The sequence below is a fragment of the Capricornis sumatraensis genome, chromosome 3, assembly GCF_032405125.1.
Source record: "Capricornis sumatraensis isolate serow.1 chromosome 3, serow.2, whole genome shotgun sequence".
In the NCBI taxonomy this organism is placed as follows: Eukaryota; Metazoa; Chordata; class Mammalia; order Artiodactyla; family Bovidae; genus Capricornis; species Capricornis sumatraensis.
The window spans coordinates 51,501,059-51,789,416 of NC_091071.1; the positions used below are offsets into that span (position 1 = coordinate 51,501,059).

General features: G+C 36.6%; 2 protein-coding genes and 1 pseudogene across 2 annotated transcripts; 1 reads left to right on the top strand and 2 right to left on the bottom strand.

Moving 5' to 3' along the window:
* The first annotated feature begins 24,739 nt into the window (after window positions 1–24,739).
* Window positions 24,740–173,540, top strand: COL5A2 (collagen type V alpha 2 chain). Its single transcript, XM_068968767.1, has 54 exons — window positions 24,740–24,969; window positions 98,228–98,452; window positions 101,042–101,055; window positions 106,018–106,050; window positions 107,048–107,080; window positions 108,533–108,586; window positions 113,223–113,333; window positions 114,633–114,710; window positions 116,524–116,568; window positions 117,717–117,770; window positions 118,187–118,240; window positions 119,317–119,370; window positions 122,261–122,314; window positions 123,269–123,322; window positions 124,234–124,278; window positions 124,681–124,734; window positions 128,478–128,522; window positions 129,671–129,724; window positions 132,072–132,170; window positions 132,499–132,543; window positions 132,658–132,756; window positions 134,170–134,223; window positions 134,441–134,548; window positions 136,239–136,292; window positions 136,850–136,948; window positions 138,169–138,222; window positions 139,048–139,146; window positions 139,253–139,306; window positions 139,400–139,453; window positions 140,473–140,526; window positions 141,331–141,384; window positions 146,582–146,626; window positions 146,960–147,058; window positions 148,114–148,221; window positions 148,491–148,544; window positions 150,726–150,779; window positions 151,929–151,982; window positions 152,399–152,452; window positions 152,867–152,974; window positions 153,089–153,142; window positions 153,678–153,731; window positions 154,573–154,734; window positions 155,447–155,554; window positions 156,662–156,769; window positions 158,188–158,241; window positions 160,116–160,223; window positions 160,720–160,773; window positions 161,507–161,614; window positions 161,996–162,049; window positions 163,506–163,613; window positions 165,502–165,793; window positions 168,673–168,860; window positions 170,869–171,108; window positions 171,799–173,540. Exons 1-54 carry the CDS (start codon window positions 24,873–24,875, stop codon window positions 171,943–171,945), a joined length of 4,500 nt encoding a protein of 1,499 aa, XP_068824868.1. The 5' UTR covers window positions 24,740–24,872; the 3' UTR covers window positions 171,946–173,540.
* Window positions 173,541–190,208: 16,668 nt separating this feature from the next.
* On the bottom strand, window positions 190,209–230,339 carry COL3A1 (collagen type III alpha 1 chain). Its single transcript, XM_068968192.1, has 51 exons — window positions 230,167–230,339; window positions 219,516–219,718; window positions 219,224–219,274; window positions 218,688–218,801; window positions 217,305–217,388; window positions 215,506–215,559; window positions 214,856–214,909; window positions 214,036–214,089; window positions 213,362–213,415; window positions 213,149–213,202; window positions 212,432–212,485; window positions 211,960–212,004; window positions 211,767–211,820; window positions 211,331–211,375; window positions 210,700–210,753; window positions 210,060–210,158; window positions 209,323–209,367; window positions 209,077–209,175; window positions 208,830–208,883; window positions 208,603–208,710; window positions 208,360–208,413; window positions 207,670–207,768; window positions 207,292–207,345; window positions 207,037–207,135; window positions 206,648–206,701; window positions 206,287–206,340; window positions 205,903–205,956; window positions 205,384–205,437; window positions 204,997–205,041; window positions 204,357–204,455; window positions 204,159–204,266; window positions 203,927–203,980; window positions 202,019–202,072; window positions 201,880–201,933; window positions 201,151–201,204; window positions 200,070–200,177; window positions 199,579–199,632; window positions 199,246–199,299; window positions 198,886–199,047; window positions 198,663–198,770; window positions 197,596–197,703; window positions 196,412–196,465; window positions 196,186–196,293; window positions 195,645–195,698; window positions 195,168–195,275; window positions 194,820–194,873; window positions 194,616–194,723; window positions 193,428–193,725; window positions 192,623–192,810; window positions 192,014–192,256; window positions 190,209–191,278 (listed from the first exon to the last, which is right to left on the bottom strand). The coding sequence occupies exons 1-51, from the start codon at window positions 230,243–230,245 to the stop codon at window positions 191,132–191,134; spliced, it is 4,404 nt and encodes a 1,467-aa protein (XP_068824293.1). The 5' UTR covers window positions 230,246–230,339; the 3' UTR covers window positions 190,209–191,131.
* Window positions 230,340–244,695: 14,356 nt separating this feature from the next.
* LOC138076255 (ribonuclease P protein subunit p38-like) lies at window positions 244,696–248,301 on the bottom strand (annotated as a pseudogene).
* Between the last annotated feature and the right edge of the window lie 40,057 nt (window positions 248,302–288,358).

Below are 288,358 nucleotides of genomic sequence, written 5' to 3' on the forward strand. Positions count from 1 at the left end.
GACCAGTGCATTGTCTTGACAAAACTCTATTAGCCCTTGCCTTGCTTAATTCTGTACTCCAAGGCTAAATTTGCCTGTTACTCCAGGTGTTTCTTGACTTCTTACTTCTTCATTTCAGTTCCCTATAATGAAAAGGACATCTTTTGGGGTGTTAGTTCTAGAAGGTCTTGTAGGTCTTCATAGACCATTCAACTTCAGCTTATTCAGCATTACTGGTCAGGGCATAGACTTTGATTTCCATGATATTGAATGGTTTGCTGTGTAAATGAACAGAGATCATTGTGTCGTTTTGAGATTACATCCAAGTACTCATTTCAGACTCTTGTTGACTATGATGGCTGCTCCATTTCTTCTAAGGGATTCTTGCCCACAGTAGTAGATATAATGGTCATCTGAGTTAAATTCACCCATTCCAGTCCATTTTAGTTCGGTGTTACCTAAAATGTCATTTGCTCTTGCTATCTCCTGTTTGACCACTTCCAATTTACCTTTATTCATGGACCTAACATTCCAGGTTCTTATGCAATATTGCTCTTTACAGCATCGGATCTTGATTCCATCACTAGTCACATCCACAACTAGGTGTTGTTTTTGCTTTGGCTCAGTCTCTTCCTTCTTTCTGGGATTATTTCCCCACTGATCTCCAGTAGAGTGCTGGGCATCTACCGACCTGGAGAGTTCATCTTTCAGTGTCCTATCTTCTTGCATTTTCATACTGTTCAAAGGATTCTCAAGGCAAGAATACTGAAGTGGTTTGTCATTCCCTTCTCCAGTGGACCACATTTTGTCAAAACTCTCCAACATGACCCATCCATGTTGGGTGGCCCTACATAGCATGGCTTATAGGTTCATTGAGTTAGACAAGGCTGTGGTCCATGTGATTAGATTGGTTAGTTTTCTGTGACTGTGGTTTTCAGTCTGTCTGCCTGCCCTCTGATCGAGAAGGATGATAAACTTATGGAAGCCTTCTGATGGGAGAGACTGACTGAGGAGGAAACTGGGTCTTGTTCTGATGGGCAGGGCCATGCTCAGTAAATGTTTAATATTCTGTTGATGGGTGGAGTTGCTCTCCTTGCCTGCTATTTGCCTGGGGCCAAACTATGGTGGAGGTAATGAAGATAATGGAGACCTCCTTCAAAAGATCCCATGCCTGTACTGCTAGACTCAGTGCCCACAACGCTGCAGCAGGCCTTCACCGACCCACGCCTCCACTGAAGACTCCTGGACACTCACTGGCAAGTCTGGGTCAGTCTCTTGTGGGGTCAATGCTCCTTTCTCCTGGGTCCTGGTGCACACAAGGTTCTGTTTGTGCCCTCCAAGGGTCTATTTCCCAGTCCTGTGTAAGTTCTGGCAGCTCTATGGCAGGGTTAATGGTGACCTCCTCCAAGAGGGCTTGTGCCATACCCAAGTCTGCTGCGCCAGAGCCCCTCTTCCTGCGGCAGTCCACTGCCGACCCTTTCCTCCACAGGAGACGCCCAGGCACAGCCCCGCTCAGTCTCTGTGGGGTCCCTGGGTCCTGGTGCACACAAGGTTGGTTTGAGCCCTCTGAGCATCTCTGGTGGGAATGGGGTTTGATTCTAAACGTGAATTTGCCCCTCCTGCCATCTTGCTGGGGCTTCTCCTTTACCCTTAGGTGTGAGGTATCTCTTCATAGCTATTCCAGTGCTTATCATTTTACTGGGATTTCTCTGACCTTGGATGTGGGGTATCTCCTCACGGCTGCTTGCTTCATGCAAAGATGGGCACCATAAAGGACAGAAATGGTGTGGACCTAACAGAAGCAGAAGATATTAAGAAGAGGTGGCAAGAATACACAGAACTATACAAAAAGATCTTCATGACACAGATAACCAAGATGGTGTGATCACTCACCTAGAGCCAGACAGCCTAGAAAGTGAAGTCAAGTGGGCCTTAAACTTAGGAAGCATCACTATGAACAAACCTAGTGAAGGCGACGTAATTCCAGTTGAGCTATTTCAAATCCTAAAAGAAGGCACTGTGAAAGTACTGCACTCAATATGCCAGCAAATTTAGTAATCTCAGCAGTGGCCACAGGACTGAAAAAGGTCAGTTTTCATTCCAATTCCAAAGAAAGGCAATGCCAAAGAATGTTCAAACTACTGCACAATTGTACTCATCTCACACACTAGCAAAGTAATGCTCAAAATCCTCCAAGCCAGCCTTCAACAGTGAGTGAACTGTGAACTTCCAGATGTTCAAGCTGATTTTAGAAAAGGCAGAGGAACCAGAGATCAAATTGCCAACATCCGCTGGATCATAGAAAAAGGAAGAGAGTTCCAGAAAAATATCTACTTCTGCTTTATTGACTATGCCAAAGCCTTTGACTGTGTGGATCACCATAAACTACGGAAAATTCAGAAAGAGATGGGAATACCAGACCACCCGACTTGCCTCTTGAGAAATCTGTATGTAGGTCAGGAAGCAACAGTTAGGACTGGACATGGAACAACAGCCTGGTTCCAAATAGGAAAAGGAGTATGTCAAGGCTGTATATTGTCACCCTGCTTATTTAACTTATATGCAGAGTACATCATGAGAAACACTGGGCTAGATGAAGCACAAGCTGGAATCAAGATTGCTGGGAGAAATATCAATAACCTCAGATATACAGATCACACCATCCTTATGGTAGAAAGCAAAGAAGAACTAAGAGCCTCTTGATGAAAGTGAAAGAGGAGAGAGAAAAATTTGGCTTAACACTCAACATTCAGAAAAGTAAAATCATGGCATCTGGTCCCATCACTTCATGGCAAATAGATGGGGAAATAATGGAAACAGTGTCAGACTTTATTTTGGGGGGCTCCAAAACCACTGCAGATAGTGACTGCAGCCATGAAATTCAAATACGCTTGCTCCTTGGAAGGAAAGTTATGACCAACCTAGACAGCATATTAAAAAGCAGAGATATTACTTTGCCAGCAAAGGTCTATCTAGTCAAAGCTATGGTTTTTCCTGTGGTCATGTATGGATGTGAGAGTTGAACTGTAAAGAAAACTGAGTGTGGATGCTTTTGAACTGTGGTATTGGAGAAGACCCTTGAGACTCCCTTGGACTGCAAGGAGATCCAATCAGTCCATCCTAAAAGAAATCAGTGTTGAATATTTATTGGAAGGACTGATGCTGATGCTGAAGCTCCAATACTTTGGCTACCTGATGCGAAGAAATGACTCTTTGGAAAAGACCCTGATGCTGGGAAAGATTGAAGGCAGGAGAAGGGGAAGACAGAAGATGAGATGGTTGGATGGCATCACTGACTTAATGGACATGAGTTTGAGCAAGCTCTGGGAATTTGTGATGGAGAGGGAAGCTTGGCATTCTGCAGTCCACGGGGTCACAAAGAGTCAGACACGACTGAGTGACTGAACTGAACTGAACTGACTGAAGGTGCTTCTTTTTCAGTCTGGTTTTTGAAAATGTTAAAGTGAGCTTGATTTCTCCACAAGAATAGTATAATTTACTAAGTTGGAGAATTAAAGTGTGGTATGTGAAAATGCCTCAGTTTTTAGACAGGGATAGTCCTGGGTCAAGTTTTCCAATATTATTCTCAATAATTTTCCAGTATTGCTTTCCAGAATATCAGTGTAAGATATTTCAGTTTTATTGAAATTTTCATACATATGTTTTATATGTTCAGGTAAAATTCTCTCAGGCTAACGGGTCACTAGTTCCTCTGGAGTTTGCAGGTGTTACACCGTAGAAAAATAGTAAAAGACCTAAAGTGAAACAAGGACTGTAGTCATGTAAGTAAGATGTGACCCTGGGTCTTGAAGGTTGAAGTACTATATTACAACTGACATGGTGACAAAAATGCTTATTACAGGTTACTTGTTATATAAAAATTTAAAAGTTACTTAGAATGGCACTCTGTTCTCTAAACTTGCTGATACACCGCAACTTTGGATATTGTTTTATACCTGATTCAGCAGTTTTAGAAATGCTAAAATGCTCAGCATACAGCTGTGTTCCTATTTGCACAGACTTCACATCTGCCAAAGCAAATACTGGTCTGCTCCCTGTAATTCTACCATGCCACGAGAGTTTCTCCTGTATTTATGGGATGGGTGTGTTGATTGTAAGTTAGAGCTCTGGTGTTTGGCTCTTGACTACATTGTACTTAAGTTCATTCTAAGTTTTTTTGGTTGGAACTTGAAAGCAATGCCACTTTTAGATTTGGGAGGGTGCAAAGAAATAAGGCAGGACTATTATATTATGGTCATGCTATATCTTCATTATATGTCTTTGACTTGTACATATGTTTGAAGAACTCATACAGTCTCTTGTTTCCAAAATATGCCTTTAAAGACTCCATTTCAGATTTATGATCTGTACCAGTGGGAAGTTATTAAACTTGAATTTTATTCTTACCATTTCTATGCTATTAGAGGAAAAATTATTTAGCAGAGAAGAGGCTTGGAATCTATCAGTAATAATATTGTTCTAGTAATTGAGCTGTTAGGCAAAACTCTTTTGTAGAAAAAACAATTTCATTTAAATATTGGTAAGTTTAAATGTACATAAGTAATAAAATATGAATGATTGAAATTGATCTTAAGAAAAGATTAATGAGCTTTATGTCTCTGATTCAGGTTTCCTTTCCCCTCATCCAAATTTCTACTATCTGGCTGCATTTCCCACCAAAGGCAATAATTTTAATGATAACTCAAATTCATCATGGCCACCTTGAATATATCAGAAATTTACCTTACATGCTTATTTATGTACTACTCTCATTTTTGATCTTTTGCTCAGGAGCTTTCACTTTTCTATCACATTGATTTTAAATCTGTAGAAATTGATTTCTGAGCCTCTGAATATGAAACCTCTGCCTTCTTGGCCTGTTCACCTACTGCAACTTGAATAAATAGAAGTTATTCCATCCTCTACTCTTTCCCTGCACTTATTCTCCTCATCTCTTTCTTCTATTCATTCCAAATCCAACTTTTCTTCAAGATCCTCTCTGACAATCTATGGCTTTAAACTGTATAATTCAATTGATTTACATTTATTATGTCTTAATTTTTAACATTGCCTTTCATTCTTTTGCTTTACCTTGTTTTTCTGTTTTAGTTTCTTTTTTTCAGAGAGAAGATAAGTGGATTTTGTGTTTGTGTACACTCTATTCCCCTTCACCCAACTAGGTTGTATTTTATGCATTTAATTTTCATTTTTAAAATTATTTTTTACTTTTTTTACACATATATTAAGATGAACAGTCTGAAGAGATTAATATGTTTAATCTCTTACCAATTATAACAGCAGCTTAAAACATTTGACTCCCAAAGACCTATGTGTATGAGTGTACATTGTTGTTTAGTCGCTAAGTCATGCCTAACTTTTTTGTGACCCCATGGACTGTAGCCCGCCAAGCTCCTCTGTCCATGGGATTTCCTAGGAAAGAATACTTGAGTTGGTTGCCATTTCCTTCTCCAGGGGATCTTGCCAACTCAGGGATCAAACCCATGTCTCATGCATTGGACTATATATACATATATATATGGACTATATATACATAGATACATTTATGATGCTTATATTTTTTATATAATACATAAAATACAACATATATAATGTACACATATAATGTTATCTATTATGTAGAATATTTATATGTATTATCTGTATTGTATAATACATAGAATATGTGTGTTTATCATATACTATGTAATACATTGCATACAATATAACATATATAAAATAATTAATATGAAATGATAATATATACAATTTTAGTTATTTATTAATCCTTTGGAATTTTTAGAAATTGGCTTATATGGTCAATCATTATTTAGGTTTACACATATGGATAACATTTTTCTTTGCTTGGGTCTCAAATGTTTTTCTCAGATAATGTTTGTTTTCTTCTTATAGTGTATCTCTATCACACAGGTTTCTGCCTTCTATTTTTGCTGTTGAGAAATTAGCTGTTGCTTGCTTGTTGTTTCCTTCACGATAATTCATCTTTCTCTTTCTCTTGCTGCTCTTACAATATTATGTCTTTGGTATGCTGCAGTTTCAATACAATGCACATATTTGTGAGTTTCTTTTTATTTATCCTATTTAGGTATTTAAAATTTTTATCTTTGAGGATTAGAGTAATTCTGAAAAAATTATTAGCCATTATCATTTTGAATATTGCTTCTTTTCCATTCTCTTGACTTTCTCCTTCTGGGATTTTAATTAGATGTATATTAGCACTTCTAATCTTAAATTATATATTTCTTAATGTCCCTTTTATATTTTTATTTTATTTTTTATATTGCATTCTAGATATTTTCTTATATTCTGTCTTCTAATTTATTACTTTTCTCTTTATCTGTGTCTAATAGCTTGGCTTTTGGATTAACTGGGCATTTTGTATGATTTCATTTTACCTCCATTATGAAATTTTTATGAATATATGATTTCAATATACTGTTAGTGATTGCTCCAAGGACTGATGCGGAAGATGAAACTCCAATCCTTTGGCCAACTGATGCGAAGAACTGACTCATTGGAAAAGACCCTGATGCTGGGAAAGATTGAAGGCAGGAGGAGAAGGGGACAACAGAGGATGAGATGGTTGGATGGCATCACCTACTCAATGGACATGAGTTTGAGTAAACTCCAGGAGTAGGTGATGGAGAGGGAAGCCTGGCATGCTGTAGTCCATGGGGTGGCAAAGAGTTGGGTACAACTGAGTGACTGAACTGAATTGAACTGAATGAACTTTTTCTTTCTACCTCAATATTCGGATCTTTTTTTAATATCTTGGAAACTCAATAAGTCCACTAAGATATAACCTTGTGTTGATTGTTCAGTTACAACTTTTGTTATGATATATATATTCTTGTTCAAGATATGTATATATATGATATATATATTGTATGTTCAGGATGTTCTCTTTATTAAAAATGCTTTTCCTCTCATATGTTTGTATACATTTTCTGTTTCTTTTTTAAAATCAGAAGCATCAGTTACATGTATATTGAATCTCTGATTTCCTTAGTTTTACAATACCTATCATTGTCTTTATGTGCTTTAGTAACTGTATTATCTTCAGTTATTTTTGTGTTAGTGTGTTTAACCTGTTCACTATCTTTTCTGTTTTCAGTAATATATATTCCATTGCTTTCGCTTTCACTATGGCTTTTGTTTTTATTTATCTTCCATTCCCTTTTTGAGCACTTATACACTCAGTTTTCATCTTCTATAGACATGTAACATTTGAACTCATAATTTATTAGTAGTATAATTTGTTAATAGAAATATCTTGCACTAATTTTACTGAGAGTCTGAAGAATTCTTTATTTGAACTATGGCTTTTTTTTTTTCACATGCCTTCCTATTCTTCCTCTTCTACCTTTTGCCTCTTCCCTTTTCTCTTTTTATTTTTCCTTTTCTCTTTTTAGTTTTCATGGTGGCACTAACAGGGGTAGGAATTTGCTGAAAGATAAAGTGGAGAAAGAAAAGTAGTGACAAAGAAACAAGCTGGAAGAGCCTGCGACTTTTTTTTGGATTTCTTTTCTTGAGCACTCCTTCAAGGTACATCCTTACTCAGTTTTCAGCATCCATGAAATTGGTATGACTGACAGTGATGTTTACAGTGAGGGTCTCCTTCCTGTTCACCCATCGTTTCCCCACAGACTTTCTGAGCTTTGATCTGGTAAATGTTATAGATCATTTGATTAAGTGCTATGCTATCACCTTGTGTAAATGTTATATATAAATACAATAATTGAAAAAGGTAGAAATTCTGTGGCTACATAATTATCTTGTATTGATATTGTCTTGTAGCTGAGGGAATAGGCTCTTGTCTTGCAGCTGAAGGTACTAGACTTTGAAACTCAGTTCTAACCACTGTCTTTGGCTGATTATAACTTAACCATTCTAGTATTTGGTTTTCTTAACTTTGAATCTACTTCATACATGATGTTTGTATTAAATGATATTAATTCCCAAACAGTACTGAGTAGAATGCTTGGCACAAAGTATTCAATAAATTTTTTATTATTATTACAGTTAGTAATTTGTATTTATTATATCCTTTTGCTTTCAACTACTCATTTTGTCTCACTTATAAATCTGTGAAATCCTTACCTACAAGTTGCTAAAGTCAAAACTTCCCTTGATCTCATCTGGATCACTTTTTCTTAGTCTTTTTTCTTTTTCTTACCAGTAGTCTGCTGTCTCTAACACTTGGAAGAATTCTATTTTTGATAGATTGTGTATACCAGGATCCTGGCAAGAAACAGATGAGATCCTCTGGGACGCAATAGAGGATGATGAATGAAAAATTTACAACATGTGAGAAGGAAAGTATGTTCAACAACAAATAGTAAAGCACCCAAGACTTGTGTTTATCATCCTTGGGCCTGGATAAATAAAAGAGGAGAACAGTTTTTGGAACCTGAGGAGATGTTGCTTTAGGAAAAAGCTACCCCGCAGGAATGTAGCCATTCTCTAACCACAGCCTGGCAGGCGGGGGCCAGGAGAATAAATACTCTGACCTCATTCCCTTCCTGCTTTCCAATCCCCTACTGTGCTTCCCAATGCCCAGACCATAACAGGCCAAGCCAGAGAATGAGGCTGTTGATGGAAGTGTAAATGTCAGCCTCTTGGGACAAACAGATGTATATAGAGAGATGAAGAATGAATCTCATGGGGCAAAAGGAGAAAACCAAGTACATCTGTTGCTATCTTTGGGAATTTATTGTATCAGAATAAATATTCTAACTGTAGAAAAGTCTATAGAACTATATCTGTACGTAGTTTAGACTTTAAATTGAATAGTCTTTTCACCTGACTTTCTAGAGTTCTGGGTAAAATTTTTAAATTAGCCACTCTACAGCTTTGTGTTTTGAAATAAAAGCAAACAAACATAACATTGCGGATTGTTCTATATTTCAAAGAGAAGAGAAAAAAACTTGACTAAATGCTGCCTTAATAAATATTATGTATAGACGGTTATGGCATTATCTCATGTTTCATCTCCCTTGCTAACAGGTAGCAGCTAGTTTCACATTTAAGTTTTTAATGACCACCAATATGTGAATTATAAAAATTTTTACTACATAAGAGTAGAATTAACAAAATATTCATTTTACTTTATCATCATGGGCCTGCTCAACAATTTGTATTTATAAGAACCCAACTCAAAAATGTTACAAAAAGAACTGGTCTTAATTCTGTTGAGTCATAGTTTATTGAAAAGATAGAACATCAGGTAAAAACATAGTTTTAGAAAAGGAAGAATATTAATGCAGCTGAATGAGAGGATACATCAATGAAGAAGTTGATGAATAAATTAGAATTTAGAATAGAATTGCTCTGAAAATAAAAATCAATAACTCTCTCTTGCTTTCCAACTTGGAATCTAAAAAAATGACTATTGCTGAAACAAAAAATTAGTTTATATCTCAAGTTGATAGATTGGTGGCTTAACGCTGACTATCATTTCTTCTGCTTATTTATTAATATCACTTTTGTCTATCCCTCAAGAGGATGACTTATATATGTTCTACAACAGTAGGTAAAGGGTTGATTTTCAGACCTTTAATTTGTTTTCCATCTACTATTATAGAAGCAACTTCTGGATGATTAATTAACTTTTTAGACACATCATTAATAGAAGTATCTGATCATTGGCTCTAGTCAGCATGTGTTTCCCACTTGTTAACAAACCAACAAATAAAACTTCATACCTCCATCCATTTTTCTAGCAAATATTCTACCTACCCTATCCTTTCTCCCTAGATTTTTCCAAAAACATGATACCTTCCACTATGTTTCCCTTTTGCTATCCACATTTCATCCACTTAAAGATGAGCTTCATACTGTTTCATTTTCATAAGATCTTTTGCTCATAATCAAATAATCACAGAGTGGTGGCAAAAGAAGGGCTTCACACATGGCACTAGTGATAAAGAACCCACCTGCCAATACAGGAAACATAAGAGACATGGGTTCGATTCCTGGATCAGGAAGATCCCCTGGAGAAGGGCATGGCAACCCACTCCAGTAGTTTTGCTTGGAAAATTCCATGGATAAAGGAGCCTGGCAGGCTACAGTCCACGGGGTTGCAAAGAGTCAGACACGACTGAAAAGACTTAGCACACACCATGCATTGGGGTAAAATATCTCACGTTACTCCAACAGCACTGCCAAAGATGAGTAATTACCAGACTAGATTCTGTGCTTGTAAGTGTATTCCTTATCTTCATGTCTATATATGTTTATCTTTATTGTATAAAGATAATATTTATATATTCAATTCCATGTGGAAAATTGATGTTAAAGAATAATATACACTTCTTCCAGGTAGGAGTGATATACCCCTAGATCTAAATATGTATTTTATTATAGGTTAAATTTGCAGAATGAAAAATAACAAGGGCTTATAAGAAACTTCTGCTACATAAAAGAACAGTAATAGGAAGCCTCTGGCCATACTGGTTTTCTCTGTTTCTTAACTATTTCAAGCAGTTCCTATCTTAATGCATTTGTATGAGTTTTCGCTGGAGTTTTCCACCTTTGAAAATTTTCATGGCTAGCTACTTTTTGTCATTTGGCTCTCAGTTTAAACATCGCTAGTAAACTAAATAAACCTAAATAAACATTCTTTTTAAACCAATTCAACAGCTTTAACATATCTTTTCTTAACCACAATAAAGCATATACTTGTTTCCAGTGGCTTTATCTATCACACAGAAACAGAGAATTTTTCCAGGAACTCTTTCCACCTTGCTTTATTTATAATATCTAAGTTGGGGAACAGCTTAATATCTGACAACAGGGGAATGACTAAACAAATAATAGATTAGATGTATGATAGAATATTACATAGTCACTAAAAGGGCTGTTCATAGACGCTAGGAAACTAGAAGTACATCAAGAGATTGCACGTAACATGCATTTTCAAATGAAAAAAATTGAAACAAATAGTGTGTTAAAAATTGTTATGTCAGGGTTTATTAAATGAAATCATTTTCTTTGTACTTTCTATATTTTCCATTTTCTAGGGATGGGAAGTGTGTGCTATGTTTACTCTTGTAAACATGAAAATTACATACTATCTTAAAAATGTAGAAAAGAATTGGACATGCCTGTATCATGGTGTAGAGCAGTGTTTCCTGAACTTTTAGTTTGGTTTCAGGAGCCTTTTTCACTTGTAGAATTATCAAGGACTCCAAATAACATTTAATAGTTTATACTTATTGATATTTACAATTTTAGAAGTTAAATCTCAGAAATTTTTAAAAAGTTATTAATTCATTGAAAACAATATACCTATTTTATGTTAACATCAAAGATGTGTTATTATAAAACAACCATATTTAACAAAACGAGAACTTAATTAGGTGAGTGGCATTATTTAAAATTTTTGCAAATCTCATAAATGTCTGGCTTAATAGAATACAGCAGATTCTCATATTTGTATCTGATTTCTGTCTGTTGCCATGTTTTGTTATGGTTAAAGTATATTGAAAAACATGGACTCATACAGATATGTGACTGGAAAAAGGAAAGCTTCACAGACTTACTCTTACACTCTTACACCCCAACTCCCTAAACGTAGAAAGTCCTGGGAGCACCCGAGTATGTAGACCTTCCTCTGAGGTACAGGAAGAATTGGAAGTCAGATCTGGGTTTGAGTCCTAAATAAGTGATTTATTTATTAGTTGTGTAATTCTGACATTTCATTTAATGCCACTGAACTAAATGTTATCTGTGAAATGAGATTTGTATTCCAAAGTCATTGTTGTGAAATTCCCTTGCATTTTCAAAACAAAGACTTGAGATACAACATATGTCATTTCCCTATTTTCTGTTTAATCAGATAGTAGTAGTAGTTATGTTTGCAGCTTTCATAGTCGTAAGTGGCAAAGGAATAAAATTTTAATTCTGCGCATTACTTCTATGCAAAAGGAAAAATCTTTTCTGTTTTTTCAGAAGGCTGTTGGACTGTCCCCCTCATTACTCTGTCCCCTCCTTTCTCTCCAAACTCTTGCTCTCCTCTTAGCTCATTCTATGAGATCAGTACTCAGTTGGAAGTTCCTTTTGAGTTTAGGCAGTCTAAAGGGAACCCTGCCAAACCAAGGAACATCGCATTGTTCACTTGTCTTGTCCTTTTACCCATTGAAAATATGCATTTAATGGCTAAAAAATAGCTTTAGGATTCACTGTCTGTTCCTAAGTAAAGAAAGGGATAGGATTTTTCTTAAATGGTCTGTTTATATTTAATCATTCTTTAAGTGTATTAATAATGAGAATGATAGCTTATATTTTATTAATTTTTAGAATTTTTAATGCTCATTCATGAATAGCCTCTGTGACAATACTTGGCAATATGAAGGGACTTCTCATACTTCATTTTGTAAATAAGAAACTGGACTCTGATTAATGTAGAGGGAGTCCTTCTCAGGTCAAGAGGTTGATCAGAGATTGTCCCAGGACCAGGCTTATGTTTCTCAAGGCCCAGTACTGCTTCTGCTAATAGTCTGTGTATCAACTCTTTGAGAGATATCACACTTCAAGTTCTTAATGACACAAGATGAATTTTTGCAGTTTTCTTTTTTTTTGTAATCTAGAATTACTTTGATTGTACTAGCTATTCATTCCCTCTCTTCCAGATTTGGAATTTGAAACTGTATTTATCTTTCCAAATATTTTAAAGGGATAGTAACACTCACAGACAGATAAGATAGGGATCTTCAGATGTGTATTTTCTACTTCTCCTTGGTATGTTGACTGAAGCTGCTGAAAAATCACTTCGGAGTGAGCTTAGATGAGATGAGGTTGCTATGTGAAAAACAGTTCAAGTTTATGTATGGTTACTGATTCATGCACATTTTTTCTTGAACTATGTCTTCTTTTGGAAGCTAAGATATGGGTGTGGTTCTACACGAAACAAAACCATGCAAAGTATTAGAAATGTTTTTTATTTTTGCTACAAGACTAAAGATGTAGGGATATTATCAATGTCTTTCTGTGCTTCTTGAAAGACAGAGTACTGCAGAATCCAGCACAGTCGTTTATTAGTTTAGTGAAATCATTTTAAAAATCATTGTACCCTGAAATATAATAATTCCCATAGATATTATCTTGAAATAGTAAATAGACTTTAAAAAAATAAAGGTATTTTTAAGGTTGGGATTTATTGCAGTTGGCTTTTAAATATTTTTTGACTCATATTCCTATTTCTTTTACTGTAAATACCTTATACTTTTAAAATATCAAGTTTTCAGAGAAGGAGAAATATTGTATGGCATCTCTTATATATGGAATCTAAAGAGTAATGATACAAATGGACTTATTTACAAAACAGAAACAGACTCATAGTCTTAGACAATGAACACAAATGCCAAGGGTAGGACGGGTGGAAGAGATAGTTTGGGAGTTTGCAATCTACATGTTCACACTGCTATATTTAAAATGGATAATCATCAAGGATTTACTGTATAGCAGAGGGACTTACTGGTCCTGCTGAATGTTATGTGACAGCCTGGATTGGGCATGTAGTTTGGGGGAGAATGGATACATGTATATGTATGGCTAAGTCCGTTTGCTGTCCACCTGAAACTATCACAGTATTGTTAATCAGCTATACATCAATATAAAATAAAAGGTTTAAAAAATAAAATATTCAGTCAGTTCAGTTCAGTCACTCAGTCGTGTCCGACTCTTTGCGACCCCATGAATCGCAGCACGCCAGGCCTCCCTGTCCATCACCAACTCCCGGAGTTCACTCAGACTCACGTCCATCGAGTCAGTGATGCCATCCAGCCATCTCATCCTCTGTCGTCCCCTTCTCCTCCTGCCCCAATCCCTCCCAGCATCAGAGTCTTTTCCAATGAGTCAACTCTTCACATGAGGTGGCCAAAATATTGGAGTTTCAGCTTTAGCAGCATTCCTTCCAAAGAAATCCCAGGGTTGATCTCCTTCAAAATGGACTGTTTGGATCTCCTTGCAATCCAAGGGACTCTCAAGAGTCTTCTCCAACACCACAGTTCAAAAGCATCAATTCTTCGGTGCTCAGCCTTCTTCACAGTCCAACTCTCACATCCATGACCCTTGGAAAAACCATAGCCTTGACTAGACGGACCTTAGTCGGCAAAGTAATGTCTCTGCTTTTGAATATACTATCTAGGTTGCTCATAACTCTTTTTCCAAGGAGTAAGGGTCTTTTAATTTCATGGCTGAGTTTTACTAATAAGATTTTAAGTATAAGTTAATGTGTTTTTCTTTAATACTTCATACTTTTAAAAGTACTGAGTTTTTATTCCCTGTTTTGTAGTGTTAAGTGGCTTCTGATTTAAATCTGTTAGGTTACTATCAAATTCTCTAAGTCACTTGAGTGTTCTCTGTGTCTTCCCTAACCTCCCTTCAGTCAGTCTTTGTTGAAGCATTATTCATTCTTTTCTGCTCTGCATAAATTCCATCACATCCATGGGCTCTTTCCCAGATTCCTTGCGATTCTGTCCTGCCCTCCTCTGTTCTTCCATTGCTCTGTGCACTTTTACAATACAAAACTCATGCCAATATCATGTGGGTTATATCAATAGATACCAGGGCTTATGTCTATTACCACCAAACCAGGTAAGCTCATGGAGGACCAAGAGTAGGTGCTATATATATTTGCATCCTCGAAGTAATTTCCTGACAAATGTACCTTATATTGAATTGCATATATCTTCTGAAGCCAGAACCTCCTCTTTCCTAAGTAGATTGGACACGTTAGGATGGGCAAGGCATACTGCTCATGCTTCAGAAGTACAGTGACTTATTAACACCCCCTGTTACTGTTGATTTCCATGTCAGAGATAACTGAAGTAATTTTTAGAGTTTTTAACAGATTCATAAAAATTGAGCAGAATCCAGAATAAATTTAGTCAAGTAAGTGCATTGTGGCTTTTGGAGACAACTGATGGGCCTTAGAGATTCACTACAAGATGTGAATTAATAAATGATTGTTTCTTACAAATAAATGTGTATAAAGTTAATGCTAACTAGTTTTACAGGAAGGGAAATGGCCAAATGTTCTAAGTGTCCCTTGATTGTTTTAGCTATATATTTATGGAGAAGGGATTTCTAATGTCCCAGGAACAATTTTCTGGATTCCTCTCATTCCAAAATAATGGAAGTGGAGATGATACTGAAAGAGAAGACAAGGCACATTTGTAAAATTTCACTCATTCAATAGTATCTTATGATTGCATTTACTCCAGAGAAAACAAAAGTAAGTCTTTGTAAAACAGAAAATGAGATCCATGTGTTCCTTCTAATCTCATGAGACGATATCACTCACATACTTAAAAAATTAAAGTTAAATGTTATTCAACTGGTGAGTGAAACCTATGTTAGTATTTTCTATATATTAGGAATAATGACCCATTTTTTGGCAGTAAGTGATCACGGGAGGCTATGATTTTCTTATCCTTGGGTGTTCAGGACTCAAATTTATGTGGCTAAAATAACTCAAGAACATATTAAAAGTCAAGCTTGTAAATTGTTCCCTTGCCAACTCTTTGTATATGTGTGTAGATATCTACATATTTTAATTGAATAGTAATTAAGGCAATATGTGATAAATGTATAGAATGCTCCTGATTTCTAAGGCATATTGTCAGTGAGCCAGTGGGTCTTTGTGGTATTTTGAAGACTGAGAAACTTGGATACAGAGTGACTAATTTTAATAATTAATTAAGACTTTAATACTGTGGTCAGAGCCTATCTTAATTTATACTTGTAAATTCATTCCAAAGTGAACTCATTAATTACGTGGAGATATTCAAACAAAAATTATAATCTAAATGTGTCATATGTTTTTAATCAATATATTTCAGCTTTTTCATGATTATTAAAGTACTTGCATATGACAAATAGTTATGATAGTAGAGACTGTGAGCAGAAGTTTGGCCATTTCCCATTTGATATATGCACATTGGAAAGAGGGAGTTAGGGATGAATTTTTATTGCTCATAGACTGTCTAAAAAAGTGCTTTAAAAATTGGCATCAAATACTTCTGACATATTGACAACTGATGTAATTTTTGGTGTAGTTATTTTTCATATTCAAATTCTGGACACAAATGTAAAACATCAAGCAAAATTATAGCATAAATCACACTTGAAACAGCAGGCTATATAAAATGCTATACTTTCTCAAGCAGCCGATTTTACAAAAATTTCTTTTATGACCTTTCAAAGCAGAGAATTCCATAGCTCTGTAAAACAAAAATGAAGTTATAAAAGTGTCTGAAGGGTAGTTTGCCCCAAGCAAGGAAAATGTAGAAAATTAACAAAATACTGATGCAGGTATGAAGTATGATAAAATGTATCACTTTGATTTCTTTGCCTTCTGCTGCCCTCTCCATACCAAGGACCAATTTTCCAGACTTCTGATCTCCATATAATTGTCAGCTGAGCAGTATAATAACTCAAAAGTCTTACGGGCTGAAAGAGTCCTTATTTTGTTGAGAAACAACTTGGGACTCTCAGGCCTTTAATTTTTTCAAAACAGTATACGGAGCATGCAAGCTCATTTGGTATAAGTGGCCTTTGGTGTCACTGAGTTTCTGGACAATTTCCCCTTTGTAGCTTATATGTACTCCTGCCATCTAACAAGCTTCCCTTAGGGGAGCTCTGACTCATGGACTCTCATTTTAGCTACAGAGAATTGTCTATTCCAATTCAAACCATCATCCACATTTTAGGATTTATTAGGCTTAATAAATAATGGATTAATGGTTAAGAAGGAGGGTCAAATTTTAAAAATGTGAACATAGTTCTTTAAAAATTAGGAATGAACTACTGATACATGCAGCAACATGAATGAATCAGGACCAGATACAAAAGTATGCTTATGTCTGATTCCACTTACATGATGTTCTGGAAAAGCAAAGCTATGAGAATGGAAGTCAGATCAGTGGTGCCAGGAGTAGGGTTGGGAGGAGAAGGTTGAATTCACAAGTGGAGGCACTTTTGGGGATGAAAAACATGTCCTCTAGGTGGTGATGGTAGTTATACAACTGTATACCTTTGTCATACTTAAAGATTTGTACCTCTAAAATGGTAAATTTTACTGTCTAAAATATATCTTAATAAACGGTTACCTTTTTTTTAAAATGGTGAGAACAATTAAGACCTACTCTTTTGCCCAGCTTGCAGAATTTTTTGATGCTATCTTCCTACTTAGTAAAATGAAATTATATTATAGTTCAGTTATCATGAAGTACAGGGCCTAGACCGCTAGGATTTAGAAACCATTTTATAACTATTGTTTGCATTGTCTAAAAAGTCACTTAATCTCACTGAATCCCAGTGTAAAATGGGAATGATTATCTTGCTCATATTATTTCACTGGGTTATTGTTAGTCTCAAAGCACATGTACTCAAAGAGTATGTAAGCAGTTAGGTCTATATGAGCTAACATTATTTGTTAGATCATTTTATGGTTTTCATTTACAGGACTCTCCATAACTTCTAAATGTGACCATTGATTCTCTTAAGAGATAAGAAAATATTTTAAAATTTAAAATTGCAAACTTCTTAAAATATTACTTATTCTAAAATATAAAGATCCAGATTAAAATGAAAGTTCATATTTTAAGAAGTTAAAAAGAAAATATTCCTTATTATGCCTACCTGTAAAAAATTACATTTTTAATACAAATGTTCAGATAGAGCTAACCTTTATTTAAAAGTTTGAATATAGATAGCATTTATAATTAAATTAATTGATTCATATATTTGTTTACTTGAAAAGCTGTTATGTTAAAGACATTTTGAAAGATTCTCTAAGTGTTGTCATTTGCTTTAAAAAAATCAGTGATGGAGCTTAAGCTAAATAAATAATTATCATATAATTTCTTTGCACCACATCTCCTTAAGATAAAAGGCTGTGAAATGAGAGTTCCAACCAGGACCTAGCCTTTTCTTGCCTAGTAAGTCATTTCTTGACTAGTTTAGTATGACTTGACTCAAGTTATTTAGCTTCTCTGAGCCTCAATATCCTTCCTTCATTTGTAAAACAGAGAAAATAATAGGACTAATTCCACAGTATTGATATGATGATTAAGTTGATGAGTCCATACAAAGTACTTACATAGTACTTGACCCATAACAAATACTTAACATGGGCTTCCCGGTGGCTCAAACAGTAAAGAATCTGAGGTAGGAGACACAGGTTTGATCCCTGGGTCAGGAAAATCCCCTGGAGAAAGAAATGGCAACCCACCCCGGTATTCTTGTTTGGGAAATCCCACGGACAGAGGAGCCTGGTGGGCTACAGCCCGTAGGGTTGCAAAAGACTCGGACACAACTTAGAGACGAAACAACAGTAAATATAAATAATCAGACAATGGCCATAATCTTAAGGAGCTTTCAGTCTGACAGGGAAGTCAGACTTGTAAATATTGTGTGAGGTTAGGGAGGGCCCTGGACTTCCCTGGTGGCTCAGATAGTAAAGGATCTGCCTGCAATGAGGGAGGCCTGGGTTCAGTCCCTGGGTTGGGAAGATCCATTGGTGGAGAGCATGGCAGCCTACTCCAGTGTTCTTGCCTGGAGCATCCCCATGGACAGAGGAGCCTGGCGGGCAGCCCATAGCGTTGCAAGCAGGCAGACATGGCTGGGCGACTAAGCACAGCACAGCACAGGAAGGAACATGCAGAACACGCTGGTCACCTTATGAAGGAAAAGGCTGATTTGTCGGGGGACCAACACTTGAGCTTTGCTGGCTCTATTATCCACTTAGTTGGCAGAAGTTTCCTCTTCAAATTCATACTTTAACTTCTCATAACTCATTAGGGATTTTATTTCCAAAATATATTCTGAATTTTTCTGCTTCTATTTCCATCATTTCTCATTTGGACTAAAAGTGCTTCCTAATCTGTGTCCCCACTTCCATTCTTGCTTTGCTATAATACAGTTCTCACAAGCCATTCAGATTTTTTAAAAAAATCAGTAAATTAGAGAACATCATTCCTTTGTTTAAAACCCGTCATTGGATTCTCATTGCATATAGAAAAAAATCTAAATTCTTACACATGACCTACGTTACAGTAGGTACACACAGTAGGTACTTTACAGTAAGGTACATAGACCTTATCTCCAACCTTACATCATATCAGGCTAGTCATAATAGTTTTATTTTATTCTTTCACACTCAAAGCTTATTCCTATCTTTGGAAAGAGGAATTATAGCCTCCCAAAGATGTCCATGTCCTGGTGTCTAGAACCTGTGAATATGTTACTTTACATGTCAAAAATGATTTTGTGATATATGATTAAGGATATTGAGAAGGGGAAATTGTTCTGGATTGTTCAGGTAGAACCAACGCAGTCATACGTATTATTACAAGCAGAGAACCTTTCCTGGCAATGCTCAGGGAAAGAGGCGTAACCCCAAAAGTAGCTTCAGAGAGACTCTGCATTGCTGGCTTGAAGATAAGAGGCCGTGAGAACGCAGGAGATCTCTGGAAGCTTGGAAAGGTAGAGAGATGGGTTCATCCTTAAATCCTCTGAAAAGGCACATAGTCTTGTTGATACCTTGATTTTCACTTAATGAGACCTAGGCTTCTGACCTATAGAAAAATAAGATGATACATTTGTGTTCTTTTAAGCCACTAGGTTTGTGCTAATTTTTATGGCAGCCATAGAAAATTAACATCATTCCAGTCCACTCCCACTTGCTGTTCCCTCTGCTTGGAATGCCATTTTCCTTAGTTCTCCAGGGATAGATCCTTTTCCAATTTTAGGTCTCAGATTCATTGTTACCTCCTAAAGGGGTTTACTCTTATGGCCTTATCTGTAGCATCCTTTCCACTCCTGACTCCTGAGCAGCTCTAAACAACTCACTGTTTACTTCCTTCATGGCGTATCGCTGTCCGGAATCACCTTGCTTGCTCACTTATTTTTTGCTGTTTTAAGCTTTGTAGCATCAGAGACCCTGTCTGTGTTGTTCATAGCTCTACTGCAGATCTTGTTTGTGTTGTTCACACTGTATCCTTTGGCAAATAATATACAATCAACAAATAGTTGTTGAATGAGAAAATAAATTAAACCTGGGAGGTGGTTATTTCAGGCAAAAGTCAGAGCCTGAGTAAATTTGGAGGTGTGAAACTGCCTATGTTCCTGGGAAAATCTATGTTTCCAATGGCTGAAGCCAAAAGAGGAAAGCGGAGGAAAATGGAGACCAAGAGCTAGGCATTTTTCTCCTCTTTTATTATTATTTTAAATATCATGTTGCTACTTCATGTAATTATTTAGGAATTAACAAGTATAAAACAGAGACTCATAGAGAATGAACTAGTGTTTACCTGTGGGGAGAGGGAGGGAGGGGCTACACAGGAGTAGGGAATTAAGAGATACAAACTATGTATAAAATAAGCTGCAAGGATATATTGTACAGCACGGGGAATATAGCCAATATTTTACAATAAGTTTAAATGGAGTATAATGTATAAAAATATTGAATTCCTCTGTTGTACACCTGAAACTAATATAATATTGTCAATAAACTCCATTAAAAAAAATTCAAACGCATAACAAAGCTAACAAGACTCAGTGAACAATTGTGTGTGGGCTGAGTGGAGAAAGAAGAGTGTCCTCTGTGTCTCATCTTGGGACGAGGATAATTGTGGTAGTGTTAACTGGTATTAAGAACAATGGGAAATCATGGTTTGTCTCATTCTGGACTCTGAACTATATGGACTTGTCCAGAAGGAGATGTTCAGTGCAAGTACTTGGGGTCTGAAACTTGACTGGAAGTTATTAGAATGTAAATAGACACAAAGTCAAGGGATCTAATAATTCACAGATAAAGACAATGGGCAAGGAGAGAAAAATGCTGATAATACAGCACTAGGAAGCACAGTAACTTTTTGAGAGGGATTGGCAGAGGAAATTGGACCCCAAAAGCAGAGGATTAGAAATAGTATCTGGGGTCAGGAAGCCATGGGGAGGAAAAGTTTCAGAAAGAAGGAGGGAGTAGTCTGAATATCAGACATTACATGAGGAAAGAGGAAAAACCTTTGGATTGATCAACAAAGGAGTGAAAAGTGAAGGTGAAGTCACTCAGTCGTGCCTGACTCTTTGCGATCCCATGGACAGTAGCCTGCACCAAGCTCCTCCGTCCATAGAATTTTCGAGGCAAGAGTACTGGAGTGGGTTGCCATTTCCTTCTCCAGGGAATCTTCCAAACCCAGGGATCAAACCCAGGTCTCCCGCATTGTAGACAGATGCTTTACCGTCTGAGCCACCAGGGAAGTCCAACAAAGGGGTACAGGTGTCTTTTGCAGAGCTGGTAATGATATCCTGACGCACAGGTGAAGTATAACCGGGAGACAACCAAGAGGGAAAAAAAAAAGATGGTAGAAGATGTGGAGTTAAAGGAAACTTTTGGTTTTTTGTTTCTCTTTTGAAGAAATTGAGGAAGACACATAGTAATGTCTTGAAGGACATGTAAAGAGAAGGGATAAAGAGAGCAGAGGGAGGGATTAAGCCTTAAGGTGCTGAGACATCTGAGCTTGGAAGTGTTGGTGGCAAGCAGACCAAGTCGCAGGGCTTTCCTGGTAGCTCAGCTGGTAAAGGATCCGCTTGCAATACAGGAGACCCCAGTTTGATTCCTGGGTTGGGAAGATCCCCTGGAGAAAGGATAGGCTACCCACTCCAATATTCTTGGGCTTCCCTGGTAGCTTAGATGGTAAAGAATCTGCCTGCAATGCGGGAGATCTGGGTTTGACCCCTGGCTTGGGAAGATCTCCTGGAGGAGGGCACGGAAACCCAAGTCAGTATTCTTGCCTGGAGAATCCCTATGGACAGAGGAACTTGGTGGGCTACAGTCCATGGGGTCGTGAAGAGTTGGACATAACTGAGCAACTAAGCACAGCACAGCACAGATCAGGCGGCTCAGTGATAAAGAACATGCCCGCCAGGCAGGTGACGTGGATCTGATCCCTGAGCCAGGACGATCCCCTGGTGAAGGGAATGGCAACCCACTGGAGTATTCTTGCCTTGGAAATCCCATGGATAGAGGAGTCTTGCAGGCTATAGTCCGTGGGGTTACAAAAGAGTTGGACTTGGACTTAGTGACTAAATAGGAGCAGCGGATCTAAAATCTAGGAAGTGGTGAGAACACTTGTTTTTAGAGTAATAGAATCCTGAATCTACCACTTATTAGCTTAGCAAACTTGAAAATTCTTTGAAGCATAATCCCCTCATATATGACTTGAGAAAAATAATAAATACCTTTCAGTGTTCCTGTGAAAAATTGGACTAGTAAAAATTTACCCACTTGGCACATATTATTATAATATGCACAATTCACTGGAATTGTGACAGATATCTGAGCTCTGCACTCAAGCACTGAGGCCTAGAATCAGTTCTTTGGGGACCAAGAAATGGTCAAGTCTTCCTGAACTGAGCCACATCTATTAAACAGACACACCTGGTCAACACCTGTATATGTTTCACTTTTTTCCAAATTTTAATGTAGACCCTAAAGCCAACCATGGAAGAAAAGCCCAGGTCACAAACGTACAAAGATAAGAGAGAGTGCTAATTTATCTTAGTTCTCCTGAAAATATTTGTTTGGTCCCTATCATTTGGTATGATGGGAAGAGGAGACTGAAGCTGGAGGAAACCAGGAGAGGTTGCTTTGGACTTTTAATCACTTTTATAAAAACTGTGCTTACATTTAAATGGAAAATAGCTGTATTGTTATGCTGATGATATGTTTTACTAACAGATACTGAGATGCAAGCACTGAGTGTTCATGGACACTGATTCTGCTACGAGTCCTGTTACCATCTCTGTGCCCTCAGCACCTAAAATACTTCATGAGAATTGCAGCTTCTCCATAAATGTCCTTAGTCTCTGTGGCTCAGTAAAGATTCCACACAAGATGCTTGAAAATCGGGCCAACCCTTTGGTATTGTGGTATTGGTGTCTCAAGATGGTTTCAAAGTAGAATAGGAGCAGGAAGCACGTGGAGTAGTTAATTTTTTTTTTTTCTCTGCATTTTCCACTTATTCTTTTTGAATATTTGGCAAAGTGTTTTTCAAGTTCTGGCCTCTCTCAGATATTCTAGTTAGAATTAGCAGAAGGGTGACTTTTTGATCCTTACTCAATACATTCATTTAAGTGGAAGCAGGGCCCTGTGTTAAATGTGGTGGTGCCAGAAGCAATTGAAATGGGACAGGTCGAAGTGAAAAGTTAGACTGTGGGGTATAGCTGCATTCCATATATTCTTCCACAATACTTCTCCAGAGATTATAGCTCCAAAGGGAAAATGCGAAGTTTCTTGGATTTCTTCTACAAAAAAAAAGTAAGGATAACGCATTAATTGCCTAATCTTACTCTATAATCTCTCCTTTCTCTGTATTTCTGCTGGGTCTAATGTATATGCTCTGACTTATGCTTCTTGCTTTACGTAAATCTTTTCTTTTTTTTTAGTGTCTACATGTGTTCCTTGGAGACAATGGGCATGTCTTTCACTTATTTTGTGTCATCCTCTCCTCCCAATGCTTAGCACAATGCAGGGTTCCTGGTCATTGCTGAGTAATTTTAAACCACTGACTCACCTGTGCTGTGTAGCACAGCCATTCTCATTCTTCGTGGACTCGAGATAGCAAATCTACTAGATTATGTGGAACTCTCTGAGGTCATTAAGATCTTGGCAAGCATGAGTGTGGCACAAAAACTCCTGAACAGTGCTCTTGAATGACATGTACAACTGGAACTACCAAATTCCCCGCAAAGCTAGTTTAGGGGTAATCACACCACTGTAACTACTTTTAGGTAGTTCTTTGCAGCTTGAAACTTAGTTAATAATGTGTTACTCATTTTAATGTCACTAAACTCTGTCTTCTGATCAGAGCCAAGCTCTGTTCTCAAATAAGAAAATTGGAGTGCACAGAGATAAAGGGCTTAGTGTTTACAAAACGGGTGAGTGGCAGAGCTGATGTCTGAAGCAAGGCTTTCTGCATCCAAATACAGTGTCCTTCCCATCCCTCTACCCTGACAAAGTGGACTGCTTTTCTGCATAATAAAACTCTCTGGGACAAGAAGGAGATGCAGATGTGTTTCTCTAAATAAGAAAGACGGAGAGATAAGGAGATGATCTTAGTCCCAAGTATGATGTAATTGTCTAAAATAATTTCTTCACCTGGACATTTAACGGTCCTGTTCCAGAATCTGGGAAAAGAAACAGAATGTAGCAAGGGGACAAGAATAAGTCCTTCTTAGTAAAAAAAAAAGAAAGGGTTAAAAATTGACCCTTTGAAAGTTTAACGTGGACAGTTTAAGGCTTAATTATCTAGATACCAAAAACTAGGCTGAAAGGCTGTCTTTCCTTCTTGATGTCTTTTCAGCTTATAGGGAAAAAGTGAAGGGGTGTGTGTCTGGGGGAAGGGTTAGGGAGGGAAGAAAAAGACTCTTTCCTTCTAACAGTCTTTCTTTAAAAAAAAAGAAAAGAAAAAGAAAGAGAAACAAACGTTTGCTTCTGCGATTTAGCCACATTTATGTTTAAAACATAAATGAAATAGGGACAGTTCAAGGCACAGGGGCTTGTGTTCTGATTTGGTTGTTTACCATCAATCAGACCGTTGCTTGGCAGACACTGGATGGTTATGAGCCTGAACAAGCTGAAAAGGGGCAGGAAAAGAAGTGGAGGCAGCATTCTTCCTATTTAAAGCTGCATCGCTTGAAAAAAGTTTTCGCAGACTGTGCTGGAGCTGGTGCTGAAAAAGGGGGTTTGCAGAGGCTGCCCTGGGGCTGGTGCTGAAAGAAGAGCCCGCAGCTGACTTCATGGTGCTACAATAACCTTAGAATATACTTTTAACTCCCAGGAGGACCCACATGTCTAATATTTAGACATGATGGCAAACTGGGTGGAAGCAAGACCTCTGCTCATTCTTACTGTTTTATTAGGGCAATTCGTCTCAATAAAAGCCCAGGAAGAAGACGAGGATGGTAAGTTTGCCGTTTGCTTTCCTTCTGGTGTTTATTGCACAGTTTGGGAAATGGGTGGAATATTAAGCCTCAGGAAGAGCACCAAGAGGAGGTTCTGGTTTAAAGTTGAGAAGAGGGCTGACAGATTTGCACCTGGGAAACGGCTCGGAAGACAATCGGGGACATTTGTAAACCCGGAGCCTCTACCTCTGCCGTTCGAAGAGTACACTACTGAATTCTTTTGGGGAAAGCCTAGGATAAGTCCTTTTGCCTGAATGTGGAGAGTGGGAAGTTTGAAAGAAAAGGAGAGTGCTTGAAACGGAGGGCTAGAGACACTCTTAGAGGAGGTCTGTTCTGTGGGCTAGAGTTCTTAGAGCAAGGAAAAGTCTCGGCAGAAGCAGAGTAGGGTGGAGCCTTTTTTGTACTGAACTTCAGCTGCTTCATAAAATTCTTTGTTTAGAAAAACCTCTATAGCCAGTCACAACTGATTTTTCTTTGTCTTTGGCTCCTTATTCTTTTCTCTTTATAGATTTTTGCATCTCTCCTAGTTTCATTTGTGATCTTACAATCACTTTTGCTTTCTGTGAGACAAGTCTTTCTTTCTCCATGGCAGAGGCTGATAGAAGCCAGATTTCTTATTTTCCCACCCTACTGACTTGACCATCAGGATAGTGGTGGTTCCCTGTTGGAGGCGGAAGGCAGGAAATCGGAATGTCTTATATAATTTATTTATCACAGAGTATTTGCATGGGCATTATTCATGAGACACAAGTTTCCTTTCTTCTCTTTTTTAAAAATGTAAGACAAATCTTGCCTGGTTACCAATTTTTTTCCTATGAAATTTGCATATGTTAGGGTTGCTTTCTATGGTATGGTTAAGCAAAAATGTGTGGCTGCTAGCAAATATAAGAAAATATTTAAATTGGTTTCACATTATTAAATCCTTACCCTCCAGGCCTGAAGTTTCAAATACAGACATGTACTCTTTCATAATAGGCTTTAAAGATTTTCATAACAATTTAACATCAAACTCAAGCTTTTAAAATTTAGCACACTTATTAAACTTTTCTGTTACTGTCCTTCACATATATTTTATGGCTATATACACACATAAATATATATATTTAAAACCTGTTTCTGTGTATTTTTGCTCTATAAATGTTCATAAAATTAATCTAGAAACCTCGAGGTCTAAAAAACATTTAGAATGAAAATAAGAATCTGGGATGAATACCCAAGAATCTGTCCAGAGTCCCATAGAGGGGGCACTTTCTGAAATCTTGAAACTTTTATGTTACTTTTTGTATTTTAAAAAGTGAGACAATTCATAGAAGATTAAACCTCTTGAGTTTCCTTGTAATGTTGTAAAAAGCATGTCTAGTTTGGAAGGGCTGGGGAGATAATAGAATAAGAAGTAGAAGTCAGGAAAGGGGAGGGAAAAATGCACAAAATTAGATATATCTGAATATAAAAGAAGTCGACTCCCCTCCCCCACCAGAAAAACCAACAACTTTCATTCAAAATTTTACACAACTTTCCTTGTTACTATATTTTAAGATAAATAATTTCATTTATAAGGTATGAAAATAATTGAACATGTGAATAAATGAATGTTTCCTAACGTATATGGAGTAGGCCAAATGTTAAAAGACTTTCTCAAATAGCTGTAATTACATTGTAGGTGTTTCTGAAAAATGAGCAGAGTTCAATTTACCTTAATACTAATTTATATAAATGTTAGAAATGTGATGCTTGGTGCAAAAAAGCCTTCTCTCCCCCATATATCCAAATAGCATAGAACATGGAATTCCAAACATTTTACAGAAAAAAGGTAAATTGCTTGCATACATATTGTAAAAGAATAAATTGCTCATTATGTTACTCAAGCTAAGAGAATATGTGTAATAAAAATTCAAGAGCAAAAGTAAATAGTTAAGGTCTTAATTAAAAGTGATATAAAAAAGAATTCCATAATCCAGGATATTCAGAACTACATAACTTGAACTTACCATGCATATTGTAGTTTAAGTTATATTGTGTGAATACTTGGCAATACTTTATTTTTCCTGTTCAGGCTTGTCACAAACTTAAATAGAAGAATCAGAATTTTGAAACTCCATGTGATTTTAAGTTTGGAGAAGAGTAAGGTAAATGTTTTAAATTAAAGAAGTTTCTAAGGCACAAATGCAAAACAATATGTTTTTCAAATTTTAGCTCTAAGTCATATAATGTGGTGCTGACTTTGTGTACAAATATGTCCTCTTTGAAATGTAGAGACTTATTATCATATGTAGGTACATACTTATAAGCTTTTTTTTCTTTTCAGGACTTCAAAGTATATTTTTCTTCTGTTTGACTGATTATTTTTACTGGAAATTTAAAATTTATATTTTACATAAATTACATATATAATGTCTTATAGAAATACTTACGAATGATGAGATAAAAGAAAACAAATAAAGCTTTAGGCCTGTTAGGCCAAAATTGTTACTACTTCTCACTAAATTTTAAGAACTGAGTTGATTTTTTAAATTCATAAAAGTGAGAAAGTTTGAGAGTTGGACTAAGTGTAGTTGGGGCTATTAAGTAAAATTAAGTAAACAAATGAGTTAAGATAACAAAAATCAGCTTTTCATGAGTTTGTGTGTGTGTGGAAGTGTGTTGGTTTGGGGGGAGCTGCTTGAAGAGATTTTCCCATTTGTTTTTTGTAGGAGAAAATACTAGTGCATTTATACTAATTTTTATATTCCTGAATAAAGGTCTAATACCTAGGTCTAATACCTAATAAAGGTCTAATATCTAATACTTAAATACATCCTTGTTATTAGAAGTGGACATACTTCATCTTGGAAAACAATCTTTGGTATGAATCGCTGATTTCAACAACAGAGAAGCAGTGGAGAGAAGGAAAGCTACAGAAGCATGCTGTTTTATTTCCAGACTATCAATGTCAGTGCTTCTCAGAGGTCATGAAGGTGACATCAGCAAGTGAAGCAAGAGAGTGTATATCAACAGGTGATGGTAGGGCTGTGGAGAACTGAAGATGCATTCCCACTTGAAGCCATTCATATCTAATGTTTTCAGAAAGTATTACCGAAGCCAAATACAGTATATTTTGAATGTCAAGTGTGGCTCATGGACCATAAATTTGCAACCGTCTTATTTGTAACCCTATACTAGTATCATGGACCCAAGCTGACTTCTGATTACTAAGAGATGAGGAGCTCACAGAGGATGAGATGTTTGGATGGCATCACTGGCTTGATGGACATGAGTTTGAGCAAGCTCTGGGAGTTGGTGATGGACAGGGAAACCTGGAGTGCTGCAGTCCATGGGGTCACAAAGAATCGGACACCACTGAGAGACTGAACTGAATTGAGGGGCTCACAGTTCTTTCTATAGTGTGTGTGCTTAGTCGCTCGGTCGCGTCCAACTCTTTGCGACTCCATGGACTGTAGCCTGCCAGGCTCCTCTGTCCATGGGGATTCTCTAGGCAAGAATACTGGAGTGAGTTGTCATACCTTCCTCAAGGGGATCTTCCCAACCCAAGGATCTAACTCAAGCCTCCTGCATTGAAGGCCGATTCTTTACCGTCTGAGCCAACAGGGAAGCCCTTTCTATAGCATGGCCTCCTGCATTTTTATTATATTATGTCTGGCATTTATCTCATCATTCAAATACAAATAATAAGAAACAATGCTTAATACTCAGCAGTACTTGGATGGGATCATTTTAAAGGCAGTAGAGAATGCAAATATTTAGTTTAAGATACTTGTGCACTCATAAATTGCAAAAACTTTTTACTGTTGAAATGGATACTTTGGATCACACTCATGTAGGATATGCACACTTTCCTTTTACAGTGAATGTTTTAAGCCAGGGCCACCTGCGTATAGGAGAGTGTAGTAGTTTAAACAACAAAAAAGTGTTTTTTTTTCTTATTTTATAAGTTTCTAGTTTAGTAGGGAAAGGTTGGTTTACCAACTCTACAGAATCATCAGGGATTCAGATTTTTCTAGCTCTCTTATATTCTTAGGGTACAGTTCTTGATGTTCTAAATTCCTAGACAGCTACTGGAATCCCAGCCATTATATTTACTTTCCCGGCTTCTAGATAGAGAATAGGGGATAAAGGCTGTGACTCTTTTTTAATGGAGATTATTAAGTCATCATATCATTTCTACTTACTTGTAAGTCATGTGGTCACACAAAGCTACAAGGGCTACTGGGAAATGTAGTCTTAGCTGGGTAGCACTGACAATGTACTCTGTTGAATAGAGTTATGGAGGATATAAAAGAGAGAATAGCTATTAGGAGGCAACTGTAATCCTGGCCACAGTGGGCATAATTGTCAACCACTTTCAGTGGAATAGATCTGGTTTCAATGGACAGAATATAGTTGAGTAACCAGACTTACCCTGGTTATTGTTCATTCCTAGGTAGAATACAAAGCCAAGAACACCGGATGGCACTTAAACATTATGTTTTTATTCTTTACAATTCTTTCCTTCATCTCTTCAAATAAACTTTACTTTTATAAAAATTAGAATGAGGCTTTATTTTGGAGAGTATCTCTCTATATATGTGATTGGTAGATTGATAGGTACAGTCAATTTTTTATATTGACAAATGCAGGGTAGAATTTGATCATGACTCTTCAGGTTAGTTGGTAAGCAATCCACACAGATCAGTGCTGAGCTTATTGCATGAAAAAATCACCTGAAGAGCTTGTTGCCAGTACAGATTCTAGGCTCCTCTTGTTCCCCAATGTCCTGATTTGGTGGTTGTGGATGGGATTTGGGAAGCTTTCTAGGTGATGGATTCATATTGATGAACCACTGTGTTAAGTCTCTGCCTAGACTCTTGATCTTGGTGTGGCATCAGCTGGCTTCCTCTTCTAAGGTTACACACTGTGACTTTGCTAATAACTTACTATTCTAGTCATTCCTTTCACTTATAAACCTGCTTATTGAAAATTTATAGATAAGACATTGTGAATTCACAATCATTTCTGGAAAAAATAATCAAGACCCAAATCCTCCTTATGGCAAGTTAGATGAATCATTCTACTATACAAAGGCCACACTATTAAAATGTATTTCCAGGTGACTATATAGTCTTTTTTTTTCTTTCTTTTACTTCCTGCTCTTTACACTTTTATCATATCCCTGAAGGCCAAAGACTCATCACATTGATCATTCTAAAAGTGCGCATAATGCCATATGTTAAGTAAAAACATCAAAAGGAAGTTTTGTTTTGAGAGGAGGAGACTTAGAGATTTAAGTTATGTTAGTCTATTTTGTTTTCTTTTTTTAATCAAACAGTTTGTTCCTACTTGAAGGAGAATTCATGTATCATTTCTTAGTCTTACATGGCAATTTAAAAAATATTTAAAATTGGATCAGTCACTTTTTGACTGATGTTTTGTGTTCTGAGATTACAACATTGAAAAGTTTAGATTTATATATGAGAGACATAGTAATAGTAGGAAAAAAGACTAAAGTTATTAATTATTAATTGACCTACTATGTACATTTTGGCAAGTTGAACAAGTGTATATAAGACAGTGGAATTGCTAGGAATATATTGACAATTCAGTTTTCCTCTAAATTTCTTTTCCTGTAAATTTCATGTGGCTTTTTCTAACTTTTATTTACTGCTGAAGTGCTATTACACACACAGAATATCTATTCTTGGCATTTGTGTGAGAAGTAATCTATACAGTGGAAAATTTTTCTTTGAAGTTGTGACTGCATTGGTGGCTTTAGTGTTTTTACTTTGTTTTATGGGTATGTTTAAAACTAAACTCTTCAACAGAAATCACGATGGTTCCATCTTATACTGAGTATTTTTCCTAAGGAACAGTGTATCAGGGACATTACGACAGCACAAGAATTCCCTTACCCACTTGTTGTCTTCTACAGAGAAGTAACATTAACACTGTTAAAAAGTTAGCATCAATAAATTAATGAATGTTGTCTCTATAGCTTTCTGGTATAATCTTCAAACTCAAAAATGTCTGTGTGCTTTAAAAAGTTTTTTTTTTTTTTTTTTAATGTACATCTGGGAAGGAGGAAAGACAATCTCACAGTTGGTTTTCTTTCCTTTTTCTTTCTGGGTGTCTATTCAATCAGAATTATAAGTTCAGTTTAAAGATGACACTGTTGCTTGCAACCTAAGCATCACAGCCCTGTTGTAGTCTACATACTTTAGTAAGTAAAGTAAGCCACAGTCTTGCCATCACTGGAAGGACACCTGGATTCTGATCCATCCCTGCTATTTAGTTCGGCAACCTTTAGACTCCTTCTTTTTTTTTGAGGGCAGGAGGAGAAGAGAGCGACAGAGAATTAGGTGGTTTGATGACATCACTGAATCAATGGACATGAGTTTGAGCAAACTCCAGGGAAACCTGCCATGCTGCAGTCCATGGGGGTCACAGAGTCAGACACGACTTAGTGAGCGAACAACAACAAACCTTACCAAACCTGTGGGTCCTCATCTGAATTTGAAGAAATTAAACACACCCCTGTCAATCTGATGGAACTCTTAAGAGGGTCATTTGGGAAATTTACCTGAAGGCAATTTTAGAGCACTTACATGAAACTCACAAAATGATATTTTGGTCTGATCTCAGTCATCACAGCTATAAATCTTGGTGGCATAAATTCTACTTTTACCAAATCTTTGAATTCGTTTTGGAGAAACTTCCGGATTTGTCCTCCTTCTGTATTTTGTTTGTTCTCTACCTCCTGGGGCAAGTTGCTCCGTTAATCATGCTCTCTTTTCCATAACTTCAACAGCTTCCTTCCTATGAACTCTTTCCCCTTAGCCTGTAAACAAGCTCAGCTCTTTCCCAGGGCCTGCGTCCGGCTTTCACCCTTTCTTTATTCTTAGCCTAGCTGCTTTAAAGGAGCAGAACAGTTTTCTGTCTGACTCCGTGCCCTCGCTCATCCCATGCACCCACACTTTTGCTCCCTCTGTTCCTCTTAAGCTTGTCCAGTAATGTGTGACATTCCAGTGGACTCCTTTCACCTACCGTTAACGACCCCAGCTTTCTTGAAAGGCTGTGCTCTGAAGGTTCTCGCTTTACCTTCCTGACTTTTCCTTCTCAGTTTCATGGGCTCCTTCTCTCTCTCTTTTTTTTTTATCCCTTAGCACTTTGTTTTCTCATCGAATTTAGTCCACTGGTTCCATCTATTCTCTTCCTAGATTATCTAGGAATCTTACTCCCAGGGTTTTGTTTAACAACTAATTGCTGATCATTTTCAAATCTCTCTCTTCAACCCTGACCTTCCATATGAACATATTCCTTCGGAATCCCCAATTTCCCACTGGCTTGTCCATAACCACTTCAAGTTCCGTGTACCCAAAACTCAACATGTTATCTTTCCTTCCAGACAGGATCATCTTTCTCATGTATTCTTTATGTCAGTTAATGGCAACATCATCCTATTCGGTTATTCAAGCAAAATTCTGATCAGTTACTAAATTCTACCATTGCACCTGCTAAATATTTCTCAAATATACCTCCTCTCCATCTCTACTACAAATACCCCAGTTTAAGCTCTCATGGATTACTGCTTTTTACTGCAATCGCATGTAAGTTTGTCTCTTTGCCTCCCATGTGGCTACTTCCCATCTGTACCTATTGGGACCACCTCTGTTGCTATTGTGTTATAAAACTGAACTGTGATCACTTCATTACTTTCCTTAAAACCTTCCATTGACTCCCATAACTTGAGGAAGCTCCTAAGCAAAGCATACAAGACCTTTCATGATCTGTCTCATTTCTAGAATTTTAGTCCAGTGGCTATCATTCTTTGCCTCAAAATAAGGAATTGCCTGTAGTTCTCACCTCCCATGACATGCATGCACACACACTTTTCCTTAGTTTACTTACCAGGTTCCACTGCATGTCATAAAATTATTTTATGTATTAGGTATATGATTGCTATTCCTTGCACATAGGCCCAAGTGAATATTATTGTTTTTTAATCTAAAAAAAACTCTCCCACTATTTATTCATTCGAATATGAGTGAACCAATTCCAGATTTAGATTTTTCAAGTTATATTTGCATAGTCTTGAGTAATTTTCTTAAGAGCTCTATGTTTTAGTTTTCTCATATATAAAATTAGAATAGTAATATTCACCTTAAATAATTATTTTGAAGACTATCATGTATTAAACCACCTACATAGTAGTATGGTTCCTGACATAGAGCTCATCAAATGATTATTGATACTATTATCCAGCATAATTATCCAGTTGATATTATTATTCAACTATTTAATAATATAACAATAATGATAAACGCTTATTGGGTAATTATCAACCAAAATGTTAGATGTTACGGAAAAAATAAAGAAACAACTTTTCTCTCAAAGAGATTAAAATTATTGTAAAACTTAAAATGCAAATTGTATCTACCACAGTCACTTAGGCAATGAATCAGTATTTTTATCTAATATCTAAATAGGCTATATTTTAAGCTTACTTATACATTTTGCCCTTCAAATAGAAGAGCTTTACTGTAGTGTCTTCTTGTGTAGGTTTACTATGGGAAAAAAAAGAAACGAAAACCTCTTTCCATTAAATACTTTCTAGAGGCCATGTGATTTGAAGCATTACTCCTGCTCTCCTGTTTCACACCCCACACACACTTCATTCTCTGCAACTGTCTCCAAGATGTGCGCAAGCCAAGCACGATCCGTTCCATGCTGCAATGCTGCCGCGTGTCTGTCTACCAGCTCTGTCTGTTTCAGAGTTTATTTTCTGAAAATACGATAGTCATAAAAGTCTGTATTAAAAACTGGAAGCTTATTTTCCACCCTGCATTGCTCTGGATTGCATCTGGAAGGAGAGGAATTGCTTCACTGCACGGGGATTTACAAGGCAGCTCCCTGGACTATTTGGATACAGTAGTGGGAGTGACCATCTTTTACCAGATTTTGTAGCAAGTCTCCTCATTTCCCAAAGGCTGCTGGGTTCTTCACTCCCTTCACTCCCGGGAGACTTTTGTGAAATTGACTCCGGAAAGCAGACACTGATGTAAAATGTAGGCACATTCTTCATGCTCACACTTTCCTTATTTTGCTGCAATTTTTTTTCTTCTCAGTTTTTTAAACTTGAACAAAATGATGGGTTTCACTTGCAAGAAGGTATGCGCATGGAATTTCACCAGATAATTAGTAGCTATTAATTACTTTAATTAATTTTTTTTAATTTTTATTCAATAGAGCTGTTCTGTCGCCATCAGCTTTAGAGTTTTTCATTATGGAATTTAAAAATGTGGATACTTCCCATAGCAAATACAACTTATTTATAGACATTTAATATTTTCATTAAAAAGTTTAACTGATTAAATAGCAGTTATATAGTTATTATTTGTTCTTGATGTAGAAGCACCTATCAGATTCATTTATGCTAGTTTGAAATTATTTTTAAATTTTTTCTTTCTCATTGTTTCCAGAGCTTTCTATTGAAGAAATGATTAAGTTACAATTTAATTCGGAATATTATGCTTCTCATTTAGTGCTCAACTTTTATCTAGAGTTTCTGATAGGATGGACTGGTGGGTGAACAGTGAGGTTAACTGGTTACCATGGGAAGATGAACTGCAAAGAAAAAGTTTCTAGTTTTCTGGTCTTTGGTTACAAACACAAACCCTCTGAAGTTTTATAAAGAAAGCTTATACTTTCTTTTGAAAGGCAGAAGGGCACTGGCCATTCTAAGGCAAATGAGTGATTCTGATATAGGAATCTTCTTTTACATGAGTTTGAGCCGAAACAAAGAAAAAAACACTTGGAGTCAATGAAGGAGGAACAATTGAACATTCCATTGACAGCTTGTGTTAAAGCTTTCAGGTGCTACATGTATTATGTCTTTCTGAGTATTCACAAAAAAATGACTTCTTTTTTCATCCCTTCCCCGTTTCCTTCTAAATCTTGGTCTCTACATGTTAGATAAGGCATGTGTTTGTTTGTGTTTTTATTTTCTTCCTCAGGCACAATAAAACTGAACTGAATTTTACAGAGAAACAACTAATAAGTTCCTGAACCAATGGCAGTCTCATCAGCCTGGGAAGATTTCAGGATATTTGTAGTCTATTTCATTAAAAAAAAAAAAAAAAAGAGAGTGGGATAATTCCTTTATGAATCAAGATTAAAACAATGAGTTCTAAAGAAATTAATCAGTGGATGCATTCAAAGTTCCGTTGGCAGTGTTTGTGTTTGGGTATGTGGAGGATGATGAAATAAAATAAATTAAGTGTTTTATGATACTTAGTATTTTCATGATATTTTGGTACATTCATGATATAAATATTTCATAAAACTGTTAAAGCTATACTCACTTGATCTACCTTGTACCCCCTCCACATCTATTCTGTGGATGCAATGTTGCTAAAATCCTAGGAGGACAAGCAGTTCCAGTTTTAAGAAAACAGTTTTGAAGTAGATGACTTTTAATTTTTTTTTTAAGGGAAATATGCTTTAAACTTTCAGTTTGAAGGAAAGGCATTCAGAAATCTACCTGAGAATCAGGGTCTCACACTGGAGGTTTATTTGGATGTCTCCTTCTCAAATATGGGCTTCCCAGGTGGTGGGAAAGAACTCTCCTGCTAATGCAGGAGACTTAAGAGATATGGATTTGATCTCCAGATGGGGAAGATCCCCTGGGTTGGGAAGATCTCCAAGAGAAGGGCATGGCAACCCACTCCAGTATGCTTGCCTGGAAAATCCCATGGACAGAGGAGACTGATGGGCTACAGTCCACGAGGTCGCAAAGAGTCATACGCAACTGAGCAACTGAGCATTCACTCAATCTGAGTGTATTATTATACGGTAATTTGCCTTTTATGATTTCCCCCAATAATCTCTGGCCATCAAAATCAGCTGACATCATGGCTCTGGGTGAAAGTCCCAGTACTAGGTGGACTCTATGGCTCACACCACAGGCAGATGAAACACAGCTGTCATGGACATTATGTGTTTGTCCGTGGATGGTTCCACAGTCACGACATTAGAATCACTTCAAATCCATTCTAAGAGAAACTGAAAGTTGATGTCATATAATCAAAATGGAAAATTTGTCTGCAAGAGTCCCACTATTTCTGAAGAGGATATTTGAGTTTCTTCAGAATAGAACTGTATGATTGTGCATCATATAGAAGGTATAAGGACATGGGAAGATGAGTTTTCTGTGGTACCCAAGGATACCAATTAACAGTTGGCACAGATAGCCTCATTGAAGGCTATCATGTCTTGTGGGATTTATTTGGAAAATTTCAAAGAGGCTGGGAAAATTTGTGATATCTCTGAATATTTTTTTCTTAGATTTCTCTAATTTTTTTAACCCTATATGCCTAAGACACGTTCATTTTGGAAAGAACACATAAACACAACCACAGTCTTGTATATCTATTATTTTGAGCTAACAACATAGATACTTATAACTAGGCCAAATAGGCCATAGAAATAGTAGGAAGAGGGTAGTGTCTCACAGTTAGATTTTTTTTAATTCTGGGAAATTTCTTCAACTCTCAATTACTACCATTTTTTCTACACTTAGGACCTTTAACAGTGAACAGTTTCTACATTTAGAACTTCTCTTTTTCCGTTTAGTTTCAAAAAGCAATTAACAGAGCCTGGGTCTTTGGAGTCTCACATTTGAATCCTGTGTTTTTGCAACCTTGTGACCTTGAGCAAGGTACGGATCTTTGAGAATGAGTATTTTCATCTGCATATTGAAAAATTGAATTGCAATTTATAGGCACTAAGAAAAGTGGATATTATTCTTTTAGGATGAATCCTCGGATTGGGCCATTAGAGTTTTCCCCATAACTGAAATAATTTTTATCAGACCATTCCCAGTTACTAAAATGGTAAGAGAAAAGATGGAGGAGCAGAATTCCTGGAGCAGAACAGGGCCAGAGAGTAGGGTGGGGAGGAATGAAATGGTGATAAGAAATTTTGTTTATTTCGTGCTTTTCCCTTGGGCCAGGCCTGTGCTCAGCTCTTGATTATTCATTCACAAAGGAAAAGCAAACCAGCCAACTCCTGAAAGTTTTTCTTTGCATTCACAAACTGAGTGGTACATATACTCATTTGATTTTATTCTTTTTTTCTATTATAATGATTTTGGTAATTGTTTGAACATTTGGTTCCTGTAGAGTTGTTTCAGAAAAGTGAAAGTATGCTCAATACATACAACATTTATTTCCTTTCCTGAGATTTCACTGGTTCAAGACAAACTTATTTGGACCCTGGCAATGCTTTTATGAGGGATGGTGTGCACCTCCACCTGGGTGGTCAAGGTGGAAGAAGGAGCTGTGTGAGCTCATTCCACTTCTAATTCAACATGGCAACAGGGTCCAAAGAGCACTTGGCCCTGAGTCAGACAACTCTAGTAAAGTCCTGATTCTTTCCTCATAAATTCCTTATAAATATAATATGTTTTAACCTTAATTTCCTCATTTATAAAACACGGATAACTTTTTATTTTTCTATCTCACAGGTTCAGAATGAAGAATTCATAATAATGTCTGCAGAAATTCTGTGTCAGATTTAAAAGCCTCAGTAAAGGTCTATATGATTTATTGTAATTAAATTCTAGATGAATATAAAATAAGTTTATTTTAGGTAAATGAGAATATTTATAATCCAAAGGAACAGAAAATTCTTCACAAAAATGAAAGAAAGCAAAGTTAGTGGGTTTTTAAAAAACCTTGAATTGCAGAGAGTAAAATACCTTGCTTACATAACCATCTAGATAACTCCCAAAGCCCCAAAATAGGAATTAAATAGGAAAAAATGAGAATAGAGACCTTGCCTTCAGGATAAACAGAACAGATGGAAAAACAAAACGTGATTTTTCTAATATAACTGGACTGCAGTCTCTCTACAAGCAAAAATGTAGCTTCGTGGCAGAAGGCTGAATCCACTGTTATTATTACTTTTTCCCTATTCATCTCCCATCAGGAAGCCTGTCTCAAAATCAAAGTTAAGCTCTAAGGGCCTGTTTGCAGCATGGTATCCCTTTTCCCTGGGTCAGAAGGTGACTGTGAGACAGAAGTTTAAACTGATGATAAATATCCACAGCAATCTGAGCCAAGTGTTTAGACAAAGGTTCCATCATCCCTCAAGCCTGTCTACTTTCTGGTATATTTTAAGACTCTCTACTTGTTCAGAGAGAAACATGCAGTTAAAGAGATGAAGGCCTCAACTAAATAGACTGTTTCTTTCTTTCATGAATAAATTGTTGAAATAATTTTAAAGAAAACTTTCTAAATTAAACTAGACCAGGTTGCAGGAAATCTACCTTCTAATTGTAGCTCTGTCATGAACTAAATTGCTGATCTTGTGGAAGTGATTTAAAATCTCTGGGCCTCAGTTTCCTCCTCTGTAAGACCTGTGGTATATTATCCAGGGCTACTCCCTACTCTGAAAGTCTAGGACTATAGAAGGTTTGCATAAACTTACTCACATAGGTTAGATTTGTGCTATACCACCATGAAGAATTTCATGTATAAGTTTTGGTAGGTTGAGGCCTTATGCATAATTTCTGTAGGTAATATCTTTTTGTAATTTTAAATTAGGATTTGAAGTTCTGATCCAGGTTTCTGGTTATTTACCTGTGTGTAAGACTGAGTGCTGATGCTTTAGAGTTGTGGTGTTGGAGAAGACTCTTGAGAGTCCCTTGACTGAAAGGAGATCAAACCAGTCAATCCTAAAGGAAATCAATCCTGACAATTCATTGGAAGGACTGATGCTGAAGCTGAAACTCCAATACTTTGGCCACCTGATGTGAAGAGCCGAAGGTCTGTGAAGGTCTTTTCACAAGAAAAGACCCTGATGCTGGGAAATATTGAAGGCAGGAGAAGGGGACAGATGGTTGGATGACATCACTGACTCAATGGACATGAATTTGAGCTAGGTCCGGGAAATGGTGAAAGACAGGGATGCCTGGCATGCTGCATTCATGGGGTTGCAAAGAGTCAGACATGACTGAGTGACTGAACAACAACAACAATGTGCCAAGTCGCTTCAGTCATATTTGACTCTTTGTGACCCTGTGGATTGCAGCCTGCCAGGCTCTTCTGTTTATGCGATTCTCCACGCGAGAATACTGGAGTGGGTTGCCATTCCGCCCTCCAGGGAATCTTCCCGACCCGGGGATTGAACCTGAGTATTACGTCCCTTGGGTTGGCCGGAGACTGCCTTACTATGATTTATTTAAGAAACGCAACTTCCAAAAGGGTCTGTTTTCCAGTGAATGGCTTTTCATATGTCCTAGGGGGCTCAGATAGTAAAGAATCTGTCTGCAATGCAGGAGACCTGTGTTAGATCCCTGGGGTGAGAAGATCCCCTGGAGGAGGGAAGAGCCACCCACTCCAGTATTCTTGCCTAGAGAATTCCATGGACAGAGGAACCTGGCAATCCATAGGGTCACAAAGAGTCAGACATGACTGAAGTGACTTAGCACGCACATGCACAAATGGCTTTACAAAGTTTCTAGACTTTGTTGTAAAGGTAATTGTGAAAAAAAAAATTCACAATAATCTGGCAATAAGTTCTGTATATTTCAGAGTAACTTTGAATTTTTCAATTAGAAAATATGTAAATATATTCAGTGCTGTGTTATACTATTTCAATCATAAGATTTGATGCTCTATAAATATTTTTGGTGGGATAGTGGTCAAAGTTTTGTGGCATCCTAGGCTCTTGCCCTTAAAGCTGATGGATTTGTCTTTGCAGTGAGGACATTGCTTACTTTTCCTGGCAATCTGCTGAACCTACTAAACTGCTATTTTATCTAGTCTTTTTAAAAAAGTTGGAAGGAAAGAAGGATAGAAGGAAGGAGAAGTTAAAGCTTATGAGATTTCCCTGAAGAGTAGATCGTGAGATTATCATGATTGTTCTTGATTCCTTATACCTGTTCCCGAGTCCTTATTTTTCTTTATTAATAATGTTTGTTGGGAGATATGTACATATTTAGTTTGAATATTTAGAAGGTTTGATTTAATCCATTGATATGCTTTGAGCACATGGGGTTGCAAAGAGTCAGTCATGACAGAGTGATTCAACAACACCATGCTAAGTTGCTTCAGTCACGTTTGACTCTTCAACCACCTGGACCGCAGCCTGCCAGTCTCTTCTGTCTGTGGGGTTTTCCAGGCAAGAATACTGGAGAACTTTTTGGAACATGGTACTTGCTTCCCATGTCCTTCAGGGAAAATGAAGAACTCCATTTTTGTGTTTTATTTCCCAGTTTTCCTCCTTCACTGATAGTGATTTAGTTCTCTAAACATTTAGGTACCCAAGATCTGCTAGAATTTCACTCCCAGCCATTCTGGGCAGAAAATGGCCTTAAAAATGTCTTTACAAGAAGTATATTTGTTTAATTAAGATACGGGAAAAATTTAAATTAAAAATCTGACAAGATTTTTAAAAGGCACTCAAAAATGCTCAGAATCCATGCTAAAATCAGAAATACCAGTGGGAGAAAGCTGTCAGGTTTTAGATTAATGTACTCTTTGATAATGAGATATACTTGGTCATCTTAAAGCAGATAACGATAATTTACTTCTTTGGGGAATATAAATCTCATTCTATTCTCAAAAAAACATTATATAAGTGTTTTAGTGATAGAATTTGCTTCAGATGAGTCTGAAAATTTTGACTTTTTTTTTTTTTAAAGAAATAGTTCTCTGATCTCAAGCAAGGATGATTTTGACCTGCTTTTCTCTACAGAGCAGTATATTCCCACTGTGCAACCTACTTTCATCCCTTCATTATTTATTATAATGATTAATGAGTACTTATTGTTAACCAGGCACTTTACTGAAAGATACAGAAACTAGTATTTAATCTCCCCGCTGCCCCACCCCTTCCTCCCACCACCTCTGGCTCAGGGAGCTAATTGTCTAATGAGTACAAATAAGAATCAAGAACAATTGACTACTACATGCCAGATGGTGTCTAGGAGGCATCCCTACCACACAGTGCCTGAGAGGTGGAAGGCGGGATGCAGGGTCAGGGAAGGTCTCAGAGGAGGGAATACCTGAGCAGTCTTCCCCTGCCTTCACCCCATTATTTCCTCTGTCTGTGTGTCATCCTCTTCTAACACATCCACATCCTTCAAATCATAGTCAGGTCCGATGCGTATCCTCTTTGAAACCTTTTGATAATGCTCTTTTCTCAAAACTGTAGCACTTCTCCTTTCTTTGACATAGTTAGCATTTAATAAAAAACCTTTTCCATATAACACATTGTTTTAATTTCACTTAATAAATGTCACTGGGGAAGAACATGGTAACCTACTCCAGGGTTCTTACCTGGGGAAATCCCATGGACAGAAGGAGCTGGGTGGGCTACAGTCCACGAAGTCGCAAAAGTGTCGGACACAACTTAGTGAATAAACAACAACAGTAATAAATGTCATTGGTTCCTTACTTGTATCATATGCCCCTTGAGTGTAAAGACCATTTCTCAAATCCAGAAAGTCAGATACGGATTCAGTTCTATGCATATATCAGCTACTCAATAAACGCTTGTGATTAAGTTTGAACAAATTATATTTCTCTTGATGATTCAAATCAAATGCCTTCTTTCCATTGATTGTCAGATTGTTGTCTAATTATATTACTCAATCTTGCTTGTTTTTACATTCATAACAGCAAATTTTAAAAAATGGAACCAGCTTTTACATATAGGTTAGCTGTATTTAGTGCACCTTTGTGTGAAGCCGCATAAAAATACATACCTCAAAGCACACTAATAAATACAAACTAATAAATACAATTGACTAATAAATACAAACGTAAGTTATTTTATAACTTACCTATTTTATTTATCATGATTTTACTCAGGTTATAGGGATGCAAAGATATACTACCTGTATTTAAGGGACTCTAATGAGAGCAATAGACATATGAACAAATAATTATAAAACAATATAATAATAAATATGATGAAAAAGAATTGCATGGGAGTATCCAACTCACCCACTAGAGCAAACGTTGGTTTCCTGGAGGAGATAAATCTAAAATATGAATGATGAATGCACAGTAACCAAAATGAGATAAGAGGAGCAAGTAAATAGTATGTAGATAGGAAAAAAATGCTTGAAATACTCAGAAGTAAATTTAGTATTGTTTCACAGGAAACTACAACTACTTTGATGACTTGGAGAATGGGATGTAGCATGATCTCATTTATTATTAATCATTGCTGTTTAGTCGCTAGGTCATGTCTGACTCTTTGTGACCCCATGGACTGTAATGCTAGGCTCCTCTGTCCGTAGGATTCTCTAGGCAAGAAGACTGGAGTGTGTTGCCATTTCTTCCTCAGGGGCCTCTTCTAGACCCAAGTATCAAACCTGCGTCTCCTGCTTTGGCAGAAGGATACTTGGATACTACTGAGGCACTAGGGAAGCCCCATTTATTATTAAAGACTTTTTGGGATAATTTATTACTTATTTTAAAATTTAATACAACAACAACAGAGACAGAAGTATAGACTTTTTTTTTTCTTTCCCTATTTATTAAGCAACTTAGTTGTTTGGGGAAGAAGAGATATAGGATCATAGGTAGAGTCAAATGAGGATTTTTGTTTTATTTTGTTTTCACATGACAGTTCATAAACTGAAAGAAAGAGTCCCTTGGAGGGACAAATGTCAGATGTCAAAGATACAGAAAGAAAGGGGATGGAATGATCCGGATTTAGAAAGATGCAACACTGGGTGCAAACGGAGAGGAGTTAGAGTCTAAGAGGGGTTGTATGTGACTTTAGATACAGGGAGGTAAAGATGCAGGTGTAGCTTCAGGGGAAAGAGATATGTTTGGGGTACAAGAGGTGAGGGTGTGATTGTTCATGCTTGAGCACATCAACTCTTTTTATTGTCTCAATCATTTTTAATGTCACAATCATTTTAATGCAACTATTTTAATTTAAATTAAAATTGAATCACTTAATTTAAACAGAGTATATATACTAACTAGGATGTTGTCTGAGACCAATTGTTTCCCCTATTGCTCTGCTTGTGCTAGCATCATGTAAAGATTCAATTATCAATAAATCATTTGTTTTTATTGTGAATGTCGATTAGATATCAAACAGTTGCTCAAAATGCTTGCATCATGACACATGATGTTCCTTTTTCTGACTAGGCAATGTGTTGTGCGTTTGGATAGTCAGTTTCAAATTTCCATCAGTTACTAACTCTCCCCACCCCCCACTTCAGCCCCACTAAAGGTCAACTGTTACTAAATCACAACAATAAAAAGAGATTCACTTTCTCAGAGGCAAGGCTAGAGTAGTCTAGCCTTTACAGGCCTGTAGACTATATTCAGTTGACGTTTATTTTTAGATCTTTCTGCTTTTATTGGTGATAATATCACACTATACATAAAAAAATCATGCAGTTCACATCCACTCTTTTGATGTCCCTGTAAACCTAAACACCAAACACCTTAGATTACCGACGAAGGACTGAGATCCACAAACAGAGATGATGCAGGAGACATTGTTCAGAGAACCAGGGTTTTCTGGCTCCCTGTCCAAGACTCTTTCAATTGTATCTCATAGAGAGAAGACAAGGAAAGAGAAAGACAGTTTTAGTTACCAAGAAAAGTACTCCACACTACTATATGAAAATCATTTCTATGCAGTGCCACATTCTTAAAGACTTCAGTAAGACCAAACCTGTGACAGGCAAAGATTAGGGAAAGTATAAATCTATTTTGTAGAAGCTTATATGTTTTTTTAAACCTGGAAGTTAGGGATTTTCATGAAGACTGTAGTGAGGAGGAAAGAACCAAACAACTTTTGATTTATCCAACTAAAATTTTTACTTGAGATGTGTTAGGAAACCTTGTAATCTGGAATCTGCATAGCTGTGAAAGCAAATGCAGTCACAGGTTGTGTTACAGGGGAAGAGGCAAAAGTGACTTTTGGAAAGAAAAACTAATGCTGATTTAGCATTTAGTGAGATCCCTCTAACGATTAGGCTTTCTGTCCTGGCTTTATGTACCTCACTGATTATAAAATTAAGGAGACCATCATTGGCCGTATATTTATTAAGTGTCTCATTGATCCTTAACTACCAAGTGCCATATTAAAAATATGAAGTAGAAAGAAAAATAATAAGTGATCTTTATATTGAAGAATCCCATTATGAGAGACCCAATCTGTTACGCATTTTTGTAAAAAGACGTGATAGATGTATAGGTAAAACATGTATAGACCATCTTAAGCTGGTTTATAAATTAGTCAAAAATGATAAATATCAGACCTTTGAACAAAACACTTTCAATGGGAGTATCTGCAATGAAAATATTTGTTTTCTAAGAAAATATTTTTCTTCCCTCTGCCGTGACATTTTTGGTCAAAACATTTGTAAGAGTTTCCATTGATGCTGTTGCAAATGAGTTAAAACTTTAATCACCTGCAAAAATGTTTTACAAATTTGTGTACATGCTGCCATTGATAATCACTTGAGCTGCCAATAAGAAATATTTATTTGACTTCTATGTACCAAGTCAAGTGCTATGGTGCACTTAACCTATATATTTATTAATAAGTTAGGAAGTAGAATCCTTGATTTCAAACCATGAGGAGTTTTTAATTTAGTTGGAAAGTAAATGCTCGAAATAATTAGGCGAAGAAATAGAATATGTAACATGAACTAAAGTACATTGAACCCTTCAGAATAAACCTAGAGTCAGTTCAGGAGAGGGGAAAAACAGCTGGAGTTGTCAGGAAATGAATGAAGGTTTTGACTGGAGGATGTAGTGTTGTGAAAGATATCAGAAGTGTCCTAAGCAGAAATCAATGTCATTTGTATCACCGAGAGCCAAGGGAAGGGTGATAGAGACAAAGCTCTGGGTCTGGCAGTGTGGAGTTTCCTGCTCAACTTTGAGAGTGGTTGTCCAAACAGTTAAGAACCAAAGCAAAATTTCCACAGGTCAGACTTCTTATATATTCTAAATAGACTGATTTCTGAACTAATTTCATGTAGTAGCCATTTAGGTCGTATATTTAACTAGACTATACTCAGCTAATTTTAGTTCTGTGCTATTTTCTAATTCTAATGGCTTATTGGCTGTCATTAATGAAATGATAGATATGATCTGTTGGTATTTCCATTATGTGAATATTTTTAGTGCTAGGAAATGTTTGTAGTTCAGGTTAGGTATTACAAAAAATAGAGAATGATGATCTTGGATTAGGTAGATAGCTGCATAAAATTATCTTTGGCTTGATGATATTTAATCTATATGTGAGAAGAATACTTGTTGTTACCATAAAGTAGCATAAATTTCCATAGATTACTCAATAAAGTCATCCCTATGAAGTCAGTCATTGCACATATCTTCTGCTATCATTGTGCTGATACTCAGAGACTAATCTATTAAATATTGGTATGATTACCTAAAAATCTTGACTTTCTTATTACAATTATACATACATTTATTCGACACTACTGTGGTCCAGATATTATGTGAAGCTGGAGTCAGGGCTATGGTTTTTCCAGTGGTCATGTAAGGATGTGAGAGTTGGACTGTGAAGAAAGCTGAGTGCCGAAGAATTGATGCTTTTGAACTGTGGTGTTGGAGAGGACTCTTGAGAGTCCCTTGGACTGCAAGGAGATCCAACCAGTCCATCCTAAAGGAGACCAGTCCTGGGTGTTCTTTGGAAGGACTGACTGCTAAAGCTGAAACTCCAATACTTTGGCCACCTCATGCGAAGAGTTGACTCATTGGAAAAGGCTCTAATGCTGGGAGGAATTGGGGGCAGGAGGAGAAGAGGACGACAGAGGATGAGGTGGCTGGATGGCATCACCGACTTGATGGACATGAGTCTGAGTGAACTCCGGGAGTTGGTGATGGACAGGGAGGCCTGCCGTGCTGCGATTCATGGGGTCGCAGAGTCAGACACGACTGAGCGACTGAATGGAACTGAGGGATACTGCAGTGGATAAGACATATAGTTTCTCTAGAGAGAGAGGAAAAACCAAGTACATAGAATGGGGATGTTTAAAAATTTAATCATCACAAATAAAGTACTTTTCTATTTAGATCAAGAAGAAGTCATATATGTATCTCTGCATGTGTGAGTGTGTGCTCAGTCATGTCCAGCTGGATCCCATAGACTGGAGCCCTCCCTGCTGCCCTGTCTGTGGGATTTTCAGGCAAGAATACTGGAGTGGGCTGCCATTTTCCTCCTCCAGGGGATCTTGGCAGGCGGATCCTTTACCACTGCGCCACCTGGGAAACCCTGTAACTAATATCAGGTAAAAACTGTTTATTACTTCAGTGATTTCATTGATGGTAAAAATATTGTTTCTTTAAACCAGGACATACCAGAGGGAGTAAGGCATTTTGACCAAACTCTCTGCAAAGTTTTATGTCAAGCAAGAATACCACAAAACATTTTGTTCCACTGAAGAATTAGCCCACATTTTATTTTTGTCATCCAGAGCACTTTATATTCCAGACTTCCTGTAACTGACTGGTATGTGTGAAATACACTTTGAAGCAGACAATAGTGTGGGCTGGAATTCCGTGTTGTTTACTCCATCCAGTCAGTTCAGCAAAGTGGTGTGACTGGGCCTTCCTTTAGCATAAGGGAATAACGAAATCCTCTGTTTGTGACTGTCTTTCAAGATAATTGATGAAATTGAATTCCTGTTCTTTGTGTACTTTTTACTGAAATGTTCTTAGAATGCCCTGGTAACTGAATGAATATTTTAAATTCTTCTGTAACACTGTGTTGTTTTTCACTTTGGTGTTAGGTCAAGCTTAGATGTGTTACCATTTATATATGCTTTAACAAACATGGAAGAAACAAATTTTTTAAAAAAGAAAGCAAATTTACACAGCTGTCACTTTTAATGTGATTAAGTAGTTTTAGCACTGGTTGTATTCAGATCTTCGTATTATCTCACAAAAACTCATGTAGAACATTGTACTGTGCATTGTAATGTAATCTATCTAGATCTCTAATCTTCATTGATATAGAACATTTAGCTACTTGCTAAATTATAGCCTGAGTGCTGAGGGCTCTCTCCTGGAAGATGGGTGAAAAACATAGAAGTAGAAGGCAGTCAAAGCTATTACCTAGTCATATTAACAGCTTCTTAGGCAGAATTTTTCATTTTGTTACCAGATGTTATTCTTCATCTACCATGGCAACTAATCCCCCATCATATTTCCACTATTTTATTGCAAATTATAAGAGTAGCTTAATAGACCATATGCTTATTATATTCCCTAGTGTGAATTAACCCTGGATTTTGCACTAGCTTTTTGGAAAGTTTCAGAAGATAACATAACACTGAAAATTTAATGGAAATTGTTCTTAGATAACAGAATCAAACATTTGTCACACAATTGTTGTTGTGGTACACCAATATACATTTTGAGGTATGCAAAAGTAACATTAATTTTATTCTATTAATGCATCTGTGTGTGATATTTTTCTGCTTATGTAATGCCTGTGACTCTTTGGGGAATCTCTCCAACAAAGCAAGATAGCCAGACTCTTTTTAAATTAATATACGAGGGCAAGACCACTAATATGTATCAGAAAACTGAGTATATTTGAAACTTTCAGGTCTTGACAAATCCTTATTAAAGGACAATATGTTGCAAAGAAGAAATAATGTACTGATTTCTTTTCAAATAATGTAAATTATGATTTATGGTATGCTTTATTCTTGTATTTTTAAATTCTCTAATCTCTAGTATATATAGTAAAAAATTTTTCCCTGAAAACTTCCTTGGTAGTGCAGTGGGTAAGATTCTGCAGAGGGCACTGGGCTGAATCCCTGGTCAGGGAACTAAGATCCCACATGCCATATACGCTCCCCACTCCTCCCCCCACAAAAAAATATTGTTCCTTAAAAGAGAAATTAGAATTGACTTATTTATTGAGTGCAATGTGACAGACACAATTCTGAGACTCTGGGAATGCGGCAAGGAGTAGAGCTCTGACCATGTGGAACTGGAATTCTGCTCCAGGGTGTGGCTGGCAAATAATGGCCCTCCAGAGAAGTCCATGCTCTAATCCCTGTGACCTGTGGATATATTACTTCACACAGTAAGGAGGAATTAAGTTGATCCATGGCCTTATGGATCCATAGTATTACTAGTTGACTTTAGAGAGGGAGATTAACTTGGATTAACTGAGTGGGCCCAATGTAATCACAAGAATATTCATAAGAGGAAAAAAAGAGGCAGAAGAGATGCAATCAGGAAAAATATGATGACTAAAGCAAGGGTCGGAGTCAGAGAAAGACATATGAAGATGCTACATTGCTAGTTATGAAAATTGAGAAAGGGGCCATGTGTCACAGAATGCAGGTCTCCAGAAGCTGGAAAAGGCAATAGAATGGATAATTTTCTAGGGCCCTCAGAGTGAGTGTAGCCCTGCTGGCACCTTGAGTTTAGCCCAGTGAGCCCTATTTCAGACTTCTGATCTCCAGCGCTGCAAGGTAATACATTTATGGTATTAAGACAGTAAATGTGTACCAGTTTGTTACCGCAGCAATGAGAAGCAAATTCAGCAATATAAAAGTAGAGGAGGGAACTGGAAGAGAGAAGCAGAGAAATGGCAGGATTGGATGTACTGGCCTGCTGTTGCTGGCTTTGAATTTGGAATGGCTTCATGAGCCAAGGAGCACAGGCAGTCTCCGGAAGCTGGAAAAGGCCCTGGCATTAATTCTCTACTAGAGCATTGGAGAAGGAAATGGCAACCCACGCCGGTGTTCTTGCCTGGAGAATCTCAGGGACAGGGGAGCCTTGTGGGCTGCCGTCTATGGGGTCGCACAGAGTCGGACACGACTGAAGTGACTTAGCAGCAGAGCCACCAGAAGGAATGCCAACACCTCGATTTTAGTCAGTGAGACCTGTTTGGGATTTTTTTTTATCTCCAGAACTATAAAATAATGTTGGTGGTATTTTAAAGACTCTTTATTCAGTGACAGCTTGTTACAGTAGCAGTGAAAAATTAATACAGTGGGATAAGACAATACATGAGTAAAATATTTCTCTTAAAAAAAGAGATAATTTCAGTTATTTACTGGCATAAAGGAAGAGTAGGATCCTGAAGCTGTGCTGGCTAGTATATATTCACTATCCACCTTTAACAATTTTAATTTAATTTAATTAAAATCTCAGTGCTATTAGTGTAGCTAGTAGTGTTGGACACTACCATGTTGGACAGCACAGGCAAGAGAAGTTTCATCAAAACAGAATGGCCTCTTGGGCTGTGCTCTTCAGGAGAGCTGGAGAGTAGTGCTACTTAACATAAGGTGGGTTTAGTTTGTGTGAAAATCTGAATGAGAAAAAGGGATCGGGCTTGTGAAAGGCCAAGGAAAGGCATTTCTGGCAGAAGGTGTGGAATTCAGAGCAATATATGCTATAAAATAAGCAAAACAGACAAATGAGACGCAGAGCATCTCTCAATGTCCTTTAGAGACATGGTTTCCATTGTAAGTACCTGTAAAGAAACATTCATCCACTCAGCAAGCATTTATTGACAGCCTGATTTTGCATTAAAGACTATGTCAGATAACATACATACAGGTGGGAGGGGGGTTCGGGATTGGGAACACATGTACACCCGTGGCAGATTCATGTTGATGTGTGGCAAAGCCAATACAATATTGTAAAGTAAAAATAATAATAATAATAAATTTTTTAAAAAAGAAAAAAAGCGATATGACAGAGTTGTTAGACTCATGGAACTCACAGTTTGGTAGAATTCTCCTTTTAAAAATTATTGTTCATTGGAAATCAGTCCTGATTATTCACTGGAAAGACTGATGTTGAAGGTGAAGCTCCAATACTTTGGTCACTTGATGCAAAGAACTGACTCATTGGAAAAGACCCTGATGCTAGGAAAGATTGAAGGCAGGAGGAGAAGGGGACAACAGAGGATGAGATGGTTGGATGGCATCACCAACTTGATGGACATGAGTTTGAGCAAGCTCTGGGAGTTGGTGATGGATAGGGAAGCCTGACATGCTGCGGCCCATGGGGTCACAAAGAGTCAGACACAACTTAGTGAGTCTCTCTAGAGTCTCTCTGGAGGTAGAGAGTTAAACTAATAGTTTTGCTTTGTTCTAGGGAGGGTGAGGGAAGAGGGGGTTGTCAGAATTCTGCTCTGCTGGGAACTGTCCACCTGTCCAGTATCAAAGACATTTTCTTGGTCATTTTCTGGAATGGATACATCCCTGCCAAAAGCACAAGTTCACATCACTGAAAGGTGCAGAAGTAAGAGTCGGGAATTAAGGCTCCCTTAGCTGATTAGGCTCATCTTCAGAAAAACTCAAGCCCTTCTATTAGTAAATCTTGAACTAGAACTTTATCTTCATAGTGTATCTTTGTTGTTGTTGCTACTAAGTATTCATTTCGTTGTTGTTTTGCAGTTTATATTAGTGATATTAACTTTCAACTGTCATGTCTTTTGGGATGAACAATAGTTTCTGGTATGGCTTTCTCCTTTAAGGAATCCAGGGAGTTGTGTATGTCTATGTGTGTCTGTTGTTGCATGCTCTCTTGTTTGCTTCATCATTTGTTTTAACTTTTCCTTTTAAAAGTATTTTACTTTAGGAGGCTACAATATTGACATGTAAAATACATCATTATTCAGCTGATAGAAAGTGCCAGAGTTTGCAGTCAGTGGATTTCAATTTCCATAGTGAGGAAACACTGAAAAGTTTTAACTCAGAGGTAATGTGGAATCTCCAGGGGTCTATATGGGAACTGCCTTTTAAGGCAAACGCATTTTACCAGGGAAAGTGATGGGGGATGATTTCCAGATGTTGAAATGCTTGTTTTGGCATTTGCTCCAAAACAGCTAAAGCATGTCTTGCCAGAACAACCAGAAGGGATGTGAAGCCCTGATGTAAGCAGGATCAAGCCCATGGAAAGCAAGGTCAGAAGAACCCAGAGAGTAGAGACAGGGATGATAGATGAGCCAAGAGATCAATATTTGGTGCCCCTATGAATTGCACATAGTGAAAATATATCTGCCTCTGTCCTGGGATGCACACACAAGCTTATCACCGCTGTGCACCCCACTTGCCCCTTCCTGTGCCTTCGTTATCTTTCTTATAACTGTTTTTGACAATATATTAATAAAGAAACTCTTTCTGGATAACATGTTTGTCACATATTATGGGGTTAATAAAACCCGTGTGGCCAGAGGGAAACAGATTTGTCTTCAAATTCTGGGTTCCTTGTTTACCACCAGGGTGGTTTTGACCGAGTTGTTCAACCCCTAAAGCTGTCCAGTTCCTTCATACGTACAGTAGAGGTTATGATATCATTGCCAAAGGCCTGTTGTGAGAATTAAATGAAATAATGTATGTGAAGGGCATGCATGAGTGAATTTCTTCTCCTTTTGGTCCCCTTCAGCCAACCTCCAGGTTTAGCATTATGCTTTTGTCCAGTTAGGAAAAAGACATTTTCAGAAGACATCTGAATGTTAAATATATGTGATGTTGGCTGACTTACCAATTGGATATTTTTAGCTAGGTTGACTTTTTGTGAGCTCTTGTAATAGAATCACACGGGCAACCATGTATTCTCTCTATGTATCAGGCATCCTCTTGGAAATGTTTCATGAAGGGTGAGGAAAACATGAAAACACAAATCCGTCCTTGTTAAGTTTCCTTTTATACACTGAATAGCCATGATGCTTCTTTCCCTCCAGCATTCTTTTAACTCATGTGGTGATTTTAAATAGAAGACTGGTAACTGCCCTACCAATTAGTCAACCAGCTCCAGACAGATAAATTCCCCATCTGCTTTCACATCTTGGTGAGATCTTGGACTTCCCTTTGTAAGTCATTTTCATTTTCACCTTCTGCTGCCATCTATGGGGTCGCACAGAGTTGGACACGACTGAAGTGACTTAGCAGCAGCAGTAGCAGCTACTATCCTTCTGCCCCAGATCTTTTGTGAAATAGAGATTTTTTTTTCTTTCCCAACCTCTGTGCTAAGCCTGGTCCTGGGGCAGAAAAAGCCAGGTTCTTCCAACAGGTCAACCTCTGCAGGATTCGGAACCTAAAGACATAATTTATACTCCAACTATTTCCCCAAGGGGCAGAGTAAAGGGAGCCAGGATTACAGGAAGAGATCCCCACGGGGAACTAGTCATTCCACATCTGGACCTTTGGCTACGTTCCTCTGTGACTTTGCTGTGGAAGCTTTGAAGTATGAATTTTGAGCTACACCTGTGTCGGTCTTCCTGCCACTTCAATTTACACATTAGTTGCCCACGGACCTTGCCATCCTGGTTTCTCTGCAGAAACAGCACAGGGATACAATTCATAACTTTTTTGTATCATGATTCGTGTAGTCCGAAGGTCATAGTGAAATTCTCTAGGCCAGAATACTGGAGTGGGTGGCTGTTCCCTTCTCCAGCGGATCTTCCCAGTCCAGGGATTGAATCCAGGTCTCCCGAATTGCAGGCGGATTCTTTACCAACTGAGGTATCAGGGAAGCCCTTACCTGTGATTATACTTAGAGTTAAAAATGTTCAGTACAACTCTTAGGTCTTCCATTGACTAGCTGCATGATCTTCCAGTTTAAATCATATACATAAGCCTGAGATTCTACACCTATCAAGTGCAGAAGATAAGAAGACTTGCTCTGACTGCCCTGAATTGGGTGCAGACTGAAGGAGCTCAGGTGTGCTGAAGTACTTGAAGCAGAGTGGGTGGCTCCTTCTCAGTTCTCTGAGATTTGGAATGATTCTGTTTACATTGTAATTTATTTGGTTCTGTCTGGTGCTCGTGTTTAGTTGTGTCTGACTCTTTGCGACCCCATTTACTGTAGCCTGCCAGGCTCCCCTGTCCCTGAGATTCTCCAGGCAAGATTACTGGAGGGGTTGCCTTGCCCTCCTCCAGGGGATCTTCCCAACCCAGGGACTGAACCCAGGTCTCCCACATTGCAGGTGGATTCTTTACCATCTGAGCCACCAGGGAAGTCCATGAATACTGGAGTGGGGAGCCTATCCCTTCTTCAGGAGATCTTCCCGACCCAGGGATCAAACCAGAATATCTTGCATTGCAGGCTGATTCTTTACCAGCTGAGCTACCGGGGAGCCCCTTGACTCTGTCGGCTTAGTGACTAAAGGATGGAAATCGCTTCTATTTCTGTGCATTTGTCACAGCCACAGTATCTCGTACTTGGCTGATCCAGGGGAGGTATATACAACATTTTTGAGTGGGGCCTCAGAAGTCAAGCTGCAACAAATCCACATCCCAGGCTGCCTTGTTCTGTATGACTTTGAGCAGGAATCTAACCTCAGGAAGCCTCATTTATCTCATTTGTAAAATGGAATGAAAGTCATCACTTATCTAATTGATTTATCAAACAAGAGAATATACTTACAGTACTTAACACAATGTGTAGTATGGATTAAACTCACAAATCTCTTAGATTTAATTTTGACTGTGGGTAACCAGTGACTTTTTAAAATAAATGTTTCTAATGAGATTTTTTTTAACTAAATATGTTTTCTTCTACATTAGATTAGATGATTAAGGTTTTTATTTTTCTAGAAGTTTAAAAACAGTGTTATGCCTTGAATTATAAGGTGTTATCTTTGTAAGCTTCTAAGTAAGCAAAGGAACAGAACAGCTCTCTTTCAAATATAAATGCTAGCATCATAGACCCAACAATACAACTTTCAGATGAATTCCATAGTTATGTGATCTTTTAAAGAAGCAATGTGCTTCTTAAAATAAAAATAGCTTTTATATAATTTCTTACTGGCTTATGTAAAGTGTGTTTAATTTAAATACACCTTTAAAACTCATTGTGAAAGGAGAATAAGCTAACTGAAAAGGAATCTTATATAAGCAGTAGCTAAATGTCAGATGCTTACTTGATTTTTAGATTATCTAGACCATCAATTCTCTTTAAGCTTTCCCATGCATCCAGGTCTTCAGTCATGGGTACCATAGAGAAAAGAGTCAAACAAAACTCAGTTATTTTCACTATTACTTTTCTTGAGAGGACATTTTATCTTGATTATGAGTGTCTTCACTCTGAAGATGCTTCATTTGTCATCATGCCTTTACTGAATATAAACCATAAAACCATCTTGGGATTGACTGACTATAAGACCATTTGCCAAAGAGATCATTTTAGTTTAAAGAAAGTACATTTTGGAAGTATGTTCAGGGAAGAATATGGTAATTCTATTGTAAAACAAAGGGTAAAGTGATTGAGTATGTATGAGAGAAGATAATAAGGTGGTGGCCTTGTTAGTGCATCTTAAAATATTTTAAGGGATCATCTGTGTGGGAATGAATTAGGTTTATTTCTTGCAACTCCAACAGGCCACGGTAGCTCCAAATGGTAGAAAGTACAGGTAGGTTGATTTGGTTGCTGCATAATCCATGACATGGTCATTGTATTACATCAAAGACTGCTCTGCTGTGTATTTATACATAGCATGCTGTGTATTTATACATATATACTCTGAAATCCCCTCTAGGATTCCTTGTGGAAGATTTTTTTAATGATTTGACCTAATCAAAAATAGAATAGGTTACAATTTAGATGGTGAATTCTCCATCTCTTAAAGTAACCAAGCAGACCAATATCAGGGAACATTTATTGCATATACAAAACTCTTTATCTTTCAAGGATCTTTTTAAACAAGGAATAAAACCCAAGCCTGGTTTAGATTTATTTTCTTAAAAAATAGAAAATAATGATAGCCTACAAAGATAGTAACATTTCAAACTAACATTTCAATCTTTGAGAACTTTTAAAGGACTTTAAAGTTTATATCTTCAAAACTATTTGTGTCTCAGAGAATTCTAGTTGACTAAATTTCAAATAGAAATCTCTTCTGTGAACCGTGTCTCAAGGATTTTTATGTTGATGTAACAGAAAATTTGTGTTTGTGCCTTTGTATGTGACAATACCATGAACTCTACTCACTTCCTGTGCTGTAGCTGTCATCTGAGAGTATTTTGGACATAATTTATTGCCTGTTAAGCCATCTGCAAAGTGCAGTTGTAATTTAGCAAACAATCACAAGTGTTCAGTGGCTGAACAGTTGGTTGCTTTCATTTGACCTTGTTATGGACTGTGAGCCTGTTAGTTTGATTTCGGAAGGCACACACATTTTTCAGGAATGTTTGCCAGTAATGAGTGAGGGCTACTTTTCCATATCGACCTCATACGTAATTACATAAATTAAAGCAAACCATAACAACTGAGGGTACACATAAAATACACTTCACAGAGGGATTTTAAAGCTCTTGCACTAAGCTTGAAATTATATAGCTATATGGTACATATATCATTTTTGCAAAGTGTATGTTTAAGTTTCTAAGACTTCACAAAGAACACTAAATAAAAGGTTCTATTTTAATAACTGTTATCATAAAGTTTTTCTCTAGAAAAATTTGGCTATGAAAGAGGAATGTCAGTTTGTACAATAGAAGCCCACGTTTTTATTCTGGAGGTTAATGACTTGATGATAGAAGTTCCTAATGCTAGCCTTCCAAGCTGTCTGGAAGCCAGCAACTACTAAAAAGGGAAAGGAGAACACGGAATTTAGATCCTAACACACTGGAAAGATCACTCATTTTTAATGCACTTTACTTTCTGCATTATCAGAATATGTTGATATTAAGCCAAGTCAAGTTTAATTTTATAACTAACCTTTATCATTTGTGGGGTTTTTTTTTTTTTGTTAATAATATGGGAGATTATTGGTTTTTTAATGTGAAGTATCACATTAGTTTTTATTCTATTAGACCTCTACAAATAAAATTGCATTTCATCTAACTATTAAAAGAATCATATACTCTCAGAATTAAATGGAATTTAGACCCAATATTAAAAATACTTGCTGTTGTTCAGTTTCTCAGTTGTGTCCGACTCTTTGTGACCCCATGGACTGCAGCACGCCTGGCCTCCCTGTCCATCACTATCTCCCTGAGTTTGCTCAAACTCATGTCCATTGAGTTGGTGATGCCATCCAACCATCTCATCCTCTGCTGTCCCCTTCTCCTCTTGCCTTCAATCTTCCCCAACATCAGGGTCTTTTCCAGTGAGTCAGCTCTTCATATCAAGTGGCCAAAGTATTGGAGCTTCAGCTTCAGCATCAGTCCTTCCAATGAATATTCAGGGTTGATTTCCTTTAGGATTGACTGGTTTGATCTTACAGTCCAAGGGACTCTCAAGGGTCTTCTCCAACACCACAGTTTGAAAGAATCAATTCTTCAGCACTCAACCTTCTTTATGGTCCAACTCTCACATCTATGCATGACTACTGGAAAAACCATAGCTTTGGCTATATGGACCTTTGTTGGCAAAGTAATGTCTCTGCTTTATAATATTCTGTCTAGGTGGTCACAGCTTTTCTTCCAAGGAGCAAGCATTTTTAAATTTCATAGCTGTAGTCACTGTCCTCAGTGATTTTGAACCCCAAGTTAATGAAGTCTGTCACTGTTTCTATTGTTTCCCCCTCTATTTGCCATGAAGTGATGAGACCGAATGCCATGATCTTCGTTTTTTTAATGTTAAGTTTTAAATCAGCTTTTTCACTCTCCTCTTTTACCTTTATCAAGAGTTTCTTTAGTTCTTCTTCACTTTCTGCCATTAGGGTGGTATCATCTGCATTTCTGAGGTTACTTATATTTCTCCCTGCAATCTTGATTCCATTTTATGCTTTATCCAGCCCAGCATTTCACATTATGTGCTCTTGACATAAGTTAAAAAACCAAAATATTTACAACTAATTTATTTTAGATTGTGGAAAGCCAAAAGTTAAGTTATCAATTAAAATATTAATGTTCTAAGGTTATTAATCAGCAAAAGTTAATGTATTTCACTCTAATCTTGTTTGAATTTTTTAGAAATTTAGATCTAGTTGACTTCATCACTAGTTTCTGAAACAACTTGAAAGACATAATGGTGAGAAAGTCTTAACTTTAAAATCACATATCTAGTTTTCTTTCTGATAAGGAGAAGTGAGAAGACTTTGATGGAGAAATAAAACTTTCCATTTTTTTCAAATTTTTATTGGAGAACAATCAATATTTCTTATGCAGATCATATTTTAGGAATTCAATCTTTGGTTAAGGCCATGGTCTATGTGAACTATCAATCTATATGTGGGTTCAAGTTTGTGTAGTAATTCTTTGTGGCAAAATGAAGATTCAGCTTAATCTATAATTCATGGAGATGAAGACATTTAAAAATTCTTTTAAACATATTTGTATTTTTTCTAGCATTCCTAAGTTTAGCTGAATCTTGTTGCAGGACTTTGTAATTTTCTAATAACACATAGGAGGCATATATGGATTTTATGTTTATTACCAACTTTATAATGTTCTTTTCTTTTCAATCCTATATTTACATCTTTCAAGCCTGAATTTATATCCTTATGACTAAATAGAGGTCACTGGCCTATCACACTCTTCTTGGCTTCATCTCAGCCTGGAAGCCTCATCTCTTCTGTATGAATGAATTTATCCAGATGCCAGCCTCCCTTGGATCTGTGCTTAGCCTTTGCTGTATTTTTTCTACCTCTATATATCTGTAGCAACCTAAGCTACATTACATGTTCCAGGCTCAGATACATTGACTTTTAGTGTCAGATTCTACTTTGTTTATATACTTTCCTCTCATCACAAATAATGTTGCCTTTTTAAACTAGTGTCTTGCTGGAATATCTTCCCAGGTAACTGTGCAAAAGCTCAGATTATTTTTCTGAGTCTTTCCCATCAAAGCATAGTTTTCTGTCTAAGGATTCCCCCTTCCCCCAATGAATGGACATTTGTTTTTCTGTAAATGTAACCATATTTTCCACAGATAAGTTCATTAGTCCTTTTATCTGTCTACTTAGAGCATCACAGAGCTTTTCCTTGATAATTATAATTTGGTTTTTTAATCTTCAGAGGGCTGAGGATTATTTACTAGCAGTTCTAAGGATTTGTGATAAAATGCTCAAATTTTTTTCTGCCAGCTCATTTGGTTTAGGTCCAGAATGCATGAGAGAGGACATGAGGCTTCTTTTTCTTTTCATCCTTCTCCTCCTATAACGCCCTCCTCTTCCTCCTCCATCTCTTCCACCCTGTCACTCACATCTCCCTACCCGAGAGATTTTGCTGGGGTGCTGGAATATTGGGGAAGACTTGTAGACAGATTTTGAAGGTAAAAATCACTCTCATGATTCAAGAGAATTCTCGGGGCACTACTTTGTCTAAAGAAATCAGAGCACTCTACTCCTTAAAATGTTCCAGTATTTGAACTTCTCTATCTTAAGAAAGACTTATTTGCCCCTCCTACTTACTGTTTCCTGACTCTAAGCGAGCTCCTTATGCAAGTCAAAACATCTTCCCAATTCTCTTGGTGACTCAATATTCAAGTAGTTTTGGTATGAATCGTGTCAGAGTCCTTTTGAAAATATAAATAAATTACAACCACCAGGTCTTTCCTGTCCAAATTGCTTACTTAGCCTGACAACTCTAATAGATATAGTCAAGCATCATTTCCCCTTCCAGGACAATGATTCCTCTGTGAGTTCTGTTGTATTAAGTACATAGTTACACCCCATTTAATAATAGGTTCCATAAGATCACCTGGGTGGAAATGAGTCTTAGATTTCCAAGGTCTTCACTGGACTTTGTGTTTATGAATGAGGTAACTATTGACCGTTTACCTTTTCTGGCTTGGTGTAATTTGCTATTGATAAGTCACATGTCTTTCTTAGCTCACTGTCCAACACTCACTCTTAAATTCTTTCATAATTTTTGGGCAGAAGGTAAAATCACAAGTATTTATAATACCTGTATATAATAAATAACAAATAAATAAATAAATATAATAAATAATCACAGGTATTTATCTGTGCCCAGTTTCCTAATGAATAAAACACTTAATATATTTTTTAGCAACTTGAATCTAGTAACTCAATATACAGTTTAAATGTTGAAATCATAAAATGAATACATCAAAACAAAAAAAATAACAGAGAATGCCTCCAATATACTGTTTTATATTTAGCATTCTTTTGAATGCTGTGGTTGGATTTCTTCTTTTCTTTGAAAAATTTTAAGATACCTTTTCATTACTGACTATAATGTTCCTTGTAACATAATTTCCAGATATTTTTCTAATCTGCCTAATTTCTATTTGTATCTGATCTCTCATATTTTGGAATTTTCCCTTTTCTCTCTTGATTTGGAAATATTTACATTTTATGCTTACTGCTTTACTCTCTGTGAAGTCAGCTTGTACTATAGCAATCTGCTGTTAAAGCATTTTTTCTTTTCTTTTTTGTTTTTGCATTTGGCTTGTTTTTATGATTCAGGACAAAAAATTCATCTTGGGCTTCTAATGCTGTATTTGAAAATAGTCTCCAGACTTCCTGTGGTTTATTTTATTTCAAACTATTCCTTTTTACCTTTTTTTTTTTTTAATAATGGCCACATTTTCCTAGGCTTTCTTTCCTATAATTAAGTTATTTAATATGGCATTCCTTCTTTTGCCCAAATTCTGAGCCTAATTGTTGTAAACAATGAGTAGACAGACTCAGGCACTCATGATATAGTCTACTACACCAATTCCTGCTCAATTCTGTCTAGACACTCTGAAATTTCAGTTTTACCAAGCAGATGTTTGTAATCTCTCATATTCTTGGTTATCTGCCTGTGGGAGAATGACAATATAAAAACACATGATCATTAATTTATCAAGTATTTTCACTTTCCTAATTGTTGTTGTATACTATTCTGATTATTTTGCTTAAAATGGTTCCCTATAGCATTTAGAATAAAAGATTTATATTCTTTAACAAGCAAGGCTTTGAAAACTTATTCTCTAATTACATATCATCATTTACTTCCCACACAAACTCTTCCTTTGCTCTGCCAGTGAAGTTCTTTGTAGTTGGTATAATTTCACAACTCTGTACCTTCTCCCAAATCTTCTTGGATTACTTGTTTCTATCTTCATGTATTCAAATGTAATCAAGATGGCCACTGTAATCAAAATGTTATCTGTAGGCCACTTTTCAGTACATTGCAGGCAGATTCCTTACTGTATAAGCCACCAGGGAAGCTGAATTACATATGTGTGTGCATGTGTGCTTTGCTGCTCAGTCATGTCTGACTCTTTTTGACCCTATGGACTGTAGCCTGCCAGGCTCCTCTGTTCATGGGAATTCTCTGGGCGAGGACACTGGAGTGAGTTGCCATGCCTTCCTCCAGAGGAACTTCCCGACACAGGAATTGAAGCAGAGTCTCCTGCATTGCAGGTGGATTCTTCGCCAGCTAAGCTACCAGGGAAGCCCTAAATTACATATGTATGTGTTAGTTGCTTAGTCATGTCCAACTCTTTGAGACCCCATGGACTGCAGCCTACTAGGCTCCTCTGTCCATGGAATAATCCAGGTCAAAATACTGGAGTGGGTTGCCATTCCCCTCTCCAGGGGATCTTCCCAACCCAGGGATTGAATCCGGGTCTTCCACATTACAGGCAGATTCCTTACCATCTAAGCCACCAGGGAATCCCTTAAATTACATATAACTTTACCTAAATCTCGGAGAAGGCAATGGCACCCCACTGCAGTATTCTTGCCTGGAAAATCCCATGGATGGAGGAGCCTGGCAGTCCATAGGGTCACTATGATCCTTTGCCTTCTATGTAATTCTACTGTCTTGCCCTGTGTAAGTCCAGATGTGAGAGTCAGCATGTCGCTTGCTGACTCAATAAAGACCATTCATACCAAGTGTCTGAGAATTTAATCATTTAATTGAAATTTTGGGATTCTAGCAAAGAGTCATGCTATTAAGGACTAAGATCACAATTACTTTCTTTCTTCATCCTTCATCACTCTTTGTCTCTGACTCCATCTCTCTATTTCTATCTCTATCTCTTTTTCTCCCATACCTTCTTTCTCAAAAAAAAATATTAATAATCTTTCCTTATTTCATACGTTTTTTTGTAGTCTGACCTCACCTTCTATACAGACTTTTTTATACTCCAAAAGGTGAAAGGTGAAGTCACTCTGTCGTGTCTGACTCTTTGCGACCCCATGGACTGTAGCCTACCAGGCTCCTCCATCCGTAGGGTTTTCTAGGCTGCCGTTTCCTTCTCCATTATACTCTAAACAACTTAGCAAATGTATTCTTTCTTTTGCAATGCTGTGCTTGCCCAATAGAAATCTTACTGAATAAAATCTTCTTCAGCTTATTACCGAGCAGTAATTTTTAAAGTACCCACAGCGATCTAGGGAATGTAGCAGACAGCACTTCTACAGTGGTGCACGGGCAGATGAAATTTTTGCCTTCTTGGAGTTTCTAATTTAGTATGTCATCCAAACAACCACACATGGTTACAGATTACTTGGTTTGGATCCCTCGTTGGATCTGATGTCGTTCCTATGGCTACCATAGCATCCAATACATACTTCTATTCCTACAGGTAACCATGAGTTATTATATTTGGTTATTTGTGGGTTAACCTCTACTAGTCTGTAAACTCAAAGGAAGGATGATGTCTTATTTCACTTTGCAATTCTCAGAGTTGAGGGTTGCACCTTTATATATGTATAATGCTATACTTAATAAGTATTTAATAAATATCTGGGTTTGTAGGAACTAATCATTTATATTTTCAGATTAGTTTCATTATTTTAGTGAACCATAGTGCATTTTCATTACCATAATTTTACTATTAAGTAAGAAATCCAGTGAACACTGCCTTGAACCTATGTACAAATATTAAACAAGGAACAGATGCTCAGGGAATACGTTATTCTTAATTTCTGATGTAAGTGAATTTTCACATTATTTTACTCATTTAAATAAGGTTTATATTGGATTCATAGTCCCCAAGTAGTATTTTTAGTGCTTTCCAGATGAAAGAATCCTTCTGTCCTCTCATATCCCCCCCCTTTTTTTTTTCAGAGTTTGGGATTTAGGAAGTCTTTTTGAGAATAAAGAAACACTCATGGCTTCCATTGTTCCATAATTTAAGAATTTAGAAGGAATTCTGCCATGCTCTGAAGGCAATGCTGATTGAGGACTATAGCTCAGCTTTCCGTGAGTTTCCAAACTCGAAGGGCTAATTCAATAAGAATCACTGTAATAGGAAGAAAATTGCCTGCTAAAGTGTTCCAGGAGATGATGAAATCTCTTATCTTATTAATTTGGCAGTGCTGAGTTCCTCTTACGTAGAATGTAATTTCCTCTCTAAAAGAAAATGAGGCATCTGTTCCTACTCAGAACCAAATGGAGAATTCTTCATTCACCTCAGCAAGTCAGGGCTGTTCAGTGCTCACACTGTACTTCCTGCTCAGAATGTTTTATTCATATAAACTACTTAGTGCAGCTAGTGTTTCACATTATTTGTTGGAATAGTAAGCATTTGCCATTTCTCAAGTTCATTATGACTTTAAAATAACTTTGATGAAAATGTATATATTTAAAACATTTAACAAGATGGCTCATGGAATTCATTCAGTCAAAAGTCTTTTGAAAAAGTGTCACATATCATATCAGGTGTATCTATTTTTTTTTTTTTTTGCTCCCAAACTTTTCAGCGTTTTGTAGTTACCACAAAGACATTGCAGTCTTCTGAGGCTTGATGAAGCTAAAGATATATTTATAAAATCACAGTCCAATTTTCTAATCCAGCATTTACAATAAACAAGCACTGATTATTTATTTTTCCTCCCTCTCCTTTTAGAAAACTCTTGCTCAGAAATAAAACTTTTGCTTCCCTACCTAGATAAAACTAAACAAATTCCCAACAATGTACTCACTTATTGAAACTGAGATTCCTATTCTTCATATGTGTCAAACAGCATATTTCTTTCTTTCCTTTGTCTATTTTTCTGATTTCTTGAATTGTTGAGAAAACTTTCAAGTACTTTTGAGTTCACTGTTTTTAGAGTCTTGCATCAAAACAACATGTTTCTTGCAGGGGAAGAATGTCTTTGAGAGTCCGCACCTCTTTCCATGACCATCTGGTTTGCAGATGAAAAATACAAGCACTAGACTTTTTTTTTCCCCCCTAATGATCTGGGAAAGAGATTGGACCTAAAATTCTACCCTGATGATCCCTAATATAATAATCTTAATTACTGTGTCAGATTCTCCAGGAATTCAATTCTCCAGCTACCTGTTTTTTAAGGAGAAAACACACACTACCTGTGACATTCCATTTGTAGGACATTTACCATGGTGCTGTAATGTCTTCATTCTTTTCCATAGCCTAGCCAATCTGGCTTAAGGCTGGCTTAAGGTTTTCTTTTTTTTTCTTGTGAAGTCTTTCCTAGTTAAACTAACCTTCATGCATCTCTCTTTCATCGGCCAGAGTACTTGTTTTTGCACCAAATCATGGTGTATGTTGGCTTAAATCTTTCACAAGTGTTTGCTTTCTCAATCAGAGTGTAAATTGTTTGATAGTAAAATTCTTTTTGTTTTATTCTGTAAAGTGTAAGAGACAGTGTAAGAGACACAATGGATAGCCAAGACCTCATTGTTATATAAATATTAATTAATGCCATTGAAGAAGCCTCATTCTAATAACAGAATGCAGAAGAGACTATATTAGGAAGGGATTAATATTAACCTCAATTACAGGGCCGGGTCTAGCATTTACACAGGTGTCAACTCTGGGTGACCTTAGGTAAGAGGTCAGTGTGCTTTTCATCCAGTGGTGCAACCTTCTAGCTAAGGCTCATAACAAGACAAAGGGAGCTTGGAATTAATTTCAGCTCCCATTGGGCCCCTCAGTTGGAGCTTTGTGAAGTGTCCAAAATGCAAATGATACATAGCAGCCCTCCAGATAGTGGCACGGATGATGCTTGGAAGTAGAGGAAGTTTGGTAGCTTAGGAAGTGCCTACACTGTGATTTACTCTGTGTCATGAAGCTAGAGGCTATGAACCCAGGACATTTTATGAGTTACATGCTGGAAGAGAGTTGTGAGTAGTTGTGGCTGTTGTGGAAAAGATTTATTTAAGAAGGTAGGTTTTAAAATAGCTGTAGAAATATTTGAGATAGAAAAGGCCAGAGATAGGTAGAAAAGTAAGGGAGCAGTAGGTGAGGTTTCTAGGGTGTGAGCAACAGAGTGAAGGAAATGACACAGTGCTGAAGGTGTGGATGCATTTGTTACTGGGGTAGAGTGCAACCAAGGGCTATTGCTCAGATTCTACAAAGACGACATGGTTGAGTGCCATTGAGGAAGACAGTTTTTGAAGCTGCATTTAAAATAGGTTGCAGGGTAACAATAGTACAAAAAAATTTGCAAGATGTCTATGGTATTGAAAGCAGAAAGAAAAGGGTGAAAGGATGTTGCTGAACCATGAAGGACGTTGGGATTCTTGGCATCCAGAGAATAATTCAATCTGGGGCCAGAGACAAGGTTTGATCACTCAGAGCTTTTGTGTAATAGAATTTTAGTCAAGTATAAAAGGGATAGAGAAGCTTCTGACATAGACATCAGAAGCGGGCAGAAAGAGGACCCCCTTGCTAGTGTTAGCAGTGGAGTTATATACTTTTAAATTACTTATTACAGTGAATCAAAAGAATGTCTGGAGGTTGTAAAGACCTTACTAGACCCACTCCCATAATTTACATTTTAAGATAACAGGATTAGCCAGAAGGTTTTTTTCTAGAAACTGTCCTCAAGCAGGATACATTATTGTTATATAATCCTCAGGAATGTAGAGGGAAAAAAAAGTTTGTCCTTTCCTCCTCCTTGAGAATTCCAGATCCCTCTCTCCTTGGGGACCCCTGGACTTCTTATCAACCAGCCTAGGAAGTGACTCTCTCAAGAGGAGTGATTAAGATAAAGTATAGAGAAAAATTTCTGGTTGACTCTATGTGGGTATAAAATCTGAGGATGTGTGCTCTGAAAGTTGTGGAGATAGAATGGATAGTAATGACTTAAATTATTATTCTATTTGGATATTCATGAATATAAAAATAATTATTATTGTTTTGAGAATACTGATTATTGAGTTCTTAATATGTACACTCAATTATTAAGCACTCTTAAAGCAAAACAGCATTGAATTGGCATTCAAAAATATGATCTCCTCAGTATAGGCTTAAAGTATTCATTTTTAGTAAAGGATCATTTGTTTTCCTTAATTGAAAATCTGCTTATAATTTTAATGGCATAAACTAGCTTCAAAAACTACTTATAAAATTCTGTGATCTTGTGGGAAGTTTTCCCAAAGAATAGAATATTGGTCTATAATGATACACAGGATAACTTCTGGTAGCACACATTTTATACTTTGCAGTTACGTGTTTATATGTATGTTAGAAAAAAAAATTGTATAGCTTATCAAATCTGAGGTTTGTTTAGAACTAAGTTTAAAAATTTAAAGCTTCAAAAATAGAAGAGTCAAATTAAATTTTAATGAAAATACACAGAAATAATGATATGTAATATAAACAAGTAAAGAAAATTTTTGATTATGGTGAACTAGTTGACTGTCAAAGGGGAAATACTAATCTATAGTTTACTTATTTCATAAATTTAAGCATGTATCTCAAAAATAAGAATAAAAGAAAATCAGGGGTAATTATAAATGTTTAGCCTGGAGGAGGGCATGGCAATCTGCTCCAGTATTCTTGCCTGGAGAATCCCCATCGACAGAGGAGCCTGGTGGGCTATAGCCCATAGGGTTGCAAAGAATCGGATAGACTGCGTGACTAAGCACAGCATAGCACATAAATGTTCAGACATATTTAGTTGAAGAGAAAACTTGTAATAGAAAGAATTTTACTATTTTAAGGAAATTTTTGGTTTAAAGTTATCTTCATTGTAAAGCAATCATCTTCCAATTAAAAAAAAATTTTCAATCACCAAAACATTTAAAATAGTTTTAATTTAAATCTTTTAGAATAGTTTGTATATATTCCAATTGTAGACTGTCATCTCTATGCAAAGTTTTCAATATTTACATAAATTTAGCTGTCACATATCAAATTTATATAATCTGTTAGCATAAACCATGAGATTCCAGAAAAATTTGATAGTATCCATAAAACATCTCAATTTTTTCCTTGCCATCACAAAGCTTAATTTTTGGTCTTTAGTCTTTGACGTAAACGTCATTATGAAATTAAGCAAGTGAAATCTATTGCACAATTGTATTTCTTTACATTTAGAAGATATTTCTTCAGTACTAAGCTCTATAATCTCTTTGATCCAAGTAATTGACCACTTGACTTTGTCTACAGGTCAGCACTTACCTTAAGAATCCAGAGGAAATTTAGCAGTGGATTTGTTCACTCTTTCCCTTGCAGCACTGATAAATTTCAAGAATCCTGGGGAAAGTTGAGAGATGAGAGTATGTAAACTATAAAGGTTGCTTTAACCGTGTAGCCCAAGTGACTATGTAAACTTATTTTATTTATTCTGTGAGAGGAGATCTTTAACCAGAGCCATAAATAAATCATCCTAGACAGTTGGACATTCTACTGTATATCAGTGACATAGTTGTTGACTAAAGTAATAGAAAAAAACACACCTTCTGCAGTCACATAAATAAACCTTTGAAAACTGACTCTTTAGTACTTTGGGGAAATCATTTGCCTCTGTGAGTCCCAGTCCCTTTATCTATAAAATGGGGAAATAGGAAAATAATTTCTATCTCAAATAGTTGTGAACATTTATCAAATAGCATCTGAAAACTGCGTTGAAAAAAGTAAACAGTTAATAAGTAATTCTTATGATTACTGATGACCTTGATCATCTAAATTAAGCAGTATATTCATTGTTCTGTCGCACAGTATAGTTCCACACTAAGCCATCTGGAATCTTTAGCTTGTGTTACTCATCTCCCATGTCTGCCTGCCAATCTTGTTTTAATTCTTAGACTGTTACACTTTCAGCATGTCTCTATGGTAAGGAATACATCTGACTGTATTATAGTTCTTTTCAATAAAACAATAATGATTTATTATTAAAAATATTTTTAAATATCAAATGGGCAAAGTATGCTTTTTAGTACATTTTAGAATAGGCTATTTGAATCTTTATTCATGAACAAGTAATATTTTTGTAGTGATTAGTAGAGTGCAGTAGCTTCCTTCACACAACTTATCTCACTCAATTTGAGGTAAGCATTATCAAACCTGTTTTTTGAATTGAAGAATTAAGACTTAGAAAAATAAATAACTTACTGAAGGTGTCCCTGTTAGTATTTTCTAGAGCTGGATCTTTAGATGTTAGAAATGATTTTTCCTAGTATACATTAAAACTCTACAATGGGAAATAATACGTAATAAAAACAAGAGGAAAGGGAGTATGAATATTTAAAGCTCTGACACTATAGCGGTATACATTTTAAGCAAAGATAAACTTCCCCATTCTTTCCCTTCCTTTTTGTATACATGTACAGTGGCTCAGATGGAAAAGAATCCTCCTGCAGTGCAGGAGACTTGAGTTTGATCCCTGGGTCTGGAAGATCCCATGGAGAAGGGAATGGCTACCCACTCTAGTTATTCTTGCCCAGGAAATTCCATGGACAGAGGAACCTGGTGGGCTACAGTCCATGGGGTTGCAAAGAGATGGACATAACTGAGTGACTAAGCACGCACACATACAATTTCTGCATCCTTATCACCATGGACAGAGGAGCCTGGCGGGCTACAGTGCAAGGAGTCACAGAGAGTCACACATGACTGAGCAGTTAGGCACATAAACACACATAGAATGTCTGTATCCTTATCACTAGCTTTGTTGCATTTCAGTGGTATCTCTGTTTAGCTATCTGTTCTACAAACACTTTTGTCTGTTCTAAAAACAATCTACACTTCATAATAATGTGCCAAATGTGTCTCCAGGCTTAAACTCTATTGATGTTCAGAATAGTCCTCTAATCTGTTCCACAGAAGAAATAAAAGAAGGTGAAGGCAACTTGGACCTTAGGAAAGAGCTCTAGAGTGGAACTCAGAAGACTGTGTTCCTCTTTGACTGCTTGGGCATGATTTTTGTGTTTTAATGATCTGGAAGATTTTTGTGTTGCTCTTTGTTCTATATGGTTCTCTAAGTCAATGATCCCTACCTGAATTTCACAGGCTGAATGGGCCGGCATATATGTTTTGTTTCAACCACATGGTGTTTTTTTTTAACTCTTTGAATTATAAAACTACCATTTGAAAATTGAGAGATGTCACACACAAGTGTTGATTTCCAGAGTCGCTTTAAAATTTATCATGTCTGAGAAACTGTGGCCCCATGTTGTTCATGTATTAAACACCTTGCATTGAATGGTGGTTGAAACCTTGGTGAGGATTGCACACTTGGGCACTGAGGAGCCAGTTCAGGTTTCACCCCACATGCGCTGTTTTTTTACATAGTCTTGAACCCGTGACTAGCACATCGGGAAAACAAAAGGTTGTCTATGACATATGCTTTTTAAGTAAAATGAGAGAAAGCACATTTCTCAGTGTAAGTGAGAAATATCCCTATTTGCTTGATCTGCAAAGTGTCACTGCATCAAAATAATACCACTTAAAATTCTAATGCAAAATAAGCCCTGTCCACTAAATTTGTAGGTTTCCCCTAATCCTTGGTTCTTCAATGAGGATCAGAACAAAATGTTTTCCTTCCTGCCACTTCTATAATATGACTCTATAAAGTATTATGACCTAACACAGAGTTTAGTGGATTTTTGTGTGGCCTTAAGGTATATACTATTATTATATAGCCAGGTTTTAAATCTTTAGAAGACATCTCTAATGTCATAGTTTTTCATGGCAATTTTTGTAAATCTTGAACATGTTATTTTGTGTAAATGGCTAATGAAAATAATGTACTCAAGATCCATAAACTACATTTACTGCTATATTTAAAGCACTATATTTGTATTTTTTGGTTGCAAAGATCAGCCTAGTTAGTTTTATTCAGAAAGGAAATGAATAAAGACAACATTTATTAATTGTAGAATATAGATTTCTGGTATGCTAAATATAGAGAATATGGACTTAGCATTATATTTGGCATTTATCTTCTGTTTTAAAAATGATGAACATTATGACAAACTAGAAAGTGTGAGTAATTAACAGTTAAAATGAAAATAAAGCCGGGATTATAAATAGCTGGAAGTGAAACAAGCTTATAATTTACTATGTTTTACTGATTGAACTAAATTGGATATATTTGGCAAGACAATGGACTTATGGCAGGAACAACAACAATGAAAAGATTATAATTACCTGGAAAAGGTAAGAAGGATTTAAATAAAGTTTTAAGTATAAAAATAAGTATGTTTTTCAGTTGCAAGTTGTGTCCAAATCTTTTGCGATTCCATGCACTAGGGCCTGTCAGGTGCCTCTGTCCATGTGCTCTTCCAGGCAAGAATATTGGAGCAGGTTGCCACCCCCTTCTCTAGGAGATCATCCTGACCCAGTGATTGGACCTGCATCTCCTATATTGGCAACTGGATTCTTTACCCCTGAGCCAAGTTCAGTTCAGTTCAGTTCAGTTGCTCAGTCATGTCTGACTCTTTGCAACCGCATGAACCACAGCACACCAGGCCTCCCTGTCCATCACAAACTCCTGGAGTCCACCCAAACCCATGTCCATTGAGTTGATGATGCCATCCAACCATCTCATCCTCTGTTGTCCCCTTCTCCTCCTGCCCTCAATCTTTCCGAGCATCAGGGTCTTTTCCAGTGAGTCAGCTCTTCGCATCAGGAAGTATTGGAGTTTCAGCTTCAACATCAGTCCTTCCAATGAACACTCAGGACTGATTTCCTTTAGGATGGACTGGTTGGATATCCTTGCAGTCCAAGGGACTCTCAAGAGTCTTCTCCAACACCACAAGTCAAAAGCATCAGTTCTTCTATGGTCAGCTTTCTTTATAGTCCAATTCTCACATCCATACGTGACCACTGGAAAAACCATAGCTCTGACTAGATGAACCTTTGTTGGCAAAGTAATGTCTCTGCTTTTTAATATGCTGTCTAGGTTGGTCATAACTTTCCTTCCAAGGAGTAAGTGTCTTTTAATAGCAACAAGAGATGCCCACAAAAATAAGTATAGTATAAAACAAAATTTAAAAGTATATAAAATAAATCAAGTTTAGCAATTTTTCCACCTCCCTTCCCCAGTGTCATTGAGTAACTGTCAATATCATAAATTTTACCATGTTTTTGCAAATTAAAAAAAGATTTTTTCCTGTTTATGCATGTATAATATTAGGTGTATATATTTGTATTTATGAAAAATTACAGCTGCCTAATGAGTCTAAATAACAATTTATATAAAATAAAATATCTCTAAACACAATACAAATAGCTGTGAAAAAAGAGAAGTGAAAAGCAAAAGAGAAAAAGAAAGATGTACCCATCTGAATGCAGAGTTCCAAAGAATATCAAGGAGAGATAAGAAAGCCCTCCTCAATGATCAGGGTAAAGAAATAGAGGAGAACAATAGACTGGAAAGGACTAGAGATCTCTTCAAGAAAATTAGAGATACCAAGGGAACATTTCATGCAAAGATGTGCTCAATAAACGACAGAAATGGTCTGGACCTAACAGAAGCACAAGATATTAAGAAGAGGTGGCAAGAATACACAGAAGAACTGTACAGAAAAGATGTTCATGACCCAGATAATCATGGTGTTGTGATCACTAACCTAGAGCCAAACATCCTGGAATGTGAAGTCAAGAGGGCGTTAGGAAACATCACTACGAACAAAGCAAGTGGAGGTGATGGAATTCCAGTTGAGCTATTTCAAATCCTGAAAGATGATGCTGTGAAAGTGCTGGACTCAATATGCCAGAAAATTTGGAAAACTGAGCAGTGGCTGCAGGACTGGAAAAGGTCAGTTTTCATTCCAATCCCAAAGAAGGGCAGTGCCAAAGAATGCTCAAGCTACTGTACAATTACATTCATCTCACAGACTAGTAAAGTAAAGCTCAAAAATCCTCCAAGCCAGGCTTAGTAATACATGAACCATGAACTTCCAGATGTTCAAGCTGGTTTTAGAAAAGGCAGAGGAACCAGAGATCAAATTGCCAACATCTATTGGATCATTGAACAAGCAAGAGAATTCCAGAAAAACATCTATTTCTGCTTTATTGACTATGCCAAAGCCCTTGACTGTGTGGATCACAATAAACTGTGGAAAATTCTGAAAGAGCTGGGAATTCCAGACCGCTTGACCTGCTTCTTGAGAAATCTGTATGCAGGTCAGGAAGTAACAGTTAGAACTGGACATGGAACAACAGACTGTTTCCAAATAGGAAAAGGAGTATGTCAAGGGTGTATATTGTCACCCTGCTTATTTAACTTATATACAGAGTACATCATGAGAAACACTGGGCTGGATGAAGCACAAGCTGCAATAAAGATTGCTGGGAAAAATATCAATAACCTCAGATATGCAGATGACACCACCCTTATCCCAGAAAGTGAAGAAAAACTAAAGAGCCTCTTGATAGAAGTGAAACAGGAGGGTGAAAAAGTTGGCTTAAAGCTCAACATTCGGAAAACTAAGATCATGGCATCTGGTCCCATCACTTTATGGCAAATAGATGTGGAAACATTGGAAACAGTGGCTGACTTTTCTGGAGGGGGGCTCCAAAATCACTGCAGATGGTGACTGCAGCCATGAAATTAAAAGACACTTACTCCTTGGCAGGAAAGTTATGACCAACCTAGACAGCGTATTAAAAAGCAGAGACATTACTTTGCCAACAAAAGTCCGTCTAGTCAGAGCTATGGTTTTTCCAGTAGTCATGTATGGATGTGAGAGTTGGACTATAAAGAAAGCTGAGCATAGAAGAATTGATGCTTTTGAACTGTGGTGTTGGAGAAGACTCTGGATAGTCCCTTGGACTGCAAGGATATCCAACCAGTCCATCCTAAAGGAGATCAGTCCTGAGTGTTCATTGGAAGGACTGATGTTGAAGCTGAAACTCTAATATTTGGCCACCTAATATTAAAATCTGACTCATTGGAAAAGACTCTGATGCTGGGAAAGATTGAGGGCAGGAGAAGGGAATGACAGAGAATGAGATGATTGGATGACATCACCTTCTCAATGGACATGAGTTTGAGTTAACTCCTGAAGTTAGTGCTGGACAGGGAGGCCTGGCATGCTTCAGTTCATGGGGTCACAAAGAGTTGGACACAACTGAGCAACTGAACTGAACAGAAACACAGTACACAGTATGAAACTATGTTTTATATATATGTGTGTGTGTGTATGTGTATGTGTGTGTAAGTATATATGCACATATAATGATATATATGACATAGGGATTTTACTAGATATTTTTACATGAATGTGAAAGTGTTAGTCACTCAATTGTGTCTGACTCTTTGTGACTCCATGGAGTATAGCCTGCCAGGCTCCTCTGTCTCGAAATTCTCCAGCCAGAATACCTGAGTGGGTAGCCATTTTTTTCCTGGGGATCTTCTCTACTTAGAGATCAAACCCAGGTCTCTTGCATTACAGGCAGATTCTTTACTATCTGAGCCACCAGGAAAGCCCTATTTTTACACGAAAGCGAAAAGTGAAAGTGAAGTTGTTCAGTCATGTCCAACTCTTTGTGACCCCATGGACTGTGGCTTACCAGGCTCCTCCATCCATGGGATTTTCTAGGCAAGAATACTGAGCAGGTTGCTATTTCCTTCTCCAGAAGATCTTCCCGACCCAGGGATTGAACCCAGGTCTCCCGCATTGTAGGCAGCCACTTTACCATCCTAGCTACCAGTGAAGTCTGTTTTTACGTACATAATAGTAATATTTCCATTGGAAAATGCTGCTGAATTCAATGGAAACTTCTGGTTTGCAGAACAATGTGTTGGTTTTTCATATGCAAATTAATTTCTTGTGCAATTATACCACATAAATTAACATTTAGAGAAATAAATCTGATGACTATAGATTGAGTAACCATCAAGATTCTGGCCTTTCAGTGCTGAGAAGCCAGAGCTCGAGTCATGACCCTGTCTCAGCAGATGTCATGCTACCAATCATTCTGTACTAATATCCGACTACATCCCCTCCAGAAAATGAATGCGGCTGATAAAAAAAAATGTCTGATTAAATACATCTTGTTTCTATGCTGATTTTTCATTCTTCAAAAAAAGATAAAACCAACTATGCAGTCTGGTTTCAAATCTATCACTTCTATCACTTCTGAGGTGTGGGAATCTTGGTGATGGGATAAGTTGTTTAATTACTATGAGCTACTATCAGTTACTTACTGGGGGTGAAAGTATGTTTAGGATTAAATGAGATCAAGAGTATAAAACAGTTTGGATAGTCCTTAGCACATATCGAGTATTCAATAAATATAAGCTCCTATCACTATTTCTAGTGCTACATTACTGTGACGATCATTTTAAATAAAGTCCTTTGAAACTGAACTGTCTTTTATTTTAATAACTCTTTAAAAAAAAAAAAAAAGATTAGCGTCAAAATGCTGAGCCACCAGTTCTTTGTCATTAATCCAGAAATTTCCTAAGTGTTTGTAAGTATGGCCGTAGTGTTTGCCATTGTTGGAAGCTGCAACAATTGAAATATTTTGGCCTGCAGATTATTATGAACAATAAATTTCCAAGTGGAATACTGCCTTGGGTTTTCCAGTTCACTGTTTGTCTCCAATATTTATGACATGGAAGAGTAGAATTTGTTAGAAATCTTTATAGTACTTCATTTACAAGCTTAGGTAGCGTTTCTCTTACTGGGTACCCTGCAGCTTCATGGAGAATTGAAAATACTTGGGAGCTGTTCAGAACACCATGTGGGGCAATGTTTTGTCCAAAAATATCTTCTTAATAAATTACATATTGCATATTATTATCCAAGTTTGAGAAGAAAATAGTTTCTAAAGGGATTGAGGTAATACTCTAGAAATGTATGACTGGGATAGGTTCTGTTTTTACCAAACAGGTGATTTGAATTAGAAACTATTTTTAAATTAAGCTAGTACTTTACTATTTGACTTCAGCCATAAAAGTGGAAATGGAAAATACAAATGGGAGAAAAAAATAAAAATTACTTTATTATATACAAAGATTTATTATATACAATTATATGTATATTCCAGCTAACCCTAGATTGTGGAGCTGAAGATATGTTCTAAGGGCAAAATGACTTTCCAAAACTTTGAAACTAATGTTTCTTATAACTTCTCAGATTGTACTAATTTCATGTGGTTGATGAGGCATGTAGGTGTTAGTGTTTTTACTAATAATGGAATAATTGGGACTAGGGAAATTTCATTTTATGAATTTTAAAACTGAGTATCCACACCACTTCCTTCTTTTTAGACAGGCTTAAGACATATAAATGGAGGTTTTGCATTGCCATTTATTATATAATTTGCCTCACTTTCCTGAAACTTGTCCTTCATTTCTTGGTATTTGGCAGCTCCCAAATTCTAAAAAGATGTTTTTATATAGTTTTTTTTAAAACTCTGATTTCTCGAATTTAAATTTGCTTTCTGCAAAACTGTTGAAAATGATGCACTCCAGCACATTCTAGCAAGTTTCGGAGAGATTATTATGTTTCTTTGTCAACTATTTTGATAGAATAATTTTCAATCTCGAGATATAATAACTATCAACTCTGTAAAGACTACCTACTGGCTGGTGAGAGAATAAGTTCTAAGTGAGTGACTTTTGGAACAGAATGGAGGGCTAGAAGTGTTTATAACTCTCTGATCAGTATGGAGAGAAAGTTAGATCTAGGAATCTTTCTTGACATCAAAGAATATGATGAGCATATCATTTTCAGTGTTTGCTTCTGTTTTTATTAGTCAGAGAAGAGCTTTCAGGAATGGGGAACCGAGTCTGCATGGCTGTGTCCTCACTAGACTGTAAGCTCTCTAAGGGCAGGGGAGTGATTTCCCGCGCATCTCTCCTCAGTCTCCTCTTCAGAAACAGACACCTAAACAACGAATTAGTCAATCCACTCTTGGAGGTGGGACAAACTGCTCCTGAAAATCCTGTCTTGTAAGAAACAATTTCTGAACTCCTCTGGCTCCGTCACCAATCTTTGGCTTCCCATGGCCTCTCTAGTTTCTTTTTCTTTTTCTCTCCTCTGTCCTTAGGCTGAACCCTCCTCAGTTCATACTAGGACCAGAATAATGACCTGGTTTGCTGCCTGGAATCTTTCTCTCCTCTGTGATTCTCCCTGTTTATAAGCCCAGGAGATTCAATCTTCTTCCTTTCATTTTTCTGCTCAATTAGGGAAAGGACTTCAGTGCTGTTACGTCATCATCAATCAAGTTAAATACAACACTGTTTGTTGGTGTTCAGGAGTTCTATGATTGGAAGTAACTGGCACTTTCCGGCATTTCTTCCACTTGTTCCCTATATAAGAATACTCAGCATCAGGCAAACCAATTTCTGCAGTGCTCCCTAAGCATATCCCATTTTTAACCCCGATCTCTGAGTAATTGCTTGAGTATCTCCCCATTTGTTGCTTCTGAAACTCCTAATAGGCATTTATGGGCAGTAATTACCTAATTGTTTTATTGAGTTTTGACAATAAATTAATAGGGGTTATTATACATATTTTTTTGCTATATATTATGATTTGGCTAGTTGAATTTTGTTTTTTGCTTTTAATTCTATTATGCTTAAAAAATTCATAGCTTGGGCTTAAATAAAAGTACAGTCATATTATTAGAAAGTCAGGATAGTTTTTACTTTAAATTTGAAACCAGGGCTAAAACAATTTATACAACTTCCTTGAGTGTGCAAAATTCATTTTATCTGATTAACAAATTTTTTTAATATAAAAAGATACATCTAATCAAGATTATAACTCTTAGTAAAACATGATCTTTTTTTCTTGGATTTTTTGAAGTTGTCTGTACCAAAATGATGCTGTTATTCTGGAATGTTGATGCGGTAGGAAACTTCTACTTATGCCTCTAAAAAGTAGGCCATGATTACATATCATAAAAATAGATGTAAAACGTGGCTATTCTGGCTTCTTGAGGTCAAAGAAGCTTGCCATGAACATGTTTAATCTCATGTCCGTATGTCTCAATGACTTAACCTTTCAAATAAGAGGCATTTTACATAAGAAAAGCAAAATATGAACCTCAGTGTGTGAATTATAGATATCTTACAATAAAAATCTAATATCCTCTGAGTTAACCCAAATTTAACATCCATATTTTGTTTTATCAGTTATAGTACATAGGATTATTTTGTTCAAAATGTAAATATTATGTTTAAAATTCAAATAGTATTATGAGAAATATGATTAACATACACAGTCTCTCCCTTTCCCTTCTAATTTTTTTTGCCAAGTACAAGAGGTGAATTTAGCTAAAGTGAATTTAGCTAAAGTGAATATATATGAAGAAATTCTCTTGGAGAGACTGTAAAACTAACTGAATCATAGTTTTCATTCTTTTCAACAATTCAGTTTTTAAATTCAAGTTTCACTAGAGTTGCTAAATTTTCACCTTTTAGAGCTGAAGAGAGTATCACTAGTGTATTCTTCTGAAGCCCAATTGCATCAAGAAGTATCATACATTTTTTCATGCTCCGGGGTATAGACAGCCAGAGCATCATATTAGTGAGCTCAAAGCCTAATTTATTAATGTTTCTGCTCAACTGAATTCTACCTGCTTGTGACACACACATCACATGCCTTTCTCTGTGAACTAAGCAGAGTGCTTAAAGCTGCCTTCAGTTTCCAGCAGCAGTTCAGATCCAACCTCTGACTCTTAAATCTTTTGTCCAATGAAGTATCTTAAGACTGTCTATTTTGATGGTTTAAGGGAATCTAATTCATTAAACTTTTTTTCAGCTGAGAACTCTTTAAGCAAAAGTTAAATTTCCTCTCTAAATGACTGTCATATTTTCATGAAATTTTTGAAATGGTATGAACAACTTAAGGGCAAAACAGAATTCTTAAAATGCTTTGTATTCTATATGCTATTAACTAACATTTGCTAAATGCCCCATTATATGAGCTTTCAATACACTTAACCGTCAAAGTCATCTCATATAACCCAAGAACCAACTTGATATCACTGTTTATTATTACAATTTTTGAAGATGACATTTCTAATAAGAATGCTCATTTTAAAATACTATATTATTGCCTTTAGATCTCTGTTCACACTCTACTTTATCTGTGACATCATCCCTGATTATTCAAAAATTTCCTGCTTTCCTGTATGGCAAAACCTATACAGTATTGTAAAGTAAAATAAAGTAAAAAAAAAAAAAATTTCCTGCTTTCCTCTCCCTATTCAATTCTTTTCTCTTCTAGCATTCTTTGCCTCTTCCTTGCTACAGCTTTCTTTGCTCATCTCTGTTAGACAGATCATGTGATAGTGTAGTTAATTTGCTTATCTTCTCTTTCCTTTCATTAGTTTGTAAGGTCTTTGAGGAAGAGATCTTTTTAAATTCTGTCCATACTTACTTTCCTAATACTAGTATGGTTCCAGTACAGAGCTGTACTCAATATACATGTATCGAATGAATGACAAGGAAATCTATTAAGCTTTTTGGGACTTTAAATCCAGACTCACAGTTCACAGTTACTGTGCTAAACATAAGATTGCAGACTGGTTTATCTTCTGAATATTTCTTCATCTAGAAAATGGACACATCCCTTTATAAGAAATGAAAGATATGTATGAAATCTTTTCCGGGCCAAAGTGGCTATTTAAATATGGTAGCAATCCTCTGGTTTGATTTCTTCCTTTCTTTTTAGTTTACTACACAGCTATAATGAACACCAGGTCTCAGGGTGTCTGGTAGATGTCAATGGTTCAGCTGCAAACAGAACAGTGTTACTTTGCCTCTGTGGAGAGCTTAGTCTGGGAGGTATTAGAGCAAAAATTAAGGGTTGAATATGATGAGCTTTTTACAGAAGTATCTTTTTAAATGAATCACATATTAGGTGCTCAATAAATGTTAAATGAGTGAGTAAATGAATTTTTAAAAATTCTCAATCAAAATTTACTCTTTTCACTTATTAGTGAAAAGCAAACATTTTTTTTCATAGAATCTCCTCTCATGATATCTCTGTGATTAATAAGATTTGTATTAAATTGTCCAAAAGTACACACATGAATTCTACCTACAAATACTGTCATCTTTCCATGAATTACTAAAGGAAGGAGAATTATCATGCAAAGCCAGGTGAGAAGTACAATTATTCAGATATGTGTTGTCCAGCACTGTATTACCAGGGTCCAGGAAAATGCTTGACATAGAGAATATAGAAAATGCATTTTTATCAAACTGAACTGAAGAAATATAAGGGAGGAAAAGTATTTTAATTCTGTGGCCAAAAAGATCTCTAGATATCACAGTTGAGATGTCTTACTTTAGTTAACTGTTCATTTATTTCATATTTCTTTGCTTCAGTGGCAGTTATGTGGTATATAGTTATATGGTATATAACTACTTTAGACAGGACCATTAAAAGGGCAAAATTTAAAACAGCTAAAGCTTTCATACCACATGGAGGCATGAACTGTATATCACTATAAACCTAGCATACTATATTCCATAACATGTCTGTTTAGTAAATGGCTAAATTATAATCCAACCTCTTTTCCTATGTCCTTGCATATATTAAGTTTGAATGAATGCACACAATACAGTTAAGTCATTCCTAACTTGAAAATAATTTCCTAGGCTATAAACTTTGTCTTTTTGACATTAAGTAGGTGATTTCCTTGGAGAAGGAAATGGGAACCCACGGCAGTATTCTTGCCTAGAGAATCCTGTAGACAGAGGAGCCTGGTGGGCTGCTGTCCATAGGGTCGCACATGGTCGGACACGACTGAAGTGACTTAGCATGCATGCGTGCATTGGAGAAGGAACTGGCAACCCACTCCAGTGTTCTTGCCCGGAGAATCCCAGGGACAGAGGAGCCTGGTGGGCTGCCATCTATGGGGTCATACAGAGTTGGACACGACTGAAATGACTTAGCAGCAGCAGCAGCAACAGGTGATTTCCTGGTAGTTTTTGAATGTAAAAGTGAGAAGAGGGTTTTAAAAGACAGCAACAAAAATGGTATTCATCATAGACCCTACAGTTTCGTTTACACTGTTTTTCTCTATGTTCTTTTGCGTACTTGAGGAAAGTTTCAGAATCATCTCTCAGAAGGAACTAAGAAGTCATTCTTCAATCATTTAATATATTTCATATCCAAAATATGGATTTTCAGATTTCTTTAACAATTCTTTATGGGCTGTGTACTCTTTTTGGTAAAACATAAGGGACTTCCCATGCCAATTTATAAAGGCACAGAAAATAGGCTGAAGGTACAGCTGACAGCCTTCAAGCTTTACGAACACTAGCATCTGTTTTCTATAAGTTAGTTGTTATTTTTTCTTGTTAAATTCTCCCTGTAATGTTTTCCTTGAGATTTTTCTTTTGGTATGAAATCTGCCCAGTGATACGACTCACTAGTGGACCATAAAAACCCAACTGGATTCTCAAGGAACTTTGCAAGTTCTTACATTCACACCAGAGTCTCATTGTACTGATAGACATTGGACATTCTTCTAGTGAGATTTATTACTGAAATACCAGAGTTGTAATTATTAAAGCAACTTAAACTTCAAGGTGTTTACACCTTAAAAGGATGATTATTGAGTGAGATTTCAGCTTTGTGGTCATTCTTCATAGTAAATCCTCTATGGAGGGGAATGCTGTCTAGCTTTTATCTATGTTTTTATAATGAAGCAGCAGAAAATATATTCTTTACTAACTTGTCCATGAGGAAGGAAAGGTCCTAAATGAGCAGAATTACACTAAGCAACAATAGTTTTTCTATTGTTTCTTCCACTTAAAGAATATGGTACATCATTGGAAATGCTTGTGATGACACTGCTAGGCTGTGCTTAGTCGCTCGGTCATGTCCAACTCTTTGTGACCTCTTGGGCTGTAGCCCGCCAGGCTCCTCTGTCCATGGAGATTCTCCAAGCAATAATACTGGAGTGGGTTGCCATGCCCTCCTCCAGGGGATCTTACTGACTCAGGAATTGAATTGGGGTCTCCTGCATTGCAGATGGATTCTTTACCAGCTGAGCTACCAGGGAAGCTCATTGTGATGACAGCAGTATCCCAAATCCGGCATCAAAATACAGAGAAGCATTTACAAAAATAGAGATTTCCAGTTGCAAAACAAAATTGGAATCATAAGAGGTAGATTCTAGGAACTGGTATTTCAAAAAAATTCGTTTGAGTAGATTCTACTTTATCAACTTAAAGCCAAGGCTGAAATTAAATTTGAGGCATTTACAGCATTTAAAATCACAAAAATATATGATTTTTATAGGAATGATTTTGGGTGAAATCTTTGAAGAAAGAAATGAAAAATCATAAACTGTGGACATAAAAATAACCCAAAACTTTAAATGGCTCTGAAAGATGACACTGGGGTTTGCCTCCCAACCCTGTAGGCTCAATACCACTTACTTTTTAAAAAGATAAGCAGCAAGTTATGGGTCATATTGGCTGAAATCACAAAATATACTGTGACAACTTTAAAAGCCTCTTGTCAAAATGCCATATAATTAACTGTGATTACATTAAATGCTGGTCTATTGCTGTGGGCAGGTAGCTCAAGTATTGTGGCATTAACTGTGCTGTTTAGTGGCATCCAACTCTTTGCAACCCCCTGGACTGTAGCCTGCCAGGCTCTTCTGATCATGGAATTTTCCATGCAAGAGCAGTGGAGTGGGTCACCATTTCTTCCTTCAGGGGCTCTTCCTGACCCAGGGATCAAACCCACACCTCCTGCATTGGCAGCCAGGTTTTTTGTTTGTTTTTTTTTTTTACCAGGAAACCACTTGGGAGGCCGTTAGCATTCTGTATTTATTTCTATCAAGGTACTTATCATTACATACTTTAATTGCTTGTTTATCTGCCTGTCTTCCTCATTGGGCTGTAGCTATTTGGAATTAGGATGGTATATTTTGTTTTGTTCAGCTCTAGTACCTGGTAGAGAAATGGCATATAGTACGTGCTTGATATTTGTTGGCAGGATAGAGACCATATTACCTCTCCACATGGACTTAGCATTCCTTGGAGTGTTTCTGTGGATATTTCTTTGAAGACTCTAATTAGTTGTTTAACGGCCCAAAGCCCCTCTGTAGCACATTTAGTTGTATACGTTTCATTTAATGAAATATGATCATTTTTGTCATTGCTGTTGGTTTGGAATGCATTTTTATTACAATGTTACTTCATAGGGGAAATAAGATTTGATTTACATTATTTGATTTACATATTTCACTAAGACACATAAGTTATTCCTCCTGAGTTTTAGGACTTTTTGATTATTTCCTCTTTCCTTTTAAGAAAGTCTGCAGAATGTTCCACTTGATGTACTCTTAAGTGTTATATCACTTTTCTTGAAATTCATCCTTATTTGGCAACATGGAAAGAAATACAATTTTATAAATGTTATAAGGAAGAGAAATACTCTTTTGATTATTAAATAATTCTGAAGTATTAACAAAATTTTAAAATAGCAACTTGGTGTTAATGATCATGACTGAGGGAAATTTTCCATAGTCTCTTTCTATCACAATAAATACCACCCTGTAAAGAATCTACACATATTGCCTATTAGATAATATACATTTTCTACCTTATTGTCACATGGGCTTTTTTCCTTTACTGAAATTTTAAATGGTTTCAGTCTTAAGATTGACAAACTGAATGATTGTTGAACTAAATTAACCCCCAATAATTTTAAGTATAATCTAGTTCTTAAGAATTAGTTTTTAAATTTCTGACATCTGTAGAACACTCTATATAATGGAGTTTGTAGTCTGTCATACATGGGCTGGCATAAAATAGCAGAAAGTCATGGCTGAGAGAGGAATATCTCTGCATATTTCATACTCCTTTAAGTTCTGGATAAACTCTTCACTTACTCAAGGAACAGTTTAGGGACTCAAAACTTGGGAGCCTATGAAATGAAAAGACTAATTTTATGAGATGTAGTACAATAATTTTGAATATATAAATTATGCTATACAGGACATACAGTTTGGTGTGAATATGGAGAATGATTTTGTCTTTGCCTTAGAATTCCTAACTCTAAGAGAAGTCATTTGTAAATGTTTACAGGCATGACATAATGCCTCTCAGTCTATTCTGTTTGGTAATTTAGATGCTGAGAATGACCTGATTCTCCTGTGGTTGAATCTCTAACTCCAGGGAGATTTCTATTGGTGGAGATATACTGTAAGGGTTTTTGTTTCTTTGTTCATTTGTTTGTTTTTATATATAGCCCACATTTTCACCTAATTGTCTTATTTGATACTGTGATCCAGTCATGAAAATTTGACTGAGCTCATGATAAATCCCATCAGTCTTTATATTTGATATTTAGCCAAAAATTTCCATTAAATAAATCTTAATCACTGCTGTTCCATTAATATCATAAGATATCCAGATTAACCCAATTATTTCCTGATAGATTAAGACACAAATGGATCAGGATTACATTTTTATTAGATCACATTCTCTTTTTTCTTTAACATAAAGCAAAATGTCCAATCACATCTATTCCATTATTTCCTTTTAGTTCTAATCATGATTGCCAGTCAAATAGATTGTGACTGAACTGATAGTTATTAAACAGGAAAAACTTGAGGTTGTAGATTTGTTCTTTGAGGAAATTTCTATTTTCAAAGCTCTTAAGAGAAGATTAGATGTTAAAAAAAGAAAATAGTTAACTTTTGTAAAGACTAGTTCAGACTTCAGGAAAATGAAAGGAAATGAACTGAATATGATGTAATTTAAGAAGCAGGTGTTTGATGGTTTGCTTTTAAATTGTATTTTTTAATGTTGAATTTCCCCCAATGGCTTTTTCAGCATCCTTTTTTAGCTTAAATAAAGTAGATAGAATAAAGTATATCGTTTCATATGAGGAAAATCACCTTTATGCAATGTAAGCTGAATTTTCTGCGGGAAATGTTCATTTCCTGTGCTCTATAAACCAGTCTGAAAAAGAACTGAATAATAGTTGGTATGCAGTCATTAACTACCCATGCTCATCAAAATGTCTGAGAGCTTATTTGTATCATGGAGCTAGTTTTCCCCATCAATATCCTGTGAAGCCTCAGAAAAGCTAGGGGAAATTTCACAGGATATTAGAATGGTAACATTTGGTAGCTGCGCAGGCATAGCATCAGGAAATGAAATATTGACTGTTTAGAGTTGGGAGCTGAACAGAAAGAAAAAATGGAGTTCATATTCTTAGTATGTTTCATTTGCTTCCCTTTGATAACAAACTCATTAAAAAAACACACAACACTCCCTCTCCCTGTCCTCATCTCTAAGAGTGTTTTACTCTTTAAAATTTTTCTTTCAAGTCAGTCCAGACTCCTCTTGCTCATCATCCTTCATATGGATTGTCAGGTTATTATTCTCAATATTCAAAATCTATAGTTAAGAGTGCGAAGTTTAAGTCCTGTATATACAAAATTGTCTTTCTTTTATATACTGTCTAAGGTAGCAGTCTAATTTAGAATGTTGTAGTTAGGAGGATGTAGTTGCTCAAATACTGGCTCTGCTACTCACTAATTTTGTAATCCTGATTGACTCCAAGCCTCTACCAGGGTGGTTTAAGGATTAAATATAAAATGTACATAGGAATTTAGCATAGCTCTTACAACGGAATAAATAGTAGCTACTAATATTTATACTTCATTGTTATTCCTTAATATTCATCCAAATATGACTTATACAGGGTTTATAATTTTTTCCAATCAAATTTATGTATCTATCCAAAACTTTCATTTCATTCAATGTCAAGGCCATCCTCCTTCTCTGCAGTTATCTGTATTAGTTTTCCAGGACTGCCGTATAACAAAGTATAACATGCTGAGTGGCTTGAAACGACAGAAATGTATTGTCTCACAGTTCTGGAGGCTTTAGTCCAAAATCAAGGTTTCGGCAGGGCCATGATCTCTCAGAAACCTGAAGATTAGCCTTGTTTGCCCCTTCCTGGGATCTGCCTTACAATCTTGGATTTTCCCTGGTTTGCAGCTGCCACACTTTAGTCCCTCTGCTTCTATCACGCATGTCTGTGATTTTCTGTGTGCTCTCTTCTCCTCTCTTTATGAGGACACCAGTCATGTTGGATTAAGGACTAACTCTATTCTAATTCATCCTCAATGTAATTAATTACATCTTCTAAAGACTTATTTCCAAGAAAGGCCAACATACCCTCTGGGTGGACACATTCAATATACAACTGTATCCAATAGATGTTAATTCCTCCATTCTTTCCTGAAGTTATTATTAACCTTTAAATTTATTTTCTAGTTTTTCTAATACCTTATCCCATCCATAGTTAATCACACTCTACATATTTTCTATCTTGTGTCCTTTGGATTTACCCCTCTAATTCCCAGAATGACTATTTCTCCTGACTACAGTATAATATTTTAAAAAGTACTGGCCATTAGTCTCATTTGTTTTCATCTTCAACTCTTTTGTTAGATTAATATTCCTGAAAGCTACTTATACATTCTTCTGGACATGTTGTTGGGCTTCCCTGGTAGCTCAGTTGGTAAAGAATCCTCCTGCAATGTAGGAGACTCCAGTTCAGTTCTTGGGTTGGGAAGATCCCCTGGAGAAGGGACAGGTTACCCACTCCAGTATTGGGCTTCCTTCGTAGCTCAGTTGGTAAGGAATCCGCCTGCAATGTGGGAGACCTGGGTTCAGTCCCTGGAATGGGAAGATCTCCTGGAGGAGGGCATGGCAACCCACTCCAGTATCTTTGCCTGGAAAATCCCCATGGACAGAGGAACCTGGGGGGCTACAGTCCATAGGGTCACAAAGAGTTGGACATGTTGTGTGTGTCAGACACTGTTCTACGTTCACAATGCAGAGAGAAATTAAATGTGTTCTCCCTCATGAAATGTATAGCCTGGTAGTGTTTACTTGTAAACAAACAATAGACAGATTTTTGCAGGTATTTTACTAGGTGTATGGATAAGATAAAATCAGAGCACAGAGAAGCATGTGGGAAAGGGTTAAGTCAAGAAAACCCTCCTAGAGGAAAAAGCATTGCTCACACCAAGAATTCACATGTCCTCTCTTTTCCTTACTAATATGACATGTTTGCCCTCCTCTCCATGCCTCTTTTAGGTGGTTCCTGCTCCCATTCCAGGCAATCTTCCTTACCTCCACTATCTCAAAGAGTTTGCATTTTTCAAGACCTACTTTAGACTCCACTTTTATTCACTCTCCTCAGATAATTTCAGCTCATCTTGATCTCATCATTTAGATTTCTCACCCATAACTTCTCAAACCTAGAATATACAATGAGCTTTCCTGACTAATTGTGGTCATTGGAGAAATAACTGGATAGAAGATGATTTATGTTTAGATAGTCTTTAGTAAATATTTGTTTTTATATTGCATGATTTTATATATGCATGATTTTGTAAACTTCCTTCTTATTTACTCAAGTAAAAGTTTTTCTGGAGTAGGATATATGTCTTTTACTTTTGTAACTCTCTGGGATACGGTCAAACACAGACTCTTGATATATACTTATCTAATGTATGGAAATGGATTTGAATGGATTTGCTAGGTATAAAATAGAAAAAGTGAATTTCTAGTACAGCTATTTAATATCTTATTTCTTAGTGTTTTCTAAATCATAAACTGGCATCCAGATAAACTGGAAGCTCATTGTCTTTCAAGCTAAATGTTATACAATACAACAATTTTTGACTTCCTAAAGTGTCAAGGGAGCATAATCCAGAATTCTGTATCTAATTTTGAGGAATGGTATTTTAATTCAGTTGTGCTGAATTTCCAAATGGCCATTGAACTGGACCTGGAAAAACACGTTTCTATTTCATCACAGTGTTGCCAGACTTAGTCATTGGTGGCAGCTGATTGCTCCTGTGCTGCGGCACGCGATGTCCTGGCTTCTGTGCTGTTGGTCAGCTCCATTTATTGACGAGCCGCATCCCTGCCCCCCTCTTAGGCACCCACCTAAAGGCATCGGGAGGTTTAGAAACAAGAGTGCTGTTGTTTGACTCTCAGACAGGAGAACACATGCCAAAGAAATGAAAACAGGAAGAAATGAGTGAGAGGAAATGCCCATGCTCCTTTAGACCCATCCCAGCCAGTTGGCAGAAAGAAGGAGTTACACGCCAGTAAGTGAGCCAGGAGTGACAATATTATACAGCTTGGAAGTGGATTTTTGGAAGAAACCATTTTGGATACTAGTTTTGGCCCTTTAAAAATACCTGAAAAGGATTAAATTAAAGGAAATAAGGACATTTATAGGACGCTTTTGACTTCTCAGACCTCTAGCCTAGATGAAGTGCCCCTGTTAAATATCCCACAACAACCTGGCTTTGCATCTAGCTTTATACTTAAAGAACTAACTCCTGCTAGTCCATTGCTGGAGTGATTCCCTAACAAGTCTGTGAGCTTCTTGAAGATGGGAAGGAATTTGCTACCTTATCTCTGTATTCCCAGTGTTTGGCAAAATAACAGATAGATAATAAATATTTGTTAAATAAATAAACTCTATTATCAAAATGCATATTTTATGCTATTCTGATGTTTCTTTCAAGAGTCAGTGCGTTTACTTTATAATTTAAAGCTATCTTAACGTCAAAGTTATTGGATGACGAAAACATCCAAGGAAGCCTGAAACATGCACAGAGGAGCAGATGGACTGTGGGGGCTCAATGGATGGTGTAAACTGTGGCTGTCCACTCTCTCACTGATACGCATTTAGACTGTCCTAGAGTTTGAAATACATGTTCTTACCAAATAGGACTTTCAAGGACCGCTAAGACATGATCAATCTACTTACAAATTAATGCCTTTTGGAATTCTGCATTCCTTTCACTCCTAGCTTACTTGAAGTCTGCTTTTATAAATTTAACTTTTTCTCCCAAATGATTGAAGATTATTTTTGTTTGGGATCCTAGGAATCCCTCAGGTTGTTATTCCTGAGAATTCTAGTTAATTGAAATAAATAGCACTAGACAGAGGTCTCTCCAACACACAGAGGAAGATTTCCAGGATATGAAATGATAATTCAAAAGGGCCTGGGGCTCACATAGGTAAAGGAGAAAGTAGGATGAAGTTTATAAAAATTTCAATGTGTATGCAAATTTTCCAAAATGAATTCTTGAAATATACATTTGAGCAAATTTACTTTTTCTCCTACAAGAAAGTTTCATTACCTTTTTCAGCTTCTATGTATTTTGATTGTTTTGGGCAAGGAAGCCGGACTCCAAATGTCTCATCCTACGACTTAAACTGTGTTGTGGTACTAGACAAGTATTCAGTAAAACTTTTTCGATAAATATATATTGACTAAATGGGTTAAATAATGCCTCTATTCATTTTTGGATTAACTTATTTGGATTAAATCTTTCCCAATGAAATCTTTCTCTTCGTATCAGGTGGCCAAAGTATTGGAGCTTCAGCTTCAGTATCAGTCCTTCCAGTGAATATTCAGGAGTGATTTCCTTTAGGATTGACTGGTTTGATCTCCTTGCTGTCCAAGGGACTCTCAAGAGTCTTCTTCAGCACCACAATTTAAAAGTATCAGTTCTTCAGTGCTCAGCCTTCTTTATGATCCAGCTCTCATATCCATACATGACTAATGGAAAAACCATAGCCTTGACTAGATGGACATTTGCTGGCAAAGTGATGTCTCTGCTTTTTAATAAGCTGTCTAAGTTGGGCATAGCTTTCCTTCCAAGGAGCAAGTGTCTTTTAATTTATATGGCTGCAGTCACCATCTGCAGTGATTTTGGAGCCCAAGAAAATAAAGTCTATCACTGTTTCCATTGTTTCCCCATCCATTTGCCATGAAGTGATAGGACCAGATGCCTTGATCTTAGTTTTTTGAATGTTGAGTTTTAAACCAACTTTTTCACTCTTCTCTTTCACCCTGATCAAGAGGTTCTTTAGTTCCTCTTTGCTTTCTGCCATTAGAGTGGCATCTAATATCTGCATATCTGAGGTTGTTTATATTTCTCCTGGAAATCTTGATTCTAGCTTGTAGTTCATCCAGCCTAGCATTTCACATGACATACTCTGCATAGAAGTTAAAAAACAAGGTGATGATATTCAGCCTTGTCATATTCCTTTTGCAGTTTTGAACCAGTCAGTTGTTCCATGTTCTAACTGTTGCTTCTTGACCCATATACAGGTTTCTCAGGAGACAGATATGGTGCTCTAGTATTCCCATCTCTTTAAGAGTTTCCCATAGTTTGTTGTGATCCACACAGTCAAAGGCTTTTATATCATCAATGAAGCAGAAGTAGATGTTTTTATGGAATTTCCTTGCTTTTTCTGTGATCCAGCTAATGTTGGCAAATTGATCTTGTTTTCTCTGCCTTTTATAAATCTGGCTGTACATCTGGAATTTCTCAGTTCACATACTGCTGAAGCCTAGCTTGAAGGATTTTGAGCATAAACTTACTAGCATGCAAAATGTTCAAACTAAGGGACAATTGGAGAAGGAAATGGAAACCCACTCCAGTGTTCTTGCCTGGAGAATCCCAGGGATGGGAGAGCCTGGTGGGCTGCCATCTATGGGGTCGGACAGAGTCGGACACGACTGAAGTGACTTAGCAGCAGCAGCAGCAGCACTCATTCTTTCTTCCTTTATTTGTCATATCCTAGTATATTTCATCCCACCTGAAAGTGAAGGATCATATTTTATCTTTTCTTATACATTCATGAGTAGAGAAATTGAGGCACATTTTCCTTTAACAAACAGCCTAATTAATCTTTTTGTTCAACCTAAGTCTTACCCTCCACATCAGCAAATGTTTTACATTCTTGTCTTCTGATCTCAGCATCTGCTAACCCATTGCATTAGCCCAAAAATGTGTTCCATAGCTATCTGGGATTGAACAAATAACAAAAATTATTTTGAAAACTCTAAATCTTTCAACAGATGTTTTAAGAAAATAATATGTGTTCCTTTCCTCTATATACTTTTTATAGTCATCATGTTTTAAGAAATTAAAATATGAAATAAAGAGAAATTTAAAAAATTGTAATCTAAAACTAAAAGGACTAGTATTGAATAATTATTAATAATTATTAATAGTTTAAAGCTTTTGAAATTGTAATAAAGCTTGTCCCTGTTCACATTTTCTCTACATAAGGGTACTTATTTGGAGAAGGAAATGGCAACCCACTCCAGTATTCTTGCCTGGAGAACTCCAGAGGAGCCTGGTGGGCTACAGTCCATGGGGTCACAAAGAGTTGGACATGACTGAGAGACTAACATTTAGTTATTTAGGACAGTAACTTCTCAGAAGCACATGGCTTTACAGGTCAAATTCCTAGATTCCATGAAAAAAAAAATTTTTTTTCTTATCCAAACATAGGATAATGAAATATCACTAGGTTAGTTCTGTATTTTGCTAAAGGAATTTGAAATTGATCTTCCTTCTCTATGTAGTAAAAGTTTATCGGAGAAGAAATGGTTATCTTGCTTGTTGATCTTCTCAGCCTCCTTCCCTCTCCCTCTGCTTCTCCCTTTTTCTCCTCCTCCTCCTCTTCTTCGTGCTCCTTCTATCTTTGCTTTTCTTGTCTATTGTTCTCCCTACAAGCACGGAAATTTTACAATGAATAAGTTTGTTGTACATCTAGAAAGTTATTAAGAAAACTTCCCAGGAAAGGCCACAACTTCTCTTTCTGTTCCTGAATATTCCTGGAGCATTTGTCCTTTGTTGAGACTGATGTTGAGGCTTGACCCTTAAATAAGGTGACTTCTATACAGTAATGTGCATTATAGTAGGTAAGCTGAACATGAAATTAAAGAGATAGATTTATATTCTGAAATGATGGTAAGGGAATACCAGAAAGAAGGGTAAAAAACATTTCATTCCTGTTCTTCAGAGAAATTACCTTCTAATTTTTAATAGCTACAAAATAGACATAAATTAAGTCTTGGTGATAGTGATAGTCACTCAGTCATGTACAACTCTTTGCGACCCCATGGGCTGTAGTCTGCCAAGCTCCTCTGTCCATGGAATTCTTCAGGCCAAGAATACTAGAGTGGGTTGCATTCCTTTCCGTGATCCTTGGGTATCGAACCCAGGTCTTCATTGCAGGCAGATTCTTTATCATCTGAGCCAAGGGTAGATCAGGACAAAAGCGGGTATTATGGATTCTAGTTTGGGTCTCTAGATATACTCAAGTGGATAAACATAGAAGTTATGTCTTCAGAGTGAAAGCACTAGAAATGGGTTTCAGAAGTTAGCTCGAGAGATAATGGTGCACAAAGAAATAGCTCCTTCAGGTTCACTTTCAGTTAAGTTCAGTTCAGTAGCTCAGTTGTGTCCAACTCTTTGCGACCCCATGAATCACAGCACGTCAGGCCTCCCTGTCCATCACCAACTCCCGGAGTTCACCCAAACTCATGTGCATCAAGTCGGTGATGCCATCCAACCATCTCATCCTGTGTCGCCCCCTTTTCCTCCTGCCCCGAAAAAAGCCTCTTGAGTAAAGTGAAAAAGTTGGCTTAAAGCTCAACATTCAGCAAACGAAGATCATGGCATCTGGTCCCATCACTTCATGGGAAAAAGATAAGGAAACAGTGGAAACAGTGGCAGACTTTATTTTGGGGGGCTCCAAAATCACTGCAGATGGTGACTGCAGCCATGAAATTAAAAGACGCTTACTCCTTGGAAGGAAAGTTATGACCAACCTAGATAGCATATTCAAAAGCAGAGATATTACTTTGCCAACAAAGGTCTGTCTAGTCAAGGCTATGGTTTTTCCAGTGGTCATGTATGGATGTGAGAGTTGGACTGTAAAGAAAGCTGAGCGCCGAAGAACTGATGCTTTCGAACTATCGTGTTGGAGAATACTCTTGAGAGTCCGTTGGACTGCAAGGAGATCCAACCAGTCCATCCTAAAGGAGACTAGTCCTGGGTGTTCTTTGGAAGGACTGACGCTAAAGCTGGAACTCCAATACTCTGGCCACCTGATGCGAAGAGTTGACTCATTGGAAAAGACCTTGATGCTGGGAGGTTCATTTTAGATACTTCAAAATACTTTAGAATCATTGGTAGTAAAATGAATGTGGTCAAAGAACCATTGAGAACTGTGGAATGTTTAGTTCAGTGTAAGAGCAAGTTCAGTTTAGCTAGAGTGAGGGCAGTGAATAAAGAATAAGCCAATAAAGAATGAAGTAGAAGGAATAAACTGACTACAGTGATGTTTAGATTTTCTCTAGAAGCCTGAATATTCTTCTGCATGAGAAAAGATAGGAAAAGAAGGCAAAATGCACCTGCAAAGAAATCATAAGATACAGAGTTGTCTTGATTCTAAGTCTTATTATATATAATATTTAATTTTATACTCTTTTAAACATACCATACTAGATATTCTCATAAAAATAACTCTTTTTAGTCATACAATAACTCTACAATTATAAGACAACTACCACCTAAAGTGGCTAAAACAAATAACAAATAAATAAATAACTAATAAGTAAACTAAATAATAAATAACTAAATAACATAATTTTAAAATTAATTCAACAGATATTTAATAAGCATATACTATGATCCTGACTACTATTCTAAAATCCCAAGCTATATCAGGATATATCAATGGACAAGTCAGAATAAATGATAACTGTCCTTATAGAGCCATAAATCTATCACAAGGAGGCAAAAAATAGACAAAAATACAATCATATAGTAGGTTCAAAAGTGCTAAATACTACATTAAAGAAAAATAGAGCAGGGATTGTTGGATGGAGAGAGACATAGGTTTGTGTGTGGTAGTTTTCAATTTTTTGTAAGGTGGTCAGGGTAGCTTCATGGAGAAAGTGACATTTGAGCTAAAAGTAAAGGAAATGAAGGAAATCTTAATGTGGGTACTATACACTGCTCAGGATTTGCTACTTACTTATCTCCAGATACTCCATGACCACAGTCTCAGGAGATAAATTTATATCCATGACTACATAAAACTCATGATAGTACCCATTTGAAGAGAGAGAGGGCTAGGCAGATTTTTGATTCTCTTCTTTATTTTAAGCAATGTCATTGCTGGGATAGATTAAGTACCCAGACTTCATCCAACACAATTCAAAACCTTTCATGCATTTAGGCAAGCAGACACATTTTGCATGGCACAGATTTTACTTAATTATTCACTTAGGGTTAATATAATATTTGAGAATAGGACTAGAGTTTGCTAGAGATATTATTACTAACGTTTCTAGTGTATTCAATATAAGGCAGGCTCAATTCTTTTTGTGGTGTTTTTACAGCTATTCATTATTGAGCCTTGTGTTTGGAGAAAAAAAAATCTATGTCAAATGGATTAACAGACTGAAAGTTGGTTTTCCAGACAAAACCATAGATGAGCATTGCATGCGCATTCTGTGCAGTTTTAGTTTCACATTTTGGCCACAGTTATTTAGATTTCCCAGTGATACATGGAAAGCTAAGTAGTACCCAATATAAAAGTTTCCTTTGTATTTTTTCCATTTTAAGTAAAGGAAAAATAGCAGCTTTACTAGTTAACTAAAAAGCCCTTGGACGTGAGACAGAAAACTTTCATGATTGTATTGAAGAAACTAACTACCTTTGTACAGTTTATCTAATCTCATTTTATCTGTACTTCTGTGTTTCACTGAAATACTATGTATTGGTTGTCTTCTTTTTACTTTCTCAAATTTCAAGATAAGTTTTCATAATTGATTTTTATTATGTTGCTTTAGAATATTAAGTATGTTATCTTGGTGGGAAAGAAATTCAACTCAGCTTAAATAATCATTGAGAGGTGACTTTATTCAATTGTAAAAAAAATATAGAGAAGGACACAAGAAAGTAATAATTTGTGTAATCATCCTAAATGGAGATTTAAATTCAGACGGTTTATTGGAAAGTAAAAATCTGTAAGTGGATTGAAGTAACAAAAGATGCAAAACTTCACAGGTCTGCTTCTTACTCACCTCTCCACCCACTCAGACCTGGAGGCTGAGGTGGAAAAGTATTGTCAAAGTATGTGACACGAACCCCTCAGCTATCTCTGGTGGCCTCATACGAATCTAATTTTTTAAATGTGAGGGATCAGACAGGGAAAGAGAGATGATCAGTGCAGAGCTGTTGGCACTGAGTCAGAAGGGTCTAAAGGAAGAACTCAATACTCTAACCTCTTTGGCTCTCTCTTGTGATGATAAACAGTGCTTGAGAGCAGAAGGAAGGGAGGGATTTCCTTGGAAGATTCTCCAGAACTGAGTCCAGCAGCTGGGGCTCCGCTGTGCATTGCTAAAGGCAGCATCTGTGGTTTGGTCCATAGGGACCAGACAGGCTGCCCTGCTGCATTCTCTTTGCCCTGTAAAGCATTCTCTGCCCACTTCAAGGGGCCACCAGCTGACTCTGCCATGATTCTAACCCTGCAAAAACTTTTGCAATTAGAGCAACTTTAAATAATGTCAGCCCAGACTTCCATAACCTCCAAAGGGACCTAGACCAAGTGGGCCAGGAAGGCTGTGTGTTCGCCACTCAGTCATGTAGCATATTAGGCTCCTCTGTCCGTGAAATGCTCCAGGCAAGAATACTGGAGTGGGTTGCCATTCCCTTCTCCAGGGGATCCTCCCCACCCAGGGACTGAACCCAGGTCACCTGCTTTTCAGGTGGATTCCTTACTGTCTGAGCCACCAGGGAAGCCAAGGAAGGCTGAAGGACTGCTATTAACTTAAAATTTTTTTGTTTCAAAATCTGAGCTGCTATGACTGATATGGACTTCTGCCTTTCTGGTCACACACAAGTCTAGATGTCAGGGGTACACTTAGCAAGAAGCACCAAGTGACCCATTTCCCTTTCCTTCAAAATAGAGGTCCATAGTACACATCCTGATTATGTAACATTGGGTATGAAGATTACCGAGATGAATACATGTCTGGCTCCCAAGGAGCTCACAGTCGAGTGAGATACAATGATCTGAACAAACGCTTCTCTGAATAAAATATTTAAAATTTCTGTGATAGATGAGCATATTATTTCTTCAAGAAAGTTCTTCAGTCAGTGTCTACAGAATGTTCAGCATAGGCTTAGGAAGGTTTATTTTGTGTATTTTTCAAAATTTTTAGGTAAAGCCCAGTAATTTAATAATAAAAATAGAACTACATCTCTCCTGAACAGTCAAAGGTTTCAATAAGGCCATTTCTATTCACACTTTTTTACACAAGGATAATTATAAAGAAATGTAGCCATAGGGTGTGGCCCATAGTTGTCAAACAGCAATTCTGATGGCTGAGTTTTTATTGTTTATTATAATAAGATGGTGGATTTGGTCTGCCATCTAGTGATTAAGAACTGAATTCTTACAGCCAAATTCCAAAGCACCTAAACTTTGTGAGAAGACAAATCTTTGAGGATGTTTGAGAAACACAGAACAACTGAGTTACTCTCAAACAAAACATGGTCAGATAAAATATATCTCTTCTCTCTTAAGAGATCAGTGCCAAGACGTTTGTGACAATGACTTTGCAATGGATTGATTCAGTTTGTTGGAACATTTGGTAAGAGTGAAAGAAACATGTAGCTTGGAAGATAAAATTTCTGGAAGTTACAACACGATGAGAGATTACAAAATAATGGCAATATAATCAGAAATCTATCAGTCCTCCTCAATTATAGGGAAGTTTAAAAAAATATAAACGGAGAAAAAATACAAGTGTCAAAGTACTTTTGGTTTTGGAGATCTTTTTCAGATTTTATAAGAAATGATTTTTAAACTTCTGGGCCTTCAATAAAGGCTAATGTCAGCTTGCATTAGTTTTATGATTTCTATGGAGGAATCAGGAGGATGGTATTGACCCTCTCAGAATGTCATATAAAAATTCTTAGTTATTTTTAATAATATTGTCATTCATAAAATAATTATGTCATGACTGCTTCACTGCAAATTGGCTGCAATTTTGCTTCCTCTATTTTACTTTTCTTTCCATTTAAATAAACATCTATGTAGAAAACAGAAAAGACAACATAAGCATAAGGTACACAATTGCCCTGTACAAACTTGAGAACTGCAAGCCACCCTGTACTTTCCACCCAGGGTTTCTTTGTACATGTCTTTCATTCAGACACGAACAATGAGAGTTCACTGAGTTTTTGTGCCTTCTGGGATGTGCATGGATTCTGTGCGGGGGAAGAGAAGGCAGGGTTTAGCAGCGAATGTGGTTTTTCATCTCCTTGCCATTTAAAAGCATTCCAACTAACTTTCCACATCATCCTAAATTTAATTATAAATCCTCACGGGGAAACGGACCAGTGATGACTCAGAGTATAAAACTAACTTTTAACATTGTCATTTAAAGTAAGATAGTGGCCCACTTCTTTGTCAGTTGGATTGAGGTCAAAACTGTTTTAAGCTTTCAGGGAAGAAACTGACCTATGAGTTAACACAAGCCTGAAAGAGTGTGTTTTTTTATCCCAACCCTGAAGGAGACACAGAGAGCAGAATAACTCACTCCTGAAGAGGCTCTCACACATTTTAATGATATTTAATCAACAACATCATTGTATGTCGTCTTGTTGTTGTTTGTTTTCCATATTCTCTATTTCCCCATTTATGATTGTTTCATCAGTGAAATTGAGATCCACTTCACAATGATAGTATATATTTTTGAGAGCAGAATGCTTTTAATATTTTGCATATGCAGTACTAGGCACATGCCCACTTCAGTCAGTTCAGTTCAGCCGCTCAGTCATGCCCAACTCTGCGACCCCATGAATCGCAGCACGCCAGGCCTCCCTGTTCATCACCAACTCCCGAGGTTCACTTAGACTCACGTTCATCGAGTCAGTGATGCCATCCAGCCATCTCATCCTCTGTCGTCGCCTTCTCCTCCTGCCCCCAATCCCTCCCAGCATCAGAGTCTTTTCCAATGAGTCAACTCTTCACATGAGGTGGCCAACGTACTGGAGTTTCAGCGTTAGCATCATTTCTTCCAAAGAAATCCCAGGGCTGATCTCCTTCAGAATGCCCACTTAACGCTCTGTAAATACATGTGAACACTTTTGCCTCCCAGGGTGTGGCAAGTGAGAAGCAAGCAAATTGAACTTGTGGTGTATCTCATTTTCAGCCAATGGCACTTAGTCCTTGTGATTAGATATTTCTGTCTTAATCATGAAAGTTAATGAACAAAACCATTTTTTTGTACTTAATGGACTAGCTCAATGGACTATGGGTGTGAATCCATTTCTATGGAAATTGTGTTTTATGGAAACATTCACCTTGGAACTACATTGTTTCAAAGTGACTTTTCATCTACAAGTAGCACTGCTTTTTTGAGGTACTATTTTCTTGTTTTCAAAATAGTTCCACAGAAAAGCATGTTAAAGCTAGATATTTATTTTCTCCTTCCTTGAGCATGCCTATAGTAACACTGGATAGACAGAGCCAATTTTATTTTACTGATGAGCTGCATAGTATGTGATAAACATCTGTTGGTGAAGATTAGACAGATTAGAAATTTTGTGCTTTTCTTATGTATAGCACAAAAGCCAGGATGTGGTGTCATGCTTTGAAAACAATTTTCCATTTACCAAGTATCTGTGATGAGAGACTAAATATGTGAGGCAAAGTATTCCATAGAGCAGTGAGAAGAACGTTATCCAAGAAAAACTTTCTGAAGTTATGAAGATGGGTATTTAGACTAATGTCTCTTTAAAATGAAATCATTTCTGTCTGTAGTTCTGTATTAGCATTTGACTATATTTATTGTGAAAGATATGTAAATGTTACTAAATGTAACTATTTTTTCAAAAACGTATTGTAAATGCATTAAAAAAAATTTTTAGTTTTATTTTTGTAAAGTAGTGGTACAATTTTAGTGAACCATAATTTAGATTCACTCATTCATTCATGTCCATCCTTTGAAAAAGTACTTGTTGAATGCTGATTCTATGCAAGGTATGATGTCAAGCTTTAGAAATACCATGCTGAACAAGATACACTAGTTCTCACTTTTATATTGCCTGGTGGTGGAAATAAGAAAATAAACAAGTAAAAATAAATTAAAAAATGCTAATTGTGATAAACCTTATAAAAGCAGTCATTTTTGCCTAGAGGTTCCATTTTAGTAAATGTTTAATTATCTTGCTTATAATACAAAATGAATGAATCGATGGATGGATGGATGAATGAGTTGTTTAAAGCTTTCTATAAAGCATATCAACCGGATAAAGAAAGTCTGCTTTTAGAGATTAGAGAAGAATTGTGGGGGGCAGGTAGAAAACTGTGATAGTGAGTACTGGAGTTGGAGCTGAGGAAGGGAAATGCAGTGTCAGGCAAAGGGATCAAGTTGTATTGATTCCTTTGGGAGGAAGGGACTGGGAGGACTTTTGAGCTTTAAAAAGGAGCTTTGAATTTAAGTAATTGGAAATGAAAGGAATTAAGCAAGGATCTATGATCCACATTGTGTTTTAAAATACTATAGTTTTGTTTCTTGAGAATCACAATGTTAAAGATGTATGTGTTTATTTTATAGTAAATGTATAATAGAATTGCTGTGTGTATAAAAGTGCATGTATATTTCCAAATCTGCATTAAATTTTAATCTAAATATAGAAAAGTATTTGGCAGATATTATGTAATAGGTTGTTACCATGTTGTCTTGGTCCTGACTTAGTTAATTTCGATACAAAGATAATTAATGCATTGGCTGTATAAGCTTTTCATTTCCACTACAGTTTAGGAAACTACTTTCAAATGTTTAGCGGAAATCCACTCCATGAATGGGTAACCATTAGCTTTTTTTAATCTTAATGCTTAAAATGAATTTAAGTTTTTCTTCATGATATATGAGTACTTATTGTTTTCTGTTGTGGGATTTACTAATGGAAAGTTTCAAGTCAGTTTAAAGTCACATAGGGTTCACCAAACACTGAAATTATGTATTCTGTTTAGGACTCTTCTTTTCCCCCTCTTTTCAAATGGTTTACTTTTATCCCTCAAACATGATCTTACATTATTTGTATCTTCAAAAATGATTTTGGTAAGCACTCTGATTTAGTATACTTTGGATCATTTTCCCTGCCCCCATCATGCTACAATATAAGTTTCATAATAATTTAATTGTGAATTACATGTTTGTCTTTAAATACTAATGGAGTAAGCTCATTTGTGTTTGGCTCCTTAGGAGGCTACCACTTAGCCCAGATATTTTAGAACCCACAATATAATTTACCTTCCTAAATATTTCCCAGATCCTGAAATTTCAGATCACTAACCTCTTTTTTTTTTCTTCTTATTCTAGAAGGATATGGTGAAGAAATAGCCTGCACCCAGAATGGTCAGATGTACTTAAACAGGGACATTTGGAAACCTGCCCCTTGCCAGATCTGTGTCTGTGACAATGGCGCCATTCTTTGTGACAAGATACAGTGCCAGGATGTGCTTGAATGTGCTGACCCCGTAACTCCCCCTGGGGAATGCTGTCCTGTCTGTCCACATACAACTGGAGGTGGCAATACCAATTTTGGTAAGAATGCATTAGGCCAACTCAGAATTTGTCAAGTGACTTATCTTTATAGTTACAGTGTTTTTTGCTCTCAGAATTCAGCAACCCAAGAGAATAATTAAGCTGCTATTCAGTAGTCTTTGGCATAGTAATTTCACTCACCCACTTTAATCTAACAGTAATGAAAAGAAAGTTATTTCTTCTTAAGCGAGGAATTTTTGGGGCTACATGTAAGTGTTTATGTCTAATTTGAGAATTCCTTGTACTACTTATGATGTTCTTTTGTTACCCTATCCATGCTCGTGCCTCCAAGATGTTTGCTGGTTTTCTATGAAGTCCATTAATGTCTAAGAGGAGATCAACTTTACCCTTGGAAATGGAGTAATAATTTCTAATGTAATGTAGTGCCACAGCACCCTGTGTTACACAGGTTCATAAATGCAGAATGCTTTTAATATTGGCTAAGAGAAACAACAGAATGGAATGGGTTTTCTGGAGAAAACAATAATATAAATTATTGGTTCTTAAAGCTTCTTTTTTGGAGAAAAGTGTCTGTGTTTAACAAAGACTGTATTTGAGTATACATGTTAGAAAACTTACATATAAGAGAAACAAGTTCATGGTTATCTGTTTTAGTGAACCAGATAAGATTAATATTAAGCTTTTGGGTTATTTGTTTTAGCAGTCATGAATGGAGGCTTGCATGTACCCTCATCAAGACAGTGTCAAGGCTTTATTTTTTCCCCTAAATTTCACTGTAAATAACAGAAAATATAATGAAGTGCTCAAAAGTATTTTCATGGAAACATTACACAGTAATTTACCAATTAGCCTCTTGGATATCATTCAACAGTAACAGTTGGCCTAGAATAAATACCCAAACTTAACTTTTAGCCACGTAATAAGAAAGATCCCACTTCAGTATTCTTGCCCGGAGAATCACACGGACAGAGGAGCCTGGTGGGCTACAACAGGTGGTCTACATACTACATAGGGTCGCAAAGAGTCAGACACAACTGAAGCAACTTAGCATGCACACAGTAAGGAAGATATAATGGGAGGAATGATAAACAAGGCACTAAAGGGCTACCTGAAGTGGATATGATCTGCACAGAATCCCCAGGAGTAAAGCAAAATTAAACCTGTGGGGATAAGTGCATGTTGAGACAATGGTAGCAAAAAAAAAAAAAGAGCAAAATACACAACCTCCTGCAAATATTAAAAAAAAAGCAAAATATGTGATTTCCTGAAAATAGGTGATTTAGGAAAGCCCAATTTATTCCATGATGAATAATTTTATAAAGTACTGACAACAGTGTTGATACGAAGATACTATAAGGCAAAGATGAAACCGTTTAACTAAATATATGAGATAAAGAACACACCAATAAATATATCATCACAGGACAGATGAAAATTCTGACCAATCCTTATTTCCATTATCACAGAACAATTTAACATTATTAACTGCACCTGAACAATTAGACAAGAACAAGAAGTTAGAAGTTTAGATATTAGAAAAGAGGAGGTTAAATGATCAATTTATAGAAAATATAATTGTGTACTTGCAAAACCTTAGGGAATGGAGAAGAAAATGCTACAAAACAATTTAGTAAGATAGTGCAATATAAAATTAACAAATTAATAGATATACTATATACAATTACTTCATAGAATGTATGTGTGTTAGTTGCTCAGTCATGTCCGACTGTTTGTGAGGCTCTGGACTGTAGCTCTCCAGGTTCATCTGTCCATGGAATTCTCTAGGCAAAAATACTTGAGTGTGCTGGCATTCCCTTCTCCAGGGGATCTTCCCAACCCAGGGATTTGAACCCTGGTCCCCAGCATTGCAGGCAGATTCTTTACCATCTGAGTCACCTATATATTGCTATTATAAATATTATATTTTTATTGCTATTATTCATTCTATGAATATTAATGAATAATAGGAATAACTATATATATTTGTATATTACTTCATAGAATGAGTGATAGGAATAAAAATATCTCATTTATAATAGCAATATATAGGATAAAGGTGTTAAGGATAAACAAAACAAAATATTTAAGATATATCTGAAGAAAACTAGAACACTACTAATTCAAATAATGACTTTAATACGTGTAATGTTCCATTATGTTCCTGGTTAGGAAGACTAAAAGAAAATCCATAATAGTGACCTCTGGTGAGAAGTGAAATGTGGGACATAGAGAAAAGGGGACAAGGAAAATTTTCACTGTACAATCTATACCTTTATTAATATATTTTAGGTTTTTTAAAAATCATGTGAATGAATAACCTACTCAAAAAAGTATAAAAACCAAAAATAGAGAATATTGATTGAAGATAATTAGTTACAATTTTAATAGTTAATTTTTTTCTATATAAAGGTTGTGAAGAATATTCAAATGTCAGAATTTTCCTAAGGGTACATTATTTTGCCTCTTATGAAAATATTGGTGCAAAATAATTTGGATTTCTATTTACTGGTGACAGGGAAAGCTTTTTAAATTAAATTCTGACTCTATAAAAATTATTGAAATAAATATTGAGATTCTTAATAACTATGTATGCATAAAATAATATAATTATTCTTTTATTTTTTATAGGAAGAGGAAGAAAGGTAAGTTTTACTTTGCATAGTTTCATTTTTGTAAATTTAAAAAATTCTAATGATATCTACATAATTCTGGCTTTGAAGAGTTTGAAAGCCCTTTGTAAAGTACCATATGAATATAACTATATGAGCATAGTTTAGCTACTTTGATTATAGATTATAGATGCCTCTATTTTCTTCACTTTAAAAATTTTTATTTATAGATGGTTCTTTCAGAAGGTTGTGAATCCTTAAGGGATTGAGACTATGTCATGTTAATCATATACCTTATATATAATAGAATAAGTGTCTAATTGCAATGCAGTAGACCCTGCAATAAATGTTTAATTGAATGAAGTAAGGAATGAAGAAAAGAAGAAAGAAATGGTGGGAGGGTATTTGTTCTAATTCAGTGGAATTGTGGTCGCTCTCCCATCAATTGAGAAGTAAAGATTTGACTGGGGCTTCTCTGATAGCTCAGTTGGTAAAGAAACAGCCTGCAGCGCAGGAGACCCCGGTTTGATTCTTGTGTCAGGAAGATCTGCTGGAGAAGGGATAGGCTACCCACTCCGGTTTTCTTGGGCTTGCTTTGTGGCTCATCTGGTAAAGAATCTGCCTGTAATGTGGGAGACCCGGTTTCGATCCCTGGGTTGGGAAGATCCCCTGGAGAAGGAAGAGGCTACCCACTCCAGTATTCTAGCCTAGATAATCCATTGAACTGTAAAGTCCATGGGGTCGCAAAGAATCAGACATGACTGATCGACTTTCACACACAGAGATTGAATTAAAAGAATTAATTGAATGACTTGACACACATCACCTCCCTTTCTCTCCTCTTCTTATTGAAGGACCCTGAAATCTAATCCCAGAAACAAGCATTACATTCAACAGGACAAAAATGGGGTGTAGCCAAGACCTTGGTATACCTACTCAGTTTAGCCACTTGTTAACTGGACATGTGTGTGTTAGAGTCGCTCAGTCTTGTCCAATTCTTTGCTATCCATGGACTATAGCAGGCCAGGCTCCTCTGTCTATGGAATTCTCCAGGCAAGAATACTGGAGTGGGTGTCATTCTCTTCTTCAGGGCATCTTCCTGATCCAGGAATTGAATCCAGGTCTCCTGCATTGCAGACAGACTATCGTCTGAGTCACCAGTGATTGGACATGAGTGATCCCATTCAGTGAGAGAGTTCCATCCCCTTGGAAGTGTTCTTTGTTTTCTGGTAAAGTTGAAAAGTATGACATTTGCTCAGTCTTATCCAGATGGGATGGACACAGGAATGAAGAATGAAAATGAGGAGTCATCTCAATTTTCATGGGAGATATTAGACAGCAAATTTAAATTCTTTGCCTTTGCATGCAATGGAAATTTAGTAAATCAATAATTGTACAATTCAATGCAATACTTTCATGATAAGCAAAAGTGATGTCATCAAGGGGAGGTCCTGGTCACTTTTTACATTTTTGGCTCAGAGGGCAATACCCTAAATTCATCTCATTTGTCATAAATATCAGTGAAGCTATTTATATGTCGATATATGTCAGAGGAGAAGGACTGCAAATGCCAGCTCACATTTGGTTTACATTTGAAAGCTAAAAAATTATGAAACTTAAATGTTTGAATATAGCCTGCAAACAGATAGACAGATGAATTAGTAGATAAATAGTTAAACAATCTGTGAAATAAAAAGGAATTGACTGTGAGAACTGCCTTGATGTAATCAACCTAATTTGGGTAGTAATCATCCGGTTTACTGAGGGACAATTGCCAGGCTGTGTCATCTAGTTTACTGCCTCTTTCCAAAGGTGGTGTGGGACAGCTTGGAGAAGGACATCCTCAAAGCAGCTGTTAATTTAACACATTCTAGTCATGTGCTTATCTTCATGTCTCTGCCATTTATTATCAAGTCATCAGAAATATGAGAGCAGAGCGATATTGTATAAACACACTTTGTGCTAGGTTTATATAATATTGATTTTTATTTATAATTTATTCATTCACTCATGTTAAGCACCAAATGATTACTGAACCTTTGTTAAAATCCTGTAGGAGGCAAATAATACAGATGACGTGATGGTGGGAAAAATAACTGTGACTGCTTCTTGTGGTAAAGGCTCCTATAAAAGTGATGAGGCATATCCACATAGCATTAAGTGATGAGTAACAGATGAGAAGTAAACTTAAACTGTAATTCTCATCTGAACATGAATACTTGAATTTTATGTTTCCCAGGGGTATGAGAATCAAATTTAGTAAAGCGATCATTCCACATAAATTGATTTATTCAAAGCTCATATTAACAAAATGACAAATATTTTCATTTTTGACTTATTTCCAAAAGAAGAAATACATAGAATCATTAGATAAATTTGTCATCAAAACTTGATTATAGAACATTCAATCCCATATCAAGTATTGTGGAACAGTAGAAGGCTCGTTTTTCTAATTTTGGCTGAAAGAATTTCTCCTCCCTTTTTACTTGTCTTTCTAGACTTGTTCCAAAAAGGAATTATTCTCATGTATGTGTGTGCTTAGTTGCTCAGTCATGTCCAACTCTTTGTGACCCCATGGACTGTGGCCCACCAGGCTCCTTGGTCCGTGGAATTCTCCAGGGAAGAATACTAGAGTCGGCTGCCATGCCCTCCTCCAGAGGATCTTCCCGACACAGAGATCGAACCCAGGTCTCCCTCATTGCAGGTGGATTCTTTACCATCTGAGCCACTAGAGTCCTTTATTTATTAGACACAGATTTACATGCCCTCTCAGAACAAGTAAAATTCTCTTGATATTTCAAAGAAAGTTTTTTTAAAACTCTTAAAAGGTTAATTTGTATTACTTTCATGTTAAAAACGGAAAGATCTGGTCTAGAAGTTAGCAGGGGGAGGATGCAGAGATAAGCTTCTCTGCTTTGCTGCTCATGTGTGTTGGCCCCTCTTCCTCTAGTCTTTTTGTGGGTGTTTTTCAGCCTCTTGTGTTCTGCCTTGAGGGATCCACCTGCCTCTGTAGAGCCATTTCCAATTCTTCTGAATTCTCAATTTATTCCTGACTTCCTGAGGATTAGCTACCTCAGCATTAGAATCAGCAAGTATGATCAGGGTATTGTTCTGTCATTGAGTCCACGATTAAGACTATCAAGATTGTAAAATAATTTTTTAAATGAAGACAAAATCTAAAAGTAAAATATTGAAGCATTGTTTAGGTAAAACTCAGGTACTTGATGAAAAACTAAGATTGTCAGAATGTTAACAGCGATTATTTCCTGACTGACTATGATATGTACTTTATCTATTTTCTATCATCCTAATACCTTACTATGAACTCCTATTATTTTTATAAACATATGTAAAGACAGTGTATATGAAAGAAGTTAAATAAAGTAGAATTCATTACCCTTGTTTTTCCTATAGTTTGGATATAATTCCTAATGCATTCATTCTCTATAATTACCTGGGAAAAAGCATTTTTATAGTGTATTAATGATAATTACTATATTAATTTTATTGGGAACTTCTGTGTGCCCAACTGAGAATATAAAGTAGATAATTATTACCTTGGGGAGACCAATATCTATTGGAAGACCAATACTGAAATAAATGATACAAGTGAATATGTGATAAAATAGAGATATGTGTGTATTAGTTGCTCAGTCATGTCCGACTCTTTGTGATCCCGTGAACTGTAGCCCACCAGGCTTCTCTGTCCATGGAATTCTCCAGGCAGGAATACTGGAGTGGGTTGCCATCCCTGTCTCCAGGGGATCTTCCCGACCCAGGGGTTGAACCTGGGTCTCCCACATTGCAGGCAGATTCTTTACCATCTGAGCTGCTGGGGGAGTTCACAGTAGAGGTATATAAAGATATAATTCAACCAATGTTATTTAAACAACATACTCGACATCATGCTATAAGAATACAATTTTTGAAAATCTAAAGTTCTAAGAATCAAAAGAAATTCCATCTATATCTGTGGTGTTAAGATATAGATACAAAGATGGTGTTAAGATAAAGATAAAAGCAAATTATGCTTTATTTACTTTGAGTTATGATAGTTTCTTGTTATTTTCTATTTTCCTGTTCAAATAATTTTTCTAGGTTTTCCTTAGATATTGAGAATTACCTAATATCATTATGTCTTTTATTTTCTTTTCTTTTTTTCTTTAAAAGATGATCACATATCTCTTGTTATTTCTCATAGTCTTCCGTGAGTTTAAAAAAAGAAAACGATGGCAGGTGTTTTGGGATTGGCATGTGATAAGTTACTAAAAACTAAATGGCATGTAATATGAGTGTGAGAGTTCAAATATAAACATATTTCTGGATTTTGTGCTTTCAGTCTTTGGGTGGTTTTTCCTATGGTGCTTTGACTTTACATATTTTTAATCACAAGCCTTTCTTTGTTGTTAGTTATATTTCTTATTTTTTTAAAAAATACTTATTTGTTGCTTTGGGTTGTGCTGTGTCTTCACTGCCCTGCACCGGCTTGTCTCTAGTTGCGGCGAGTGAGGCCACTCTCTAGTTGAGCGGCAGGGTCTCTCGGCAGCGGCTTCTCTCGCTGCAGGGCGTGAGCTCCAGGTGCTCAGTCTCAGTAGCTGCCGCTCGCGGGCTCAGTATGCAGTGCACGAGCTTAGTTGCTCCGTGGCGGGTGGACCCTCCTGGGCCAGGGATCAAACCTGTATCCCATCCACTGTACCACCAGTGACATTTCTAATCATCTCTCTGGGTCTGACTGCCGTAAAAACTGAACGGAAACTTTACACATTTCACACAGTGGATTAATTTTATTTTCATGTTTTTGAGAGAAGCAGTGTTTTTTTCTTGAATACAGTCTGACCAACTATTCTAAAATTGATTGTTAACCTTTTTCTCATTTTATTTTTTACCTTTCTTATATACAAATTTCCATTGTTCACATGGAATATTTTGATATAACATGTTAATGCTCAATAAGCCACTATATTTTGCTAATTGCATTTTTTTTTTACTTCATAGGGACAAAAGGGAGAACCAGGATTAGTACCTGTTGTAAGTATACATGTATATACATTTTTCATGTATTTGATAAACTTAGTTATAGCATCGTTGTATATTATTGCTTATATACATACTTTCAAAAATAGGGAATTTAATTATTTTATAACCAAACTTTTAGTATAAAGCAAGCAAAATAAAATAGATCAATTCTTAATATGATATTTCATGTTTATTTTTCCTGACTTTTATTTATTTTCCCATGACTAAAGGTGTAAATCAAGCTTTGACAAAATTAAGTATATTGTATGTGAATAGAAAGTGATAATTAAGATGTATATTTTTGTAGTATATTTAGCTATATCATCCAAATGGAGAGGCATGATTTAATGTGCCACACTTCTGGAAATATGCTATGTTATTATCATGATGTAAAGTCCACAGTGTATAGAGTTCTTAAGAGTTATCTAGACTTGGAGATGATCATAAAGTATGTCATTATGTAGGATGAAAGTTCTTCACTATTCTTCTTGCTTTTAAAGGAGTTATCATTTTGTTAAGACAAAAGTAGAGCATGTTGATTTATTTGACAATATTTGCATTTTTGCTTTGCTTTTAAATTGACTTGTTTTTAGCAAACATTACCTAAAAAGTGAAACCATTCATATTGGTTGTGTTCATTTAAAAGCACAGTGCTAAAGGTCCTGTATTAAGCACTTCCTAAATATTTATTTGTTTGTCTTCACAACAGCTCTGAGAGGGAGTTAATTTCATAATCATTATCACCATTTTACAGAAGAGGAATCTTAAGTGCAGAGAGGATAATTAATTAGTTCAAGATCATACAATTGGTAAGGGTTGGAGTTAGGATTTGAACGTAGGTTTCCTGGATCCAGCATAAGAAAGTTGGGGATGGAATGGGCACCAATTGCTAACATCCATTTGTTCTAAAGTAATAACCGGGCCTTTTGTTCTTCTTATCCATTCGACTATTGAGTTTCCAAAACTCTTTGAAACTTTCTCTCTGCGTGTTGTCTCGTTTATCGTTTAGGTGACAGGCATACGTGGACGCCCAGGACCTGCAGTAAGTAGTTGCCTCCAGTATTCATGGTATTCTTGAAGTTCTTTGAGATACTGAATCTTTATGGATATTATGTCCACGAAAAGACAATAGATTATAAAACAATGATGTGCTTGGTTTCTTGAAACATTTTGTTCTGAAACACCTTAAAGTTTAAACATTTCTTTGCAGCAGTGAATGAAATTGATGAACCCTATTTAGGTTAACTGTACTCATTGAAATTAGGGCATATTAGTCTTGTTGACAATGATTAAGGATAGACTACTTTTATCTATTTCATGAAATAAACTGTTAATTTCATCTGTTATTAAAATTAAATCAATAGAATTTGATATTATTGATATATTTTGATATATTCTATTGTAATGTTTACTATTACATAACAGTATATTAATATGTATTATATTGGTATAACAGTAAATATTACAGTAGAGTTTGAGAAGATATACATCAGGATGGCATATTTCTGGTTCAGCATAAAAGACTACTGATTTCAGGTTTGGATTAGTGGTAGCATGCACAGGTAGCCAGATGTGTAACACACACACACACACACACACACACACACACACACACACTGCTGTAAATTTTAAAGCACATTAGGTCAATGTAAGTGAAATACTGATATACTTCAACAGACCTGCTGTAGTCATTCTGAAGCATTTGCTTTTAAACAACATTGTGTTTTGGATTGAGTAAATGCACAATCAAATTTTTATAACTCAGTTGAAACTCTTTTGAAGAGAAATAAAATTCTCCTGGCAACTGCCATTTTCTGGGGAAAAAAGTTAATTTAAGATATAAGCACGAAATGCCAGTTTTGAAATATAATAATCATTTGTTATTTTAATGGAAAAATAACTGCAATTGCAGTTACCATTTGGAAAATTCTTGGTGGGTTTTAAATTTACAATGGAGATGAGGCAAAGCTAAAAAATGATATTGGATACTTGAAGGAACACAAGGTAGGAACAGAAAAAGCTTTTTTTGCCATTGCTTTCATCAGCAACTTGAGTAGCAATGAATAGTTTGGGATACCATGTACCAGCATGAATTCATACCTTTCCTTAGAAAAATTGAAGATTTGGAGTTTGGACAATAATGTAGTTCTCAAAATTTGAATTCTAAGTTTTTGTGTCTAAGACAAGAGAGCAAAAAAAAAAATGATCTTTGCAAATTTTCAATTATTGTTTGAGCTAATTCATACAACTCATTGGGTATGATGTTGTTATATTTACTTCTTCACAAGTCTTTAAGCTTCAGTGTGAAAATAAACAGCCTTTCTGTATACACAGAACTTTTATACATACATGGCTTTATTGTCTGTATTCTTCAGCTGAGATTTTAAAATAGATGACATTTCTGTTTTTCGGTTTTCTTATATCAGTAACTTTTAAAGCAAAATTAACTGAAGTATACATGTTTTACAGACATAACCATCATTTTCTGTTTTAGGGACCACCAGGATCACAAGGACCGAGAGGAGAGAGAGGCCCCAAAGGAAAACCTGTGAGTTGACAGTGGAGCTCCCTTTTTGTGAACTTTAACAAGTAAGCCCATCCATGCCAAGTTCCGTGGATGCAGCAAAGAGCCAGTGGCACTTTTCCTTTCTCCCTTCTATTAAACATGACATAGAATTCAGGTCATGAAGTGATTGTGCATTGATCCTGATTCAGAGGAAAGTATCACATGCTAATAATTACCTATGATCTCTCAGATGACACAGATGATATCCATGTGTCCTTTATGAGGTCAAATTAAAGTAGAATCTAAGGAAACATACCGAATACCTCATACTGTTTTCAGAAGTTTTAACTCATGAGTAAACAGTGCCAACAATGCATCTTTGAGAGAAAACACCCAAGCTGTGTGATCTGTGGTTGCTCCAGGAATAACCAAATTGGATAGAGGAAAAAGAAATTATTAGAGGACAAAATTTTCTTTCAAGTGGTTTTGTAATGAATTTATTTCCCAAGTAATGCTGCCTTTTTCATTGGGCAGCTGCTGCAAAGCTAATCAAAGGAGTAATTTTAAACATCAGCAAATTCATTATCATAGGGAATACCTTTAAATTTAAATAATCAACTCTATGTTCTTGAGATAAGCCTTGAGATTATTATATAATACATGCTAAATGTTTTCTCTTATTAAGAATTCCTATTATAGCAATCATTTTTCTCTTTTATATCTTACCCTCAAAATTTGTCTTTTATAGATCAATAGCAAATACTTAGATGAATTTGTGTATCAAAAATAGATTCAGATGAATCTATCATTATCTTATGTTTCAATCTGAAAAATTTCTGCTGTTTAATTTTCTGTCTAATGATATCTACTAAGATATAACTTTCTACGGATTTTTAACCTTCCAAACATGTACTTATCCATATCTAAATGGGAAAAATAGATGAGCAAGGAAGCAACAAACCACCTTAAATATATAAGTAAGGAAAAAAAAACATATTCTAGATCATGTTACTAGGAAGCCTTGGCCCTGGTTTCATCTTTGGTACTGTTTTTCGCTTCTACTCATTTCACCAAGAAAGGGATGATGCCAGTACTTTTTCCAAACTGCAACTGAAGTTATGGAAAGTATTTGCAGGCATGCAGGTAAATGACAGTGGTCCCAAGGAAGAAGGTCATAGCCACGTAGGCGGACAGTAAAGCTGGTTTCCGATTACCTCATGGCCCATTCTTTGACGGTGTTCTGCCATGCTGCCTCACCAGCATTGCCAGCTGAAACCCTGCTGGTGGATATTCGGATGTCTGTCCAGAAGTCTGGAATGTCAGAGGCAGGTGGAACATGACTTCAGCTGGGTAGATGGTGGGGGTCATGTAGGAAAGGTTATAGCTCGATGTACTTGTGCCCAGAATAACTGATAAAACTGAGTCCTAAGTGTAGGTGGAAGCTGCTGTGAAACTCATGGGTGAGATTACAGAATTTCTTGTTAGGGGTCAATGAATCTACTCCCCACTCTCTTTGTCTTCTCTTTCCTTTCTCTTCTCTTCTCGACTTAGTATGTGATAAGCTCCCTTTCCTGTCTTGGTTTAGTCTGAGACAATCAATGGAAAGTGTGTGTGTGTGTGTGTGTGTGTGTGTGTGTGTGTTAAAAAGAGTGAGAAGTAATTATTTATTTGGAATTGAGCCAGACAGTTCTGGTCGATACCCAAGTAGGAAATCTGTCCTCTCTAATCCTAGCAAGCAGTGGTGTGATGGCCAAGTGTTTAATAACTGATTCATTAAAAAAAAAAATGCCTATAGCTTTTGCTGATTTCTCTGGTGTAAATACTTCCACCACAACTTTTCCCAAGATACTGGCATGATGTCACAAATGCCTACAGGCAGAATGTTTTACCTCAGGTCCTAAGACTGGCTGGTCCTAAGATCCTTACGTGGACAAAAGCTATGGATGCTGCGATATAGGCTGGTAGTGCAATCATGTATGACACTTTTCTCCCCTTTGTTACCATCAAACGTTAGAGAAAGCTCATAAAATAGAGCAGTTCCTCACTCTTCACACCACTGATGTTTGGGGACAGATAATTCCTTGTGTTTTGTAGGATAATTTGGCAGCATTCTTGGTGTCGACCCACTAGATGCCAGGAGGAACACCTGCCCGCCCCCCCCGCCACCCGCCATACACTTGTAACAAATAAAAATATCTCTTGGTGCTGCCAAATGTTCCCTGGCAGTGGGGAGGGGAGCAAATTGCTCAAGACTGAGAACTACTGATACAGAGATCCTCTCATGAAGCTCTCATTACTAGCCAGTGATCATCATGATTCTCGCTCACACATACCCTTAATTTTAAGTGTACTGTCCTGGTAACTTCATACTGACAAACTAGCAACGTGTCAGGAGATGGACGGCAATCAATGGTGTGCTGAGTTCTAATTGCGCCTGTCACTTAAGCTCTATAGGTCTCTTTCCTCATCTGCAAAATGGAGAATATACCAGTTATTACTAACTCTCATATTTCATAATGTGGGTGTGCGTGATATTACTAACTATCAGTGAGAAAAGTTCTTTCTGATTTGGGGGCATTATTATTCCTATTTGTGAATGTTTAAACGTTGCCACCTAGTGACAATCTACAAGTACTTTTTATTGTGGATTGTCTCCTGAGACAGTGAAGTAGCCTGTGGGTGGGGAAAGAATGATTATAGAGAGAATGCTTGCCTTCATACAAAACTTTTGTGATTCATCACACCTGGAAATATGAAAATATGTATTTTGATGTGTTTTGTGGTTATAGTTTTTGGTTTAAATATTTATCAGTAAAATATCATATATTATAGGCTGTTTTCCTTATTTTCACTTACAGTCTTGCTTATTATGTTCACTTAGTTTTCGATGATTTTCACAGGTTTTTATTCATTTTAACCTCAATTTGTATAAAAGTAGATCATGTCGGCTATTTAGAGGAGATAGCATGGAGGCATAGAATGCATCATGAAGTCAGTGAAAAAGTGGGCTATCTTCAGAGCAGACTTTGAAACAGGATTTTTAATCACAGAGGGCTGGGGAAAAGACCCAATTTTTGAGGATTAATATTACCCAAACCTCTCTCTACTCCCAGTGACACTAAGTGTAGTTTTTGGTTTTGCTTTGGAAATCTCTTTGGGAGCAGAGAGAATGTTTTAGCTCAGTTTTTTGTATTAACAATACCTGATTATTAACTAGCAATTTCACATTTTAAAAACACATTAAGTTTTCCACACATAGTGGTCTGAGTAGGTCAGACTGCTATGTTTTATATGCCACCATTGACAGCATACATTTCCAGACCATGGTGTCACATTTGTATGATCTAGAAGCCTTAGGCAGCAATGAAAAATTAGCCTCCATTATGTAATACAATGAAAAAAGAGTAGAGTGAGTAGTCAGTTTCTGAGAAATCAGTTTTCAAAATGTTTTTTTCAGGCTGTTATCTACTTCTGTTTGAATAGATAAATTTCCTTAATTATGCCACTACTCCAATAAGTAAACATGTCAAACAGAGTATTTGAATATATAAGAATATATATTAATTAAATTTTGGAATAGCTCTTATGCCACCCTCCCCCAAACCATCATCTGCAAGCCACCTCTCCTCCCTACTCTGCTTGCCCTGTGCTTCCTCCCTCCACTGTATCAGCTCGTGTTTGCTTATTGTGTGCTGAGAGATAGTCTCAGGTGTAGGCTTGGTAAACTTCTTTTACTGTTTAACTCATCATATCTATATCTATATCTACTTTTGATCCCTGCTTCTAATTAGTAGAATCATACTGCATTTTGAGTTCTTTGATCCTTCCTTTCCTTTCTTTGGTCCTATTATGAATTTCCAGGGTTAAAAAGCTAGAAAATACTTAAAAAGACTTGTGGGAATGATGAGGTTAGGAGATGGAGCATTTCCAGAACTGGGGACGTGGCCGTTCCCCAAGCTGCCTTCAGAATGTGGGTTAGGAGGAGGGTGGAATTTGGCAGCTGTAACTCATTGCTCACTTCCTTGAGAACCAGACTTGGCTGCGTCCCCATGCCTTTCCCTCTGCTTCTCATGGGTCTGGTCTACCTTTGGGAGTAGTAGGGAAAATAAAGTGTATCAGACTTCAAGTACTAGAGTAAAGAAACGGAAATGCGAAAATGTAGTAATCATATACTGAGTGTCTACTGTGAGCCAGGAACTATGTAAAACATTAAAAAATTAGAGGAGGAAAACCACAAACACTGTTCAAAGATCCATCATGTTCTTTTCTTAAGTGGGGGAAAGTTAAGCAGGAACATACATAGTTAATTTAAAACAAGTGAATTTAGAAATCATTGACTAAATACCCTTGAACAGCAAAACTCAAGTAAGGAAACTTATTCTAGAATATTGACAAACTGAATACACTCATAATTATTCCAAAAAATCTGATTACTGGGAATTTAACACATCAAGAGTAAAATTCTTACGCAGAATGTGTCCTCTCCTGATGGCAGAGGCTGTGACCAGTGCTGAAATCTGCAGGTTTGGTGTAGCTGATGAAATTACTGTGGGTTGCTGGATTGCTCTTTTTAAAAAAATAATGAACAATTCATCTCCATCAAGAAGCTTGTGGCTTTTGTTTTCTCCTAGGTACATATTTAGCAGTGGGTTCTAATTTCTTCTGGCTTATTCTCCAGGGGCCTCGTGGTCCTCAGGGAATTGATGGAGAACCCGGTGTTCCTGGTCAGCCAGGTGCCCCAGGACCTCCTGGGCATCCATCTCACCCAGGACCAGATGGCATGAGCAGGGTGAGTGGTGTGCATTGCTTAATATCTTCTGTAGATAATATATTAAGTTTATGGTATATTTTTAGGATCTGAAATTGTGTTAGTTCACATATTGGTCCTTAGCTGTAAGAGCAGCTAAATGAACACAACAACAAAACTAAGAAATCCACAGGGAATTGTTTTAGTCACTTTTTAAAGATGCTGCTTCAAATGGCTTATATTTCTTAATGTCAGTTCTGGGCATTGGGATTTTGTTCTTTGTTGATTCTAAAGGACCACTAATATTGTTCCCACTGTGAATTGGAAAGAGAAATACGTCGTTCTCCTTTATTGTTCTCTTGGTTCAGAATGTTGAAAGAACCTGTGACATGTCCTCCCACCAAGGAAGGATGGCACATCTGGGATGATGCTTGCAAAAGGGCCACTGAGTTGACATAAAAAATGCATTCCGGTTATGTCTCTGAGTGTTAATTTCCTACCAGAAGTAAAATAAAATGTCTTTCTATGCCTGCCTGTTTGAATTCTTAGTGGCAGATTTTTGAGTAGATTTATGAGCAAATTGCATAGTACAACAAGGGAAAGTATGGAACCCTGAAATGTGATTTTTGTTTTGCAACAATTTTTACATTTGCTTTTCAACTCATTGTAGAAGGAACTGACAGTTTATTTTTAAAATTACGCACCTTCTTTTCCCATTAAAATCTGGAAATTGATAGAACTCCTGGAATGAAAATGGACAGTTTTAGTCAATTGGGTTACCAGAGATTTTTAGATGTGAAGGAGAGAAGGTAAAACTGTTACCGATTTTGGAATATTCCAGGATTCATTAAAAAGATCATAAAATTTTAATCAACTTATATAAATACAGTTAAAATTTATTGGCTACTAACAAAGAAAAAAGAATACCATCTAAGTAAAGCAGTCTGGTATAATGGAAAAATCTTTAGGACAAATGTTTTAAAGACACTTATAATTGGCATGTACTAACAATGGGAAAAAAGCAAATAAAAAGACTTAAACCTGAAATTGATTAGACTGGCTAAATGCTTATCAGAATGATCCATGCTTTTATCAAGTATCAGGCATTTGGCCCATTGCAGTAGTTATTTTGAAGCAACATAGTGAGGAAGATTTTAACTCAAAAACACATACAGTGAAAACAGATTGAATCTTTTTCCTTGCTTTAAAGTCAAAAGTTTACAATGATTCTCAAAAGAGTCATTCTTTAAGAATCCCAGAGATCGTACACTTCTCAGTTTAAAAAGTATGTTGATATAGATCTTTTACTGTGGAAATAATGTCAACACATTTCTTTAACAGCCGTTTTCAGCTCAGATGGCTGGGTTAGATGAAAAGTCTGGACTTGGGAGTCAAGTAGGACTGATGCCTGGATCTGTGGTAAGTGTAGATTTTACTGATAATCAAAGTACTTTGGAAAAACCATTATGCAGAGAGGTTTGAGTTAGCTAGTAAAGTAATATGTGTCTTCTTAAAATATATTCATCCATCCATTCATTCAATTTACTTATCAAACTCTGCTGTGTAATATTTGAAAGCCCAGTGGTGTTCCATTTGTAACTGTGCAAAGTTATTTGTCTTCATTAATAAAGGACTGTCTGTATTTTTCACCTAACTTATAACCACCACAACAAAAATTATACTTTCTAAAAACCAAAAAAAGCAAAACAAAGTCTGTTTTATGGTATTGTTAGAAAGTTATTTGGCAAAATGTATTATTCCCTTATATTATTTTCCTTTCTCTGGTTGCCTTATGCTGACAACTCTAAAATTTACTCACTGGGCCATTAGCATTCTCTTTTGCATTTCTTCAGCAGCCAGAAAAATTCCCACTTTCTTTACTTTAACCTGGGTATTTGAAGCAATGTAATTTTATTAAATGAATTAACTCTTTGCAAAGCGACTCTTCCATACTTTTTTGCTCATAACGTAATTCAAAGGCATTCCAGATTAATGACATTTCAAACAATGTAAAGTCAGACTGCATAGATAAACACCCCTTCTACCTATCCTTTGGGCTTCCCAGGCAGTACTAATGGTAAAGAACCTGCCTGCTAATGCAGGAGACATAAGGGACCTTGGGCCAATTCCTGGGTGGGAAAGATCCCCTGGAGGAGAGCATGGCAATCCACTCTAGTATTCTTGCCTGGAGAACCCCATGAAGAGAGGAGCCTGGTGGGCTACAGTCCATGGGACTCCAAATAGTCAGACAAAATGGAATGTTTGAGCACATACACCCATCCTTAAGGCCAGTGAGTAATTTAAATATTGTTGGTATATATTTTAAGTCACTTAAACATTGTTTGATTATACATATTCTAAGTAAGTAGCAGTATGGTCTCATTCAATGATTAACTGGGGATATTTTTCTGAAATACATGTTTTTAATCATTTGAAGTTCAAGTTACAGGTATGTTTATTTTTTGAAATGAAGCTCTTATTTTCTTGCTATCTAAAAATCTGATCAATCCAAAACAGAAATTTAAGTTTTCATCATAAGAACAAACTAGATTTTGATTTAATTGCTTTTGCTTTTTAAAGTGTGACATTTTAAAAAAAATTACATAGACATTTACTAACAACTTTTAAAAATAGCATTTTCCTTTTCTTACCTTTGTTATGTCACATTGTAAGCGTTTCATAATAAATGGGGGGAAACTGGATACTTTAGATGTGTGTCATGAAAGAAAGAAAGAACCTCCAAAACTCAGTGCCCCAGATCATTTAAAACTTACATTTAAAATAATCCAGTTGCTATTGTTGATAGTTTCATAAGCCTTTAATTCAACGTGCTCATTGGAATTATGAGTTATTTGCTGTGAAGCTGAAGAGTTAAATAGACAGTTTGATAACAACTTATACTTGCCAAGATTTTTCTTTGTTGGTTATTCTGCTTCAATTAAACCACCCCTTAAGTATGCAAGAGTTCTCATCCCAAGACATTGGGTGTGCACAGGCATTTTTATTTCTTTTCATGACTCTGAATGTGTGTATAAGATCATCCCAAACGTTATCCAAGCTTTAATCTTTTTGAATTTAGCTGTATTCCAGGTGAATACAGAAGGACAATGTCATCACCTTTTCACTGTCAGAGATTCATTTTTCCAAATTCTAAAGTAAATTCAACATTTTTGAAAGCTGTGAACTAATTGTCATGAACACTATGCAACTTTTCTTCTCATTTGTTTTTAAGGGTCCTGTTGGCCCAAGGGGTCCTCAAGGTTTACAAGGGCAGCAGGTAAGTCTTTTTATAATTAAATCACATACTGTAAAAAAAAAAAAAAAAAGAAAAAGAAGTAAGTTCTCTGGGACATGACTGCTTTTGGCTAGGCTTTAAATTGCATATTGTAATGCTCAGAGGACCAGATGGTTGGATAGTATCATCAACTCAATGGACATGAGTTTGAGCAAGCTCTGGGAAACAGTGAAGGACAGGGAAGCCTGGCATGCTGCGGTCCATGGGGTCGCAAAGAGTCGGACGCGACTGAGTGACTGAACAATAACAACAATACTCACTGAATTGGCTGTATTCAATTAATTTTCATGCACTTAGAAATATATTCAATATGTTTTCAAAGATTTTTCATGATGCTGAAGTTTTATCACCTGGTTTCTTTATGTGACTGACCTCCAATACAAAGAATTTTTATGTGCCTGTGTTTGTAAAATAACAGATCATTATCTCATGTCATGGTGAAAATCCTTATAATTAATTATGTGCCAACTCTGGAGCTATGAAATGAGGCCATAGAAGAATATCACCACGTAGTATTATTAGAAATAACAGTGACAATGATCACTCCATGAAATCTTTATAAAGCATATAATTCTGTACTTTCCTTCTATAACCTTTCAAATACCAATAAAATACTGATGTAGAGCTATTTTAATTTTTGTAGTGATTTGACAGGCTGTAGAAAATGTTTTTTTTTCTAAAGAGAGAGAGAATTCCTAGCTCAAACATGCCGTATTTTCATTATCATGTGTGTGAAGTTTTACTCCAAGCTATTATACAGTACTGCCATTGTGAATGGAAAATGTAGCTGATAAAGAAGGAGGAAGAGAAGAGGGAGATGGCTACCACTATCGACACTCACTCTGTGCCAGCACTGTTCTAGGCTCTCAACATGCATTCGTTACCCAAAGAGATATAGCAGCTTAATGAAGGAGGTGCCACATTATTCTCATCTCACAGATTAGGAAATGTGATATAGAGAGATGAAGTTATTAATAACTCATCCAGAGTCATAGCTGGAGAGTGGCAGAGTCAACATTTTGAGCAATTGCACTGTAGTGTGGACAGTTTAAGATTCAGTATTGTGTTTTCTTTGATTTGTTCATATAATTTGTGTATTATATATACATTTTTATACAATTTTTTTTTAGGGTGGTGTTGGCCCAGCAGGACCACCTGGTGAACCTGGTGACCCTGGCCCAATGGTAAATGTCAAGTAAGCATGTAGACCCAGTTAACTATGGGTCCACCATTACAATGATGTCATGAGTTATTTATGCTACCACCTCTTTCCTAATGTAGCAATATATTCTAGTCCAGTTCAGGAGTCCTGTGTTATGGACTGTGCTTAAGCTACATATTTCTTGTGGCAGAGTATTTAAATTCAGAGGTTTTGAATGTGGTCAGCGGAAAGTGCTAAGATATGTGCATCTGTGAAATTAAATTTTTTTCCTTTGAGCACATAATCTGAAAGATACAACATCAACTTCAGAATATTAATGAAGTTGTTTTCTCTGATATTTTTCGTTTGTCTCAACAGTATTTTGGATTGTATCATTGATAGATATGGGTAAATAAAGGTAAATATCCTTACTTCCGTTTTGCTTCATTTTGTTATTAGGGTCCAATTGGTGCACGAGGACCAGAGGGCCCTCCTGGAAAACCTGGTGAAGATGTAAGCTGCTTTTCTTCATTTTGCTTTGAAATTTGTCAAATTTCAAAATTTGCAAAATTTTGGCTAGGAAAGAGCTGCAACATTAACATGAATATTATTCATTGGTTCCCATTTCATTCCTCTCCTTTTTACTGTCATTAAATGTAATAAAAACAGGAGAGGTTAGAATGGAATTTTATAAAATCTGAAAGTGCTCTTAATTGTGATGGTATTGTATTGTTAGGTACTGTATCTTTGCCTGCTCAGTTTTTCCATTATGATTTCTCCATGGGATACTAGAATTGCTGTCACAACAGCAACAACATTTGGTGGGCAGAGCTTTTGAAGTGATCTTAAGGAAAAACACATTTCTTTGATCCCAAAAGATCATTATGAGGCCCTCATTAAATGGATTTTTAAAAATGTCCACAGAATAGTGTCAGTATTGCTCTCCAATGCTCAAAAAGCTGTTTCTTTAATTGAATATTTAAAGTTAAGCCTAAATTTCAGATTTTAACATTAAGAACATGTGATCAGTGTTCTTAAGAATATTTAAGAACCGTGTATAACAACAGATTTGCTTTCCTGAATTCCTCTATTAGTTGCACCAAAGTTGAGGATAAAATCATTAGGGAGGCCGTTAATGTCTATGTGACATTAAACCAAGAAAATATTTTCCTTTGGGTGTCGTGAGATTTATTTAAGTGGATTACAGTGAATTTGGCCATAAAGGAAATATCTCTGGTAGTTCTTAAATTTTTTTTCATCACAAGAAATAAATGGTAAATTAGAATTTCATGGCATGTGTGTATGTGTGTGTGTGCAAATTTTGATGTTGAATAAAATGGAGAGCTAGGTCAGACCAGTATAATTTATATTTATTTCTTCTTCTGATAAACGAATGGACTCTCCACAGACTGACTTGCTATAATGGATTGCCCTCAGGAGTAGGGCTGTGGTCTCACCCTGCTTAGACCATTGGATGTGAGCTTTCTAAGGAAGACTTTTCACCTGCAATTGATTTGTCATTTAGTCTCAGGAGAGAAAATTTTAAATCCCTCTTTGCTTTCCTCCGCTTTGCTTTTTTCCCCATAAAGGGTGAGCCTGGTAGAAATGGAAAACCTGGTGAAGTGGGATTTGCAGGATCTCCGGTAAGTTTATACTGATCAACACAACAATACAAAGACAAAATTCAAACAATGAAGAACATTTAAAACTAACTCACCATTCATTCACCAACTCAACCCTGCACATGCAGTAGACACCGTCACCAAGACATGTTCCCTTCTGTCATTGTGAAACAGGACATTTTGCCAGGATGAGAGCTTATTTGAGTTCCTGGCTTTGCATTGGCACTATATGAATGACCCTCCCAGAGCTAGAGAATTATAACCTAACATGGTTAGTACCAAATGAGTACCAAATTTTCAGATAAATCACCAGTTTCACTTACTTACCTTTCATAGTATCTCAATCCCAATTTATCTTTTAAATATATTTTTAGTTTTTTTTAAAGATTTTGTATTCATACGTCAAAAATGACAGCTTTAAAGAGTTTGTTGATTTGTTTTTTATATGCTAGAACAATAAATTGTGGACAGGATGCCTGTTTGGCTGTTCCCCAAACCCCACTGTTGACTGAAATTCTTTATTGATGTTCTGGGCCCGAAAAGCTTATAACCAGATGTATTAATCACCAGCCTTCCTAATACAGTTGTTTTCTTCTCACTTGGCTCAATACAGGAAAAGTAACTAGCTCTACCAGAATTCAAGACCTGGGTCACTTGGCCGCCCTGAACCCACCTGTCTGTTTTCACTCATGTTACCTTGATAGGTGCTCCCCTGGGATGTGCTACAGAGACAGTGGGGAAAGTTAGAAAATGATAAGTAAGCATAAATGCTTTAACATTCCTGCTCTTAGACTTTCTCTTGGTCAAGAATCCCCTAAACTGATTCAACTTCCTACTTATTATATCTCCTTTAATATCCTAATATTTCTACCACCATATACATACAACAATACTGAATTATTGTCCATTTACTTTATGAACATTGATGAAGTTCAATGCTAGGGATTTTTTGGACACACAAATGTTGATAATCTTTTATGGGAATTTAAGCACAGGACTGTAAGCATCGTTTAGTTTCGAACACAAAACCAGGCCTTGCAGCTCCCTCCTCTCTTTTCCTTTCCCTCATCAGCCTGCAAACAAAGCCTGCAGACAAAGACAGGTGGTTTAGTCATTAGCACAGATGTCGGTGTGAACTAATCCAGGCTTGAGACTCCCGCCCTGCGCACACTCGAACCTTCTCACAGCGTGGGCCCTCCACGGGGAGGAAAGGCGCCCAGCCAGCATGTCACAGATGTACTCTGCAAGCGCAGTGCAATGATGTGTGATTGGGGTGTGATGACAGTCTTGGGTCAGCAGAATGAGAAAAATTTTATGAGCACTAGTACATCTGGCTTATTTTCTTGCTGTATTAGAGATATGTAATCACATGAGAATTCCCTTGCAGACCACAAAAACTCAAAAGTTTACTAATCGTTTCAAATAGCATAGCTCAGTAATTCCTCTATAGGCTTAGACGGATGTATGCTGAAGGATGGTGGGGAGACGAATCTCAGTAAAGGGCAGGATTCCAGGGGAAAAACTTAAAGGCCATTTTTGAAGTGAAAGAATTCCTAAGTAGGGCTGTGTAAACAGAAGATTTAGTGGGACTTTATGTGTTCAGAGTGCAGGGTTTGATGTGCCCTTACTGTGATAACCCCCTACAAAACACTACAGAAACATTTTTCCTGAAAGAGGTCATGGAAGAATTATTGATTTGCTTTTATCATACAAAGTTTGTTTATTGAGTTATTTGCTCATTCATTTAGTTGACACTAAGTAAAGGGTATGGTAATACAGAACAGAAGGATTTTGCCATCTCTGTAAGATTGTACTAAGACAAGAGACGTTCCTTGAAAGATTTAGGAAAAACTCTATGAGTGTCAAGAAGATGAAGAAGATGATGAATGTGAAGCCATTTCTTTATTCAGTTGTTTATTCAGTTTTTATTCTTGAATGCCTACTAATAAGGCAGAAGGCAAAGTGTTAGGGATATGCAGATTGATAATAATAATTGATAGCTTGTCTGTGCTATCAAAGTGCTTACTCTACTGCTGGCAGTAAATAGGTTTCAACACAAAACCTATTTAATGTCGGCAACTGGAATAAGTGAGTAATTAAGTCACTGGATGCTTAACTATTTAAAGAGGGTATGAGGAAAAAGTTTCAAGCGTCATTTCAAAGAAGTCGTGCCATTTTGGATTTTATTTAGTGTCTGATTTTTTTTTTTAATTTTTACAGTTAGGCGAAAGATGCATAGAATTAATAGAAAGTAAGAAGTTGAGTCAAGAAACCAACCCATTCTCTTTGTATTACTTGACTTTCTTTTCTGTTGGATATTTTGTTTTCTCAGTTTTTTAAACAATCACAAATCCATAAGCTCCTCCTGAATATTTTATTTAAAAAATTCTGAGAACATTTTTGTATAATCTTTCTAATCACATTCTACTGATAATATTTAGAAGTTCAGAAAAAATAGATTATATTTACTTGCTACAAATGTATTTATTATTCTACCACAAATAAAACACAATATAAAAGAGAGAAAGCATAATTTTCCTTAAGTTTCCTGATTATTTTTCCTCTACCTTGACCTACTTGATTTAGACACAGAGAATGTAGATTCAGGCTTATTTTCTTATAGTTTATTCTTTACTAATTATAACACAGCAATATCATTTGAAAATTTAAAAATGTCATCAAATCAACGCCTGGAATTAATCCATATTTCTGTGTAAGACTTGTTTCCATTTGCTTTGCTAATTTTTTGATAACCTACATGTATTTTGACATATAGAAATATATTTCTCCTTTTTCTTCTTAGGTTTGTTGGTTAAAAAATAAATAAATAAATACCTTTTTTTTGGGGAAAAAAAAAGTGCCTTATGCAGTTAATGACTCTGAAATGCCTTATCTCCTTTTCTTCTGACAGGGAGCTCGAGGATTTCCTGGGGCTCCTGGTCTTCCAGGCCTGAAGGGTCACCGAGTAAGTTCAATCCTCTGTAATCCTTTTAGATACCCTGGCTTATGGAGTAGGGTCAGGGGAGCATTACCCTCAAAATCTTCACAATTTCATTTGTCAATTGCCCTTAACTGGCTGTGCTTGCAGTAGATGTCACTTACCAAAATCACAATGCATTTTTACATTTCCAGAATTTCATTTGATTCTATAAACGAATGTATTTTGAGTTCTTAACAATGTGCTGAATACTGTGCTATAAATAAGAAAGTAGTGATAAATGAGAAATGTCCATGACTCACAGCTTCAGTCTAATGAGATTTATTTAAGAAAATAGGCAACTACTACATAGTGGAATATTTACATAATACCATAAAGTGTACTGGATCACAGGGGCCTAGTCAACTAGGATCCAACTCAGACACAGAAGCCTGTAGAATGCTTCTCTCTTTAACTCAAGATAATGAATATGCAACTATTAGTTACATACATACTTATTTAGAAATTACACATCTATCTGAAAGCATAGTTGATATTCACTCAGTGTACGTTGGCTGGCCTATGTTTTGAGTGGTTGAACTTATGATTAGAATGCTTGTGCTGTACTAGTTATTAAATATTTTTTAAATCACTCCTGGATATGAACCATATTTTATAACTAAATTCTATAACCATTTGTTTCTCCTAAAGCCACCATACATTTTTTGTTTCTATTAATTAAATTTCTATGAAGTCACAAAAATTTGAAAGATGAGCCCATTGCAAATTGAAAATGTTATTTAAAGAAGGGAAATGCTACTTTAATCTTCATTGAATAGATTTTCAAAAAAAGAGATGAGAATTTGGGAACATTTGAGTAAGGACTTTAAATTTGCAATCTATTTTCATAAGGCACTTCCTGTAAACTTGTTTTTGGTTCTTCTTTCACATGCTTGAAGCTCAAAAAAGCTATTAAATACAAATTTATATTTTTCTTCTCAGGGACACAAAGGTCTTGAAGGCCCTAAAGGTGAAGTTGGAGCAATCGGTTCCAAGGTAACTGAATATTATCTCATACAGCCTCACTACAGAATTCCTGTTCTGCTTCAAGTCTAAAATTTTTTTTTCAAGTCCCCCTTAAATAGTTCTAAAGGAAAGAGTAGTATAAAGAATGAATACTTAAGTAGGTAAATATAATTTTTCATGGATGAGTGGTAGATTTAAGAAGATACATGGTACGACCTTACTTTGTCACTAGAAACCCCTACCATGCAATTAAGTTTCTACCTGCGTAAGATGAGTGTTATCTTTATATAAAGATGCGCTATGAGTCCACTCTCTAAAACACATTCACTCTTTATTCTTCTTTAATAATATCAGAGAGGTTTAGATGGTTCATTGATCCCATTATTTAGTACCTTTTTAATTTTAGGGCCTTTTGGCCATTGTTTCTTCCCCAAATTTATTTATGCTTCTAGAGGGAAAGAGAACATCCAAGAAGTGCAGATGACTTTTTAATGGAAAATACAATGAGATACATGTGTTAAAAAGCATGTAGCTTTAAATTTTATCATTTCTAAGCTTCCTACAAGAGATCTTAAAGGAATATTATAGTCAATTTTAGTTTTGTAAAATTTTACTTTTATTATCAGACATAGACTAAGCATTTGTATTAAAATTTGATTAATGTGGCTAGGTGTAATGAAAATGAAAGTGAAAAAAAGATAGTCCCTTAAGTCTTGCTTAAATTACCAGTTTGATTTTAGACTTATTTCTGTAGACAGTAGATTTCCATTGTATTTTGAGAACAGGTGATGCAGCATAGTTTTGAGGCCCTTTATTGAAAGTATGCCTTTCAAATGCTCAACTTTGAAAATAAGCCTTTCAGATAACACACTTGGAAGAGAATACTGTGAATATCAATTGTAGGCTTCTTGTATTGTAATGTGATCTCACTTTCGCTTTAGGGTGAAGCCGGCCCTACTGGTCCAATGGGTGCCATGGGTCCGATGGTCTGTATCAATTTAATTCGTTGTTTCTTTGCTTTTTAGATTATGCTAAGAGAATATTTAAATGGAAAAAAAGACAGAGAGAGTATTTGTTAGCTGGTGAAATAATTCTTTATTATCAGCTGAAAGACAAGCATCCTATAAGAGCTGCCCCTTCAAATAGAAAAGGCTTCCTGCATTACATTATTTTTCTTAATTGTTGAATGCACTTTTCTTTTTCTGTACCCAGTGACCAAATACGGATTATTATAGATTTAGACCATTAATGCTAGATTAAGTGAAATCTATTTAGGCCAATTATAACAGGTAGTGATTATATTAATGATTGATTTGAGGAGTGAAATCAAAGTACTCTCAGATTCAAATATGATGTTTCAAGAGATGTTCTCTCTCTCTCATCTATAGGGTCCAAGAGGAATGCCAGGAGAGAGAGGAAGGCTGGGACCACAGGGTGCTCCTGTAAGTATGTGTATTTCAGCTTTTTCAAATACTTTGTTGAATATGCCTTTTAAAGAGAATAAACTTTACTTTGCTTACTTTGTAATTTTTACACTTTTCTTTTTGAAACAAATTTAAGTTTACAGGAAAGTTATAAAGATAGTATGGAGAGTTCCCAGGTACACTTTACCTACCTTCTGTTAATGGTAACATCTTACATAACCAAAGTATGTTCGTTGCCTACTTTTTTAATAAAGAAATTAAGAAAATGTTATTAGTATTTACCAAGTGTTCTAAAACTCTTTATCTCTTGTTCCTCACAATCTTAAAAGGTAATACTATGAATAAACCCTTTAAAAGATTAGAGTCTCCTGATCATTTTCCCTTGATTGATTTTAATTTACCTGCTGACTTGCTTCAGTCACGTCATGCTCTTCGCAACCCTATGGACCGTAGTCCTTCAGGCTCCCCTGTCCACCACGGGATTCTCCAGGCATGAATATTGGGGTTGGTTGCCATATCCTTCTCCAGGGGATCTTCCCGACCCAGAGATCAAACTCCCATCTCTTATGTCTCCTACAATGCCTGGCAGGTTCTTTACCACTAGTACCACCTAGGAAGCCCTTTAATTGTATAGATTGAGAAATACTCTTGCTCTCTGCCCATCTACCTTAAACCTGGGGCAGGGACAGTTATTATATTCATTCTCTTCACAGCTGTCTGGAAGTCAGGCTGTTCATTACATTACACCCACTTTTCTTTTGACAATTAAGGACTGCCATATGACCTTTCTTATTTTAATATCATCTCCTTTAGAATTAAGAGTCTCAGGTTTATTATATCCCCTACTATGATCCCACAGAAGAAAACCACCTTAGAGCTTCTCAGTGGTACTGAAGTCAGGACCTTGGTTCAGAACAAGTGACACCCTCTCACTAGACAATTCCTTATCACTTATAGGCAGAGTGTCCCCTGGAAATATAGACAATATTGTAGAATATCAGTTCAGTTCAGTTCAGTCGCTCAGTTGTGTCCAACTCTTTGTGACCCCATGAACTGCAGCACGCCAGGCCTCCCTGTCCATCAGCAACTCCCGGAGTTTACCCAAACTCATGTCCATTGAGTTGATGATGCCATCCAACCATCTCATCCTCTGTCGTCCCCTTCTCCTCCTGCCCTCAATCTTTCCCAGCATCAGGGTCTTTTCCAAAGAGTCAGCTCTCTGCATCAGGTGGCCAAAGTATTGGAGTTTCAGCTTCAACATCAGTCCTTCCAATGAACACCCAGGACTGATCTCCTTCAGAATGGACTGGTTGGATCTCCTTGCAGTCCAAGGGACTCTCAAGAGTCTTCTCCAACACCACAGTTCAAAAGCATCAATTCTTCTGTGCTCAGCTTTCTTTAGAGTCCAACTCTCACATCCATACATGACTACTGGAAAAACCAGAGCCTTGATGAGATGGACCTTTGTTGACAAAGTAATGTCTGGTTTTTAATATGCTGTCTAGGTTGGTCATAACTTTCTTTCCAAGGAGCAAGCGTCTTTCAATTTCATGGCTGCAGTCACCATCCAACAGTGACTTTGGAGCCCAGGAAAATAAAGTCAGCCATAGCCAGCTCTTGCTTTAGCCAGCCATATGTATTATATCCAATCTACTGTGTTCACTTCTCTGTGCTTTATTCAACTGTCTGCCCAGGCAGCTCTGGCATTTCTACCTCACTTAGTTTGGGCCATTGCTCTTTCCAAGTTTCCAAAAGCTACTTTCCCTATTAATACTGTTTCCCAGAGTCTTGATTCAGCTGTTAAATATATATTATGGTAGAGCGCTTCCAAATCACTAAAATTCTCCCGTTTCATACCCTGTCCCTCTCAATCCCGTACCTTTAGGACCTAGTCCCATGTGTTCTTTCCTGAATCCTACCTTTACATGAGGCATAAAACTTACAGTGTTTTGGGTAAAGGATCTATTCTTTCTTTTATCAGAAACAGCGTTCCTTCAACCAAGCTATTTTGTGACTTGATGCTAGTTCTTGGTCTAGTGGCCAGGGGAGAAACGGGTAGTGGTGGTGGAAGCATATATTGTGTGGTAAAGTAGCGGGCTATCACCTTTAAGCAAGAGGGAAGTATAAACTTAATGGGAAAGGATCACTTCTGTAGGCCCAGAGGCTTCAGGGTCCCTGAGATTTCAAAGTTTTTAATATACCCCAGTGCCAAATTTCAGTGGCCATCCTTCCAATCAAGGGCCTTGACCGTGGCAGAGCAGAATTTCCATGTTTTGGAATTCAACCTTTTCAAGAGTACTTAAAGCATTAAGTCCTGAGCTGATCTTCAACTTTTCTTCCCTCTAGCTGTAGAAGATAATAATAGTTTTAAATGCTGCTAAGGAGGTTTATATTGATGATTAATTACCATCAGCCTTACAACATCTTTCTCCAGTGGATTCACTCAACAAGACTCATAGATTTGCATTAACTTTATAATTGTTACATCCTCTAGACCTTCTCAAATACATGAGCTATTGTACCCATAGCCCATTCCCTTGTGTGCCTGCTAAGTTGCTTCAGTTGTATGCAACTCTGTGTGACCCCATGGACTATAGCCCACCAGGCTCCTCTGGCCATGGGATTCTCCAGGCAAGAATATTAGAGTGGGTTGCCATGCCCTCCTCTAGGGGATCTTCGCAACCCAGGGATTGAGCCTGTCTCTTCCATCTCCCATGTTGGCAGGCAGGTTCTTTACCACTGGGACCACCTTACCTGTGTCCCCCATCTCAGTTCACCGTTGGAAACAACAGTCACCACTGCATCACTGCAGCAAGCCAAGAGAATTCCATACCCCATCTATCACCAGCTGGCCAGTGTGGAAGTCAGATTAAAAATTCCATTTTAGCATCTGCTCTCTTGACTATCTCTGGCACCAATGGTATATGAGTCAGTTTTCCAAGGAACTGGCATCAAAACAAAGACTTGTGTGCAGGAAATTTATTGAGGAGTGCACTCAGAAACTATACCTATGAAGAAATTAATGAAATAAGCAGGGTGTGTTACAAGGAGAAATTCAAAGCTGTGTTACATTGGCAACAGAGGCCTCAGTCTCCACGAATCTTCCAATCCATGAGAACTACGGAGCTGAAATGGCTCTTCAGACTGTGGATCCTTTGTTTCACTGCATTGACCATGGAAGGGCACAGGCATAATCTTGGAATAGCTACCATCTTGCAGCGGTTTGTGGGGAGGGTCTCAAGTGTGAGCCGTCAGCTTACAACACTTCCAGGGGTGATAGGATGCTTACTTCTGTGCTGAAGGGGCATCTGGGTGACACACACAGCATTCACTATCACTTAATTTCCTTTGTGGGTGAGTGCATGCAAGTGCATGTGAGCTTTAGTTTTTTGTTTTACTCCAAACACGTTATTATTATTATTATTCTAGCTATTAAGAAGAGCCCAGCGTTCATAGTTTCTCTGTCTTTGAGCTCGTTTGATAGAAGGTGATGTGTTCAAGTAAAACCCAAATCATTTTACATAGTTTTATATTTCCAATTTTGATTTTTATTTCTTGTCCTTGGATAGATGTGTTTTATTGCTCCCTTACCCATGGTGTATAAATGTGTATTTTTATTGCTCTTAACCTAGTTAAGGTTGTTGTCAGTTAACCTTAATAGATACTCTCCAATTTTTTAACATGGAAATTTTTGTGAAGTAAATGACTTGTCAGCAAGTGCTATAGAAATGTGCTCTGATCTTCTCTCTTCTTCTACTTAGGGACAACGAGGTGCTCATGGTATGCCTGGAAAACCTGGGCCCATGGTGAGTGTATTGCGTTCACATTCATTCATTCACTTATTCACTCATTCTTCCATTTGTACATTTGTCAACATTTATGAAGCACCTAGTGTGTCCCAGACGCTTGGAGTAAAAAGACAATAAAGACACTGTAAAAAGTGTCTAAAAAGTAAAAAGACACTGTGCTTGTTTTTGAACATTTCCCTGTCAAAGAAGAGAGATATATCAATTAATACAGTACCATAATGTTACTGCTAACTGCTGTAATAGGGAAAGCAACATGAAGTATGGGGACCCACTTGTACTGACACCAGCAGTGAGACAAAGATCTCAAGGACGACTTGAAGAGGAACAACTGTTAAGCCTAGTCTCAAAAGATGAGCATATGAAGAGAGTAAGAGTATAGTGTGGTCCACAGGATGGATTGATGTAAAAACACAGTAAACTCAGGGAAATACGATGAGGGTAAATTGGATTTGAAATTACTTGTCCTTAACAGCTCTTCTCCCTTACTCACAAAAATGAAACAAACTGTAGGAAGAAAAATAAGTGTCACTTAACAGGGCTTTTATTAATGCAAAACTTGATGGCGTTAAAATGCAGTCCTCAAGAAGAATCAGGATAACCTAGAATGAAATTCACCTACACTAATTTCCTTTAAGTTCAGCTTTTAAATCAAGGGTTTAGACTCTATTCATGCCTTTCCAAATGTAGTATAGTGACACATGTTCATTTTTTATTAGCCTGAAAAAAATCACTCTAAGATATCCAGCTGATTCTTAAGCATCATTTTTATAAAGTGAGATTATAGGTTTTGGTACAATGTGTAACTTTCTAAAAGCTATCTTTATTACTTGATTAACACAAAGAAAGTAATTTCTCAAGAAGCAATTGTTTCAGACAATTTGTGTTTGTGACTGACTTACTCTCATATGCTACAACTAGGAGATCCTGTTATGTTTAATACCAGTGGACACCTCTACTACCAATGTCTCATATCAATATTGCAAGGTTCTTATAATAAAATTATAATATAATCCTTGTGGTTTTAAAATACCAAGTGGATTATTCCTATATATCAAAGTACAGAATGTTCAAAGGAGAAAAGATTACATGTTGATAAAATGTTGATTAAAATACATGTCTCATCACTTTGCTGGTTTCTTTAATAGGGTCCTCTTGGGATACCTGGCTCGGCTGGTTTTCCAGGAAATCCTGGAATGAAGGTAAGATGTTAATATATGTAGCTCTTGATGACATGAATTACTTCTTAAGTACATGAATCCCCAAATAAAGAATGTCATTTAATTCACTGAGGAGTATGGAAGTTGCTGTTAACTAAGTAAAGCACCTAGAGTGCTCTCAATGTCCATTATGGTAGGGAAAAAAATAGAAAATTAAAGAAAATGATATTATTATATAAAGTAATTTAAAAAGAATTACCTATAATCATACAATTGTAATATCAAAGAATCTTATTGCATTAGGACTCTAATGCCAGACAATTTAACAGCTGCTAGGAAAAAGTTTAATTCGAATTGTAACTCTGTTCTTGAATACTGTGTCTGGCAGTAATAAATAGCATAATGCTCTAAACAATAGGAGGTTAAAATAAATCAGGGGTTGACAAAAGGCTGTTCTCTCATGCAATATTGTCCTTCACATCTGCCTCCCCGCTCCCTTTGTACCCCCAACTTACACAATCATTAAAGGAATGGGCAGGGAGGCTATTTGGCTCTCCCCGTGGGAATGGATTAAATATTCTGCTGGGATGATTTACATTTGCAGTGAGTCACAGTTTGTTCTTTCTCCCAAGAACTTTGGATGATAAATTCAAGGATTGCAGTAAGAGGTTATTAAGATTATATAAGCTAAATCAGTGAATAAACTCAGAACACTACTTTCAAATTTTGAAAAACACAATACTGGCTCAGCGGTAAAACCGCCTGCAATGCAGGAGCCGCAGGAGATGTGGGTTCAATTCCTGGGTCAGGAAGATCCTGTGGAGAAGGAAATGGCAGTCCACTCCAGTATTCTTGTTTGGAGAGTCCTATGGACAGAGGAGCCTGGTGGGCTACAGCCCATGGGGTCACTAAGAGTTGAACATGGCTGGGCTTAGTACACACACACACAGCATAGCGCCTGAGGCAGATGATGCCCTCAGTATAGGCTCATGCTCCTTGTTAGTGGGGTCACTCAAACTGGATTTGAACTTCGAAACAAATGAGCAAACAGTCTATAGTTGACATTTCATGTGCTGTTTGAAATGTGGGAGTCATCAAGTCAAATTATTTTTCTGGCGCTCTCTAATGTTGACTGTAAATTCTGTGCTGCAGGGATGTGGCTGTTTTATTTTAAAATGGTGCCCTCAGACAGTTCAGGAAGCAGTCCTTCTTTTGACTGAGAACTCACTGTGAGCTCAGCTGAGAAGGACCCTCTCTCTTCCCCTCTGAATCTGCTCCCTGAAGTCCCGAGGCTGCTGCTCCTGACTCTTGACCTTGGAGTGCCCAACCTCCCTGTGTACCTCAATCAAAGTATGCAAAATCCCTTCCCTCTCTCTCTCACACTGTGAGACTCTCCACCCCCAAACTGAGCTCTGGACTGAGCTCTGGCTAGAGAATTCAGGAAAGAATACCCACAAAGCCCAGGACCCTGACTTGGCAGGAAGTGGTTTCTGCACCTACTGTAGCTTCTGATCCAGACTTCACTAGCCGTCGTAGTTTATATCATGATTCACCCTGGATACTTCCCTCTCCTCCTGGGTTTTTCTAGTACTGTCTGTTGGCTACTGAGAACTGCTTAATAAAGTTAAACACCGTGAGAAACTGTTTCTCTCAGAAATTGTTTTCCACTCCCAACCCCCAGCACAAAGACCGCCACCCCCAGTCTCCTTTCGGTCCAGTTCTGCCATAACTGTGATGTCCTTCCAGCGTCTCTGGCTCTCTGCATGAAGAATAAACTTTCACACCTAGTTCTCTGTATTTCAGTGAAGGGTAATTGGATTCAATAGAGATTTTCTATGTTTATTGGTACCATTGAGCCCCCCTAAGCTTAGAATTTTTAGCCTAAAATTCCAGGTCCAGGTTCCCCTAGGATTTGACCTACATTAGGTATTTAGTATCTTGGATAAAATGCAGAAACCCAGGCAAATTTGAATTTCAAATAAATAAAGAATAAAATTTCAGTATAAGTGTTTTCCAGACATTGTTTGGGACAGAGTGACCCTGAGATCCATTGTGTTTTATCTGAATTAAAACTTAACCAAGCATCCTGTATTTTTACTGTCTAGACTCCTATCTGGGGTTGGAAACTGGGGTGTTTGAAGGTTATCAGGTGACCTTGACCAGGTGCTCTGCTCTAACATGCTGTAGGCATCACCGCATCCAAAGGGAGGGGAAAATATGCCCACGCTTGAGGAAAAATTAGGTGTACACCCCTTATAAACTGCTTTGTGTGCTTGACCTCTTTAAATTATTAGGTGTAAAATGTAAAACTCCAAATAAGCAGTCAGCTTTGAACCACATCACATTTAGGTTTTTCTAAAATTAACATTTCTCTCTCATACCCCTTTAGGGAGAAGCAGGTCCCACTGGGGCACGAGGCCCTGAAGGTCCTCAGGGGCAAAGAGGCGAAACTGGGCCACCTGGTCCTGTTGGATCCCAAGGTCTTCCTGTAAGTTCCTTGTCACTCCAAGTTGGACATGCTTTATAACATCAGAACAAAGGCAATATATTTTAATATACTCTCTTTCAATTCTGATTGAGTGTTTAGAACTCACAAGAAAAAAAAAAACATTTCCCTTGTCAACTCTGCAAATTTTGTCTATTTTATGAAAAAGGGAATTAGTCATAAAAGTAACTTTTATGATATAATGGTTGATTTCTTTATCCCCCTTTCTTTTTGGTTAAATTTTTCTGCTTCCTTTTGGAAGGTGGGTGGACATCTGAATACTACCCAACATACGGCTTACTATCTTGTGAACTTTTCCTGTATCCTCTAGGGTGCAGTGGGAACTGATGGTACACCTGGTGCCAAAGGCCCGACGGTGAGTAACTACCTACATGGAAGCCACGGGAAGTTCGCAGGGACACAGTGAACTTTGGACAGTGGCCACAGACTTGTGCTGAGATCTCTGCTTCTCACTCTTGCATTCCAATAGGGCTCTCCGGGCACTTCTGGTCCTCCTGGCTTAGCAGGACCCCCTGGATCTCCAGGACCTCAGGGTAGCACCGGACCTCCCGGAATTCGAGGCCAACCGGTAATGTCCTTCAAAGAATTATCACCCTGTATAATATACATCTAATATCACCAGAGAAATATTGATATCAATAATAGGCTATGAAATACAGTGAAACATAGATAATGTAACTTATCTGAATGAGGCAAATTAAGATAGAAATTTTTGTAAAGTGGAAGCCAAATGTTAATGTACAATTTATGTGTTTAAATTCAAAGTGGAAAATTACTGCTTTTTTGTTCAATTTTAGTGTTCTTTTATTTAAAATAGTAAGGTCATAACTTCATGATCCACCTCATAAAATTTTATAAATAGTTGAATGATAAATATTATGAGAATATTTTGCAAGCCAATATGGGGAAATATGGAAGTTTCATGGGAATTTATTTTTTTATTTTTATTTTTTTGGGGACACTTTATTTTTATTTATTTATTTATTTTTATCTTTACTTTATTTTACTTTACAATACTGTATTGGTTTTGCCATACATTGACATGAATGGGAATTTAAAATAACAGTGTGGCTAACATGTGTTCAACAGCTATATCTTGAGATTAGTTCCTGAAGAGTGACTCCAACATATTGTTTATATGGAATCAATATCCATATTTTGTAGAAATTTGTATATTTTATATTTGTGTATTCATCTGTTGGTAAAGTAGTATGGTTAGTTCTTAAGAAATACATACTGAGAAGTTGTGACTATGTATCTTTTAGCTTGATATAAAAAAATTAAAACTTTTGCTAGTACTACTTAAAGCAAATATTTTGGATCCTGTTATAAGTAATTTTGCTACACTGATAAGTCCTTTTCAAATACTGATGACAAATTTACAAAAACATAAATGTTTCTGATATTTTACATTTGATTTTATGATATTCTCAATTTAGCAATCTGATTCCCACAAATTAAAGTACACTTGGTATATAAAGACCAAAATCCTATACATGCCCCCAAACCCTAGAATACTCTAAACATAAAATACCCTGTTTGAAGTTGTCAAATCTTAATAAATACTACATAGATAAAAAATTATTTTGGCTTTGGATGAACAAAATCTATTTTCTAAAATAAACTCTAAATAGATATACCTATTGAAGCTGTCATTGTTAGTTCCAATTTTTATTATCAAATTGGAAGAATCATTGAATTATTCTAATCATCCTACTATGCATGATTAAAAATAAGACTTTAAGGGTAAGTCTCTTGAAGATCACTATAAAATATACAAATTGCTACCTAACTATATTGGATTTTATAAAATTTCACTCACATTCTATAAGATTTGTGTACATTTTAAAAAATTATTGTATTATTGATTCAGTACAGACTCTGCTGCAGAAATTGTCAAGGCCCATTCACTGTAACGATTAGAGCAGGTCGGGCTGGATAAATATCCTGGTTCTTACAGTTTTCTGTGTTTCTATTTTAGGGTGATCCAGGAGTCCCAGGTTTCAAAGGAGAAGCTGGACCAAAAGGGGAACCGGTAAGGTTTTATTTCTTTTCAATGATAAGGGGAACATGAATGTAATCCCAACGTATAAGCACAAAATACTCAAGTATGTAAAAGGATGATAAAGAGAATTATACTTGTTGATGGAAACAGTTCACTTAATATAGTTTAAAGTTTGTGACTAACTGGATTCTTTTGACTGTAACTCGATTGCTGAATGGATGTCTCTGTTACCTTCTGTTTTCAATAGGGGCCACATGGTATCCAGGGTCCAATCGGTCCACCTGGTGAAGAAGGCAAACGAGGTCCCCGAGGTGATCCAGGAACAGTTGGTCCTCCGGGCCCAATGGGAGAAAGGGTAAAATTTGAATAACAAAATAAATTCCTATAGTTGTGGGGAGATTACTCGAGGAACTTTTGGGAAATTGAGGAAAACTAGGGCAGTTAAGAGAAATGCTGGCAGGTATATTACACAGTTCAGTATGGCTGTCTGTGAATTAAGGGAGCCAACTGTCTAATTAATCATTGTTTCATCATTTATTCAATAATATTGATTGAACAGCTGCTCCATGCCAATTTTGATACACGGTGCTTGGGACACATCAGTGAACAAGACTGCTATGGTCCCAGCCTCCATGGAGGGCTAGTAAATAATAGTTTAGTGGGGAGGTAAGCAAAAAATAAGTCAACATATAAATAAAAATATAATCACACATTTAATTTTTAAAAATTATTTATTTTCATTGGAGGCTAATTACTTTACAATATTGTGGTGGTTTTTGTCATAGATTGACATGAATCAGCCACAGGTGTACATGTGTCCCCAATCCCGGACCCCCCGCCCTCCTCCCTCCCCATCCCACCCCTCTGGGTGGTCCCAGTGCACCAGCCCTGAGCACCCTGTCTCATGCATCGAACTTGGACTGGTGATCTGTTTCACATATGGTAATATATATGTTTCATTGCTATTCTCTCAGATCATCCCACAGAGTCCAGAAGTCTATTCTTTACATCTGTGTCCATTTTGCAGTCTCACATATAGGGTCATTATTACCATCTTTCTAAATTCCATATATATGCATTAGTATACTATATTGGTGTTTTTCTTTCTGACTTACTTCACTCTGTATAATAGGCTCCAGTTTCATCCACCTCATTAGAGCTGATTCAAATGTGTTCTTTTTAATAGCTGAGTAATATTCCATTGTGTATATGTACCACAATTTTCTTATCCATTCGTCTGCTGATGGACATCTAGGTTGCTTCCATGTCCTGGCTATTATAAACAGTGCTGCGATGAACATTGGGGTACACGTGTCTCTTTCAACTCTGATTTCCTCAGTGTAATCACACATTTTACATTTAGAGAATAACAGGGTGATGTGGTAGAGCGTAACCATATGACAGTCATGCGTCATTAGATTAGGTGTTTAGGAAATGAGATTCTTTGAAAAGCTGGCACCTAGATAAGATCTATAAGATAAGGAGGAGCCAGCAAGAAACGTGAAAGAAGAAACATTTTCAGCAGAGCAAGCAACAAGTGCAAATCCAGGAAGCCTGAGAAGGTTGAGCGACTTCAACGATCAGAAAAAATTGCTGTGACTGGACTATAATGAAACTGGTCTGCAAGGGAGATTAACATTATCACCTGACTTTTGTATAGAACTTCAGAAAATGTAAACAGTTCCACATCCAAGACAATACTAATGCCTGCAATCACTGACATTGTGATTATCAAACATGGTACCGTTTTTTTTTTTACCTCTTGTCTCTGTATCTAGGTATCAGGTTTTCTCTAAGTTTGATTTTACAGTGAAGGATTAGAATATTTCTTGATTTGAATAATTTTGATTCAGTACTTATATATATATATTTCAAATTTTAAAGTTTCTTCCTGTTTAGTCAGGTTACTTTTTTAATACATATCTATTGCTGTGTTGGCTTGATCATAGCTCCTAAAATCTTATAATACTAAGAATAAAAATTCCCCATTCATTCTATGTTACATAAACACCCACAGTTGAGAATCACGCTTTGGTCACTTGCAGGGTGCTCCTGGCAATCGTGGCTTTCCAGGCTCTGATGGTTTACCTGGACCAAAGGTAAGTTTATCCTGTCAAGACTGACACTCTTGTGGGTATTGTTGCAAAAGATGCCATTGTCTGGAGTGGTTATCTAGCTTTGGCTCACGTGGGTTCTGGATCTAGAAAAGGGTTGGATACAGACATTAGGCCTAATGCCAGATCCCTCTTGTGCAATTTCTTCATTATAGAGGCCTCAGGGAGAAGGATGATAATTGGAGGTATATTGAAGTTCCTGAAAAGAACAGACCATAAATCTTTCCTTTAGCTGATATTGTTTGTTTCCTTTCTTTAGAAATTTAGACTCTTTTAAAATTCTGGGGTTTCTAAATCTAAGTCATTGGAGTGAGGCTTTAAACACAACTCTCATTAAATAATGTTGGAAAACCTTTATTCCAAGGAATCCAAATGTGAATAAAATGTGAAGTGACATGGTTTACAAAGAGGTCTTTATACCCACTTTGACCAATTCCTTTATACTAGTGGTTTGATTTATAAAACAAGGGTTTTACATACTGTTGCTTTTGTTTGCCTGCATTCATTTTTTTCCTGACGTGTTCTACTTTGCTTTGGAACAGGGCGCTCAAGGAGAGAGGGGTCCCGTTGGCTCTTCAGGACCTAAAGGAGGTCAGGGAGATCCAGGACGTCCAGGTGAACCTGGGCTTCCAGGTGCTCGGGTAAGAACACAGCAATTTTTTGCTACATCAACCCAAGGGATATGCTCCTGAGAATCCATTTTTCAAAGGTTTTTTAAAGGTTTTATTTTTTAGTAACTTGATTTCACAACTTGGAACATTTTTTTTGGTTTGTTTTTATGGATTTGACTTTATTTCATATGAATTGTTTGTTATTTTTATCATGTATAGAAACTTATATACATGTATAGTTATATGTATACATGTAACTATCATGTATAGTAACTTCTAATCCTTTTTCAAAGGTGTATGTATTAGTAACTTTACCACTTGATTAAAAAAATCCAATTTATCAATTTTTATAATTTTCCTTTATTCGCTGATAAATAACAATTTGACTTTTACCAGAGAGTGTTCCTGGTAAATTTCATTTTAACAAAATGTCATTTGAAAATTCATTCAAACTATGTAAATACTCATATTCAGTTGTTAACAATGCCCCTTAAAGAGAAAAAATTATACAAAAGTTGCTTGGAAAGATACATTTGGCTCAATGTAAGTTCTTTATCTTTAACCCTGGGTTAGAGGTGGGAGTAAAAGTCTCCTACAACTCTTTATCTCTCCTTCTATGTGAGAACCAGTCCTTGGGTTCCTCTGCTTTGATAATCTTCCTTAGATGCCTGATAAAGGTGGAATGCCTACTGAATGGCCAATTACTTTTAGTAATAATGACCCCTGATTATAGATTTAAAGTTGGAGGACTCTGAAGGGTATTAAGAACCTGGTAGGAGGCATAGCTATTGTATTTCTTGAGTTTGCAGACTTGTACCTGGGCCTTCACCTTGCTAGGACTGGTAAGCTAAGTCCAAGGTGCTGTTTAAAAAAAAATTGGTTACCTTGAGATTTCAAACCAGGGTGGCCCCTTGCACTTCCCATGTAGATGGATTTCCTCACATGGGGCCTCCCATTACAGGAAGCTTAGAGACTGGCCTGCAGGCTGTGCTGTGCAGACTTCTCCCAATGGAGGGTTCCACCTGTGGTACCTTGTTGGCACATTGTGTTGTCTGTCCTGTATCCCCTGAAGCCAGTTTGGGTGAAGTCCATGACGGAGCTCTGAGTTTGTCTAGAGGAGCCTAAGGCTCCCGAGAGTGGGCACTGCAAAACAGGACTGGATCTTTTAAATGCAGTGCTATTTTTACTCTTTAGAAACTTTACTTCAGTGGTAGGTCAGCAGCAAACTGACAGTTGCTTTTAATTTTTAGGGTCTGACAGGAAATCCTGGTGTCCAGGGTCCTGAAGGAAAACTTGGACCTTTGGTAAGTGATTTAAACAAAAGTCCACCACCATTAATATTTCTCAATGGACATGCAGCTTAAATGGTAAGATCCTTAGTTAAGGCTAGTGTATGTTGAGCAAACTTTGGGAGATAGGAAAGGATGGGGAAGTCTGGTGCACTGCAGCCTATGGGGTTGCAAAGAGTTAGACACGACCTATCAACTGAACAAAAACAATGTTTTTGATTATGTGGGTGCTGATCATGTCTGAAATACACCCTCCCCTCCTGGAAGCAAATCCTAAGGCTCTGATCATTTTCAAATTGACCAAAAATTGATCACACATTGATATAAATGTTTGAGATTGTGACTGCTTCTCTGACATAAATGAAAAAGTTGAAATGATGTATTTATGAATATTGGTAGAATTTGTCTATTAGTAACAATCTTGTTTCTTGATATCCTTCCAATCTTATACATTTAAGAGATAAATAGGTATAAAGTTTGACAACTCACGTATCCTGGGCCCTTCCTTTATATTGTACATGTGAAACAGAAGTCCTGAGTTTTCATTACCACCCATAAGAGTAAATGAAAGAAGAGAAAGATTTCCCCTATTAATATGAGTGTAAAGAGATATAAAGATGAAACGTATATAGAATAAGAATTAAGTCCCTGTTCTAAATATTAAAATATCTCAGCAGTTTTTTTTTAATACTCAACTATTCTGATTCACTAACATAAAAATATAGGATAATTTAAAGCTTATATATCTTTTATGGTATGCAAAAACGAGTCCCAGTTTGGGTGATGTGACATTTATAGAGAACTGATGTGAAACCTGCATTGCCCCTGTCAACTTTGTAGGGCGCTCCAGGAGAAGATGGCCGGCCGGGTCCTCCAGGTTCCATAGGAATCAGAGGGCAGCCTGGGAGTATGGGTCTTCCAGGCCCCAAAGGTAGCAATGTAAGTACCGTGTATAATGTTGCCATCTCATCATAATCCTCACTTGCCATTAACTGTCAATCAGCAAACAGATTGAAACTTAAGTTAGTTTGTATTGATTCTCTAGGGTGATCCTGGAAAACCTGGAGAAGCAGGAAATGCTGGTGTTCCTGGGCAGAGGGTAACTACCCATTTTCTGTTAAAGAAAAAAACAAAATGGAATTATACAAATTCTCTTGGCCTCACCTTATATATTATCTCTCTGTGATGCTAGGGAGCTCCTGGAAAAGATGGCGAAGTTGGTCCTTCTGGTCCTGTGGGGCCCCCGGTAAGTTTTATTGAGAACATATTCACATTACATTTTTCAATGATGGTTGTCTTATCTGTAAAACTTGACTTTACAAATGGATAAGTTTCAGGGGGAAGCAAATAAGAAAGTGCAAGGTGAAAGAATTTCAGCTATATCTTTTGAAAGCTGAAATAAAAAGGCATCTCCTGCCTTATTATTTTAAGCTTCTATGAATACTAATGGCAAAAGTTATCTCATCATCTCTATGTTGTCACAGCCGAAAAATATAGCAACTAGGAAAATAGTATCTGACAAATATTTTATAATGTTTTTTATTTAAAATATGTAAATATTCAATTATGCCTGTTTTTCTAATATTATACCTTATAGAAATTTATTTAAGCTTGAAGATAATTATGAATAATAATAATACACTATGTTATATATAATTATGAATTATTATGATAGAAGTTATAATTATATAATATAAACAATATACATTTATTATTTCCTACTTATTAGTCCTCAAAGGAATATCTCTTGAGGTTTATTTTCATCTTAGGAGTCTAAAATTGTGTTTATCAGAAATACTTGGCATTTTTATTTGTTTTGAACTGGGACAATTTAAATATCTTTCTAAAATGTTAGCTTTGCTTTCTTCAGTTACTCTAGTTTTGAAAGTTTGATTAATACTTCTTATAACACTGAGAAACTACAATGGAAAATTTAGATTGGATACATAAAAGTAATGAATTTGTCTGTGCCCAATAGTCAGTTTTCCCACAAATTTTACAGTTGACTCCAGACACTTATGTTTGGATAAAAAAATGAACACGTTATCTGTTTCTTTGCTGGCTTTAGGAGGTATTTTCTCACCATCAAGGACTTCAAACAATACCATTAGGTGATTTTTAGAACTAGTTTATTATCCGGCTAAAGTGAAAAACTTGTAATTGGAAGAAATGCAAAGAAATATGAATACTTGGGTAGTTCACGCAGAGAGGAAGCGAGTAGATCTGGCTCCTGGTGTTCATGGTTTTCTTTTCTTTGTGACTCAGGGTCTAGCCGGGGAGAGAGGAGAACAGGGTCCTCCAGGCCCCACTGGCTTTCAGGTACGCACTGACTCCATCTTCCCTTTCTTCTTCCCCTGATAAAATGCTTTTTCTTATGGAAAGGATATGGTTGAATGATGTGAAATTTTATAATTTTCAAAGAAGCAACTCCTCTTTTAGTAAATAGGATAGACATTTGGATGAAATCAAACATTTTTATTCAAAGAACAGGAATAGACTTCCCCTGAAAAACTGACCAAAACCCAAACCTTTAACAAATTAAAAATTATAAAATGCATTTGATATCTCAGTAGGATTTATTTAACTATATTAAGGCTTATCTAATGTATTGGTGTCTAAAATTTTTCCTTTAAATTTTTATGTTGTATTGAGGTATAGCAGATTAACAATGTTGTGACAGTTTTTAGGTGAAGGGGCTCAGTCATAATTTTTGTTGAACAAATTTTTATGATTTATCTAAATATGTTAGTAGAATATTTAACAGCATTGGGTGATCATCATTTGGGGAAAAATTTTCAGGCTAACTTTTCATATTTATTCTGTCAGCCTAAAATGTTATTCTGAGAGCCATTAAATACTTCACAAATATAAAGAACCTATTGCTACATTATCATTTTGCTAAGTGGTGGGCAAATGTAAATCTATACCCATAAAAGGATTAGCTGCTGTGTTATATTAGAGGGTATAGGTTTCTAGTTTTGTTATGCTCAAATTTTGTTTAAACAATATCATTTGCTTGAAAATAGTAAGGGAACTCCATACATTGAAAAGGGTGAAGGGTTAACACTAGTGGCCTATTAATTTCCATGGAGACACAGGTTTATATTTTTACTTTTATTTTAGGGGCTTCCTGGTCCTCCAGGGCCTCCTGGGGAAGGTGGAAAGCCAGGTGATCAGGTAAGTTTTTGAATAATAAGAGTAGTAATACTAAAAATGTCTGACTTATAATATCATTTACTATGTGTCAGGCTTTGTTCTGCTTTGCTTGAAATTAATTATCTGTTTTAATCCTCAAAATAACTCTTATGTACTAGGTACTATTAGAATGTCCATTTTCTGTTCAGGTCAGTTCAGTCACTCACCCGTGTCTGACTCTTTGCGACCCCATGAACAGCAGGATGCCAGGTCTCCCTGTCCATCACCAACTCCCAGAGTTTACCCAAACTCATGTACATTGAGTTGGTGATGCCATCCAACCGTCTCATCCTCTATTGTCCCCTTCTCCTCCCAGACTCAATCCTTCCCAGCATCAGGGTCTTCTCAAATGAGTCAGTTCTTCACATCAGGTGGCCAAAGTATTGGAGTTTCAACTTCAACATCAGTCCTACCAATGAACACCCAAGAATGATCTCCTTTCGGATACACTGGTTGGATCTCCTTGCAGTCCAAGGGACTCTCAAGAGTCTTCTCCAACACCACAGTTCAAAAGCATCAATTCTTCTGTGCTCAACTTTCTTTAGAGTCCAACTCTCACATCCATACATGACTACTGGAAAAACCATAGCCTTGACTAGACAGACCTTTGTTGGCAAAGTAATGTCTCTGCTTTTTAATATGCTGTCTAGGTTGCTCATAACTTTCCTTCCAAGGAGTAAGCGTCTTTTAATTTCATGGCTGCAATCACCACCTGCAGTGATTTTGGAGCTGTCCCCAAAATGGTCACTGTTTCCCCATCTATTTGCCATGAAGTGATGGGACCAGATGCCATGATCTTAGTTTTCTGAATGTTGCGCTTTAAGCCAACTTTTTTACTCTCCTCTTTCACTTTCATCAAGAGGCTCTTTAGTTCTTCTTCACTTTCTGCCATAAGGGTGCTATCATCTGCATATCTGAGGTTATTGATATTTCTCCCAGTAGTCTTGATTCCAGCTTGTGCTTCCTCCAGCCCAGCTTTTCTCATGATGTACTCTGCATTGATTAAGCTACATTAATTAAGTTGACTAAGCAGGGTGACAATATACAGCCTTGACGTACTCATTTTCCTTTTTGGAATCAGTCTGTTGTTCCATGTCCAGTTCTACCTGTTGCCTCCTGACCTGCATACAGGTTTCTCAAGGGGCAGGTCAGGTGATCTGGTATTCCCATATCTTTCAGAATTTTCCACAGTTTATTGTGATCCACACAGTCAAAGGCTTTGGCATAGTCAATAAAGCAGAAATAGATGTTTTTCTGGAACTCTCTTGCTTTTCCCATGATCCAGCGGATGTTGGCAATTTGATCTTTGGTTCCTCGGCCTTTTCTACAACCAGCTTGAAAAGATCTGAAAGTTCATGGTTCACGTATTGCTGAAGCCTGGCTTGGAGAATTTTGAGGATTACTTTACTAGCATGTGAGATGAGTGCAATTGTGCAGTAGTTTGAGCATTCTTTGGCATTACCTTTCTTTGGGATTGGAATGAAAACTGACCTTTTCCAGTCCTGTGGCCACTGCTGAGTTTTCCAAATGTGCTGGCATATTGAGTGCAGCACTTCCACAGCATCAACTTTCAGGATTTGAAATAGCTCAACTGGAATTCCATCACCTCCACTAGCTTTGTTCGTAGTGATGCTCCTAAGGCCCACTTGAATTCTCATTCCAGGGTGTCTGGCTCTAGGTGAGTGATCACACCATCGTGATTATCTGGGTCATGAAGATCTTTTGTTGTACAGTTCCGTGTATTCTTGACACCTCTTCTTAATATCTTCTGCTTCTGTTAGGTCCATACCATTTCTGTCCTTTATCGAGCCCATCTTTGCATGAAATGTTCCCTTGGTATCTCTAATTTTCTTGAAGAGGTCTCTAGTCATTTTCATTCTATTGTTTTCCTCTATTTCTTTGCGTTGATCACTGAAGAAGGCTTTCTTATCCCTCCTTGCTATTCTTTGGAACTTTGCATTCAAATGGGTATATCTTTCCTTTTTTCCTTTGGTTTTTGCTTCTCTTCTTTTCACAGGTATTTGTAAGGCCTCCCCAGACAGCCATTTTGCTTTTTGCATTTCTTTTCCATGGGGATGGTCTTGATCCTTGTCTCCTGTACAATGTCAGGAACCTCCGTCCATAGTTCATCAGGCACTCTATCTATCAGATCTAGTCCCTTAAATCTATTTCTCACTCCCACCGTATAATCATAAGGGATTTGATTTAGGTCATACCTGAATGGTCTAGTGGCTTTCCCTACTTTCTTCAATTTCAGTCTGAATTTGGCAATAAGGAGTTCATGATCTGAGCCAGTCAGCTTCCGGTCTTGTTTTTGCTGACTGTATAGAGTGTCTCCGCCTTTGGCTGCAAAGAATATAATCAGTCTGATTTTGGTGTTGACAATCTGGTAATGTCCATGTGTAGAGTCTTCTCTTGTGTTGTTGGAAGAGGGTGTTTGCTATGACCAGTGCGTTTTCTTGGAAAAACTCTGTTAGCCTTTGCCCTGCTTCTTTCAGTACTCCAAGGCCAAATTTGCCTGTTACTCCAGGTGTTTCTTGACTTCCTACTTTTGCATTCCAGTCCCCATATAATGAAAATGACATCTTTTGGGGTTTTAGTTCTAAAAGGTCTTGTAGGTCTTCATAGAACCATTCAACTTCAGCTTCTTCAGCGTTACTGATTAGGGCATAGACTTGGATTACTGTGATGTTGAGTGGTTTGCCTTGGAAATGAACAGAGATCATTATGTCGTTTTTGAGACTGGATCCAGGTACTGCATTTCAGACTCTTTTGTTGACTATGATGGCTACTCCATTTCTTCTAAGGGATTCCTGCCCACGAAGTAGATATAATGGTCATTTGAGTTAAATTCACCCATTCCAGTCCATCTTAGTTTGCTGATTCCTAGAATGTCGATGTTCACTCTTGCCATCTCCTGTTTGAACACTTCCAATTTGGCTTGATTCATGGACTTAACATTCCAGGTTCCTATGCAATATTGCTCTTTGCAGCATTGGACCTTGCTTCTATCACCAGTCACCTCCACAACTGGGTGTTGTTTTTGCTTTGGATCTGTCCCTTCATTCTTTCTGGAGTTATTTCTCCACAGATCTCCAGTAGCATATTGGGCACCTACCGACCTGGGGAGTTCCTCTTTCAGTGTCTTATCTTTTTTGCCTTTTCATACTCTTCATAGGGTTCTCAAGGCAGTAATACTGAAGTGGTTTGCCATTCCTTTCTCCAGTGGACCACATTCTGTCAGACCTCTCCACCATGACCCCTCTGTCTTGGATGGTCCCAGATGGCATGGCTTAGTTTTAGAATTAGACAAGCTGTGGCTTGTGTGATCAGATTGGCCAGTTGTCTGTGAATGTGGTTCAGTCTGTCTGCCCGCTGATGCCCTCTCTCAGCACCTACCCTCTTATTGTGTTTCTCTTATCTTGGACATGGGATATGTCTTCACGGCTGCTCCAGCAAAGTGCAGCCGCTGCTCCTTACTTTGGACGTAGGGTAGCTCATTTTATAGGTGAGGAAAATGAGACGCATAGATATTAAGTAATTTTTCCAAAATCACACAGCCAAAACGATGTCAAGTGTTTATAGGATTGTGTTACTAAATACATCTTATTGGAACTATAGGGTGTTACTGGAGACTTCATAAACAGTTGTGAACAGAAAATTACCATTTTATTTATATCATTTTACCAACATATAGGTTTATGTAATTTATTTTTCTTGGAGTGATTTATTCATTCATGTAACTTTTAAACAAATATTTGCTGAGCACTCTGTGCTGAGCTCTACTGAACTTTGGCCTTAACCAATTGAATAAATGAGTTGGACCTTTCCCTAATTTTTATTTTAATAGGTGACAGAAAGTATAGAAAGACAGTTATGACAATTGCGTGTTTTAAGTGCAGTGGTCGGGGAGGCACTGTGTCTGTATAAAGCTAGAGGATGCGCCTAATTCAGACACTGCTAAGTCGCTTCAGTCGTGTCTGACTCTGTGCGACCCCACAGATGGCAGCCCACCAGGCTCCCCTGTCCCTGGGATTCTCCAGGCAAGAACACTGGAGTGGGTTGCCATTTCCTTCTCCAATGCATGAAAATGAAAAGTCAAAGTGAAGTCGCTCAGTCGTGTCTGACCCTCAGCAACCCCATGGACTTCAGCCCACCAGGCTCCTCCATCCATGGGATTTTCTAGGCAAGAGTACTGGAGTGGAGTGCCATTGCCTTCTCTGAATTCAGACATTGGAGGTTTAGAAAAAGTTTCCCCAACAAAGTATATTCTTTTATGTAATCTGTAGGATGAATGATGGTAAGTCGGAGGAAGGAAGTTAAGAAAATATTCTAGGAAATGGAAACAGCAAGTGCAAAGGTTTGCTGATCAAATTTAGGCTCTGAGAATTTTTGGTAAGTCAGAAATATCGTATATACCTTGAGGAGGGTGAAGATGAGGTTAGAGGATGACAGGGAAGGTTTTGAGTCTAATTTGTTCTTATTACTAGAGTAATAGGAAGGTAGGGGAGGGCTTTTAATTAGAGAGAAATACTGTGAGATTTGGGCTTTAGCAAGATCATGCCACAGTGAAGACAGTACATTTAAAGGGATAAAACTGGAGGCCTACTTGATACAGTTATTATTTGTATTAAATACAAATAACATTTGTATCATTATTATAATGCAAAATTGTACCTATAATTTTAAGTGACAAATTTTCTTTTAATTAAGACTTTTAACATAGTCATGATTGCATTAATTTGAACTTATAGTTTCTAGTAGAGTGTGTTGTCTATATTCTGTGTTCAAGAAATATTTAGTAAATTGAATTAAGTTGGTTCTGTTTAAAAGATCAGTACTTCATTAGTTTTAATTTCACTTTCCTCTGCTAAAAGTTTTTCACGTTCTATTAGGAAATTAAATTCTTTTGCTTTAACTGTCACTAAGTAATGTACTATCTTTGTGAGATAATATTTTGCCTGTGCTCATTGCCAAAAAATAATCATCCATGTATTTCCATATCATGTATATGATACCCCCTCATTTATAAAAGTGTACACATTTTTCTTTATTCAATATTATGGACTTAGATGTCCAATAACATATTAGAAGAAATTAGGTATATGGTCTGGAAAACTTTCTAATAAATATCTAAAATTTAGTTAAAGTTTTTCATTTTAAAAAATGTATTTTATAGGGGGTTCCTGGAGATCCTGGGGCAGTTGGCCCATTAGGACCTAGAGTAAGTATTTTCTTCTTTTTTTTTCTTTTGATTAACTGTGTTTCCATTGGCTTCAGTTTATAAAACCATCTTTCATCTTAAACTTGGCTGTATTTTAATCATTGCAGTTCTTTTACTTGATGAAAATCAGTCTGATGAGAAACAGTCTGTGCTGTGAAGCCAGCATATGCTTGCTTCAAGTTCATTTCTTATCACTAAATTAGAAAATTGAGTCTTAATCGTCACTTATTTCTAAACTTTTCCCCAGAAATCACTTTTCAGATTTCTGGAAACAAATTTAAATCCATTTTCAGATCAAGCACTGAGACTGCTTAACATTTCTGTGTTGTGTAGGGAGAACGAGGAAATCCAGGGGAAAGAGGAGAACCAGGAATAACTGGACTTCCTGGTGAGAAAGGAATGGCTGGAGGACATGGTCCTGATGGTCCAAAAGTAAGTGTGGTAGTGAGCTCAGTATTTTTTATTAATTTATTTTTTAATTGTTAAAAATATTTTATTTCAAAATATTTGCTTTACAATATTGTGCTGATTTCTAATTTACTGGTCAATAAACACATGATGGTACTAGAATTTATTTCTCTTGTTTTTCCAAAGTAATTTCTTTAACAAATATTTAAAGAGCACCTGCTTGACTTTCCTTTGATGTTAAAGAGTCAGGTATAAAGGAGTCTATTCCTTGATGGGGTTTATGATCTAGTACACGAGGTAGTGATATTTCCTCATATACAAAACTGTTTCTAAAATTTATTTATATATTTTCCTAAGGACTTTTATTTATAAGCAGAGGCAAGAAATGGAAAATTGTATAATTTATTAGGAGATGTTCCTAATCATCTGCTCCATTTCCCTTGTCTCAGTTTCTGTAGTTCTGCTCACTAAATATATAAAAGTATGCCATTTTTGAAATCTGAAAGTACAATGCATTATGAGGCAAAAATCAGCACCATTTCCTTTTGGGTGCTGTTGTAAAGTTGATAGAAGATAATGTGGCCGTTTTCAGGGCAAACTACCAGAGCAGAAATTTTTGTGATCAGACGTTAAATACCTTATCACCTTCAAGGGCCAGAGATTGTGTAAGATCTGCTTGAATTTCATTACTGAATAAGCCTGAAAACCAGCTTCATTTCATGGATTCTTTAGTGAGAGAATGAATGTACTCTCTAAATGTAATGTCTTCTTTTTCTTATTAGAATCCTTATGATGTTGCCAATAAAAGAAAATAAAAAGGCAACTCTATCATTTTTGTTTGAATCAGTACCCAATTTTCCCAAAGAGAAAATCTGAAAACAAAGCAACAATCAAAACAGAAAGGTATTATTTAAACAAAAAATAATGACCTCAGAGACAGTTTTCCCAAATGAAAAATATGAACATGAGGTTGAACCATATGTAATTGTCAAGACTCTACTATTTTGGGTTTACCAAGGGATTCCATGTGGCTAAACCATAATATATAGATGAGCTTACTTATTGTTGGTTCATTTTAGGGCAGTCCAGGACCACCTGGAACCCCTGGAGATACAGGCCCACCGGGTCTCCAAGGTATGCCAGGAGAAAGAGGAATTGCAGGAACTCCTGGCCCCAAGGGTGACAGAGTAAGTTTATTTATTTATTTTATTCATCCATTTAGATTTTCTACTGATAATGATTTTCTGGGCAGACTTTTACTTCTGCCATCCTAAGTTGCAAGTCATTTATTCTTTCAGCACGTGTACTGAGAAAATGCACAGTCCCAACATTGTTCTAGGCCCAAGGGGATGCAGTTGTGAACATTAGAGATGAGACCCTGCTTTCGTGAAGCTTCGATGCCAGTGTAGGAAAAAGACAATTAAGTGACTAAATGGCCTTTTGTGTGTTTTCGCAGGGCGGCATAGGAGAAAAAGGTGCTGAAGGTACAGCTGGAAATGATGGAGCAAGAGTAAGTGAAATCATTCTTTTCAGTGGCAGGGCTAGGAATCAACATCATCGTTACTGTATGAGTTTGCCTGAACTTTCTAGAATAAACCTCATGTTCCCATGGTGGTCAGGATTTGGGAGAATGATGAAATCTGAGATTTGACATTGATTGCCTGTGGATATTCATTTGCTTACCTTGAATTAGAACAAGCCAAAAAAATTAAGTCATTATTGAGGGAATGAAATAAGATACATTTTTATTGTGCATGTGAAATTGATGCTTTAAGCAGTGGGGCCCTCTTTTTCCTTCTCTATCATATTTATTCCATATGCAATGTTTCTGTTGATTAAAATGCTAATCTAGTGAGTCATCTTAGACTTCCTTCCAGTATAGGCAAGTAGAGTTTTACAGAGTAACCAAAGGTGTGATAAGTGTTTCTCAATATGCTAGCTGTCAGGGGTGAGAAAATTACTGCGTGATGAATCATCATTAATGAGACTGAACAAGCGAAATGTAAAGAAGGATTGCTTAATGCCCTTCCAGAAATTGATGTTTAACCAGCTTTGTGTCCTCAAAACTAGAATGTATTTGCAATTCTAAGGATAATCAAACAATCTGAACGAAAATATATTTTCAGACATGAATGATTCTCTCAGGTAAGAGCAGATAGTTAATCACTCAGATAGTCAACATTTTCTGAAAATAGCTCCTGATATTTGCTAAATAGTTTCTGATTCAGTATGACTTAGTTTGCTGTTAGTTGTCATGCTGTACCCTGACAAAAGCAGTTTTGCTATTAAAAAAGAGATGACACTGAGCCGCTGTTAATATTTTGATTCTGCCCATTGAGTCACTATTAATACACTGATTATATTAACCTTTGATAAAAAATAGTACATTATAGGAAAGTTTTAGTCTTATTATAACGATTCCTTTTTCTTTTTCTGAAAGCTAGTTCAAGGTGACACAATTTAGCAAACTATGAAATCAAAGTATCTTTGCCTTTTAATTAAATCTAACATTCAATTCAATATTTCAAAAGTGGTCTAAGTGAGTCTGGTTTATTGTTTGTGCTTCACATCACAGTTGGTCTGGAGTGCACAGGAAATAGTGAAGAGCTGTTTGAAGGAACGATGTGCTGGCAGTTTATTTTAAGGAGAAACATCCATCTATTGCTCCTTTGAGCTATGGAATATTTTGAAGCTGCAGTGCAGTAGGATCAAGACTTAAGCAATGACTGCTTAATTTTTAGTGAGGGAAATATGTTGTTTTAGGCAAGAAGCAGAGAATTTATCTCATTTAAAGGGGAAAAAATTTTAGTGTAGTCACCTCTATATTCAAGACATCGCACAGAGTTGGACACGGCTGAAGTGACTTAGCAGTAGCAGCAGCAGCATTAGGTAAATGGCAGAATATTGTTTCATTATAGATCTAGAGAATTTAAGATCACAGTTTTCTCATGTTCTTGTCTTAAAATACAACATAAAATTAAAAAGTCATTTTATTCCCTAAGTTTCTTCTGTAATGCATGCATAAATTTAACGGCAAAGGACTATCTGAGTTTCTTGTGAAAAAGCAATACACAAATATCAGAGAGAAAACCTGTTTTAGGAAGGGCTCCAATGCTGTGCAGCAGATTAAAAACTGTGCTTGTGTGTCAGGAAAAACCCACGTGTCACTCTGCTATACTCTGAGCCAAAGAACGCCCTCACCTTCAGTGCAGTGGGGTGGTTCCATTCATCTTCATAACAGAGGAATGTGGAAAACTGAGGGCTTTGGCACAATTTCACTTTTATAAAAAATAAAGGAATGACAAAGTATCCTATACAAAATAAGAAAAGCCCCTTCAATCTATTGTAAAATTTCAAATAGAGATTAGTAAAATTAAACAAGCTAAGAAATACAGAAGCATTGTTGAAGGATAGCACTGGTTTCAGACTAATGTTTGAAGACAGTGTTATGTATATAGATGAGTGAGTTGGATGAAACAGATTGAAATGTTTTGTGGAAAAAATCACTGGGAATTGTTTTAGACTAGATATAAAAATATTGAGAATATACAGATTGTATCATTTATTACAGGTGATGTTTTACAAAAGCAGTCATCTGTAACAAAATAGTACCTTCTTGGTTTGTTTGTTTAAACGTGGAGATTTCTGTGCATTCTTTTCCTCAATATGCCTATGTTACGTTCATTGACAGGGTCTTCCAGGTCCCTTGGGCCCTCCAGGTCCTTCAGGCCCTACTGGAGAAAAGGTAATGTCAAAAGTTGTTATCTTGTGGACTCAAAATTCTGAGATCTGAATGCTGGCTCTTTTTTGTAATGTTTTCTCTTTCATAAAATATGATAGCTGGGCTAGATCATTTCTGAGTTCTCCTCCCATCCACCCAACAGATAGGGCATCACATCCTACAGTTATACTGTGTTTTGCCATTGCTTTGGACAGTTCAGTTCAGTCACTCAGTCATGTCCGACTCTTTGCGACCCCATGGACTGCACCACACCAGGCCTCCCTGTCCATCATGAACTCACGGAGTCCACCCAAACCCATGTCCGTTGAGTTAGTGGTGCCATTCACCTGTCTCATCCTCTGTCGTCCCCTTCTCCTCCTGCCCTCAATCTTTCCCAGCATCAGGGTCTTTTCAAATGAGTCAGTGCTTCACAATCAGGTGGCCAAAGTATTGGAGTTTCAACTTCAACATCAGTCCTACCAATGAACACCCAAGAATGATCTCCTTTAGCATGGACTGGTTTGATCTCCTTGCAATCCACGGGACTCTCAAGAGTCTTCTCCAACACTACAGTTCAAAAGCATCAATTCTTCTCTGCTCAGCTTTCTTTAGAGTCTAACTCTCACATCCATACATGACTACTGGAAAAACCATAGCTTTGATGAGACAGACCTTTGTTGGCAAAGTAATGTCTCTGCTTTTTAATATGCTGTCTAGGTTGGTCATAACTTTCCTTCCAAGGAGTAAGCACCTTTTTAATTCCATGGCTGCAGTCACCATCTGCAGTGATTTTGGAGCCCAGAAAAACAAAGTCAGCCACTGTTTCCACTGTTTCCCCATCTATTTGCCATGAAGTGATGGGATTGGATGCCATGATTTTAGTTTTCTGAATGTTGAGCTTGAAGCCAACTTTTTCACTCTCCTCTTTCACTTTCATCAAGAGGCTCTTTAGTTCTTCTTCACTTTCTGCCATAAAAGTGGAATCATCTGCATATCTGAGGTGATTGATATTTCTCTTGGCAATCTTGATTCCAGCATTTCTCATGATGTACTCTGTATATAAATTAAATAAGCAGGGTGACAATATACAGCCTTGACATACTCTTTTTCCTATTTGGAACCAGTATGTTGTTCCATGCTTTGGATAATAACCATCTAAAATCTGCTTTTCAGGGAGAACCTGGCCCTCGAGGTTTAGTCGGCCCACCTGGCTCCCGTGGCAATCCCGTAAGTGACAGTATTTTGATGTTCTTTATATGAGATTGAGCAGTAAAACAAGCCATCATTTTATCTTGATATTTATATGAAACCATACCTGTTGGGTTGGGTTACTTTTAACTTCCTGGTTTTCACCTTTTACTTTTCTTATTACACTTTTAAAAAAAATCAGTGTATTATTTCTATACAGTCTGTGTAAGCAGCTCATTTACTAAATAATCAGAAGCTCCTTTGAGACTTTGGGCCTTGGCAATTTTTTTCTATGACCCTCATCTCTATATCACCCTTAGGAGTCTTCCTCAAGCAACATGTCTAATTTCTCTATATGTACATTTCAAGACCCTACAGATTTATAAAAGTGTATTTTAAAATGCTGTTCCTGTTTAGAATCATGTGTGAAAGCTACAATATTGTTTGTCTTCTAGGGTTCACGTGGTGAAAATGGCCCAACTGGAGCTGTTGGTTTTGCTGGACCCCAGGTATGATTTTTAAATGTCCTGAATTTACAAATGATCATTCTTCTTGCTACAGCAATGAATTTAATTAATTATCACTGTCATTTGTTTTGAAGGTATATTCAAGATTCTGGAAAACATAGTTTTCTAGGCAATAGCCTGATTTTCAATACATTTTTTTTTTTTCATGGACTGGCACAAAATGGATGCATCTGCATTACTTTGAATTATATATTTACTTGTTATAATAAATACTGTGGTGACATAACTTACTTTTTCAGACTGTCTTCGGAGATCTCATTGGGGTGTTTTTTTTTTCTTCTAAGGTTTTATACTGATTACAAATCACCATTTTATAATATACGAATAAATGATAATTACTATGAAATATTTGTCTTTAAGTGTTGCAACCATTTCCTTATTTATTCTTTGGTGTAGGGTCCTGATGGGCAGCCTGGAGTGAAAGGTGAACCTGGAGAGCCTGGGCAAAAGGGAGATGCTGGCTCTCCTGGACCACAAGGGCTGGCAGGATCCCCAGGGCCTCATGTAAGTTTAAAGTAAAACAAGATACAACTTGAGTCCAGTACCCACTGTTTAGACCTTGTGTTTAGACCATCTTTCTTTACGGAAGCACCCTTTTGTTTGTTTCTTTCTATTTAGGGTCCTAATGGTGTTCCCGGACTGAAAGGTGGTCGAGGAACTCAGGGTCCACCTGTAAGTTGGTTTGAAGCTCTGGGAATTATGCATAACTAGTCACAGATATCTAGTACTTTATAGCCATCTTAAAGTTCCTTTGAAGCTGTAACAACCAATTTTTAGTTGTATATATTGCAGTGGAAAAAAAGTGCTTAACTTGGATGACAATCTGCATTAAAATTAGTTTTATGACTTTGGAGATCCAGTTGCCTCATATATAACCTAAATAATAGATTACTATGGAAGAGGGAATGAATGACAGGAACCACTTTATGTAATTCTGTTATAAGAAATTCTAATGTGATCCTAGTGCTCCTCTTCAATATACTTGTATATGTTCAAGATAAATGGGAAGTGGCAAGAGAAAACTAGCATCCTTCCTACCAGTTAATCCAGATCCATTCACAAAAGAGGGATACAAGAAAAAAATTTATTGCTCACAATAAGAAAAGGGATATAAAGTCCTAGGTATCCCTGTAAAATAGGTAAGCCCTAGAAAGTATATACAACTAATTTTTATTTTAAAATTGCTTATTTGATATTATATTTCTAGGGTGCTACAGGATTTCCTGGTTCTGCCGGCAGAGTTGGACCTCCAGGTCCTGCTGTAAGTCAATTCAGTAATCGAAATCACTGATAGTGGAATAATTACACACAGCACATAAAAGTACACACAAATACACACATATATGTGTTATAATGATATGTACACATATATTTGAGTTATTATTTGTTCTTTTATTTAATCACTTAATGATTTGTTATCCCATGTTGACAGTTCTTGTCCCAATGATTCATACTGGTATGTTGTCAAGTGAATCATCTTTAATCATTGAATGTTTCTTCGAGGAGCTTATTTACAAATCCTTTTAATATTTTACTATTAAAATATTTGACTATTTGACTATATTTGACTATTTGACTATATTTGCCTATATTTGACTCTATTCACCAATATTTGACTCTTACTTCGTTTAGGTACTGAACACTCACAGTATTGTGTGGTAATAATCATTCCTTTCAGTTAGGAAGAATCTCTGAGATTATCTATAATAAAGGTTATTTTTTCATTACAAGATCAAATCAGATAAAAGAAAATACATATTCATTGTTGGTGAAGAGCCTTATGGAGTTTGAAAATTCAAGTTAATTTCAAACACATTTTTTTTCCTTTGCAATTTCAAACCACTTTTAGTTTTTAGTTGAAGTTTAGCTGATTTATAATATTGTCAGTACACTTTTCATGATGACTCAGAGGTAATTGTCTGCAGATAATGAAATGAACCTACAGCTGTGTACTTTATTTTTTGTTTAAATCCACTGAGTGATTAACAGGAAAAATGGACCTGTGAAGCGTGGGGTTCTGCTTCTGAAGCAGATATCCCCATATTAGGTATTCTAACATGGCTTCCACTTTGCCCTCTGGGTTTCTTTCCATGTCATACTAGGGAGCTCCAGGACCTGCGGGGCCTTTAGGAGAGCCCGGGAAGGAAGGACCTCCAGGTCTTCGTGGGGACCCCGGGTCTCATGGACGAGTAGGAGATCGAGGACCAGCTGGCCCTCCTGGTGGCCCAGGAGATAAAGGGGACCCAGGAGAAGACGGGCAACCTGTAAGTTTGTCATCTTGGTTCTAGACTACTTCTAACTAGAAACTCGTAATAACTACTGCTACAAAGAAACTGTTTATACATTATCCCGAGCACATTGAGTACATTGTGCCCTATAGGTTTTTAATTTACAATTCTCTACTCTAGGAAAAATTACATGTACAGGTATAAAAATACAACAGTAATGGATATGGTATTCAAAAACTAAACAAGAAAACAATAGTTTGTTAAATATCTGTACTGAATTAAGAAAACATTTTAAAGCAATTTACTGAATATATAAATGCCTCAACATTAATATGTTTAGGTAGAGCCCAACTTCTTTTCTTTGTTTTAAAATTTTTCTTGTCAGTTTAAAAGAAGGAAAACTGCCTGAATATTTACCTCTTTTATTCTGTCAATATTCACATTATTTTCAAGTTCTTTTCAACTAATTCTCAGCTTTAATAATGGTTTAATTGGTTTAATTCTAACCAGTTCTCACTTTTAAATAATGTTAGAGGCTCAGTGTGGATTACTCATTTTGACTACTCATCTATAGTATGATTTTGTAGAACAGAATCTTAATACTAACTTAATATTACTGACTTAATATATTACTATGAGTAATAATAATACTCATACAAAATAACCTATAAAGCTGTCATCTATTATAAAGTGCTTGAGTATAGTTTTCCCTGGAGAATTTCTTATTATAGTTTGTCTTCAATATTAGGGTCCAGATGGTCCCCCTGGTCCAGCTGGAACTACTGGGCAAAGAGGAATCGTTGGCATGCCGGGGCAACGTGGGGAGAGAGGGATGCCCGGCCTTCCAGGCCCAGCAGTAAGTAGCTGCACTGGTCAATCACTTCATCTGATTATGTGTAATACTGTTTGTGAATGGAGAATTTATCTTTTTTTTTCTTATTAAATTCAAAATCTTTTAAAGGCACAAGTACAGAGTATTTTAAAAAACTTTTGACTTTAAATGTCAAATTCATAAGTACCTTTGAAAAATATATTTATTTAACCCTGGGACTAGAAACTTAGACAAATAAGGATATGGATTTTTGGTGACTCTAAATCTTTCTTCAAAGATTAAAAATATCCATGGAGCTAGAGAAGGGGGATAATCTCCTGGTGAGTAGGTAGCCTCTTTTTAAATAAACATGCCTAATGGAAAAATCCATATTTCACAGTTCAGAGACTAAGTTTTCATAAACCATCAAAGGGAAGAAATAGTTGAGCTAAAGTAATACTGGAGGTGAAAGTGGGGTGAACTATAAAGAAGGATTCTGAAAGCAATCTCCTAGTCCCTGGAGGGTGCTAAGAATTTCATATTCCCTGGAGTATGGATAAAAGTTTAACTCACTGTTAGCTTTGAAGAGATTAAATTTTACTGCCGAAAGTTTACATGCTTGAGGAAAAAAAGATGATGTTTTTATATGGAATGTGGAGATAGATTTACTGTTGGGGACTTGGAACTCGGGACGTGTGGGTGGAGATGTGAAACCAGCAGACTGGGAGTCTAGAGCAGTCTTATTGTTCTCAGGAGTGAGCCAAGGAACCTGGAATATTTGGTCTCCCAATAGTGAGATCAAACTGTCAGGATACAGAAATAAAGGGAGGAGACTAAGCAGAAGAGTAAAGATGAGCATATCTTAGTGACACAGATTCAAGACGGGCATCCAGATCTGAAAACAGTACTTCTGAGTAAAACCCAAAATGCACCTGAATTGGTGCAACGGATGGTGCCATCGATACATCAGGATGGGTGTGATAAGAAGTGGGCGCACCTCTGGGAAGGTACTGCAGTGACACTGGTGTTGCGTGATAACTGACAGTTAGCACTCTAGAGGGAGACACTGGGTGCCATTTAAACATAGCCTATATGTGAACTGTCCCCTCAAGCTTCTTCAGGAGTGGCTGACATATTTATACTTTATTTCAGGGCACACCAGGAAAAGTAGGACCAACTGGTGCCCCAGGAGATAAAGGTCCACCTGGACCTGTTGGGCCCCCGGGCTCGAACGGCCCTGTGGGGGAACCAGGACCGGAAGTGAGTACTATAGTGAAGATCATCCTCCCCTCCTTATCTGGGTGTTATGGGGACATTTTTGAAATTTGGAAATTAATTTAGAAACTAGAAATTGTACGTTTGACCTGAAGGAAGTTTTCTAGTGCTGTTTTTTGATGTGTTTTTCTTCCCTAGAGAGTTGACTAAATGATGACGTAAGGAAACGGTAATAAGATTGGTGTCTTGCACTGGCCTTCATCTCGTCAGGAGCCAAGTATTTTAGTTGGTTTAGGTTATTGCCAAATTGTTTTGAAGGTGAAAGGTTACAACTGTTTATCTTTTCTCTTATTATTTCATTCTGTAATGGCATATTTGTCAAAATTGCCAAGTTTTACGGTGATAGGAATAATATAATTGTTAAAGCTTGTGAAGAGGGCCAAGTAAGTAGAGATCATTTTACTTAAATATCCTTATATATAACATTTTGGATATCCAGTTCCCTTAGGCTCTTTTGAGAGGAAATCAACTTTTGGAAGGTGATTTGAAAAGTTATAGATTGAAATTTCCTCTTTTCAGGGCTTTAATGAGTAAATTGCCAAACATTTAGTGTCACATTTTCTTAAAAGAAACAATTAATGCCTCTCAGAACAATTTTTGTTCAAATGGTAAAAATATAGTTCTGTGGGAAAAACATAAAAATAAAATGGGAAAGGAAGACTATATATTTTAAAATGTAATTTAATGTCTAAACACAGATATTTTATTTTTAAATTTTAAGGATATTATTTTGGGTAAGTAAAAGTGAGGGAAACCATTCACTGGTAATATAAAGAAAACAAAATACAAGGAATATAATTGTTGTCTATTTATTTTGAATAATTTGATTTTAAAAATAAAAAAAAAAAAAGATGAATTTAGACTAAGTGTGGGAGGCACAGTAAAAGAAATGTCTGGGGGCTTCTCTGGTGATGGAGCTCCTCTGTCTGGTTGCAGCTCCTCTGGGTCCACCATTGAAGAGGTTGATTAAGCCAATGAGTATAGATTTAGTATGTTTCACAACAAACATTGATGAGCCCAAATTTGTAGCAATTCCAGGACAATTTTAAAGTTGAACTGTTATGGTAAATAACTGGGCATCCTTAATTCTTGACTAAGGAATATGTACACAGGGAAATGAAATAACATTGCACTTTATAAGCACTGTACTGTAAGTAGAAAATAGTGTCTTAAATAAAACTATTTAAAATTGCCACCAAAAGTGTAAGAATGTGTTAATAATTTTACAAGCAAATCAGAATAATAGAAATATGGCAGAAACTTTCTTCTACTGAAGTTTCCATAAATGCTAATTTGTAATGTGGAATAGAGGTGGAAAATATGCTGTAATTTTTCTGGCAGTTGAAATGTGAATTTTTTTTTATTACTCAGTTAATTCATTTTTCAAATATGATTCGTTATAGGGTCCAGCTGGTAATGATGGTACTCCAGGACGGGATGGTGCTGTTGGAGAACGTGTAAGGGCAATTTCACTGATCAAAAAATCTGAAATAATGTGCATTTAAAATCTCTATAATATTAAAGAGTAAAAAAACCATTCTTTTTTATCTTGATTCTTTAAGTAATTAGCTATGTAATCTTGAACAACTTTTCTGAACCTCAGTTTTTAAATACTTTAAATGTGATTAATATTTATAGCACTGAGCACTTATGTTCTAAATATCATGTTCAAAGCATCTCATAGGCACGCAAAGAGAGGGAAAGAAAGAGTTTTGAGGGATCCTGGGGGAAGGGCCCACCTCCATCTTCTGTAAAGCCAAGGAAATGCAGATTCTCTTGGGATCTAAGTTTTTCCCAGGGTTGGTATATATTGTCCAGTGTAGTAGTCTTCAGAGGTTTTGCTGATGTACCCCCAATATAATTTTGAAAATCTCTGAACCCCTGTGCATATTTTAAGTTACCATCACATTTTATTTTAATCGTAAGTTTTGATAGTTATGTTGGTTCACTTCTTTTCCCTCACTTTTTGTCTCCTTGTAGCAAAGAATTGAAACAACAGACCAAGACAGCTCAAGCAGGCACACAGTAACACTCTCAGAGCAGACCAGTCCTGTAGGAGTGGTCCTGCTGCACTTTAGGGTTTCCTTTTTGTGTCCTTTGTTCCCTGTCCTAAGGAGACCCTGGAGCCTGACTAGTTCTGTCCCATGCAAAATAGGGCTTGTATCCAAGACCAATCAGGGAAGGAAATGCAAATATAGTGTATGTTCAGCCAATCAGGGAAGGGGGCATGCTTGGGCATGTTTTCTTGCTGGAGGTCTTCACTCCAGCCTGAAGTGGTTTCCCATTTTCATGAGCTTTGTCTCTTCTTTGTTTGCCTTCTGGATGTTTCTTCTAGTCGCTACTGTCTGTAATTGCTATCTTGGACTCCTTTTTCCTGTTCTAACTGTCTAACAGTTACAATGGAAGTAGTTCTGATAAATTCTAAATGTATATGTGCTTTCATCATATATATTTTTTAAAGTCTTGGAGTTGCCAATTCAGCTTATTCAATGTTTTTTTTTATTACATGTCCATTCTCTAACCTAATTGCAAAGTTTATCCAGTTGCCAAACTAATCAGCCAAATAAGACTTAACTTCTATTAGACAAAAAGATCTGGCTGCATTCTTCAAGTCAAATAATTATATTAATACACATTCATGTAACTATAATTTCATCTCTGACTTCTTAAAGAGACAATTAAGATTTGGAGCCAAGTAAGACTGGGCAAAATAAAGAGCAGCTTTTCTTTCCAAATACCTCCTTGTTTTATTATCAAGTGAACTGTGCATTCTGGAAAAGTCCCTTAGTTTAATGCCCAGTGAGGTTTATTCCTTGGAGCATTGTGCTGTATTAAGGTTGCAGATGGTATGATATATGCTTTTATTTCATAAAATGGGAGAAGGGTGATTATTAAAGAGGAAGTAGGAAAAGATCTTTCAAATTAGTTTTCTGAGAGAAGGCATATGAAGTTGTAAACTTGGAAAGTGGTTTCCTTAGAATTTTCCCTGTTTTCACACTCTGGAAAATTTTTGTTTATGCTATACTAAAAGTACAGATATCCCAGTGAGTCTAAGTCACATGCTGAATTCTGGAGGTGACCACTTCCATAATCCAGCAATTTTGACTATGGGAATAATAGGATAAGAGTGAGGGGACAGATGATATTGGGGGAAAATATCTTACCCTTTTCAGTTTGATTTATTAATATGTAAATATAAGTAGAACATTTAAGTAATATATAAATTAATAAATAGAAGTGTGTTTTTTCCTTTCACGAATAACATAAGCATATAGAATTTTGCTGTTTTATAATGAATATTAAAAAGGTAATATCATGGTTTCCTTGTCAGGGTGATCGTGGAGACCCTGGGCCTGCAGGTCTGCCAGGCTCTCAGGGTGCCCCTGGAACTCCTGGTCCTGTTGGTGCTCCGGGAGATGCAGGACAAAGAGGAGACCCGGTAAGGAGAGTCAGTTTCATATGACACTTTTAATCAACATACTGTATTATGAGTATGCATATATGCATGCATGCGATGACATGTGTGCTTAGAATTATTTTTTCTAGTCTTAAAAATTTGATTTCTAATAGGTCTTCAAAAATCTTGATGCTTTGGCTTTCATTATCTAAAAGTGTTGTGATTTATAGGAAATGTAGTAAGTATGGATCATATTAAATTTAAGCAAGTAATGTCTTATGTAATTAACTAAAGTGATCTTCATTCAGAGAAGTCCATTAATAAAATTGACTATAGAGATGTGATTGGGGTTATAGTGAGCATATTCTTATACCTAGGGAAATTAGCCTGGTTTTATTTAGTTAGCCATAAGTGTATACACTTAGATAAACTTACACATATAAAAGTATTCAACTACAGACATATATTCTTGAATTCTAAATCTCTATAATATATCCATATTTTTTTCTTGTATTAATTTTGTGAAAATTTCTTCTAGGGTTCTCGAGGTCCTATAGGACCACCTGGCCGAGCTGGGAAACGTGGTTTACTTGTAAGTTCTTGGCTTAAAAAAAAAAAAAAAAAGACTTCTTACATAAAATATTTTCCCAAAGGAAAAACTTAATTTTTAAGATTCATAAATGAAAATTACCAAATTCTTCAAGCCTTAGACAAAATATTAATTTAAAATAGCACCCAGGAGTTTATATTTGTTTTTGTAGTGTTAGTATAACTCTTCTGAATTCTACTATGAATTATTTCAATAATCAATTAAAACTTTTAGTCACAATTTTCTCCCACAATAGCAAGGGTAGCAGTGCCATTCTCTGAGATTTTCTAAAAATTAAGTAGGCAAATGAGTTTGAAAGCTCTTTGTAAACTTGAAAAGTACTATTCAAGTATATTTTATTTTTAGCTAAATCATTACATAATGATATAATCTAAATATGTGAAAGAGAATCCAAACTTTCCAAACTTTGGAAAATATCTCAGGCTAGATTAAACTTAAAATACCTCATTTTAGTCCAAATGTAGGTTAAACATTTAAATAATTGAATCTTTAGAAAACATTATTATATACTATGCTTTTAGTGATCACTTTCATTCCTTGAGAAAAAAAAATAAAAGTTCCTAGATTAAAATTCCTAGTAATACTATTTAGATAAGTAAATATATTAGTTCATATAAAATAAAATGCTCAAAATTGTAGCAAATACAGTTGCACAAAGTAAAATTGTAAATTGTAGTTTCAACAGGCAGTGCTCATGCTATGACTTTATTTCTAGGGACCGCAAGGACCTCGTGGTGACAAAGGTGATCATGGAGACAGAGGTGATCGAGGTCAGAAGGGTCACAGAGGCTTTACTGGTCTTCAGGGTCTTCCTGGACCTCCTGTAAGTTATTCTTTTAAGTATTATTTGCTCTCCATGTGAAAATGCAAAGGTATTTTGACATGAACATTTATTTGTCTATAAAATGGATGGACTTTTTGCATCTTATTTTCATTTTAAAGAATATCTTGATGAATAAGTCATTACCTAAGTACCCAATATAATTGTTCATATGTTTGCCATAATTTTATAGGAAAGAAATAAACCAAAAGTATATGCACTATTACTCCTACAATTGTCTTTAGTATTGGTCAACTCATGTAGACATAGAGATTGATGAATGAAGTATATGCTGCTAAAGTCAATGACAGGACATTTCTAAAAGCTAGAGTGGTTAAATATAGGATACAAATATTTTGGCTTTTTTTTTTTTTTCCTACTTAGGGTCCAAATGGTGAACAAGGCAGTGCCGGAATCCCTGGACCATTTGGCCCAAGAGTAAGTAACAAAATTTAACAATAAGTTGCAGGTGTAAATATTAATGCACCTGGGGACGTTTTGTTAGTGATTGAGTATCATTTTCATGGTATTGAAGCTGGAGTTGGCTTCGGTTCTCTGAAGCTGGCAACAAACATAAGAGACAAACCATTCAGAATTTACATTTAAGTAAACATAGCCTGAAATATATTACTTCATAGTGAAGTTGCTCAGTCGTGTCCGACTCTTTGCAACCCCATGGACTATAGCCCACTAGGCTCCTCTGTCCATGGGATTTCCCAGGCAAGAATACTGGAGTGGGTTGCCATTTCCTTCTCCAGAGGATCTTCCCAACCCAGGGATCGAACCCAGGTCTCCCACATTGTGGGTGGACACTTTACCATCTGAGCCACCAGGGAAGCCCCATATTACTTCACAGGCCCATTTAAAATCTTTTACCTAGGGTAGATGTACTCATCTGTTTGTTCATTTTCTTACTCTATGTTTTTTGAAATTTCCATTTAATTGTACTCTTTGAGATGGTACTCTAGGATTTACCATGAAGTGGAGAGAGATTTTGAGCTGGATATACTGTTTTCATTTAAGCAATTGCAATAGTTCCTCAGAAGTAGTTGGCATAAGGCTAATTAGGAAGCAAATCATAAAGTGAAACAAATATTTAAAGGTTGTAGAAATTCTACATTTAGCATTAATGCTGTCTAATAGGTCATTAATGCCACAAGATAATTATTTAGGAAAATCATTAGAAAGAATTTCTCTTATATCTAAATACAGTATAAACAAGTCACACATAAAATTGAGAACAGTATCAGAATTACTGAGATGTGATAAAATTCTGGAGTACAAGGACACAAATTTAATTTATGTCAAACAGTGCAACTTCTGTGATTTTCTTACTCCTACTTAATTAAATTTCTAATTAAGCTTACAGTATGTGAAATGAGATGAAACAGCTCCTGCCAATGAAAGTAGATGAAAGAAAATGAAAGTGCAAGCTGCTCAGTCGTTTCCAACTCTTTGTGACCCCATGGACTATACCCCAGTCCGTGGAATTCTCCAAGCCAGAATACTGGAGTGGGTAGTCTTTCCCTTCTCCAGGGGATCTTCCCACTCCAGGGATTGAACCCAGGTTTCCCGCACATTTCAGGTGGATTCTTTATCAGCTGAGCCACAAGGGAAGCCCTAAAAAGTAGATGACTAGTCCATTAAAAGTAGATGGCAAGCCCTTTAATGTTTTAACTGACACTGGTCTTTTCCCATGCATGGATGGTGGAGAATTCATGCGTAATGAAGCAGTAAATATTAGAAAGTACTAGAAGTCCATTTATTAGTCATTAGGAAAACAAATATGAGAAATCAACGAGACAACTCCAAAAAGAAATAGTTCTTTGATCAGAGAAAGACCTTGTAGAGGTTTTCCTCCTAGGATCTAAAATACCGTCTTTGTTTCTTGCAGGGACCCCCGGGTCCAGTTGGTCCTTCAGGCAAAGAAGGAAGCCCTGGGCCACTTGGGCCCATTGGGCCTCCTGGTGTGAGGGGCAGCGTTGGAGAAGCAGGCCCTGAGGTAAAATCACAGAGATTTGTATGTGAGTAATGCTATTGATTCCCATAGCTTGGATTCTGTCTAAGGAAGATCTATGCAGTATGAAGGACAAAAGACTTCAGGAACTCTGAAAACAAGCCTGGAAATCACGTGTAGCTTGTCTGTATAATAGCTAATTCAAACATTTTAACACAGATTATTCAGAATACATAAAATTAGAGTCTAAGCTACCTAGGCCTTGACTTCAGTGAGAGCAATGGAGTGATATCAATGAGAGCTAATAGTAAGTTATGATTGTATTATCATTAGAGTTATGAAAATGTGGCTTTGCTCTAAGTGGCAATAGACTAAATGGGAGATTTGATGAGTGTATTCATTCATGAAAATGTTGGAAATTGAAGCCCGTGAAATTAAAGCGTTATTTACTGAAAAAGAAATTCAGAAAGGATTCATATTGAAACTTTCAATAGAATATTTCAGTAGTATTGACTTGTAAAGCTTTAAATTGCTTTAGCTAGACTTTAGTTAGGCTTCTCAGAAACCAGACTTTGGGAAACAGTCTGCTCTATCTGCCGTGCATGCGTGCGTGTGTGTGTGCATGTGTGATGTGAGGTTCTGCATCCCTCCCTGGTGTCTCTTCCTCTTTTGCTTTATTTTCCATTTCTTATTCTGTCTGTCCTAATAATAATACCATTCAACCAAATATTTATTATTACATAGAAAGAATAGCCTTAAATTTCCTATGGTCAAGAGAAATATTTTCTGTTTATTTCTCTAATTTTACATGGAAAACAGCTGCAGAATTGGAATACCTCTTACTTATGTGGCTCTTGATTGACTTTATCTTGCGTTTTAGTGGTCCTTGATAGCAAAAAAAAAAAAAAAAAAAAAAAACTCTTCCCCTGAGTTTAGCATAAAGGAATATATGGAATCATGAGATGACCTTAAAGAAAAAAAATGGATTTAATGGTTGCTTGATAGTGAGGAAATGTTTGCACTAGAACTTGATACAACTTGTCCAGACCCATTTGAGTGGCAGAGCCAGTACCAGAACTCCAGCCTTCTGCTTGCCAGGTCTGTGCTCCCAAAGAGAGATGTGGACCACACATCTTTTCAGGTTGTGGAGAATTCTCTCAAGTTGCTGAGTTTTTCCTTGGGAAAATGCAGAAGGATAGAGAGGATCTGTTTTTCTAGTCTCTGATATTTTGTGTGCTCATCTCCCTTTTGCTCCAGTAGTTCTTATTTGGCAAAATAATAATAATTATTAAAAAGCTTTTTAGGCTAGGATAACTTTCTCCAGTTTTGTTTAGTAGAGATAATTTTGATCTACCCACTAATTAATGCACATAAAAAGATTTCCTGTGATTTTTCCCTGATTTAGATATGGGGGAAATTCTCTTGTGGGTGTTTCTTCATGAATTCCCTTGGTATTGATGGACAGTCTTATGGAAGTAGCACCCACAAACTCCTCTGCATCTCCTTGTACAGCCTTTGTTTATACATCTTTTTAAAACATTTTAGTTGTGCCTTGCCAAAATAGTTTGAAAATGAGTGTACAAATCTATGCATACCTAACATAAAATGTATTGTATCTTCATGCGTAAACATCAAAGCAAATATTTTGTGTTTTAATCTTTAAATAAAGATGCCAACCTCAGATGCCAACTTGCAGATATCTTGTCTGAGAAACAGTTATGCATCATTTCTCATTCTTGGAATGTTATAAGTTAGCAGACCAGAACCATCTAGTTAAAAAAGGACTCAAGCCACAGACATCTCTCAGTGCCATCAAATTGAGGTTTTGCACTGTAACCCCCTTTGCACTAAGTCCCATCAGTGCCTTTGTGTCCAATGGAAGAGCAAAAACTAAAAACTGTTTTACATATATTTCCGATTTTTTTAAAATTAGGGTCCTCCTGGTGAGCCTGGTCCCCCTGGCCCTCCGGGACCCCCTGGCCACCTTACAGCTGCTCTTGGGGATATCATGGGGCACTATGATGAGAGCATGCCAGACCCACTTCCAGAGTTTACAGAAGATCAGGCGGCTCCTGATGACAAAAACAAAACGGACCCAGGGGTACATGCGACCCTGAAGTCACTCAGTAGTCAAATTGAAACCATGCGCAGCCCTGATGGCTCTAGAAAGCATCCTGCCCGGACTTGTGATGACTTAAAGCTTTGCCATTCTGCAAAGCAGAGCGGTGAGTAGACAGTTGGCCATTTGAGCAAAGCTCATTGTTTCTGATGTGTAATTCTCCAATGCATTCCAAAATATTTTATTTACTCCCTATTTAGTGATAGACACAAGAGATAAAATGGTGGCCAATCACAGAGTCTGAGGTTTGCTAATGGGAACTGTCACTGATATGAAAAAATATGGTGTGAGATAAGTACTGTAATAGAGGACATATCCTATTAATGACCCAATTTCATGGTGGTATTTTCATTTCCATCCAGAAGTCTTAAAATATGGATAATTTTGTGGTGCTGTAAATGTTGAAAATACTTGCTTAAGCAAGGTTAAATATGTTTAGTTTTCTCAATAATTCTCAGTGATTTAATATGCTAATATATAGTTGGAGCCTCAGGAGTAGAATAAAGTTCTATTTTTAGTTTTTAAAGAAACCTTCATACTGTGGAATTTAGAAAAATAGTACAGATGAACCTAGTTCCAGGGCAGGAATAGAGATGCAGACATAGCGAATGGATGTGTGGACCCAGTTGGGGAAGAGGAGGGTGGGATGAATTAGGAGACTAAATACACTCCCGGGTTGCCCTGTTGGCTCAATGGTAAAGAATTTGTCTGCAATGCAGGAGACACAAGTTTGATCCCTGGTTTGGGGAGATCCTCTGGAGAAGGAAATAGCAATCTACTCCAGTATTCTTGCCTGGGAAATTCCATGGACAGAGGAGCCTGACAGGCAACAGTCCAGTTCAGTTCACTTCAGTCACTCAGTTGTGTACAACTCTTTGCCACCCCGTGGACTGCAGCACACCAGGCCTCCCTGTCCATCACCATCTCCTGGAGTTCACTCAAACTCATGTCCATTGAGTCAGTGATACCACCCAACCGTCTCATCCTCTGTAGTCCCCTTCTCCTCCTGCCTTCAATCTTTCCCAGCATCAGGGTCTTCTCCAGTGAATCAGTTCTTTGCATCAAGTGGCCAAAGTATTGGAGTTTCAGCTTCAGCATCAGTCCTTCCAACGACTATTCAGGACTGATCTCCTTTAGGATGGACTGGATCTCCTTGTAGTCCAAGGGACTCTCAAGTCTTCTCCAACACCACAGTTCAAAAGCATCAATTCTTCAGTGCTCAGCTACAGTCCATGGCTACAGTCCCTGGGGTTACAAAAGAGTCGGACACAATTTAGTGACTAAAGAAACAACGAATGCACTACTGTGCATAAACTAGATAGCTAGTGGGAACTTACTCTGAAGCACAGGAGCTCAGCGTAGTGCTCTGTGATGACCTAGGTGGGTGGCATGGAAGGGAGGTGGGAGGGAGGTCCAAGAAAAAGGGAATTTACTTATGCATATAGCTGATTCACTTTGTTGTACAGCAGAAATTAACCCAACATTGTAAAGCAATTATACTCCAACAACAGAGATAGTAGAATAGAGTATGCCTTATTTCCCAGATTTATTTGAATATGGAATTCTTTTCATGTACTTTAATGTTCTACAAATCATATGTCAATAATCTCTGCTGCAGAATTGTGTTATGGTTATTTTATAAAATATTTTGAAATTAAAATCTTTTACCCTAGTTGTAAACACTATGCCTAAAGTTTGCAAAATTCTATCATTTTGATTAATCTAATAAGACCTGGAAAAGAAAGATCCATAAGAGGGCCATGGGAATGAGCTATGAAATGCTTAAGTGTTTCAAATAACTTTGCAATGATGCTGACAGGCATAGCTAAAATTGTTATCTTTGCAGAACAGGCCATTTGATTACCAAGTCTATACTTTATATCCCACCATCAATGCCCCTTCATTCATTTAAAATCCAGTCTTTAATACATATTATATATATATATATACAGACATGTATTTTATACATATATACATATATTCATATTTATTATACATATATTACATATGCTATTATATAAATAATATATATTTATACATGTTTATATATATATACATGTAATATAATCTATATACATATATTTTACATATATATACAGAGTATACCTTTATACACATATATATACATAAAGATATATATACAAAAATGTATTTGTTTGTATATTTATTAAACTATATTTCTAGCACCAAGCACTAACTTGGTGTAGCCTTCTTTTAGGATCTCTTCCTAAGATAAGATCAATTTTTTGCACTGTTTTACATTGGAGCACAGATGATTAAGAATGTTGTGTTAGTTTCTGGTGACAACAAAGTGATTCAGTTATTTTTCAAATTATTTTCCCATTTAGGATAGGATGCTACATAGTATTGAACAGAGATCAATTTTAGGGCCATTGAGGGACTTCCCTGGCAGTCCAGTGGTTAAGACTCCATGCTTCTGTTGCAGGGTACATGTATTCAATTCCTGCTGGGGGAACTTAAAGATTCCACATGCCACACGATGTGGCCTCAATAAATAAATAGGGCCAGTGAGATAATTCATAGCATTCTGATTGCAGTTTGACTCACTTAATAGTTTTGAAAAGACATTTTTTTTTTTAATATTCAATTATTATTTGTTTTAAAATATTGACTTTGTAAGTTTAATGAGAACCCATCCATTTTGGCAAAGCCACTTGCTCACCGTGGATTATCTTTTTGGTATAATTTCTATTCTACAAAATGGGTGTGATGATGTATCCTTCACATTTGTGTTTTGAGCCTTAGGTACATTTGGCCAGTCACCTTAGAATAGAAAGGAGAAAGGACCTGAACGCATAACAGTTACTTTTTTCTCAGCTGCAGATATTTCCTTAACTGGGATTCACTTTAAAAGAGTGAGTGAGTCCTTAATCAGTGAGTTAGTCTTCTGTCAATTATTTTAGAGATTCATAATCATGTTTGAGAATCTTTTTATTTAGCAAATATTTTTATTTTGGAAAACAGGCGAGTACTGGATTGACCCTAACCAGGGATCCGCTGAAGATGCAATCAAAGTTCACTGCAACATGGAAACGGGAGAAACATGTATTTCAGCAAATCCATCCAGTGTACCACGTAAAACCTGGTGGGCCAGCAAATCTCCTGATAATAAGCCTGTTTGGTATGGTCTTGATATGAATCGAGGATCTCAGGTAATTTAATATGCTTGCTTAAAGTTGTATTCATTGCTTGTCTTTATTTATTGTATTTTAGTATTGGCTTAGAACTTTTGTAATTATTTTTTTGACCATGTTTATTTTACTATGTTTATTAATAATTGGAAGTGATAGATTCTCATTAGTTGCATTTGTAATATCATTGCATAAACATTGCTATGAATTAAATTAGTATAGATTTGAATGATACTTTTTCAATTGATGGAATGTAAAAAAGTAATTATTTTTCATATTAGCTCCTTTAATGCCTGTGACACTGCTTGTGGAGTAGAGTTGAAGGGATTTTGCCATAGCTGGAAGACAGGGATTATATTTAGCATCAGGAAACCTAGGTTACTCATACATGGATCTGTTACTACCTCTGGGACCTAGAAAGTCACTTAACCTTTTTTTGTTTTCAGTTCTGCCATTTTAAAGTAAGAGTGATAATATTAATTTCCTAGCTTCTGTGTGTATATAAAGCATGTGTATATAAAGTATATAGTATCTGGTCTTTGGTAAGTTATGGATAAATATTAGATACTTATTATGATACTTTTGATAACTGAATCCCTTTGTAAACTTCATAGTTATTTAAACTTAACACTTTTATAGTTATAATTATAATATTATGTAATATTTTTTCTTGAGTCTTATCCTCTCTGTTTCTTTCATGGTCCAGTATTAAGATTCTTAACTAGTCTTGCCGCTTCCTATTGCAATATGAGTATTCTATTCCACATCTCTTTGTGGCAGCAGCTTAACTTTGCAGTTTTCTTCTCAACTCTGCTCTGGACCTTTCCTCAGAACTCATGCTCATACTAACATGGTATGAGGACATTATGGGTATATGCAGGATCTACCATTATTTAAAGAACAGAAAAAAATTTTAAATTTACCTACCTAATTGGAATATAATTTAGTTAACATATTATGTAAAAAGTTCAAATAGGAGCTTTTAAAATATAGCTCAAACTAGAAGATAAGTAGGAAATATCCTATAGAAAATTCTTTTTGATTATTTGTTTTTGTTAGCTAATGGAAACTTGTAATTCATATTTCCTATAAGTATGTAACAGTTGGGTTAAAAAAAAATTTACCAATAGTTAAGTCCAAATTTTTATCATAATTGACAATAAAAGCAATCAGCTATTTTTGATATATGATTGAATATCCAAACCTATGCTTAAGTATATAACTTCTAAAAAGTAACATTCAATATTTTTTTAAAGAAATAGAGAAGCAAATTTTAAAATACTTAAACTTTCTCTGGTGAATTATAATTATATTTGGTTTCACCACCATTTGTTTGGGATAGTAAGGATGAAGTTTCTTACCTGTGAATATTCATAGAAATTTTAAGGTATTTATATATATATATGGGTAGAATATCTTGTTATGTGAAAGAATAGACATAATACCCTTTAAAATTAATTTGTCTGAAATCAACACACATACTCACACAGCACTATAAAACCCATCAGTGTTACATATATTGGGGCTCAGGGCAGGCTGCTCTAAAATTTGCTTCAGTGACACATTGATCATTTTCAGTTAAAGTCATTTAAGTAATGCTTGCTGCAAGAGGAATGCTTTGATCCTGCTCTCTGTCTCTCTGAAAGAAGGAAATAAATCTCCCATGTGAACCCTCCCTGTACTCAGGGTAGAAAGACAACCTTATCTCCACAGATAGGGAATTTAGAACCAAGACGCCTGTATAAACAAACATCCTTACTTCCTTATTAATTTACTACCCAAGCCCAAACTTTAAATTCCTTACCAATTATGCACCCAAACCTAGGTTTCTTTGTTCTGTCAATTCCTCTTAAATTTATTGTTTCTTTGGCTCCTACTTAAGTCCCATTTCTGGGAGACCTCTGACCTATGTGTCCCAAGTTAAAGTTGTTTCTTTTTCTCTGGCTAATCTGTCTTGTGTCAATTAGTCCAATCACAAGAACTCAGGAGGGGTAGACATGTATAACAAAGACTCTTTTTGTTTTTCTAGTTTGTTTATGGAGACCACCAGTCGCCTAATGCAGCCATTACTCAGATGACCTTCTTGCGCCTTTTATCAAAAGAAGCCTCCCAGAACATCACCTACATCTGTAAAAACAGTGTAGGATACATGGATGATCAAGCTAAGAACTTGAAGAAAGCTGTGGTTCTCAAAGGGTCAAATGACTTAGAAATCAAAGCAGAGGGAAACGTTAGATTCAGATACGTAGTTCTTCATGATTCTTGCTCTGTAAGTACTTTTGAGTCTTGCTCTGTAAGAACTTTTGATCCATATTGATCTGGTTGAAGAAAAAAAAAATTACTTTGTTAAAAATACTGTCATGGCACTAGAGGTGGGGGCAAATTTACCCTGTTTGTAAACACGACAGCAATTAGTTGTTCCTTAGGATAAACCTGAATGTGTGTTGGTATGTGAAACATGCTAGAGGCTTTAAGAAAAACATCAAAGACTGGATCCTTGCAGCTCTTTTGCAAACTCACTTTAGTTCTCTGCAGATTACTTGGTTTACTTAATCTCAATTCTATGCTTAAAATTCCTGGATTCTAAAATATATAATCCATCTAAGATTATGGTCTTTCACTGATTGGTATGTCTTTCTTCTTGCATATCTATATATATAAAAAAGAAAATATTTAATGACGAATTTTGGGTTCAATCATGAAAACCAAAAACGCTTTCATAATTTATGTTGTTAGTGACCATTTGGGAAGCTGCAGAAGAACAAAGGGCTTTTTCCCAGTTCAAAGAATGAGAGAAAAATGCCTGCCAGCTATGACAGTATCTCATTTGATGTTGGCAGTGCTCTTACTTTTAAGTAGTGCTCTAAAAATCATTGCTTTTACATTATAAAAATTGGAAGTCTAACATTTTTGTACTAATTTGTGTATGCTATTAACCCATTGCACCATTTAATTCCAGAAACGAAATGGAAACGTGGGCAAGACCATCTTTGAATATAGAACGCAGAATGTGGCACGCTTGCCCATCATAGATCTTGCGCCTGTGGATGTTGGCGGTACAGACCAAGAATTTGGCGTTGAAATTGGGCCAGTTTGTTTTGTGTAAAGCAAGCCGAGATACATGGACAAAGAGCACCACCCCTACCATCAGTGACCACCACCATTCACAAGACTTTGACTGTTTGAAGCTGATCCTGAGACTCTTGAAGTAATGGCTGATTCTGCCATCAGCATTGTATATATGGTCTTAAGTGCCTGGCCTCCTTATCCTTCAGAATATTTATTTTACTTACAATCCTCAAGTTTTAATTGATTTAAAGTATTTTTCAATACAACAGTTTAGGTTTAAGATGACCAATGACAATGACCACCTTTTTAAAAAAGTAAACTGATTGAATAAATAAATCTCCGTTTTCTTCATTTCAATGTAATGACAAAGTTGCTTAGTATTTATGAGAAAACCTTTCTTCCTGGCAGATAGCTTAAAGAGTGGGGTATATAAAATCACAACACATTTATTTCACGTGGCTGCAATTGGAAAAATACAATTTTGTGACCTCTCATTTACAGATTATCAATTAAAAATGAAATCAAAATGTTTATCCTTGTGATTGAAACTGAATGCTTGTCTTGATATTGTATAACTAACACAGACTCTTTAAAGAGAACCATGAAAAAATATCAGTTTCTCATTGTCTTAAATGGAATGTTAAAGTAGTATATATTCAATGGGATTTCTGATCAAAAAAAAAAAAAATCTTAAATTTTTGTAAAATATGGTAAATCTAGTCTTCACTCGCATTCAAATTTAAAGCTACCTTTCCCTATATTGACTCAATCTATCAATATAGATAGAAATTAAATGAATATACCATTGAATATATTTGCACTTTCTTGTTTAAGAAGACATAGAATGAAAAATAATTTCCATACAACTTTAGAAACAAATATTCAGGACCCTTAGTTGAGAGTCTTCCACATATACAATCTCATCTTCCTAAAACCTATAATGAAGAAAAAGGTTTAGAGACTCAGAGTTGTGGAGCTGACTCTAATCAAACGTGACGGTTGGAATTAGAACATTTGGTTTTTGAACTCTCTTAGGAAAAATGACCCAACATTTTTTAGCATGAGCTACCTCATCTCTAGAAGCTGGGATGGACTTACTCTTCTTGTTTATATTTTAGGTACTAAAAGGTGCTATGCTTCTGTGATTATTCCAAGACTGGAGATAGGCAGGGCTAAAATGTATTGTTATTATTATCCTTTAATGATGGTGCTAAAATTCCTTCTATAAATTTCTTTAAAAATAAAGATGGTTTCATCAATACCATTTGTGAAAACATAACTGTTAGACTTCCCGTTTCTGAAAGAAGGGGCATCGCTCCACTGCCTGTTCACTGTTCATCTGTCATACTGTATCATACTGTTCTGTAATACTTGCATGTTTCTTAGACTAGAACATGTAGGTCCCCTGATGTCTCAAGGATTTTTTTCCTTTAATTCTCTGTTGGCTCCATTTTTTATTTTTTCTTTAAAAATAAACAACTGGGACCATCCCAAAGGACAAGCCATGCACACAACTTTAGTCATGTATCTCTGCAAAGCATTGAATTAAATGCACGCTTTTGTCATGTCAATGGTTTTCGTTTTGTGGAATTCCTTTGAGCATATTAGATCCATTTCATTTTCAGTAGTAAAAAGTTAGGTGCTGTGGGATTCTTTGTTTGCTGTTTGTTTAAAAGATAAAACAACAAATGCCTTTCATCACGTAGATACTGGTTTATAATGAAAATCAGTTTGCAACATCACTCACAAAGGCAGCATGACACTGATTTCACCATCGATGCCTTAAAAATCTCAAGGTAGTTATTATTGATAACAAGAGAAAAGCAGCTGATTTTTCATAGTTGAATAAATTGTGATAATATATGTCTCAGTGTGTCACATATGAATTTAGCCTAAATGTGTTCAGAATTTTATCTTCAACATTTATTTCACAGTATTGTTTCTCTCCAAATTGGTTATTTGAGCTCCACATCTTGAATATGAATATTTGAATATGTATATACCTAAATATTTGTGAGTTTTGTTTGTATTAAAATTTCCTCCAAGTTCAACCTATTCAAGTTTGCACAAGTTCAGCTAGAAAAGCCAGAAAAATGTAATGATTCCCTTAAGTCAACGCACTAACAATTGCCAGCTATAGAAATATCACTTCTTACTTGGAGCTCAGGAATGTTATAAATAAAAGCCATCCCAGACCATTCCAGGAGCCCTCAAATTTTTTGCCTGAGTTCCAAATATATAGGTTCCTTTAGACAAGTGTACTGCTTTCCTTAATGTCCAACAGACACCTCCAACTCTACATCACCAGAAGTGAAATAATCTGCCTCTGGGGAGGATGTGACATTAACTTATTATTACTTTATTAAAAAATACAAATGAAAATTCCCCAAACTGAATTAACTGAAATGAAGAAAAAGGAGAAAAACAGCAAAGAAAACACAAACAAGGCCAAAAAAGTCCCAAAGTCATATAACACAAAATTTGGCAAATTATAGTCAGTTTCAATGTAACTTGGACTTCCCTGGTTGCCCAGTTGGTAAAGAATCTGCCTGCAATGCAGGAGATTCCAGCTCAATTCCTGGTTCAGGAAGATCTGCTGAAGAAGGGATACGCTACCCACTCCAGTATCCTTGGGCTTCCCTGTGGTTCAGCTGGCTAAGAATCTTCCTGCAATGCTGGAGACCTGGGTAAGATCCCTGGGTTGGGAAGATCTCCTGGAGAGGACTACCCACTCTAGTATTCAGGCCTGGAGAATTCCATGGACTGTATAGTCCATGCGGTCGCAAAGAAAGACATAACTGAGCGACTTTCACTCACTCACTCAATGTAACTTATTCTAAATTTAAAAGAGATTGAAATGAATTACAATTGAAAAAAAGAGATTGAAATGAATACAGAACATATTTTTTCAAGTGACTGTTGTCATACAGCAGAAAGCAAGGGCAAAAAAAAATCTGGGAAGAAACAAAATCGAAGATTGGAAGCACCTCACTTAGAGTTTCTATCCCACCATGAAAAAAGAACATATCAAGATAACTCCTTTCTTTGAAATTATGAAAATTTCAGGAGAGACTAAGTTCAGTTCAGTTCAGTCAGTCATGTGTCACTCTTTGCGACCCCGTGGACTGCAGCATGCCAGGCTTCCCTGTCCATCACCAACTCCCAGATCTTGCTCAAATTCATGTCCATCAAGTCGGTGATACCATCCATTAGTCTTAGGAGAGACTAAGAATAATGTGTTAAAAACTGATTTGGGGGTTGAGATCCAACAGTGGCAAACTAATGCAATAATTCTGCAAAGACAGCTAAAACTTGTGGCGTGGCGTGTGGGGCATGCCAGTGTATGTATGTGTGTATATATATATATATATTTTTAATCAGACCTGCTGGCTTACCCAAGAGCAGCTTTTCTTCCCAGTCTCTTTTATCAATGCGTCATTTTACTCCATGTTTCAGTGTCAGCATTCCCCAGGGTCTGCCCTTTTCTCTTTACTCTTACAGGCAATACTCTCATCACTGGCCCTTATTCATATCATGTCTATCTAATGCTAGTAGCTCCATGTATATATGCAATGTAAATCTTTCCTGAGAGTTCAAGAATTGCCTGTGTAAATGTTTAGCTCACTATCTTCACTTGGATTTCAGAAGTACTTGTAGCAAGTGCCTGCATGAGCGTTCAGTCGCTCAGTCGTGTCCAATTCTGTGACCCTATGGACTACAGCCCTCCAAGCTTCTCTGTCCATGGAATTTTCCAGGCAAGAATACTGGAGCGGGTTGCCATTTCCTACTCCAGGGGATCTTCCTGACCCAGGGATTGAACCCGCATCTCCTGAATTGACAGAGGGACTCTACCACTGTGCTACCTGAGAAGCTTATGATGAGTTTATGTAGCTCATTGTGTCTAAAAATTACAATAATTATATCTCAAAGCTGATTTATATTCTGTATTTGCTATCTCAGGCAAGAGCCTCACCATTCATCGCCCTAGACAGGCCAGAAACCTGGTGGTCATTCCTGTCATCCCTCTCTCCCTTACCATGCCAGAATCCTCATTGCTAATATTTTGAATTTTGCTTCCTGAATGTTCCTTATTGCCCATACCTTTTGCTCCATCTCCACTGTCACTGTCCTAGTCCACAGTATCATTACTTCTCAACTGGGTTCCTTCAGTAGACTCCTAAAAGGTTTTCAGGCATTCGTTCTTGCCTTCCTCTGATCCATTCTTCCCAGGAGAGCCAGAGTGATCAGTCTGCAACATAAACCTGAATACATCACCTCACCCTCCCCCACCAACCAACACAACACAGACACAGACACACACAGACACACAGACAGGCAGACAGACAGACACACACACACACACACACACACACAACCTTTAAAAGCTTCAGTGGTATCTTGTAGGATTAAGACAAAATTACTAACAGTCTGTGAGGGCTCTGACATGACCTGACTTCTTACCTTTTTCTCAAGCTTCATTTTGGTATTCTCTGCTCGACACACAATGTCTTTCTGTCCCTTTCCTAAACCAAGCTCCCCAGCCTGTTAAAGGCCATTTGCATTTCTTCTGCCTGGTGTACCAGTACTCACCTTTTAGAGCTCTGTTCAGTGTTGCATCCTCATGAACTCCTCTTGGACTCCTCACCCTTCATTACCTCCCAGATTAGATAAAGTGAAGTGAAGTCGCTCAGTCGTGTCTGACTCTTTGCGACCCCGTGGACTGTAGCCCACCAGGCTCAGTCCATGGGGTTCTCCAGGCAAGAATACTGGAGTGGGTTGCCATTTCCTTCTCCAGGGGATCTTCCCGACCCAGGGATCGAACCCGGGTCTCCCGCATTTCAGGCAGACGCTTTAACCTCTGAGCCACCAGGGAAGCCCCCCAGATTAGATAGCATGTCCCATTAAGAATTTTCTTGGCACCTTGTATTCTTTTCCTTATAGCACAAATCATGATGCTTTCTATAATTATATGATTATTTGATTAATGTCAGTCTTCTCTATTAATTAAAGGACAGGGGGCTATTTACAAGGATCAACATATTTCTTAGTATTTGTGTTTGTTCGAAATACATTCATTGGATGAATGATGAGAAGATAAATACTGTATAACTGAAAATGTATATTTAGAGAATATTAATGCTTGATTTATGTACTAGTGTGAAGCACATCTCATTATTACTATGGTATTATGATTACTGTTTGTATTTGCATTACTGAATAGAAAACATATCAGAATGATTCTATCCACAAAAGCAATAAGATATGTAAAATAAGGTAAAGTGGGAATAATTGCTTCTTTTTTTCAAGTAGAGAAACTTGGTATTTGAAAAATGCAGTTCTTTTTCCTAAATCAAAGCATAAATTAAGTACAATCTTACTCAAAATCCCTGTATGATGCTAAAAGCCTGAAGCGTGACAAAACCATTTTGAAGCTCATTGGAATAAAAAAAAAATGCAAGAAAAGTGATAAGGAATCCTCCCCAAACAGAAACGGTGAGTAAGAAAGTCATTGTTCCTATTAGATATGAAAAATAATAAAAAGTTACTGACCATGATGAAAGAAAAGTATTTAGACATGAATCTATAGTACAATTTAATATATAATTAAATTGTTGTTCAGTCACTAAGTTGTGTCTAACTCTATGTGACCCCATGGACTGAAGCACACCAGGCTGCTCTGTCCTTCACTATTAATTCAATAAATGGTGTTACAGTTACTTGATAGACATTCAACATTTTAAAGAATGGTTTCCTCCCTTAGTCCTTAAACCAAGACATATTCCCAATGGACCGAATATTTCCATTTTTAGAAAAATCTCTAAATGTAGTATTTGCATAAGATATTTTCAGTAGTTTAATAATCTTGGAAATTTTAAAATATTGAACAATAAGATTCCAAAATTTAAAATCTACATTTTAAATCTTACTATAAAATTCTCAATAAGTGGGCTTAAGAGCTTGTTCAAATGGGGAAAATGTTTTGTAATAACTATGACAGAAAAGACTTCATATTCTTTACTTGCAAAAACACTCCTTAAAAATCAGTACAAAAAAAATGATATATAGCTAATTCAGAAAGCCATAATATAAAGGCCAATAAACATGTGGAAAATATGTAATGTCATTAGAAATAAAAAATGCAATCAAAACAGTAAGATATTAAATTCTATCAGAATTTAACAAATACTAAAATATCTGATTGTGTTAGGTGTACAAGAAGATGCAGGAAAACACTCACATACAGTTCTGCCTGTTGTTCTCACTGGACATGGAAAGTATAGTTAATGTCATTTTATCAAAGTGGTTTACTTACCGTTCCTATAAATGTGAGTAGATATTGCCACCAGAGTGATTTGGGGGCAGGAGAAAGAACAGGATATACTGGGATATCTTCCAGGACCATGAATTTTAATAGATGATGAGCACATTAAAATATCATTTGTAAAAGTTACAGACACAAATATAAAATAGAACAGAACTTAGAATTCACATAACACAATCAATTTCACAGTAGTGACCAATTAATTTACATGTGTGCTCACTCAGTTGTGTTCTACTCTTTATGAGCCCCTGGACTGTAGCTGGCCAGGCTCCTGTGTCCATGGGATTTCCCAGGCAAGAATACTGGAGAGGGTTGCCATTTCCTTCTCCAGGGGATCTTCCTGACCCAGAGATTGAACCTGTGTGTCTCTTGCATTGCAGGCAAATTCTTACCACTGAACCACCAGGGAAGCCCAATTAATTCACACTACTGCCTGAGAATCTGCTGTGAGTGCATGTTTTGGTTGCGTAGTTAATGTAAGAACATTGGTACATATATTTTGTTTGGAATGTAGTATCCTGTTGATGCTACAGGAAGACATTCTATGCTTTGGTGTTACCGTTTTATAATTTTGTGGGTAAAATAGACCAATATAGCAACTGAATTGAGTAAATAAGTAGTGATAGGTGATGTAAATAAAGTATGGATAGTGGAACCACAGAACAAAGCCATCTAAAGTAGGCTGAGGATTTCAAGAGGAGGTGGAGCAAGGAAGGCAATCTGGAAAATATTTTCCCTCAATGAGTTTTGAAGGATAAAGACAGTGTCTTGAGCAGTGAAGGTATACCGGATGTAAAGAACATAAATGAGGGCATGCAGTTCTTAAGAGATGTGGCTTGTTCAGGGAACCCCATGTAGGCTGTCATGGGGATTGTTTGGAAATAAAGCAGCAAGGGGAACCGTGAAAGTATGTCAAGCTAAAGAGATTAAAAGTTATTCTGAAGAAGTCTTTTTTTCTTGGGTAACTATTTTTGGTTCTCAGCTGGGTTAGTGTAATCATATTCTCCAGAGGGGCCTTGGAAATATGTGTTCTTGGTTGTAACAATTGGGAAATATTCTAGGCATTTTGTGGTTGGGCTAATGATGTTGAATATCTTGCATGCAGACCAATCCCTTTGAACAAAATCTAAACCACCCAAAACATCAATATAATCTTTATTGCAAAATACTGAAGTTTTAAGCAACGAAGATACATGTTGTGATTTGTATATTGGAGAGATCACCTTGGCAGCATTACTCAGGGAAAATTTTTAACCTGAGGGAAACTGACGATGGAGAGGTTAGTTAGAACAAAATTGGAGAAAATGAAACAGGGAATGAGAAGTCAATGTAACTGAAGATGGAGAAAGAGATGAACTCGAAGGTATGTAAGAAATAGAATCAACAAACTCTGATTCAAGAGTGAGAGAGTGAGGCAGCAAGAGATTTATAGGAGCCATCACATCAAGGAGTTGTTAAAGCTTTGGGTGGAAATGGGATCACTCAAGAAGGATGTCAGAGGAGAGCGGTGAGCCAGAGCAGATACTGGGAAATGTTGCTGTTCAAGGGGAAAAGAGAGAAAGGAAAGTTGTTTTCCTATTACTAGGAATATTATTTCTTGGTTATAGTGTCCTGAACCTTGGTTGTTAAAGGTATGAGATGAACTCTGGAAAAGCTTGCTGGAAGCCTTCCTTGGTGCTTGTCAATAATGTAGTTCCTCATTTTTACACTTTCATGGCTAAATTCAAGAATACCAATAGAAAGAAATATGAAGAAAGATGAACGTTCTGGTTGAAAATCAGTCTAAACAAAGACACCAGTAAGACCATTATAATAAGGAACCCTGAAGATGAAATTGTACTAATTAAGCATAATCCTATATAATTCATGCTTTTTATTCTCTGCTGGATTTTATTTTGATGCCTTTAACAAACACTTCAAAAGATACTTAATTCATATAGATGTCTTACCATGGGACTCTCTTATAAGTCAAAAAAAATCAAAACCAAAAAATGTGCATTTATTTTTTCAAGGAAATGATTCACCGCAATTTAAGGAGTGTGTAACAAAGGCCCATGTATATAAGCAATTATGGTTAAGTGCCATCAATACTATAAGAAATTGGTCTGCACATATGTGAAGTAAAATAAATGTGGCTCCATATGGTAAATAGAGGAAGGGAGAACTGCAATGTGAACAATTTTCCCAAGAGTTGAAACTGTTATGAGATAGATCTTATAATGAGAGGCAGCTGGAGGTACAGAATGACCACAATTGTTAGTCACTTTAATGAGAAAAAAATGCAACAGAAATTGAAGACATCTGTAGTCCAAATGTAAGCCCTGAAGATTCAGATAGGAAGCTGCAGTCCAAGCCCCTCCCAGAGACATCTGACAAGTTTCTCTGCGTAGGGCTGGGCTGTGGGTTCTTTCAGCCTTCACTCCTTCAATTCCGTGCTCTTGCTGATGCCACGGAGGAAAGTTTCCAGGTGGTTTAAGTTCAAGACAAGATGTGAAAATCAGACCCAAATCATTTTTATCAACAGCACAAATGATAAGCCCCCTTCTGTTTCGTTTCCTCCATCTCCTCCTCCTCTGTCTCCCATGAATTAATCACCGAATTAATCACAACCTTAGTCCTCAAAATTAAACCCTCCTTTTCTTAAACCACTAAGAACCGCAGGATGCCAAATCCGACTCTTGGTGATGCTTTCTCCCCATCACCCCTCTCATCACAGACGCACTGTACTGTCCTTTTCCCCTTTCCTTTGGAAGTTTTGCTCCCTAATGGTTTCGTTCTGGAGCCAGATGATTTCATCGACCATCTGTATAAGGATACTTTCCAAATCTACTTAGCCGCCCCTGACCTAGTATACTCCAATCAGCCACACATTTTATCATGTTCAACCACCCTTCCAAATGAATCACTGTCATGGTGAACTGCCACGTAGAGGGTGGTGAGTAAGACTGGAGTTGTGTAACTTTCCACTGGGCTCGTCTGTGTTAGGTAGAAACATCTCTCCATGACTTCTGATGTCCTTCTTTTGCTGTCCTCATTTTCCCCTCTTAACCCAATTTTCCCAGCAAGTATGTCCACACTCTGTGAGTCTTTTCTCAGTCTAGTCTTTGAAAATAAATGTGCTCTTTCCCGTGCCAAGGTTCCTTAGTCTCATCCTCTTCTTCCCCAAAATGTCCATTCATCCTTCTTCCTTCCATAGTAGGTTTTGTAGGTATCTCCTCTTTGGCTGTAAAATCCGATTCTGTTTCACTTGACTTCCCTTGACCTTGTGCATTCCTCAAGCAAAAGCCTTCCAATATTTAAAAGGTTTATATGGGTTTACATTGAGATGCAGATTAAGGGAAAAAAAAAAGACAAAGCCTATTGCTTTGCTAAGCTCTTTGGTCCAGACTTTACTTCCAGCCTATTTCTTATACCACCACATGAAACCCATGCTTCATCTGAAACCAGGCTAATATAAGCTGCCAAATATTTCACATAGCCTTTCCCAAGGGCCTCCAAGTAGATATAATGGTTCCTTTCTTGTGTCCTTAAGTGCCTTAGACCTCTCTAACACAACTTATTACTTTGAGTCTTGTGATAGGTTATTTTCTAAATTTCATGGAATCTCATTCTCCTTGAAGCTTCTTGAGTACTTGGTTCTGAGGTTTATTAATTGCTCAACAATGTTGCGGATAGAAATAGATAGATTTAGGTAGCCTGGATTCTTCACTATCCTGTGGGCATGGAATAAGCATTCCTAATTTGACTTCTGCTCTTTTTCTTGTTTCCTGAAGTGTCTTTCCTTTTCTCTACAGTTTACCAAAATCTTACCCCTTCTTTATTGCACAACTCAACTTTTATCTTCTTAACCAAGACTGTTATAACAATATAATCATCACTGGCCAATTCCTTTTCTCATCGACTAGCTATATCTTGGATGGTTGGCCCAGCGTAACATAGCACTTAATTGTTCATCATGTTGAAGGCTTTTGTACCTTTTCGTATGGGTTCAACTTATCTTTTCTAGAAAAGACATTCCTAAGGAGGAATCATATGTTATATTTCCCTTTAGTGTTTGGCAAAATGCTGAGAATGGAGTAGGAGCTCATAGTAGGTAATGTGTTGCTCCATTCATAGTCTCTCTTTGAAGTTAAAGCATCAGCTCCTGGAAATATTGTTACTGATGACTCACAGGCATGCTCCTCAATGAAAGTTTCTTTCAGTCAACAAGACTGCCTTATAGAAGGTCCTCCCACTCCCTCTACCTTCCAGATTCTGGCCAGAGTTGATTACCACCTGAGTCAAGGATACACAGATACATCCCTCTTACTGTGAATTGCAACCACTCTGAAAGGTCATCTTGATTCCAGAGCTTCTTTTGGATTGTCCTAGTGTCAATTATCGGAGAAGGCAATGGCACCCCACTCCAGACTCTTGCCTGGAAAATCCCATGGGTGGAGGAGCCTGGTAGGCTGCAGTCCATGGGGTCACTAAGAGTTGGACACTACTGAGTGACTTCACTTTTAATTTTCACTTTCATGCATTGAAGAGGGAAATGGCAACCCACTCCAGTATTCTTGCCTGGAGAATCCCAGGGATGGGGGAGCCTGGTGGGCTGCCGCCTATGGGGTCGCACAGAGTTGGACACGACTGAAGCGATTTAGTAGCAGTAGCAGCAGCAGTGTCAATTATACGTTGGTCAGTGTCTCTTCTATTCAAATGTGACTTTCTCTGTCTTCAGAGATGATTCCCCATTAAATATGCATCTAAGTCGTCATCTTAGATCGTTCCCAGGGAACCCAGTCTAAAACAGAGCTTAAATCTTTTTGTTATTTCTCCCACCTATTTAATTATGAAATATCTCCTTTTCAAAATTGAAACAAGCATATTATTGCTTTCCCATTGTCACTAAAAACTGTGAAATATAATAACCCCCATTTATAGATTTTATGGAGCACATAGTGTAGCCTTTTTTCTGTTAATACATATCAGGTTAAAAGATGCTAAGTCATGTAGTGTGTTTTAGTGAAAACATTCAAGGAGTTTAAAGGAAAACATTTTTTGAACAAGATTTAAAGAGGTGAGAAGGAAAAGGAGGAGGAAAAATATAATCAGATATGAATTTGTTTAAAAAATATTGGCTATAGATGATTGCTTCTTTTTAATCTTTATGGCATTGACTCTACAAGTGGTTCTTCAAAAATTTCTGAAAACCTCAGTTGTGGTAAACTGGGAAACAAAGATTTGGGAAGAGCTTTCATGTATGTTCCATAATATAAAATATTTCCACTGATATGTATCAAGCTCAGGGAGCTATGACTCAATGGAGAGTTATGTTTGAACCAATAAAGTTTTTCACAGTTTATGACTTACTTCTAAAAATAAGTACATTCCTCTAAGATAGAAGTCAGACAAGTAAAATTTTAATATAAACTAGATAAAAGTACAGTCACTTTGATGTTATTTCTAACTTTGGAGCCATTACTTTAACTTTTCTCTATGTTTTTCCAAATTTTAACCCAAATAAAATTTTTTTTCATGGATAAAATGGTATTGCATCAAATGAAATAACCAGTATACAAAACTGCACATGTAGTTTGTCACAATTATATCAGCATATATAAAGAAGATTTTAAGGAAGTATCCACTGATGTGAGATGAAGATAATTAATTTTTCTTCTTACTTTTCTCCAATTTTCAGAAATGCTGTTAATGACTGTTAATTTCATCCTTGAGGATGAAATTTTATAAGTGAAATAATTTTTGCTTAAATGTTACCTTGAAGGTAAAGAGAATTGTATTCAATTCTTCATCAACAAAGAGATAATAAAGTGATACTATAACCATGAATTAGAAGGTTTGATAATATAATTATTTGACATCTATAGGACATAAGAAAACTGATATAACCTCACCTGATCTCACTTTTTAAAATCCATACTTAGTGGCCTTGGGATATATCAACCTTAAGTTTCCTTATCCTCTTGAAGTGCTATAATTCTGAAATTTAAGTAACAAACATTTTTATTCACTTGACACCTAGATCATTACACTTTCCTGCTTTCCCTTCATTCCTACTCCATCTCCTTAGCTGCTTCATCCTCACTTCTCCAACCAGTAAATATTCCTATATTCCAGAGTTCAGTTTTATGTTCTCCTTTCTTTCCACACTCAATTACTTTATGATTGCACCCACTTCCATAGATACAAAAACCATGCATATGCTGAAATTCCTAAATTTATTTCTCTAACTTGGACCTTTCCTCTAACTTTTAGATTTATATATAATTTCTAACTCATCAAGTTTACTTAGGTGATTGACAGGCATTATAATTTAACATGCCCTATTTTGTTAATTCTTTTGTGGTGGTTTAGTTGCTAAGTTGTGTCCAACTCTTGCGACCCCATGGACTGTAGCCTGCCAGTCTCCTCTGTCCATGGGATTCTCCAGGCAAGAATACTGGAGTGGGTTGCCATTTCTTCCTCCAGGGGATCTTCCTGACCCAGGATTAGACATGGTCTCCTGCCTTGAAGGCAGATTCTTTACTGACTGAGCTAGAGGGAAGCCCTGTAAACTCTTTCATCTTCTCAAATCTTTTACCTTGATAATCTCATCCATCTTCTTGTTCAGGTATTCAATTGTAGCTATTAGCAATTCTCTAAGTTACTCAGGCCAAAACTTTTGAATTCATGATGGCATCTCTCATTCTCTTAGACCACACTTCCAATTTGTTAGCACTTCCTGTTGCCTCTGTATTCAAAATAAATCCATAACTCCACTACTTTTCATCGCTTCCACTATTGCCATCCTGGTGGAGGTTACCATGATCCTTGGCCCAGATTATTGCACTAGACTCCTAACTACTCTCATAGATTCTGCTCCAACATGCTGTTGTCTCAAGAGAGCAGATGCAGCAACATTCTAAACCCATAAGCCAAATTGTGTCATCCACTTGCTCAATGGATCCTCATCTCACTGAAAGCAAAGGCAAAAATCCTCACAGCAGCCAAATGAAAGTAGGGTGGTCACATAATATTATCAAATCAGAATACTTATGAGAGTCCCCAAATCCTCAATGCTATGAAACATAAAAAGAATTTGCATACACTGGAGTTTTCCCCAGCAAACCTGGACCTTTGGTCATCCTTCCTATATTATGCCATACAATCTGTTTCCCTCACTATTTCTCATTTATTTGGCTTAGCTGTGGCATGCGGGATCTTTTCTAGTGGCATGCAGGCTCTCTAGTTGTGGCCTACAGGCTCAGTTGTCCTGTGGCATGTGAGATCTTAAATTGTAGACCAAGGATTGAACTTGCATCTCCTGCATTGCAAGGCAGATTCTTAATCACTGGACCACCAGGGAAGTCACTCCCTCACTATTTCTGTCATCTTTTCTTGTACTAGTCTCCCATGTGCTAACTCTGCCTCAAACATGCTGCCTTTGCTCTTCTTTGAACCCACCAAGAACATCCCTCTCTCAAGGCCTTTGCAATTGCTATTCACTCTGCTTGGAATGGGGGCTTCTAAGGCGGTGCTAGTGGTAAAGAACCCACCTGCCAAAGGCAGGAGACAGACCAAGTTTTGATCCCTGGGTCGGGAAGTTCCCCTGGAGGAGGCATGGCACCCCACTCCAGTATCCTTGCCTGGAGAATCCCATGGACAGAGGAGCCTGGCAACCTATGGTCCATACGGTCACAAAGAGTTGGACATGACTGAAGTGACTTACCACATACTGCTGGGAGTGATCTTCAAGATCCTCAAGAATATTGCTTGTCTCACGAAAATAATTTGAAAACTTAGTGGGGATCTTAGTTAGACCATAAACTATATGGTCTTTAGTTCCATGAAATGCAGATATAGATTTGTGAACTATCTTCAATGGAAGTGATAACTAAAGATGTGGAAATAGATGAGACTGTCAGGGAGAGATACTAGAATGACTAATCCATCTAGTGACTGGATAGAGGAAGAAGAGAGAGAGGAGGGATGGTCAAGTAATGGTAGGTAATTCACTTACAGTAGGATATTTTCTCAATGAATGGTACACAGTAGATGACCAGTGGCTTACTAAATAAATCCACGCTCATACGAAATAAGCATGAATCAGCATCATCCTGGATGTACATACTCAAAATCCCAGCTCAAGCTGACAGTGACATTCTAAATATCTAGGAATTGGTGATAATTTATAATTACTCTTCAGTAATTTCTTCCAAGAATTGCATTTTCTTTTCCCTAGTGTGTCTATATGGTAGCTTAGATTCCTTTTGTAGAAGCAGTTTAATAAGCATTTTATAATAAGCATTTTAATAAACATGTTTATTTACATGGTTAGAGTTTTAGTTCTAAGTTATATTGCTTGAGTTAGAATCTTTGCCCTCCCTCTTACTAACAAGGTGAACTTGGGCAGTTGCCAAAATCTCATGCCTTATTTTCCCTTTTTTGGTTAATATGAAGATAATAACCCCCACAGGATATTGAAGTGAGGGATATTAATGTGTAAAGTGACTAAGATGGTGCTTGACCCCTGGTAATTGCCCTGTAGCTATGTCATTTCTGCACAGGACAGCCTTCAAAGCACTGAGCTTCTTCACTGAAGATGCTGGTCTATGAACTCATTGTCTGGGAATTGGGTGAAAGTACTATGGCCTGTGTGGTTGCTCAGCTAAGCTCTCTTTCACCTGCACTGATTTTTTGGTCATTCTTTGAATTTTTTTCTTTATAAAAAAACAAGTAAAATTGCCCCAGGCAGCCCATCTACTAGGGCCTATCAAATAGGCTATAATTATAAATTACCCAACACCAAAGACATTTCAGAATTAGATTTTTTTTTTTTTAAACCATGCCACCCTGCAGTTCTTCTCACTTCCTTTCTGGTAATCTAGAGATGCCTCTGGCATGTAATCCTGTCAACTCCATTGAAATTTATGTAATCCTGTCAACTGCATTGAAACTTAAGCTCCAAGAAGCTTATGTCAGCTGGGTTTTTTCTGCTTCCATCTCCAGACTAAAGACACTCTTACAAGAAGATTTTCAAAGGTGCTGTCACACACTTGCCTTTCATTTCTCAAGACCTTGGTGGTCCACCGTGAGAACATAAATTCAAAGGTGAATGGTATGTTACAGATGATAAACCATTCCAAAATTCTATCTTAAATTTTTGAGCTACAGTCTCCTTTTGCCAGTTTGATATCTCAAATTCATTTACTTTGGGCTGTCACTGAGGCCTGGTTCAGTCAACCAGCCATGTTCATAATCATAATCTTCCTAGAACTCTCTGTTACCCTGACACATTGATAAATTTTGTCTGATCTGGATTGCACAATTCTCCTTTGTCTAGTAACCTCACCACACACTTCCACACATATGGCCCAAATTTTAGACAACATTAATTAGCTAAATTCTTCCATTCTTTTATGCATAAGCCTCCTCCTGAGGTTGGCCTTTTGATTGTTACCCCCCTGAAGCATTCTGGAATCTGACTTTAGTTATAAATCTGGAGACAATAAACAGTGGTGGAAGTGAGGTTTGGGGAGAACCGGTCTTTTCTCATAGGCATCTTGTGTTTCAAGAGAAGCAGAATTATTACCAGACAGGAAATAAAGGGTCTTATTTAAGAAGGCTAGAGAAATTTAATGTGAAACAGGAATGTTTGAAAAGCATTAACCCCATGCAAATTCCTGGATCCTCTTATTTCCCAATTATACAACAATCTAACAGTTAGTCAGAAAATCCATTTAGATTTATGGTGAAGTTTTGTGATCTGCAGAATTACAATTGATATTTGCCTTTCAGTTATCTCAGACTTCTACAAAGAGATGAGTTTTAAAATACATTTTAATTTATGTTTTTATTGTAGTACAGAGAAAGTCTATAGCTTTTCTTTCTGCACCTTGAGTCAAGAAGTTAGGGATTTGAACTTATCATTCTTTTTCTGTGCATCACTATAAAAACAGCCATACCCCCATGAGTCCTGCCCTTTCTCATGAAATTTAAATATATTGTTATATAGCAGAGGCTATTCATCTTCTTAAGCCTTGACTTCAAAGTGCAAATCATTCCAGGAAATCAGAGATGATAAATCCTATTCCCATGGACCACTGACTTCACATCCCAGGATACAACCTGGATTTTCTTACATTGATCCCTAACCAGTACAGACATTTGTCCTCGAACTTTCCATTTTCCTGCTCCCTGCCATCACTTCTGTTATCAATTGCTAGTCCAATTAGGATTCTTAGTTGCAAAAGCCTAAAACAACTTTGACTGATTTAAGTAGAAATGTAATTTATAGATTTTATTTGAAGTTTGGGAAAATTCAGAGAAAGCTATAGAACCCAGGTTCATAAAATGAACAAATATGAAGAGAATGTTGACATTCAGAGCCATCTTCAAAATCACACCCCAGAAGCAGCCTGATAAAACCAAAGAACTGGGCACTGGATACCATTTCTGTCATTATTGGCCAAGTTCTTTTAGGAACCTGGCTGTTTCTGCCCTGACTACAGCTATGACCACCATCATTCTTCTTACTTGTATTAGTTTTCAATTAGACAGAATAGCTCCTAAAGTATATCCACATCTTAAGCCCTGGATTTTGGAAATATGCCATGTTACATGGCAAGACATGAAAGAATTAAAATTGCATATAAAATTAAGTTTTCTAATCAACTAACTCTTCAAAAAACAAAGAAAAGCTAACTCTTCAAAAAATGAAGATTATGGCATCTGGTCCCATCACTTCATGGCAAATAGATGGGGAAACAATGGAAACAGTGACAGAATTTATTTTGGGGGGCTCCAAAATCACTGCAGATGGTAACTGCAGCCATGAAATTAAAAGACGCTTGCTCCTTGAAAGTAAAGCTATGACCAACCTACATATTAAAAAGCAGAGACATTACTTGGCAGACAAATGTCCATCTAGTCAAAGCTATGATTTTTCCAGTAGTCATGTATGGATGTGAGAGTTGGACTATAAAGAAAGCTGAGCACCAAAGAACTGTGGTTTTGAACTGGTGTTGGAGAAGACTCTTGCAAGTCCCTTGGACTGCAAGGAGATCAAACCAATCAATCCTAAAGGAAATCAGTCCTGAATATTCATTGGAAAGACTGAAGCTAAAACTCCACCTGATGAGAAGAACTGACTCATTGGAAAAGACCCTGATGCTGGGAAAGATTGAGGGGGTGGAGGGGAATTGGACGACAGAGAATGAAATGGTTGGATGGCATTACCAACTCGATGGACATAAGTTTGAGCAAGCTCTGGGGGTTGGTGATGGACAGCAAAGCCTGGAGCGCTGCAGTCCATGGGGTCGGACACGACTGAGCAACTAAACTGAACTGAGCTGAGCTTAAAGGGTAGGTGGACAAAGAGTCTTGACATATGATTGAAGGAATTTTTATTTTTGAAGGTATTATTATTAATCATAGAGTGAATAAATTTCAAACTATAAAGTCAGGTATGTAAGATGATACTATTATTATTTACAGTAGCTAAAAAATTAATAATGTGTTGGTGGAGAAAATTAATAACTTGCATTGCCCTGACCCAAGAGGGCAATGAGGTGGTGTTTAGAAGCAGTAGAATAACCCTGCAATTATTCTCAATATTAAAGTCTGTTTTGCTAGACCCAGCTTGCTTTCTTCTAAATTACCAGAAATTTCCTCCTTTATTACTCTTACTTTAGGGACTCACTAATTTACCATGTTACTATTTCCAGGGATTGTGTCAAATAGAAGCCTTCGGTTTTCAACATGTCCCAAGGAGTTCTACTAAATATGATCTAAAAATCTGCAAGATTCCCCATTGAGCATTATCTCTCTTTCCATCATGAGTTATATTATCTCATATTCCTGAAGGAGCATTATTGTATTATTAAGTGAGACAGCTAAGACTCAATATGCTTTTTCCAGGAAAAATCACTGGAGTTCATACATCTATGAAAAGCTGACAAAAACCAGGAATGTTTTATTATGATCTTTTATTATGAGTGTCTGTCAGAAAAAAAGATCAACAACCACATACAAGCTTACAAAGTTTAATTTCAACACATTCTCTGTGTTACTGTGACAAAAGCAGCCCCTTTATTAGTTTTTTGTTGTTGTTGACTTTCACAGGATGCAGGGAAAGTGTCTCCTGCAGTGATACACCAGGAAACATTTTTGACAGGAGACAAGTACAGATGGTGCAACTATGTTTTGAATGCAAGGCAACAATTCTGACCTAGAGTTTTAAAAGTGAAAATACATTAGCACCAGACCATGTGTCTTTAAAGACTTGCCAAATATTGGTAAACTTGACCAGCAATGACCAGAAAAAAGAAAAGCACCTTTAAAAGCAGTTGATATTCAAGATTAATTATGGCTTCAGAACTATTTCTTTAAAGTTTTTCACTATATTCTACTTTTTTTAAAACCAATATTTTAGGAACTTAGTGAAGTTTATAACTTTTGGCATTTTATACAAATTTTTTCATCTTCTGGGACTTATAGAATTCATTTGTGTTTCTGACCAGGTTGAGGTAGTTGAAACAGGAAGTTCTTTTCTAATTTCTTGCTTGACTGTTTCAGAAGAAAGGTAATCTTTTAATGGTAAGCACCGTCATTGCTCTGAAAATGGGCTAGGATTCAAAGAATGTAACACAGTGTTATTGGAAGAGTGTAGAAGTTTATTTATTATAGCACCATTGAGACATTTTGAAATTGAAATTGATAAAAAAATAGAACAATAAGCATTTGAATTGTATTTGGTGTAATAGCAAAAACAAATATCCTTTTTTGGTCAAATTACACTTTTTTCCCCAAAATTTTGGAAATAAATAACTGGAACTTGGTCACTTGTACTGGCTGACAAGATTAAAACAAAAGGAACATATGGAGTGTGAAGCTTTTTCTGGGACTTTGGATAGAGTTTGGTTTATAAAAAGCAAACAGGGCCAATGTCCGCACCAAATTCTTGATCAGGACCACCAATATCATAGGGTGCAATATCTACAATAGGTAGTCTGACGGCCTTGCGTGTTTGATACTGGAAGACTGTTTTGCCCCATTCCCCAGTGTGTTTCTGTAAAAAAAAAAAAAAGAGCAAATAAAAAATGTAAGTGATAATGACATTATAATTATTTAGTTTTTCTGATGAAGTTTTAAAAATATTTTGCTTAAAGGGAGTTACCAACTTGCAATGTATACATATGAGACTTGCTCCAGTTCAAAGTGATAATCCTCCCAGCAGATAAACCATATCATTAACCAAAGCCTTACAGTACTTCAGGGTAAACCCAACAGGGAGATTGCCACATGCCAGTGCCTTCTCAGAAACCTCAGTTCTGATCATTGCTACCAGGTAGGGAGCTAGTTTACTAAGAAGTAGATAGGTCTTTTATACTGGAACTTGTGAGATATTATTAATATTAGGAGTGAATTCTCCTTCTGTTCATAAATGATAATAACAAAGGGTTGATTTAAAGTAAAATTAAAACCAGATTTTAGATTGAGATTGTATGATGGCAGTTATGTAGAATGGATAGTAATCATCTAAATTATCTGATAAAGTTTATACCATGGGTTTAAATTTCAATTGCTTTCATAGTAATTAGCTTTCACCTGGAGGTTGAGAAGATAAACTCATTGTCTGTGACATTTAACCTTCCCTGGAGTGAATCAGTATTTAACATAACTCACACCGTATGCCATCTTTTGTTCACACTCATTATTTTTATTCCTTCTTTTAAAACTAGCATGATTAAATGAGCAAGCTGAGCTCATCATAAGGCATGCTTATAAAAATGCTGATACTTACTGTGCAACCATCCTCCAGAACTGTGTATGTGAATTTGCTATTTCCTTCAGCCTTGAATTCACCTTCATTTGACCCCATCAGCCTTAAGGCTTTCTTTACATTCCCACTGGCATGATCCATGTATGCAATGCTATTCTTGCAGTGATATGTGATGTTCTGAGAGGCCCGGCTGGAGAGAAGTCGGAGGAACGCCAGCTGGACATCGAGGACATCTTCGGGAAGTTCAGGATTGCCATAGCTAAACTGTGGTAGGGAACAAATAAAGCTGATCAAACATTTTAGCTGCAATTATACCTAATGGATTTATACAGAGAGTATGGTCACTATACTGTAAATTGTTTATGTATTTTATCTACAACTTTTTATTGCATGTATAATATATAGTGTCAGCGTAAAGATCTTAAATTTGAAAGAAAGGTGATTGTGTATTAATCATTTAATCTAATTTAGTTTCAAGAAACAAGTTATAATAGCTATCTGGGTATATACAACTTTTTGCACTTTTCTATTTATTAACTATCTTTGCTTTGCGATGAATAAATGGGAGGAACAAAAAATTAGGGAAGCAAAGATAAATCAGTTAAAGAAAAATGGCATATCTTTTCTTACCTGAAAACCACCCTCCATGGATTCTCCAAACCAAACATGTTTCTTCTCAGCACCAGAATCTGTCCACCAGTTCTTCCGTGGGATAGTCAAAGGACTGGCGCTTATGCACGTTTCCCCAGTTTCCATGTTACAGTAGACTTTAATAGCATCCAATTTGCAACCTTGGTTAGGATCCACCCAATATTCTCCTGAATAGTCACAAAAAGGACAATGGAATTGGTTATAAAGTTCAGTAATGGGATTTAGGCCAAAATGATTTTGTAAGGCATTCATACACACAACTGGAGTGACTGAGTGAGGCATTCACAATGTTGACTGCCAATGTCTTTGTATTTTACATATTTCCACTTTTAGTGTAGCATAATAGAGGAACTTCTGGATAGTTTCTTAATTTGAAAAATTTAGTAAAAAGGTTACAATGATTAAATTGCAAATTATGCCTGCATCAAATAACAAATATTTGACCCTGAGAACATAGTGATATATGTTGTTTATAACTCAAAGAACTTTGTGATGATATGAAGAAATGTGCCCAAACATGATTTGTTCTAAAATTTCTACAAAATTGTCTTTAAATTTTCCTATATTGGAATATTTTGAATTTATGTTACAGTAAGTACATCTACAAAATTCATGTTTTCTTACAACATCAAGGAGTGTTCCATTCAACTAACACTATTGAAGGATTATTCCTGCTATACAATATCTTCTACTCACAGTAAAATTTTCCTTTTCCCTAAATTTGAATACAGGCAGTTTTCTCTGTTATCCCGTTGCTATGAGAGTGAAAGTTTCCCCAACATACCACTCTGGAGTTCAGGATGGCAGAATTTCAGGTCTCTGCAGTTCCGAGCAGGGTTTTTACGGGAACCGTCAGGACTAATGAGGCTTTCTATTTGTCCATTGACTGATTTGAGTGAGGTCATAATCTCATCGGTGTTGATTTTGAAATCTATCGGTTCATCTCCATAATATGGGGCAAAACCACCAGCTTTTTCTCCTCCAATGCCAGCGATGGCAGCAACCCCGCCAGCACCACAACATGGACCAGGGGCACCAGGAGGTCCAGGAGGGCCTGGTTGTCCTGGGTGGCCTGGGGAGCCCTAGAAGGAGTAAGAACATACATCACTGATGTGTCAGAACATACGTCAGTGATGTGAACTTGTTTGGTACCCACTGAAAAAATACATTGCTAGCCCAAGAAAATGTCTTACAAAGAATTAATACATTGTGTCAGCATAATTATTTTGATACAAGTTTACTTGGGTTGTTTTTGAAGGAATATTAACCAATTTATAACTGTAATCCATTATTATGAAGTTTATTGTGTTCTACCATATCGGAAGAAGTGGTGTTAGATCACAAAGTTTACTCTAGCGTGTGTTCTTCTAAGATGTTAGCAATTCTAATGCTGACATGGCAGAGGAGTTATGATCAGGAAACCTAGATTCTGACCCCAGATTTATCATTAACCTTGTGGTTTGGGGTTAACCACTTAACTTTGTGTTTAATTGTGTAACTTGTGGGGATAATAGTTTTTCTTCCATTTACCCCAAAGGCGTGGGATAGGAATGTGTTAGAAATGACGGCGTAAGCAGCAAAACAGGAATAATCACTGAAGCTGTTTGAGCAGTGGAATGCATCCGTACTTTAAGCCTGTCATTATGAGGATCATAGTTGTGAGCTGTCTAACATGAGATCAGCACTGGCAGAGTTCTTTTTATTAACTGTGCTATGTTTTCATTCTGATATAACTGTTATCTGATCAAACTATAAGGAAGGTTTTCTTGTTTTCTCCCTGTTGTGGGCAGTGTGATGGAGAAAGTTTTCATATGGTGGAGAATGTCCTAAAGTGATTGTTCAGTCCCTAACTTAAGTTCGGTAATTGTATTGTGTTTAGCTTGCTATCTCAATTTTAAAATATTGCAAAGTATTTCTGAAAATGTGCAGATTATAACAAATTAGATACACATGTTTATAAGTAATGTCTTACCTCAGATCCTCTTTCACCTCTGTTACCTCGAGGCCCCGGTGGTCCAATGGGACCAGGGTGTCCACTTGTTCCATCCTTGCCAGGGGGCCCACTGGGTCCAACAGGTCCCTAAGAAATGATCATGACATCACAATGGTAGAATACTTCCCTGCAGTGCAAAAATTTTTAAACATGGAACTTCCAATATCTTTCTCTTGTACATACTCTGGGACCTGCAGGGCCTGGACTGCCGACTGCACCTTGGTGACCAGCGGGACCCTGAAAGGAAAGAAAGGTGCATTTGAGTGACGCCTTCAAAAAACTCAGGAAACTGTATTTTCAAGGTCAGATCGAGAAACTTGAGGGTCAAGATGAAACATGAGTTATTTTTCCTTATTCTCCCCATTGTCTCATGCCAACTACTATTTCAAATAAGCTCTTAAATTGATTTCTAATCTCTTGTAACATAAGCTTTCAGAGATGAACATTTTTCTATTATTGATCTCTAAGGTGTGCCTATCTCATCAGTGAAACTGCATTGAGAGGACTTTCTAACAAAGCGGATGCACTTACTGGAGATCCGGGGGCCCCTGGGTTGCCAGGGAATCCACGATGTCCTTTGATGCCGTTAGCACCACGCTCACCAGTTTCACCTTTGTCACCACGTGGGCCTTGGGGACCCTTTATAAACACATTTCAGATTAGGATCATACACACACACATCGGAAAAACAAGTTGGAACTCATAACAGTTAAGTCAATTTTATAATATTCTGCAAGCTAGAAGTCCCATCGACAGGCATGGCTTACGTGAACTGTTGCGGTGGTTTGGACTCTGGACTGAGAGTTGTATAGAACCCCAATAATTGCCATGTATACCCAAGGCCGACATTTTAGATCCTAAATTGCTTTCTGTTTCATCAGAGGAAAGTTTAAATTTGGTTCCATAGTTATGCATTTATTCATCCCTTTTTCCTGTACATGCTAGAAAATAGACTGTTTCCTACACCATAGAGTAGTTAAAATAGACAACAAACAAACAAAAACTTACAGGAGCACCTCTTGATCCAGCAGGACCTGGGGCCCCAGAAGGACCAGCAGGGCCCTAAAATAAAAATACACAAATGAACAAACACGGGGGAAGTGTTCACTTTTTGATATAGATTTGTTTTATTTACATGCTAATCTTTTCATTGTGAGAGAATAATGGTATGCTTGCTGATACTACTGAAAGTTAGGATTACATTTTCCTTACAAATCCTTGACCTGTTTATAGCTTTACCTGGGGGGGTCTAAACAGGAAAACTGAGAACATCCTGTTAGTTCAACTATATGTTGACCAAGCGGATATACACTTGGTGTGATTAATAGCATTTTGAATTTAAAAAATGAATTCTTCCTTGACTGCTGCCAGAAATTTCTCATATATCTTTGTCACCACCGTTGTCTGAGGAATGACTAGTATACAAAACTGTGAAACAAACGAGAGTAGATCTTTCGGTTGGCGGATATGACATTCTATCTTTTGTCTCCCGAGTTCTTTATTGCGGAAAATGGGTAAGTAAGGAAAGATGGTGTTCCTTAGAACTCACAGTTTCTCCTCTGTCACCGTTCTTTCCAGCTGGACCGACAGGACCAGGAGGGCCTGGGTGACCAGGAGCTCCAGGGGCACCAGGAGAGCCGTTCTCACCACGGTCACCCTATGGACAAGTTCACAGTTCCAAAATTGATCTGATCAGCACTTATTGCTTTAATTACATCTATTAAAAGGTATAATGAAAACCTACAAAAAAATTACTGTACTTGTGTTTGTTATACCTTGGTACCTGGAGCTCCATCTCGGCCTGGCAGACCATCTGATCCAGGGTTTCCCTGATTAAAGAAAAAAGAAAAAGAAAAGAAATCAAAATTTTTGGAACTATTTAAATACCACTGAAGCCATGCATTCTCAATGGGTAAAATATCATTCCTAAAGAGAATGAAAGTTGGTTCTTGGGAGTGAAAAATCTTAGATGTGACAATGGGTATGACCCTGCAAGGGTTGACAATGCCTACGTGGAGAGGCAGTACACCCGTGATACTACAGTTTCACAGGGTGAGAGAGAGAGAAGTGACTAGGAAAGTAAACAGGGCTCTTAGGAGAGAGGTAATAAATAAAAGCTTGACACATAGTAATAAGCAGATAATGAAAATCTACAATTTAAGAAAGGACTAATCACAGATAATATGCAGAATATTTTTACCCAGAAGGAATGCTGTAAACTGGGGCTTTCCAAATCCTCAACTCTTTTATTTATTTAGCTAAATATTATATCCTTCTCCATTAATGATCCTTCACTGGGTAAATATTAATGAACATGAATGGTTAAGGCTGTATTGTAATAAATTGTAATAGAAAGAATATTTATTATTAGAGAAAAAAGGTGAACTTTGACATGTGGCAATATTTACACTTTTAGACCCAAGCAAGGCCAATTTGTCGGAGAAGGCAATGGCACCCCACTCCAGTACTCTGCCTGGAAAATCCCATGGACGAAGGAGCCTGGTGGGCTGCAGTCCATGGGGTCGCTAAGAGTCGGACATGACTGAGCGACCTCACTTTCACTTGTCACTTTCATGCATTGGAGAAGGAAATGGCAACCCACTACAGTATTCTTGCCTGGAGAATCCCAGAGACAGGGGAGCCTGGTGGGCTGACGTCTCTGGGGTCGCACAGAGTCGGACACGACTGAAGCGACTTAGCAGCAGCAGCAGCAAGGCCAATTTGACCCTTGCTTAAATAAGTTATTGAAGGCAGGAGGAGAAGGCAATGACAGAGGATGAGGTGATTGGATGGCATTACTGATTCAATGGACATGAATTTGAGAAAACTTCAGGAGATGGTGAAGGACAGGGAAGCCTGGTGTGCTACAGTCCAAAGGGTTTCGAAGAGTCAGACATGACTTAGCGACTGAACAACAACAGCGTGCTTCATTGGATATTTTCTGAGAACTAGTACTTACATCTCTTCCAGGTTCACCAGCTGTACCAGCCAGACCAGGAAGACCCTGGGGGCCAGGAGGACCACGTTCTCCGTTTTGACCACTAGGTCCTGGTTTACCATTTTCACCCTGTGTACAAAGAAATAAAAGAAATACATATTTCTTTCCAGGAAATCAATTAATATGATACTTTTAGATGTCTTTATTTCCCAGGGATGAACTTTGTATTATTCAATTCTTATTGAATTTGTTCCTAAAACTATCCCTGTCAGAGGAAAAATGCTTTGCGAACAAACTTCTTGTATGTTCTAACTTGTCCAATGAACCTGGATGCCTGAGCAATTATATTTATTATCATATTAGAATACATCCGAATATGAGGTACATAAGTAGACGTGGCTATTATAAGAAAAAAATAATGATTAATCATCATGAAACCACAGGTTTATGGTGCCCATTAGAATTAAGTTATATTGAATGTTTGCCTCTATTTAAAGAATATACATTTATTGGATATGTTCATATAAATTGAATAGACTTAAATGTTATATTGTAATTTCACTACAATATTTTATGACTTTCAGTTTAAAAGGGTGCTCAAAGTGTCAAAATGTGAGCGCTAATAAAATGCAATTTTATTACTCTATTTGCTAAATGGATATTTAAGACGCTAAGCACCAGGATGTTATAGAAGTATCAGTGAAAGAAAGTCAGGAGAATAAAATGAATTGAATTGATGGATAATTGGTATCCATTAAAGGAATCATAGGTCTACAGCTGAGATTCTTTTCCCCTTCAAGACTGACAGCAAACTGAAGAATGCTGACAAGGTTCCTAATAGAGGTATTTGAGATGACAAGATATTTTCTGTGATATCAATCTATTTGTGTTGGTCCTGGATGTGCATTGTTTTCCGATTCCAGAGCCTTTGAATAATATGCATGCTTCCTGAAACTGAAAATATCAAGAATTTACATCTAATTACAGGGAAACTTGTTCATTACATACTTGCTATGGTCATGTGATGTCTAAAGACTATCAGACTTCATAACGGAAACAAAGGTCCAGTGAAAGACAGCTACACTCACCTTGATGCCCTGTGGGCCGGGGCTGCCCCTAGCACCTGGCATGCCTGGTGGGCCTGCAAGACCTCGTGCTCCAGTAACTCCTGCAATTCCGAGTGGGCCTGGAGCTCCCTGTTGTGATGGATAATGAAATCCCGGTTACTCTTTATGTGACTATGTTTTCCTCTACTGATTTGTGATTGAAAATAAAACTGTTATTAATCCATAGAGCAAAGAAAGCACTCACCGGAGGGCCCTGGGGGCCAGGTGCTCCCCTCTCACCTGGTTGACCAGCATCACCCTTTGGTCCAGAGATCCCAGGGCTGCCAGGAGCACCATTACTACCAGGTGGACCTGGGGGACCATCTTTGCCTGGAGCCCCGCTGGAGCCTGGGGGGCCTGGGTTCCCCTACAAAGAAATGTTTGATATTTGAATATTTTATAATGAAAAAGTACATTTTTTTCTTCCCTCTTTCACCTGGATTCAAATAATTTTATATGGTATTTTATAAGAAGAGAAGTTGCAGTGGATAAGTTTCTCAACCTATGCACATATGAGTACTCTTTATGGATTATATGGCTTAAAATTATTTTAAAAAGTACTTACATTATTGCCAGGAGGACCAGGAAGACCACGACCACCGGGGAAGCCAGCAGCACCCTGCAAAATGATAAATGTACTTTTGAATATCAAAAATCAAGGAGAACAAATAATTAACTACTAAAACACATATGAAATGTAAGAAATGTGGTAGGAACTGCATTCTATTCTGCGTTTTATGGTTTGTTTTTTCTTCTTGGAATTTACATATAACTCACACATGAATACGTGATCATAATTTTATACTCTCTGTAGGAAACTAGGGCTTTCAAAGCAGTTTTTATACAGATTGATATTGATTAATGCTTTTCAATAATAGTTCAGATGATCATTACTTACAGGACCACCAGGACTGCCACGTTCACCTTTGACACCTTGGGGGCCCGGGGGACCCTATATGGAATGGAGATGGAAATGGTTGATAAGAATAGTATCAAAATCAAAATTTGGGATTAGCCTTAAACCTTTGAAAAATCAGCAACTCTGCTTATCATGACAATCATCTCACAACACATACAGTCATTATGTTGTACTTTAAACTTATACAATGCAATGTATATGTTAGTTTTATCTCAATAAAACTGGGGGAAAACACTACAACAGAAATGAGAACCTACATCAAAACACAAAAATAGTAACTCTCTGAGGACATGAAAATAACTTGATGGAGGTAACTAGATTGTTGGAGCCAAGCTTCAAACTCAAAACTGTATTCCTATGAAAACTGTATTCTTGTCACCATGACAAGCTCTCTCTCGGTGTGAAATATTAAGTTATTGACAAACCTAAGTACTTTCTTTTAGAAGGCTTAGAGAAAGAGAGATACTTACAGCAGGCCCAGAACCTCCAGGGGGTCCTGCGGCTCCAGGAGGGCCTCCTTCACCTTTCTCGCCAGGAGCCCCTCTTTCTCCTTTAGCACCAGGCTCACCATTCTGGCCCTGCATTCAGAAACAAAAACAGCCTGTGAGCTGACACCCTTCACGATGCACTGGGCTTATCCTTAGTTTTTTCTTCAGAAAATAGAATTTTTCATGCAGAGAGATATTTTAAATCTGTTTTCAATTTTTAAATTAATTTTTATTGGAGTATAGTTTACAATGTTGTGTTAGTTTCTGCTCTACAGCAAAGTGGACCAGCCACATGTACACATGTATCTCTTCTCTTTGGGATTTTCTTCCCATTTAGGTCACCAAAGAGCATTGAGTAGATTTCTTTGTGCTCTATAGTAGATTCTTATTAGTTATCTATTTTATACATAGCAGTGGATATATTTAGATGTTGAAATAAAATTGGAACCATCTCTGAAGACATGGAAGAAACGAAGTCAATGAAAATGTTTCCATGATAAAGATTTCCCTAGTGGTCCTGTGGTTAAGACTCCATGCTTCCACTGCAGGTGGCATGAGTTTGATCCTTGGTTGGGGAATAAGGTCCCATACCCCACATGAAGCCACCAGAAAATAAAAAGAGTTTCCATGATAAAAGAAAATTGTCCAGAAAGTGGTACGATTTCCATAATTTTTTTATAAGGGAGAACCTCTCTCTAAGGATTGTGCATTTCAAAGCAAGCACCAATAAATGCATTTGAGAAAGATGGGGCTTAGAAGAAATTTTATTTAGTGCCATTTAAAAATGGAAGAACTTTAATAAAAACTTTCAGAGTGCTTTAAGTCTAGGAGACCGTGTTAGGCTCATTAATCTGGTGTAAAGGCAAACCAGGTGTTTTTGTATCCATCTTTTAAACAGTAAGAATAAAGTTTAAAAAAAAACGGGAGGGGGATAAAAGAACCCTCATAGGGAATGAGTGGCTGAGATAGACTAGAATTCAGACTTGACTTATTCTCCTACTATTTCTTACTGAGATAGTGATTCTGGGCTATGTGACATGCATGTTTTAATGATCATACTTACAGGAGCACCAGGGAAGCCAGCAGGTCCTGGTGGCCCCGGTTCGCCTCTCTCACCCTTAAGTGAAAAATATCCTCATTAGTGACAGTGAAATATCTTCCTACTGGGAGCACATATCATCCTCTACATCATCTTATCTTTTCCTTTAAGCTAAGGAAAGATAATGTTAGTATGCAAAGCTAACAGAGCTTAACCTCTAAAGACCTTTCCATTTTTCAATAGAATTCGAAGTAGCAAATTTTTTTCTTATTTTTGTAAGAAAAATAATTTGAGAATTTTGAAGTATTTAAAAAACCTAATTGTATAACTTCTAAAAATGCAAGGGTTTAAAAAGATAAAAATAAGGTAAAGTGTTGAGAAATCATTCAATTAGTTAAAAACATTTACTAAATATCTCTCCTGAGTCTGCAAATCCTGAAGGCAGAAAATTTTGGATCTAGAAGTAGCCTCGGGCAAAGATCCTATGGCTTTAAGAAATACTCTTTTAAAAATGCATATTATTACTTATGCAACTTTTATATTTTTTTTCCAGAATTACTTAGGAAAGATGGCAAGATTTGAAATGGTCTCACAGTCTCTTGTGAATCTTAGCTTTAAGAACTTTAACCTTGCCTTGCATGTCATATGATGCTAACATTGAGACTAGGGCCATGGACAGAATTGCTAAAGAGGGAAGCACAGGTAGCTGCTGCCTTTGTGGGGCTAAAATGATGTTAAAACATCTGTACTTACAGGGCCACCGCGAGGACCAGCTATACCCGGAACTCCAGGGGCACCACCTTCACCCTTAAGAAAGAAAAAAAAAAAAATTGTCCTTTATCTAAACAGCAACAAAAGACACTTTCTGTTTCTAAACAGTGTTAAGTGTTACCTTATCTCCAGGCTGACCAGCTGGACCAGGAGGACCAATGGGACCAGTGGGACCCTAAAGAAATAGAAATATACTTTAATATTGAAGATGAACAGCACCATTTTCTTTATTAATCAAAAGGCATATATATGGATATATTGTTCATCTAATAAGCTAGATAATGTGGTCTCCTTGATGGCTTGAATTAAATACTCTTTACTCAATGTACAAATCCTGCACAGTTTACTAAATCCATAGAGTTTTTCAGATGGCACCAGTTACACATGCACTTATTTTTGTGTGTATATGTGTATGTAAATTTTAATGCAATTTTATTTTGTATAACCTTGCATGAACACATCACAATCAAGATATTCAAATATCCAATTACCATAAAAGACCCCCTCATGTCATCTCTTTATAGTTATATCTATTGCAGAAGATAAATAAGACATGATGTAAGATCTTACAGTCATATCTTTTAAAATTAAAGTGTACTGCTTTATTTAACTGTATAATAATTCAAAATATTTAATTTAACCACTCAAAGTATTGCTGCACATATCAAAGTTTTCACATCAAAATTTTCAAACATTAAGGTTTACTTGTACTACATAAATAAAATATTAGATTTTAGAATTTTGGATGATGGCTTTCCTATCTAGTCTGTTAAAAGTGAAGTATTTATGAATTTGTTTAAGGCAACTTCAGTAAAGATAACATCTATCTAATGGCTTAATTATCATGTTTATTTGCTACAGTCATATCTAGGTGTTCTCTAATGTGAACAGAATTGATTGTAATGTGTTTTTTAACTTTTATTTTGAAATAGTTTTATGGATTCATGGAAGATTGCAAAGAAATATTCAGGAAAATTCTGTACATCTTTCTCCCAGCCTCTCTCAGGATTGCATCTTACAGAACTATGGTATAGTATCAAAACCAAGAAACTTACATTTGTACAATCCATGGAGTTTTTCAGATTATACCAGTTACACATGCACTTACTTTTTTGTGTATATGTGTATGTAATTTTTAATGCAATTTTATTTTGTATAACCTTGCATGACCACATCACAATCAAGATATTCAAATATCCAATTATCATAAAAGACCCCCTTATGTCATCTCTTTACAGTTATATCATTCTCCCTGTCCCTTATTCCTAACTTCTGGCAACCATAAAACTGTTCCATATCTCAAATGTTTCATGAATGGAATCATGCAGTATGGATCCTTTCAAGACTGACTTTTATGACTCAGCATGAAGGAATGATGCTAAAGCTGAAACTCCAGTACTTTGGCCACCCCATGCGAAGAGTTGACTCATTGGAAAAGACTTTGATGCTGGGAGGGATTGGGGGCAGGAGGAAAAGGGGATGACAGAGGATGAGATGACTGGATGGCATCACTGACTCGATGGACGTGAATCTGAGTGAACTCCAGGAGTGGACAGGGAGACCTGGTGTGCTGCAATTCATGGGGTCGCAAAGAGTCGGACACGACTGAGCGACTGAACTTAACTGAATGATGTCCCTGGGGTCTGTATGCATTGTTGTATGTATCAATGGTTCACTCCTTTTTATTGCTAAGAATGGTATGAATATATCATGGAATTTCAATGCTTTTTTAAATGAAAAAGTTCCTTCATGAGCAGTATTGATTATCTTGGATTTTAGTGAATTACTATGACTTTAGCTTGTAATACTTATCATACTTTTGAGATTTTTCCATTCTCAGGTCATTGTTGAACTGTTAGTGATAGAAATCAGAAATTTTAATAATCATGTCATTTAGTTCTTTTTTAATGCCCTGAAGGTGGCAAAGTATGATCTAACTTATCATGAAGAGTTTTTGGAAAAAATAAGTTGAGGTGAAGGGCTGTTCCATACTACATAAATTTTGCTTCTCCTCTGTTTGAGTACTCACCCTTGGACCATCTTTCCCTGGAGCACCATCGACACCTGAAGTGCCAGGCTCACCCTGTCAAATAAAAAACAATGGCATCAGATTAGAGGTAGCTCCAGTGAAAATATGACAAAAAGAGGAGCAGCCCTCAAGATTCACTGCAATGTATTGTAGGTGTTCCGATTAAACAGTTTCTCTAGAAATGGATTACTTGTCTGTCATATTACATAATTAATAGAAAATAGGTTGATACCTTGTCACCCTTTGGACCAGGGCCTCCAGGACCCCCTCTTTCTCCAGGCATTCCTTGCAGACCAGGTGTACCAGCAGAACCAGGTGGCCCAGGGGGACCAGCAGCACCCTGAAATTAAAGGAGAAGTCATAACTCACAAGAAAGATACAGAATGCATTTTGTAAAATCTAAGTGAATTGAATTGGATGGGGGAATTACCTTTCCTCCTTCGGGACCAGGGGGGCCAGCTCCACCTCTAGGTCCAGGGGGCCCTCCTGCTCCAGGAGGTCCGCGTTCACCGGGAGCACCAGAATCACCCTGTTGGAGGAAAACAGAAAATCCCTGTTAGGAAACTCAGGCTTAAAACCAAACAAAAACACCCTACATTGTATTATTTTGATACAGACCACAATGCTCTTGATTTTTTGAATAATCTGGAAATTTTAATAATTCTAAACTGCATTTGATCAATTGAGTGAAAAATGGAAACTTAAAATGAATTACTCTAAGCAAAGGAATTTTTATACCTGGTCTGATGAGCTAGCTTTGACACTTATTATTATTTTATCATGAGGGGAAAATTTCAAAGTTGTTCTATCAAAACCATTTTCCTGTAGAGAAGCAATGCACTAGAAAGGTTTTCTTTTGAAATTTCAGGCCCATAGGTGACTCTACTTTGTTTATTGATGTCAGAAAATTTAATTTTCTAGATGACGCAAATTTAATGTATTGGAAATGTCTTGGATTACCCTAAATGTTTTCATCAAACATTTTCAATGTTGTGTTTCTAAAAAAGGAATATTTTGGTTTGATATACTAAAAATGCTGAAGAAATGAGAAAGTAAGTTGAAATATTTACCTTGCCTCCTGGAATTCCAGGTGCACCAGCCTCACCCTTTGGACCCTAGGACAGTGTTGACATTGCATGATTAGGCTTCTATCAGAATATTTGCTATATAAATAAATAAGCAAAATACACACTTGACTCGTTCAGTTTATCCAGTCATGAGCTATATTCTCTTTTTTAAGGTCCTTTTATGATAAAATTCAAACTTTTCATGGAATAGTTAGGATTCAATAATTGTTCTTTGTTTTGTTAAAGAACTAACAAATAACATTTGTTATTTCAAAACTAAATGTTAAAACTCAGATACTGTGGCATGAAAATGTGAAAGCTAATCATTTATAAATGATTACTGTTTATTCTTTTGGCTTCTGAGTTTTGAAAACGTGACATGCAACTTACAGGTTCACCAGGTTTTCCATTTTCTCCTGGAGGACCACTTGTTCCAGGCAAGCCCTATAAAGAATCATATTTGTATTGTATAATCACTTCAAACGTTGATTATAGGAAAGCTTCTCTTAAGAAAGTATGTTTCTGCAGAGTATTCAAAAAACAGTTCTAGCAGTCTTTTTAGGTGTAGAAAATTTGTAGCCCTCAAAATCCTGTGACAGAGAGGTGATATTCATATCTTAGAAACTTTTGTTCATCTCCCTCTATTCTTTCTCTTGTTGTATATAAAAATGAATTATGATTAGGTGAATTTAGCTATATACATTTAAATTACAATAAAAATAAATATAAGCATATTGAATCATGTGAACTTCAAAGTAGAAGTCAGATGCACACATTTTAAGCTTAAGATGAATTATCCTTCAGTGTCACAAAAATATTGAAGTGTTGATTAACTTAACAAATATAGCTATCAAACGAAACTACTGATAAAAATAGGGGCCCAATGACATTTAATTAACAAATTCTTACTTGTAGTCCTTGTGGACCAGGGGGTCCTGTGTCTCCTTTGTCACCAGAAGGCCCCTATGTAAAAACATACAACGAGATGCTTCACTATAAAATATCCTTTCATATTTATCCACATATTTTTCATCTCATCAGGCCAATTGCTTAATTTAAAAATTAATGGTATGACGGAAGGCAGAGTCTGGCTTGCGGAAGTGATGTAAGGAAGACATATACGGCACAAACTTTACTCAATGTGAGTATTTAGCTAGCTGATTAAATAAATAATCTTCATAATTGCTTTGGTGAACTGTAACAATACAGTGTCAGAGGCTGCATAATTCCCAAAGTCTTCCCTCAGGCCCACTCCCACCCACTTCCGTTTCCAGTTCACACGAGGAAACTTACAGTAGGTCCTGGAGGACCCTGAGGTCCGGTCTCACCATTCTTTCCAGCAGGACCCTAAAAGAAAGCAGTTATGGAAGCAGAGATAAAGAAAACAGAGGTCGTGGGGTTGGAGAGAAATGCCTCTAATACAACAGGTGTCCTCAACCTCCAGGATCTAATGCCTGATGACCTGAGGTGGAGCTTATGCAATAATAATAGAAATAAGGTGCACAATAAATTCAGTGTGTTTGAATCATCCCCAAACCATCCCCTCTCCCTCAGTCTTTGGAAAAAATTGTCTTCCATGAAACTGGTCCCTGGGGCCAAAAAGGTTGGGGAGTACTGTCAGAGGACTGGAAATGAGTGGATAAAAGCTACATACCTGAGGGCCAGGACCTCCAGGGCCACCTCGTTCTCCATTTTTTCCAGGAGCACCCTAAAGAAGTAGCCAGTATTTACTAAATCTCAAAAGGAAATTATTCATTATCGTGTTCTCTTGTGTTTTTGATCTGCCCCCTACTCACACATGTATATATCCCGAACTGAAAACTCCTTTCTAGACTAGGCTTCCATAAGTGTTCTGCTCTTTGCCCAGAACTCCAAAAAAAAAAAAAAATACATTAGCTCCCTTCTCACACGGTGGAGGGAAGCTTCTTTCTCATATACTCTTCTGTGCTTTGAAGTGGAAATAAGTTTGGGGCCATCTGTACCCCCATATGGAAAATAAAAGGACTTCCATTAACTTATTTATTGAAGAAGGGAGGAACTCACATCATTTCCTTTGGGACCAGGGAAGCCCATGACGCCAGGCTGACCTCGCGGACCAGGAGAACCTGGAGGACCAGGTCGACCAGTCTCTCCTTGGCTTCCCTAATAAGAAAAAATTATATTAACAGGAATTTCAAAAAATTTGATAAAATATGCAATGTACATACGAAAGCTATACAATATGCATGAAGGCTAGTCCAAATTGTGCATTTAACTATTCTCTGGACTTGTAAAATGAGATGTTGAAAATGTACTTACGGGAGGCCCTGGTTTCCCATCACTGCCTGGTCCTCCGGGGCTACCGGGAATACCCTAAATTGAAAAATTCAGTCAGTCAGCTGATTTAAAAATGATAATTAAAAAAAAAAAAAACTAAAATATCTATCTATAAAGTTTTGAGATTTCCACTGACATATGCAGCCTCATATTTACACACATTTTTCTGTCTTTAAATATCTAACTGAAGCATTCTATTTTATGTTCTTCAATCTATACCAGCTTAAATTTTCATAAAATAATTTTGTTTCATCTAAGGCTACAAAACATAGTGTCTGACTTAAGTTATTTTTGAATGCTCTTCATTTGCTTTTCCTCTTACTAAATGACAGTGTGGATCAAACAAGTGTTTCTCTTTACCCTCAATCCTGGACCTCCAGGGAGGCCATCTCGTCCAGGCTCTCCAGCAACTCCTCTGGGCCCTGCGGGGCCTGGGCCACCACGCTCCCCAGGAGGACCCTATGTAGTGAAATAAACCAACATGTATGTAAAAGAGCCTTTGTTGACCTGGACATTGATGGTACTGGGGTTGCAGCTAGAGAACTTCTTTTGGCCCCTTCAAGAGAGATGGGACATTGCCGACATGCTCAGTATAAAGCACGTTATCTATTAGCTTAGGTAATATTTTAAGGTAACTTTGATGAACATCACATGCTGAAGGAACTGCTATTTAGTGGGCTTAGCAATATATATTGGTGCATATAAATCAATTATCTTTGATGTTATAAAATCCAGTTTATGTTGCACTTCAGAGTTTTCAAAGAACTTTCAGGAACTTTAATTTATTCTTGTAATGATATTGAGATAAATAATTGCTAGTTGAAAGATAAGTTAAAGAGTTCTCACAGAGGTTGAGTAACCTTAGTTACAAAGCTAAGAGAATGGCTGAACAGGAGCTGGAATCATTGTTTTACATTGTGAATTATCATTATTTTTAGTTCCAATATATTTCTTTCAGATATTTAGGTTTTAATTAATGGGAAACTGTTTAGAAGAATATATCTCTAGATAGCACAAGCATTTATGAAAACTGAAACTAATGTTCTATACCTTTTCTCCTGGAAGGCCATTTGCTCCAGCAGGTCCTCGGAATCCAGGCACACCCTGGACATAGTGAAAGGCAAATATTCAAGTCCAAAATGTGAAAACTTTTTCATAATTCTCATAGTATGAGATGCTTCAAAATAATCTTTGGGATTGAGTACTACTCAGATTAATAACAAACACAGTGGCCTCACCATGAAGGTGAAGTTCTATGATTGTTTTTGTTTTCCATGCCCATGGGAGACATACCCTTTCTCCTGCAGCTCCAGGAAGTCCGTTTGCACCAGGTTCTCCAGGAGAACCATCTTTGCCATCTTCACCCTTAGGTCCTGCAATACCTGGAGAACCAGCTTCTCCCTGTGAAATGGCAGAAATAATGACTGAACTTTAAGCGCTTTTTTTTTTTTTACCTGCTTAGTTCTTAACTATGTTCTATATTTCTAAGAAATAACTGAATCTGTTGAGGCAATACTTACCCGTTCCCCACGTGGTCCTGGATCTCCTTTGGCTCCATTCTTACCGGGTTCACCCTAAATGGAACATAATTGTGGCTTAATAAACAAGGAGAAGAGACTAGCAAAATCATCATCAGTCACAGCTGATTCAATTACAAAAACAATGAAATCAATATAAATTCAATGGAACAAGAACAAAGAGCCTGTTATTTTTATTGTGAGAAAGAAGCTGCAGCTCTCAGACAATGAAGGAAAACAAACAACTTACTGCAGCACCTCGTTGCCCAGGAGCACCATTGGTGCCAGGTGGCCCTGGAGGACCACGAGCTCCTAACAGCCCAGGAGCTCCAGGAATGCCGGCAGGACCCTAGAAACAATCCAAGGACATTAACATGAGCCAGACTTGAACTTTCTTTTCTAAATAACCAACTTAAATGTCTTATCATGCTAAATACAAAGGAAGCCAGTAATGTGTGTTGGACTGAGATGAGGGTGAGTTGTGGGGACATCTTACCATTTCACCTTTGCCACCAGGACTACCATTACTCCCAGGAGGCCCCTAGAGGGGGAAAAGAGCATATTCATAATAATGCCAACAGTGCACCTACATTGAAGTTGCTTATATGAACTGTCAAATAAATTTATTGATGGGTGTTGTGCTTTATTGGGGTAGGAAATGAAGACCCACTCCAGTATTCTTGCCTGGAGAATCCCATGGACATAGGCACCTGGTGGGCTACAGTCCATGGGGTCACAAAGAGTTGGACATGACTGAAGCAACTTAGCATGCACACATGTTGTGCCTCATAGAGATTAGCTGATTCCTCCAACTACAGGACAACACATAAAAAGTAGCAAAAACTGATCATTATCTGAATAAATTAAAGATAATATGTACTTGGACTAAATTATTAAATAAGTACATAAAGAGAAGAGGGTTTTTTTGGTCTTGTTTTCTTCTCTGAGTTTTTCTGATTGGTGATTAGTTTGGGGCATAGTCTTCAAGGTATCAGATAGCTATTCATCCTCTGCTTCATTTGGTGTCATATAACCACAACATTCATAGATTCTAGAAAAGCACAGACCTCAAAAATTAATTTCAGTACAATCAAATCAATATTTATCTTATAAAGGCATTGCAGAACACTAAGCATTTTTTTTCCCAAAAAAGCAACTTTAATTGACAGCAACATTAAAATATATGCTTTTCAAGTGTTGCTACTCTTCCTCTCAATAGTTTTTGGTACTTACAGGGGGACCTGGAGCACCAGCATGTCCCTGAGGTCCAGGTTCTCCTCTTTGTCCAGGGGCACCGCTTGAACCAGGAGATCCTGCAGGTCCAACTTCACCCTAGGAGATAAAACCCCTAGCAGTCAGTCTTCCTTTCCACTTCTAATCTCTTATTATTGTTACTGAAGTCACTCAGTCGTGTCCAACTCTTTGTGACCCCATGGACTGTAGCCTACAAGGCTCCTCTGTCCATTGGATTTTCCAGGCAAGAGTACTGGAGTGGGTTGCCATTTCCTCTTATCTCTTAGCTAGTTTATTATTCAGTCCTGCTTAAATCCATCTTCCAAAGGCTGGAGTAGTATGAAAATTAAAGTGAAGTGTCATTAATCATAGAGGCAGAAAAGAATCATAAATGTGTATGTAACTGTGTTATCTTTGTTCACAGAAAGAGATTGGGAGAAAAGAAAAGACATTGGAAGAGATCAGAATACTGAAAGTCAGGGATAACATCCCCTTTGGAGTCAAGGACAGGGCTTCAAACATCCATATAAATCAAAGAAATCCACTTGACTATTAAAAAATCATTTCCAAGAAGCAATCCAATGATTTTCTGAAGTCTTCAAGATATATTTTGCATTCTTCTATGGAAATACATGCTTACCTTAGCACCAGGGGAACCAGGGAATCCTGCAGTTCCAGGGGGACCAGGGGGGCCCTAAAAAATGAAAAAAACATTTCAAGATCTCTTAAGTAAAGGAAAACTCATACCACTGGTAAATAATGAATGGGTACATACACAATACAGAGGAAAATTGTATAGATAAAAACAGTATTATCATCAGAGATGACCATTATGTGGAGAAATAATATGGCAGAATAAAATGAAAATTTGGGTCCCCCTTTCCCTACCATTTATGCCATGAATTCTGTGACTTTGCATAGGTTGCTTAGCATTGAAATATCATTTGTAAAATAGAGATAGCATCATTATCTATCTTTGCAAAACTCTTAATTGTCCCATATCCAGTATTAGCCCTTAACTAACATTGTTAAGCACCATACAGATATTAGCAACTGGCCAAGTATAATAAGGAGTATCAGAATTCTGTTTATGGACTTAGAGTTTTTAGATTAATTGTTTCTAGATTTTGTTTATGGGATTAGTGTCAGTTTGAATCAGATATTTATGAAAAATGTTGAGTTTTAGGTTTACAATCCGAATTATTCCAATATCCAATCCCATAATCTCTCGTTACACTAAGCACATCAGGGTTTGACAAAAAGTTGCTTACCGGTTGTCCATCACTTCCTCGAGCTCCATCATTACCACGAGCCCCCTAAAAAGAGAATTTGGTCGCAAATGTCTTCCTCTTTCTGAAAGACTGCTCAAAAGTGAAGTGATATTTTAACTAAAAATCTGATGCAACTGAGTCGACTTTTCTTCTAGTGTATTAAAATCTGCTTAATGATATACTTTTAAAGGCAAATTATTAAAAATTCTGATATGTACAGCAGTGATCTGATGTAGAAAAATTGGATTCTGTGTTTTAAGAACTGAATGCAAGTTAATACATTAAAAAAATCCTTACCAGATAATAACTATAAAACACTTATTTGTTTGCTTATAATTATTGTTAATTATGGAAGTGACTTTAAATGCAACTTTATAAAAAACTTTTTGCAGATTGTCACAGCCTGAAAACTGACTGAGTCAGTAGGAATACTCACTGCGGCTCCAGGAAGTCCTGGCCGTCCTCTCTCACCAGGAGCTCCTCTTGGACCCTAGAGGATAAAGTTAGAAGTGTGATCTTACTTTCAACAAGACATATGTAAGAATGGCTGGGGAAGCAGGGAAGCAAGTTCTGCATTAGATGGAAATTAATAGTAAAGTTGAAAGTTGTATGATAAGAAACATAATTACCATGGGTCCAGGAGCTCCATTTTCACCTGGAATGCCATTTTCCCCCTAGAAACATGTAAAATATGTCACCATTTTGTATAACAGAAAAAAAATTTATAATTTTTTCAACACAGTATGTTATAAAAAACACATGGAACTGAAGAAAAAGATTGCATTAAGCAATATCAAATTTTGTAGCAATCTTATATACTGTAAATCTCAATTTTTGCATTTAAAAACTTGAAGACTAAACAGAAGAAGTCAACGTGTTACTTGGGGATACTTAGTCATTTCTAATCTATACAGTTTAAGTTATCAGCTTTTATGGAAGCTTTAACAGAACATCTCAGTTATATTTCCCTATTATTTAGCTCCTAAAATGCAAAACTCAGGTAGGTTTTAGAAAAATCCAAACCCTAAAATATAAACATTAAATATAGCTATAACATTTAAATAAATTTATTTATCAGAATGTGAGTTTGTTGTGATTTACCTTTAATCCAGGAGCACCAGTTTCTCCTTTCTCTCCATTTCGTCCATCAAAGCCCTATGAAATATACAAAAGTAGTAAAAATATTAAGAGCTGTTAACAATTCAGAATAGTTAAAAACTTTACATTAAATTTTTATAGCTAGCTTTAGCACATAGCATTCTTTTCAACACTGACATAAATGTTTTAAAACTCTGTTAAGTGCACTAAATAACTGAGACATTGATTTTACAGTAAAAAAAAAAAAGTGATCTAATTAAATAGTACAATTTAGTTCAGTTAGGAAGTTGCCTTCACTGTAGAGTAGCAAATATCTGTGTCATAAATTTTATATCTATGAAGTTGATAGAATTTCCATCTAGTTGTTTGACTCTACCTAATATTTTCCATAGAATAAAGTCATTTGATTTGATCTGTAAATCATATTGACTAAGTCAAGAATAGTTATCAATAGTTCATTTTCATCTTTTCTGACAGTGGCGATGAGACACTTATTTTTTTACAAATATTTTCCATGTACTTAAGTTCAGCTTTATTGCTTTATGTAAAATAAGTAGTTGACTTGGTCAACAAAGTTGATAGATTTAGAAAATGAAAAAACAAAGAACTAGTGGGAATCAGTCATTTTTGGCACACACTCAATTGCCCAATAAAGTTGGCTAGGTAAATAAACATAGCCAAATGGAACAACTTAAGAGTTAATTTAGAAACTGTACTTACTCTATGTCCTTTCATACCAGGAAATCCAGGCATACCAGCTGGGCCTTTCATACCCTAAAAAAAAAGGAAGAAAAAAGATATTAATGAATTTTCAAATAGACTCACAAACCAGTAGTAAAATGCCTTCTATTTTAAAGTAAAATTTAATCATACAATTTCAACTGAAGACCATTGTGATTACTGCAACTAACTCATTCTATACTGAAGACTTACAGGAGGACCAGGTAATCCTCGCTCTCCAGGTCGTCCGGGTCTTCCTGATTCCCCCTAAATGGAGGAGAAAAGGATATATGGGAGCTTGTGTAAGAGAAAACTCACTGCAGCCAGTTAGTGAACTGATTACTTTGTATTTCTCTCACTGAGGATTCATGAACATGGTTAGGTTAAACATATGGTTGTGAGAAAAGCTTCCTCAGCAAAAGGAATGAGGCGTGTTTCTCCCACCTTGACATAAACTTATTAAAAACTGAGGCATCACTCCAAGCAAATATTATGACCAACTCTCAATCCAGTGGGAAGAATTTGCCATTGGAAATTAAAAGGAAAAAGAGAATAGAATAATATTAATGTTGTTTTTTAAGTTTTCGAGTTCATAAAGCACTGATACCAGTTTCTTTATTACAAGAGACGAAGAGAAGAAACATCTTTAGTTAAGTGATATATTCATTGGATGAGGGGTTTTGTTAGTTTTGAATTTTAAAAATGATATATATACCTATACAAATAGAGCATAGATATTCAGAGATTAACATGAGCTTAAATGTTGTTAAGATAGTAACAAATTTTGGAGTAAGGTTTTTCTTTGAGATTCTAGAACATTGGATATATTATTTAGAACATTCCAGCTTGAATTGTACTGTATCCCCATGCATTTCTTAAAAACTTACATCTTTTCCAGCAGGGCCAGATGGACCTATAGCACCAGGAGGTCCTGGAGGACCCTGAGAAAAGGAAATAAAAAACAAATATATCTGTAGATTTTTCTGTTACAATCAATTTATTATTATAATTAGGCATATTCCTAGAAAAAAATTCTTTTAGAAAATACTCTCAATGTGTCTCATTATGAAAATGACACCTTGAGTTAATAGGTTACCTATATTAAATCCAAATATTACTGTTTATTAAACTTATTTTTAATGAAAATTAAAAGTACCATGTATCTGTGTTTTATATATATTTATATCTATAATTATAAATATATTAATGCATCATATATAAATAACCCAAATACACTTGTACATTTTTTGAGATATTGAACTTTTAAATATATAGGTATTTTGAAATATTAATTTAAACTAACTTCATCTTATTTACACAGCATGTTTTCTTGGTGGACTTTTACAGTATGCTCATTTCAACAAAATTAAGTTTACAAATTATATTTCAAAAGAGTAGACATGCAGGTGAACTGAGTTCCTATAGGAAAATTAATCTATATTTAACAGAAAGAGGATTTGTATTCATACTAGGAAGTGGACTGTTGTGGTGGCTAATTAGCCAAGAAACTCCTAGATTAAAATAGTGTCTCTAAGATATCAAAATGACTGAGTCCAAAAGATCTTTGGAACCAGTTCAACATCATAAAATTACAGTTTATTATTTTAAATAAATTTGATAAATATTTTATAGGTTATGTTTTAAATATAAAGGTGGTTTCTATCTAAAACTGTCAATTTATTAAGTATAGCTATAAATGTTACTTACTGAAGGACCAGCTTGGCCAGGTTCACCGGGGGGACCTTGGTATCCTGGAGCACCCTAGTGGATAGAATAATATGTAAATATTTTTACATTAACTTGATTTGCTGGATGGCATCACTGACTTGATGGACGCGAGTCTGAGTGAACTCCGGGAGTTGGTGATGGACAGGGAGGCCTGGCGTGCTGTGATTCATGGGGTCGCAAAGAGTCAGACATGACTGAGTGACTGAACTGAACTGAACTGTACTGATTGACATCTTGAAGATAGTATGAAATTAGAATTTGTGAATGTAGTCAGTGAATTTTATTTCAGTTTGTAAAGATGGAAACCAAAAATTTTCAGGTCAGAATAGTCCATTCATTCCATTTTACACACTTATTTCTATTGAAACTGCATTGTTTCAGACTTGAAGCCATACAACATACAAATTAAGAATATGATTTAATTTTGCCAAGCTTTTAAGTGCTAACAGTTGGTGGAAAGGAACTAAGCATGAAATTCCAACTTTAAAGGAGTGATAGTTTCTTGGTTGCTACTTCTGTACTTAACTGGGATTATGTCTGCTGGAATAGCAAATTTACAGCAAGATCTGTATTAACTTGATTCATATAATATTCATGAGAAAGAAATCGCCACGAATGGCTATACTTACAGGGGCACCAGGATGACCAGATGTGCCAGGGGGTCCAGGTGGGCCAGGAGGACCCTGTAACACAAATTCGAAGGATAAATACAAAGCAAATGCTCCTGAAATACACTTTATCCAGGCATCAGAGATGCCCCTGTTTGGAATGATGCTGACATCTTTAAAAATGAGAACAACATACCTCATTATGCAGTAACTATTCTTCGATATAATTTATTTTATTAATGTTAAATGAAAATCTCATCACAAAAACATTTTAAATGAAATTCTCTCAGAATCAATAAAAATTATAGGCAAATGTTATAAAACATTGACCTGAGTTCTCCAAAAGGGGCATTCCAAATCTGGAAAAATCTACATAAAATGCTATGAGAATCTTGGCAACATTAAGATGATGCTACAACTAGTGAAGAAGAACACTTTTGCCTGGCAGCCCAACTCAGTGTGGAAAAATATTAATCTGCATACTATAAACACAAGTTTCTAAAAATAATGATGTAAATCAACCCAATATCACTGAGTTGTGTTGATATGAAGATTTAGATGTGTATATAAGACTCACTGTACCTGGGGCAACAATCAATTATAATTATAAATGATTTGTCATTATTCATAAATACAGATTAAATGAAAAATCTTTAGTTTTCTAGCATACTATTTATAAATACTGATAATAAATTTAGAAAATGAGTTCTTAAATTTTATGTTGTAATTTAAAAATAAGTATTAGTTTTTTTTAGCTTTTTTTGTTTGCTTGTTTTTTTAGTAAAAATGGTATGTCTGACTGAAAAATAGGATTCATAATGTGAATGTAGCTGAGAAACACGAGATATGACATTTATATAGTTAATGTAATTATCATTCTGGTTTTAAAAGATACAAAAAATAAAAATAAAACAAAACCCAGGCTCTAAAACTTAAAAATTCTCTTTTTACTTTTTACCTACTAAGCAGCTTTCTGTAAATTATCATTTAGATCTAATAGCTGAGGTTTTATACTTTCTGGTGTTAGAAGTTTTAGAAATACGGGGTCCAATGATCTGGGCAGCAATCCTCCATGATCCCTGGCAATCCAGCTCCATGTCTCATTTACACAGACTTATCTGTTTCTGGCAGTAAAATGATTATCTTCCCTGGCACTGTTCTTTCTAAGAGCTGTTCTTCAAAAAGGATCATTTACATGGGACACCATGCCTCAAGCACGCATGCCCACATTTCAGTGCTTTTTTGCTATTTTCTATCAAAACTCTAGGTCATTTACACTGAAGAAAACCCTTTGGGTACAATGTGAATTGCTACCACTTACAGTAGATGAACTTAACAACTTGATAAATTCTGGAAACATTTGTATTTGATTTCAGGATTTGAAGTAAGATGAACTGTGATAATGGATTGTTATCCTGTGGATTGTCATCTAGATAGGAGCATTTAAATAATGAACAGACATTAAAAGGAGATTCTGAACAACTCAGGTGAAAAAAGAAGAAAAGTGGAAGCAAAAAATAACAAAATTTGGTTAAAACTGGGAAATAGAGTGTAAGACCTACGCATGAAGGCAGGTGTGCTCCCTGGTTGTGTAAAGAAGAAAGGAGTGGCCAAACAGGTGTGAAATGAGTCAGTGAAGAAAAAAATGAATTCGGATAGAAAGATCATGGTAAACCTACCGTTTTCTTTCCCAACCTTAACAAAAATAAGCTATTTTGTACAATTCTGCTGTAACACCGTGTAACTAGAAGAACAACCAGGGTTTAACAGAATGGAAGGCTAAATAATTCTCAGAAATGCCAACAAACACTTGTACATACAGCTGGCCCAGGATAGCCTGCGAGTCCTACTCCTCCTGCTACTCCAGACTTGACATCATATGCTTCGTACTGGGGAGAATAGTTCTGTAGCAAAGAGACCAGATAGATAGGATCATGTTGCTATATAGATCATAGTTCTTTTCAAAAGCATTTAGTAGAAATGCATGCAACATCTATTCATTGATAGAAAGTTTTCTGCATGCCGGAGAGTGTATGTATGATTTAATTATCTTTCTCATTCTCTCTGTAACTTTAGATATTAGATGCCTTACAGAAATACTTGCCTATGCTATGCAAAAATTTTTCAACTAACTGTAAGCAATTTTTTTCTAAATAATTTGTTTTTATATGCTTTTACCAAGCATATCATTTCTAAGTAATATCCACAGCTTTGGAAACATAGGATCATAGATTAAGGCCTTGGGATCAAGTAACCTGACTCTCACTTTGAGCAGAAAAAATGAAGATGTCAAATTACTTGTCCAAAAGTTACTGATACAAGTAAGATTTATATCTCCAGTTTTTGGTTAATGCCTAGCAGATTCACCAAAAAATAGACATCCCCATAGAAAACAAGCCCAAGAATAATGGAAAGGTTTATATTTTTATGGATTGTTTTTGAGATTATTTTATTTCGAATTCTTGGCCTAGCAATGGATTCTGTTTGTTAGTATGATAAGGATAAGTTAGACTCTGTCCTTTGGCTCCTGTTGAATTGATTTTTTTAAAATCTTTTTTTTTTCCCCAACCCACAGTGATTTGTGTATGTGTTTTCTAATTCTTTCTAATTCCATGCAGCAGAAACATTGTCTTATTTATTTATTTGTGTACATGCAGAGTTACATGTAGAGTTTACATGCAGAGATAGTGGGTTGCCATGCTTTCCCAGAGGAGCAGGGTGTGCTCTGAAGCCTGGGCAAGAGAAATTGCCTAGTCTTTTATAATCCTTTTGACCTGAAGTCATTAAGGAGTGTTCATAACTCCTCAACTGCTTTTTGTACAGACTTAAGAGGCTTTACCATGAGGATTATAAGGGGAACAAGGCACAGTTGCAGCACTTCCTAAATTCTCAGGGTTAATTCTTTGGGTAGTTGACTGCTCATTTGTCAAACATAGTGTGTATATTATATGCCTGCTGAGAAGTTGGGAAATTTTGTAAAGATATAGTAGCAATGGCATTAGAATTATGAAGAAAGTGAATTTATTTATAAAACAGGACAGTGCCTAGCACAAACTTAAGCACTAAATAACAATTTGATAAATACATAAAATCAGAGAATAGATATAGGGATGCCACAAAAATGAGATGTAACATAGACTAAAGAAGAGAAAATGAACCAGATAGTTTTAAAAGGGTGATCTTTTAGTCCCAGAATGTATTACCTGGCTACCAGTAGGACATGATTCACAGATTCCAGGAGGGCCGGGAGAACCTGGGGAACCTGGTGATCCTGGAGGACCAGGATCACCATTTCGCCCAGGAATACCAGGAGGACCCTAAAAAAAATAGAGATAAAAATAGAGAAAACACTGAAAAGTCTTAGTGACTTAGAATCATTATCAAATTGTAGCTTCTGTGCTTTATAAGAAATCAATATATGTGATATGTTTTCTTGGGAATCTATACATTTTTAAGCAAATGATGTAAATCATTTCAGTGTAATTTATTCCTTTGTATATTGACCTCTATTTTATTTTTCAAACTGATAAGAGAAGTGAAGACATTAGACAAAGTTTGGGAGATCAAATGCTTACATGCACAGTTACGGATTCTGTTTGAGCTATCATGTGTTACTATTTAAATATGTGGTGCTAAAGGAAATGTATAAATGATAAAAGTTCAAATATGGAAAGGTTATTAGAAGGAAGAAAAAAAAATAACTCATCAAGGAACTAATTTCCTTTCACTGTTTACTTACTGGATCTCCCTTGGGGCCTTGAGGTCCTTGACCATTAGGAGGGCGAGTGGGCTAATAAATGGAAAAGATATAGATTAAACAGAGAAAACTTTTCCATGAAATATGTCCCAATTTCTTACCCTAAATCATATCTAACCCCTGGTTTTAAATCGGAAGGTTCACCTTTTACTGGTAATGCCCATTTGACTCTTTGACATATTACCTTGGTTTCCCTTCTGGCTCCTATGACATAGGAACTACTCATATGTTTAAATAAGAATCATGAATATGTACAGATTTTCTTTAAACTTACAGCTGTTGGAGGCTGTGGGCAAACTGCACAACATTCTCCAAACGGGATTTCAGGGTTGGGGCAGTCTAATTCTTGGTCGTCACATATTATGTCATCACAGAGAACGGATCCTGAGTCGCAGACGCATATTTGGCACGGTTCTGGTTTCCATACATCTCTATCTGCATAGGCCTGACCGAGATGGGAGCATCCTCCGTCAACAGCTGGAAAATGAGAGAGATGGTGTGATATTTCACATTAAAAAAAAATCCAAAAATTAAACTATCAAGAATATTATGTTCTCCCTACATAATTTGCTAAGTAGTCTTAATTAATTATGTAGTAATAATTAAAATACCAAATCTGTTTATTAACATCAAAGTAGCACACCAAGATAAAAGTGCCTTAGGGCCAGTAGATATTTTAATTTTGCTTGTAGTAAGAATTTAACACCAGTGGAAATCCCATGCTCACTTAAGCATTTATTTATTAATTGTGCAATTGAAAAGCAGTTTTTCTAATTGCTATTCTTTGCCTTAGCTAGAGATGGAAGTACTAAATTATAAAGATGGTTCTGTCACTAACTCTGAAGACTTTCTGGATTTTATTAACCTAGTTGAGAAATTCAGGGGAAAACTGAGCTACTCTTGGCAACATAAAACTCTTCCAGATTCCTGGGAAAACCTTAGGAAGTCTCATTGTATGTATTGACCATCACTACTAGCTCTGTTGGGCATTAATAGGTCAATATGATATGCTACAATATATTGCATATCCCGTATGGATGTAAAGTGGTCTCCAAATCACTAAATTTTTTTAAACAAATATTGGCAAGGAATATGTTAAAATAATAGGGAAAAATATGAATCATGACCATGTGTATTTGTGGCTTAAAATGGTCAAAAATTCACTTTGACCAAAATTTTAGACTTGTTTCCTAATTATATGTAGGGTACTGAAATTTCAGTAGCTATTAACAATGAATCGGCTTAAGGGTTGCCAAACTAAAAACTGGTCTCAATTTTTAAAGCAGTGGCTCTGAATTGTGGTTGAATACAACTTTAGCTCTTGAGGGCTACTATGATAACTTGCCAGTAACTGAGTAAATAAATCAGAAGTTACTAAATATCTGCAAAAATTTTTGCAAACGAATCATATACTTGTTCAGTATTTGTGTTTTGTGAAACAGTGAAATTTTATTTTCTCAGAGCCATAATCTTTAAAATGCCTGCTGGAAGAGGCCTGCTTGGGAGAAGGCAAGTAGTTTGAGTACACTTTTTGGTGACTTATGGCCTAAAAGCCTTTGGGAGTATCCTAGATTTTTCTTTCTGGATACTACATACAGACATGAAACAAACCTTTCCAAGTTCCCATTTTTGTATCCTCTCCATACCTGAATTAATTTTAAATATACGGTTGGCCAAAACATTCGTTTGGGTTTTTCCCATGAGATGTTATGGAAAAACCTGAATGAACTTTTTGACCAACCCGATATTTTGGGTTTAGAGGTTTAACTGACTCAGTAAAAATTTAGAAAAAAAGTAGAATTTTAGAAACTATGGACTGTACAGGATCCCTCCATTCCTCATTTCCATCTGTGTGTGTACATACAACTGTAATGATCTTGTGCTACACCTTTGATGGATTCAAGTGGCTTAAAAGTCCATTCTTACATGTTATAATTACCCTATGTGGTTTACAGCTAATAAAAGAAAGCATGATTTTTTTTCATTGTAATTTTAAGTAGGCAAGAAAGAATCTGTTTATTTTAAAGTTATTTTAGTTTCTCCTCCATGTTTGAAACAGATGAGAACATTGGAAAGAAATATTGTCTCAGCTTTAAAGGAGCATTCCTTTACACTTTGTGAGCATAAAAGCTGAATGCCAGAATGCTTACCTAATGTGAATGAAGTAGGCCTATCGAAATGGTGTTTTGAAAGACATGCTTAAGAGAAGTGCAATCTTTTTTCATATTATTTTATGAACAGTAACGATCCAGACATTAAACTTTTTCTCTAAGGAGAACTGACATCTTATACTTAGAATTAAGTACACTGGTTTTCAGAAAAGGTCTGAAAGTTTTGATGAGATGAAAGATTGTTTAATAAAACTGCATGAAATACACTCTTCGGTGTTTACAGTGGCTCCCTTTTCTTAAATGAATTATTTAAAAACTTTCTTTAAATTAGAACTATATGAAGTATTTCAACAGATTGGTTTTAGTTCAAAATTTTTTCTCATTAATAATATGGCTCTCAGGCTTCTCAGCTTCTTTGAAAATATCATTAGTGTACAGAACATTGGCTACAGGTAGCAATATTGTATTGTGTATTTGAAATTTGGTAAAAGAGTAGATTTTAAGTGTTTTCACCACACATACACACAAAGGAAACTTTGTGAGATGCTGGATGTATTAGCTGATCTGATTGTGGTAATCATTTCACAATGTGTAATCATAACAACTCATCATGTTATAACCTTGAAAGGGAAAGTTGCTCAGTGAAAGTCGTCCGACCCTTCACGACCCCATGGACTATACAATCCATGAAATTCTCCAGGTCAGAATACTGGAGTGGCTAGCCTTTCCCTTCTTCAGGGGATCTTCCCAACCCAGGGATCGAACCCAGGTATCCTGCATTGCAGGCAGATTCTTTATCAGCTGAGCCACAAGGGAAGCCCAAGAACAATGGAGCTGGTAGCCTATCCCTTCTCCAGAGGATCTTCCCAACCCAGGAACTGAACAGGGGTCTCCTTCATTGCAAGTGGATTCTTTATCAACTGAGCTATCAAAGAAGTACACCTTAAATATATACAAGTTTATTTGTCATTTACACTTCAATCAAGCTAGGAAAGAAAAAAAAGACACCATCAGTTTATACTAACAATTTTTTTAGCTCTTTGCCTTTGGGTCAAGGTAATCTTTCTGTATTTAACAAAGGGCCTGTGTTATAAAAATTAGGTGCTGGATACTGATGATGTATTAAAGACAAATGAAGATGACAGAGCTAGGGTCAAGCATCTCATATTTTTAATATCTTCTCTTCCTATGTTTATAATCTGCCTTAAAATTAACATAAAAAATTTCCCTTATGTATTCATACTCCTATGTTTGTGTCTCATTGAAGGTATCATCAAACCTAGAAACAGTATTTTCCATTCCCTCTGCAAACCAGTAAACAAATAAGCCTAATATTGATATTTAAATTTGTAAATGAATTTGTTAGAATTGGGGTTAAGCCCAATGTTACATAAATGGAAATTATTTAGTTTTTTGTTTTCAAATTTTATTTGGAGTCATACATGTGTGTTATGCTTTTTATAACATAAAGGTCTCAATATAAAGATTGAGTTAATTTGGTGTACTTTAAAAAAAATATGATTTGTTCTAAACAAAAGAAGAAAGTTGGAATGGTTGAAAAGTAAGAATTAATGCACTTCTAGTTATTGCCATAATTTATCTCTCATCCATTTGAAAGAAATTTGGCTCTCCTGAAGTCAGTTCCTATAGAAACTTATACCCGAATGTCAGACTTTTCTTTACTGTTCTATCTCAGTCACCCTTGTTGAAAGAACAGATAATTTTATGCAGTTCCCTTTAACTTTTCGTTTTGTGTATAACCAAATATGGCTGGCAGTATGTTCTCTTAGAAGTTAAACCTCTTACACAAATATCTCACAGTCCTCAGTTTTAGGACCATAGCCTAGTCGTATGCGAGAAAATCATGCCAGAGTCAAGGAAAAAAAATTGTTTTGCTTTTAAAAGGAATAAAATGCTCTAGTTAGCCACTTACAGTGTTTAGAAATAAAATAGAAAATGGAATTCAGAAACAATAGTCATATCACATTATTCCCTTCTTTTCTAGATATCTAAACTCAGAGAAGCTTTGATGAAAAGAAATGTTACATACTTTTGCAAATATGTTAAAGAAAAGGCAAATAATCTAATTTTTACTACTGCACAAATAGTAGATTTTCCAATTCCCTCCTTTATTGTTACTGCTTAAACTAAGTCTCCCTGTTCCAATGTATACCTAATTTTAAACCCCATCTCTCATGTCACTTCTTGTTTCTGATACAAAAAACAGTCCTGAAATGAATTCTTTGTGGTCACACAACAATGCATTAGACTAAATCATCATCTAAGTTATAAAACAAAATGAAACTAGTGTATGACATAATCCCTTCTTTGCCTCTTTAATTTTCTAGCTCTTTGCTTTGGAACTTTAGAGAAAAATAAAATTGAGTAACATAATCTTACATTTTCAGATGTTCTTAAAAGTTTTCATTTTGTTGTTTTGGTTTCCATTCTTCATGTAAATTTATGCTGATTTGATAAAATTTTACTCTTGTGACTAAACTATAATACACTGTAAGTTATCTTTGTCTTAATTCTAGTTTGGAGTAAAAATTATATGCCAATCAAATTGTTAATTTAGCTTGAGTAGCAAGTTTAGTCTTTTTTCCTCTTCCTTTCTTACTGAATCTTTCTCAGAGAAAAGGTGTTCTTTAATCTGAACATCTAAAAATAACAGATGTGATATGCAAATTATCATAACATTTTCCTGTTACTGTAGAAAGCTGAATATTTTGTAAGTGTGAACAAAAGGAGTTCATATAGTTTTCAACTGAAATATATTTGGCTTTTAAATGATACTGATACTAATGTTTGGAAAACATACATTTTTATTAAATATGTTTTGGCTGCTATTATTAATCAGAATATGTTAGATGAGTTAACAAAAAGGACTGAAAGAAATATCTGTAGATCTATGTAGATGGATAATTTCAATTTTAAAATGGTTTTTGCATGGATAAGGTAGAGTCTTCTTATTCTTATCCCCTACAAAAAAACCAAAGACCAAGAAATTTTATGAATCATTTCTAGATGTTTTCTTGTTTTATTCTTTATAGATATATGATTTTTATGTCTCCAATTAGAAATTTCCTTTAAGATTTTGTCCTGTGAAAAATAAAAATAATTAAAGAATTAGAATTAAGAGTATCATATATCTAACAACCAGCCATTGCATTATAATATAATCTGATTAGTGACAAATTATAAGAATACTGAGTAAAACATATTCTACTTGCATAATTACAGTTAGCAAACATCTTTAAATTTTATGTCTGATGACCAAAATGCTCTTCTTTACTATCCTTATCACTGAATTATGAAGTACTTTAATTTCACCTTCCTTACAGTAATTTTATTTTCCAGTGTTAGTAAAACTCATACTAGGCAGAGTTTGTGTCTGTCTTTCCTGCATTGCAAGCACTGTTCTATACGTGTCCCATTTCTATCCTACGTAATCTTCTCACAAGCCTGCTGAGGTGAGTGCCATCACAATACTCATTTTACAGATAAGGAAGCAGAGATACGCAGACAGGAAGTGATTTCCCCAAGGCTATATGGTAAGAGGTAAAGCTAACATTTGAACCTAGGGAAGGTTTCTCTAAATTTGATATTCTTAGCTACTACATTCTATTCCCTTTCTGTAGTTTCAAGGGCAGGATAGGCTCTGTCCCATTATAATTTCTAAGTCCAGCAAATTTGAAATCAGAATGTAAAAAATCAGGGGTTTCTTTTCTATTTTTTTAAAGGAATAACATTTTTCTACAGAAAATCTTTTCAATCTTTTCAATCTGGCCTCAAAACAAGAAGACACCATCTGGAATTGAATTCTGTTGTTTATTTTCTTCTGAACTTATGAAAACGAGTTTAATCTCCAAGACCACCCTAATGACATCCAGACCACCAACAGGATTAACTGGCACTGGGAACTCAGCATATGTTTTACTGGATACAGAAAACCAGGATCCTATCTGCAGCCACAACAATGAACAGATAAGGCTTATGTATCCATGCAGAAAAAAAATATATATTTAAGATGTCTAAGATTAAGTGGCAGCACATATAGTAACTAAATGAGTCATATTAATGAACTTGTAACTTCATTAAGAGATTCCCTTCTGTATGTGGACACAGATGAACACATCAGGCAGCTCCAGAGAGTTTCTCTGATTTTAATTAACTTGAGAAACAGTCCCTGTTTGCTCTCCTCCACCCCAAATATTATAGAAAACAAAGTTTTGAAAAAATAAATGCCATTTTGCTGAAGCAATAATTTCTTAATCTGACTTTCCAAAGCAAATATAACTTTTAATAGGTCTGGATCCTTTATCTTGAATTTTTACTTCTTTGGGTAACACTAAGTTTTGCACTCTTCTTTGAACTTTTCATTTTTTTCACTAAGATTACATTTTAACGGCAGTTCTTGACCTCAGTCATGGAAAATACAAGGGTTGTATTAGTTAATCTGAAAGGAATCCATCTCTGCTGTGTTTTCATTAGGCGCAGACAGAAATTCTAGTGGTTAATGTAACTTCCCAAACTGCAGTTAACAAATGATTTGTATAAGACTTGCTATCTCGTTTTTTCCATTGTCATCGTGACATGAAACAGGCCAAGTTTCCCTTTTGAAAACTCTAGATATTTGTTATACCACACTACCCCTCTCCTTTCTTTCTTTTTCTGTTTTTTCTTTTAAATGTGGAAAACAACAGCACTGCACTTTTTTTTAAGGAAAACTGTTTTACAAGAAACAGCCCTCTGAGACATTTCCAAAAAGTTATTGTAGACCTGGAAACTTTACAAATGTTCTTCATGTCCAGCAAAGGCAATAACATCTTTCATCTTTAAAACTTTAACTCTTAAGCAATCCACTTTAATCACTTCAAGGTGGTGATACCATTTGATGTTACAAAATGAAAGACTGAGCTGCATAATGTTTGGAACTCTGCGCCAGTCATCCCCCGTGGAAACCATGGGGTTTCAGTAGATGGCGCTCTTCTCCCTGAGTGACTACTCAAAAGTCTTGCATGCAACTCTGTAGGTGCGGAACGGGGACTTTCGTGAGGGTTTTTAATTTCAACTCTACTCCTGGAAAACTCACATCCAACAGTTCTTGATTTTTTATAATGAGCCTGTAGATAAGACATCAACCCAAGAATCTGAATTAGTAAAAAGCACATAACCACAGTCTTTCTTTACCAGAATTGTTTCCGTGGCTTTGCTCTTTTCTCATATAATAGAAAGGTTTAATTTCAGAATTTGGTCAGAATCTGTTTACTTATAGGCATTTAGGTCATCTGATGATGAATACTCCAGAGATGGGAAGAAAATGCAAGGTATCATGAATGAAAAACACAAAATTTTGTATCAGTACTTTATTTACTTGAAATTTATATTTTTACAGAACTGAAGATAATTTCTGGTTAAATTATAAAGGAAGCTCCTATTTAAAAAGTAGATTTAACAATTCAAAGTGTTAGACAGAAAAAATTATCTTTTTTTTTTAACCTTAGAAGTGCATTAACTCATATGTTTTCTAGGACAATATACAATTTTTTACTATCTCCTATGAATGACAGTTAAAAAACAAGAAAATTCAGATACCCTGGATTAAATGTTTGTTTTGTATCCTCTAATTACCTAAGATTTAACAGAATTTTTGTTCTAGTCTTAATCCCTAGTTGTTTCCTAGTTGTGTCATCTTAGCTAAACCACTGAATCTATGTTATATGACTGACACTGATTTATGTGCCCAATTATGTATTCTTTCCTTTTAAAAGTACAGTTGTTTCTAGTGATTTTTATGCTACATTTTTTCAGTAGTTTGGCATGTTTCATTTTAAGGGCAACACAAACTAGAAAACTTGAATGAGATTGATCAGTTATAAATCCTCTCTTAAAGCATAATGGAAATAAGCATAACAGAAAATAGACTCTCAGAACCTGTGGTAAAGAATTGATTCTCTGAGTCTATTTACAGTGGACTTTAATTCTAAAACAATTAAATGCCCACAATTCATTATCACAGTGGAATTATCAGAGTAACAAAATATAAGCTGAAACATTAGAACACTTTTAATTAAAATTTTATTTCCCTGCCCTAATGAATCAATATAAGTAATAATTTTTAATCCTTTTATTTACCAACTAATAAGCTATAACTAAAATACTTATGTCAAATATTCTTAAAAAATCAGAAACTTTACAAATATTCACAAAAATAGTTATATGTTATATGTGTAAATTTATATACTGAATTTTGAAAATGGCCATAACATGCAAGTCCATTTCCTAAGTCTTTGAATAATTACCATGTGTATGTGTGCTTGACAATATTTTATCAGTAACATACCTGTTTTCTTAGCAAAGTAGTATTTAATATTTAAAATTCACAAGTGATATTTTAAAATATCATTCTAAAGTTATGGAATACAGCTGTGTAAAATTTATGTTGGTATTAGTATGCAAATGGTAACTGTCTGTCAGCCACTAGGTGGCGAGTCTTTGTATCAATACTTAAAACTTGGCATGTTTATAAACTACAGGAAATATAAAACAGATCACATTTCTCCACTGGTTCAAGAAAACATGTGAATTAAATAGGACTTTCACAGATTTGTAAAAAGACCAAAATTTTGTAAGGACCTGTTTTATGTTCCAGAAAATTTGTGTGAGTCGACTAGAAGTTCGTGTTTACTAGGGCTGTTCTGTTTCTATCTGGTATTCTCAGGACATTTATAAGAAACCCATACCCCAGAACTGTATATGAGTATTCTCAATGTGTTGAACATTCAACCACCTCCTATAACCTTCCTATAGCTAATCTATCAGAAAGATTTTTTTAAACCTGTAAGAAAAATAAGATATACTATTTTAAAACAATTTTTTTCATGACAAACAAAAACATTAAGCTGAACAAAATCTTTTTCAACTTCTTTTAAGCCTAAAAGCAAAATTTCATGACTATTTATTATATTTTGAAACCAAAGGGAAAATAAAAAGAACTTATGTGATATAAAGATACTGTAGGTATTAGATACTTTTTCCCCTCTAAAGTGGGAATGAGAAGAAAAATAGCCATAATGATTATAAAAGATTGTAACCACCAAGCAACCACAAATATTTTGTCACTCTTTTGAACTAAATGCAAAAGTTTTGTAGTCTTTCCAGTAAATGAGAACTTTGTGATTTTTTCCCCCTGGAAGTTAGGAGAATTTAAGAATTTTTAAAAAGGTAAAAGATTTGATTGAGATGGGGGATGTGGTGGAAGTCATTTGGTATTGTAGCCAAGGACTGGGAGTTGTGACATCTTCTGGGAGGATAGAATGGGGAGGGAAAGAGAGGAGGGAGGAGAGAGAGTTGAGAACTCAAGGGAAGGAAAGGCAGAGGAGACAGGAGAAAGGAAGAGAGGAAAAAGATGGAGGCACATGGAGGACCCTTGGGGATGCGGGAGAGAGTGACAGAGAAAGAGGAGAGGGAAGAGGAGACATGGGCTTGCCTAGGAAGGGGGTGGGGTGGTAAGTGAAGGAAAGACAAGGGGGAGGAGGTCGAAAGAGGCCAAAAGGGGTGGAGAAAGGAAGGGAGAAGAGGAAAAGGAGGAGAAGAAATAAAGGGAACAAAGAATATGGGTGTTTCTTTTCTTTTGTGACCATGGGGTGAATATAACTGAAGCGAGATCATTGGGTGTGTCCCCTTGCTTACATACACAACCTGTGAGGACATTAAAGGCATGATATTAAAATTGAAAAGCTGTTTTCAGACACATGTTCACCAAAGCAGTAGGCTTAAATGTAAACTTTTTTATTATGTGTGTGTAGAAATGTAGATATAAAAACTTCTTGCATCTTCAAATTTAGCACTTAAAGATTTATTTCTATGAAAATTTTAATTCTAATATGTCAGATATTTTCATGACTCTGAGAAGCATGTAAATTAAAAGACGTGTTTTCACACAATGAAATAATGAACCAAACATGGCTTCGAGGAAATTACAACATGAAAATTACTGCTTGCACTTATTAGAATATACAGCAAATCAACTTTTTGAAGTCAAACAGCACTAGCGTCTTTACCTTGTTTGCAGAAAAGTCAAACATTCTATTGAAAATATTTTCATAAATCTTCTCCTTATTAACATAAAAGCACTTAAAATGAAGAACATGCAAAAACACTAGACCCTTAACAATAAAGTATTAGCAAATACATGTTAATCAACTATGTAAGTGCTTGAAAGTGAAAAAAATAGAAATGATGGAACTTCTTTGCAGTTTGAACCTGGTTAAAGAACACTGAAGTTACTGTTGCTATCTTACAGAAATATATTCGGTGATTCTAATAATATATAATATTTCCCTGTAGACTATACTTAAAGCATGCTATTTTTAAATTATCTTATCTTACTGGGTAAACAATGCTTAATACTCTATCCTGACAAAGAACCCAGCATACAAAGGAGAGCATAAAAGTATTACAAGAGACCAATAACTTCAGATTGCTTAGGGAAGCATTCCAAGATGTTAACAATCCAGGAGGGGAACTTTTTAAAGCCGTTTAAAGAGTTTCCAGCGCCGTTAACATGAAAACAAGTTAGTACAAGAACATCTTTTTCTTCAACGACCAGGAGAACTTTTAAATACAGAAATGACAATATTCTCTTTAAGCAAATATAAAAGGCACCATCCTGGTCAGTTCTACATTTCACAGCTGGGAGCTGACAGACAAAATTAGCATTTATGAGGCAGAGTTCCTCTTTCTACCTGTTTGTAAGGAGAAGTAAAGACAAAACCCCCGTGAAGTTTCTTGAAAGCAATACCTACTCACCTTCCTGTTGTGCCAAAATAACAGTGGGATGAAGCAGAGCGAAAAGTAACCAGGTCCCCTTTTGCACAAAGCTCATCATGTCTAAATATCAGACATGAGACTCTTTGTGCAAAAAGGAGAAAAGAAAAGCAGGTCAGAGTAGCACCATCAGTTGTTCCCTGCCCTTCAGCACCGGGCCCGTCATAAAACTCAGCCACTGAGATTCCTGTGCTTTGGCCTTAAATAGGAAAAAGTTTGGCTTCCCTCACTTTCCAGCCCCTTTCTGAAATATGAGAGCAGCACCCATCCCCTTAGCAGTAAAAGAAATGATTAATATGCCTTTTTCCCTTATGGAAGACACAACACACAAAGAAAAATGGCACATCTGGAGTTTGTGTGCATCTGAGTATGTATATGTTTGTTACACATTTTAGTCATGTGTATATTTGCATAACTTAAAATATATATCAAAATGCTCTGCCTTGAGTTTTAATAGAAGAATTACATGTGTATATTTTAAAATAACCCTTCATTAACAGCTGCATAATTTTGAGAAATTGCCTGATGCTCATATTTTGAGCATGACTAATTTGCAACCTTGGTCTTCCTAGATTTTTATCTTGGGATTTTGCCAGAATCCCCCTTAACTCAATTTAAATAGGGAAGTGCAAAAGATTAACTGGAAGAAAAATCTCTGTTTTTCCCTTTCATTCATCCACACACTCTGAGTCCCAGAAATTCAGTTTTAAATAAATGTCAAAAGACTATGTATCTAAGGTATGTTTGAATGACACCTGAAAAGTTAGATGCTTATCTCGAGCTGTTTCTATTTCTCACAAATTTCTTTAGCCAGCCAAAGAGGATTCCTTGTGAGATTTCAAATTTTATGCTGCTTGTAAAAGCTGAAATGGATTTTTCTAGAGGAAAATTTAGCCCTTCATGTCTTGACTGTGTAAGAAACAGAAAGAGAAAGACCTTATCTGTGAAATATCAAAATAGTACCAGAAGTTCTCATTTTATCTGGATTGGTATAAATACTAGTATAAATATTTCCAAATTTAGATTTCCATGTGTCTAATTTCCAGACCATATTACCATAGCTTTTCAATGTGTTTATTTCTGGATGTGGGGAGTAATTTCTAGGTTGTATTTGAAAGAAGGGCAAATACCATTTATAGGTCTTTGATAAATCTTTGCAAGAAAAATATGCTCATCCACAGTACCAAGTTATTTCTAGCAATCAAGATATTTCTTTATACCCCAATCATCAGCCCATAGTTCCTTCATTTATCTCTGTATTCTGGTAGAGCTACTCAATTCTAATCACGATCACCTGCATTTATTTTATTTTTGCCCTGTCAACTTAACCATGCCAACTCCATGCCTGTATGTGCACATAAAATTCCCCCCACGTCACAGCAATTCATGGAAGTAACTCCTCTAATGCCTGGTTCAAAACTTTCTTCCATTAAACTTGTTGTCGTGTTCTTTCTCTTTCTGCCAATTCATGTTACTCAATTTTTACTCAATTCACATAATATCTGCAGAATCCCAGGTTATATCCATGCTATAAGTGAGGAGAGTACTACACAGGCCTCCCTATAGGCCCAGTTACAAAAAGCACACAGATGTTCCAATATGATGACATCATCTGGTGACAGGAAAAGAAAACCAGTTGGACCAATCTCTTGTACATCTTCTGATTTTAAACCAGGGAGTCACCACTTAAAGGAAAAAAAAAGGGTAATGATTGAACAGTCATGAAAACAAGCTCTGCTCTTGGATCATAGAGGACATATTGGGGGAAAAGACTGTTATATCTATCATTCTCTCTCTCAATCATCTTTATTTTATACTTTAAAAAGATCCCCTTGTGTTCAAACCAATTCAGAAACATAGTTAATTTTTTTCCTGGTGTCTTTGACGTGTGAAAAAATACATTATCTGTACACATTATCTTATTATTTTAAATGATCAATAAAAATTGAAATGCATTAAATTTCTTCATTATAATTATAATTGTTTTCTAATATGGAAAAATTTTATATGTTAGTTTTAAAATAATGCTTTTTATGCCTTATTTCAGGCATTACATATATGATTTCTACTGTAATTTTTGTCTTAAAATTCTGTTTGATATCTATTCAAATAAAGTTTTTATACCCATAAGAAAAATCCATGATCAATGTGCTCATCAGAAAAGTTAGCTGATACTTTGTACACACACACACAAATTGTGTTTTAAGATATCCATGAGAGATCCAGAGATAAATCTCATACTCCAAATTTTCTGATTTAGCATTCTTCACTACCTCGAGCATGTTGAGGTCCTGCACCAGGATCCTTTGTAGTCTATGTCTCAGATCCTATTTTTCTTCTTCAAGTCAAAATGTTTTATAATATGGTATCTAGATGGATGTGGATCTCAGTTGGTGTCACGATTGGGTGAAATACATACACTGGTGAATTCTACTGTGCAATCCAGTAGTTGATGTCCTCGTGGTAACCTAGACACACATTTCTTTCTATACATCCCTGATTTCTCTGATATTAGCCAGCTCAAACAGAACATGTCATTTTGCTTTCTGGCTTGCATCTAAAGTTTAACACAAATCTAAACACCCACACCAACTAAAGCACTGATTAATCTGGTTCTCCTTTAACAAAAAAGGGTGACTAGAAAGATGAGGCAAAGCCAGGGTGTGGCAGATTATCAAACAAAAATTCAAATCTTTTCCAGTTCAGTGGAAAACAGAGCTTGGGAGAGATGCATAAGCACAGCTGTGATGAACTCAATAGACCAGTGAATGTCAGCAGTGCTCTCTATAATAGCAATAAGAAAATCAATTACCTGCATCATGAAAAACACATGAAAATCTCTCTGTCTCTCTCACTTGTATTGCTTCATATGTGATTTTCTTCTTTAAGCAAAAGAGATGCATTTTTAATGGACATTTTCTATATGCTGTCAAACCACTATAAAATGCTTAAAATGTATCTGTGGGAAGATTTACCTAAAAATATACTGAATCCATAGCAGGATTGCAGCCTAAAACATGAGAATTTACAATAGAATTGTAAAATACAACATAAATTCTCTTTGCTACTACTCCTAGAGAAGTGGGTCAATGGTGAAATCATGTGTTCCTTTAAAAAGAATTTAAACAAATACTAATATGCATATAGAAGAGCCAAAATGTGATGGCAAATGTCATGCTGCTGTGAAGGACTTGGGCGTAGCTAGGCATAGATTTATCTAAGATTGCGGCTATGAGATTGGTAATGTGATATAACAGGCAAATTTTTGAATGATTGCTATGATCAGTTCTTCAAGACCCTTTAATGTCTTCTTATTTCCTGAAGTACAGTTAATTGTCCCTTTATTTTTGTTCCTATAGAACTGTGTTGATAATCACTTCTTTTTAACACAGAAATTTTACTTTGGTACAGGACTCACATTTCCTTGATGTTTAATAAAATGAAACGTGCTCATTTTGGAAACACTAGTATCTCTGTTCTTATCTTTTTTTTTTTTTTTTAATCTCCTTTGTTGTTTAAGCCTGAGGTCCTGCATTTCTCTCCTTGCATTTTTCAGCTGAAAATTACCCCAAGATTGAACAGAAAGTTCAAAGAGGTTACATGACCCTCAGAATTACTCATTGGAATTGGAATGGGAATTAAATAGCACACTTTCCAATTTTTTTTTCACCATGTTTTCCACTTGAATTAGTCACTGATGTGGTAACAATATTTTTATGCAATTTAGGAACTTGGTGAATACATTTTTTTAAATGAGGAATTGTAAAAAATGGAAAGAAGAGAAAGAGTTGTAGAGTTAATGACCGATTAAAAAGAATATTCTGATTTGGGCTCATCATTAATCTTTAATTTCTGGTGTTGCTGTAACTGTAAAAGTTTTGAGTTAATCCTTATTAATTTATACTGAATGATAGAGTTTAATCTTAGGGCATTCAAGAGAATTTGCATATGTTTTTGTGTTTCTATATGTGCAGTTTTTGTGTATATATACATGAACATATATTTTAAAATATATTCACATATGCTTTTAAAGTTTGACAAAAATTTGAGCAAGTAAAATTTCATGGAAACTGCCTTAATATACATGTTTGAATTGTGAAAGTTTATGAAATGTTGTAATTATTTCTTCCTAGAATGAAATCTTTATATACTTATGTTTCGGTGATATTTACCATCTTAATTTTATAATTATGGTTGAAAATTTATAGAAAATTAGAATCAATTACCTAACATACTGACTCATCTCAAAACAGTGTGATTATTTTATTTTATACATTCTGTTGTAATTTATAAATTATAAATTTTGTCTTAAAGATTCTGGGATGCAACCTCAGAAGTTCTCTGTTGGGTCTTCAGTTAACTTAATTGTTTTCAGGGTTGAAGCTCCACTCTGCAAATCCCACTAGACTCTCTATCAAATAGAATTTGTCATCTGAGTCATACTTAGGAATTTTCAGCAGTATCCAACACAGCTGCAATAGCTTTTCAAATGAAGCCAATTTTGTCTGAAGATAAAAAGAAGACCCAAATTACAGTCTTCTGATAGAAGCATGAGATAGGCCAAAGCCAAACTCATTGGATTTACATGCTTCAAACAGTAATTTTAATTTATTTCAATATTTTTATATTCAGATATTCCATGGGGGGCTATATTTAGGGTTTTTTAATCCAATAGTTTCTTAGGACAAAGATATTTAGAGCCATCTGCTTCTCTCTCCCCAAATGAATGGAAGTAAATGTGGCTTTCCTAGGTGTAAATTATGACTGTTACTCTGCACAACTAACCTTTCTTCAGGTCAGCATTAATGTTCATGTAAAAATATTCTGCTTGATTATCTGAAGACTGCATTTTTGCCTATACATTAAGTCATGTTTAGAGAAGCTCTATAGTGAGACTTTATTGGTCTATGGAATAATTCAATATTAGATTCTTGATGGAAGAAAGCTGTGGTAAACAGGCTCCTTTCATCCGAAAAGATTGAAGTGTTGCGCTTCGGAGTCTTGGCTTTCATGTGACGGTGCCCATTTTAGTAGTTTTGCTTTATGTGTGTGTGTATATATATATTTATTTATTTTATTCCTGTTTATAGGCTATTCTTATTTTTTGCTTCCATCCCCCTTTTTAAAAATCATGCAGAGCAGTAAACCCACTCCCGTGTCAATCATAGGTAATAGGTAATAAATGTAAAAAAAAGAGAATGGATTGGTATGGAATAGTTAAAATATTAGGCATTCTCTTCCCACCATCTTGGGACCTGTGGAGGTCTGCTGGGAATAGACTTTCTAAAATGCAGATATGTCTGGAAGGCTGTAGTCCAAGACCATTTCTCCTGGCTTAAGTAGGATCTCCAGAGCCAGACAGAGCACCACACAGCTCTTCTAAAAATTGAAGATAATAATCCCTGAAATAAAACTTAATTCTATTTAGACAAGAATTGCTCTTTTGTGTACAAAGCAAAGAACACAGTGACTCCTGGTGGCAAACCAAGCAAAACCAAAAGAATCTGGGGAAAAGTCATTTCACTGTGTTCATGGAAACAGTGGCATGGTGAGTGCCAAATTCTGAAGCAATCTTCTGCTCAAGCCACTGGACACAGAATCTATGTGATGCTGTACCCCTCAAGATTTTAAACTTATTGGAAATAAATAAATAGAAGTGTGTGTGTGTGTGGGGGGCAGTTAGAGTTTAATAATATGGGCATTTCTTGAAACTACAGGACCTATACCAGGAATCCACCACTGCCCTTCACCATTTTACAGATGGTAAGTACATTTCATGAAATACTTAAGTCCAAACATCTGACTAATGAAAATAAGCCACTCCAAGTAGAAAGTTTCCATATAAAAATTGTGCCATCCTGATTATTCAAAGTGTTAATCTTTGGATGATCATACTGAGTAGATTCATGTTACTTTATTTCTATTCTCTCATGTCCAGTTACTGAAGCCATTGACCAACCCCACCCCAACACTCTTTCAGATAATTTCTGATATGCAATTCATCCCAGTTCAGACACTAACTGCTTAAGAAATTGAAGGCTCTCTTTTTCCAATACCTAACATATTTATTTGTATTCATGCCTTTGCTTATGCTGCCTTTCTGTCTGAAATGAGCCCTCCTCATCTCTATATGCTTGACTCCAATTCAACTTATAACACTCACTCAAGATCTTTGATTTAGGAAATCTCTTTAATCTTCCCTGTTGCTCTCTTTCTCCTCCTCTTCTAATCTTCCTTAGCCTTCTCATGGCTCTTCGTTTCTTTTACAGTGTCTTATCTTTTTTGCTAGGCTGAAAGCTACTCCAGGGCAATATTCAGGCTTATTCATCACTTTATACCCAACAGTAATGATTGCTGGGTCTGACATACAATATGCAATAACATTAGTAAATGTTAAGTGTCACATGAGTTACAATATGGAACACTTAATCCAACAAAATGCATGTGAAGTAATCTATTTCTTTGTATTCTTTAGAACTGATGCAATTTTTAATAAGTTAATTACTTGCAGTATTTCCATCAACCTGAAAAAAGGAAGGTCACTCTTTCCAGCACAGGAAGTCTTTGGATAATGGGTTTTTAAAACTTACAGATGTTATGAATTTATTTCCAAAATTAAAAAAAGTAAACAATAGGACTAGTTAGCAAACAAATTGAAAGCAGTTGAACTCTGTGTTTCCCACAAGTATTACAAGTAAGACAGCATTAAAAAAAATAATTTTTTAATGGAAAGAAATATAAGTAATTTACCGAGGAATATAAGAAAGAATGACAGGTTAATTTAAAAAAAATTAAACAATAGAGCTAGAAATGATCACAATTTTCATCTGTTTTATTTTGGGGATAAAAAATTTTAAATGGCATATAAATGAGTATCATGACAAAATACTTTAAAGAGGAGTTCTCACACTTTTGAACTGTTTCACTTCCTTTGACTTAATTTCCTTGCAGTCCAAATTTTAAAAAGAAAAAAAAAAAGTAAAGTCATCAAAAGACTGAAATTTCCCTTCTCTTTCACAAACACATATACCTCACACATAACATAAGACAAATGTTGAATGCTTGCTTTATTGACTTATGCAAACGCCAGTTGGTTTAGTTGAGTATCCCTAGGAATATATAGAAGCATCAATATATAGTTGGCATCAAGGTTGGCTCCAAAGTGAGAAGCCTCATTGACCTAGATTCAGCATCAGGGTTATATTACTCTTGATTGCTGCCTGGTGTGAGCTGAAACAGTCACTCCTAAAATATCAGTTAGGGTGTGACTGGCAATGGGAGGCCAACAGTTAAAGATTAATAGCTGGAGGCATGATGTGATCAAACTGCAAAGGGTTGTGTAAAAATTCATTGACCCTCCTCATCCCTCATCTCCCAATTTGAAGTGATGTACACAACACATTTTGTGGTGGGGAAGGGAAGAAATAAGAAATAAATACATTTGCTATTTATTAGTTGTGATGACTAACTGATTAAGAAGAAATCCAGAGCTAAAATAAGGCTCTTGAATCATTTCAAAAAATCAGAGTTACTATTTCCTATTTGAAATATAATCAAAAAAGGATGGACTCCGAGATCATACAGATTTAGTGGAGGAAAAGGGGAGATGATGCATCTTGAGAGATTTCACTGAAATTAACATTGAGTTGAAGAAGGTAACTTTATATCTGCACTTTTTGCTACAGCAAACACCAGAACAAAATATGGCCAGACGGTCAACTGGGACAGCATGACACATCACTGGAAAAAATGATGTCGAGTGCAAAATTACGAGAAAAGTAAAATCATTGTTGAAGCCACGTTACCATCCCCTGCTCAAAATTATATCTGATTCTCTAGACAGTTCATTTGGAAGATTCCCCAAAACAAAAGCAGAGAAATTACATAAATGGTTTTCCAGGCCAACCTTTCTGATTTGTGTGCCGTAAGTTGCTTGCAGTGTTTCTCCAAGCAAGGAATCCAGGAAAATTTCTAGGGGTTGTATATTTTGGAATTTTACCAAATTGCTAATGATTGCAGCCATACTAGTTAGCAAAGTCCTTCCTAGCAGGAAGACTTAAATAAGAAGTCTTAACAAGAAGAAAGGGTGACCAGTGAACTAGAAGAAACAGCAGCAGTGATGGCAGGCACCTTGGGTGCCCATGTGTACCAACCATGATGTTAGCTCTCTTCCTAGCTATTTTTTTCCAGCACTACATTGGTACAATTAAATTTTCTTCTCCTTGGCTAAAAAAAAGGTGAAGAGAACACTTCTCATTTCCTCTTGTCAAAATTTTAGAACTTAGGGGAAGTGGGCATCAAGAGTTTGAGATAAAGAAATCTTAAGACACAGGATTTTAAAATATTGAAAAACAATGCCAAAATATGGGCCATATTGATTGGCCACTTGCCAAAGTGACTCATTTTCTGGTAGTTATTCACTTCTGATAATTTCTTTTTGATTACTCATAATTATTATTTTGTATTTTCTGCAAAAATGAAAGCTCCTTGGGGAAAGGACTGGGTTCTGATAGTCACTGTTTCTCTGGCACCTTGCAGGTAGTCTCCAAGAACAAGTACTCAGGGAGAATCTGTTGACAGATGAGATGCTGAGAATTCAGTCCGATACCAGTGATTCTAAGCTTTCCAATGGTTTCGTTAATTTTCCAGTGTAACTTATATAATTCAAATTTAAATGAAAGGCTTCCTAGTTCTCAATGTGGAATAGTGGTTTTATAAGATAATCACTACTTTAGAATAATAATATCCATCTGTAAAGTCATGACATTTTTATTCATTTCTTATTTTTTTTAGTCCCCAAATAAAATCCCTGCCAAATGAAATGCAACAAAACTCAAACAGAAGTTTATTAACACTTTTCCAAACAATATCTTATTTGAATTATTTATTTTGAATCACCAGCCAGAAGATAAATTTTTTTAAAGCTTATAAGAAAATACTTGGCTTGTAAATGTTAGTTTACCTTGACAAAGGCAAGGAATGGGATTCAGGAAGAGGAAGAGTGCCTCCCACAATTAAAATATTCTCAGAAATTATTTTTGATTGTGTCATTTAAACCCTTAGCCTTAAAGAATGTTGGGGTTTCCCTGGTGGCTCAGCAGGTAAAGAATGTGCCTGCAATGCAGGAGACACAGGTTTGATCCCTGGGTCAGGAAGATCCCCTGGAGTGGGAGATGGCTACCCACTTCAGTATTCTGGCCTCGATAATCTCAGGGACAGAGGAGCCTGGTGGGCTACGGTCCGTGGGCTTGCAAAATGTTGGACATGATTGAAGCAAATGAGCGTATCCTAGAGAGTGTTATGTAGAGAATTTTAATCATCTCAAAATGGAATCTGAAAAATATTAAATATCTAATGCTTGATGCAGTTCCTGGCATGTAAGTGAAACTGTTAATCACTTAGTCATGTCCAACTTTTTGCAACCCCATGGGCTGTAGCCTGCCTGGCATATAAGGTGCTCAGTAAATTCCAGCATAATAAATGAATTATGAAGTGGGTTTTCATGTTTCAATTTAATTGGTATGAAGAAGGTTATTTTTGTGAAAAAATAATTGTGGATGATTATCTTATGATTAAAACAATAAACAAAGCCTTTAATAATAATAATAGTAGTAGTAGCAATTTTTATTTAATGTTTAGAATATACCAGCATTATTTTGGAGAAGGAAATGGCAACCCACTCCAGTATTCTTGCCTAGAGAATCCTGTGGATGGAGAAGCCTGGTGGGCTGCTGTTCATAGGGTCACACAGAGTCAGACACAGCTGAAGCGACTTAGCGTGCATGCGTGCATTGGAGAAGGAACTGGCAACCCACCCCAGTATTCTTGCCTGGAGAATCCCAGGGACAGAGGAGCCTGGTGGGCTGTTATCTATGGGGTCTCACAGGGTTGGACATGACTGAAGCGACTTAACAGCAATAGCAGCAGCAGCATTATTATTTTGTTTTATTTACATGTATTCATTTTTATACATATTTAATATAATATATAAATATATAACATATACATATGTATATAATTTATTTAATCTTCACTACAACCCCATGAGCATGATGAATGCTATACTTGTTTTGCAAATGAGTAAAGTGACTTCCAGAAGATCACAAGGTTAGTGAACCCAGAGCCAAGATTCAGACCCAGGAAATTTGATTTCAGGATCCATTCTTTTGATCCCCATATATTAACAATAGGTTCAATTTAGTAGCCCTGAATGCTGTCAATCTTTAGAACCATTATATTTAAATGAATGTTTTTCTCTTCAATGAAAACTTTGGAGTAGCTATATTTAGTTCATTTTTTTCTCTTAATTGCATATTGTTTGAAATATTATTTTCACTGTTTTCATTGATGAATTCACTAAGAGTAGACTTAATTTTTTTTAACCACCACAAACAATTTGCTGCGATTTCTGGTGAAAAAGTAGGATTAAACAAGTCAAGTTGTGTAACATTGCATAAAAAAACAAAAATGATGATAATGATTGGTAATGATTCCAGTTTTTTTTCATGTCTCAGAAAATGATTTTAAAGACAATCCCAGAGATTAGATTTAAAAAGTGTTTTTTAAAATAAAATATCAGTTGAAGATGTCGTCAAAAGTGTATTTTTTTCTGTTGTATTAGTAAAAACAGAATATAAATGAAAAATCTCTCAGTGTTTTATGGAATTTAAAAGTCAGTGGAAGAGTCCTTAAAGTCTATTGTCTTGAATTGAGATGGTGTGAATGTACCTTTGAAAGCAGAATCTTCGGGTAGAATCTCATTCTTCTATTAAATTATATTTTTTAATATGACTTTTGTTTGTTTCAGAATCTGTTGGGACAACCCAAGTTTTATTGCAGTCAGCATTAAGCTAGGATTAGCCAAGTAAAACCAGAAAGTGAAAAATTGGGCTTTCCCTCCCCTCAGGGCCTGTCCACGTTGTAAACTGTACAAAATGATCCCATCCTGACAGTGCAGAAATGAACAGTTTCCAACAAAACTTACATATGTGGCAGGGAGCTGTCCCGAGATGACATACTTAGACAAATATTTCCAAAAGGATCATAGGATTGTCTTTACAACAGTATTTCACAGACTGTGCAACATTTCTCAGCTGGGTCTTCTCTTTATTGATTTCTTTATTGATTTCTCTATCATTTTTTTTAAAAAGCTTTATTAATTTTCAATTTCTGCAAAGAAAGGTTTTATGCAAATATTGTTATTTTGATATACATGTTGATTTAGTGCCAAGAAGCAATTGAAAAACATAAAAAACAGTTACTTGGAGGACACTATGGATTACCAACAGTTAAAGCAGTTAACAAATTCCAATTTTTATTTGATTTTACTTTAACCCTTAGATAGGTGTGCTACTTGCTCTCACTTAATAAATTTGGATTTTTAAGAAGATTGTCCACTTTCTGCAATTTTTCTTCCAAATTACTTTCCGACAATTCTGGTAAGTGCTTCTTGGTGGATAGCAGTATTTCCTTGATGATTCCTACAGTTTATGATAAATTAACTAATTACACTATTCAAATACTTATTGTATACAAAGCAAAACACTAAATTTGTTATGGTATAAACAGAAAAGTAATACAATTCTTAGCCTTATAAAGATTATACAATTTACTTAATATTCAACAAATACTTTGTCCAAAAAATCCTTTATTCTAAGAGAATAAATTCATTTATAAAGTGATAAGTTTAAACATAATTTGACTGATTTATTTTAAAAAATCATATACTATGTATTTTTCTCCAATTAAAAATGTCAGTTATTTGCTCAGATTTGCTTTCCCCTCCTGTAATATGTTTTGTATTTTTACAGCAGTATCCGTTTTCCAAATAGCTCCCACTGAAATAGATGCATCTCTTCTCTGGACTTCACAGAGTATCTCATTCTTTTTCTTAGAGCATGTTACTGGAAGACACAGGTAAAGAAAACCAAACACTTTGTTTTAATTGCACATGAAGTGGTTCCTATGAGCTATTTAAGCTCTCTCTGGAACTGATATATGGATGCTTTTCACCTAAAGATCATGTTAGAATTTTTTTACTTTAAAATAGGGGATTATACCTTTTCATTCTTTTTGCTGTTATTTATTTTATTACATTGGACTTCATTTTGTTTTTAATTGAGGCAGCCTGATTCATTGATGTATAAATTTTGAATGACATGCTTCAGAATGAGGCAATAAGCTTACAAACTCTCACTACTACTAGGTGGCATCTATTTTTTCTATTGTATATATTTTAGTGAAAGAAACCTAGAAAAAGGAAAAAAGAAACTTACCTTCTCAATCCAACTGAAGTGTTTCTTACAGGAAGATATCAAAGATATTCACATGAAAATATGTAGCAGTTTTAAAAATAATAAATATTGAAACTGTTAATATCCATGATCCAGAGATAGGATGGTTAGCCTTTTTGTGACTGCTTTGTTGAGTTATGACAAGCATAGTCTTCATCTGGCCATCACATTGTTTTGTCAGTCTTAGCAATTGAGTCAGATTCATACTGTCCTATAGAAAGTTCAAGGTCTTGCAAGCATGTATTCTTTTGGTATTCTAATCAAAAGCTTCACTCTGATTTAGGAAAGTACTGACAATAATGTTACCTTTGTTTGTGCAGAGAATAGTAAATATGCTTTAAAATGATAGGACAAAAATCTCAATATTACTACCTTCCCATTGGACAAGTCTACATATTTGGGGCTAATTACATAGTGGGCTGATATCAACATAACAAAGCTATGTAAGAGATAATTGTAATAGCATTTATAACATGCTATTAACATTTATTACATGCTATTAAAAATTAAAGTATCTATTAAAAATCAGTTGCCCAAGAATATGGTGAAGAGACATGGCTGTGTACCAGTAGTAGTTGTCATTGTATTTCACTCTCAGTTGTGTCCGACTCTTTGCAGCCCCATGGACTGCAACACACCAGGCTTCCCTGTCCTTCACCATATCCCGGAATTTGTTCAAACTCATTTCTATTGAGTTGGTGATGCCATCCAGCCATCTCATTCTCTGTCATCCCCTTCCCTTCTTGCCCCCGTCTTGCCCAGCATCAAGGTCTTTTCCAATGAATCGGTTGTTTGCATCAGGTGACCAAAGTACTGGAGTTTCAGCTTTAGCATCAGTCCTTCCAATGAATATACAGAGCTGAGTAGTTGTGTATTAGTAGTTGATGTGAAAAAAATAGTTGGTAGGTTTTAGTCAATCTTAGCAGGGAAATATGGCCATTAAATTGGTCTATGCCCTCATTTATGAATTAAATGTATACTTTTATGTATACTTATGTGTATTAAATGTATATTAAATGTATACCTATTGTGTGCTAAGTGTTGTGCCTGGCATATTACTTTGTGATGAAAGAGACCTGATCTATATCTTTAATAAACCTACAGTCTAGTCTGAAATGCTGACAAGAAGCAATTTCAACTCAGAGTGATAAATACTATGAAAAAGATGGTACAGAAACTTGTGAAGGCCACATGATTCTATCTATAGCTGTCATGAGTTTTCCAGAGCAAATGATTTTCAAAATGACATTGCTTCTAATTTCCACCAATGTCACACAAAGAGGCTCATCCAAGTTATATCCAAATCCTAACCTTGGCCTGGTCCTTAACAGTTTGGCTACCCTTCCCCTCCTCGGCACTAATCAGGGAAAGATTGAACATGGTGTTGTTTCTAACTTCCTTAACCATCCAGAAAATTCTTATAAATGTGAAATTGGGCAATGAAAGATTCTGACAAGCAAAGGGCTTTTGTAATATGCCTTCCCTCTCCTTGATAAGAAATGGACTTGCATTCAGGTTGTGCATCCCAGTAGCTTTTTTTTTAAGGAAAGAAAGTAGGAAAGAAGATAGATAAATCTAAAAGGCAGATTAGTTCTCCTTTATTTCCAGATTGGAGCAAACATATCTATAAAAGCCATTAGCTCCGGAACAAGCCCTATTCCATCCTATTGTCAATCATGTTTACCAGTAAGTGTCAGCTGCTCAATTGTGTCCAACTCTGCAACCCACCAGACTCTTCTGTCCATGGGATTCTCCAGGCAAGAATAGTGGAGTGGGTTGCCATTCCCTTCTTCAGGGGATCTTCCCAACCCAGGGATTCAATCTGGGTCTCCTGCATTGCAGGCAGATTCTTTACCATCTGAACTATTACAGCAGCTCTTACCAGTAAGAGAGAGTTTACATTCTATATTCTATTAAAAGAATTAGGCAATTTTATAACACATTTGAGAAAATGCTCATGCATGCTCTCAGTCGTGTCCAACTCTTAGTAATCCATGGACTGTAGCCTACTAGGCTCTTCTGTCCATGGGACTTCCCAGGAAGAATACTGGAATGGGTTGCCATTTCCTACTCCAGGGGATCTTCCCCACCAAGGGGTCAAACCTATGTCTCCTGCATTGGCAGGCAGATTCCTCACCACTGTGCCACCCAGGCATCCCCAAGACTTCTTTATGAAGTGTCATTTTACAACAGTATGAAGCGGCAAGTTTATCCAAGATTACTTTGAAGGTGTTTTTTTTTTTTTTTTTTTTCTTTTGAGTGGTTTCCTTATCTTTTGGGGGTTTGGAATCAGTTTATTTTCAGGGGTGTAACATTACAGCTTGCTGACCCTCAGTGAGCTTTCTTTGTGGTTTAGAGAATTCTTTAATGGAAGTGTCCAAAATCTCTTTGTCTTAGGCTTTCCGGAGATTCTGTCTCCAGGTACTCTCTGGGTCACAGCATATTTAGACCGGGGGTCTCTGGGCATGATGGCCCTCAGTTGGTCCCTAAAGGCATTGGTATTTCTTTTGAATCCCAAGGCCAGGACGTATTTTCAGCTCAGGAGGTATTTTAAGCCCCGGGTGGGGTGTGAGCCTCTGGCTGGGCTGAGGCATCCAGCAGATGGTGGTACTTCCGCTGCTGGCTCAGCTGCCTCACGTGTGCAGTGACAATGGCTGGCTTGGCCGACAGACACACCAAGGCCAAGAACAGCTTGTTCCCCTCCAGCACTCTGGTGACCTCGCGGATGCCGATGGCGTTGATGCTTCCTGACGTCGGCGGGAGTCCATCCTGACGCCTGAGGGTCACCTCCTGTCTTTTCCTCCTTCTGCTCCTCACCAGGGTCCACATCCATGCGAATCCTATCTCCACTTTATTTTTCCAAAGATGGCTGCTCTTTCTTTCTCTTCCTGTCCACAATCTTCTGAAGCTGGAGAGATTTAATTCTGTCCTCCTGGGTCTGCAGTATGAAATTCATATCCTCCCTGTCCAGGGCACCCCAGCCGATGCTGCACTGGGTTATTCAGCCTTGCCTTCACATGTGAAGGTCTCTTCTTCAGTCTGGAGCCACTCCCTGGCACTTGGAGGCTGCAGCCATTCTGAAAATCAGTTCTGTGCTTTGGGCATTAGCTCCGTCTTCAGGAGCAGCTGTCACATTCAAAGCAGAGGAGTGGCACAGTTAGAAAGGTGTCAGAGAAAGATCTTAGTGGACTCCAGCCAGGAGTGGTCCTTTGCCAAGACTGGAACCATCAAAGAGGCTCCAGAACAGTCTATCAATGTGCGAGGACAGAGACCTTGCCTTGGGGTGGGGAAGAGGCAAGGTGCAAAAACACTCAGAGAACACTTCATCCTTCTGCATCCTGCATGCTAAGTCACTTCATTCACGTCTGACTCTTTGTGACTCTTTGGACTGTAGCCCGCCAGGCTCCTCTGTCCATGGAATTCTCCAGCAAGAATACTGGAGTGGGTTACCATGTCCTCCTCCAGGGGATCTTCCTGACCCTGGGATAGAACTCGAGTCTCTTGTGGCTCCTGAATTCCAGGAGGATTCTTTATCATTCTTCTGCATCGGGACACTTCCGAATGGGAAAGTTGGCCTAGGATGTCACAAAAGAGCAAGGCCTGATCTCTTAAAAACCCTGAGTTTAACAGGGGAGAGGGGAGGGCTCTGGTCAAGGACCACCCCCAGACAGTGGAGAAAGAGTTCTAGCTAAACGTCTATTTTTAGAATAGTCTTTGTATCAGTTCAGTTCAGTTATTAGTTCAGCCGCTCAGTTGTGTTGGACTCTTTGTGACCCCATGGACTGCAGGACACCAGGCCTCCCTGTCCATCACCGACTCCCGGAGTTTACTCAAACTCATGTCCATTGAGTTGGTCATTTACTTTAAATATCTTTTGTACACATTGTCAGAGAAATGCAAATCAAAACCACAATGAGGTACCATTTCACGCCAGTCAGAATGGCTGCTATCCAAAAATCTACAAGCAATAAATGCTGGAGAGGATGTGGAGAAAAGGGAACCCTCTTACGCTGTTGGTGGGAATGCAAACTAATACAGGCACTATGGAGAACAGTGCGGAGATTCCTTAAAACACTGAAAATAGAACTGCCTTATGACCTAGCAATCCCACTGCTGGGCATACACACAGAGGAAACCAGAATTGAAAGAGACATGTGTACCCCAATGTTCATCACAGCATTGTTTATAATAGCCAGGACATGGAAGCAACCTATATGTCCATCAGCAGAGGAATGGAGAAATGAAGAAAGCTATGGTACATATACACCATGGAATATTACTCAGCCATTAAAAAGAATACATTTGAATCAATTCTAATGAGGTGGATGAAACTGGAGCCTATTATACAGAGTGAAGTAAACCAGAAAGAAAAACACCAATATAGTATACTAATGCATATATATGGAATTTAGAAAGATGATAACAATAACCCTGTATGCGAGACAGTAAAAGAGGCACAGATATATAGAACAGTCTTTTGGACTCTGTGGGAAAGTGTGAGGGTGGGATGATTTGGGAGAATGGCATTGAAACATGTATATTATCATATATGAAATGAATCGCCAGTCCAGGTTTGATGTAGGATACTGGATGCTTGGGACTGGTGCACTGGGATGACCCAGAGGGATGGGATGGGGAGAGAGGTTCAGGATGGGGAACACATGTATACCCATGGTGGATTCATGTCAATGTATGGCAAAACCACTACAATACTGTAAAGTAAAAATAAATAAAACTGAAAAAAATATTCATTTTATTTTATTTATATCTTTTGTTTTTCTTCCTTTTCTTCTCCTCCTCATTCTAGATCACTCCTTCCCAACATCTACATGGTTTGCTTCCTTGATTTCTGCAGATCTTTGCTCAAATATCAATGAGTACTTCTTTGACTATCTCATTTAAAGTCTCATATCCTTACCAGCCCCCTGCTATCTCTTTCCTGCTTTATTTTTCTTCTCACCACTTACGATCCTCTGGTAGACTATATATTTCACTTACTTTTCTGCTGCTGTCTTTTCAACTGAATTATAAATCCCATGAAGACAAGACTTTTGTTTCTTTTATTCTTTCCTAAAACTCCAGCACCTAATACTCAAGTACCAAGCATTAGACAAAGTAGATATGCAATGAATATTTGTAAAAATAAATGAATGACTAAATAAATCATAAACATTTACTTCACTCTGACCTCTTTCTTGAGTGCCGCATCTTTTTACTCTGGAAATCAGCACTATAGCCCACCTCTTGCCTGGATCAGGTAACACCCTTCTAATTTCTTGCATTCTAGGCTTTCTTCTTTTTACATTTATTCTGTATATTATCTCTTGAGAAATTATTTTAAAGTCCAAATGTTATCCTGTCACTCACCAATTTATGGTTTTCCAATGGACTTCACCACCCTTTAGAAGAAAAGCCAACATTTTAAGAAGAATCAGATTAGCTTTCCTCATCTCACTCTGCTCTCTCAGGTCTAACACTCCAAATCTTCACTCTGACCATCCTAAATTACTTTGACTTCCTCCAACTCATCACTTTCTTTTGTATCTCCAGATCTTCACCTATATTCTGCTTGACACACTCTTCTCACAATCCACACTATTAGCCTAACTCTCATGTAGTCTTCAGGGTCAGTTGCTCTTGCCCTGGGAAACTTTCCGTGAAGGACAAAAAAAGCCAGTTGTTCTTAGTACTGGCATTTTCTCAAGGCAGTTGTCACATGTTGCTTAAATTGCTTATTTCTCTGTACCCTTTGTTGGGGTCTCAGTGCCATGCAGACGGTCATCTCATTGGTTTCTTTCACATCCAGATCCTTAGAGCTTAGCATGGTGCTTAGCTTATGGTGTGCATTTGTTATTTGTTGCAAGTAAAAGAGAGAAAGAATGAATAAAAAAAGTGTGGAAAGGAAGGAGGTGGGGGAAATTAGACTTTATTCTGTATTTAAAAGGAAACTAGCTTAGATAGCCCATGGAGATAAATGTTCTTAAAATTTTTAATTGGATAATAAAAACACATTTAGGGTCCAGCAGAAAATGTTTCAGTGTTACCTTTTTTTTTTTTTCTGATGGAATTTTAATTCATGATTTTTCTTTTTTCTTTTTTTAAAAATTTTTATTTTTACTTTATTTTACTTTACAGTACTGTATTGGTTTTGCCATACAAGTGTTACCTTTAAATCATTCTCTTATTTTATTTAACCCAATATGCTCCCCAGGCCATAAAATTTTCTAAATAAATATCTAGTAAAGGACACACTTCCCAAGTATGGTTCAAAATTGGGAAAAGAGTACATCGAGGCTGTATATTGTCACCCTGCTTATTTAACTTATATGTAGAGTACATATATGCAGCAAAATGCCGGGCTGGATGAAGCCCACGCTGGAATCAAGATTGCCGGGAGAAATATCAACAACCTCAGATATGCAGATGACACCATCCTAATGGCAGAAAGTGAAGGGGAACTAAAGATCCTCTTGATGAAAGTGAAAGAGGAGAGTGAAAAAGCTGGCTTAAAGCTCAATATTCAAAATGCATGGCATCCAGTCCTATCACTTCACGGTGAATAGATGGGGAAAAAATGGAATCAGTGACAGATTTTATTTTCTTGGGCTCCAAAATCACTGGACAGTGACTGCAGCCATGAAATTAAAAGATGCTTGCTCCTTGGAAGAAAAGCTATGACAAACCTAGACAGCATAATAAAAAGCAGAGACATCACTTTGCTGACAAACATCTGTCTAGTCAAAGCTATGGTTTTTCCAGTAATCATGTATGGATGTGAGAGTTGCACCATAAAGAAGGCTGAGTGCTGAAGAATTGATGCTATTGGACTGTGATGTTGGAGAAGACTCTTGAGAGTTCCTTGGACAGCAAGGAGATCCAACCAGTCACTCCTAAAGGAAATCAGTCCTGAATATTCATTGGAAGAACTGATGCTAAAGCTTCAATGCTTTGGCCACCTTATGTGAAGAGCCAACTCATTGGAAAAGACTCTGATACTGGAAAAGATTGATGCAGAAGAAGGAGGTGACAGGGGATGAGATAATTGGATAATCTCACCGACTCAATGGATATGGGTTTGAGCAAACTCAGGGAGATACTGAAGGACAGGGAAGCCTGGCATGCTGTAGTCCTTTGGGTCGCATATAGTTGGACCCAACTTAGGAACTGAACAACAACAACAACAAATAACACACAAGACTATTGTTTTTTCACAGATAAGATGTAATCTGTGTGAATGTGCACAGAATGTTTGTTTAGTAAATTTTTACTCTATTTTAGTGAGAGCATTTAAAATGCTCTCCAGGCCAGGACCTGGATCACCCAGCCCAGTTCACCATGAAAATGATAGTGACTCCATGGAACGAATGAAATGGGAGACCTCTCAGTAGTCATCTCTATGTGATGGATTTTTAATCAAGTACTTCTAAACTAACCATAATTTATTATGGACATATTCCTCAAAATAGCTATTAAATTGTTCCATCTTCAAACAACATCAACCCCGAGGCAATCAAGTTCCACAAATTATCAGAGAAGTATTAAATGTTTTCAGTTGTTGTAACACTACCTATTCAAAAATTTCCAAGTTGCCTAATACTTCTAATCTTTCCAGACTTCTTTAACCACCCAAACCACCAAATGATTAACTTCCCTGTCATTTCTCCTAACTTTGATCAAGTTTTTCTGCTCTTGCCTTTCAAGCATACTGAGATAATTATCAAATTCAATCTGCTTGGACCTAGAAGTTGTGCTGTAGAGAGGGCCAGGTGGACCCTCACACATTCACAGCCCAGTAAAAGGATTCTCTGCCCATTCATCTCAAATCTGCAATAATAACCACTCTGAAACAAAACTGGAAATGTAGGTGAAGAAAAAGGGTGGAATCAATCTGAGCTTGAAACTGCTGTAAACATCATGAGTACTGATTTTTCCTTGCCGAGGTATTATTACCATCTTTCAGAGCTCTCAAGGATTTGGAATCCATCTCTTTGCTGAGTTTACCACATTTTAGTGTAATGCTTTGCTTGTTCTGCTTACATAAGATATCTATAACAACCATTCCCTAACTGAATAAAGGAGTAAAATGTGGGAGAGAGGACTTGATAAGTATTAACCTAAGAAAATGAGAGCTTGTCAAATATGATTTAAAGCCAGATATTGGTTATTAATTCTGTTTGTGTGGTAAGTCACTTCAGGCATGTCTGACTCTTTGGGACCCCATGGACTATATCTCATCAGGTTCCTCTGTCCATGGGATTCTCCAGACAAGAATACTCTAGTGAGTTGCCAAACCCCCAGGGGATCGTCCCAATTTTCTGCTTTAACTGCAACAATTAAAATGACTCAATAATAGGTTAAATGTTAATTCACCACAGAACTGTCAATTTCCTGCAGTGGTGATTCTTAGAAATATGAAATGAACAAGTCTTGGTATGTTAAAGTGAGATCTGAGAAGTGAGACAAATGAATTTGAAATTAAAATATGGCCTAACTTGGAAAAGGAATTGATTGAAGTAAGATTTTGAGATGGAAAAAGTACTGAGCAAGTTTGTTATGTATGCGTCAGAGTCCTGGTTCACTTAGGAGTGAAATAGAAGAAAAGAGAAAGAGTTGTTAAGAAAATGGGTAGTTGAAATAATAAATGGGCTTCCCAGGTGGCTCAGGGGTAAAGAATTCACCTGCCAATGCAAGAGATGCAGAAGACACGGGTTCTTTCCCTGTGTTGGGAAGATTTCCTGAGGAGGAAACGGCAATCCACTCCAGTATTATTGCCTGGGGAATTCCACGGACAGAGGAGCCTGGTCCACTACAACCCATGGGGTCACAAAAGAGTCAGACATGACTGAGTGAGTGAGCATGCACACAAAATAAAAAAAAAGGCAAACCCGATTTTATATCCATAATTTTATTATTATTATTGAATCTCTTCCCATTCTTCAGTTAATAAGTAATCCTTTATAATGAGTGTGTTTCAAGTGGTGCCAAACAATAGTCCTTGTCTTTATGTTCAGAGCCTTTAGATAACAAATAAAAGTATTCTAACTGAGTTAAGCTAAGAGAACAGTGAAAAGAGCAGGAGTCAAATTAATAATTAGCAACTGTAATTAATAATTACAACAACTGTTGTATTTTCCTCAAGTTCATTTGAGTCAAAACCATCATATTCTGATTTATGAATCGAACTTTCACAGTAGTGTGAAAAGACAAGGTGATGGGAAAACTTGAGTGAAGAATGAAGTAGAAGTTATAACGGAGAGAGAATAACACTTTCTTGAGTGTATGCTTTTATATAATTTTGACATTTGAAAGCTCTAATTTTAGTTTGATATATAGGCCATTTGTATAGCTATTAAAATATAAATTAATATAAGTGGGAAAGGAAATAAGTAACTCAAAAAGTGAAAGAGCACTGAATCAAAAGGACCTAATCGTATTTCAATTGAATATCATAACCACACTGTAGGGACAAAGAAACAAACTCATCTAGTTGCCTATTTGAAACTCAAAATATAGGAGATAATAAATAAGCTTTCCTAATAAGTGTATTAGGAAATAAGAATACCATACAAAATTTTTAAAAATATGAAACAAAATGTTGCTTGTGATGTGATCAATAAAATTAATAATAAACTCTAGTCAGGATAATTAAGAAAAGAAAAAAAAGATACCGAAAAAAACCCAACTGCTCATATTAAGAATGATAAAGGTGATAGTACTACAGGTGTTACAATTATTAAAAAGATAAGAAGGTGATATTATGAAAAATTTATGTCAGCAAATTTGAAAATTTATATTAAGCAAATAACATGAAAAGCACAAATTGCAATGTTTATTCAAGATAAAAACAGATAACTCAAATGTCATAGGTTTATTTAAAAATATTTAGTTGCAGTTAAAATCATTACATAAATTTTTGCAGTTAAAGTTTGTTTCTAGAAAAGAGGTGAATTCTAATAGTAAAGAGGAAATAATTATGCTACTCTATTTCACTGAGAAAAATACACAGGATGAAATATTTCCCAACTCATTCTATGAAGCTAGTGTTACTATGATCCTAAAACCAGATCAAGATAATACACAAATAAAAAATAGCAAACATATACCTTGTGAATAGGTGCAAAAATTTTTAACAAAATGATAGCAAATTGAATCTGACAATACTTTTAACTGTATAATATACTGACCGCCTGGGTTTTAACCAAGGAGTGAAAAGTTTTAGAGTTTGAAAATCGATCAGTAGAGCTAACAATATTAACACAGTAGAAAAAAGAAAAAACACATAAGCATTACAACAGATGTAGAAAAAGCATATGGCAATATCAAATCTAGTCTTGACTGAAAATTTTCAGTTTGGTTGAAATAGAAGAGAATTTTCTCAACCTGATGAACAGCTTCTATGGTAAATCTTCAGCTAAACTTACACTTAGTGAAGAAAGACTGATTACATTGCCGCTAAGATAAGCAAGAGAGAAACACAGTTCCATCTCATCGCTTCTATTCAGCATTGTGTGGAAGGTTCTAGATAGTGCAGTAAGGTAAGAAAACTAAATAAAAAGCATATAGTTTGGAAAATAAAAACTGGAACTACTGAGTTTAGCACAGTGCAGAATATCAGATAAGTATACTAAAATTAATTTTATTCTGTATGCTAGCAAGATTAATTGAAAATTGCAATGTAAACAAATACAATATATAATGGCAATAAATTATAAACTGGTGGTGGTGGTTTAGTTGCTAAGTCAGGTCCAACTCTTTGTAAGCCCATGGACTATAACTTGCCAGCCTTCTCTGTCCATGGGATTCTCCAGGTAAGAATACTGGAGTGGATTGCCATTTCCTTCTCCAGAAAATATAAAATACATAAAAGCAAATCTTAAAACATGTATAAGGCCTATGTACACTCAACATAACAAAACTGATAAAATATTTCTAAGAAAATCTAAATAAATGAAGATATATGCCTTGTTTACAAATTGGATCACACAATAATATTAAGATGCCAGTTCTCCCAAAACTGAGCTATAGATTTAATGCAATTTCAGTCAAATTATAGCAGATTTTCTGTCATGGAAACTGGCAATGTCATTTGAAGTTTTGTACATAAGTACAAATGATCTAGAACAGACAAAACAACTTGAAAAAATATTAAACTTAAATGACCAGGGATATGACTTTAGAACTTATTATAAGTTATAGGAGGCAATATAGTATGTATGGTGATGGTGTGAGGATAAGCAGATTGATGAAATAGAATCACAATTACAGAAATAGACATACATGTAAATAGTTAACTGATGTTCATCAAAGGTATAAAGTCAATTTTACAAAGAAAAAATACAGTTCTTATACTGTGCAGGAATAATTGAATATCCACTTATAAAGAAAACAAACTTTGATCCATATTATTCAAGTACTGGGATTAAGTAAGAATGAACAACGGCAGTAAGGAGATACCCCTCGTCCAAGGTAAGGAGCAGCGGCTGTGCTTTGCTGGAGCAGCCATGAAGAGATACCCCAGGCCCAAGGTAAGAGAAAGCCAAGTAAGATGGTAGGTGCTGCAAGAGGGCATCAGAGGGCAGACACACTGAAACCATACTCAAAGAAAACTAGTCAGTCTAATCACACTAGGACCACAGCCTTGTCTAACTCAAAGAAACCAAGCCATGCCTGCAGGGCAACCCAAGACGGGTGGGTCATGTTGGAGAGGTCTGACAGAATGTGGTCCACTGGAGAAGGGAATGGCAAGCCACTTCAGTATTCTTGCCTTGAGAACCCCATGAAGAGTATGAAAAGGCAAAATGATAGGATACCGAAAGAGGAACTCCCAGGTCATTAGGTGCCCAATATGCTACTGGAGATCAGTGGAGAAATAACTCCAGAAACAATGAAGGGATGGAGCCAAAGCAAAAACAATACCCAGTTGTGGATGTGACTGGTGATAGAAGCAAGACCCGATGCTGTAAAGAGCAATATTGCATAGGAACCTGGAATGTCAGGTCCATGAATCAAGGCAAATTGTAAGTGTTCAAACAAGAGATGGCAAGGGTGAACGTCAACATTCTAGGAATCAGCAAACTAAAATGGACTGGAATGTGTGAATTTAACTCAGATGACCATTATATCTACTGCTGTGGGCAGGAATCCCTCAGAAGAAATGGAGTAGCCATCATGGTCAACAAAAGAGTCTGAAATGCAGTACTTGGATGCAATCTCAAAAACAACAGAATGATCTCTGTTCGTCTCCAAGGCAAACCATTCAATATCACATTCATCCAAGTCTATGCCCCAACCAGTAACGCTGCAGAAACTGAAGTTGAACGGCTCTGTGAAGACCTACAAGACCTTTTAGAAGAAACACCCCAAAAAATGTCCTTTTCATTATAGAGGACTGGAATGCAAAAGTAGGAAGTTAAGAAACACCTGGAGTAACAGGCAAATTTGGTCTTGGAATGCGGAATGAAGCAGGGCAAAGACTAATAGAGTTTTTACCAGAAAAACGCACTGGTCATAGCAAACACCCTCTTCCAACAACACAAGAGAAGACTCTACACATGGACATCACCAGATGGTCAACACCGAAATCAAATTGATTATATTACTTTGCAGCCAAAGATGGAGAAGCTCTATACAGTCAACAAAAGTGAGACCAGGAGCTGACTGTGGCTCAGATCATGAACTCCTTATTACCAGATTCAGACTCAAATTGAAGAAAATAGAGAAAGCCGCTAGACCATTCAGGTATGACCTAAATCAAATCCCTTATGATTATACAGTGGAAGTGAGAACTAGATTTAAGGGCCTAGATCTGATAGTTAGAGTGCCTGATGAACTATGGAATGAGGTTCATGACATTGTATAGGAGACAGGGATCAAGACCATCCCCATGGAAAAGAAATGCAAAAAAGCAAAATGGCTGTCTGGGGAGGCCTTACAAATAGCTGTGAAAAGAAGAGAGGTGAAAAGAAAAGGAGAAAAGGAAAGATATAAGCATCTGAATGCAGAGTTCCAAAGAATAGCAACAAGAGATAAGAAAGCCTTCTTCAGTGATCAATGCAAAGAAACAGAGGAAAACAACAGAATGGGAAAGACTAGAGATCTCTTCAAGAAAATTAGAGATACCAAGGGAACATTTCATGCAAAGAAGGGCTCAATAAAGGACAGAAATGTTATGGACCTAAACAGAAGCAGAAGATATTAAGAAGAGGTGGCAAGAATATACGGAAGAACTATACAAAAAAGATCTTCATGACCCAGATAATCATGATGATGTAATCACTAATCTAGAACCAGACATCTTGGAAAGTGAAGTCAAGTGGGCCTTAGAAAGCATCACTGTGAACAAAGCTAGTGCAGGTGATGGAATTGCAATGGAGCTGTTTCAAATCCTGAAAGATGATGCTGTGAAAGTGCTGCACTCAATATGCCAGCAAATTTGGAAAACTCAGCAGTGGCCACAGGACTGGAAAATGTAAGTTTTCATTCCAATCCCAAAGAAAGGCAATGCCAAAGAATGCTCAAACTACTGCACAATTGCACTCATCTCACATGCTAGTAAAGTAATGCTCAAAATTCTCCAAGCCAGGCTTCAGCAATATGTGAACCATGAACTCCCTGAAGTTCAAGCTGGTTTTAGAAAAGGCAGAGAAACCAGAGATCAAACTGCCAAAATCTGCTGGATCATGGAAAAAGCAAGAGAGTTCCAGAAAAACATCTATTTCTGCTTTATTGACTATGCCAAAGCCTTTGACTGTGTGGATCACAATACACTGTGGAAAATTCTGAAAGAGATGGGAATACTAGACCACCTAATCTGCCTCTTGAGAAATCTGTATGCAGGTCAGGAAGCAACAGGTAGAACTGGATATGGAACAACAGACTGGTTCCAAATAGGAAAAGGGGTACGTCAAGGCTGTATATTGTCACCCTGCTTATTTAACTTCTATGCAGAGTACATCATGGGAAATGCTGGACTGGAAGCAACACAAGCTGGAATCAAGACTGCTGGGAGAAATATCAATAACCTCAGATATGCAGATGACACCATCCTTACAGCAGAAAGTGAAGAGGAGCTAAAAAGCCTCTTGATGAAAGGGAAAGAGGAGAGTGAAAAAGTTGGCTTAAAGCTCAACATTAGAAAACGAAGATCATGGCATGCGGTCCCATCACTTCATGGGGAATAGACGGGGAAACAGTGGAAACAGTGTCAGACTTTATTTTTCTGGGCTCCGGAATCACTGCAGATGGTGACTGCAGCCATGAAATTAAAAGACACTTACTCCTTGGAAGAAAAGTTAGGACCAACCTAGATAGTATCTTCAAAAGCAGAGACATTACTTTGCCGACTAAGGTCCATCTAGACAAGGCTATGGTTTTTCCTGTGGTCATGTATGGATGTGAGAGTTGGACTGTGAAGAAGGCTGAGCGCCGAAGAATTGATGCTTTTGAACTGTGGTGTTGGAGAAGACTCTTGAGAGTCCCTTGGACTGCAAGGAGATCCAACCAGTCCATTCTGAAGATCAGCCCTGGGATTTCTTTGGAGGGAATGATGCTAAAGCTGAAACTCCAGTACTTTGGCCACCTCATGCCAAGAATTGACTCATTGGAAAATACTCTGATGCTGGGAGGGATTGGGGGCAGGAGAAGAAGGGGATGACAAAGGATGGGATGGCTGGATGGCATCACGGAGTCGATGGACGTGAGTCTGAGTGAACTCCGGGAGATGATGATGGACAGGGAGGCCTGGCGTGCTGCGATTCATGGGGTCACAAAGAATCAGACACGACTGAGTGATTGAACTGAACTGAACTATCTGTAAGGTCCTTCAGTAGACTCAGAATCTTTTCTTGTTCCTTCCTTCAAGGTTTATTGAGATAAAAGTGATCCACAGGACTATATGTCTTTAACGCATACAACATATAGATTTGACTACATACATCACAAAATGATTATCAAAATAGGTTCAGTTACATCTGTCATCTCATATAGATACAAAAGTAAAGAAATAGAACATTTATTTCTTTTCTTATAGGAACATTTAGGATTTACTCTTGCTGACTTTCATATATAACTTATAGCAGTGTTGATTATATTTATCATCTTGTACGGTACATTCTCGTAGTTATTTATCTTATAACTGGAAGCTTGTACATTTTGACTGCCTTCCTCCTGTTGTGCTCCACCACAAGCCATCTGTGCTAACTACAAATCTGATCCCATTCTTTTCTAAGTTTGTTTGCTTTTGAAGTATAATTGACCTACACTATGTTAGTTCTTGTTATAAAACATAGATATTTGATATTGTTATACACTTCAAAATGGTCACATTAGTCTATTTGCCATCCATCACCATACAAAGATATAATTGTTGGCTGTATTCTCCACACTATGTATTTCACAGCTGTAACTCATTTATTTTGCAATTGGAGGTTTGTACCTCTTAATCTCCTTAACCAATTTCTTTCTCTTTCTCACTATATAAAACATATAGTGTTCTTTATATACAGAAATAAACTCAAATGGTGCATAGAGCTAAATGTATCATCAAAGATCATAAATTCACTCGAAGAAAATGAGATAAAATTTTTTGGACCTGTGTTGGGTACAGGTTTCTTTGGTATCAAAGAAATAACTGATAAATGGAATATCATTAGAATTAAGAACTTTGGGTGTTTGAACAACACTGATGAGAAGTTGAAAAATCACACATGGAGAGAAAATATTTGTAAACCATGCATCTAGTAAGAATCTTGTATCTATAACATATATAGAACTCTCAAAGGTCAATAATAAGATAAACAACAACCAAGTTAAAAAAGCAAAAGATTTGAACACTTTATCAAAGGATATCTATGGATTGCAACAAACACATGAAAAGATGCTCAACATCATTTATCACTGGGGAATCAGAAATTAGAGCAATGAGATAAGTCTGCACATGTATTAGAAAATCAAAAATTAAAGTGTAGATGAGATTTTAAAGTGTTGATAATGTATAACAACTAAAACTCTCATACATGGTTGGCACAAATGTAAAATAATACAACTGCTTTGAGAAAAAATATTTCAGGTTTTTAAATTAAAAATATGATAGTTACTTCATTCTTAGGTATTTACTCAATGTAAATAAAAGAATATATTTATACTTGTTCATGAATGTTATTTTTAATAACTGCAAACTAGAAACAATCCATATTTCCAACAACAGATCAATGGATAACAAATTATAGAATTTGGCATACAATGGAATACTACTCAGTAATAAAAAGCAGTGAATTATTGAGCCACTTAGCAGTCTTGATGTATATCAAAATAATCATACTGGGTAAAAGAAGCCAGATTAAAAAATTATATAATACATAATTTCACTTGTATTAAATTCTGTAGAAAGCAAATTCATCTACAGTGACATAGAGTAAGTAAATGATTTTCTAGGATGGAGGGGGTGGGGAAGAGCAGAGAGAGGGGTTATAAGGAGACCTAAAAGAAATTTTGGGGGTGATTGCTTATTATCTTGATTTTGATAATAGTTTCATAAATATATACATATATCAATTCTTATAGGTTTTAAACTTTAATCATAAGCATTTTATTGTATGTCTATTATTCCTATTTAAAGCTGTTAAAAAAGAAAAAGAGAAGATAACTACACACAGGTGCAGAAAATGGCAGGGGCTAGTGGGAGTGATCAACAGACAATGGATTTCTTACAAGAGAGAATGTGGATAACATTCAGTTCAGCTCAGTTGCTCAGTCATGTCCAACTCTTTGTGACCCTATGAATCGCAGCACGTCAGGCCTCCCTCTCTATCACCAACTCCCGGAGTGTACCCAAACTCATGTCCATCGAGTTGGTGATGCCATCAAGCCATCTCATCCTCTGTCGTCCCCTTCTCCTCCTGCCCCCAATCCCTCCCAGCATCAGGGTCTTTTCCAATGAGTCAGCTCTTCTCATCAGGTGGCCAAAGTATTGGAGTTTCATCATCAGCATCAGTCCTTCCAATGAACACCCAGGGTTGATCTCCTTCAGCATGGACTGGTTGGATCTCCTTGCAGTCCAAGGGACTCTCAAGAGTCTTCTCCAACACCACAGTTCAAAAGCATCAATTCTTCAGTGCTCAGCTTTCTTTATAGTCCAACTCTCACATCCATACATGACTACTGGAAAAACCATAGCCTCAACTAGATGGGCCTTTGTTGGCAAAGTAATGCCTCTGCTTTTTAATATATTGTCTAAGTTGGTCATAACTTCCTTCCAAGGAGTAAGCATCTTTTAATTTCATGGCTGCAGTCACCATCTGCAGTGATTTTGGAGCCCCAAAAAATAAAGTACTCTTGCCTGGAAAATCCCATGGGCGGAGGAGCCTGATTGGCTGCCGTCCATGGGGTCGCACAGAGTCAGACACAACTGAGAGACTTCACTTTCACTTTTCATTTTCATGCACTGGAGAAGGAAATGGCAACCCACTCCATTGCTCTTGCCTGGAGAATCCCAGGGACGGGGGAGCCTGGTGGTCTGCCGTCTATGGGGTCGCACAGAGTCGGACACGACTGAAGCGACTTAGCAGCAGTAGCAGCAAGATAACGTCAACCTTGGTTTCCACTGTTTCCCCATCTATTTGCCATGAAGTGATGGGACTGGCTGCCATGATCTTAATTTTCTGAATGTTGAGCTTTAAACCAACTTTTTCACTCTCCTCTTTCACTTTCATTAAGAGGCTCATTAGTCCTTCTTCACTTTTTTCCATAATGGTGGTGTCATCTGCATATCTGAGGTTATTGATATTTCTCCCGGCAATCTTGATTCCAGCTTGTGCTTCTTCCAGCCCCGCGTTTATCATGACGTACTCTGCGTATAAGTTAAATAAGCAAGGTGACAATATACAGTCTTGATATACTCCTTTTCCTATTTGGAGCCAGTCTGTTGTTCCATGTCCATGGAACTGTTGCCTCCTAACTGTTGCCTCCTAACCTGCATACAGTTATTCACACATTGAACAAAGTTAAGTACACAGGTGCCCTGGGAACAGGGTCATGCATTGACTAGGGAGAGAGACCCCTCCCATGGGCACTCTGCTTTGGAGGGCTCACATAAGCAAACACACAAAAAACAAATGTATATGTTTGTAATATGAAAGCCTAAGAAGAAGTTAGATCCTTCCCTAATAGTTTTTATTGAAAGAATTCATCTTAAAATTCTAATTAATATAATAACTTAATGACTTTAAAAACAAGACTTTAATGGAGTTTAGGCAACCTGCACAGTCTCCAGGAATAATACCCCAAGCACCGTCCTCACTTTAGGCACCAGCCACAAGTCTGGAGACCCCAGGGCCACCTTCACTTTGGACCAACTTGACTACAAGTTGAGGTATTCCCAGAACCCCACTGAGGTTTGAGAATTTGCTAGATAGCTCACAGAATGTGAGCAAGCACTATACTTATAATCATACTATTTTTTTACGTGAAAGTGTATAAATTAGAACTAACTGAAAAAGAGACACACAGGTCAAATCTGAGAGGGTGTTGAACAAGAAATTCCTGGTGTCCTCATGGACAGTGTGATGGCGTGATGGTGTTGCAGTGTGATGCTGCTCAGAGTGTTTTAATCAGAAAAGTTCACTCTAGTCTTTGGTATACAGAATTTTAACTGAAGCTCACATACTACCCATATGGGTGATCCTTTAAACTCCAGTGTACCCTTCATTCCAGAGGTTTAGCCAATATTTTAATGTCCAGTTTTCTTTTCAAAGTCCAAACTAATATGGTGTGGTCTAAAGCCCCCTTCGTGAATTACATTGTTGGGCTGTCTGGTGACCAAAGTCTCTGATAACAAAGATGTGCTTATCAGCAACACATTCTTGTAGCTTGGAATCATTTCCCAGTAGCTAGGGATGAAGACCAGACCTCTTTTTGGATAAAGTTAATTCTTCACTACAGTAAAGAATGCATGGACCTCTGTCACTCAGGATTCAGCACGTGGCACCATGGCGGAGCAACCCAAACAATGCTTACTCTGAGCACCCACAGTCTGTGAACTAAAGCCATTCTGACCCCTAGGAAACTCTTCTGCTTCCCTTGCGCAATGTTCAGAAACTAAAGTCAATCCAATCCTAATCCTGTGAAACTTTTAGTTTGTGTGAGGCTAAAGTTGGGAACTGACAATGCTTACAAGGGCCCAGAGGATTTGAGTGATAGAAATGCTTACACAAGAGAAAAGACAAATTAATACATCATATGCTTCCATTAAAAGAGGATCATTACCATAGATTCTTGCCTAATGAGGTTTACTTTCCCAGTAGTGCTAATATCTATTTTATTTTGCTTTTCTTTTTGCTCCATTCTGTGGTTTTGGAGACACTTGCAAATTAGCATGATATCCATGGGTATTGTTCATGACAATGAAGGATACTGTGCAATTTTAAACAACTAACATATCACTTTTTTGCAATATTAAACATATTTTTACTTTTAAAACATATCATTTTACATGCTAAATCATCACTTCAGTTGTGTCCAACTCTTGCCACCCTATGGACTGCAGCCCTCCAGGCTCCTCTGTCCATGGGATTTTCAAGGCAAGAATACTGGAGTGGGATGCCTTTGCTTTCTCCAGGGAATCTTTCCTACCCAGGGATCAAACTGGCGTCCCAATGTCTCCTGTGTCAACTAGCAGGTTCTTTACCACTAGAGCCACCTAAGAAGCCCATTTCTAGGACCTAGCCAAACCATAATAGAAATATATTAGTTCTTTGAATTGGCAACTAGATGGACATTAAGTAGTATAATAGTATTTAATTTACAAAGTTTTATGACAAATTTAGCTTGATGTAAACAATTTTGATTCAAATTTTTTATATTTCCTGACTATAAGTGTATTTGCCTCTAGTTTCTAATAGATAATTTAAAATAATTTAGAAAAATAACTTTTTGGAAAATATGTAAGTATAATTTAGTCATTTTGATGTTTTCTATTTGCGTTTTTAATAGTTTCATTTATGTATTTTTTTAAGATTACTCTATAATAACATTATGCTAAAATGAAAATAAATAAAAGCAAATGCTCTGGACTAAATGTATGAAATTTATTGTATTTTTATTTATTTTTCTCCAAAAATTTCAGGTCATCAACAGAATGCCTACATGCAGAGTAGTCATCGATTCCAGTCATCTTTGATATTATTTTGACTTTTAGTAATATACAAATAAAGCAATATAATATACAAATAAAGTAATATAAAAATAAAGAAAAAAAGAAAGCTGAGCACTGAAGAATTGATGCTTTTGAACTGTGGTGTTGGAGAAGACTCTTGAGAGTCCCTTGGACTGCAAGGAGATCCAACCAGTCCATCCTAAAGGAGATCAGTCCTGGGTGTTCATTGGAAGGACTGATGCTGAAGCTGAAATTCCAATACTTTGGCCACCTGATGAGAAGAACTGACTCAATGGAAAAGACCTTGATGCTGGGAAACATTGAAGGCAGGAGGAGAACGGGATGACAGAGGATGAGATGGTTGGATGGCATCACCGACTTGATGGACATGAGTTTGAGTAAGCTCTGGAAGTTGGTGATGGACAGGGAAGCCTGGCATGCAGCAGTCCATGGAATCACAAAGAGCTGGACATGACTGAGCGACTGAACTGAATATACAAATCATTGTGCATGCATGCTCAGCTGGGTCTGACTCTTGATGACCCCATGGACTGTAGCCCTCTGGTATTTCTCAGGCAAGAATACTGGAGTGAGTTGCCATTTCCTTTTCCAGAGGATCTTTCCAACCCAGGGATAGAATCTGTGTCTCTTGCATCTCCTGAATTGGCAGGTTGTTTCTTTACCGTTGAGCCACTGGGGAAGCCCCATTCTCATGCTTAGTGAAATCACTCAGTGGTGTCTGACTCTTTGCGACCCCATGGACTGCAGCCTACCAGGATCCTCCGTTTATGGGATTTTCCAGGCAAAAATATTGGAGCGGGTTGCCATTTCCTTTTCCAGGAGATCTTCCCAACCCAGGGATTGAATCCGGCTCTCCTCATTGTATGCAGATGCTTTACTGTCTGAGCTACCAGGGAAGTCTCATGCTTAGGGCTGTAACAGAATTGAGGGTACTGGTAGAGGTGAGAACATAACTGTCCAAGAAAGGCCATAAGGAGACTTAGTGTCTGAAGATACAAAGAGCAGAGTGATTTGTGGGGCTATTATGCAGAATAGTTGAGATTTGTGTGTGTGTGTGTGTGTGTGTGTGTGTGTATGTGTGTCTCTATGCAAAACAACTTAGGGGCCTCCAGGAGATATGTTTTCTTGAAAACATGACAATTTTGCTGAAAAACTAACCAATTGAAAGGGCACATTATTATTATTATTATTATGTCAAAAATATGAAGGCAGTTTAGAAACTGAGAAATATACAATGCTCACTAGGAAGTCATGGATCAAATTTTTAATATATGTGATTTTTAGCAACTTATAGAATAAGGAGATTACTTCTATCACATTGATGTCTAAATGCACATGACAATTTAAATCAGTAATTTAAATAAGCCTCTCACACTCTGAAAACAGTTCTTTTGAATCTCATCCTAGATTCTTCTTAGTTTCTTTTGGCCTCTATTTCTCATCCTAATGTTCTAGTTTTTAATTTTGTACACTCTCTAGCAAATAAACAGAGGTGAGGGAGCCTTTTGACTAATCTTAGTAAAATATCTCATTTTTGTGATACACACGTTACTCTTGAAGGGATGGAAAATCAACGAAGAGTGAAAAAGTAAAACTGCAGTGGTGGATAATTAAATATTCTGGACAAAATCACAGTCTCTCCCTCTTTCAGATTTATTCCTTAATCTTTAGAATAGATCCTTATGGTGCTTGTGATAAATACCAGTGCAGGTTTAGTTTTACTTTAATTTTAAGTTAGACTATTTATTTCTTACATTTTGTTTTGGTTTTATAATTAAGTCTTCACATTATTAAAAGTGTGAGGGTATGCATACCCTATATAATACGTATTAGAAGCAAATGAGTACACATGAAGACATAGATTTGATTTTGTGTGTGACAGCTGGTTGGTAATATGAGTTCAAGAGAAGCAATATATCCATCAAGCCATATCTCTTTGAATGATATTAGGTGTATATGATATACAGAGGTGAAAGTGAAATTGTTAGTCACTTAGCCATCTCCGATTCTTTGTGACCCCATGGGCTGCAGCCCACCAGCCTCCTCTGTCCATGGGATTCTCCAGGCAAGAATACTGGGTTGGGTTGCCATTTCCTTCTCCAGGGGATCTTCCTAACCCAGGGATTGACCCTGGGTCTCCTGCATTGCAGGTGGATTCTCTACCACCTATGGCACCCCACTCCAGTATTCTTGCCTGGCAAATCCCATGGACGGAGGAGCCTGGTGGGCTGCCGTCCATGGGGTCACGAAGAGTCGGACACGACTGAGAGACTTCACTTTCACGTTTCATTTTCATGCATTGGAGAAGCAAATGGCAACCCACTCCAGTGTTCTTGCCTGGAGAATCCCAGGGGCGGCGGAGCCTGGCGGACTGCTGTCTATGGGTTCGCACAGAGTCGGACACGACTGAAGCGGCTTAGCAGCAGCAGCAGCAAGCCATCAGGGAAGCCCATGATATGTGGAAAGAGTGCTACAAAAGCATTATAGGTGCATAAGGTTCTTTATATGAGAAAACTGAACTTTCCAGTTCTTGAGAGAAATTAGAACAAAAACAGAAGGGAAGAGGATTACAGAAATTGAGAAGAGGTCATGATTATTTTTCATAACTTCTAGAAATATTAGGACATGGATAAAATGTGAACAGCAACTTTGGCAGGTTTTTTTTTTTTTCCTTAGATATACAAAAGAATATTGTACAGTTACAGAGAAAAAACAAGTAAACATAAGTGACTTAAAATTTAATTTTGAGCTTAGGCACAATTTTTGAAATTCAAAATAAATATCTCCATTGGACAAAAAATTAGTATCTGTGGCTTTGCAGTTCAGTTCACTGATTTCAGTTTTATATGTTTTCAGCATTATATTAATAAATACAACAGATTTAGAAAAACTCCTTAATATTCAGTTTTGCTAAGGCTATTTTGCATAACATATTAACATTAGTTATGTCTTTTAAACATGAAGTTAAATTTTAAATCAGTGTTATTTTTGACTATGTTTGTTGCTGCTGCTGCTGCTAAGTCACTCTAGTCGTGTCCGACTCTGTGCAACCCCATGGACAGCAGCCCACCAAGCTCCTCCGTCCCTGGTTTGTACTGCAACTCATACCAATTATGAATGTAAGGAGATAAGATACATATATATTTAAATACAGTGGTTCACAACAGATTTAAGTCATGCAATAATAATAAGCAAAATTATAGAATTAATGCCAAGTGACTGAGCTTATTATGTTAGAAAGCTGAAACACACCTATATAAATTCATTTCTACTGAACATTCAGAAATTCAGTCTTATGATTATGTAATCTAATCTTGTTTGTATTTTGAAAAGAATTTTTCTTATCAGATTTTACCAGGTTAACAAAAGCCATGGTTTGAAGCACCATTCACCATAAGTTCTCAGAATCCCTGGGCTGGAAAGCTGTCTGTGATAATGTATTTTAGTATATTAGGCAAATTTTTCAAGGAGAGTACTGTAGATTTGAGCGTTCCTTATGAATCAGTCATTATTAAAGACTCAGGAATTCCCTGGTGTTCCAGTAGTTAGAATTCCCAGCTTCCATTGCAAGAGGCCTGGTTGGAGAATTAAGATATGACAATGCAGTATGACCAAAAAAAAAAATCACTCATTCTATTGAAACTATTGCTGAGATACATGCCATTTTAAAAGTATGGAAATTTCATAATGTTTTCCACATAGCTTTCAGTTAATTTTAGGCTTGAATATATTTCTAACAAGTAACTCATTTGATGAAAATAAATTAAAAAAAAATAACTTTTTTATCCAAAGAAAGAATATGTTAGATATAATAAAAATGTGGCCTTCAGAAAATAAGCAGATGGTTTTTATTACTGGGAAAGTTCATGAAACTTTATTAATGACCACATGTTTCACATTGAAAATCACCTCCTTAAGATATTCTTTTTCACAAATGTGTATAGAATAGCTCTGTAGCAGGCAGCAAAATAGACTACCAGAGATGTCATATACTAGTTTCCAGAACTTGTTGATATGTTGGTTTCCATGACAAAGGAATTAAACATGCAGATGGAATTCAGGCTGCTAATCAGTTGACTCTGATTATTAAAATAGTGTGATTATCCTGGATTATCTGTGTGGGCCCAAGGTAATCACATGGGTTCTGAAATGTGAAAAAGGGAAGTGAAAGATTTAGTTTCACTGTGATACCATATGAAGAAACTCCACCAGCTACTGCTGGCTTTGAAGATGAAAGGAAACCACAAATCAAGTAACGCAGGCAACCTCTAGAAACTGGAAAGGGCAAGGAAACTTTTTCCTCTAGAGACTCCTGAGATGAATGGAAGCTGTTCTCGATTTTAGCCTGTGAGATCCATTTTCAACTCCTAATCTCCAGAACTGCAACCTAATAAATGCATGTTTTTTTAAGTCATTAATTTTGTGGTCATTTGTTATAGCAGCAATACAAAACTAATACAATCTCCGTGTTGTTGTTCAGTAGACAAATTGTGTCTGACTCTTTGTGATCCCATGGACTGCCAGCCTTCCCTATCCTTCCCTATCTCCCAGAGTTTGATCAAATTCATGTTCATTGAGTTGGTGATGCTATCTAACCATCTCCTCCTCTGCTGCCCCTTTCTCTTTTTTTGCCATCAATCTTTCCCAGCATCAGGGTCTTTTTCAATGAATTGATTCTTGGCATCAGGTGGCCAAAGTACTGGAGCTTCAGCTTTGTCATCAATCCTTCCATTGAATAATCAGGATTGATTTCCTTTAGGACTGACTGGTTTGATCTCCTTGCTGTCCACAGGACTCTCAAGAGTCTTCTCCTGTACCACAATTCAAAAGCATCAATTCTTCAGCGCTTGGCCTACTTTATGGTTCAACTCTCACATCTGTACATGACTACTGAAAAAAACATAGATTTGGCTATATGGACCTTTGTTGACAATGTGATGTCTCTACTATCTGTGGTCTAGTTTTGTCATAGCTTTCCATCAATATAAAAGACTGTGACTTTGCCTACCAGGACATTATCATCCTAGGTTTTGATGTTACAAGAATGAGTGGATGGAATAATAATTTTCTTTAAGTCACAAAAATAAACTAAATATTCTCTATACCTGTAAAGATTAAATCAATTACCTCAAATTAAAATGTATGAGCTAAGAGAAAGAAGAGACAAAAATGGCAATTAATCAATATCACTTCAGAAATCCTTTAATTTATTAACTAACAAGAGTGCTACACTTAACACTCTTGCTTAATAGTATGGTGGATTTTGGCAAAGGGGCTTTAGTAAACATGGAAAGAAGGCTTAACTTTTAATGAAAAATAAATCTTGCTGTTACCTCCCAACTGGACAGAGATATGCTACTGTGGCACTTGCAATTTGTTTAGAATTTTCATGATGCTTCTGTTTGCCAAATATAACATTATTATGATTATTATTACCACTACTACCACTTTAATGCCTCAATTACCCATAGAAAGTTGTAGTTTTTCCTTTGAGTTTTTTTAATATCAAAGTCAATAGCACCACTAAAGGTTGTAAAATCCTCCAATTAACTTATTTAAAACTAAGTGGTTTATTTTGGAACAGTGTGCATATTTTTGAAACATTGTAAAACCATAGCAAGACAAAGAAAACCATACAAGGTCCTCCCCACCCATTGGTCATCATCACCAAAGACTGAATTTTTAACTGACACTATGAATGGAAATATATTAAATTTTCATTCTTTTATCCAGAAGTCATGGCTACCACTGCCAATGTGTAATACGTGTTCTGACCACTGTACTCTTGACCTCATATGGCACCTGTCCTCAAATGAAGTGGAAGCATTTACAAGGGAACTAGAAATGGTGTGTGTCATTAGGTTGTGACAGCCAGAGAGTGTTTTTTTGGAGGGGGAAATGTTACTTATCCCCCAAAAGCATACCCTTTGCTATTGCAGAATTATCTCTTAAATTTTTTCACATAAAAATTAGGACATAGTGAGACTACCTTTCAAATGAGTTGGATATATTTATATATGGATCAATTTTTATACCCATACCCCCTCCAAATAACAATTTACCAACCCTTCCTGAGAAATGGACCTCAAACAAAACTTTCCCAATGAGATATAGTTTAAAAATTTGTAATTTTCTCTTTATAGAAAACCACGTGGTCTAAGTATACTAGAACTGGCAATTAGTTTTATAGTACTTTTTCATAAAGGTTGAGAATTCAAGAACATTTGTGTGTATTCTCTTGATTTGATAATATATCCAGTGTTTGGAGGCTCTCATTACCACTCCACATCCTTTATTGTCAAGATGTTAATGAGTTTGGTTAAACTTTTTCATTCTATTCTATTCTCACAGCCATATTGTACTTTTATGCATAAAGTCACATATACTAACTTCTAGTCAAGTTCAATGAACTAGAATGAAAAATACTAAGGAAAAAATAGATTAGAGAAAACCAGCTTCTGTGGGGCTGTACTAGTGAACATGAGAATAAATTAAATGCAACTTTCCAAAAAGTTGGAAAAAAGAGTATAGTATTAGAGTTTAAGGTCTACAATGAAAGAAATTATATGTATATATAGCATAAAATATGCATTGCTTTTCTTTCATCAACCCATCTCTTCCCAGTGTCAATAAAATTATACAGATTTATACTTTTCTAACCCTAACTTCACTTTAGTGCTAGCTAGCCTCATATTCTTACATGTACCATACACAAGAAGAAAGATGAAAAGAAGTGTGTTCACTTTTATTGAGGGACAATTCAGAAAGAGTTTCAACCGGTGACAGATAATTCAATTCAAAGTTAGAAAGGAAAATACAATAATCAAGAAACTGGCAGTGGTCCACAGGAAAAGATTGTTCATGAGCCGACAGGACTGGAACATTTAAAGAGATGGAAGCTGTGGGTGGAAAGCCACTGCCTACATTAAATAAAGTGGGTTTTGGCACTGCTTTAAACTTGATGTCGAATTCCCTGTCTGTACGCTTCTGTCTTCCCAGACAGTCAGTTTCACTGAGGGCAGCAGGGTGAGGGTGGGGGCAGGGGAGCCAGTTGCCGCAATCTCCTTTGGACTTGCCAGCTCCCTGGAGGGGATTGTTAACAGCCCAGCTGAGTCTCATCACAGACATGGAAAAAAAGCCCTCAGTCAATAGTCTGGTCCTGGGAACAAAGTCCTGAGAGACTCAAAACGCCTTCTAGACTAAAAGTCTTACTTTGTTTTGTATATTTTGAGTCGACACTTTATGGCTCTTTAAATTCATACTTTTAAAATTATTTTCTTGAAATCAATATGTACTCCATTTAATGCTGACATGTTGTTGAAAAAAATACTGTTCACAAACAGGTGTCTGCTAATTTCTTGTTACTGTAAATTTGCACATTATGCATTGAATTTCTTATTCCCAAAGGACAGGGGGAACTTCAGACCATATCTAGGTATTAAAAAACTTGCAAGAAATGTTTTCGTGAGTAGTAATAGATCTTGGGAAATAGGAGAACTGGGATGCATATCTTAAAATATCTGCCTTCCTTTCAGAATAAAATGCTAATATTTATTTTCTTTAACATTTTGAAAATGCTCAGTATAACGAGTAGCATACTTCATGATTATAAAATTTGAGATCCTACATTCCTATTTATTTGCATTTGTTTCCACCAGTTAGAGTACCTTAAGTTCCCCGTTACCACAAAACTCCAGAAAAAACAGCTTTTCTGCCTTTCAGTTTTCAAATTCTAAAATATAATTTATTCTGATTCTTATATAAAATGGAGATGTCTTAAAATGTATGTTTCTGTGAAAAATAACCTTAAGTGAACACATCAACACATATTTTCCTGATATCACATCAGCTATTGCTTTTTATTTTAAAATTATCTATTTTGGGCATAGTAAAAGGAAAAGGAGAAAGAAAAAAAAAGAAGGAGAAAAGAGGATAAGAAAATAAGGTGGACCTAGTACAGCTGAATACTGCTTCTGCTGAAGATGTGTATAAACCTGTTCGTTATTTTTCATGTCCCATATCATTTTATCCAAGCTTTCCAAACAAAATAATAGAGATAATTTGCACTAACTCCAAATGGCACCACTTTCACATTATTGTGCTCTAAGTTGTGTACAATTGCATATTTAGAGGTTGGAGTCGGTGGGTGGAGCTAAGAACTCTGGAGACTGAAGAGCCATAGAGAAGGAAAGCAGAGGATTCACAAAACAAATTTCACAAGGATGCCTTGTTTCAGATCTGTACATCTTGTTCTTCTTATGTACTTATGGCTACTGCATTTTAGAGGGATACAGAAACTTAACTAAAAATCATGATTTTTTTTTTTCCTGAGAAAGTCATGAAGAATCTGGATGGTTTAGCTGATCTACAGAGTTGTTGAGTTTTAATCCATAAAAGTGTCAAATGTTATTAAGCAATTTACTTGGTGCAATAATCAGGATAGATTACCTTAGGTTGCAAAACAGAGTCACCACACTTTAGCAGTTTAACAGAATAGCATCTATTTCTTTTTCATATTGCATGTGTTATCCAGGTTGGCAATGGAAAACAGGCTTATTGAAGTTTCTCAGAAGACTACCTTGATCAAGGCACTGTCATCGGAAAGTAAGATTTCAGGTTTAGTCATAGTAGGATCAAAGAACGTGTATAATTGAATTTCTTAAGTGCTTCCTGTCAGGAATGACACATCACTTTCATTTACATTCCATTGGCCAAAACAAGTCCCACAGCAATGCATAATTTAAAGTGACTCTTTGTGGAAGGAGAGAAGAACCCGAAATCTCTGCGAATAATAGTAGTATTTATCAGTTTACTTTTTTTTTTGATCAGCAAGTATTATGTTTACTTTCCTTCTCACTTGTAGAACTTACACATGATCGCCTCAAAAAAGAAAATCCAAAGTCTATTCCAGTCATGGCATGAAGCTTAAAATCCAGATCTCTGAATAATGTGTATTAGTATATTCATCAGGTCATAACGTGGCTTCCCTTGATCTGGAGAATATTGAGCTAAAAGGAGCTAAAATGCACCACCTTCCTAACCAGATACACACACAATATGCAATGATAGAAAAAAACAACAACTCCCATTCAAAAAGATGAGGAATGAGGGACTTTCTACAGACTCTGGCTCACAGCAATTCTAAAATTCCGATAGGAAGATATTATGAGGCTCCCTTCCCTGGGGGTATGGAATGTTCCCTGTTTATGCCCTGATTCTGTTCCTTGGGAAGAGCTTCTTTGTCCTGTTTTTCAAGTCACTAGCTACACCCTCTGGGAGAGTATTCCTTTTCCAATATATTTCTTGGCCACATCTGAAGTGGACACTGGGGAATATGCATTTCTGTTTTCTTAAATAATTTCCTGTCTATATATGGTTGGGTGCCCAAAGAGCATTTAAAGTCTAGAAGAGGAACAGACTCCTTAGAAACTCAGTAAGATTATCATCTTTAGTCAGCTCCTTGGGCCAGTAACCAGACCAATGGCATTTTTAAGACAGTTCCCAGAATGCTACATTATTTTGTTTTCTCTTCCATGGTTTTCTCTCACTCTCTCTTTTTGGTGTCAAGTGCTGTGAGACCCTGGAATCTAATAAAACTTTTTTCCTAACTAAAAGGACTTAGGAACTTGATACTCCTAATTTGCTACTGGCCCAGAGGTAATTTAATCAATTGAAAGGTTTTAATGGGTTTTGATCTCACAAAGTATTTCTCAACCTTATCTTTCATAGTTTGGGAAGGAAAAGTAGTTTCTGGACTCATTCTATTGCCTTTTCTCTCTGTTTTGGAAACTGGCTAGTTCTTTTCTGAGTTCATTTGTTTCTTGAAATTTATTGCCAAACCGTCCAGTGGTAACCAAAACACACAACCAACATTTTGCTTTCCAATATAGTCCTCTAGAGCTGCAAGTCATTGGGAACATGATCTACCTTTCATGTTATTATAGGTCTAAGCAAATGTTTCACCATGCTGTGAAGCACAAATCTCCATCTTTTCAATTTACAGTACTTCTTCCCACCACCAGCTATTGGATTCCTAAGGCCAGTAAGACACATTTTAGGTTTTTATTAGGGAACTAGCATGCTTTAGGTGCAACTTTAATATTCATCATGATGATTAATTGGTGACAAATAACCCCAAAACTTCAATGGTTAAAAGCAACAGAGGCACGGCGCAGTTGCTTTTCTATAGACCAGCAATTAACAACTAGAATTTGAAATTAAAGAAAAAATGTATTTACAATAGCACCAAAAAGAAAAATGAAGCAATTATATGTCTACAAAATATATGTGGGATACTTCAGGTTATTGATGAAAGAAACCAATAATATCGAGTAAATGGAAAAGAAAGATATTTCCATGTCTATGAATTGGAAAACTCAACAAAGTTAAGATGTCATTTCTTCCCAGTCTGATCTAAAGATTAAGCATAATCCCAATCAAAATCCCCACAAGCTTTTTTGTAGGCGTAAAAAAATATTCTAAAATTTATGTTGAAAGGCAAAAGGATTAGAAGAGCTTACACAGTTCTAAAATAAAAGAATAACATTGGAATACTCTGAAAACCAGATTTATTATAAAGCAACCAGAATCAAAACAGCATGGTATTGACAAAAAAATAGACACATTGACTAATGGTACAGAATAGAAAGCCCAAAAGTAGACCCACACAGATAATCAACTGATTTTTGACAAAAATTCGAAGGGATTTCAGTGGAGATATGATGGTCTTTTCAACAAATAGTGTTGAAATAATTGGATGTTTTTATGCAAAAATATGAGCCTACATGCAGAGCTCACATGTTACACAACATCAACTCAAAATGAACCAAAAATATAATGTAAAATATATATAATGTTAGTCACTCAGTCATGCCTGACTCTTTGCAACCCCATGGATCGCAGCCTCCCCCCAGGCTCCTCTGTCCGTGGGATTTTCCAGGCAAGGACACTGGTGCGGTTTGCCTATTCCTTCTCCAGGGGATCTTCCTGATCCAGGGATAGAACCCAGGTCCCCTGAACTGCAGGCAGATTGTTTACCAACTGAGCTACCAGGGAAGCCCAGAATGTAAAACACAATGCTATAAAACTTCTGGAAGAAAATGTAGGAGAAAATCTGCATGACCTTTTTATTTGGTGATGAATTTTCAGATACAACACCAAAAATACTATTCATGAAAGAAAAAAAAAAAGCACTAAAGATTTAAGTTCTTAAAACTAAGAACTCTTCCCTGTGAAAGATACTGTTAGGAATGTAAAGAGACAAGCCACAGGCTGAGAGAAAATATTTGCAAATCACATATTCAATAAAAGAATCCAGAGTAGACAAAGAACTCAAAAAGCAACAGATTTGTTTCATACTTATGCTACATGTCAATGGAGATTGATAGGGGGTTTGCTCACCAAGATCACTCTTGGAATCAGACTGATGGAGCCTCTGCTGTCATATAAACAGGAGATAAGTGACAAGTTTCCCCCTGTCAGCTGAAAAGAATATGAAGAATCAGACAAATTTTAAGTGTTCTCACTAGTAATTGAAATGCCAATCTTTCATGGATTAAAGAAAATAACATGACTTGAGATGTGCCCTCAGAAGAAAACTTCCAGGAAAAAAAAAAAAAAAAAAAAACAACTGGAAATGTCGTTGAATGCTAGTAAATATTCCAAATCAAGTTACTGATGTTCACACAGATAATTCAGAGGTCATTTGCTTACTGAACACTGTGTAAGTACAATTAGATATTTAACTGTATAAGGAGCTAGTTACTTCCAATCTTTGCAGGGAATTGAAAGTCTAAAGCATTATAGTATTCAAATTACATTTTAAAGTGTTGGATTGTAATTTATTCTCTAGGTATACATTTTAGCAAATTATAAAACCTTTAAGAAGAAAGAGAAAGATGAAAGAAAACAAATATGCCTTTTGAAAGTGAACTTATACAGCAAGGTCATTGGAAACAAAACAACTTCAGAGGAATGTCTAATAAAGCCATGTAAACCTTGGTGGTTTCCTCTAAGTTTGCTGAATTCCTTGGTTCAATTAGACCTCTCTAGTGAACTTAAAGACAATGCAAACATAAGAAGACCACATGAGGGGTTTCCTGAATCAAAGGAAAACCGTCATATTCAAACAAGTTAGAGAAGTTCTTATGTTCAAAGAGCTTCATTTGAGAAATAAAAATTATATAAAATTCACTCATTCCCATAGATTTTTTAAAATAAAAAATTAGTTTACTATCATAAACCACTGTCATTTAAATCGGTCAGTACCTCTAAATATTTATGCAAGCTTTGGTGGTCTTACATCTTTGAGATCTTTCCAAATTTCAGTTCAGTTCAGTATAGAAGTAGATAATGAAAACTTTTCTCTTTTAATAAAGAGTATAAACCTATCATTGGAATAAATACATTCTAGTTCAGTTCAGTTCAGTTCAGTCCCTCAGTTGTGTCCGACTGTTTGCAACCCCATGAACCACAGCACGCCAGGTTTCCCTATCCCTCACAACTCCCGGGGTTTACCCAAATTCATGTCCATTGAGTGGGTGATGCCATCCAACCATCTCATCTTCTGTCATCCCCTTCTCCTCCTGCCCTCAATCCCTCCCAGCATCAGGGTCTTTTCAGATGAGTCAGCTCTTCTCATCAGGTGGCCAAAGTATTGGAGTTTCAGCTTCAACATCAGTCCTTCCAATGGACACACAGGACTGATCTCCTTTCGGATGGACTGGTTGGATCTCCTTGCAGTCCAAGGGACTCTCAAGAATCTTCTCCAACACCACAGTTCAAAAGCATCAATGCTTCAGCTCACAGCTTTTATAGTCCAACTCTCACATCCATACATGACTATTGGAAAAACCATAGCCTTGACCAGACAGACCTTTGCTGGCAAAGTAATGTCTCCGCTTTTTAACATGCTGTCTAGGTTGGTCATAACTTTTCTTCCCAGGAGTGAGGTGTCTTTTAATTTCATGGCTACAATCACCATCTGCAGTGATTTTGGAGGCCCAAAAAATAAAGTCAGCCACTTTCTCCACTGTTTTCCCATCTATTTGCCATGAAGTGATGAGACCGGATGCCATGATCTTAGTTTTCCGAATGTTGAGCTTTAAGCCAACTTTTTCACTCTCCTCTTTCACTTTCATCAAGGGGCTTTTTAGTTCTTCACTTTCTGCCATAAGGGTGGTGTCATCTGCATATCTGAGGTTATTGATATTTCTCCCGGCAATCTTGATTCCAGCTTGTGCTTCATCCAGCCCAGCATTTCTCATGATGTACTCTGCATAGAAGTTAAATAAGCAGGGTGACAATATACAGCCTTGACATACTCCTTTTCCTATTTGGAAACAGTCTGTTGTTCCATGTCCAGTTCTACCTGTTGCTTCCTGACCTGCATATAAGAATCTCAAGAGGCAGGTCAGGTGGTCTGGTATTCCCATCTCTTGAAGAATTTTCCACAGTTTATTGTGATCCCCACAGTCAAACGCTTTGGCATAGTCAATAAAACAGAAATAGATGTTTTTTCTGGAACTCTCTTGCTTTTTCAATGATCCATTGTATGTTGGCAATTTGATCTCTGGTTCCTCTGCCTTTTCTAAAATCAGCTTGAACATCTGAAATTTCACGGTTCATGTATTGCTGAAGCCTGGCTTGGAGAATTTTGAGCATTACTTTACTAGAGTGTGAAATGAGTGCAATTGTGCGGTAGTTTGAACATTCTTTGGCATTGCCTTTCTTTGGGATTGGAAAGAAAACTGACCTTTTCCAGTCCTGAGGCCACTGATGAGTTTTCCAAATTTGCTGGCATATTGAGTGCAGCACTTCACAGCATCATCTTTTGGTGTTTAAAATAGCTCAACTGGAATTCCATCACCTCCACTAGCTTTGTTCATAGTGATGCTTCATTCCAGGATGTCTGGCTTTAGTTGAGTGATCACACCATCACATAATCACCATGACCCAGTGATTATCTGGGTCATGAATAGTAGTTGAATGCCTAGTGTCCAGTGGGCCAAATGGAGTGGTCAGGAAGTATGCTTCTCCAGCTTTGTGAACTTAACTGTGAAAGAAAGGAAGTTAAATGTATATTGTAACTAAGCACAAACTTAGAAAAAAAAAGTCACTAATTGCTAATCAAATTGATGTTTCTTTTTCCATTTTAGTGCTATCAAGAAGCCCAAGCAACCATTACATTATTTTTTTTTTCTCACAATAATCAGCTTTTTAATTTTATTTTTATGATTAGTTCTATCACAAATCATTGGCCAGAAAAGAACTGACAAGACATTTCTATAGATCTCAGTTTTAAAAAAAAAAAACCAGATTAAAGAAACCCCAGTTAAATCTGAAAAGAATATTCAAGTCTGAGTGATAAATTGGGGGAACTTGGACAAATGACAGCTCAAAATTATAAACTATATGCTCTTTGAAAAAATTACATATTGAACATTGCCCTGGATATTCAAAATATTTCAGGTTTTGAAAGACTCACCAGCAAATTTACCCACAGAGCATTGTTGCTTATTAGCTTTTCAAATGAATATTGTTTTTATTTCACTAATTTTGTGTTTGTTTCAATACATTGCATGTTGCCATTTTCTCTCCTATTAACTCTTAAAGTGTTAATAACAGAGAAATATCCTCATATATTGGGCTTCCCAGGTGGTGCTAGTGGTAAAGAACCTTGCTGCCAATGCAGGAGACATAAGAGACATGGGTTTGACCCCTGAGTTATGAAGATCCTCTGCAGGAGGGCATGCAACCCATTCTGGTATTCTTGTCTGAAGAACAGGAGACTCTCATGGACAAATGGAGCCTGGCAGGGTACAGTGCATAGGATCACAAAGAGCTGGACACAACTGAAGCAACTTAGCACACAAATCCCCACATGTTTCCACAATACATGTTACTATAATGGGTTTCATTTTAAACTATAGCCAATTCTTTCTTTTTTTAGCCAATTTTCTTAAAATTGAAAAAAAATAATAGCATCTATCTCAAAGAATTTTTATGAGAATTGTATATTTTATATACACACATAGTTGTTCATGTTAAGTTGTGTTTGACTCTTCACAACTCCATGGACTCCAGCACACCAGGCTTCCTTGTCCTTCACTGTATCCCAGAGTTTGCTCAAACTCATGTCCGTTGAATCTGTGATGCCATCCATCCATCTCATCCTCTGTTCTCCCCGTTTTCCTCCTGCCCTCAATCTTTCTTAACATCAGGGTTTTTTCCAATGAGTTGACTCTTCAGGTCAGATAGTCAAAGCATTGGAGCTTCAGCTTCAGCATCAGTCCTTCCAATGAATATTCAGGACTGATCTCCTTTAGGATGGGCTGGTTGGATCTCCTTGCAGTCCAAGGGACTCTCAAGAGTCTTCTCCAACACCACAGTTCAAAAGCATCAATTCTTCGGTGCTCAGTCTTCTTTACGGTATAACTCTCACATCCATACATGACCACAGGAAAAACCATAGCCTTGACTAGACGGACCTTTGTTGGCAAGACTTATATCTGCTTTTGAATACATTGTCTAGTTTTATCATAGCATTTCTTCCAAGGAGCAAGTGTCTTTTAATTTCATGGTTGCAGTCACCATCCCCAGTGATTTTGGAGCTCAAGAAGATAAAATCTGCCACTGTTCCCAGTTTTTCCCCTTCTATTTGCGTGAAATCATGGGACTAGATGCCATGATGTTAGGTTTTTGAATGTTGAGTTTTAAATCTACTTTTTCGCTATCCTCTTTCACCCTCATCAAGAAACTTTTGAATTCCTCTTCACTTTCTGCCATTAGAGTGGTATCATCTGCATATCTGACGTTGTTGATATTTCTCCTAGCAATCTTAATTCTGGCTTGTGATTGATCCAGCCTGGCATTTCACATGATGTACTCTGCATATAAGTTAAGTAAGCAGGCTGACAGTATGCAGCCTTGATGTACTCCTTTCCCAATTTTGAACCAGTCCATTGTTCTATATCCAATTCTAACTGTTGCATCTTAACTTGTATGCAGGTTTCTCAGAAGACAGGTAAGGTGGTCTGGCATTCCCATATCCTTAAGAATTTTCTGTGGTTTGTTGTGATCCACACAGTCAAAGGGTTTAGCATTGTCAATGAAGCAGAAGTAGATATTCCCCTGGAATGCCCTTGCTTTCGATATGATCCAATGAAAGTTGGTAATTTGATCTCTGGTTCCTCTGACTTTTCTAAATCCAGCTTGTGCATCTAGAAGTTCTCCATTCATGTACTGCTGAAGCCTTTCTTGAAGGATTTTGAGCATTACTTTGCTAGTGTGTGAAATGAATACAATTGTGCAGTAGTTGAGTACTCTTTGCTATTGCCCTTCTGTGGGATTGGAATGAAAATTGACCTTCTCCAGTCCTGTGGCCACTTCTCAGTTTTCCAGATCTGGCATATTGAGTGCAGCACTTTCATAGCATCATCTTTCAGGATTTGAAATAGGTCAGCTGGAATTCCATCACCTCCACTAGCTTTGTTTGTAGTGATGTTTCCTAAGACTTCCCTGATTTCACACTTCAGAAAGTCTAGGCTCTAGATGAGTGATCACAGCATCTTGGTGTGATCATGGTTGTCCAGGTCATTAAAACATTTTTTTATACAGTTCCATGTATTCTTGTTCTGTCCTTTATTGAGCCCATCTTTGCATGAAATATTCCCTTGGTATCTCCAATTGTCTTGAAGAGAAATATTCTTTCGCATTCTGTTTTTTTTTTTTTTTTTCCTCTATTTCTTTGCACTGTTCACGTAAGAAGGCTTTCTTACCTCTCTTTGCTATTCTGCATTCAATTCTTTCTCCATTGTCTTTCACTTCTCTTCTTTTCTCAGGTGTTTGTTAGGCCTCCTCAGGCAACCATTTTGTCTTGCATTTGCTTTGGGATGGTTTTGGTCATCGCCCCTTGGGCAATGTTATAAACCTCTGATTCTATTCATCATATCTACTGTATAATCATAAGGGATTTGATTTAGATCATACTTAAATGGCCTAGTGCTTCTCATTACTTTCTTTAGTTTAAGCTTGAGTTTTGCAATAAAGTTATATATATATACACACACACATATGTATATGTATATATATATATATATATATATATATATATATATATATACACATACACACACATAGAGGAAGTAAGCCCTTAATAAATAGTTACAATAAAGCCTGCATTGTTATTAAATGCATTGTCTGATATTCAAGAAATTGTAACCATTTATTTTCCATCTTTCTATCCATACTTCCCTTGTATTGATGGTTCAATCTAGTACAAATCAACTTCTAAAACACTTTAGGAATGCTTTCTCTCCAGGCCTTTTTTTTTTTTTATATATACTAATTAATTAATCTGTGGCTGTGCTGGGCCTTCTCTCTAGTTGCAGCAAGGAGGCTGCTATCTAGTGTCGTGCCTGGGCTGCTCATTGTGGTGTCTTCTCTTGTTGGGGAACAGGGGCTTGGGGACATGCAGGCATCAGTAGTTGTGGCACGTGGGCTCAGTAGCTGCAGATCCTGGGCTCTAGAGCATGGATCCAATATTTCTGGCGCCTAGGCTTAGTGGCTCCATGGCATGCGGGATCTTTCTGGATCAGGGATTGAACCCATGTCTCCTGCCTTGGCAAGTAGATTCTTTACCATGAGCCACAGAAGCCCGTTCAGGTCTTGATATTATGTCAATTGGCACTGTTATTCTCTTAATTGTCATCCTTTTATTCAAACTATGATCCGTTCAGCAATGCATTTCGCACTTATTTGCATGCATCCAAGTATTATACATTACCCAAAGGTAAGATCAGTTTCACAGGTTGTTATAAACTGCTTTAGAAAGTGGTGATATCTTCCTTTGAGTTTATAGGGTATTTACTATATTCTTGAAATTTAGAATGGTCTGATTAGAGGATCTGTCAGGCCAAATTGGTGACTTTAATATCAACTGTGTAAGAATAAAAATTCTTGTCTGTTGGCAAATATCTTTTGAAGGATTGTGGGCACAATTTAGTAACTTTATTCCCTGCTCAGTTCTGATTATCTGCTGGTTTCAAAACTGACTTTGTCTTAGTATTCTTTCTCATCTTCTTCCATAGATATATAATCATAGTATAGCTACAGTAACATTCAAGATTCTTTTTCTTTTAAGTAACATATTCTATGGGAAAACTAGTTGTAAAGTAATTTCTCAAAAGATTGTTCTTTTGTACCTACACCTTCCACCTACCAGATAAGTATGGTTTCCTTTTATCCCAGTAAGAGGAGATAAGGTAAATTTTCATCCATTTTATTTTACACACACAGTAAGTTGCTTCAGTCATGTCCAATCCTTTGCAACCCTATGGACTGTAGCCCGCCAGGCTTCTGTGTCCATGGGATTTCCCAGGCAAGAATACTGGAGTGGGTTGCCATTTCCTCTTCCAGGGCATCTTCCTGTCCCAGGGATCAAAGCTGTATCTTTTATGCCTCTTGCATTGGCAGGTGGGTTCTTTATCACTGTCACCGCCTGGAAGTCAGAGGAAGAAAAGTGAGGCTTCTACTAGAGTTGTCAATCTTTGGGCAAAATCTGTTCTTACACATTGATATGTCTATTTAAGCAACCATGTTACAATTTGTGATCCCAACCCTCTCTTGCCTCAGGGATCCAGAAGCAGCCATCCTTAGGCTGGCTACTAGCCTTAGCCGTGGACTACTGACATAGTGTAAGCGTACTAATCCAATCAGGTTCCCTCTTAAAACTCTAAATCAGACTATAGAAATGATTTACCAACTAAGAAAAGGGGCTAAACTTGAAAAAATGTTATGCACGTGGGCAGAGCACATACATAGACGAAACTAAAATGATGAGAAATCAGAGAAAATGGGTTGCGAGAAATGCATTCAGAGAAAAATCTGTAGCTCATGAGAGAAACAAGTTGTTGCCAAGATTCCCTGTGTCCTTAACACCATTCTGAATCCTAGTAGAGTCCTTCGCTTTGCGTCTCTAACAACTTCAAGGAGTTTATTTTTTGACAAGAGTTGGACTGTGAAGAAGGCTGAGCACCGAAGAATTGATGCTTTTGAACTGTGGTGTTGGAGAAGACTCTTGAGAGTCCCTTGGACTCCAAGGAGACCCAACCAGTCCATTCTGAAGGAGATCAGCCCTGGGATTTCTTTGGAAGGAATGATGCTAAAGCTGAAACTCCAGTACTTTGGCCACCTCATGCAAAGAGTTGACTCATTGGAAAAGACTCTGATGCTGGGAGGGATTGGGGGCAGGAGGAGAAGGGAATGACAGAGGATGAGATGGCTGGATGGCATTACGGACTCGATGGATGTGAGTCTGAGTGAACTCCGGGAGTTGGTGATGGACAGGGAGGCCTGGCGTGCTGCGATTCATGGGGTCACAATGAGTCGGACACGACTGAGCGACTGAACTGAACTGAACTGAACTGAACTGAGTATGTATAAATCATTGTGTAAGGGATATTCTGCCTTGGTATGGACAGCAGATAATGTGAACAAATTACATTAATTTTCGCTATCTGGAGGAAATGAAGACCAAGAACAAATTTCATAATGATGAATTATTTAGGCCAGAATGTATTAGACTTTTTGGAATGGCTTAGAAATAAAATGGTTTATCATGTGGGAGATTTGTCTGCTAAGGAAAGTATGACTAAATGCCATAACAAAACTCACCCACGAAAAATATGTTTTGTTTATTTTTGAATGATAGCTTTATACATAGCATGCATCTGTAATTATTAACTTTACCTAAAGAAAATTGAGGCCAAGCTGGAATGTATTAGTTGGCTGTTTCACGTAATAAATTGCCACTAACTTAATGGCTTAAAGCAATGTGCATTTATTAGTTCAGGTTTTTCAGATACAGTCTGGTTTGGTGTGTCTGGGTTCTTTGCTCAGATTGTCACACTGCTGACATCAGATGTTGGCTGGTTGAGTTCTTGCCTGGAGGTTCAGTGGAAATATTACTTCCAAGCTCATTCTTGGCCCTTGCAATTGGAGGTGTTGAGGTCTTCATTCCCTTGCCATCAACAGAGAAATAGTCTCAGTCCTAGAGGTCATTCACACTCTTTGCCAAGCGGTCTCTTCCATCTTCAGACCAGCAATGGTGTGCAGATCATTCTTGGGTTTTGGATTTCTGACTTCCTCTTCTGTAATTAGCCTCACAAAATTGCTATTTATTATTTTTTTTTTAACTTGGCCACACCACACAGCTTGTGGGATCTTAGTTTCCCAATGATGGACTGGACCCTCTCCCTCAGCAGAGAAAGCATAGCGTTCTAACCATTGGACTGGCACAAAATCCCTGGAAAATTCTAGGTTTGTAAAAGATCCTTGTGCTTAGATCAAGCTTACCTCAATAATCTCTGTTAGAGTCCAGGTGGCTCAGTCATAAAGAACCAGCCCAAATGCAGGAGACGTGGCAAAAGATGAGTTTGATTGTTGGTTGGGAGTATCCCCTATAGAGGGAAATGGCAACCCACTCCAGTACTCTTGCCTGGAAAATCCCATGGACTGAGGAGCCGGGTGGGCTATAGTCCATATGGTCACAAAGAGACAGACACGGCTGGTTGACTAACGCTTTTTACTTACGGATTGAAGAAGAAAGTACAAGAAATTCTCAACCTATACATTCTTATTTAACTGTTAAGGAAATTGTGATCCAGAAAGACTGTGATTTTCCCAAGACAATACTGTCATTTGATGGCAGAATTGAGACTACAATTTCTATCTCTGATCTCAGAACTTTGTTTCTGCTGCTACCCTTACAATGACTGACACCCTCATTGTGTCTTATGCCATTCCCCCAACTGGACTCCAAGTACAAGAGCGAGAATCTGTTTAGTCCCTCCTTTTGCCTTGAAAAAAATTGAAGAAGTAGCCACTGTAAACCAAATTAAGAACTGAGTCTATTTAAAATAAAAATAAAAGAACAGCATGACTAACAATGTGTCTGGTTATGATGGCGAGGCATAACAAGAAACATCCAGGACTTGAGTCAAGAGCGCAGAATACAAGCCTTTGGCTCTGCCATGGACTAACTTTGGACACAGATACTGGCAGTTAACCCCATGAACAGTTATAAAAGTATGAAGGCAAGATTAAATATGGTATTAAGCTTCAGAATAAAACTTTTAACAATGGGCTTAATTTTATGCCTAACTCTGAGGTATTTATCATAATATACTTCTGTTTCTCCGCACATTGGTGACAGTTAGAATTCATCCTCAGAGTTCTCTTTAGTTGGCAAAATACTTTCTTGCTCAGAATCAACCTTACTGCATTGACTCTGATTTGCAGAAGATGATAGCCAGCAGTGTTGGAATTATTCATGTGGACTATGGGCAGGGATTTTGGTATCTGGACTCAAGCTTAAAAAATCTGGGCCAAGGAAAACCTTTCATCAAAATCAAAGGGCTCTAGATTTATTATTATTATTTTTTATTTAATAGAGCTCTTAAGTATAAAACAAAGAATATTCGTTGCCACAAAAGGCCTATTTCATCATAGTTATAAAGGATACTCCCTTAAAAGAAAAGCTTTACTTTTAGAAACATTAAAATAATCATTCAGAATGCTCCTCAAACCAGCTCTAGAATCTTGGGCGGGGGAGAATCATGGAGATCATTTATTGTAAACTGATCCTTTTACAGGTAAGGAAATTGAGAACCACAGTTTAATTTATGGATGAAGGTCTTGAAAATCCAGGAAACCTCCCCCAGGTTGAATGTATTTTCTATCACATCATGCATAATTTCATGTACATTTACTTTCATTTGTGGATCTGAAAATAACCTGTATTTTAGGATTGAGGAACTGAAATATTAAAATCATTCCACCCCAAGAAATTCTGTTTAAATTATTTTCATTATTATCAATCTAGAAATTAGCTTAACTGTTTTAAAACATATATATCTATAAAATAACTGTATTCTTCAGGTTTCTCCACAAAAGTGTTTTTCAGACTTAATTGCACATTGAAGTCATCATGGGAGCTTCAAGAAATACAGATGCTTGCTTCTCACTTTCAGAGATTTTGATTTATTTAATCTGAGTTGCGATCTGGGAGGGATCTTTTAAAAGGTTCCCTAAGTGATTCTAGCTAAAATTGAACCACTCCAAGATCAACAAAGTAGACAGGGTTGATAGCAAGAATTTAGGCTCTCAGGTGATACAATTCTGATGTCTTTGTTCTGTCTGTTGTGAGTTCCTTTATTAATTGATTAGAATGTTAAATGGAGAATTGGCACATTTCGCTTTTAATATTTTTTTGCTTGTTTTGCTCCTACTTTTACAAACACGTTTGTCTACTGAAAGTCTAATTATTTGCTAAATACTGGTAATATAAATACAAATAACACATATTCCCTGTCCTTAAGGAGTTTCCTGTCCTGGTAGGGTCAGATTAGGAGGGAATCATGTTACTAAAGATTATAAGACACGGGGAAAATTGTCAAGACAAGGCCTGCATGGCTGATTTTGCCCACTGACATTATTTATCTCTAGTAATAGTTGTGCATGGAACATTCTATCGGGACATAGTTCATCTGAATGCAGGATATCATTTTGTGATGAACAATTAAAACAGTTCTTGGATAGGATGGCTGGTTTTCCAAATTCACTCAAATAACACGGATGGAGAATAGACACCTTTCTCCCTCATCATGCTGGAAGCGTGTGTGAATTTGTATGAGTCAATGAGTCAACTGGCATTAAAGAACAGTCAATGCAGTTCAAGAAAAACACTTCTGGTGATTCCTGAACACACCCCATTCATTCATGCTTCCCTCCAGCAACTTGAATACTTCTCTCCAGCAACATAACCAGGCAGATTCCTGCCAGCCTTTGGGGTGGATCTAGAAGGTGTATAAATAGTAATGAGGAACAGATGAAAAACCTTGTTTTCATAAATGACTTAAAGTAATTTAAAATATGAAGTCTATGCTACTGAAAGGAATCAAAGAAACAATTTCACTTTGAAGCACAGAATCCACTTTTTTATTTTATTATAGTGTATGTATATAAGAAGCAAAGTTTAAAAAATACTTGAAAAAACAGCACAATTAACTAGCAATAAATCAAAAATTTATTTTCTTTTTTTGGTGTATATAATAGGAGCTATTGGGGCTTCCCTGGTGGCTCAGCTGTAAAGAATCCACCTGCAATGAAGGAGAGGCAGGAAATACCAGTTCGATCCTTGGGTTGGGAAGATCCCTTGGAAGAGGCCGTGGCAACCCACTCCAGTATTCTTACCAGAAAAATTCCATGGACTGAGGAGCCTGTTGGGTTGCAGTCCATGGGGACCCAGCGCCAGACAGGACCAAGCATGCAGGCACAATATGAGCTATTACACATCAACTTCACATACAAGCTGGAGTTTAAAGAATAAATCTGCATATGATGGGGACTGACCAAAATTAAGACTAAAATTCCTGGAAAAGGTACTAGGTTAAGTTCTCTGCAGTTAGAAACATTCATAACTGTTAGTATAGCATCTGATAGATTTATTCGTTGAATGAATGAGGAGATATCTTCAGTTTGTAAGCTCAATGTGCATTTGTCATTTTTCCCATTTGAAAGTGCTCAGAATCTGGTTTTAGTGTTTATTCTTAGGTCATCATATTTATAGCTTTTTAGAAAACAGAGACTTATAAAAGTCTGATTCAATGATATTAGCAGCAAAATTAGTAATTAAAATTAGTAATATGTCTTTATTGAATTATAGGACACATTGAACTGAACATTTTAACACCAGTAGATAATCTTAAATTAAATGAATACCTAATAAAATAAAAATATAAAATAAAATTTGATATACTTTATGATAGTTTAATTCATATTTTCTCTTTAATGTTATATATGCATTGGATTTATATATTGATTTCCAAAAACTTGATTATGGTTGGATATTACCTATACAGTTTGTGAATATATATTCTTGGTCAGTGGCCTCTAATTTTTTTAGCTCAAAGTTGGCAGTAATCATTGCAGACTGTATAAACCACTTAAAATGATGCCTTTTCTTTCTTTTTCTGACTGGTAACTTAGCCAACTATACTCAAGTTTTACCATTCAAAATTAAAATCAGATGCTTTCTTAAGAGCGTAGTAAAGCATTGCCCAGAGAATTCCCACTACTTCTCTCCATTCACACTAAGTATAATGTTCTATCACTGTGGGGTTTACTAGTATCAAAAAGATGTTAAAAATATCTTTTCCTGAATTTACAAAAGATCACTCTAAATCTCAGCTTCACTGTTAGAGATGGGGAGAGTTCAGCTCCCTTAAATATTTCATTTTTATGTTTATGGTAAAAATATATATTTATAAATATGTATATCAACATTATGTCTCAATTAATAATAAATAAAAAGAGCAAGAAGTTCTACATCATTCTTATTTGGCTGCCAACTAGTCATTCAAAAACATTAATATGTACATGGGTGAGAAAATTTTTGGAGCCAAATTTTGCTTGATCAATATGTATTTATGTAGACCAAAGGTATAAAACTGGAAAAAAAAAAGGCATTTAATTATTTCACTGCATCAAAGTAATCAATTTTTTTCTTTACAGAATCAGTTCATTTGGTTTTTTATCCCATGAAAATTCACTAAACATTAATTATATGACAGGCCCTGTGATTGGCTCTAGGTGTGCAGTAGTGAGAAAGGTGCCCATGGTGACTGCTGTTGCCATGACGTATTGGGGAAAGAGGGATGTTCTCTGGACTATGGCACCAATTTTTATTTAATATGTAACACTGATAAGTGGTATGTATAAATTGCATATTCAGCTACCAGAGCACATAATATGAGGGTCTTGACCTGCTCTGTGGTGGTTGAGAATTCTTACTCCAGAAAGTAAAATTTGACCTGAATACCTATTCTTCAAAGCTGAGACAATACCCTATGCAGAAAGAAGAGTTCTAGCAAAGGCCCTGCAGTGGGAGAGAGCATGACATTTTTAGAAAGTGAGAAAATGCTAGTGAAGCTGGAACAAAAATCAAGAGTGGATGGTGTAAGATGAAGCTGCAGATGTAGGTGATGGCGAAACCATGTAAGGTATTGGGTGCTACATGAAGGCTGTAAGTCTGTTCTCCATGGGCTGAAAAGCCATTGAGGAGTTTCTAAGCAAAAAACAGAACAGTGATGAAATTTTGACTGAAAACATACTCTGATGGTAGTTTGAAGAAAGAATTGGATTGGAATAAAAATGAATGTGAAGATACCAATTATTAGGCAATTCAGAAATTAAGTCTTGGGCAAATGGAGGCCTATACCAAGGTGGTGAAAGGCAGGTTAAAGAAGTATGAATCCACTTAAGATATATTTAAAGACTGAATCTAAATAATTCATTGAATATGGAAGTAAGGAAAAGAACTACATTAAGTTTCAAATTTATATGACTAGGATATGGATTATCAATTGAATTGAGATAGAAAACACCAGAAGACAATCAGGTAGTTGTTTTTGTAGAGGGGAATTTACTTTGTTATTCATTCATTTGTATAGTTTTCTTTTGGTAGAGAGAAATCGGGAATTTGGCTTTGGCTATGTTGTCATCACTTCATGGGAAATAGATGGGGAAACAGTGGAAACAGTGTCAGACTTTATTTTTTTGGGCTCCAAAATCACTGCAGATGGTGACTGCAGCCATGAAATTAAAAGACGCTTACTCCTTGGAAGAAAAGTTATGACCAACCTAGATAGTA

Coding starts and splice junctions, on each gene's coding strand:
- COL3A1 (XM_068968192.1), bottom strand. CDS start 230,245: ATGATGAGCTTTGTGCAAAAGGGGACCTGGTTACTTTTCGCTCTGCTT. Junction 199,300..199,578: donor GTGGCAGTCCTGGTGGTCCT/GTAAGTAATGAT, acceptor ATCATTTTGCAG/GGTGCTGCTGGCTTCCCCGG. Junction 196,466..197,595: donor CTGGTGAACCTGGAAGAGAT/GTAAGTACTAGT, acceptor TTCTTTAATCAG/GGAAACCCTGGATCAGATGG.
- COL5A2 (XM_068968767.1), top strand. CDS start 24,873: ATGATGGCAAACTGGGTGGAAGCAAGACCTCTGCTCATTCTTACTGTT. Junction 123,323..124,233: donor TTGGAGCAATCGGTTCCAAG/GTAACTGAATAT, acceptor CTTTCGCTTTAG/GGTGAAGCCGGCCCTACTGG. Junction 136,949..138,168: donor CTGGGCTTCCAGGTGCTCGG/GTAAGAACACAG, acceptor TTTAATTTTTAG/GGTCTGACAGGAAATCCTGG.